The sequence below is a fragment of the Onychostoma macrolepis genome, chromosome 05 (assembly GCF_012432095.1).
Source record: "Onychostoma macrolepis isolate SWU-2019 chromosome 05, ASM1243209v1, whole genome shotgun sequence".
Lineage (NCBI taxonomy): Eukaryota > Metazoa > Chordata > Actinopteri > Cypriniformes > Cyprinidae > Onychostoma > Onychostoma macrolepis.
Genome location: NC_081159.1, coordinates 21559725 through 21802454, shown reverse-complemented (window position 1 = coordinate 21802454; position 242730 = coordinate 21559725). Strand labels below are relative to the sequence as shown.

General features: G+C 37.0%; 10 protein-coding genes across 21 annotated transcripts; 3 read left to right on the top strand and 7 right to left on the bottom strand.

The window, feature by feature from the left end:
- Nucleotides 1-28718: 28718 nt before the first annotated feature.
- Nucleotides 28719-29730, bottom strand: tcima (transcriptional and immune response regulator a). The gene has a single exon (XM_058776515.1). The coding sequence runs from the start codon at nt 29561-29563 to the stop codon at nt 29261-29263; it is 303 nt and encodes a 100-aa protein (XP_058632498.1). The 5' UTR covers nt 29564-29730; the 3' UTR covers nt 28719-29260.
- Nucleotides 29731-46178: 16448 nt separating this feature from the next.
- adam28 (ADAM metallopeptidase domain 28) lies at nt 46179-58480 on the top strand. Its single transcript, XM_058775287.1, has 23 exons — nt 46179-46243; nt 47187-47265; nt 48713-48801; nt 48885-48958; nt 49146-49224; nt 49313-49389; nt 49767-49962; nt 50266-50328; nt 50671-50742; nt 51384-51553; nt 51771-51852; nt 52858-52988; nt 53123-53300; nt 53927-54016; nt 54621-54816; nt 54911-55013; nt 55106-55262; nt 55419-55499; nt 55720-55810; nt 55902-56010; nt 56093-56174; nt 56261-56353; nt 57146-58480. Exons 1-23 carry the CDS (start codon nt 46223-46225, stop codon nt 57173-57175), a joined length of 2343 nt encoding a protein of 780 aa, XP_058631270.1. The 5' UTR covers nt 46179-46222; the 3' UTR covers nt 57176-58480.
- On the bottom strand, nt 57804-99551 carry ppp3cca (protein phosphatase 3, catalytic subunit, gamma isozyme, a). 2 transcript variants are annotated; one of them, XM_058775288.1, is made up of 14 exons: nt 98740-99550; nt 92117-92314; nt 88712-88836; nt 78493-78604; nt 72165-72310; nt 71914-72053; nt 70789-70866; nt 70421-70515; nt 69797-69922; nt 69320-69397; nt 66216-66303; nt 65638-65735; nt 62190-62216; nt 57804-60218 (listed from the first exon to the last, which is right to left on the bottom strand). In XM_058775288.1, the coding sequence occupies exons 1-14, from the start codon at nt 98792-98794 to the stop codon at nt 60055-60057; spliced, it is 1530 nt and encodes a 509-aa protein (XP_058631271.1). In that variant the 5' UTR covers nt 98795-99550; the 3' UTR covers nt 57804-60054. The 2 variants fall into 2 exon arrangements, with proteins under 2 accessions (XP_058631271.1, XP_058631272.1); XM_058775289.1 differs by lacking the exon at nt 62190-62216 and having other exon boundaries at nt 98740-99551.
- A 1293-nt stretch (nt 99552-100844) lies between these two features.
- vps37ba (VPS37B subunit of ESCRT-I a) lies at nt 100845-114557 on the bottom strand. The gene is made up of 4 exons (XM_058777267.1): nt 114336-114557; nt 110709-110880; nt 103584-103666; nt 100845-103453 (listed from the first exon to the last, which is right to left on the bottom strand). The coding sequence occupies exons 1-4, from the start codon at nt 114438-114440 to the stop codon at nt 102944-102946; spliced, it is 870 nt and encodes a 289-aa protein (XP_058633250.1). The 5' UTR covers nt 114441-114557; the 3' UTR covers nt 100845-102943.
- Nucleotides 114558-114968: 411 nt separating this feature from the next.
- On the bottom strand, nt 114969-120815 carry abcb9 (ATP-binding cassette, sub-family B (MDR/TAP), member 9). Its single transcript, XM_058774931.1, has 11 exons — nt 119768-120815; nt 118768-118882; nt 118517-118647; nt 118161-118366; nt 117792-117989; nt 117472-117600; nt 117193-117381; nt 116511-116684; nt 116177-116336; nt 115655-115791; nt 114969-115570 (listed from the first exon to the last, which is right to left on the bottom strand). The coding sequence occupies exons 1-11, from the start codon at nt 120396-120398 to the stop codon at nt 115262-115264; spliced, it is 2379 nt and encodes a 792-aa protein (XP_058630914.1). The 5' UTR covers nt 120399-120815; the 3' UTR covers nt 114969-115261.
- Nucleotides 120816-125209: 4394 nt separating this feature from the next.
- Nucleotides 125210-129401, bottom strand: zgc:113436 (uncharacterized protein LOC503528 homolog). 2 transcript variants are annotated; one of them, XM_058774933.1, is made up of 8 exons: nt 129060-129401; nt 128483-128676; nt 128262-128373; nt 128022-128163; nt 127897-127951; nt 127672-127809; nt 126622-126732; nt 125210-126420 (listed from the first exon to the last, which is right to left on the bottom strand). In XM_058774933.1, the coding sequence occupies exons 1-8, from the start codon at nt 129226-129228 to the stop codon at nt 126166-126168; spliced, it is 1176 nt and encodes a 391-aa protein (XP_058630916.1). In that variant the 5' UTR covers nt 129229-129401; the 3' UTR covers nt 125210-126165. The 2 variants fall into 2 exon arrangements, with proteins under 2 accessions (XP_058630916.1, XP_058630915.1); XM_058774932.1 differs by having other exon boundaries at nt 125212-126420; nt 127552-127809; nt 129060-129399.
- Nucleotides 129402-129532: 131 nt separating this feature from the next.
- On the top strand, nt 129533-137005 carry ogfod2 (2-oxoglutarate and iron-dependent oxygenase domain containing 2). 7 transcript variants are annotated; one of them, XR_009271241.1, is made up of 9 exons: nt 129533-129914; nt 130001-130057; nt 130154-130264; nt 130345-130444; nt 130546-130670; nt 130798-131055; nt 132906-133077; nt 133832-133974; nt 134464-134589. XR_009271241.1 is itself a non-coding variant. In XM_058774936.1 (8 exons), exons 1-8 carry the CDS (start codon nt 129801-129803, stop codon nt 136857-136859), a joined length of 972 nt encoding a protein of 323 aa, XP_058630919.1. In that variant the 5' UTR covers nt 129533-129800; the 3' UTR covers nt 136860-137005. The 7 variants fall into 7 exon arrangements, 6 of the variants coding, with proteins under 6 accessions (XP_058630919.1, XP_058630921.1, XP_058630922.1 ...); XM_058774936.1 differs by lacking the exons at nt 133832-133974; nt 134464-134589 and adding an exon at nt 136825-137005; XM_058774938.1 differs by lacking the exon at nt 133832-133974 and having other exon boundaries at nt 134464-134576.
- On the bottom strand, nt 134273-160015 carry slc4a5a (solute carrier family 4 member 5a). 4 transcript variants are annotated; one of them, XM_058774928.1, is made up of 25 exons: nt 159961-160015; nt 158150-158377; nt 155416-155548; nt 154084-154244; nt 153732-153884; nt 152988-153080; nt 152007-152062; nt 149434-149591; nt 149244-149331; nt 148977-149131; nt 148766-148894; nt 145402-145576; nt 145082-145215; nt 144591-144862; nt 142809-142870; nt 142239-142430; nt 140874-140987; nt 140587-140748; nt 140322-140500; nt 139737-139809; nt 138599-138667; nt 137214-137387; nt 136736-136906; nt 136434-136489; nt 134273-134591 (listed from the first exon to the last, which is right to left on the bottom strand). In XM_058774928.1, exons 1-25 carry the CDS (start codon nt 160013-160015, stop codon nt 134411-134413), a joined length of 3423 nt encoding a protein of 1140 aa, XP_058630911.1. In that variant the 3' UTR covers nt 134273-134410. The 4 variants fall into 4 exon arrangements, 3 of the variants coding, with proteins under 3 accessions (XP_058630911.1, XP_058630912.1, XP_058630913.1); XM_058774929.1 differs by having other exon boundaries at nt 142809-142843; XR_009271240.1 differs by lacking the exons at nt 134273-134591; nt 140322-140500 and having other exon boundaries at nt 136436-136489.
- An 8801-nt stretch (nt 160016-168816) lies between these two features.
- zgc:110329 (uncharacterized protein LOC550500 homolog) lies at nt 168817-177091 on the bottom strand. The gene is made up of 8 exons (XM_058777659.1): nt 176737-177091; nt 174636-174821; nt 174454-174528; nt 174277-174372; nt 173578-173694; nt 172161-172211; nt 171628-171744; nt 168817-170125 (listed from the first exon to the last, which is right to left on the bottom strand). The coding sequence occupies exons 1-8, from the start codon at nt 176821-176823 to the stop codon at nt 169799-169801; spliced, it is 1056 nt and encodes a 351-aa protein (XP_058633642.1). The 5' UTR covers nt 176824-177091; the 3' UTR covers nt 168817-169798.
- Nucleotides 177092-180266: 3175 nt separating this feature from the next.
- tacr1a (tachykinin receptor 1a) lies at nt 180267-214500 on the top strand. Its single transcript, XM_058777427.1, has 5 exons — nt 180267-180919; nt 190550-190744; nt 203775-203925; nt 207119-207315; nt 207631-214500. Exons 1-5 carry the CDS (start codon nt 180513-180515, stop codon nt 207959-207961), a joined length of 1281 nt encoding a protein of 426 aa, XP_058633410.1. The 5' UTR covers nt 180267-180512; the 3' UTR covers nt 207962-214500.
- The last annotated feature ends 28230 nt before the right edge of the window (nt 214501-242730 follow it).

Sequence of the window (242730 nt, the reverse complement as noted above, 5' to 3'; positions counted from 1 at the left end):
TTTAATGAAATTGTAAAAATGTCAAATTTAAATAAATAATTTAAAAAATAAAATAAAAAATCCGAATAACACAATTATTAAAATGATTAAATATTACTAAACATATATTTTTTTAAAAATTCATCATGTCATGCACTGTAAAAAGTGCTAAATTGACTTAACTTAAAAAAATTGAGGAAACCCGTTGCCTCAAAATTATTAAGTAAAAAATAATTAAAAAAAAAAGTTAAGTGAATTATTTTTTTTAAGTTAAGTCAACTTAGCACTTTTTATAGTGTGTGATCATTAACCAATTGCAGAAAAAAAATGAACATGAAACAGTTTGGAGTGTGGGAATACCTGCTCTAGAGCATTTCACTGTACAGGAAGAAAACTCACAAGCACAGTTTCTCAAAAACAGATAATCTCCATACAGAATAAGAAACTTCATCGGTTCAATCATATAAACTGCCTTAAGACTCTGACAAGACACCTGAAACTTACTCACACCCACATCTCATCCAGAGAAATTGGTTTTGATTGTTCCTACACGGAAGCAGCAACAAATCATGATTAACAACTAACCATAATGCTCATACGTAACCACAGAGCGTAAATGGAATGAGTCATATAGAGTAGGTTTATAAAAGAGGAGAGAGCGGAATAGATTAGCTGCTGTCTGTTCCGGTTAGTTCCAGCATGTCTGAAGCCCAGGCTTTAGCCAGTGGGAGACGTCCAGGTTGTCAAGGTACATCCATCCGGACAGTCTCCCACATTGCCCGTGCGTGTCTATCCATCGCGGCAGTATAGTGGTTATTTGCTTTTAGAGTGTGTGTTTGTAAACAGCTCCATCTCTCTCTCTCTCTCTCTCTCTCTCTAGTCTCTGACGTTACTATGCTGTGGGCAGGGGGGTGGAATGTCTGTCAGTGTATGTTAGTTCACCACCAGCCAGGGCCGGCAGTCAGAGGCTAAACCGGAGCAATCTTTCTGCCGCTGTTGTGCCAGTCAGCATCTCACAGCTCCTGAGAGCCAGAGCCGCACATATCCTTAGCTCGGAGCCGCCTTCCTGGAAAGGAGACTTAATTTAACCCCTGTTCTCCCAAGGTTTTCCATGACCGTCCGTGACTCCAAAAACCATCAATAAAGCACTGTTATTTCCCAATGTGAGGAAGCACAGGGAGTTAAATTTGTCCTGAGAAACACAGATATTATATTCTGTGGCTTTCTAACATGCATTAATAATCTTTTTAATGCTTCACCAGACCAAAGTTTATTCAGGATTAAATGCTCTGCATGACAACATTATGAAGCTGAATTAAACAGAATTATTAAATTATGTAAATAAAGAACCAATCATGTGTTCACTTTTAGCTACTTGTGATGGAGAACAAGAAAGCATTTCTGAAAATATGAAGATGTAACTGTATGGAACAAGGTTATATTTGCATTTCAAATTTGTTTGTGTTAAATTTGTAAAATGACTTCACATATTATAAATAAATTTGTTTCGGTCCTAACAAAACCGATTCGTTCAAATGCACTGATTCAGGAATGAAACTTGTGGCTGTGTCCAAAATCAAATGCTTTGCAAATTTATGTTACATACTAGTATGAATGTGTATGTGGTACAAATGACATCCAGATGTAATCCATCAAGTTGTCATTATTACATGACCTACGGTGTTCATTGCCATTCACAACTCCTCTCCTGTGGCCTCATTGGACAGTAAAGTGTTCACTGGATGCACATGTTGGAATCTGGCTGATAGTTGGTCATCCAGGTAGATTTTGCCTAATGCGTTGTACAAATACAAAACCTTTTTTTTTTTTTTTTTACCTACTATGTAGTAGGGATGCACGCATATTCAGATGCAACCAGTCTTTATGAGTGAATCGTGTACTCAATGGATTTACACAAAACACTAATTCTGGAACAAACCACTGTGTTGCTAACTAAAATAGTTTATTCTACTAATTATTCTTTTATTTCAGGCATTCTTTCTTTGAATTACAGTACTGCAGTTTATGAAAATGTTTTTTACTTAGTCAACATGATTTTATCATTTTAATTTTAGCGTACAGAAATAGTAACTCTGCAAACCAGACTACACTGGCAGTCCACAGAAGTTCAGCACTACCAAATAAATCATGAGAGCAAAACCCTAAAATGATCCAGAGTTCCTTCCTCTGTACTGATTTCATAAATCACATTATTCACTTGTAATCACTAAGTGAAAAACATTCAGCTTAGTCTATGAAACTTTTCTTCAAGCTTCAGAGAATAAATATCCATTCATCCATTATTCATTAGTTCAAAGGCCAGCAGCTACTCCAGAGTGCAACCGCTCTTCCTTCTCCTCATTCCCCTTTCCATCATCCCTGCTGGATCGGTTTTACACAAACTCAAGCTTCTGTATAATATATCCCAGTTCATTTCAGGTCTAATTGAAGAAGAGCACAAGACATCTCACAAGCTGTTATTGCAGGAGTATAATAGTGAAAGATCAGAAAAGAGGACTAGAGTCCTCAAATCAAGGTCAAGCTATTTGTCTGCTTAAGTATTCCATTCTTAGCATTCAAGAACAGATTCACCTAAAGGTAAAATAGAATCGCAACCTTTAATTTTTCAGTTTATCAAGGCCATAATTCTGCACTGCATCATTTATGTGCAAGTTTCAGCTGTCAGCTCGAGCTGCTTGTACCATGCAGGTGTTCAGAACATTACATATCTAAAAGCATATCCTATATTTTTCATTCCACTTCACTTTAACTGTATTTGTTTCAATATTTTAATGCATCTACCGTATGTGTTTAGATTAACATCGATCATAGGGTAACAGAACAAAGGTTTTATGTATGATCTCCAGACTTTAATTCACTCATATGCCTTATTTAAGTCATGCATCTTTGAGACACAATAAATCATTCTTTCACAAGCAAAATGAAGGTCTACTTACATCAGACAAATCCTAGTATATTGTATGTTGCAAAAACTGTAATCTCTCATGCACATATCTAGTGCATCTTATCTATCACACCAACATCTAGTTCTACTGTCATAAATCATTAAAGGAATAGTTAACTCAAAAATGAAAATTTTCTGAAAATTGATTCACCCTCAGGCCATCCAAGATGTAGATGAGTTTGCTTCTTGCTTCTTCTTCTTACATCACTTGCTCACCAATGGATCCTCTGCAGTGAATGGGTGCTGTCAAAATGAGAGTCTGATAAAAACATCACAATAATTCACAAGCAATCCACATGACTCCAGTCCATCAATTGACATCTTGTGAAATGAAAAGCTGTGTGTTTGTAAGAAACAAATCAATCATTAGGACGTTGCTTCTGGCTAAAATACGTGTCCTCTAATATTGCTTTCTTCAATGTAAATTTGTCTCGTCTGAATCAGGAGAGAAATATGCACAGATCAAACACCGTTTACAAGCAAAAACAGTCCAAAACAGTTATAAAACAAATATGTCAGGGATTTTGAATGTGAGAGGACTACAAAGGATGGACTTTTTCACCGTAGGAAGCATTAGTATAGACTAATTTTGAGTATTTTGACCGAAAATGATGGTATAATGTTGGTTTAATGACAGTTTAACTACAGCTCCTCTGGAAAGGTTGGTTGCAACCTTTAAATAATAGAACTAGTTCAACATCTGCTACACCTGACCTGCTGTAATTTCACTCCCAGGATATAATATTCTATGAATAAACCTGCGCCTCATCATATCAGGGCAAGCTTTACATACGTCTCCTGAGAAAGAGGAAATTATTTTCATTAATATGAAATCTACCATTAATTTATAACCCTGCAGCGACAGATGCTCCATCTCTCCGAGACTCATACCGTGGTTCTCGGTCCTTCATTTATATCTGGATTCTCTCCAGTACTCTACAGATACTGTAAATGTAGATGGTGACACAAAAAAGAAGTTAACAGTGTGTCATGTTGGCAGGGTGATTATGAATACCACAAACTGAATTTCACTGAAATTATGATGTCATATGCTCATGCTTCAGTTATTAAAAGCCATTTAACTGATACATAACAAATAATGGCCCCATTAACATGTTTCATATTAAACATAAATAAATCTCCTCTAATTGCATTATGATTGCATAAAGAGGGCGGTAGCATTTGGCTGGGATTGCTCTCAAATGGTTGTTACTTTTCCACTCAACAGTGAGATAGTACACTGTCTCTGTTCATTGTGAACTAAATGGGTTTTTTCAGTGGATCCAGCATCAGCAATAAGGGGGAGGACATGGGCCATTAAGGAGCCACATTATGAGATACATGAAATACAGTTATGAGATACAGATTTATATTACAGCGTGTTATTGTAATGGATTTAGGTCACATCCATTCACATTCATGTCTCACTTCACTTTCTTTTCCAGACTACAGCTTTACATCAGCCCTCTTTTTCCCCCACCACAATATTGAACCATTTTGGGAAAGAAGCTTATATCTGTTCAAATGAAGGAGGCTATTTTAATGGCTTGTTTCACTTAGAGTTGTGATTGATTCAGTCTGTGACTGAAAGATTTTATTATTCTGTTTCTGCTTAGTAAACATTGAACCAAAAAAATCAAAGGCAAGCTTAATGAATTCGAGGCTAAACGCTGATGAAGAGCATTTAAGCTTGAAACGTCACCTGTGGCGAGAACATAAATAAATATTTTTCTATTTCTGGAGCTATGGTATGCCCACTTTGATTTTTTGCTTCATATTTTTGTGTGGTGGAGCACCCACAATGAGCTTTTTGCCTATTGGATGTGCGCTCTTGGACTGTTTTTTTGCTTTGTAAACATTAAAATGAATTTATCACAGTCCAGGGCAATACTGTCAAATGTAATCAGACTGCTTATCAGTATAGTGAGTTTTCTCCTTAGCTTAATTTTCACGAAGAAGAAAAGCTGTTCACAAAGCCGTTTTAAATGTTAACTCTGTTTAATTCTGTCAGGAGGCAAAAACAAAAGAAGCTACAACAAATTCACCTCTAAATCTAAAATAGTTCATAGCCACAAGAGACTCAAAAGGATCCATGCCAGACAGGGTTAGGTATCTAAAACTGAAACTAAAACCATTAAAGAAAATACTTTTAGCTAGTTTCTAAAGCAACATTTCTCATTTTCATTTAGTTGATGTACTAAATGTAAAAGTAAAATGTACCAAAATTGATCAATTTAAAACAGTTTTTGTCACGAAAGTAGTTTAAAGAGTTTTTTTTTTTTTTTTTAGGTGAGAATGTAGTTGTTTAGACTTCAAATATGTGGTTTGTTAATAAAGATTACATACATATATTTGAAAATTTGCTTCAACGCTTTCGGAGATGTGAGCTCCAGGAACTATAAAGGCCGTTCAGTGCTTATGAACCCACCGAGAGCAGCCTTATCTCGGCCAGTTCTTCTGGAATTTGCCACTGGCTCCAAGTGTTTCTTGAATGGTCCGCTGAGAAAAGCGATATCTTTGTCATACTATCCTTTCATATTTTAAGGGTAATTTCTGATCACAGCACTGCTCAGTGCATTTGTAGGCTGTGTCTTACAAGGTGTTGTTGAAAGTAAAAATAACTTCCTTGTTTACAACCCTGTTTCAGTCTCTTTCAATGTCACTCAACTCTTGTCACCATCTAATGGCAGAATATGTAACTAAAATCACCATCATGAATCACCATATTGAAAACTAAATACTGTTATTAAATACAAGCCTACTGTTATTTATATACAATATTAATTTTTGAATAATAATACAAATAATAGATTAATGACCAAGCTTGTCTTTGGCATTTTGAAAGTTTTTGCATCATTTAGCCTACAACTGTTTCTTTTCTGCTTGTTTCAGAAGTATTTTATAGTTACTTGTGCTTTCAAAGAGAGGGAGGTCATAACCTGTGGATAATACAGGACAATGGCTCCAGAGCCCAGTTATTCCTCTCACCGTCGGTGCCGTGTTACTGTCCCCAGCAGTGATCTGGAAGGAACATGTTGACATGCTTCTAGTCGACCGGCTGGCATGCTGGATAGCTGATATGAGCTATTGGACCCTTTGTACAGGCCCTGTCAAGTATCAGGTGGTCTTTAGATGTGAGAGGAGACAAGATGAGCACTGACCCTTATTGACTTTGCTACATTACATGGCTGAGGCCCAGGTTCATATAGAACCTGTTGCTGGATCTAATTGCGGTTTAAACAAAATATCAGATTCAGCTAAATGGTCAGACAGTGTCAAGTTACAATGTATCGTTAATATACGATTATACCTGCTGTTTTCAAAAAACATATATTAAGAACAGATAACATACAATTAAGACAGGGGTTTTCAAATGATCTGATGCCAAGAATCCTTAAATAAGAAGGCATGTAAGAAGGCAGATTATAACAGAGAAAATACCACTGCACAAATACTAGTTTTCTCTATACCAGTGGTTTATGTTTGCTGGTTTCAAACACCAATCAATCAATTATTTACTATTTAATTTCCTAAATAAAGAAAACTGAGAAATCTGTCTTCAAAAATAATCTAGAAGATTTCTCATTTATCTTTCCTTCTGTCTTTTCATCTCACTCTCTTTTCCAAACATTAAAAGTGCTTTTGGCCCTAGGATGCTGTTATGCAATGGTAGCTGGCCAGGGCCACTCAGCCACTCCTAGCTCTATTTGACATGAAGGTTGTTTCAGTAATTGTTCTGAATGACATTTATGTCAGCCTTTCTTTGCACAGCCCGTCAGGCAGCTTTGTGTCAGAAAAGGACTGTGTTATAATGAGTTATAATGCCAGGAAGCTAGTATAGTATGTGCCATTGTGGTGGTGATCTGACATTGGTGGGGGTTTTCACCTGACTGACAGATTAAAAGATGTGAAACTTTTCTATGTGTGATGAGACAGAGGTCAAGAAAGAGTCAAATAATATTGATTTATTTAGAAAGAGAAAGAATCAAATAAGTTATCAGTGCTACATCATCAGAGTGCACTCATGTACTAAACTTTATTGCCAGTGATTAAGATAATGTTGTTTTTATGGATGCCACTCTGATGATTTTCACCACATTTTGCTTAGTAATGGTGTAGCTGAAACCAATGAATTTTCCAATAAATGTCTACTTATTTAAAATGACTCATCTGGCCAATGTAAACACAAACTGATTTATGACAGAGTTCACAGGCACTGTTCTCAACTTCTGGCAGCTTAGAAGAAGCAGTGCAGAATGATAATAAATGAGATGAAGCTAGAGAGACACTTTATTTGGAAGCAGACAATTCCATTAATCATATCTGAGATCAATCAGTACTGAACACAGACCCATCAGCTGACAGCAGCTGAGTGATTCAGCAATTACTACAGTATAAATCACCCTTTAAAACACATTATGAAACAAATTGGATGTTTTTATCTTGTCTGAGCACTAGATTTCACTGACTGGCAGCATGTGGCAATAGGAGACCATGCAGAAAAAGCAAATATGATGTAAATAATCAAGCCTCTTTCTTTCTTTCTTAGCTTTGCTTTTCCTACTCTCAGTAACAGTGCACTTCTGGTGTGAATTAAAACTTGTTGGAAAGGTGACAGGTTCTCTCAGGAGGCCTCATAGGGGAGCTTTTGCTTCTCTGTCCAGGCTCTTCTCACAGTGGAATCACTTGACATTTGGGATTTGACCATTCCCTGCACCCCAGTTCCTTCCTGCTGGCAGATAATTGCATCAAACATTCATGATGACCTATACAAGCAGGCTACATGGAGGGCATGGCTCAGCTGATCCACACACTTAAACTCCACTTTGAGAGGTAACTGTGATGGATTAGAATAGAGCATGCAGATCGCTCATGATGGAACCAGCACGCCTGGAGAGACTGGCCCACTGATGTTTTTGTTATCAGTATATATATCCTAGGAGTCTGGGCCACAATGGATTACTTCAAAAACAAATTATTTATATCTTATATCTTGAGAAATAATAAAAAAAAATAATAAAAAAATAACAATAATCTTCAACAAGGATGCCAAAATAGCTTTAAAGATTTAAAAAAGATTTAAATGTACAGGACACTATCAAATAAATACTGGATTTTTATGAAAAAAAAAAATAAACTGGCAGCTGTGGTTGCCAGAAAAATTCTGTTAAAATTCAGCAAAAATGTAAATATTTACAAAAGTTATAAATATTACAGTAAAATAATAATAATAATAATAATAATTAAAATTAAACCAACAGTCATTTTCTGCTTAGGAAGGCCACACTGCTACAAGTGACAACCACCATAATAACACAGTTAGTAAAGATAAAGCCACACGGTGAAGCAAAGTTCATCATAAGAAGGTTCACCGTGTCAAACACACAAATACAAAACACCATCACGGTAACACATGACACTAAAATAATGCCATAAACATGAACTGTAATATAAAATCCTCACATACATAACTGATAACAAAAACTATTAAGAAACACAATTAGCTGTCACAGAGGAGTTTCTGGGAATGTGAGATTACCTTTTTTTATATGGTACATTATAAGACAACTTGTTCTTTTTCACTTCCACAAACTGTATATTTAACAGCATTTTACTGTAATTACAGTTTTTCACCATATATAGTTAGGGAACTGCAGGATTACACTCTTTCACAGTTACAACTAGAATCATTCTTATTTATTAGACCACAACACATGTCAAAGGTCCTGGAGGGCCACTGTCCTGCAGAGTGTAGCGCCAACCAGCTCCAAAACACCTGCCTGGATGTTTCTAGTAATCCTAAAGACTTTGATTAGCTGGTTCAGGTGTGTTTTAACTTGGAGCCAAACTCTACAGGAAAGTGGCTCTCCAGGAACTGAACTTGACACCCCTGTATTAGTCTCCCTACATTCAATTATGCACCATGAAGAAATTAGAAATAATTTATGAATTATATACTTTTCCTTTCACAACAAAACCCCCTTTTTCTACAAATTCAATCAGCAAACTATAAAGGAAAAAGAAGATTTTTGTCAAAATCATCAGGTGTTAGTGATACAATCTTCATCATCATGCAACAAAAGTAGATCTGGGGTTAAATCTCTCCCCGTGTGACCTCAGTGCCAAATATTGTGCTAATAAATCAGCATTTGGTTAAGTGGAGACCGCAGAGAAAACCCTCCTAAACTCCTAAATTAGTGTGCAGAAATTATATTGATTCACGTAAATGTTTCTTTGTTGTGACAAAGAACTATCCTCCTGCTTGTGTGAGTGTAATTTTGTCTGTGAACTGTGGGCAATGTTATCTTTTGGAAAACATGAATTGGTGAGGTGGAGCAGGGGTTTGGTTATTGCGATTGGTTCAAGAGCAGGGTTTTCTCAAATACATCTTTTACAGATAAGCATATGCTCTCAGAATTGTGTATAGAAATATAAATGCCCATCTTTGTCTCTGAGCACGGAAAATCTTCTGGGGCTTTACAATGCGCTTGCACTGACCTTTAAAATGTCACGCCTGAAGAGGTCCCGTTAAAGTTCCATTACCTACAACCCCTCACTTCCTCATCCAGTTTCAGTATTAAACCTTAAATATTTTATTTTAAACAATGTCGCTTTACAACAGTGTTTTATATAGACCAGGAAGGTGACACTATAAACTAAACAGACACTATCAGGATTGCAAATACAATAGTTATTTAAAAAATATGTAAATGGGTAGCACTTTACAATAATTTTCATGAATTACATGAAAACATTAGTATATGTATGTAAAATTAACATCAAGATTAATAAATGCTGTAAAAGTATTGTTCATTTTCAGTTCATGAGACCTAATGCATTAATGTTTACGAATATAACCAATTTTTAAAGTAGTACCATATGATGCAACTGTTTTACAATTTTGCATTGCCTTTTTCTTTTTTAAAAAAAGAACATGAAAGTTGAAGAGTGAAATGCAAGAGACACACAAACAATGAGTGTGTCCAAACTGAAATTAAAAATAGCCTAAATCTAATTTAAATGAAGTGCATTTAATACAAAGGGCAAAATAAAATGCAAGCAAACACTATCCCCAGTAAGGCAAAGCAGAAACAATCCATTTTTCTGTGAGAGATTGAATGTAAAGTCATATTCTGCTGTGTATGTTGAGTCTCAAAAATCCCTGCAGTAGTGCTCCATTATTCTAGGCCGATGTTTCTCTCATTTCTCTCTTCCAGGAAGGGGTGGAGTTATTAAATTCTAACGGGACTGCGCTGATACCCACATATCTGAGCTCTCACTTCAAAGGCTGCAACTTAAAACACCTTTCCATTGATCTCAGGGTCTAAGTAATTGAAATACAATTATACATGCTGAGGGGGAAATTAATAAAGGAAACAGCATTTAAATTCAATCCCCGAGAGCAAGAAGGCAAAGGAGACCGATGACCCTCAGAAAAAAAGACTGTTACTGGATGCTGGTGTGCTGATGTCTCCACAAGCTGTTTAATCAGCTTAACTAGCAAGACTTCCTTGGTCAACCAGCTATGAATAGACCAACACAGCACCAGTATTAACTAGCACAAGCCAGCCTTGTCTAAGCTAGTCTTTTTTGAGAAACTTGCTGTTTAAATGTTGAATATTAGCTGCAAGATGAATAGGAAGTTGAAGTAAGTGCAGTTCTGTGTTAGATGAAACCACATGCACCAACAGAAAAAACAAACAAACAGGGAAATATGCATCAGCTGATGACATTAAGTCAATCTTCAACATCCATGCAAGCGAATTACAAACAGACATTAAAGAGAATGTTTAGTCAGTCAGACCCCAGTTTGATGCCAGTAGACCCCCTGATTATATATGAGGACTGCATATTCAATGAGAAACAGTCCAGTTTCCTTTCTAGCCTATGTGTTTGATCACTAACTAGTCACATGCATTACTGAGTAGAGGAGAGATACTCCATTTTATTTGCTTGTTTGAGCATTTCAATTTTGCAAAAATAGTACTTTACAAGCGTAATGACTGGGTGGGTACTAGGGTGTTTTATCTACTCGGACTGTGAAATTAATAGTTGCAGCGAGAGAGAAGAAGAAAGGCAGAGCAACTGCAGTGCAGATCAAGATGAGAAATGTTGTGTCACATGCATCCTAATCAAGTTTTGAAGATTCGGCATAATCTAGCAGCGAAGAGGAAATGCGTGCTAAATGAGATGGCAGAGCAAAAACACAAGTGTTGGTCCACACTGTTTTTTTTTCTTTTTCTTTTCTCTCACTTTTGCTTGACTCATAGTTCTGGGAATAGCGATTTCTGCCTTTGATTGCATGGTAAACACATTCTCTCTTCAGATGGTTTTGTTTTACACAGTGCACCACAGATTTAAATGACCGTCGAGTGATTAAGTGCAGTTTACTGGGCTATAAAATCTATGATACAGGATCATTGGTTTTATAATAATTCATTAACAATGGTCCATGCACAGTATTAGAGATGTACAGGTGTGCATACACACAGTATCATACATGAATCCATTTACCTTCCAAGTAAGGTGAGATTTCTTTTGGGGGAGGTTTGAAGCTAATTAAAATTTCCATATTTGTATCAGGTATGTATTGTAAAATATTATGTCAGGTAACCTAAACAGTTTTTCACCTTTCATGTACATCAAAATATGACCAGATTATTCAAATCACTGAGCAGGAGGGGGATCTGCGCCCAGGTCAGTTCAAAATGTTCTGTTCACAAACGCGCACACACACACACACACACACACACAGTCATTAGTCAGATAAAATATGAAAATATCCATGGCCTTTAATTAACTCAATGAAATGTATTACAAAATACAATGGCACCACAGCGTCAGGAAAAGAGATGGCAACAGAAAGAGCGAGGAAGAGAGAGAGAGGGAAATAAGAGAAATACGAAGAAGCTAAACCAATGGAATGAGAGTAGAATGAAGGGAGCTATTGGTGATATTGTGTTTGGCATGCATAAAGTATGGTGAATATAGGCTTTTTTAGGCTTAATACATATGTCCCAGATTACAAAGTGACCTGTCCCAGATTATCAAATTCCGTCAGAATTTTTTTTTGGCACAAAAACACTTAATAGGTGTGGCATGTCTCCTCTGGCCATAATATCTACATTATTTGTTCTGGTGTGGTTAGAAAACATATTAGGGATTTCAGTAAAGATTTCAGTAAATCGCAGAAGTCAAAATTGCAAAAAACGTACCAGATTACCCGAATTCACCCTATTAGGTTACTTTGACCATCGGCCACTATCAACTAACATAATCTATAAAGGTGTGAATCAAGATATTTCATGATATAGTTAATGCGTTCGGGAATGTTTTGAATAAAAGGAAAAAATAAATAAAACATAAGTGCTGTTGTGGCTTCTGTGTGTCACATGATGACCCACCCCCAACTCGTGCCCCCTCAAAAATAATGAGTGCACGATGCCCCTGATGTTATGCATCCTGTAAATAAATCTTCTCAAAATGTTAGACATCCAAAAGGAATAAAAAGCTTGTGTGGTGTGTTAGCATATTCCCTCCCCCTACATAGAGACAATTGATTTGTGGCTTTTCAAAATTTAAATAATGGATGGATCTGGCAGTCAATAGTGCATGGCCATTAATCTTGATTTATGTGCTGTAGGGGCCCATCTGGCTGCTCTGCACATTATTCACAGTGGAACCCATTGAACAGAGAATTTTACACTAACTCCAAAAGTGCCAGCAGGCCAAAACATCACGCCTCTTAAAACTGACTTTTGAGCCAAGAGGATTTTAAAAGCAACTTCCAAAAATATTTCAAAGTTAAGTTAAATGATTATTGTGATATTATTATACTAAAGTTATTATTTAATATCAGTAAAAAAATTTGATCAGTCAATAACATTTTTTGTACTAAAAATTCTGTCATCGCACCCACCTTCATGTCACCCACAATTCATATGATTTCTTTTTAAAAAGCAATGTGAAAAGAATGCATTATGATCACTGTCTGTCAGGTTTAGTTGCAATTTTGCTTGGATTATTGAATAAAATAAAATAGAACAGAATGGAAAAAAATAAAATAATACAGAATAGAATAAAGTAAAATGGAATGGAATAAATGGGAAGGAAGGAAGGAAGGAGGGATATATAATGAAATAATAATAATAATAATTATTATTATTATTATTATCATCATTTTTATCGTATTATTATCGTATTTTCATAATAATTATTTATAATCCATTGCTAATGGATGTATTAGTAGCCTATGGAACATATTTTCTGCCTCATTCTGACGACGTGACGTAACATTACATGTGGCCAAGTAAGGTGACGCATACTCGGAATTTGTGCTCTGCATTTATCCCATCCAAAGTGCACACACACAGCAGTGAACACACACACACACACACACACTGTGAACACACACCCGGAGCAGTGGGCAGCCATTTATGCTGCGGCGCCCGGGGAGCAATTGAGGGTTTGGTGCCTTGCTCAAGGGCACCTCAGTCGTGGAGAGAGCGCTGTACATTCACTCCCCCCACCAACAATCCCTGCCGGACCTGAGACTCGAACTCGCAACCTTTGGATTACCAAAGGCCACGACTTCAAATTAGGCCACGACTTCTCCTAATAGTTACATTAGGGAAAGTGACAAGAAGCTACATCAGACCACAAAAGGAACCATTTAACTGGTGTTGTGGACTAAAAAGGTTATAATGTTCTCTTTTGTTGGACAACAGGTTTAAAAACGTGAATACAAGAGAATTTTAGCTTTAGGAATTTTAATTTAAGAATGTTAAGCTTAGCTAGTTAATGGAGGGCTACCTGCTGCCGTCAGAGCAAGTGTAATTTCTGCATTCACGCGCTCCTCGGATCTCTCATTTTCCGAGTTGTGCTTTTAAAGTCTGAATGTGAAAACGGCACACTTGTGTTACTACACAGATTTGTTGGACTTGTATTATTAAAGTTTTTTCCGACATGAGTTCACATGCATTTTCTCAGTTGGGAAATTTCCAACATGCGGTGCCGGTGATGATGCTTCTTACGTTCGTTTCGGAGAAACAAAGGACAAATATTTCAATCGATCGCTCAGGCATGGCACCGAAATCTGCGTTCTGATTCGTTTCTAGTACATACCGGTTACATAGTCAGTACCCAACCCTAATAATAATATAAAATATCGTCTTTTGTGTTCAGCAGAAGAAAGAAACTCATAATGGTTTTCGGGTGACCTACCCCGATCAGTACAGTACAGACTGTTTCTGCAGTAAGCTAATTTATTCAGATCTATTTTGACTTCAAATCTATTTGAATTACTTTCTTTGCTGTGCCACAGTTTATGATCCTTTTTGGGAAGCTCACGTTTATTTCTAACAACATTTTGAATTGACCATATAATGTGCACTTCATTCTCTTGAATACAAATGTGGGTGACTGACTCAAATACTGCGTCACAGAATGTATTTTCTGCAGTGACAAGGATAAATACAATGACAAAGTATTGATCTGCTGAAAAGTCAGTCAAGAGGTCAAAAAACTATGATGGAAGACCTTTGACACAGCCATACTGGCATGCTAAGGCTATTCATCAATGCAGCCTATTTTACCACAGAAAATCAAATGTTGCATGTCAAAAGCTGAAAGACAGGCACAGAGTTGTTTAACACCACAGGATCTTCAGAGAATGCCATACTAAACTTAACTTTCATTATGATCCAAAAAAGGAGCAAGCATATGCTTGTTAATATGCCATGCCACAGTATATTAAAAGATGTTTAGACTGTGTAAATTTAGGCTAATGTAAGGCACCCAGCCATCACATATAATATTACTATCAAAAAGTCATCTTTATTAAACTGAGATATCTGTGCTAAATTAACCTGTGTTGTTTCAGAAATTCAAAAGATATAACAGTAGCAACTGCACATAATATTTAACAACAGTCTGCAATGCTTCTGAAATAAGCATGAATATTTGCTGTGCTAAATGTCTCACTGTCACAAACTGAATAAGAGTAATAAATGATATCATAGGGTACTGATTTGTTTGTAGCACTACATGAATGTCACACAAAACAAGGCATCTCTCAGACAGACAGATCATGAATAATATATTGCACAAGGCTGTCACACAGTTTGTAAAAGTAGTGTACAAGCAAAAGGTGATGATTTTAGACATTTAGAGTCAACTACTTTCTCTTCCTCTGAGATTGCTGTCTTGACTATTTGTTTGTTGTTGCCTCTGGGCTGGCTGAAATTTTACCACCAACTGATACACAGCAGAGGAACAAGCAAACAGTGTTTCTGTAATGATTTTGTGTCAACACTTTGTTTGCTATTCAAGGGATGATGACTTAGAGGTAATGCAGCTACTGTCACAGACATTTGGGAAATATATCGTGAGACGGTGTGAAACTGAGCCAGGAAGGGAATGAAAAGACAACTACAATCTTACATACTGCTATAGTAACTATGTACTGACCTGACATTTCTTCAGCTCTCAGAAATCCAATAGCCAATTCCTGTACTGTTTCTGAGGTCACAAGTAGATACTATCTGAATTTGGACTTGTCAAACATTCTCGTTCAATTATTGCTGGTAAACAGAAGTTTCAAGCGTGATTACCACAAGCTTAAGTCTAACCTGAGGCAATCATATTCTCAGTTTTTTTAAAAAAAAAAAAGAAGCTATTCCTGGCATTAACACTGCAGAGAAAGAACTTGAGACTTCCTTTCGACCTTATCCTGGTATTCTGCATCTGAAACTAAATCCTCTTATTTTTATAATTAATCAACAGGAGACTAGATTATTATCTGAAATGTTATCCCCCAGCACTATGCAAACTGAACAAAGTCTTCATCTGCCTGCCTGTGCAATGGTATTTTAATAGGCAGAATTGAAGATCAAGAGGGAAAATCAGAAAAGTTAAACTAATGTACAGATGAATTACTGTTATAATTAATCAGCAGGAGACTAGATTATTATCTGAAACATTACCCTTCAACACTATGTGCAGACCCACCTAGCCACTTTTTACCAGCAGAAGTGACGATCAAGAAGGAAGTTACACTAATGAAGAGGTGAATGGATAAATTTGCAGATGTTTTAAATGCAGCCCATTTTACATTCACCTCACGTCCCTGTGCAATGTTTGATTGAGTTTCATGTTTTAAAGCAAGCTTCCCCCACAAAAGAAAGAAATCGTACTAATATGCTTATTTCTTTCTATAATCAATGTTGACAGCAGTACTGCTTTAATATTTTTGGGGAAACTGTGATACATTTTTTTAGGATTCTTTGATGCTTATAAAGTTCAAAAGAACCATGTTTATTTAAAATAGCTATTTTTTCTTTACTGCTGCTTTTGACCAATTTAATGCATACTTTAAAAATAAATGCATTAATTTCTTTCAAAAAAAAAAGAAAAAAAACTTACTGACCCCCAAATTTATAGAGCATATAGAGGTCTAGAGCACTAATGCAATGTATATGTACATAGGCATATCAACCGTCATCAAATTTATCACTTTGTAGAAACTAGTGTGACCTCACCTTGATCCTTAAAAAACATGAATAAAAATAAGCAAGGTAAAAAGAAAATATAACAAACCAGATTATTAAATACAGGTTTACTTGCAACAAGGATAAATATAGTTTGTAAAATATAAACTGTCGAGAACCATTGGTTTTGATTGTCTGAGCTAGAGGCACTAAAAAGACAACCCTTCAAAGACACAGCATAATTCTTCCATTGCTGTTCAGTCATTGATTGTTGTAATTTGGCCACTTACGCCGTCATGTCATCTCACTTGTTTTGTGCAGAGAGAGAATGAGATGTGAAGATGTGGGAGGTTTTAGAGTGCTGCCCTGATTAGGTGACCTGAACCAGGGGGAGGATGTACAATTATGTCTCGTTTGCTGAGGGCAAAATAAAGCTGAGGTTAATGGTAGGAGACAGATGGACTGGGGGTTGAAGAGCTGCATTACTGCAGTGCTGGAAGTGAGCTAAGGTCAAACTGAAAGATGGATAAAACTTCTGTTCATGTTACTATGATGTGTGGACTGGATTTTTGACATTAAATGTTAAGTGACTACTGACCTTCATCTCCTTCTTGTTTTCTGCCCTAAAAATGTCTGAGGGCGTCACAGCATGTAAAGCAGAGTCAGAGATGCTAACTGGGTAGGATGATCCCAAATCCCATGCCATACTCAAGCTTTGATTAGCAAGTGGGTGCATACACAGTCTCCAGACACTAGGTGCCGCTATAATAAGCAAAATTGTTTCTTTTCACTTTTTTGACTTTTTCAATCTTTTTCATGGGCTAACAAGGAAATGCTAAAAAGCCAAACCTTGACATTCCTGTCAATCAGCCTTCATTTTATTTTAGCAACCAGTGATTTCAGTTCTATGATTAAGGGATCATCATTAAATTTAGGATAGAATATGTCCATGGTGCCTTCAAATGTTTTCTCATGTTTTGCAACGAAATGGCAATTTAAAAATCGACTTTTCTGTTTCTTAGGACAAATATTTGTCATAATCTAAACGTAAAGGTTAAGGTTACCAGCTAAACCCTGACCCCTTGATCTGACACAACTTCACCACAAGATGGTAGTAGCCTATCACAAACATGTTTATCATATCAACACCTGTTTATCACATAAAGTGCATTGATATCAATTCTAGTCAGAAATCTTGTGAAAAGGAACTTTACACCTAATTCAAATTTTTTAAATTATTATTTTATAACCACAAAAAAATGGAGTTTCTCTTGTTTATACAATAAAAGAGCTTAAAAAATACTAATGGAGAATACTGCCTCAGTACTGCAGCATTTTCTTTATCAGTTATCATTTTTGAAAGTGTACGCCAAATAGGTAAACATTGTTTTCATATAATATGCTGTACATATTGATGCAAAATTGTTCTGATCCTCCACTAGATGGCTCACCTGACCATTTCCCAAAAGGAGTCAAGAAGCAACAAGTGTTCTTTCATTTGTTTGCAGTCAGAGAATGTACGTCTGCACAGAATAGCAGAACAAAAGAACAGAACGCTGCAATGGTCAACACTGACTGACAATGACACAAAAACACTAATGAGCATTCAGGACTAAGGATTCATGCCAATTAGGTGAAAGATCAGCCTTATTTGAGACAGCCTGCAAAATGAATGACTTCCCTTCTTTCTCTTCTGTTTGTGTACACTCTTTTACATGTCAACAAAAACACATTTAGGAAGCACATGCCTAACCTGAGCTAAGTATGCTTATTCTTTCTTTCTCCTCTTCACACACACACACACATGTATTCTCGATGTTCTTAGCAGACGCCACGTGCCTGGCTGGCCCTCTACAAAGTCTACATAAACAAACAGCACTTGTGATTTTGGCACATTCCGTTGGATAGGCTATACAAAACAGATGAACAGTTTGATAAATAATCTGAAGACACTATTTTTGGCCCCTACTGGATCAGAGCCATGCACTTTTGTTAAACAAACTTTCTTTACTTGCTCTTTGAAGGGCTTGGTGTGATTTAGTACACTTAGCTCAAGTTTGTGTGGAGTCCAGTTTATCACATTAACATTTTTAATGTTGTTTTTGTAATGGATAAGAAAGATCTTAAAGTTCTGTGGACCAACATATTCTGAAATCTATGATACAAACGCATGTAAGAACTAATGTGGGGCAAGACAGGATTAAGATTGTCCCTCCGATCCAACTTAATTAATTTTAATTAAACTAATATGTTTATTTATCAACTATTAATCTCAATTTATTAGTAAATTGTATTAAATGTTGCCCTTGCTGTACTTCTTTACATAACTATTTCCACTCAGTCCGATGTTTTCTTTCATGTGCAATACACCTGCCAAATTTACCATTTGCCCTTTTGATCCAAGACTTGCGTACGCTAACCGAATTCTAGTCGAACTCACAGTAAAACGAATATCTTAAAATCTCAGCATAAAGTCAAGTCACCTATTTTGTATATTGTTTTATACATTAGAGATTGTTGTATCTTTACAATATTAAACAGGAAAGTAACATGATCAATGATGCCAACTTTAAATGAGACAAATCCGAATTCTGCCATAAAGCAGCTCAATAAAGACAATTGTGTTAGTATTCAGCTCTAGTCAGGTTATCATGGATTCAGTTTAGTTCCAAAACAAGTTCAATTCAGCTTTAAGCAGTTCTATTGAAGACAGTAGTGTCAATATTAAACTCGAGTCAGTTCAGTGTTGATTCAGTTCAGTTCAATAACAGTGTCAAAATTGCAAAATTCACTAAATTAAAATGTCAATTCAACTATGAAGCAGCTCTATAGAAGACATTAGTGTCATTATGCATCTCGATTTAGTTTGAGTTTTGTTCTCATCCGATAATTAATAATAATACTATTTATTACTAAAGTGTCTTTTAAAGTCAGAGAGGTTATTCCAAACCAGCTAATCAGATTCCAGTAGGAATAGGAGAAAGCCTGAGGTAAGGATGAGTGTTTAGATGACCTAAAGCTTAAAGGGGTCATATGATGCGATTTCAAGTTTTCCTTTCTCTTTGGAGTGTTACAAGCTGTTTGTGCATAGCTAAGATCCCTGAAGTCGCAAAGACTAAAGTCTCAAAATCAAAGAGATATTCTTTATAAAAGTTAAGACTCGACCACGCCCTCCTAAAACGGCTCATTCAAACACGCCCCCACATGTCTACTTCACGATGTGGGGAGATTTGCAAAACACCGCCCAAAACGTACACGCAATGAAAGAGGGCTGGACTATTATTCTCACTGTAGTGTTGTTACTGCTGCCGGCATGTTGTGGAGATGCTGTGTTTCGTTGTGAAAGCGAAACTACTTTGTTTGGGCTTCCAAAAGAGGACACAATTAGAAACAACCTGTTCGGAGGTTAATTAAGTCCGTGAACATTACACGGAATTCTGTGAGATCATGTTGATTAGAAATCAGTGGTTAAGTTGTATTTACAACACTGTTCCAGAACAGTTCAACCCAAATATTTGAGTGTGCGCAGCACATTTTACGGAGGACTATTTCCTGAACCTGGGAGCAGCCTGCCAGTTATGCACAAAGGCTGTTTCTATAAAGTGGGGCAATTTCAACTTTGCAAGGACAGTCCGGCACTTCTGACTCACAGCCTGTAAGTATGTTTTCATATTATTTGCAACTGACTATTCAAACGTGAGTTTTGAGCTGTGTAGAGTAACGTTAGTGCTTGTTTGTCGTTTCTCCGATCACAAATGCAGACATGGTAATGTTTACAAATAGACAGTATAAGTCATTATAATCAGTAATTATGTCCCCACTGGATGCAACAAATGCCTCGTTTGTAATAGGTTTTATTGTTTTTGTGTCGTCGCGCCGGGACACAACATCACAGTAAGGTAAGGGGCGTAACATCTCCGTCTCACGCTTGAGGTATTCGGCCAATCACAACGCACTGGATAGCTGGCCAAACAGAGCACGCCTCGTTTCTCAGAACGATGAGCTTTGTAAAAATCAGCACGTTTCAGAAAGGCAGGGCTTAGAGGAGCAACAATAATGTACAATATGTGGAAAATGTGTTTTTTGAACCTTAAACCACATAAACACATTGCATTACACCAAACACACAAAATAATGTTATTTTTAGCAACGTCATATTTTAAGACCCAAGCAGATTTCCCTAGTATAGAGGGGATTGAAGGAAATCTACAAGCTGGACTGTCACACAATTTACATTTAGATATAACAGATTTCATTATTTTCCTCATTCAGGTGTGTTACATCAAACCGGCTTGTCAAAAGTATGAAAAGCAGCTGGTTTGTGCTTTTTGTGCTGCTGTATTTAATATGCACAGCATGGTTGGGTGTGAAGTGGAGTTGACAGTGCACGGCTCGGACAGCTGAGCTGCTTAATGGATTTAGATACCAGGCGGCAGCAGCATTAAGCCCGTGTCCTCTCCCTTCTACTCTTGCCGGACTGACCTGGCTATCGTTAAGCTGAACAGGTTTGAGACTGGTTCTTTTGCAGGCCCAGAGCGCATGCACTCACTTATACTTTGACTGCTGCTTAGAAAAACACAGCCAGATGTCTTGGATCTCAGATGGCTTCAAGAAGCGTTACTGAGTGGTTAGGGCTGCGTCTGTTATTTTCATCATTTCAGTGTGGTCTTTTCTGTTGATGTTATGTATTATAATAGAAGTCAACACAAGGTTTTGTTATGCTGGAACCCCTCCCAAGCACTAAACGGAAAGTATACTGAAACTTATGTAATGAAGACTTCTGTAATCAGTGCTGTTATTATGAATGACAAGAGAGTGGCGTGTAATTTAAGACGTGTGAAATATTCACCTATATATATATAGGATATATATATATATATATATATATATCCATCCATTTCCCATTTCCTTTAACTCTAAAACACAATGCAATACATAAATAAAAATATAGTCAAAACAGGTCACAGCACAGATTTTTGTGCAGATGCTTTCAATCAAAGGGACATAACATTTTCAGTTCATGCTTTCCCCAGGAATCGAACCCACGATCTACTGTTTTAGCAACAGTAACAAAATTCACATGTATTTGACAGATGCATGTAAATTGGTGCAACTCAGACTGCATTCAATACATTTTATCAGTTCTTGCATTCCATGGGAAATGAACCCATGACTTCGGCATTGTTCAGTGCACTGTCCTTCTTTCTGAGCTACAGGAAGACAAATTCGAGGAATAAAATGTATATGACCGTTTTAATCTCTCCTATTTTTTCCCAGACGTTAACCTTCACAGTAATGTCAAACAGTGGGTCTGTATTGTTTGAAACTGTAATCTAATTTGACCTGTCTATTATGGCTTCAAGATGTTCTATTCCAGTAATAAATGCAAGAATTTTGTCAGCTGGTGCCAATTTAGGTCACATTGTTTTATGGGTGCCCCTGATGTGACCTGGTTCACTTCCCATTGGTTACCCAGTCTAATCCTCCCCACTGCAGTGGTCATACTCCCATCACGTGGCCTCCTTGTCCTGCCAGATGCCTCACCATCACCACCCAAACTACTACAGCATCCATCTCATCTTTTGCATTCATTCTCCTGCTCTTACTAATTTCTCTCTTCCCTCCTCCCACTCTTTCTTTTAGACCCAAGTACAGGAGCAGTGATAATGGAATGAGCAAAAGAGTCAAAGAAAGAAAATACAAAGACCCCCATAATATTTCTTAAAATATATCACAAGTTATATAAATGGTAAAAACAGCTTTCAAACACAGACAAAAGATTCTGGAAATTGAAGGGAGTGAGAGTTTATAGAGAAGAGTTACTCAGAATCAGTATCAACACTGATTAGATCTTTCCGAAGACGCACTGAGGAAACGGCCGAGTACTTCACAAAGGCAGGCTCACAATAGCTGACATAATTTATGAAAGCTTTTCTTTTTGATGTTATCATAATGGCTTCACCTGAGTATATAACAATGAGTCCTCCCCACGACTGCGCGATAACATCATGTATAGGAAGTTAAGAGCATTTGCAGGGTCTCAGAGTGGCGCAAGACTCAACTGGAATAAGGTGACAACGCCAGACTCCGTTCACTTCCTGTCCAGTCGTTGGTAGGTTCAAATACTGTACATAAGGATCTTGTCAGCATCTGCTTCCCTTATCGTTGTCCTGTATTAAACTTTACAGAGAGCAGCTATGTTCTGCAGAAGTCCCACCTTAATGAAAGAGCTTTGTATTAGCCAAGATCTTGATTCTGAAGTACATAAAGGGAAATCATTGATATATTTCACATTTACATATTTCAGGTTAAGAATTTGAATGTTACACCCAGATATTACTGAAGGCATTACATGGAAACACACCTGTACTGAAATTATGTGTTATTAAGACTGGAGGACAATATGTTTCTCAATTATACGAGTCATTTTGTATGAGTACGAGGTGGTTTTTTCTTTCTTTTTTTTCTGAGGAGCCCCTTTATAAAAATATCAGAGAAAGTATTTTCTATTTTATTAAAAAGGACCAATCAATGCATTAACTAACAATAAGCAATGCATAGTAATCTTTGTTAACATTAGTTAGTAGAAAAACAACTGTTCATTTTTAGTTAGCTCGGGTCTACAGATACAACATTTGATTTCAATTCAAGTTAACAAATGGAAACTTATTGTAAAGTGTTACCAGAATCATTTTACAAAAATTCTATTTTTCTGAAAATCTTCAGAAAAACCGCCTCATGTTCGTACAAAATTACTATTAATTGCAGGTACATTTGTCTTGGTTTCCACTTGCATGAGATGTTATACAATGTAGACATGCCATATGATATGGTCACAATAAGTCACCTGAGTAAGTGGCATTTCTGAAGCTGCATCCTCGGACGTTTAGATGTCTGCAGACAGGATGTACTAAGAAATCATTTACTGTAGATAAATAAGTGGCACAGTATTTACCAGGTTCCTCAGACAACGCTCCTTGAGTCCTTGAACACCTCCACGCAACAAGGGCCAAAGGACAGCCTCGCTAATTTGCATAACGCTGATGTGAAGTAAAAGTGATGACATCTGTGATTTAACCAGGATTCTATATTGCAAGTTACTGAGATCTCAAAGAGGCTCTGAAATTCCCACAAATGTCTGTCCAAAACCTAAACCATCCATTACATTTAACACCTTCTCTGTAACTAAGCCGAGAGACACTGTCTATCTGTCAACAGGCTTAGTGAAGAATCCAATAGTTCACACATCTTCATATCTGTGTGCTTGACACAGTGCACCTTGCAAACAAACACAAGATTAAAGCTTAAAAGTCTTTAAAAGATTAACACAACAGCAGTCTGACAACATTTAGCCTGTCGTCAGTTTTGAAACAGTCTGTTACCTCATTCGCCCTGATGAAACACTGAAACACGCTGTGACGTATCTAACTACACTCCCTCATTCCGTGTAATAAGTGTAAAGCCCATATAGATGAATAATATTATAAAGAACTGTTACATCACAGGTGATTTCTTCAGTTCTCCATGAAGAGTAACTAATATGAGGGAGAGACATTGAAAAGAAATAAAGAGCTATATAAATAAGAAATAAAGTGTTAATAAAGGGTTATAAAAAGAAAATATTGGCTGTATACAAAAAGTTGTGTCTCTCTATATTAAACTAAACTATAAAAAGTAGTTTTAGCCCATTATTAGTAAATCACAATCAACAGCACTCCAAAAATACCCAGGAGAATAAATAAATAAGCGAAGAAATGGATATATAAATAGGAGGGTTGCTCTACCATTGTGTGGTATCGAGGTGGCTTCCTTCTCAACACCTGCAGAGAAAAAGGAGGGCGCTGGGAGTGGAGAGAGAGGTGGAGAGGGGAGCAGGACAAAGGAGAGGAGGGTTTGAACAATGGCAAGGCCGGACAGTGGAACTGCAGCGAGACAGAGAGTCTGCCGGCCGCGACAGCCGCCCTGCCCCGGGGACAGCCAAAAGAGCCACACAGGAAGAGGCTTCACTCCTCTGTCCAGAACACACACGACAGGCAAAGAACAATAGAGAGGAGATCCCCTCCAGAGAGAACGCATTTGATGACTGAGTCTATCCGAGGTCCTACAGAAACACAAGGTCAAAATGCAAAGTGCAATATAGTACAATATATGTACATGTAATTGCATGCGGCAAATAACGCCCTTCTTTCAGATTGGCCTGGAACATACAAATAAAATCATGTTAGATCAGTTTTAGATTTAGGATTTTAAGCTTAGATTTAGAATTTTGGGTGTTGGGCGTAAGCAAAATCGGAAGGAAATTAACTGCAAGTTTTATCCATTATTTTGGGTCACAGTCGTCATTCTTTTATATATTTTATATTGTTTATAGTCAAATTGCATAATAGAAAAAAAGCAACATCTTTGCAGGATAAAAATGAATTTCAATGTTACATGCAGATTTTCTTTTCTCAACCTGAAGATATAACATTGAACTTATACTAAAATTATAGGAACTAATAGAAGACTGGAAAACAATGTTTCAGATCATATTTTCTGAGGGATTTTGTATGGATGTATGAATTCATAGAACATAACAGACAGTGCAAAAAATACAAGTAAACAAATATTACAACACATAAGGTCAAATAGTGTGTAAAGCATATATTTTCTAAAATAACAATATACTGTAAGTATTTTCCATTATCTATGCCTCATGCAATAAAATTCATTGTAGACACTATTCTTTTTGAATTATAGTGTCTACAATTAATTTTATTGCATGAGGCATAGATATTTATTGCATTTATTGCATTTTAAAAACACAGTAAAAACTTTAATGATATGAATTATTATTACAATTTAGAATAACAGTTTTCTAATTTTCTAGATTTAAAAAATTCATTTCTTCCTGAGATGGCAAAGCTGAATTTTCAGCATCATTACTCCAGTCTTCACTGTCACATGATGCTTCAGAAATCATTGTGATATGCTGATTTTGTGCTTAAGAATTTTCTCTTATTATTAACGTGATAATGTTGGAAACATTTTGGTGGAAACAGTTTTCTTTGGATTCTTTAACAGCTAGAAGGTTCAGAATTTATTTTGAAACAGAAAATGTTAAGAATGAAAAAGTCTTTACTTAGTTTTTAACAGTATAGTGTAGATGCATAGACAAGACTTCATACTGATTAATAATGAGAATTTACTTAAACTGTCTTTCTTAAAAACATTGTCTTGTACGCATTTTTTTTTTTTATCCACAGCAAAAATCATCAAGTAGTGATGGAGATATGTATACAGGAAATATCAGAAATATGGCTGAAATGTCCCAAATATTTTGTTTGGGATGTGGACTTTGCGTCAATGAGTCAGCATAGCTGGTCTCGAGTGACGCCGGGGCTGTAGGGGTCAGATGCAATGTACCATACTGACGTACCACGTATACGCACAAATGTAGACATACACATACAAACAAACAAACACAAAGAATTGATTCATCCATTGGTAACAATGGGCTTTTCATCACTGTGAGCCATCTCTCACCCAGCGCCTTCTTTACAAATAAAGTATGTGATTTAGGAAACAGAGAGTTATGTCCGCATGCGTAGCGGAAAGCAGTCTGAACACACCACTTAACGCCTGCCCCACTTGTAATCCCTTCTTTCCTGTAAAACAGCCATTTCTCATCCTGACTGACGTCTATTGGATGGCCGCAGTGTGGTGGATGTTTCCCTATCACTGTCATTATAGGTTATTTGATGCAAATAGAGGAACTTGGTCACAATGGGCATAAATGGGCATTCGTGTGTAGAAAAGTTAGTCTGTCAGCAGCTGAGTTGGGCTGGTGACATGACCGGTATAAACTAGACTTCTAACTAGTCAGCTGAGGAAAACTTGTTTACGGAAGCATTTGAGTGATGACGTTGAAAAACCGTCTGGTTCTGCTTTTGTGACAGCCACAGACATTAAGTGTAATCATTTTTATATTGAAAGTTAATAAATAAAACAAAGATTACTGAAGTTTGTTTTAGAAAAATTTCATGTTTAATTCAGTGTGTTATGCCATTTCTTTGTAATTGTGAAATGTACTAAAATTAGTGAATATTTTTACACTTCATTTTTTGATTGTAAAACAAAAAAATAACCAATAGCATGCCAAGTTAAGAATGAATTTTAATGTTACAGCCAGTTATTAATTTCTCAGCCTAAAGGCACAATTTGAAAAAACACTTGCACCAACATGATGTGTGCAGAATTACATTAAACCCTGAAGGACAATAAACGCCTATTTTCACACAGTACACAAAATGCATTATGTGTATTAAACTAGTGGAAATTGTGCAGACTAATTAAAATTCACCATTTTAAATCATGTCCAAATCAAATTTAATTTTAAATTAATTGATGATCAGATGCATTTTTTAAAGAACCACCATTTTTGAAAATTAGGTTATTTTAAAAGAATATGTAGAAAAATTACCAAGCAACAGTGGATTTTAACAGTAAAATTAATAGCTATAAATTAAAGATACAGAAAATATTATTGTATTATTATAGTTTTTTTTTTTTAATGGTTTATACATATAAACTTGAAAATTTGATGTGATTTGGTTTAAATGAATATAGTATGTTAATATAAACATAAGTATGATCCACATGCCTTCAACATGGAAACTATATTGGACTAAAAAAAAAAAAAAAAAAAAAAAAACACTTGCTCCATTTCAGAAGTCCATCACATGCCACAAGAATTTCTTTTCTTGTTCGCCTAAATGAACTTTTCCTCCTCGCTAACTCTGATGCAACACCACAAGCAGTTTTCGTTCCTTAATCAGTTGTCAGTCTCTGAACCGGTTTGTACCGGAGAGGCCTGAGTCATGTGTAAACTGATAAAAGCAGCTTTGCTGTCAGTTCTACCTTGCTCCTTCTGTCACTATAGAAACACACACACACACATATTGCTTCCACACAGTCTGTTCACTTCAAAGTTCCCTTCCCTGAACACAGTGAAAGATAGGAAAAGGGTGGGAGAGAGTGGACAATCCTGAGTCAAGCATATCATACAGCACATAAGACAGACAGGACAATTGGCTTAAATATTTAGCCATAGTAGTCCTAAACAAGCATGTTACCGTAAAAGGAAAAGTACGGAAATGAATAAAACGAATAAAAAAATTTTTTTTTTTTTTAAATAAATTGTGATTTGCTTGAACGGAAAATTGGATGCAAGCTGACAGCGATTAACTCAAACATTAAGCATATTGCAGCGTCTGTCTTAACAATATCATGTTGCATTTCATTGTGTTACTGAACTCCCACAGCTGCTCTAGTTCAAAGGTTTTAACAATAGGTCACACTTCACACGACCTGCAGAAATCACTTTCAAGTGTGTGTGAGTGTGTGTGTGTGTGTATGTCTCTCCACCATAGTCACCTTTGGCAGGTGAATGTTTACGTAGGAAATTCCCTCTTGGCAGCGATGAAGAAGAGGTAAGGTGTTGGGCTCTGTTGTCTAGACCTTACATGACCGCCAGGTAGTCAGATGTCAGATGACGCATTCCCAGCTCATCAGAACTGGTTTGAGCCAGTACAGTGACCGATCAGAGCATTAAGATTAACAGGCATCCACTGATCTTCCCTCTGCCAGCCCTAATCCTAAATCATGCCAAAAGTCTGACAAAACACCTGAAATGTACAAAATTACTTATCGCTATATATCAAAAAACTGACACAGAGGAGGATCTAAAGAGACTGGTAAAGCTTCTTATCTACACACCACAGTAATGTAATACACCTTTAACAAACACGGCTGAATCAACCAGAAACTGGTTCACGCCGGTCTGGTAATCTGCAAAACAAAGAGACATGCCTGAATGAAAGCTACCCAGACCTAGTGGTGAGTGACAGGTGTGACTATCCTGCAAACAGCCCAAAAAGTGAAAGTTAAAAACAAATACCCCTGAGAGCTAATATAAGTTTTATTGTTGACGATACTATCTTTTACAACTTTCAGGATGACTGCTGGGTTTGTGGGTTTCACTTTACTGTAACTAGCTAGTTTTTAGATTAAACACAACAGCAATGTCAAACTTTGTTGAAATACTACCTTAACATTTCTACTGTAAGCAAGCTCACCTTTGTACCTTATTTAGCCCTAGGGTAGGCTACATATTGGCACCTTGCCATTTTTTATTGAGAATGTGAAATATGGGATCAAGGGACCCATGGGTCCAGCAGAACCCACAATTTCTACATTTTTTTTTTTTTTTTAAATATGAAGTCAAGGAAGAGAAGAGAGTCCAAATGTTTAGTTAATAATTTATTATACAAACAATGAAAAATAATATTGTGAAGAATGCATAACTGATGTTATAACATTGTGACAAATAAATAAGTGGCCGTTGAGTGTTAACACATATCACAATATTAAACTGGCATAGAGACAAGGCATAATGTTTATAGGCAGTTTTCAGGCAACATAACTTCTGTCTCCAGTCATAGTTCTTGTGCACCAACAATTACACCTATAAGGTGCAGAAGTTCGTGATAAAGTCCATTTTTAAAATGCATAGAGTTCACGAGACATTTTCGCGCGTCTTCACGTTATGATGCACGAGGGGCTCGGCGTGCTCGCGCCGCGGGATTCCTTCACACTGAGCGCCTCCACAGCTCCAGATCCCGTGCGTCCCGTCCTTCTCGAAGGGCTCGTGTCATTTACGAGGCTTTCCTTCATCTCGGTGTGGTTCCTTCTCGACCACTCTGGACGTGTCCGTTATCGCCAGGTTGTTAATGTTACCGGCAGTCTGAAATGAACGACCATGCAACCGCGGGTCAACGCGTGAAGACGCTCAACGCAGCTTCAGAAAGTGTCGCACCATCCCCGCGATCCGCAGGAACTTGTCCTTCTTCCTCTGCTTGAGGGCCATCAGAGCTTTGGCCGTCTCTTCGGGGTCGTGCGCGAAGGAGAAGATGCTTCTCACTCTCTCCTCGGCTTTCATGTCTCCAGTTTTCTGGAAGAGTCTCATGAGCGCGTCCTGGTTGACGTTCTCGAAGATGTTGGCGACCGCTCGCTTGCGGCTCGCCGTGTCAAACTTGTTGCCATGGATCGAAGGGCAGACCCGGCGAGATTCTGAGTACATGTCGGTCGACATCTTGCGGCTTTGGTGTTGTTTAGCAGCGTTGGAGTCGCCAACTTGACCGATCTGAGCCGCTTTGGTGGCTGTGAGTCGAGTGAGGAGTTTACAGAGAGGGCAAGCTCTTTATAGAGCGACAGCGCAGGTCCCGCTTACGGAGATGACTTCATCCGCACTGCCTCTCCAGAGGAACGCCTTCCCGTTTGCAGCCAACTGCTCGCCAACATGCCTCAAGCTTTGGAAATGTCAGTAATTATGGATGAGAGCGTTGACGACATGAGTGCGCAAGGTTTATCATATAGGGAAGGGGTGCATTTGCAACCTATGGAGTTTTTTTCTGCCTGATCTTACCTTTAAGAAATATTATAATAGCTGTTAATTTAGATTTTACCACATTTTGTTAGAAATGCGGGATTTTGGAGATGTGGGAACCCTAAAATCTGGTGAAAATTCTGGTGCCCTATGCAAGATGACATGACCTCACTCTGTGAGAAAAACACATACACACAAACATGTTTGTTTTTGTGAAAAGTGGGGACATCCCATAGGCGTAATGGTGTTTATACTGTACAAAATGTATGTGCTATTGCCCTACACCAACCCTACACCTAACCCTACCGCTTATAGGAAACTTTGTGCTATTTCAGATTTTCAATACACTCCATTCTGTGTGATTTATAAGCGTTTTGAAAAGTGGGGACATGGGGCAATGTCCTGAAAAGTCACCTTCTCCTTGTAATACCTATGTCATACCCTTGTCATTATACAAATTTATGTCCTCATTTGTCACAAAAACACGCGCACACACACACACTACCATTCAAACGTTTGGGGGTCAGTAAGTTTTTTGTTGTTGTTGTTGTTGTTGTTGTTGTCTTGTATTTGTTTATTTAGCAAGGACACCTTCATAAATGTTATGTCATAAATCTAACAGACCCCATCATTTGATTGGTCATTTGATACATAACGTTCTCTGCAAACAATACAAATTACTGTACTGTAGTGTCATGACAAAAACTCACTCGACTCTCCTCATAAAATTCTGAATAATTATGGTGTCATCACAATAGTGTTCTAATTAGGTGTTATTAAATGTATTAACCTGTATAACCAATTCTTTACTAACTATGCCATGGATGACGTAATAGGCCTACTTATATGTATTTTTTAAAAACTGATGCAAGTCTTTGAAACAAACGTCTATATAATTACATTGTCTATGCTGTAGTTATACAGCCTCCTGTAAATGGACAGAAGAACCCAACATTGTGTCTTTTCAACTAGGGTAGCGCTCTTCAAAACTGCTATACTTGATTGCAAGATAAGTTTAAATTGACTGGGAACGTTAAATGCAACCCGATCTCATGAAAATACGTATAAATATTATGCCAAAAACCCCCGAAAACTCGTGGTATTGATACGCAAAAATGGACTTTGGCGTGTCTATGCTACGTGCATTTTTGGCGTGCATATAATACGCAGTTTTCGCGTGCATATGATCCGAAATTTGTTGGCGTGCATTTGATACGCATCTACACCACAACCCTAATCCTACCCATCACGTAGCATAGACACGCCAAAGTCCATTTTTGCGTATCAATACCACGAGTTTTCGTTTTTATTTGGCGTAGGCCTACTATTAGGCATTCCAGTGAAAATTATAAATAGCCACTTTTCCACTTTATCTGATAATTGCTAAATCGCTGGGGGCTTTTTAGATAACACAGAAAGGAACCATTTTTGCATGCTGTAAGAAACTCCATATAAACAAAACTCAACACACATCCTTGTGCACTGTTTCTTCTCCGTCTGGTTTGCATTAGAGCAATTCCCTTTGAACCGTCATGATGGAAAACAAGCAAGTCAGACGAAGGAATTTCCCAAAAAATACCAGGTTCTGCAGTGGCATTTTATTTGGCTCCTCAAAAATGTGCCATTGTTGCAATAATCTTGTGGAATGCCCGTTACTTGGCATCCATTGTGAGTGTGCTACGAAACAGGATGCCAGTCTTTCTCAGGCTGGCATAACAGTTATGACTGGAGTCAAGGAGGATTGGAAATGTGTGGAAAGAGACGCCAGGAACATGTCATAAATATAAGCAGAGAGTTCTCCGGAGTCTTGCACACAGAGCACAATATGACCTTTTGACAGGGTAAAGGAAGCATTGGATTGAGAGCCTAGTCCTGCCCTCTCTAACACAAGCTGAGTGTACTTTATCAATCCTAACAATGGGGAAACTAAATTTAACTCAGGTCAAAGGTTGCGTCAGCTGGTCTGCCTGAAGGAGTAGTAGTTCCCTCCCCTGCACACGCCTGGAGCCAGTTGCTGATTAAAAGAGTAAACCCAGTTTCCCCTACCACTGACACAGACATTACTGTGCTCCTTTGAATTTGACACAAATTTGTGCACACACTGTAAAAAAAAAAAAAAGTTGAGCGAACTTAAAAAAACATTTTTTACCAGCTTCAGCAGATTTTTGAGTTTGCTCAACTTGTTTTTGTGGGAGATTCTCAAATTTTTGTTGTATAAACTTAAAACAACAAGTTGAGAAAACTCAAAAATCTGCTGAAGTTTGTTGCCTTAAAATTTTAAGTTGGCTCAACTTTTTTTTTTTTTTACAGTGCATCATACAGTAAATAGGGTGGTTTTACTAAATAAATCAATTGATATATAAACAATTATAAAGAAATAGAACATGTAAATAAATTAACTTATAAAATATAAACCATAGAGATCAAACTTCTAAAACTCAATTCATAGTAGAGATGAACATTCATCAGTTTCTGATTACATTGCCAGTCTGTTATTGGCTGTCCATATTGAACCCCATAAAACTTCAAAGCAGATGCGACGCAAACACTTTGAGCAATAAAGAAGATGAAAATGAAGTAGTTTTACACATGAAGGCATTTTATTTACTCTGCTGTTTCCACTGACGTTTTATGCGATTCGCAGACAAGCACAATAAATGTTCAAATTGGAGATCAGGATTGCCATGTTAACAGATAATAACATTCGTTGTGGCTGAATTGCACAGATTTATTGTGTCTGGAATCATGACTTCATGATTTACTATTTTATAAATGTCACTTGCTGCTTTCATTTCTGTAGAGAATGACGTCATGCAACAAAACAAACAGTGGCACAGTGTTCACTGTATGTAACTGCTGCTGAATAGTACAAAAATGAAGGAAGCAGCTGTGAAGATGTTTTAAAAAAAATGGCATTCACCTCAGTGTGCTGTATGAAGTAAAGAATGTTGTTCTTTGTTTTCATCCCTTCCTGCACACTTTGCTTAACTAAGCACCGTGGGGCCAGAGTCTTCAGCTTGTCGGATATGACAGCATTTGTCCCTGGAGCAGATGACTTGATATGCTAAAGTAGAACTACATAGCACATTACCAAACTTCATTTAATTTTTATACTCTGACAATGAATTATTGATCAAATGTTGTAATGTATTCATCATCATTTTATTTTTGCCTCTGAAAAAAAAAGTATGAAACAAGAAGACAAACAAAGTGGCCTATTCTTTTTTATTTTGTAGTGCATAATAAATGTTCAAGACTTATTTCTGTTCATTTAATTCACTACAAGAACTCAGACATGAAATGTCAACCATTTTTTGCAGTTTGGAGATTTTATTTAATTTTTTTTTTTTTTTTTTGTTTTTTTTTTGCTTTGGCCAAATAAATGGAAGAAATGAGCAATAATAGTGAACCTGAATATGCATGCATGTTAATTTGATAAGTCTGTTTAATGTTAAAATCCATGTTTTATCATTAATTTGCAACACTGTGTTGCCATATTGTGTAAATTGTAACTGAATAAACTATAATGTAAAACATAAACATGCATACTCAGCAGCACACACATTGTGAAGAATCCTTCAGCACAATTCTCAGAAGCATTAGCATTGTTGCTATAATAACAGTTGTATAATGACATCAGGGCATTGCAGTCAAATCTGCCCACAGGGGAATGTCTGTAGCAGGAGATTCCAGTTTAATTACACGACTTGTTTTTATAGTATCATTTGCATCAGTGTGTAGAGAGTCAGTATTATTGGATCACACTGTCAAAGTCAGAGTATTGATTTTTTTCCAAAAACTTGCATCTAAAATGACAGTGAAAAAGTCTGAACTTTAAGAGATATTATTTAAAATAAGACAGATATCAGGTCATACTACACAAAAATTAGAACTGAACTCAACACCATACAAATCACAGGCCTCCACGGGTCATCCAAACCCACAAATATGCAGCTTGATCTAATAGCTCAACATTTGTTAGTCCACAGACTCACAAATAGCACCTTTTAATCATGCCTGCTGGAGGCCGTTTACAGGAAGATGTGAGGTTAACAGTAATCATCTTTTATGACAGCCTGATTCCGGGACTCAAGTGCTGTGTTTTGCAATCACAGTTTTTGGCACTGAGCTTCATGCATTCACAAGAAAAGACAACGAGTCTAACAGTTTTTTAAACAGCCATATACTTCTAGTCATGTCTTGACCTGACCCATCATAAACAGTAAAACCAGAGTTTGATCAGCACGGGAGGGCAGCTTCTTAAGAAAAAGCAATTAAACAGGCATCTAACACCAAAGGCACTATGGCTGGTAGCCCGCCAGTACTGCTAAATCTTTGCCCAAATACCATTCCATTCTCTGTTGTTTTTGCCTGGCTGAGATTCAGGCCAAAATGACTACGGAAACGGAAGTATCCTGGCCATATTAGGAGAGAAAAGCCACTGGAGGTAATATTACTCAAACATGAACAATATCTTAATAAACTGGTTCACACACTTGTTTAATCCCATTCAAAATCCCTAAACCTCATTAAAGGATGTGTATTAACGAAAGCCTATCTGATTTGCCGAATATAAACTATTTGTGACCCTGGACCACAAAACCAGTCATAAGGGTACATTTTTGGAAATTGAGATTTATACATCACCTGAAAGCTGAATAAATACGCTTTCCATTGATGTATGGTTTTTGGCCGAGATACAATTTAAAAATCTGAAATCTGAGGGTGAAAAAAATAAATAAATATTGAGAAAATCGCCTTTAAAGTTGTCCAAATGAAGTCCATAGCAATGTATATTACTAATCTAAAATTAAGTTCTGATATATTTGTGGTAGTACATTTACAAAATATCTTCATGGAACAGGATCTTTACTGAATAACCTAATTTTGGCATAAAAGAAAAAACAATAATTTTGACCCATACAATGTATTGTTGGCTATTGCTATACCCATGTGACTTATGACTGGTTTCAGAAAAAAATAAGGTAACACTTTATTTCGATAGTCCACTTTAGACATTACACTAACAGTAAATAACTTTGCAACTACATGTCAACTAGCAGTCATTAGAGTATTAGTAGACTGTCTGCTTAATATCTTCTAACACTTTATTTTGATGGGTCCACGACATACAACATACTTACTGACTATGAGAAACTTTGCAAGTATATGTCAACTTATTCTACTCACCCTAAACCTACCCTACTGAGAGTTAGTAGACATGTAGTGAAAATTAGTTGACGTGTAGCTGGCATGTACAGGTGCTGGTCATATAATTAGAATATCATCAAAAAGTTGATTTATTTCACTAATTCCATTCAAAAAGTGAAACTTGTATATTATATTCATTCATTACACACAGACTGATATATTTCAAATGTTTATTTCTTTTAATTTTGATGATTAGAGCTTACAGCTCATGAAAGTAAAAAATCAGTATCTCAAAATATTAGAATATAACTTAAGACCAATACAAAGAAAGGATTTTTAGAAATCTTGGCCAACTGAAAAGTATGAAAATGAAAAGTATGAGCATGTACAGCACTCAATACTTAGTTGGGGCTCCTTTTGCCTGAATTACTGCAGCAATGCGGCGTGGCATGGAGTCGATCAGTCTGTGGCACTGTTCAGGTGTTATGAGAGCCCAGGTTGCTCTGATAGTGGCCTTCAGCTCGTCTGCATTGTTGGGTCTGGTGTCTCTCATCTTCCTCTTGACAATACCCCATAGATTCTCTATGGGGTTCAGGTCAGGCGAGTTTGCTGGCCAATCAAGCACAGTAACACTATGGTCATTGAACCAGCTTTTGGTACCTTTGGCAGTGTGGGTAGGTGCCAAGTCCTGCTGGAAAATGAAATCAGCATCTCCATAAAGCTTGTCAACAGAAGGAAGCATGAAGTGCTCTAAAATTTCCTGGTAGATGGCTGTGTTGACTGTGGACTTCAGAAAACACAGTGGACCAACACCAGCAGATGACATGGCAGCCCAAATCATCACTGACTGTGGAAACTTCACACTGGACTTCAAGCAACATGGATTCTGTGCCTCTCCACTCTTCCTCCAGACTCTGGGACCTTGATTTCCAAATGAAATGTAAAATTTACTTTCATCTGAAAAGAGGACTTTGGACCACTGAGCAACAGTCCAGTTCTTTTTCTCCACAGCCCAGTTAAGATGCTTCTGGCGTTGTCGGTTCAGAAGTGGCTTGATAGCCCTTTTCCTGAAGATGTCTGAGCATGGTGACTCTTGATGCACTGACTCCAGCTTCAGTTCTCTGAATCGGCTTTGCTTGACTGTATTCTCAAGCTTGCAGTCATCCCTGTTGCTTGTGCACCTTTTCCTACCCAAATTCTTCCTTCCAGTCAACTTTGCATTTAATATGCTTTGATACAGCACTCTGTAAACAGCCACACCTTTCAGTAATGACCTTCTGTGACTTACCCTCTTTGTGGAGGGTGTCAGTGTTCGTCTTCTGGATCATTGCCAAGTCAGCAGTCTTCCCCATTATTGTAATTTCAAAGAACAAGATATACCCAGAATTTATACTGTAGGGATGGTCATTTATTCAAACTCAAATGTAAATATTCTAATATTTTGAGATACTGATTTTTGACTTTCATGAGCTGTAAGCTCTAATCATCAAAATTAAAAGAAATAAATATTTGAAATATATCAGTCTGTGTGTAATGAATGAATATAATATACAAGTTTCACTTTTTGAATGAAATAAATTTATTAGTGAAATAAATCAACTTTTTGATGATATTCTAATTATATGACCAGCACCTGTAGTTACAAAGTTACTTATAGCTAGTAGAATGTCTAAAGTGGTCTATCGAAATAAAGTGTAACCAAAAATAAAGTCAATTCCAGACAAAAAAAAAAATGTAAATTTCTGAAATGAAATTCTAAGACAAATGTATGGAAACCTATTTTCACCACAATAAAAAAAAAATAATAATATCTTGCTTTTGTAAATCATTATTGTTACTTTAAAAGTCAAAATTATTAGATACATATTAATTATGACAAAAAAATAATATCATGAAAAATAAAGTCAAAATTTGAAATTGAAATTGTTATGGTGTGTCTGTTGGTTCCCCCCTCCCTGTTGTTTGTTTGTGTGGATGTTGTTTTGTTGATTTAAAAAAATAAAAATAAAAAGTTGATCACAAAAAAAAAAATTAAGTCAAAATTATTACAAAAATTCCAATTTCTGTCATAGTTTAACTTTTTATCCCATAGCTTTTACCTTTTACATTATAATTAGGACTAATTTTGAATTTTGTGTCATAATTTCAATTTCTCTTGGCAATGTATTTAATCATTACATTTATTTGTTAAAACAATATAAGAGAAAGTTATTATATTTTGACTACACATTACACAAAACAAAAAAACCTTGTGACACTAGTGAATTAAAATGAATGACAATTAAACAAGAGACATGTTATGAATGCAAACAGGGTCAATTTTGATTTCATGGTGATTTATGAAAGAACCCAGTTAATATCAGAGTGACAGCCATATTATGTTGGAAAAAGCTTCAAATGTTTTTGGAATAATCCATAATGATTTTTATACCAAAAAAAAAAAAAAAATGCAATTATAATAATAACAACAACAACTGATGAATCCTCTTTTCTCAGAGTTTGCATAACCTAGACATAACTAGAGAGGGTGTATAACTGGTCAACAAGGGCACAGAGCACACTAGAGTGGCCACTGGCACACTACCAAGACCGACAGCTTGTGTTTCCCCACACTTCCACATGCAGGCTCAGCATCCAGGGACAAGCCCGAGCATGAGGATTACATGAGTCATCAGCACTGCTCCCACACAGGCACCCAGGCAGCATTACGCACTAAACTAGCCAGAACCGGATAAAGCACCATCCCTTCCCTATCTTACAGCGCCTTTCCCTCAGTTTTTGTTTCCCTATCTCTCTCATTCTTTCAACTACTCTTTTTACCGAGCGTGATATCTCGAAGTCAGATGACAGCCGGACCCCATGTGTCCACACCGGCCGATCTGAGTTAGCACCGTGACCCATAGCTTTAGGTCACAGTGTCAGGCACAGACAACTCTCTCTTTCTCCCTGGGTGGTTTCAGTGTCCTGTTCCACTAAGCCCCTCACTTGCTTGAATATCTCACACCATGAGCCGCTTGCTCTGTACTAACCGTTCCGATCGCCTTTCTGATTACTCTGGATCATGTAGTGGTTATAGGTGGATATGTGCCTTAGGACAACAATGTTGACATAGTACAGTATGCTTATTACATCACCCTGTCCTGGAGCAAATTGTTCATACTCACAAATGACAATAAACTCACAGGAATATTCTGGGTTAAGCACAATTTACAGCATCTGTGACATCACTGTCAATTACCACAGAAAATTATTTCAACAGTCAGTGTGTTACAATGTATGTGTAGGACAGTCATTAAAAAGAATGAACTAGGTATACACAAAGCTGATGATTATCTCCATGTTATGGCCAAAAACCTATAAAGCCATACCATGCAGTTAGGAAAACAAATTAAAGAATAACAATTCAAAAAGAAACACTATTTCTTTAAATTAATACTATATTATTTAAATCTTAAAATAAGTAGCTAAATTTAAAAAAATCAGATATTAGGTATCATATAACTGATATCGTACCAATATATTGTGCATTACTAGGATAAAGTTTAAAAACATTATTATAAAGCAAAAATGATGACATTTATATATCATTTAACGATCAGTTGCAGTTGGTTTTAGAGTTTTTAATTTTTTTGAAAGAAGTCTTCTATGTTTAACAAGGCTGCATTGAATTGACCAAAAATATAGTAAAAATACTAATATTGTAAAATATTATAACTTTAAATGTTTCTATTTGTATACATATTTTTATTAGTGCTGTCAAACACACATGCATGTATATATTTCAGAAAAATATGTTGTTTGTTTGTATATTAAATATATTTATATATAATATAAATTATATGAATATAAATATATGCATGTAAATACATGTAAATATTTTCAAAATATATACTGTATATGTCTATTTATATGTACCTAATAAATATACACAGCACACACACATATATTATGTAAACAAAAACCTTTATTTTGAATGCGATTAATCATTTGACAGCACAAATTTTTATTATTATCCATGTTAAAAACAGTCATGCTGTTTAATATATTTGTAGACAGCTTTGATTGATTTTTTAGGATTCTTTGACAAGAACGTTCTCAGCATAGAAAGTTCAAAAGAACAGCATTTATTTGAAATAGAAATCTTTATACATTGTACATGTCATTTTTGATTAAGTTAAAGTGCCCTTGCTGAACAAAAATATTAATTTCTTTAAAAATAAATAAATGAATAAATTCTGACCACCATATCCATTGAATGGAACTGTATATCATTTTGTTGAAAACTGTTTTTAATGCAATTTATTGTTTTTTTTTTATTATTATTATTATTATTATTTATAAATGGTGGGATGGGTAGAGTTATTTCATTATAATTACTTATAATCACAACTGCTACTGTTTCTTATCACTGCTTTGGAGACTCATTGTGTTGTAAACAAGACCAGGAGTGTTTACACTGTATATGGTTACCAAAGAGTGTCGCCATAGTATCTGGTCTCCGTGAGCCACTGTCCCCATGACAGCGTAAAAGTGGGACAGCGGAAGCATTGCCTAAATACAACTGAGCTAAAGCATGTGTTGACTTTGAAAACAGTTTGGCGTACTCTTAAAAATCAGTCAGAATCTGTGCTCTTAAATTACAAACTGGAAACTCACAGAAACATAACAGCTTGTCACAGTCACAAACATAAGCAGAGCATGCGTTGAAAGCAAACTGCGTCATAGCGCAGCCACATTGACAAACATTCTCCAAATGATCCTCATTAGCGATGAGTAAACCATGACTCCTGTAGCCACGTTAGCTAAAGTGAGATTAGCACTAGCCTATCGCTGAGGGCCTAGTAGTTTGTGTCCACATACTGTTGTCCAAACAGGAAATCATTTGCATGGCCAAAGAATTTCTTTTTTACAGGACCTATTTTTGTCTGCTTGCGAAAACCAACAAGTGGCAGACGCATTGAGCTAATACGGTGTTTCCCAAGATTGTGATTTCTGTGTGTACACAAGTGTGGGATCTTATTTTAGATGGAAACTGTTGCTCTGTAACTATAATTACTAAAACTGAAACTAAAATGGATTAAAGCTAGTAAAAGAAATAAAATGATAGGCTAATTTAAAGAGTTTTAACTAAAATAAAAATGAAAGGTAAAGCATTAAAAAAAAAAAACTGAAAAAGAAAAAAATATAATAGACTAGCATTAGCATTCTTCAGTGGCTCAAGGCTGATTTCCCAAAGCCTGTCAGTCTGTGTCGCTCTCTGCCTGTCTCTCTCCTGTGACCTGACCATGACGGGCGAGATCTCTTTGGAGGACAGCCAAAAAAGAAAGAGAAAGAAGAGTCTGGAGCCCGCATGCCGGCATGTTATTGTTCATCCTAGCCGGGGAACAAGGTCGAGGAAGGCTGCAATTCCCTGCCTGCCAAAATGCTTTGACCAACAACCCACACCCCGTCAGCCATTTCCTATGTTACTTAATAATAACAGGCCCATGCCAAGACACTAGTTTGGACAAACAGACAATAGGGCCTGTCAAATTGTTGTGCATCACCTTTGTTTTAATGCTCATTACAGACCTGTACCAGCTCAAAAGCGGTTAAATATTGGTATAATGTAAGTAACCAGTTAAATATTTGTCTCTATAGAAAGGAATTATATTAGATTCGTTCGACTTGATTTTATACACGTGTAACCAAGTGTCATGAATTGGCTTTGTTTTTACTTTGTACTGTTCCCTGAGGTCCATGCTATCAAGATTTTTACATCAAAAAAACATCATAATTTAGAAGTAATAGGCTATTTTCTGTCCTGTTTTTGATCCCCCTCATCAGAAAGCTCTGTTTGAATAGGCATGGCTCATTGTAGACTCGGAAGTAAACGCCCACTGCTATGATTGGCTAAAAGTTGTGTATGATTGACAGCCTATGTCCTTCATAGATGGCCGCTGCTATGATTTAGGTTAAAACCTGCATAAATCTGTAATAACAGACAAAGCAATAGTAATAAAAACAATTACTCACTTGTGTGGCACGACATTACTGTTGGATCCAATATAATCAGAACAGCATTGGCTTTTAGTTTCAGTCTTTCTGAAAATCCTGTGTGGAATTGTGAAATGAAGTGAACAAAGGTTTAAGTTCTTACTGATGTTGTTTGGAACTTCATTAAAAATAAATTCATCAAATTAAGTTTATCATATGGTTTCTGCATAGACCTGCATTTACCTCTCTCATTATTTACACTACATCCGTGGATAGGTGGGCGGGGCTAAACAGACAGTGATGTAGAAGCAGGCGTTGATTTTCTGTGGAGGTGGGATTTAGCTACACTATTACATCATAAAGTGGCACATTCCACAATTGTATTAATATTTTATTTTTATTAGTTTATATATTTATTAATTTGAAATGACTACAAAGTAAAATGGATTAGCTCATATTCATCTATCTATTTTACTCTACACACTTTCAAATAAATAAATAACTACTTTATTATAACTGATGCAACAACCTGGCAATGTATCAATTCCATTGTTATAAAGCATTTTTTAAAAGAACTGCAAAAGGCTAATTTCTCACTGGTAATTGTTCATGTTCATATTTCACTTGCAGATTTACAGGATATGCACAGAAATCTGAACAATTTTTTCCATATTTCTAGACATAATTTAGGTAGAGAGAAAACAGCATTGGAGTCGTACAGGATACAGAAACTGGAACTTCAATATCGTCTATTTCAGCAGAAGCTCGTAAAGAGGAAGCGCAGACACATGCAAAAATGTGCATTAAGTATGTCTGAGAGACAGATATGAGTTTAGTGGCCCTTAAGTTTCACTCAACCCAAAAAAAAAGAGGATAGAAAAATTAACTGTAATTAACCCTTATTCTCTCCAATGCACAACTGTAACATCCAATCTTTCTTTTCTGCTCAGTGCCCTGCTCAAATTAGCTTCAGAAATCATGGTTTAATTGGGTTTAATATGGGCGCCTGGAGCGGGCTCTGTGCAGTGAGGGGAAAACAAGGCCTGGTGAGCATGTCAGCAGCTTTAAAACAGTCACCAAGAAAGGAATCAGTCTTGCGGATGATTTAACTCACCAGAAAAGCCTTGGATATTCATCAGAAGCACAGACAATGGGGAAGAAGGTCACTGAGGTAATATCAGCAGTACAATGTAAGAAATACACACAACAAAGTAGAGGCTGAAAAATTAATTAAACCGAAATCAATAAAGAAAGCACAAGCTACTGCACACAAACAACAGGTATAAAAGAGTCACATCTGTCAGTCATGCCATTTGCTGTGGCATGATCTGATCATTTATCCCTAATACAAAGGGCACTATTTTGCTTTGCTGTTGTTCTGTTTCATATATGCAAACAATCTTGCCTGTGTACAGTGTGCCACATTTGAATGCCAACTCATTTTCCTTACAGACAGGAACAGAATAATACACAGAACATAGACTGCATTATATATCAAAATATGACCATCGTTCCAAAAAGAGAAATACATGGTCAGCCATATAATATTACGCAGATTAAACAAACAATGAAAACACTTTCCCCACATATACACATAAACAGTGAATGAGACATTTGGATTACATTATGAATAAAAAAAGCCGCAGACATCATATTAATAAGTTTAAAAGCAATTACATCATCCAAAAGCTGACAACTGCGAGATGAGATCTCCGTCACTTAATCTCTATAAAACTTAAAAGGCAGAAGACTAAACAAATCGCATAACAAGTCTGCCAGTCTCTTTTTCTCTTTATATAAGTTCTTTCATCAGTGACTATGGAGGGTGATGAAGGAGGACAAAAACAGACCAAGAAATTAAACACAAATGTTTCCACTGGAGAATTGAGAAGTGAATTTCATAGGTTTCCCATGATATAAGAGAATTATTTTATACATTGAAAAGGCATCTACAGTTTTGCATAAACCTTTGCATCCACTAGGTGATCATAGAAAGCCCCCTTGTGGCCGCAACGGTTTCTGTCTTTAGGATTTAGCAACAGAGCGCATTATTCCCAAGCACCTTTAAAAAATTAGTTATGTAAACACTAATGAAAAAAAATGCATAATCATAGAAAGGGAGGTAACATCTTTGTGAGGAGAAATTTGATTTAAAATAAATCTCAAAGACTATTATGCATGTACTGTACAACCTGAATTCCGGAAATGTTGGGACATTTTTTAAATTTGAATAAAATGAAAACTAAGACTTTCAAATCACATGAGCCAATATTTTATTCACAATAGAACATAGAGAGCATAACAAATGTTTAAACGGAGAAATTTTACACTTTTATCCACTGAATGAGCTCATTTCAAATTTGATGCCTGCTACAGGTCTCAAAAAAGTTGAGACGGGGGCAACAAAGGGCTGAAAAAGCAAGACATTTTGAAAATATTCAGCTGGGAGAACATCTAGCAACTAATTAATTTAATTGACATCAGGTCTGTAACATGATTAGCTATAAAAGGGATTATCTTAGAGAGGCAGAGTCTCTCAGAAGTAAAGATGGGCAGAGGCTCTCCAATCTGTAAAAGAGTGCGTAAAAAGATTGTGGAATACTTTAAAAACAATGTTCCTCAATGTCAAATTGCAAAGGCTTTGCAAATCTCATAATCTACAGTGCATAACATCATCAAAAGATTCTGAGAAACTGGAGAAATCACTGTGCGTAAGGGACAACGTCGAAGACCTTTGTTGGATGCCCGTGGTCTTCGGGCCCTCAGACGACACTGGATCACTCATTGGCATGATTCTGTCATTGACATTACTAAATGAGCCCAGGAATACTTCCAGAAACCACTGTAAACATAATCCACCGTGCCATCTGCAGATGCCAACTAAAACTCTATCATGCAAAAAGGAAGCCATATGTGAACATGATCCAGAAGCACCGTCGTGTCCTGTGGGCCAAGGCTCATTTATGGTCAGAAGAGTCCAAATTTGACATTCTTGTTGGAAATCACAGACGCCGTGTCCTCCGGGCTAAAGAGGAGTGAGACCTTCCAGCGTGTTATCAGTGTTCAGTTCAAAAGCCAGCATCTCTGATGGTATGGGGGTGCATAAGTGCATACAGTATGGGCAACTTGCATGTTTTGGAAGGCACTATGAATGCTGAAAGGTATATAAAGGTTTTAGAGCAACATATGCTCCCCTCCAGACGACGTCTATTTCAGGGACGGCCTTGTGTATTTCAGCAGGACAATGCAAAACCACATACTGCAGCTATTACAACAGCATGGCTTCATAGCAGAAGAGTCCGGGTGCTGAATTGGCCTGCCTGCAGTCCAGATCTTTCACCTATAGAGAACATTTGGCGCATCATTAAACGAAAAATACGTCAAAGACGACCACGAACTCTTCAGCAGCTGGAAACCTATATCAGGCAAGAATGGGACCAAATTCCAACACCAAAACTCCAGAAACTCATAACCTCGATTCCCAGATGTCTTCAAACTGTTTTGAAAAGAAGAGGAGATGCTACACCATGGTAAACATGCCCCAATCCCAACTATTTTGAGAACTGTAGCAGGCATCACATTTGAAATGAGCTCATTTTGTGCATAAAATTGTAACATTTCTCAGTTTAAACATTTGTTATGTTATCTATGTTCTATTGTGAATAAAATATTGGCTCATGTGATCTGAAATTCTTTTAGTTTTCATTTTATTCAAATTTAAAAAACGTCCCAACATTTCTAGAATTCGGGTTGTAACTTGGCATTGAGTAGTTTGGGGACACTGCCACCAAGTGGACAAAAATTATAATTACACAAGATCTCTCTAAAAATATTTACACAAAACCGAAAATCTTCATCCCAAAACCTATCAAACTGAACAGGGATGTAACAGCCTTGAAGAGTAAAGTCTATCAGTTAAGCTTATACACTGATATTCTGTAAATATTCTCTTGTCATACAAAGAACAGCAGAATAAGATATTATTATTAAGTTATTCTTTGTTTATGCTTCCACTAAACAATAAAATCTTAAGACAGAGGTACAGATGGTCCATGGCATGAAACAGCATATGAATCTGTGAATGCATTTAGCAGCTAAAATACATGTTGTAACTGCTACTCAGAGGAAGAATGTGGACACATGGTCTTTATTGGTCTCTGCGGGTTCATGCACGCCTCTTGAAACTAACAATTCTTTGGATTCTTCTGAATTTTCTATTATCACTGTTTTCTCACAAATATTGCACAACATGTGTTAAATACGGATGATGATAATAATAATAATAATAATAATAATAATAAATGTTTCTTGAGCACCAAATCAACATATTAGAATGATTTCTGAGGGATCACGTGACTCTGAAGACTGGAGTAATGGCTGTTGAAAATTCAGCTTTACCATCACATGGTTAAAAAATACATTTTAAATTGCAATAATATTTCACAATATTACTGTTTCTTTTTTTATTTTAAATTTCATTTTCACATAAATGCAGCCTTAGTGATCATAACAGACTTTGAAAACCTCAAAAATCTTACTAACTCAAACCTTTGAACAGTAGTGTGTTCATACACGTTTGTCATGACACTTTTATGCTCAGGATCTGAATGTTGATGATGTCAATAGTGTTTCTTTACATAAGCCTTTCAGGTTCACTGGGGAATATTACATGTCTTCTTTTTTACCAGAAGCAACATATTGGTTTTTGATGATGCTTAGCTTCATCTATCCAGATCTCAATGAGTAATTCTCACACACACAAGTGCAGATCCATGACAGAACAGACAATTGAGCAATAGGTCACAGAAGGACAGAGAGCAGGAGGAGACAAGGGAATAGGGAAGAGAGAAAAGGGCCAGTTTGCAACACATGCGGCCGTAATGGACACTGCCTGCTTTCTCCACTCCAACAAGCGAACAATGGCTTTGTTGGAGGCGTCAGGAGAAGGCACAATAACTGCATTATTGTCCTTGACTTGACCTTGTGTATTAGAAGAAGAGCAAGAATGCATTTCAGTGGGAGAGGAAATCACAGATGACAGGGCAGGAGTTTCCTATTTTTGGCTCACATTACACATTTTCATGCACTGACATTTTTAAGAAACCCTAAGGCTGAAGAAAAAGGGAAGAAAAAATGCAGTTTTGAAATTCACAAGACAATCAGACAGTGTCTATAAACAGACACAGTATTAGCAAGTATGAATCTGTAAGTCCTGAATAAAACTTAAAGCCAAACAGCATGAGGAGCAGCAGAGTGAAGGTAAGGCAACGTATTTTGCTCATCCTATGGAGGCTCTCTACACTTTTATGTATCTACAAATGCAGCAATTTGCTTTCTATATTCATCTGGTAATGTTTTGAGAATTAATCACTACGTTGCAAGCAATGTACAGTATATCTATTCAACTCATTCTTTGTCAGTTTAAGGTGTACTTGAATAAATTATGTAAAAAAATAAAGGATAAAACATTTCTAATTTTATGTAGGCTACATGAAAGAAAGTGGTTAGATACTCTGGTTATTAGGATGGCAAACATTTTTGCAACACTTGCAGTTTCAAGTATAGGAGTACTTATGAGCTAAGCCTAGTTGCCTGTTTGTAGACCGAAGCTCTTTTAGTTTTAATTTTATTGTTACGAAAAGAGATAGTGGCCTTCGCGTCTGTCACTGTACGTTAGATAAAGTTGAATTTCAATGCTCCTAATGTGCACCACACTATTCGCAAAAAAACAGTGGAAAAAGGAAAGGTAGAATCAGATTGTGCTTGAATCATAGTGGTGTAAAATAACAGACCTGCTTGACCACCTTACCTTGTTGTTTGTCTGGATGATTCATTTGATGGTTTTTTGTTTGTTTTTGACTAGCAAATGTTAAAAGACAGGATTTTCTAGAACACACAAGTAAAGATATGTCCCCAGAGTGATCAGTTTATATAGGTCACTTTTTTGGAGCAGTTAAATAAGGCCATTGAACACTCATGCATGATGCTTCTATATAGTGTTTGTCAACACTAAGAGCGAGTATCACCATGTCAAGGTCTGTCTGTATATTTCCTGCATTCTTTTAACACTCTCAGGGGCGTGTCCAAGCATGTCACTAATCTTTTATACCTCTGTGTCATTTCCTGAAAGTGCATGTGTACAGCCTAAACCACACTTGAACTGAACTATAAAACTTTGCTTAACCAAACGATTCTGTTTCAGTGGTTCTGTACACTCACAATGGGCAGAAGACATCTGATGTTGTGGATCTTTACTCTGTGTGTTTCACTCGATCCCACAGGTAAGATACTGGATACACCAGTGCCTCCGCTCCACAATGACTGATTAACTAATCTCTGCACTGCAGACTGTGGACTCTTCAGCTGTAATACTGCACTGCGCTTACTAAGTCAAAGAGTTCATGAATTGAAAGAGTGTTCGATTTTAGAATTATAGAACTTGTAAAAATATGTGATATTTTTATTTGTACAGATCCTTGATCTTTATCTTGATCCTTTACTAAGTCAGGTAAATCATGCACATGATATACAATGCAGTATTTGCTCTGCATGATATATCTTTATGTATAACAAATGTATTGTTTATATTATTTTAAAACAGTATTGTTTTAAATCATTTCAAATCATTATTGCATATTTTAGGTAATGTTCCCAAGGAAACATGAAGCAATTAATTCATATGAAATCACTGGTAACATGTTAGATTGTAGTGTCTACGTACATGTAAATATAACAAAATACAACTGAACCACTACCAAAACAGTATAATAAATAGTATTAATACTAAAAAGGATCATTCACAAGCATGTTATGTATTAATATTGATTCAGTACTTAACTATAATATAAACTGTTATCAATTCTTTTTGTTTTATTTAATCTCGCCGTCATGTTTTGGTGCATATTAGACTATTTGATTACATGAAAGGGCTGCACAAAAAAAAAAAAAAAAAGTTCAAGCTGTCACTGGGGCATTATCTTTTTATTATTATCTTTTAAATTACAGCTTTGTACCCCTAAAGAGTGCTTTTAAGTATGAGACTAATATATACCTTTAAATGTACATATTAGTATGGTACATATGTGTACCTTTTGAAAAGGTGGTGCTGCCCCAGTGACAGCTTTCATACCTTTTGTACCTTTTTTCCTGAGTGCGCAGTTAAATGCCTCAGGCTCAATAACAACAGCACACCCTCTGATTAATGCATTTGCGTTGTATCAGATTTGAGACAGATTGTGTTATTGCGGATGTTGAAGCTACACCCTAAAAAAATACCATGCTTATCTATTCTTTGCAGAGTCTAATTTGCTAAATTGATGAAACATTTGCTATTATTGAAACAAGAACATGAGCTACCATTGTTTCATCCTAATGAACATTAACAACTAATTTTTATTAGGGCAGATTTTATTACAGCAAATCAAACATGCTTTAAGGGGGAAAAAAAGATGATCAAATTTGGACAGAGATTATTGTCTATCAATTTTGCTCATAACATTAAAATAACAGATCCCTGTAAGTCTGTTGGCAGTTATCACTTAAACCAGCAGGTTCAAGTTTACACTTGTGCTTTCACTAAAATATTTGGATCAGTTGGAATAGTTCTGACATCTAAAAGTTTACATCTACAGGCTATAAAAAAAAAATAATAATTACTGTATGTTTTTACTTTATGACTAATCTGTGATTCAGTGTCTATAATTCCCTCTGTTTGTCAATCTGCTATAGTCGGTCACATTCCTGAACTAGATGGAAAAAAGGTGTATGAGATTGTTCGACCAATCAGATTACATGCTCTACAAAAAAGAGACTTAAAGGTGAGTTCTCATCTACCCACATCAAAATTTAATGTTTAAATATTTTAATCAAACTAAATTTGATTTATTTTCATTCCCTGCAGTCAAGACCTGACACGGTGAAATATGCTATGACACTGGGTGGTAGAGACATTGAAATGCACCTCCAGAAAAATGAGTAAGTCTGTCTCCTCAGTTACTCATTTGTCATCATTTTTGTATATCCACTAGTTGTCATTTAGAAAAGTTCCTCATTATCAAAGTCGAACATTTGCATGTCATTTTAAAACGGCAGTTCCCACATTACATATTGCAATTTGTCCAGTAATTTATTACTGATCTGAGAAATGTGTGTTGGTCAACAGTGGCCTATTGACGAAAGACTATAGAGAAACTTATTACACTGAAGATGGGATGCTTGTCACAACCACACCTGAGGATCTGGTATACTACAACCAGTATTACTATGACATATATATAACATATAATCCATAGAGTGAGAGATTTATTTAATACTCTTTTTCTTCCACAGGACTTATGCTATTATCATGGGAAAATAGTCAATGACAGTAAATCATCGGTTAGCATGAGCACCTGCGATGGATTACGGTAGGAAACCATTATTTTAAAAGGCGTTTCTTTTGAACTTTTACAATCACATATTAACTTGCTTTAACGAAAGTACACATATACATCTTTAAAAAGCTTCTTTCTACAATCTCTACTGCTATTACTATTACTGTATTCAGTCAGTTTGTTGCCTCAAGCACGTTCTTCACTTTTCCGCAAATGAACAGAAGTTACAGTGTGACTTGTGTTTTCTACTTGGATAAATGAGACACACAAATTACACATGGTTTCCCAAGTCACCTCTTGTGCCAATTGCTTTGATTTCACCAGGCTTACTACTCTCTGTAACCAGGCCAAAAGCCCCTACAAAAGACATACAAAAGACATTGTGCCCATTATGTGAATTGTGTTCACAGAGGCTATTTCCAAACAGAGGAGCAGAGGTTTCTGATCGAGCCGTTGTCTGAGGATGGTGATGGTGACCATGCTGTCTTTAAGTACGAAGATGTAAATGAAGAGACGCCTAGAGTGTGTGGAGTCACCAACACTACTTGGGACGAGAGTGACGAAGGCGCTCCTCCACGCATTCTCAAAAGTCGTTCTCGTTCCTCAGTAAGATGGTCTATTCATTTACTTTAGCATTGTAAAAAGCAGCAAAGCAAAGCAAAGTTAAAGTTTCACAAGGATTAACCACATTTAGACGTGTCATGTGATACAGTCTTACTCGTTGTTCTGCAATGTTAAGGTGATGATTGCAATAAATTGCAGAAGTCTGAAGTGCAAAAAATGTCCCAGATTAACCTAACATTGTACAGTACATGCACTAAAGTAGGGTAGTTCATATTGTTTTGCCACTGAATTAATTATTCTGTTGTCTGTTCTCTATTTTCCATCTATTTACTTCCACTTGATCAGGGGCCAACTTTTTTCCAGCAACAGAAATACATTGAGCTCTTCCTTGTGGCAGACAACAGAGAAGTAAGAGTGGGAATCAATGCACCTTGATGAATAATGCAGCATAACTAATCTAAAAATGATTCACAGATAAAGTTTTTTATTTATTTATTTATTTTTGGTGTCTCAGTGACCATCAAGATGATATCTGACGTTCTATTACAAAAAAAAAATAAAAATCCCTCACTAGGTTAAAGCAACGTACGTGGTATTTCGTGCTTGTTCAGCATTATGGTTTTTATAGTTTCTAAATTCGTCACAGTACATTTAAAACACTGATGTTAACAGATTTCAGAAAGCGTGTCAGAAGTATGACTGAGTGACGAAATGCTTGGATTCATCATTCAATTTTTTGTTCCCCTTCAGTACAAGAAAATGGACAGCGATCTTCAGAAGCTGAGAAAGAGGATATTTGAAATCATCAATTACATCAATAATGTGAGTCACTGATGATGACGCATATGTTATCAAAAAATTCCAGTATGCCGACCTTTATGGATCATACAGGATATTGCAGCTACGACCTGTGATAACAAGGATTCTTGAGTCTGATAAATGACTAGTTACAGATCTTTGCCATCGGATGAGTACTGGCTTAGTACTTTAGTTAAAACCATTTATAGTGTCGCACTAGTACAAAACATGCATAGAGTGGAGTCTAAAAATCTAAAAACCTGAGATTTAAGCTGCATTTAAAAACTTGTTTCAAAAGTGATTTAAAAAAGGAACACAATGGCATGAAATGAGTAAGAAATATTTAAGATTCTGCTTTTCTAGGTTGTAGATTTATCAAATTTTTAACAAGGTCTACGGTGTCCTTGCTTCCACTGAAGCACACAAGATGCAAATCATGCAGGATAACATGGTTCAAAGTTTTCCACAAGCTTGCGATTCAGTGTCAGTTTTTTGCATACAGAATACTAATTGTAACACCCTGTGACGAATAGCTTATTGTACTATGTTGATTTTTTAATAATACAATTTGTCATTTAAAAAGGTATCAGAAAAAAAGACTTTTGGACCCCATTGTTCACAAAATAACATACAATTCTCTCTTTCACTCTTTTCTTGGTGTGCAGGCATATAAAGAAATCAACACATTTGTTGCTCTGACTGGATTTGAAGTCTGGACAGATAGCGATAAGATAACAGTTTCTCCTGTTGCGGGAGCTACCTTGGAAAACTTTACCAAGTGGAGGAACAGTGATCTTGTCAAAAGAAAACAGCACGACAACGCCCACCTCCTTAGGTCAGTTTACACGGGGAAAATAAATACAATATAGTTAATCAGATAAGCTCAGAACTTCTCCAATACTTTGTCTGCTCCAAGCTGCGCTATGTGTTCTACTTTGAAATGGTTTTGGAACTGAAACCAGAAGAAGACAGACTTTAACCACTAACTAAATGCAAACCAGCAAGATCAGCTGAATGTGGATTAAACAATTGATTTTTTGTCCTCCTCTCAGTGCAATCAACTTTGATGGAGCAACTGTGGGTCTAGCTTACATTGGAACTCTGTGTGGAGGTCTTTCAACAGGGATTGTGCAGGTACTAATATTCGCTCATAACAAGTCACAAACATATTTGCCAAAAATATGTAATGAAACTTGCATGAATGAAAATAAATAAATAATCTGATAGGATCACAATAAAGGAAAGGGATATAGGCAGAACTGTAGTATGGAGATAGTTTGGGGGCGTTTTATTCATTCATGAAGTAACATTTTTGCATGAAGAGAATAGCTTCACATTAATGGAGGAAGAGGAAATCTTTTCTGCCACTGCATACTGATGAATCACCATGGTGTATTGCTTATTGTTGCAATGCCTTATTCTTTACTTCATGCCAAATTAACCTTAATACATCATAATATGTGACCCTCTCAGTGAAATCCAGACTAAAGTCTCAAAATCTACGGTAACACTTTACAATAAGGTACGTGTCATTTGTTAACATTAGTTAATGTATTAACTAACATGAACAAACAATGAACAATGCATGTATTACATTATTTATTAATCTTTGTTAATGAAAATACAGTTGTTCATTGATTATTCATGTTAGTTCACAGTGCATTAACTAATGTTAACAAACACAACTTATGATTTTAATAATGCATTAGTAAATGCTGAAATTAACATTAACTAAGATTAATAAATGCTGTAGAAGTATTGTTCATTCTTAGTTCATGTTTACTAATGTTGTTAACTAATGTTAACTAACGAACCTTATTGTAAAGTGTTACCAAATCTACTTATGAGATAACAAGCATCAAATTTTGATTTGAACCATTAATTTCACTATGATTTCAATCTTTGATATGGCCTTAATCAGTCAATATTAAAGATATAAAAGTTACATTTTCACAGAATGTTCTTTACCTTATGAAGGATGATTTTATGTAGAAAACAGTAAAAATCACAAAACCCTTTAGCTGGGTTTTCACAGAGAGGGTCACATATAGACTAAATTTGAATAAAAGAATGTCTGTTTTCATCAATGTTAAGCCTGGATCTATAGTTGAAGTACTAACTGTTTATTCCTCTTCAAAGGATCACAACTCTCAGGCTATAGCAGTGGGGGCTACTATGGCCCATGAGATGGGGCACAATCTGGGCATGAGTCACGACAGCAGCAGCTGCGATTGTTCTGATGGCACTTGCATTATGACAGCTGCTCTCAGGTACTTACTGTGTACCAGTTGAACTTCATTAGCTTAATATTTTTTTTAACAAATCTGCAATTTATACTGTAATGTTTTAATTTGAAATTTATGGAGAGCCTAAAACAAAAGTTCACTGCTCCATATCTCTGCAGCTATTTCATCCCTCAACACTTCAGCAGCTGCAGTACTAATAACTATGCAGATTACCTGAACAGCAAAAACCCAGAATGTCTTATGAATATGCCCAAACCAAAAGAATTGATTCAGCCACCTGTATGTGGAAATGGATTTGTGGAGATAGGAGAACAATGTGACTGTGGAACACTGCAGGTAAGCGGACTAGGGTGTCTTAAATGTCTGAAAAATGTTATTTCAACTAATTTATATCAAGTAAATTACTCAAAATACCAAAGTAAAGTACCAAACAAACGTATTTGTTGAAGGGTTCTGAAAAATGTAAATTTAGAATCACATGGGAAGTAAGTCACATCTATATACAATCAGAAGCAAGATAATGTCAAGACATGCACAGATAATTCTCAACAGGAATGTTTTCCAGTAGGCTATATACTCTACATTTGACAACGAATCACTAAAGTAATGTTGTGTTTGGTGTGCCTATGGGAGGAGATGGGATTGTCCATCTCTCATTCATCTTTCTCAGCAGTGTGCAAAATAGATGACGGATTGAAAGTAATAATTACTGCAAATCTGTTTATACATGCACTGCATTAGTCATCTCTTCTTTTTTGGCCAGAAATTGTGTAGGATGAACCGCATACTTTTACTGGATGTTCATTCATTCAATGTTTGACATGCAAATTACTTTCCAAGAGCTTTTCTAGATTCTCAGAACTAGTACTTAAAATACAATTTATTATGTGCCTGGAGCGAACATACCGTACCTTAATCTTAAGACATACACCTACTCATTGCCTTTATTTCACAACATATAGGAGTGCACAAACCCATGCTGCAATGCCACCACCTGCAAACTGACAGAGGGCTCACAATGTGCAACAGGGGAATGTTGTGAGAATTGTAAGGTAAGATTCAGAGTTGGGGCATTTTGCGGTAATATTCATCAAATCAATGGAGTATCAGAGTAACACAGCTGCTTTATTACGCTCTATACGTTTTAACAATTCATAAATAAACTGCTAAAGAAAGCCCATATATTTGGCAAAATCTTTATCACTAATAATAAATTGCTTTCATCATCAGCCCAAATGCTTTTCTTTGTGTAAATGGAATATGTGTGACTAAAGGTCTCTGGCTCTTGGAGCACAACAAAAGATTAAAAACAGACTAGATTTACCGCACTGCACTGAAACTGTCTCAAAGTTGCCTCATAGCGGTTTTGAATTCCGCTCTCCTGCATCAGGCAGTGATTGGAGGAAAATGAATCGAGGGGCGTTCCCTCTTATGAATAATGAATAGAATCAATTTCAAACTTTTTAAACCGGATGAAACGAAATAGTTCATAATATAATCTTAAATATATGTATGTATGTATATATATATAATACATTAAAAATAATGTGTCATTGTTTTCAATCATTTGAAAAATGTTTTATCATATGGTTTCATTCATTTATAGGCCTACTGGTAACTACCAATAACCTGCATGTTTTTCTTCCTCTCCATCAGATCATGTCAGCCGCACATGTGTGTCGTCCAAATAATTACGAGTGTGATTTGCCCGAGTCATGCACTGGAAAATCAGCCGAGTGTCCTGAAGATGTCTTTACAGTCAATGGACTCCCTTGCAAGAATGGGAAAGGCTATTGCTACAATGGCCAGTGCCCACAGAGAGAGGAGCAATGCATTAAAATGTGGGGTCCAAGTGAGTCCAGTAATATTTTGATGCAAGTGAAAAATAATTAGTGTTGAGCCACATATGATTGTGCAAATTTTTCTTTTTATTCAAATAAATAAAGCTGCTGTAGTGGCTCAGGACTATTGCTACAACCAGAACACAAGAGCGGAATACTACGCCTACTGCAAACGCAATGGCGATAAATATATTGGATGCCAAAAACAGTAGGATTTTACATTCATCAGTCCATCCATTAATCCCTTCACATATCCCTTCACTGTCTGATCAAACGCCAATCTTTTTTGTCTATCTGCAGAGATGTGATGTGTGGAAAACTGTTCTGTGAATCTAGCAATGAAAGTCCCAATTATGGACGCCTAGTAAAATTCAAAAATTGTAAAGCCACATTCTACAGTGATCCTGAAAAAGATTATGGTCAAGTCGACACTGGCACCAAATGTGGGGAAGGACTGGTAAGACCGGTCTCTAGATACATGCCAGTTATTCCCAAACTTCCTTGTAGTTCAATAACAATGAACTCCTTCAATCACCTCTAATAAAAGAAAATGTGTAGGTTTGGTATCAGGAAGCATTATAATTTGCCACTCACGACGTGTTTGTTTTCTCAGGTTTGTAACCAGAATGAGTGTGTTGACCTAGAGACGGCTTACAAAGCAACAAACTGCTCCGCCAAGTGCAGAGGCCATGCGGTATGAGCCAAAATATGCCTTTCTCAAACACTAACTTCTTGTTTCCTCATAAAATGAAACAAATGGATTAGATTAGATAAACTTTTATTCGTCCCACATTAGGGAAATTCCCATATTATGTTTTTCTATTAACCTAATATTCTTTCATAAGTTATACACACTGTACATCAGAAGTTGTAACTTGTTTTTAGAAGAATTAACATAAGTGTATATGCTACAGGTTTGTGACCACAGAAAGGAGTGCAGATGTGAAACTGGATGGCTGCCTCCAGATTGTGAAACACCAGCAGAAAGTGAAGGTTCTTCTAAAGGTAGTACCACAGAGACTGCATTCAAAATAGCCTCATATTCATTTAGTTTTGAGGATCACAAATACGATTTTTTGCCTCTTTCCATTTCTAGGTGTGACAATAGCCATTGCTGTGGTTGTCTGTGTCCTGATTGGGATACTTCTAATTGGACTGGCCGTCTTCTTTTACAAGCGCAGCAAGCGCACGCCACATTCATTCGGGTAAGAGTATAAGAAACCAACATTTAAACACTGGGGGAAGTCAATAAATCAAGTGTACTTAATGCTGCTGTTTTCTTAATAGCCGTCCAAGGCAGCAGAAAGTTCATGTAGTCAACATCCCTGACTACAGCCATCAGTCGACACCAAATCAGAAGCCATCTCCGGTAACTTGCAGTCGCATCTGATGAAATTTCATCATCTCATTTGACAAACTCTAATCAGGACTTTGTGATCTCTTGTTTATTCTTAGGTAACAAGGCCTTCAGCACCACCTCCACATCCACCTCCACTCTCTTCAGTTCAATCCAGAGCTCTACATAATGACTACCTAAATGCACGACAGGTAGCAAAGCTAACTCTACATAATGTGCAATGACTGATGTTTACATCAGTATTTAAAGAATAGAAATAACTTTATTGTCATTATAATAATACAATGAAATTTGTTTGGTAACTCTCAGAGACGAGCAGCATTATAGTGCATAACAATACAGTGCAGAGAGACAAACGTTAAACAGTAAAGTGTTCAGTGCACTGGAAGCAAGTAGACCGCTTAAGTTTTGTTGCAGTCTTCAGTGTCTGTGCATGTAAGGAAAGAGGTGTAATACAGGCTACAGCTCTGGGAAAAAAATTGTTCCTCAGTCCTTTTTTTTTTTAACATACAACAGAAGTAGATTGAGATCAGGAACTGTCAAGTGCCAAAATGATGAAAAAGCATTGCGAAAGTACCAGTAGTCAGTGTGACTTGTGTAATATTCAATGTCCACTGAAGAAATGCAATTTTCACTCATAAATTGCTAGTGATATACACATAATTACACTTTACAGCGTAACAGACTGTAATTTATAGACTGAAAATGTAGCCTTCAAATTTTGCTAAACAGCCTTGGTCACCATTCAGTGTATTAAATTTTGCTATAAAAACAAGATTGAATTTTGGGTGGACTATACCTTTATGCTTCCAGTCTGACGCTAAGAAAATGTATGAAATGATAGAGAGACTATATTTAACAAATTTACATTTATTCATTTAGCATCCACGTTTATTAAAAAAGAGAATACATTATAATTTCTTTAGAAACGTAAGAGATATTTTTCTGAACATTTAGAGCCTTGTTAATTCTCTCCCTCACAGGCTCTTAGACCACCTCCTCCAAGGGTGTGATGTCTAGCACCTGTCAAACCAGCACTTTGGATGGTCAGAGACTCCAGACCCTGCAGATTGGATATAAGTGTGTTACAAGCCTGAGGCTTAGTAAACCAACACAACTAAATGAATTTTACAGTGTGTAAAAGATTGTCCTTGAGTGACATGATGAATTTTAAGTCGTTTTGTTTTTAATTGAAAATTTGATTTTTAAATTTCACTTTAATTTATTTATTTGTACAGTCTGTTCCTGTATAATTGAGCCTGCCTTCTGTATAGTAATGGTTTTTATGATTTTCAGTCAGCAAAAATAGCCCTCACGTCCACAGATAGCTCACATTATAAAGCTGATTTTCTAAAGTTTATAAAATTTCACACCCCCTCTGTAAAGTCACTACCTCTTCTAGATGTGATTCTATTCTAGTTTTTCATTGCAATATCAGCAACTTCTTTTTTATGCTTAAAAAAAGGCTTTTAAATGCTTTAAATAATTAAAATTTTTGTGGTTTTATATTTATGAAAACTTATTGTTTTGTAAAATGCAATGTGAATTTATGACTGAAATATATTTGCATGTTGAATCACATTCAGATTATTGTTTTTTAACCAACTGATTAAAAATTAAGAAAATATGACCAAACATGAGGACCATAGTATTTCAGTTTTTATTTGTCGTCTTAACTGATACATCTACATAATATCAAGAAATTTATGGTGGCCTCGCGTTACAAGTACTTGATAAAATGGTAGTTCAATTAAATCTCCATATTGTATTTTTAATGATGCTATAATTGTGCATAAACAACATTTTTACACATTCCCACAGATGTGTTTCAGGGACTTCATTGAGTCTCTGAGCCTATGAAGGCCTAATACTCAACATTTCAACTCTTGAACGCAAACAGAAACTTAATAAATTCAAACTTCCACATCCTTCCATTAGAAGTTCACATTGCCAATACACCAAGACCAGCTCACACCCTGTTAAACCATTCAAGAAAAACAGTAGAACTGATCCCAGATCAGCTGCTTAATCCATTGGTATACATGCAAATAAATGTAGCAAATGTTCCCTTTAGAGTTCACAGACATACTGCACTGATTAGATCCAGCAAAACACACATACACACTTCAGAAAATGCTGTATGTTGGAAGGTTGCACTGGAATCACATTTATTTGTCATAAAAGCTGAATTCATACACCTAAAGATGAGCACAACATATCGGTCATATCATTAGATTTTAGAAAGAAAAAAAAAATTCAGTCTCATGTGAAGAACAGATCCTGTATTTAAATAAAAAATAAGTGAAAAAAAAAAAAAACATTTTACAAAACAAACTTGTCTAAAATGTACATTTCAAATGCTTCCAGAAAACGGGGTGGGTTGCTCATGTGCATAGCATCAGACATTCAACACCATCGCAAACTCATGATTAAACTTGCTTTAAAACCAGATGAACTTGCTGCTCCTGTTAAAATGAATAAAAACATGCATTAAAAGGCTTAATGCCCTTCCTCTATAGTCTCTTGAAGTTCTGTATCTCAACAGTAGGTGGAGACATACCACAACATTCCCTAAACCTGTTAAAACAAGCAGCCATGTAATAAAAAAACCTTACCACAATACCTCACATAGTGTTACAGCTCAAACCACCAAGTCAGTTTGTGACACGTTTAATCAAGCTCAGCATGCTTTGCTAATGTCTCAAGCACGAACTGGATGAAATCAATAGTCTGTACGAGCAAAAGCTGAATACTTTGTATTAAGTGATGGCCTGGAGGACATTCTTTAAAGAGAGAATATTCAATATTACGTGTAGGTGTTCTCTATTTACAATGACTTGCGTTTAGTGCAATATTCCTCATTACCTCCCCATCATACCCTAAATTAGGGTTGGTTAGAGCTCTGGCAGTGAACTCATCACAGCACAAAAAAAAAAAGAAAAGAAAAAGACTTTGGCGTTTGAGTCGATCAAAGCAACTTCACACGTCCCACATTGGCTGTTACAAGTGTACATGAGCTTATAGGCATACTAACGGATTTCACTGTATATATTAACAAATAAAACTGGTTGGTTGCATGCCAAATCTCATCTATCATCTTTTTTAAAGAAACAAGGGAAAGACTGAAAGACTGTCAAAAGATATTTCTAAAGAGACTGAAATAGCTTCAAGTACAGATGCAGAAGTAAGATTACATGATGCTTTCATAAGACATGTTTTGTTTTAGAATCAAACAACTTCTTTTTAAATCAATGTTATGGCTGCTTTCATGTGGTGTGTCATCTGACTGTATTTGGACGAAAAATGCTAGTTTTTCCAAGTAGAAATAGACACATGGAACCCAAAGCAGCTAATATTTTCATCTTGCTTGAAACTGAATAATATTAAGATATAAAATATTTTTCAATGAACCTACAGTTTAATTTATTTCCCTTAGGTTTTTTTTTTTTGTCTTAAATCCTTTTACAGACATACTTATTGATAACATACATCAGTATATTCAGTCAAACCATCCCTTGCGACATATAATATTATAAAACCGGGATTAACTAGATCTTCTGATCTGTGCAGCATCTTAAACCCACATCTCTGCTCTTGAGTTACAAAACTGTAGTTTAAAGGTTGACACATTGTGACTGTATACCTGTTTTTTGCACACTTTCAAACGTTCACTCATCTTTAAAATGTTGCTATCAAGTACATCTAATACAATTCATTTAATAAATAAAATCTCATGTTTGTAAGTGATTTCTCTCTCTGTCTGTGGAATGATTCCTCTCCACATCCCAGGCCCTCCTCTGCAGGATCCAGCAGTTGAGGGGTCTGTCTTGTGGAGAACGTGGCAGAGAAAGAGACAATGCTATGGAGGAGAGGAAAAGTGCAAAATCTCCCCTTACACATTCCCGTCAGTGCCGTTTTTCTCGTTGGCAGCGTTAACTGTGGTACCGTCAGGTTGCTGGCCGTCCTTGCGAGGAGGCATCCGTTCGTTTATTCGGTCCAGGCCACGAGCTTCTTCGAAGTTGCGGATTTTCCGTGTAGGAGAGAAGCCTTGGATGGCTACCGGGGAAAAAGGGAAAAAAAGGAAAATGAGGTCGAGAAAATAAATAAATAAATAAAAGAATTTTGAGACAATTAACAAACGGTGAGCCATTTACTGAAATAAGTTTACCTTTGGGCACTTGCAGTGATCAAAAATCCTATTTATTGAATGATTTAACCATGAAGGAAATGCAACTGTGGTGCTTTTTAAAATGGACTAAATTAATAAAATCAAACATTCATGCCACATGATACACAACACCAATTTTTTGCCTCATGTCATGCTGTGTACACTACAGTTCAAAGGTTTGGGACTGGTAAGAGTTTTTAATGTTTTTAAGTATCTTATGCTCACCAAGACTGCATTTATTTGATCAAAAACATAGCAAAACACTAATATTGTGAAATATTATTAATATATAACTTAAAATAACTCTATAATTTTATTATGTTCAAATGTAATTCATTGATGTGATGGCAAAGCTGAATTTGGTGCTCAAATTTCTTATCAATGTTTTGTGGAAACTTTTTTTTTTTAATGAATAGAAAGTTCAAAAGTACAGCATTTATTGGAAAAAGAAATCTTTATTAATGTCTTTACTGAAACAAATGTCTGATACTGATCAATTTAATGCATCTTTGCTGAGTTAAAGTAAAAAAAAACACAAATCTTACTAATCCCAAACTTTTCAACAGTAGTGTACAGTATGTCCAGTAAATTAGTGTAAATATAAGAATATAATAATAAAAAATAAAACAAACAAACAGTGGTCTACAGAAACAGGAAATATAAAATGGTGGTAACAAGTAACTACTGTAACTTGCAATTTTACAATTATAAGATAGAGTAAAATATATCAAAACGTACAGAAATATAAGAATATATAAATATTTAAAAAAATGTATCTTTTATTTATATAACTTGTCATTTTATTTATATTGTATATCTCAGGTCATATGTAAACATTTTAGACATTTTATTTATATTGTGCAAAAAGAGAGAAAAAAGTGCATTATTTACAACACTGAAAAAAAATGGAATGGAGTGTCAATTCACTTCAATATTCTGAAGCTATATGATGTTTTAGATCACTCATACTTTAAACCACAAAAAGTGCAGAACACGCATTTAACCAAACAACATGCTCAAACAGGAAAGCTGATTCTTGCACAACTAACAGGCTTATGTTCTATGGCATTTCTGAAAACACCAGGCAACTGCCAAGGTGAATCATGACCGTTTCCAGTTGACAGAACAAACACAAGACGCCCATTCACCACCAGTAAAAATGGAGATGCAGCTGAACTTAGAAATCAGGTCAGCAACTCGAGTGTCTTGCTCTGGCACACTTAACATTTCACGCCAGAGCGTTTGTTTGTGTTCGTCTGCACAATGGCTTAGAGCCTCGGTACATTACAGCAGCGGGCAAGAGGCCTCGGGCAAGAGTGTTACGCGTGAACGGGAACAGACAGTCTTAGGAGCGCAGAGTCGTAACGAGATTACAATCTGAAAATGCTTGGTCGGAGGAAGGTCTTGGCCTCTCCACCAATCGCATGGCAGCATGGGAATTAGCACGCTCTAGCCAGGGCCCGGGACTAACCAGCAAACCCCTCCGGTCCACAGGCAACAGCTAATTAATGAGGTGAAGCAGAGCCTCATTCCCTCACTGCATGGATGCTTTCAAGTGTCCACATCCATCATTTATCATAAAAAATAAATTATATATAAAAATATATTTTTTTTCAGGCTTTTTTGTAAAATCTGAATCTCTTAAAGGGAAAGAAATGCCTTTATGAAACATGAACCACTGCGTTCAATTCAATTGGTTGGTGCAAGAATACAGATTTTCCATGATTCGTTTGAGACGCGCACACACACACACACACACACACACACACAGACGCTGAGGTGAACGGCAAGGCACGAAAAGACAAAGGGAAAGAAAGCACAGCATATAGGGGCAGGATATGACAGTACTGCCAGCATACCTCGACCCTCCTTTGCTTCTATGGCGGCTGTATTAGCAAGCGCAGCAGGAAGTAGCCCAAAATGAATGGAGAGAGAGGTTATATCAGTGTGATTACATTACACCCCAAGCATATTAACCCCACACACTACAGCAATGCAATCATATTAGTAGTTAAAGAATCCAACAGTAATATAAACAGTGCACAGAGCAGTTAGTGAGGGGGGAAAAAAACAATTAGTTCTTTACATCCAGAGTGACTGTTTGGCCATTAAAAAAAAAAAAAAAAGTTTATGTATCACTGAAATACACTTTCAGATGCATCTACATACATTTAGGTGTAATCTCTGACTTGCCCATCAATCAATATTGGTCAACACTAGCACATACACAATGTGTCAAATATTAATAAAAATAAATAAATACCGACACATACGAGTGAATGAATTATATTAGTATTCTATATTAACTATATTTGTACGCATATTTAAGAAAAAAAAAGAAAAAAAAACAAAAAAACAGTATTATAATATTACAGAACTAAAACTATAAATTATATATGCATACTAATATGATATATACATACTAATATGAGATATATATATATATTTTTTTACACTACATAGAGATCTTGAATGAAAAGTATTATTTATATTAAATATCTATTTTAGATTTTAGTGCTGTCAAACGATTAATCGCAATTAGTCGCATCCAAAATAAGTTTTTTTTTTACATTATACATGTGTATACTGTGTATATTTATTATGTATATATAAATACAGCACATACAGTATATATTTTGAAAATATTTCCATGTCTATATTTATATGAATATAATTGATATATAAATATTTTAAAACGTATAAACATAACATTATTCTTAAATATATACATGCATGTGTGTGTATTTATATATTCATAAATATACACAGTACACACACATATATTATGTAAACAAATTTTTTTATTTTGGATGCAATTGATCGCTATTAATCGTTCGACAGCACATTTGACATCTATTTTGAATTGATCTCTGATCTGGAGATTTCTACAGGCAAGAAATTTTGCCAGACACAACTAATCTATGGTGTATCGGCTGGTAGTCAGAAAACAAGCCATCTCCTAAAATAATATTATTTTCAGACTATATGGTTATAGCTGGTAATGTCCTTCTCGTAAGATGAGGCCAACAGCTTCTTAGTTTCTTTAATATTCCTCTCTGTTCTGCTGGTCTGGCTGGCTTGATGTCCGACCCACACGGACAATGAAGCCAGCCTCTTAAAGGTCACTGAATTTTCTATATGTACTTCAAACAGTGACATCCACCCACTGTCTCCCTCCGATTTCCCTCTCTCACTCCATCACTACTCACTTGCACAAAGTTCCCTACACTACTGGCTTTAAATGACCTTTAGTCCTGGACACCTTGCCAACAGATTCGTCTACTCAGAGCAGACAGGTCAATCCAGAGAGTCATGATGTGCCTCTCATGACAATCAGCCTCTGATTGGTTCTCCGAGTTCTCAGAGTCTCTGTAGTGCAGGTGGCTAAATCACATGGCTTAATGTGAGCCTACAGGGAAGGGCTTTACACAGCACATAGGCAAATAATCAGTGTAAACATTGTATTAGTTCATATGTGGACAACAGGATGTAACAGGTGTTCATAGTGCAGATAAAAAGGCTTGACTGTGTGTTTGTATAATTGTGAGAATAATACAATATTATATTGTAATTAAAGAAATTTAAGCCTATTTTTAAGACCATTAAGGTTTTTTTAATTGAGACATTTTCCTGACAATAAACATTTACACCATAAATTCTCATGACTTTCTATCTATCTATCTATCTATTAGGGGTGGGAATCGCAGGGTACCTCACGATACGATATAATCACGATACATGGCTCACGATAACGATAATATCCCGAAACAGCGATTCTGCGATAATCGCTATATTTCTAGAAAATCCTATAAATGATATTCATGAACTGAATATGCGCTCTGCAATAACGTGATCGCTGCCTATGGTCCATTCTGATAGCTGTTCCGGGGCAGTTTTTTAGTTTTCATCTCCATAAAACATATATAGCAGTAAAGCTAATACAGTGGCTGGAAATCTGTTTATCCTTCGGTTCCTCGTGCTTCCCCATCTTCATAGAGAACGCGGTTCATGGAACTTGCTCAGAGTCAGAGCGCTTTTGGAAAGCTGGAAATGGCGCGGCCGCGATTTCCACGCATTTTTAGACGCTGTGAACAGGGAAATCTATTTAGAGCACCTTATTGTATTAATTAAAATATCGATATTTGGCGCCAGATATCGATTCTCGTATCGCATGGAGAAGGATCGCGATATATCGCCATATCGATTTATTGTCCCACCCCTACTATCTATCATCAAATTTTTAGGATCAGTAAGATTTTTTTTAAATGAATACTTTTATTCACCAAGAATGCATTAAATTTCAAGACTTTTACATTGTTGCAAAAAAAAGAACATTTATTTTAAATGCTGTTCTTACTATTCATCAATATTTCTTAAAAAAAAAAAAAAAAAAACATACACACATACATATATAAATAAAAAGTATTTTATTTTATTTATTATTATTATATAAAATTAAATAAAAATGCACCAAATCAGCATATTAAAATGATTTCTGAAGGATCATGTGACACTAAAGACTGGAGTAATGGCTGCTGAAAATTCAGATTTTCCATGAAAGAAATGAATTACATTAAAATATTTTTTAAATTGTAATTATTTTAAAATAGTTGTTTTTTTTATATATTTGATCAAACAAATGCAGTCTTCACTATAAGAGACTTTAAAAAAACATCAAGAAAAGTTTTGTACCGATCCTTTTGAATTTGAAAGTTTAAAAGCCTTATACACCCATCAAAGAAACAAAAACAATGACGCAGAATTGTAATTTTTGCATAAAATTTAACTTGTTAAAATGTCTCAATGCAAAAAAGTTCTAATTTAATGGTCCTAAAAATCGTTCCTTTTTCATTATATAAAACATTGATTTTTGACTCTGACGGTTTCATGAGATTTACCCATTTAAAAGACCAGCAATAAGGATCTGAGCGGCTTGGGGTGTGGGTGGTAATTTTGTAGCTAGCACTGGAAAGTTGCTAAGAAGTGAATTAAGCAGTCGGACACAGCCCAGAAAAGCTCACGCAATGGAGATGGAGAGCACAGCCCTCATCAGTATCTGTTGCTATGAGCTCTGATGCAGTTCAGCATGAGGGGTAGAGACACATCATATTCATTAGTGTCTCGCATGCCAAAGCTCATTCTAGCTGCTGCATGCTGGTACTTTCTGCTTTTGTAGGAGGGTGATGAGAGCAGTGCTGGATCACACGTGGCGATGATGATCCACTACAATTTCCAGGTTGGATGCGAGAGGCCTGCAAATCCACTTTACTAATCTACCATTACAAAACCACAAACATGCTCACTTACCATTCTGTAAGGTCTGCTTGCCTCCAGACAACACTCCTAGAGGTAGCGTTCCGGTTGGGGTGAGCCCTTTGAGGGTCAGTACACTCTCGCTCTCTTCCCTGAGGCATAACACACACACACACACACACACACACACACAGTATTAGGGTTGTGTTCAAAGAACTAAACAGCACACAGTCAATTGGGGTGGGGTAGGAAAAAAAAAAAAAAAAAAAAAAAAAGAGGAAACTTATGGTAATTTGAAACTTTGCTGCAGCGCCAACCTAATCCGAATATTGCTCAGAAAACCTAAGACAAAAGACTTCAAGATGTCCTCTGTTCCTCCATTATCTATGGCATTGTTCATCTGGAATAATGTCTAATATAATTAGACCGCTATTCCGCATGATGACTCACTGACGCCAGCTCATTAATCCTAATGGAGGAAAAGTGTGTGTGTGCGTGTGGCATTAAAACAAAACCTTACTGCACACGGAAATTTTTCCTGCCCTTTATACAAACACTTTTTCTCTTTTTGATAACTGTAATTAACTCCCAAGCACACACACACACATACATATAATTGCATACAGACTGACCTGAGAACGGAAAAGACTCTGGCCATTTTCCCAATGGCACGGATCTTATTTCTGATCACCTCCTTACGGACAGCTGGAACTCCACCTTCTTCAAAACACAACAAAAAAAAAGCAGCATCAAACACTGTCACCCCATAGGACCTCTGACCCCCAAACCAGCTAAGGAGGGGGAACCAAAAATGTGGAGATGCTGAGAATCAGACATCCTGAAGAATAATGGTTTATTTTGTTTCAAATGCAGTTCAAAATTCAGTTGTCATAATTTTCAGTTACTCTTTATCAACTTAATACAGCTAAAATGATAATAATAATAATAAGCAATTAAATAACTAAAAAAAAAAACAACATTTACTAAATTAAAAAAAATACTGGATTATTATTAAAAATTGATTATTAGAATTTTACAATACAAGTAATATATTTCTATTGCAATGTCTTCAGTTTTCTGTCAAAATTGCTTGGTTTTAATCAGACCATTGTGACATATGCATGACATATACACCACTACTACTACTCCTGAGGACAACAATAATACAGTATCTCACAGAAGTGAGTACACCCCTCACATTTTTGTAAATATTTTATTATATCTTTTCATGTGACAACACTGAAGAAATGACAATTTGCTACAATGTAAAGTAGTGAGTGTACAGCTTGTATAACAGTGTAAATTTGCTGTCCCCTCAAAATAACTCAACACACAGCCATTAATGTCTAAACCGCTGGCCACAAAAGTGAGTACACCCCTAAGTGAAAATGTCCAAATTGGTCCCAAAGTGTCAATATTTTGTCTGGCCACCATTATTTTGCAGCACTGTCTTAACCCTCTTGGGCATGGAGTTCACCAGAGCTTCACAGGTTGCCACTGGAGTCCTCTTCCACTCCTCCATGACGACATCACGGAGCTGGTGGATGTTAGAGACCTTGCACTCCTCCACCTTCCTTTTGAGGATGCCCCACAGATGCTCAATAGGGTTTAGGTCTGGAGACATGCTTGGCCAGTCCATCACCTTTACCCTCAGCTTCGTTATCATGTTGGAATAGAAGGGAGGGGATCATGCTCTGCTTCAGTATGTCACAGTACATGTTGGCATTCATGGTTCCCTCAATGAACTGTAGCTCCCCAGTGCCGGCAGCACACATGCAGCCCCAGACCATGACACTCCCGCCACTTGCTTGACTGTAGGCAAGACACACTTGTCTTTGTACTCATCACCTGGTTGCCGCCACACACGCTTGACACCATCTGAACCAAATAAGTTTATCTTGGTCTCATCAGACCACAGGACATGGTTCCAGTAATCCATGTCCATAGTCTGTTTGTCTTCAGCAAACTGTTTGCGGGCTTTCTTGTGCATCATCTTTAGAAGAGACTTCCTTCTGGGACGACAGCCATGCAGACCAATTTGATTCAGTGTGCGGCGTATGGTCTGAGCACTGACAGGCTAACCCCCCACCCCTTCAACCTCTGCAGCAATGCTGGCAGCATTCATACGTCTATTTCCCAAACACAACCTCTGGATATGACGCTGAGCACATGCACTCAACTTCTTTGGTCGACCATGGCGAGGCCTGTTCTGAGTGGAACCTATCCTGTTAAACCGCTGTATGGTCTTGGCCACCGTGCTGCAGCTCAGTTTCAGGGTCGTGGCAATCTTCTTATAGCCTACGCCATCTTTATGTAGAGCAACAATTCTTTTTTTCAGATCCTCAGAGAGTTCTTTGTCATGAGGTGCCATGTTGAACTTCCAGTGACCAGTACGAGAGAGTGAGAGGGATAACACCAAATTTAACACACCTGCTCCCCATTCACACCCGAGACCTTGTAACACTAACGAGTCACATGACACCGGGGAGAGAAAATGGCTAATTGGGCTCAATTTGGATATTTTCACTTAGAGGTGTACTCACTTTTGTGGCCAGCAGTTTAGACATTAATGTCTATGTGTTGAGTTATTTTGAGGGGACAACAAATTTACACTGTTATACCAGCTGTACACTCACTACTTTACATTGTAGCAAAGTGTTATTTCTTCAGTGTTGTCACATGAAAAGACATAATAAAATATTTACAAAAATGTGAGGGGTGTACTCACTTCTGTGAGATACTGTAAGTAAGTTGCTTTGGATAAAAGTTTCTGCTAAATGCATAAATGTAATAATAATAATAATAATAATAATAAATTATTATTATTATTTTTATGTAATTTTCAATTGCTTAATATTTCTTAATTATACTATTATATTATTATTATTAATTATATTATTATAATTTTTAATATAATAAAAAAATGTTTATGGTAATACCACTATAATTATTATTCAATTGCTTAATATTTATTATTTTAGCTTTTATCCGTCAGAAAACTGAATGAAGACATCAGTGCTTCACTGTGTAGTTAATAATTGAATATATTTCTCATTCTAAATATAGGGGAAATGCTGTCATCCTCACCATTTTTAAAAGCTAAAAGTTGCATTATTACATTTTGTATAATAACTTGCATTGGTCTAAACTGTTTGGAATTACTCAAATGAGACAATAAGGTGAGCCTGAAGAGCTTCAAAGAGCATTCTGTAAGCCTTGTGTGGGCTTGAGAGTATTTGCAGAGGAGTGTCACGCCTTTGCTCTAATTATTTAAGCAGATCTGTTTCCTGTTCAATAATTACACAAGGTGAAACCACAATCCAACATAGTCCATCCATTGCATTTAAAATATATTAAAATAGAAAACAGTTAGTTTAAACTGCAATAATATTTTGCAATACTACTGTTTTTATGAGTGCACCATCATGTGAATTCTATTCTCCACAACAGACTAAGCAGGAAGTATCATGGGACGACATAAGCAGACATCAGACCTCCAGGGAAAGCATCTTAGACAGCTAGAATGACAGTTGGACACTTCTGAGGACCTGCTGTCTATGCTGATGATGACCAGACTCACTCACTCACTCACTCACTCACTCACATTAAATTTGTTCAGTGAATTAAATTCACTGAACAAATTCATGTCACTAAACATGAAGCAAGAGGAAATCAGCATACCTAACTTTAATTAATCTCAATTGTATAATACATGAGTGTTCAAGAAAACCCTTACCTTCACACAAGTCGTCTCCCTCTGACATGAGTTCATCATCAGAGCAGATGTTTAGGACATTCACCAACATCTCAGTCACTGTAAAAAGTGAAACTTCAATGTTAGATCTGCAATATAAGCTGCTATTTTCCATGATATCTATGTAGTTCTTTATTCAGGGGTCCAATGCTCCTAGAATTCCTAGTTTAACCAAAATATAAATGGCTTACAGCCATGTAAAGATTTGAAAGACTCAGCAAGTCTCAGATGATTTTGTAAAAGGTGCCCTTGACACTGGCACAAATAGAATGACGTTAATATGACGTTTCAGGTTTGAGTTTTTCTGTATTCTTCCCACTGAGAGGACACAGTCAGCCACCAAAGACACGTCATCAGCAAGGTCATTCTTGCCTCTCCTCCACATGTCCTGTCAAATACTACCAACCATCTCAGTCTCACAGCCCCTAAAAATCACAACCCTCACGTTTGGACACTTACCTTTCTCGCCCACAAAGGGCAGCGACCATGTAAACACATCCATGAAGTTGGGTAACCAGTACGGGTGAGGAGAGCAGTTGAACTGTCTAATGTTCATGACATTGTTTTCATATTTCAATACAGCCGCTGAGGAGGAAAAACAAGGGAAGATGTCATGCAAACCATTCATGAAAACCAACAGAAAACAAAACAGAAAAGCAACCTGATAGGCTGCCACACAGGTTCACAAACAGTCATCCAATAATTTGCCATTATAGATTTCTAGACAATTTAGAGTCAGTATATGGTAATAATTACAGCAGATTTGCAGGGTATATTTTTTATTTGCACAGCTGGTGATTGTTACATTATCCTTCAACGGTCCAAATTAGACACTCCAACAATAAATATATGAAATCAGAAGTCTACTGTAAATGATTTAAGTAAAGAAAGAAAAACTCATTCTTGTTAGCTGAGAATGTGGGACTGCTAAATTGGTTGTGAATTAAGTTACGTCACTCGTAATTGCTTTATCAAAGGAGCTGCAAATTAAGTTTCCAAAGTAATAATGACGTTAGGTTTCTTTTTCAGGGTCTGAGAACAGTTTGAGAACAGACCAACGTACTAGAACATAAACTAACATACCTTTGTTGTTATAGACATCTAGGTAATTTGGTGCTGAGAAAATGGTAATTAATGAGGGGAAGCCCGTTGTCTGACTTTTTCTGTACATCCTGTACCTGAAATAGAGAAACACACAAAATTTGTAGATTAGCTCAGCGTGCCAACAAGGCATCTGGCATAGATCAATAAACAAAGCGCTCTCTGTCATTGTTAGATAATGTACTCTTGTCAAATTCAGTGAGTAATGATCCAATGATCCACAGTTGCAGATGGTATATATTTTTTAACAGACACAGGAGGACTACATTGACATCACAAGATTAAACTTGCAAAAGTGCAATTTGGCTTTTTCAATCTCACTATCATGAAACATCATAACCAATACTTACCCTGCGTCTTGCGCTTCATGTGCTCTGATTACTGACAACAGGTTGTTGTTTGTCAGAAAGTCACAAACTGCTGCATAACTGTCAAACAAGAGAAAGACAAACTTCTGAGGGTCTCATAATGAAAGACCGCAAGCATTTTATCAGCCCTTTAAACATCTCAGCCCCTCTAGCTCATACTGAACCAAGCACGAGCCAATGTTCTGAATAAAGCTCTGGGGTTCTCTTTAAGTCCATTCAGTCTCGATACAGTAAACTCTCAAGCTATTAGACCACCACCTGCACTTTGTTAACATTCAGTTGGCGTGGTACAAACAAATGCCAGCTGGACAAGCAAACAGTGAACAAGCACACTTCTATATACACCCAGAACGAAACCAGCTGGGTGACACAGATCAGGTTATTTCCAGGAGTCACTGCAAATCAGACAGGATTTTCGCACCGGCTCACAGATGCCCACATTACTCAGTTAGACGTTTATGAGTAAGTACAAAAAAAGCAAAAGAAAGAGAGAAAGAAAAAGGTTTTACAACAACGGTCCAATCAGCTGTATTCCTCAATATGCAACCAAAGCATATTGCATAAACCTCAATACGCCAAGCATTTATAGTCCTAATTAATAAACCTGATAAAAGTAACTGATTACTCATGCAAACATTACATAACTACATGCATATAGGCTACATATTATATATAATTATATACAATCTACATTCAACCCATGATTTGTGTTTGCGCAAATTACAACAATATGAACTAAAAAAAAATATCAAGATTTATAAAGCAAAAAAAAAACAAATGTTATATGAAAATGAACTGACTTGTAACCTTTTTTTAATGACTTATTTTTGCTACTTTTCAATAGTCTTATGTATAGACATAAACAAGAACAGAATACACAAATGATGCATAAAACAGTTATTATTACAAGTATAATTATAATAGAATTATAAACATAATTTGGATAATAAAAACTTAAAATACTACACTGATTTGTTATGTGTGAATAAAAAGAAGGTAAATACACCTTTAATATAATTTTTTATAATATTATTATAATGTAGAATAAATGTCCTTTTCTCAAAAATCTGCGAGATCTACCCAGTGAATAAAGCTTTGCTTCAGTACCTGAAGAAATAGGAGCAGCCTCTGACTGAGTTGTGGTTAAAGTGCTCTGCCGTCTTCTCACTGCCGTAGTCCTCTCCCGGGTCGGCCCAGATCAAATCACACATAGGCCCAAATGCCGGGGGCTCCTTAAACCTGTCTAACTGCAAAATACAGCGTACAGACAAAGAAAGAAAAAGGCATGAACACATTTTTATTTTGTTTTATAATAAAAAAAGCTGTAAGGAAAGGACAGGACATAAACAGATGCTTACTTTCCTAATGTCATCTAAGCAGTTGATTTCCGGTGAGAGGCCACCGTGTACGCAGAGGAACTGCTGGTTTAGAAGAGCTGCAAGAGGCAAGCAGTCGAAGGCCTCCATACATGCATCATAAACCCTCTCCGAATACTTTATTTTACCTGTGAGGAAACAAAGACAGACAAGTACGACTATGTTAGAGTTAAGAACACTGAAGTCAAGAAAACCCCAGACAAACTAATTTCTCCTTCCCTCAGCGTATGATTCATTGAGCTGCACTGTTGCATTTATTTCATGAAATAAATAATAATAATGATACACAGCTTGAACTTGAAGCAATCAAGAACTCAAACCTTTCAACAACAAATTACAATTCAACAAGTCATTTATATGGCAGTATATCACTCATTCAGTAACATGTTTATCTAAGGTTGACCTTGACATAAGAACAAACAATTGATTAAAGAAATACAGGTAGAGATCATAGGCTATTTATGATAGCTGGGAAATCACATATATCGATAAGGATGTGTCTAAATATCTAATTAAACTGATTTTTGATTCAGTTCAAAAGCAAAACAATTCAATTAGATTTTTTTTTTAAAGTCTGTTATGCTCACAAAAATATAGTAAAACATGAATACTATCTTTTTTATATTATATATATAAATTTATTCATTTATATGTTTTTTAACTTATTGCGGTGATTGCTCAATAAACATTTCTTATTTTTAATCAATTTTGTAAACAGTTGTGCTGCTTAATATTTTTTGTGGAATCCATTCATTTTTTTCTAGAACTGATCATTATAAAGTTCAAAAGAACAGTATTTATTTGAAATAGTCATGTTTTGTAACATACTTTTTTTTTAATCAACTTAAATCATCCTTGCTCAAAATAATTTGTTTACAAAAAAACAAAAAAAAACACATTTTACTGCCCCCACAAGGAGGAATTTGCAGCGGTACTTTAAAACATATTCCAGTACATTGCTTGCTAAAAATATATATGTTATTAATGAATTTATCAAATGAGGACTTAACTACAAAAACAAGCAAGTCCACGTGCTGCTGAAGTACAGACCTGATCTTCAAATCAGTGCATACACTATTTATTTAGTAAAACCGTAAAAGTCATCATAATCAAGACCATGCAAAATTATTTGTTCATAATATTCCATGATGTCACACCCAGCATGTCTGTATGCAGGCAGACAGTAATAACTATACCTAAAGCGACAAAACCTGCCACCAACCAGACACAAAAGCAGCAGGGACTATTCAATTAAATTCAAATGAGCCTAATTAGTGCAATGTGAATCCTTAATTCAGCTGCTGATTAAGCTTATTAATACTTTAGTATCTGGACTGAAGTAGTCTCATTAGTCTTGTCTTCTGGTTTCCACTAAATACAGCTGGGTTATTCACCAAACCGTATTACGCATTCGCTCCTCGAGTGAGGTCTCATGGAGAGCACTTGGGCTTCCACTGAACATTCAGCCATGAAACCACTTCCATCTTTGTTATGCAGAGCACAATAGCAATGCTATTGTATGAGCTTAATAGCAAACAGTGCTCATTTCAAGCACAATAGACTAGTGCCACTGACCCATACAAAACCAAAATCAGAGATTTAATCAGACCTTCAAAAGAACCTTCATTTAAATCTAATTTGGATTTTACCAAGAAGCAAAAGCATAATATACTACAGCATAATGTAATGTGCTATAGTATACAGTGCAATTACATAAGCAAAGACGATACATATGGCCAGGATAACCTTATGAAAAAAGTATTGAACATGCTTCTTGTAGTGTACTTTTAAAGATACATTTATAAAAATAAATAAAAAAAAAAAAAACTGTACTTGCAGATAACAATATTAATGAAATAAAATATAATGTTTTAATAAAATATAACATTTTAATCCTATATCTATAGTGTGCCATTCAATTCATAGCCTTCAGTCACGTGACCGGCTCGAAGACTTGGAGGGCAAAACATCCATAGAACTGCAGCACAAGCGTGTCAATTTTTCATCTGTTTCCCAGGCGCAAATATTTAGATCACCTCTCAAAAGAATAAAACAAAAGGTATTTCTGAACAAAATGCAAGTTTTGTCCATTTGCAATCCATATTAAGCACCCGCGGCAATATTTCAATCATAAACAGTGTGACAAAACGTTGTAAAAACACAAAGTGCCATAATACATTTAAAACGGTAATATTAAAAGATCAATTTCAGTATTCACCATATTAATGATGCATAGTTTACACAGGCAAGCAGATGAGGCCGGAATATGAACGCAATCTGCTAAACGGTTCAATGTTTTCCTTATAATGGTTTTCTATGGGAAGCCATTTAATGTGAAACTTTGCACATTGCGTTTATATTCTGGCTTCATCTTCTTGCCTGTACAAAATATACATAATCAATAAGGTGTTTACTGAATTTCACGTTTTAATATCAGCGTTTTACTACATTATTACTTGATGCAATCTGCATAAAAAATAACTGGCAGTCAGTGACTATCAATACCACATTTAAAATGTAAAAATGAAAGTTAACCCATATTAAATGTACCTAAATATGACATACACGTTTCAAACTGACATTAAAGAATACTTTAGTTTACCACAAATGTTCTCAGTACATTCAGTATACTTTAACAACATTAAAAAAAAAAAAGAAAAGAAAAAAGTAGTAATTATGAAATTACATATGAACTTAAGTCTTAGGTGGGTCAAAATAAGCACTCTAAAGGCCATCTAACTGCATTTAATATAAATTTAAACTAGATTAAATTAATTTCACGGCTTGTGAAAGCATCACACTCAGATCGCACTTCAGTACATTCTTTTAAAATGATTATTTCCAAAATAAGCATGCTGAAACATGCTTTTTCAAAAGGGTAGTCATAGTATTAGCTGAAAACCTGAATTAAAAAAAAAAAAGCAGCAGCTTTTTTTTTTTTCTTCTTCACACACTCATGTTAATACATACAGGGTTTACATTTTGTAGCTATACATAAGAAACTCTGTATTTTACTAATTACAAACCTATAAATGAAATGAAAGTTAATGCTAGCACACTAGCTGATAAATTCCATATGACAAGTGTTTTAAAATTAAATAAAAAAAGTCGCTGCTGCTATGACAAAAGGCAGAAGGGTATGGATATTTCAGGTGTCAACAGCTGAAAATAAGTCCAGGTTGGTCATGTGATCTCCTAGCAGTGGCTTTAGAAATCCTGTAATAACCTCCGGGCAGATGGGTTCCGGGCTCAGTAGATGCAAACCCGGTTCGACCACATCAGACGAGAGAGAAGAAATCCCTGTGTAGAAATATTCTTTGGGACAACAAATATGTCTCTGTATTTGTAAGCAAAAGGAGCATGAATAAACCCAAGCCAGAAAAGCAGCTAAACAGCTTCTTGCGTCTCTATCCCGGCCGGTCATGCTGCATTGAATTAAGGTTTTAAATAAATTATTGTAAAAGAATGCTAATGAGAGGCTTCACAATGAAAAGACATTACTCTCTCATAAATCAGAAGAGGTAATGCTGCGTATAGTGTACAATGGCTCATCAAGTTTGTCTCTTTGTGAGCCAGATGAGCCCTATCCACTTCACTATGCAGCATACTAATAACTCACACCTGGGCACTTTCTGGCTGCTCTACAAACCTTACTCAAATAGAGCTGTCTGTTAGCCTGTTTTCTCAGAGGGACAAAGTGCTGTTTGCAGAAAACAGAGCATGTAAAGCATGCAAAACAAAGACAGCGCCTCTTTATGAACTCTCTCTCAAAAAAGAGTCTTAAAAAGACTTAAAAAGACTTTTTTTTTTTTTTTTTTTTAAGTGTGACCAGTCAATACCGATTTTTACTGATTCCGATTTTTAGAATTGACACGATATTCAAACAAAAATCTATATATGATGTAAAAAAAAAAAATATTTACATAATTCAAAAGTTATTAAACATTACAATTCCCCCAATCTGGATAAAGTTACAGATGTTCTCTCAATTAAACAACTCTCAAAATAAAGTGCTCTGCGATTAGAAGAGAGATAGAAGTAACAACTAACTGAAAAGGAGTTGCTGTATATAACAGAACAGATGTCATTTCCCACTATGTTTCTTAAATTGTCATTTTTTCACTATACTTATTAAATGTTTTCACGTCAAATTCTTACATTGTTTCAATGAATTCAGTTAGAATTAGGGATGCACCGATACCACTTTTTCCAGTACTCGCCCGATACCGATACTTTTATTTTTGGTACTTGTCAGTACAGAGTACCGATACCGATATTTTCATTGCATTTCTACATTTTTTAAATATTGGGTACAGAAACCAAAAGAGTATGTATAATGTTAGTTGGTTAACTTAATTTAACAAATAGATAGTAAAAATCAAAATTTATTCAGACACCTTCAATATTTCTCACATTATCACAGTTTATTCGCTATAGTTTATGATAGTAAAATAGGACAAGAACTCAGAGTTAAACTGTGTCAGAACAAATTCAGCTCGATAATATCAGATAACTTTGATAGAAAGGTATGTGATGGATTACAATCAACCAAAATTATTCAGACAGCTGTTAGTATGACAATATTTACACAACTATCAATACTTTGTCAGGCAACCCTTAGCCTTAATGACAGCCTGTAGTCTCCTGGGCATGCTGTCAACCAGGAGCATGCAAACCTGAACTTCAGTTTTTTTCCCAGACTCGGTCGGAATAATTTTTGGTTCCAAATTTGTATCAATTTTATTGGTAGTCCACTGTATGAAGAATTTTTGGATATAATATATCACAGTTTACTTTATTTTGCTATCCTCACTTACATAAATGAACTATAGAGTCCTGCACCCACTAGTAAAAAATATCAAGAATTATATTTGGTATCTGAATAATTTTTGGTTTAACTGTATATCCTTCGGTTATTTTCACACTTAATTATGCACATTAAAATGTATTTTACAAGTTTTTGTTACTTTCACTGTTCATTTTTTATTTATTTTTTGCTCTATGGTACATCATCTTAAATTCAACTGCATTAGAGCTGCTAAAATCACGCGTTTTGCTGTAATAATGCAGGGAACCACTCGTTATAAATCTCCTAACTGTGATATTTTCAGAAATAGAAGTCGCGTTTTTCTTTGCTTTTCTTTCTAATGCAGAAACATTCATGAAGCAAGCAAAACATGCACAACGCGCGCACGTATTTGTACTGGTGCAGAATGAGAGGGACAGTACAGCCTAGCGCATTTCACACAGGCTGCTAGTTTCACTTTCACCAGAAAGTCGTGTATGCTTAAGGTTGAAAATAAATTATTCATTTTATAGTGAATGCCCCTATAAATTGTCTTATATTTACGATTCAGTTTTAATGATGCATGCTATGTGAGCGAACATCAATAAAGATCACAGAAGTGTGCGCGCGCTCTCTCTCTCTCTCCCTCCCTACCGTTAAGTAACTTGTGCATTGTTTTGCTTACTTGTTTTTGACGTATCCGACCGAACTACAAACGTTCCAGTGATGTCTGTGAGAAAAGTATATTCACTCGACAAGCTAAAAAAATTATATAAATCAAAAAAAATTATGCAGCACTAAAAACAAGCACAGCAGCAAACCTGGCTGGAACTATTTTTAAAACTACATTTTAAATTTCTATTTATTTATTTATTTTTTTAAATCACAAACACTTAACTATGAGGAAGATTGCTAAATTTGATCCAAAACCGTCAGTAATGGCACCAACAGGCAGTGACCATATTGTGAGATTCTGGCATGCTGAGAGATTGAAACAGTAAATATGTTCCAGCCAAACTTGATGTAATAATACATTTCACAGCGTGAGCAGCTGCCTTATGTAGTTTTAACCCACATTAAGTTATTCAATTCATTTAAACAAGTATTACTATTTTGCTAAAGTGGTTCTCTCAGGCAGAAAGATACACTGACCCTTCAACTCCAACAAAACTGCACTGATATGACATTAGCCATAGGCAAAGTAGTAAAAAAGTTATAGTCACCACTAGCAGTTGGCTCAGTATAAAAATCTGCACCAGTTATATCAAGTAAAAACGAAACGCTACCAAATAAAGTCCGCTCTAATAAGGCAAATCAGTTTTTGAACCCTTAACTACAGGAGAAATGTTATACTGTTTGCACGGTAAATGAAAGTGCTAGCTGGTGACAGCTGGCTGAAAATGCAGCTTTTCAGACATCAAAGGGAGAACATCAGTGAAAGCTGAGGAATAGAATGGCGGACGGTTTGAGTCAACATCACTTAGCTCTCAGCACTAATAGATGCTTCATTCCCACAACACTCACATTCCTGTTTGAAGGTGAAGTATTCTGTGAGGTGCCGACACTCATGGTTGCCTCTGAGGAGGAAGAGGGTGTTGGGGTGGTTGATCTTCAATGTCCACAGGAACAGCACACACTAAAAAAAGTGAGAGAGAGAAAGAGACTTACAATTCTGAAGATACTTGACTATTAAATGTCAATCGGCACACCTATGAGAGGAAAGGAAGACCGGTCTCAGATTTTACATCAATAAACAGGGGAAAACATCCCATTTTAATCATTTTTTGATGTCTTGAATAAAAAGTGAGGTCTCTTTATTCAAATAACTATGCAAAGGAAAATTTGTAATTATTATTGCATTTGAAGTTTTAATTTCATTTTTAATTTTATGCCTCATAAGTTTCAAAGGCTATATACACAGAAAGCTCAAAAGTAACAAGATTTAAAGGAATGGTTCACCCAAAAATGAAAACGTACCTAACCTCAGGCCATAAAAGATTTAGATGCGTTTGTTTCTTCATTCTTCAAAATTTGATAGAGATATTTGATATTCTTACAAATATGCACCTTTTCACTTCACAAAATGTTAACTGATGGACTGGAGTCATGTGGATTATTTGTGATGTTTTTATCAGCTGTTTGAACTCTGACGGCACCCATTCACTGCAGAGGATCCATTGGTGAGCAAGTGATGCATTGCTAAATTTCTACAAATCTGTTCCTATGATGAAACAAACTCATCTACATCTTGGATGGCCTGACGGTGAGTAAATATTGAGCAAATTGTCATTTTTGGGTGAGCTAATCTTTTGAAATAGTCTTAATAAACATAATAATTCAATGAACGGTATACAATAATTTCACTATTAACTTTACAAACAAACAAAATAAAACATAATAAATACAAATATAAACTTCCAATTTCATAATTTGATAATTTGATAATTCATAATTTGATTTAAAAAAATCCAATAATTTCCCCATGAGAAACCATTTAAAAAATGTTGATAAGGGTAATTTCTGAGGTCAAGAAAAATGTTTCCTACTATCATTTAAAGCAGGACACTAATGAAACATTTTACAGTAAAGGAAGATTTACCAAAAGAAAATATTATATTATTTTCCATTTAAAGGAAAATATTAATTTCCGTTATATTCCATTTAAAGACAATTTGACTGTTTTCAATGCTCAATGGCAAGATTATGGCACAATCAGTGTCCTTTCACTGTTTGGTGCACAACAGATGGCCAACTGGGTGCATGAAGGACTGCAAAAGTGGGAGTGAGTGGTCACATGGTAATTATTTCCAATGACATTATTCTAAACAACAGGTTTGGTTCATTTACACATCTAAAATTCACACTAAAGTACAGAGCGTGTTTGGCAGCAAATAACACAAAGTCTTGGCAATACACTGATCGTTTGATTGAGATGCCTGATCTTCTGAACAGTACAGAGTACATGCACACTCTTTTCAGCCTCATTAAAATCCATTTTTCTTAATCCCGCCATCTAATTTGCATGCAAAATCCCAGACACCACTCAATGTGGGGAGAACAGGACACCAAGGTAACCAAGGACGACAGGTGTGCATTTAAATGACATGTGAAATAATAGACACGTGGGAGGGTGCGAGCGGGGGGTGGGATGCATCAGCGCCGAGAGCTGCGACCTGGGCCTACGCAAAAGGAATAATGAGCTGAAAATTGCAGGTAATAGTGGCCATGAGAAGAAGACCTGAGCATAGGCTATTACTGCTGAATGGCAGATGACACAGAAAGACACAGAGGAACCTGTTTTTTTTTTTTTCTTAAAGTTTACATGGTGCTTCAGGTTACTGCCTGGTTTCATCCATTGGTCACCTGGTCATCCATTAAAGGGTTAGTTCACCCCGAAATGAATATTCTGTCATTAATTACTCACCCTCATGTCGTTCCAGACCCGTAAGACCTTCGTTCATCTTCGGAACACAAATTAAGATATTTTTGATGAAATCGGAGAGCTATCTGAACCTCCATAGTGCAGAAACGTAGTAAATACATCGGTAAAACAGTCCATGTGACATCAGTGGCTCAACTTCAGTTTTGCGACGCTACGAGAATACTTTTTTTTTGCGCAAACAAAACAAAAATAACAATTTACTCAACCATTCTTCTCCCCAGAGTTGCGTCTTCCGCCATTTTAGAAAGTATCACAATGCATTCACATGCTTTCCCCCCAAGCGTAAACAACGCTTATTACGCAGATTGCGTTCATGTGCACGCATTGGTTGAATGTAGTAAACTAAGACATTTTTTTCAGATTTCAGACTGACTAAAATAGAAAAATGTTTCTATTCAATATATTTTAAAATTGCAATAATATTTCTGGTGTATTTTTATCTAATAAATTCAGCCTCAATGAGCATAAGAGACTTCTTAAAAACTAGGAGTGTCAACGTTAACGCATGCGATTAATCTAAAAAAATTTTTTTAATGCAAATTAATCGCTTGATAAGGTTTGACCCCAACTTCTTCCCGTCATCGCAGCGCGGAAGGTTATCTATCATTGTGTGATGAGGGTACAGTGAACCAGTGTTGGCACAAGTGGGCTATTTTGAAAATACAGTTGCGGGAAAAATGACAGAACCGTGGGTTGTGGTTTTTTGGGCTACTTTTATAACGTACTGCGGCCGCCCAAAGTGTATATAGTAGTGCTGTCAATCGATTAAAAAATTGAAATCGCGTTAAATCACAGTCATGGACTGTGATTAATCATGATTAATCGCAAATTTAAAATACTAGGATTTACCTGTAAATGTGTTGAAAAAGAAATGCATGACAAACTAGTTTAAGGAAACCGAATCTTTCACACTTCTGCCAGGTATGAGACATAATCCTTATTATTCTTTTATCAATATTCTTTTGTTTTTATTCAGCCATTATCAGTCTTTATACTGGCAATGAAACGTTTACCAAGCCACATTGCTTCAATCCCAGTATACATTTACCCAACTATTACCAAAAGTATTTCTAAGTAAATACAACAAAACATTTTCTTGCGACCTTACGAGAAGTATTATGACAAAATGCATTATGAAGAAGAATCGGACCTGTTCTGCAGGTGCATTAGAGCTAATATTAGCATCATGCTTCATAAGACAATTTATGAGACTAATAGTGCACTTTTACTCAGAACTCACTCCAAACCACCATTGAGTGTTTGTAATAACTTCCTTTTGCAATCACATGTGGAATTTGGTCGTTTACTGTTGTTAAAACATGCTATTTATAGCCTTTTATATCGCTGCACAAATTAGCATTTCAGATATACACATATTCCTCTCAAGAAAATCACATACAGACCATATCTATCGTAATCGTGTGTTTATTGTCTTATATAATCTACAGTGGCTGTTGTCATGTTTATTTCTGCTGTGTAAAAGCCTTCACATGTGCTCTGCTGAAACTCATGTTGCTTGTGATGTTAACCACCTCTCCGTTCTTAAGTTGCCAGGGATACATTTCAAGTATAATACACATTTGTAAAAGGATTTTAAATTTTTATTTGTCTATATACACTTTGGGCGGCAGTGGTACATTATAAAAGTAGCCCAAAAAACCGCAGCTCACGGCTCTGTAATTTTCCCGCGACTGTATTTTCAAATAGCCCACTTGTGCCGTTACCCTGGCAACACTGGTTCGCTGTAACCTCATCACACAATGATAGATAACCTTCCGCGCTGCGATGACGGGAAGAAGTTGGGGTCAAACCTTATCAAGCGATTAATCTGCGTTAAAAAAATATTAACGCGTTAATTTTTTTTGATTAATTGCATGCGTTAACGCGTTAACGTTGAAACCCCTAGTATATAGACAAATAAAAATTTAAATAGATCCTTTTACTAATGTGTATTATACTTGGAATGTATCCCTGGCAACTTAAGAACAGAGAGGCGGTTGTAAACAACGTGAGTATCAGCCAGAACAGCAGAAATAAACATGACAACAGCCACTATAGATTATATAAGATAATAAACACACGATTACGATAGATATGGTCTGTATGTGATTTTCTGGAGTTGAATGTGTACATCTGAAATGCTAATTTGTGCAGCGATATAAAAGGCTATAAATAGCATATTTTAATGACCAAATTCCACATGGAACCGCAGAAGGAAGTTATTACAAACACTCGATGGTGGTTTGGAGTGAGTTCTGAGTAAAAGTGTACTATTAATCTCATAAATTGTCTTATGAAGCATTATGCTAATATTAGCTCTAATGCACCTGCAGAACAGGTCCAATTCTTCTTCATAATGCATTGTGTCATAATACTTCACGTAAGGTCGCAAGAAAACGTTTTGTTGTATTTATTTAGAAATACTTTTGATAATAGTTGGGTAAATGTATACTGGGATTGAAGCGATGTGGCTTGGTAAATGTTTTATTGCCAGTATAAAGGCTGATAATGGCTGAATAAAAACAAGAATTATGATAAAAGAATAATAAGGATTATGTCTCATACCTGGCGGAAGTGTGAAAGGTTCTGTTTCCTTAAACTAGTTTGTCATGCATTTCTTTATTTCAACACATTTACAGGTAAATCCTAGTATTTTAAATTTGTGATTAATCATGATTAATCACAGTCCATGACTGTGATTAACGCGATTCAATTTTTTAATCGATTGACAGCACTATTGAAAACATTTCAAAAATGGTACAGACCCCAAATTTTTTAACAGTAGTGTAACTACATACATGTATACATACACATAATAGGGATAGACGATTAATCAAAAAGTAATCATAACCAAAATTCAGAAACTCTAACCGTCGGTTATTTCGGGATTCTAATCCTGTTAATACATTCCCCAGGGTTGCCAGGTCCAAAAAACAAAACAAGCACGATTACTATTCAAAACTAGACCAATCGCGTTTTTGCACTGGAGTTTTCACCTCTGTCAGGTGTCCCCTTAATCAAAATCGCATTAAGAGCGATTGCTTTAGTTAAAAAAAATAAAAAAATAAAAATAAAAAATTGACTAAAACACAACCCACAGCAGCAGCCCGAACTGGCAACCCTGACTTTCCCCTTAAAAACATGCTACTGCATGTGTAATCACGTGACTCCGTCCAGTCAGCAGCATGGAAGCAACACTGAACGCCGAGTCATCTGAGCAACTGGAGTAGTGTAAAAATATGCTTTTTACATTTTTTTAATGTGAAAATATCATTTTTATATTCAAACTGAAAGGTGACTTTTTTTATAAGATGCTTTCATTTCAAGAAATGTGTGCTTTAATTTCAATTGATCAAAATATTCAATAAATAACCATAAATAGTTTGTTTCCTTCGATTATTTTAAAATCACAAAGATAGGAAATGCACTCTTTCATTAGATAAAATATCCCACCTTATTTGAGCAAAATTACAGTACAAACCTTGTCAGTGAACTATGAGGGCAAATAAATGAAATAATCTTTCATTAATTGTAAAATGTTCAATTAATTGGGATTTTGATTCTAGGTCATTTGGTAATACATAAATAAGAATATTTTATTATTTTGTTGAGCAGAGCTCTACTTTATTCAAATGAGTCAGGACTGAATAAAGTTCAGCTCTGTTCATGTCACTGGAAATGACCAACTCACTGAAAATGAACAACTGTATGCAAGTCACTTCGTGAAAGACACTCAAGAATGTCTAACTAATGAACTCCTCACACAGGATCAAAGTGTGAGCGGTCAGTGACAGTCAATCAGTGGAGACCCGCGACAAGCAGAGCGGTCCATGCTTTAATGCTCTATGACTCATCTCTTATGAAAGGGTACAGCGTCTGACAGGTTATCAAATAGCTCCACTCAGACAACTCCTCCAGTGACACATCCAAATGAGACGACTGAGAAAGAGAGGTCATTTAACCGTACAGCTTAACAAGGTCTCTGATACTTTAGTTCTTTATTCTAAAGCATCCACAGCTCCTGCACAGTAACGTTTTCTCTTTTAAGAGTGACATTTAGTGAACTCACACAGCCTACACTTACCAAAACCAATCAATCACACAAAAAGTAGAGGCTCGAGTAAACTACATATAGGTAATTATTACCTTTTATTCACTTAAGTTAAAAAAAGTTTGTTGCCACCATTTCATTCTGTGATCCTGCACGCCGAATAGCATACGACGGACAAATATTGATTAGCCAATGTCTTGAACAAGTTCCTAATATTAAAGTTTTGTACATAAAACATACAATACAAGCACATGGATTTTTTCTAGGTGTCTAAAGTATATAAAAAGAATACACTTACACTCTTACAAACTCTTTGATCTAGAACAGCATGTCAATGTCCCCACTCACCAGATGGGACATGCACTTGATCTTGTGCTGACATATGGCTTTTCTCTGTACGATCTTGAAGTACTTGACAACGGGTTTTCTGACCATAAATCTGTTTTGTTTTCTGTTCCCTGGGTTTCTAATACTCCTAAAGCCACTCAACTTACCCGTCACTCTCGATTAATTACATCTACTACTAGCGAAGCCTTCTCATTAGCTTTTTGTGAGGCTATTAAATCAGTAGGTGTCAGTCAATGTGACTTGAGTGCAGAGGAGTTCCTGTTCAGGCTAAATTCCACATGTGTGGACGTCTTAGATTCAGTTGCTCCTGTAAAGGCCTCAAAACTCAAACCTAGATCTGAGCCCTGGATTGATGACAACATACGCTCTCTGAGGCAGAACACTAGGAGAGCGGAGCGTAAGTGGAAAAAGGATCGGCTACACATTTCCTTTGACATTTTAAGAGATTCATTATTTAAATTTCAGAAGGCAGTCAGAGCAGCAAAATCCAAGTACTTCACAGCAATTATTGAAAAGAATTACCACAGACCTAAAACTTTTTACTATTTTTAATGCTGTTGTTAATCCAACTGTTTGTGAGCACCCAGATGTGTCAAATACTTTGTGTGATGACTTTCTTAGAAGGATCCAAAACAGGTGGAGATATCCCCAACCTGATATCACTAATCTTATTAATAAAAAATCTATTTCTTCAATCTGTGTTGTTGAGTTCAGCCAGTTTGAACCTATTTCTTTTTTACATCTCCAAGACATAGTGTGTCAGTTAAAGCCATCTGGCTCCCCCATTGATGCTATTCCTCCTTATTTCCTGAAACAAGTTTTTGGTGCAGTGGGTCCCTATCTTGTGACCACGATAAACCGATGTTTTGAGACTAGTACTGTACCGGATGTTTTAAAACATGCTACAGTTTATCCTTTGCTTAAGAGGTCGAACCTAGATCCTTCTGTTTTAGCCAATTATAGACCCATTTCCAATCTGTCTTTTATTACAAAGATATTAGAAAAAGTAGTTCTGCAACAGCTTCAAATTTTTCTTGATGAAAATAAGATCTTTGAAGTCTTTCAATCAGGCTTTAGAAAACACAGCTCGACTGAGACTGCACTTCTGAATGTTTTAAATGATATTCTACTAACTGGTGACGCTGGGGATCATGCTGTGCTTGTGCTCCTAGACTTGAGCGCTGCTTTCGACACTGTGGACCACTCTGTTTTGCTTGCTCGCTTGGAGCACTGTGTAGGCATAAAAGGAAGTGATCTTGAATGGTTTAAATCATATTTCTCTAATCGTAGTTTTGGAGTTAATATTGGTGATCTCTCATCTAAAGTAGCTTCTTTGTCATGTGGTGTTCCCCAGGGATCCATATTGGCTCCTGTTCTTTTTTCATTGTATATGCTCCCATTGGGTTCTATATTTAGGAAGCATGGTCTGTCTTTCCATTGCTATGCAGACGACACTCAAATCTACTTGCCCTTTAAACAGAGTTCAAAAGGTCTGGAAGCACTTATGTCATGCCTGTCTGATGTGAAAGCCTGGTTGTCTTTAAGAAAATTTAATTTCAATGAGAGTAAAACTGAAATAATTGTGTTTGTTCCGTCGGACTCTCGTAGTACAACGATAGTAAATCTTGGCGATTTAACTTCTTCTGTGAAGCCTTGGGTAAGAAATCTGGGTGTCATTTTTGATGATGGTTTAAAATTTGACAGACAGGTAAATACAGTGGTTAAGTCCTGCTTTTTTCAGCTTCGACTTCTAGCAAAAGTAAAACCTATCCTGTCTAGTAAAAATTTTGAAAAATTCATTCTTTTATTACTTCTAGATTAGACTACTGCAACTCTCTGTATTTGGGGATTGGTCAGTCAGCCCTATCCCGTCTGCAGTTAGTTCAAAATGCAGATGCTAGGCTTTTAACAAGTACCAAAAAAACGGGATCATGTTACACCAGTTTTACATTCTCTGCACTGGTTGCCTGTGCGCTATAATGTCAATTTTAAAATTCTTCTTTTAGTGTTTAAATCATTAAACGGTTTGGCCCCTGCCTATCTATCAGAATTATTGATTGAACATCGGCCCCTCTTGTCTCTCCGGTCGTCCAACCAGAGATTATTATGCGTCCCAAAGTCGAAGTTGAAATGCAGGGGTAACCACGCGTTCTCAGTTGCTGCACCTAGATTGTGGAATCCTCTGCCCCTCTGTATTAGATCTGCACCTTCACTATCTGTTTTTAAATCCATGTTGAAAACCTACCTTTTTGAATTGGCATTTTATCAATTAGTACTTTGAATTGTTTTTTTTTAGAAATTTCTTTGCATTGTCTTATTTGAATTGTTTTTATTGTGCAGCACATTGGCCAACCCATGGTTGTTTTTAATAGTGCTATATAAATAAAATTGACATTGACAAACTCCATGACTTGATTTGGCCTATAAAACAACAACAAAAAAAACACTGAGGAATCAATTCCAGAGTTGATTCGAATGATTTTGGAATTGAACAGCCCTACAACTCTGCCCTTTTTTAGTTGATTTTATCAGGGTTATATAGGCATGCTTATCTGTTGTAAGTCAACATTAAGGCAAAGCAAACCATATTATATTGTCCTATCAGAGCAGCTGCAGTAACTATGTAAAAGATGACATGGTAAACTATAAGACTCAACACGATTGTTGACCAACAAATCTTTACTGGAGATGTTATAGCATAATCTGCTTTGCCTCTCTTTTGTGCTTATGTGTGGTAGTTGAAGCACTGTTGCTAATGTGGCAGTGTAGCCATTGGTAATGCCTTAACAGATGGTTCAGAGAAGACGTCAGATTCTCAGCCAAGTAAGAATAAGCCAAGACATGCACGCAATTCCCACTGGTACATGTAGAGGATCCCTGAATCCTAGGGCCCTATGAAATCAGTTTTCTTTATTCCCCAATTCCGTTTTAATTTTTTTCTCCAAATTGTGTTTAAATTTTTCTGGATTCTTTTTTTTTTTTCCTTCTTCAGTTTAAAATTTTCTATACTCTGCTTTAATGATAAAATACAATTTTAGTAAAATTTTATTTCTTTTTTACATCTCCAAGACATAGTGTGTCAGTTAAAGCCATCTGGCTCCCCCATTGATGCTATTCCTCCTTATTTATTTTGACATTATATTGAACATATATTGAGGCGGCAGATGCCGAAAGCACCGCGACCGTCACACTGCTTCCGTTTGTGTGTAGTAAACAAAACCACGCATCTGCATTATTCATTCACACAGAACATGCAGGATTCATATTTAAAATAGTATTTTTGCAGCTTAATATTCAAAGACATTAGTCCATATCACATTTTGATTTAAGTGTAATTACCTACTTTTGATTTATCCATCTAAAATGTAGCAAATTTTGTGTCATTCCGCGTTACACAGTAAATTCGGTTTTTATGACTGGATTCCACGATTCTGTCCATGTTTTCCACATCACGGTACTCTCCACCTGAGTTGACATCATTTGCCACAATCGCTTTTTCAATGATGTACATCTCTAATTGACAGGTGAATATCCGATCAGTCCACTTACATGGCAGATGCAAATGCACGTATCCGATTCATATTAAGATTTATTTTCACACATGAATGAGGCCTGAAACTGATCTGAGAATATCAGAACTCGAGCGTTTTACTCCTGTTTACATGTTCACGGGTCGTATCTGATTTTTTTGGAATTGGGTCGCTTGAGCCATGTAATTGAAAGGCAGCCTCATTGGTTGCTATATAAATAAATTAGCCAACATTTTGGGGGAAAATAAAACACACACACAGAAATCTGTGAATAACAGGTGTTACAGTGTCCAGTGAACCAGATTCCTACAGGTGCAGATTCTGTGTGGGCCTCTTGTTCTAGATTACTTCAGTTGAAGAACACGCACTCACCTCAATACTGAAGTATCCTCTGTCTACATAATCACCAAGGAAGAGATAGCGCGTGTTGTCGGGGGAACCACCAACTTCAAAGAGCTTCATGAGGTCGAAGAACTGTCCGTGAACATCACCACATACTGGGGGTGAAAGGGAAAGAAAATAAAAGTTTAAGATTGCACATCACATTAATGGTACTTAACACCCGCCTCATATTGAAACCAACAGCAACTGTAAGCAAAGCGGTAAAAGGTTTTCTGTATCACATCACATTATAAAACAAATGCCATAGCGAAGTGCTGGACTGTACAGAGACCAAACACTTCACATAAATCCATCCTACCTGCATCATCCAGCCAGCAACGGCCACATGTACAAGACTGCTCTGTCACTTAGCAACAACGACACTACATATGAAAATACAGAGGCTGGATCCATTTATAAAACAAAATGTATCTAGAGCCAGAGAGGTTTGTGACATCTATTAATGCATGCTCAAAGGCAGCGATATCTGTAGAGGACATATGAGCTCTAATTCATCTGCATCATAAAATACCGTGCCATGACGCACACAAGAATTAAACCTTGAAGCACAGCATCTTCATAGAGTAATTGAACAAGCTTAACAAGCTCTGTTTGTCACTGATAAGGACCAGCTGAATTTAAGATTAATCAGATGCCACACAAATTCTCCTGTATAATCTGTAAATGCCATTATATGATTTTTCTGTCACTTTCTTTTTTCCATCTCTCAAATAAAAGCAGCAAAACCCATAACTAATTGACAATTATGCATTTTCTCACAAACTAGACTGACTAGGGATGGATCAAAATAGTTGACTAGTCGTCCAACATCTAATTAGCCAATTACTGAGGTAAACCAGTTTGTAATCTAGGATTATTTTTATTAGAGGTCGACCGATAGTGGATTTTACCGATAGCTAGGTTGGATCCAACTGACCGATACCGATTAATCAACCGATAGTTTTCTAAATGGATACTGAAAGAAAGCTAGTGCTTTCCATTTAAAAAAAAAAAAAAAAAAAAAAAAAGCAGTAACAGTACTAAACCATACTTTGTAAATGAATAAAAATATTAATATTATTTACTATATTGATCATTAAAGTTATTTCATAGTTTGCTAATGTTAAAAGAAGAAACTTTAAAATTTAAAAATGTAGCCTATTAGTAGTTAATAGTTGAATGTTGAAATGAATACACTAACAAGGAACAATACTTGTACAGTTTTCATTAATGCTACGAATGAACTCTTATTGTTAAGTGTTACCATTTAATTTCAACAGTCATGCTTAAAGATGGCCATCTTTAAATATCTACACAAGGCCATAGCATTAAAATTACATACATATGGATATTGTATTTGTACTCACACACTTTATTTGCTTCTATTTTTAACACTTGATAATTGCCTAATCAAAAAAAGAAAAAAGAAAAAAAAAAAGTTAGTCACACACCGGGCAAAAGCGCAGTGCTGCGTCTCGGAGAACTTAGAGGCATCACACACACACACCAGACGCTTTGCGTTCAAATCAAGTGGCGGTCTAAAACTATTTATTTAAATCACCAAACGGACATAAGTTTGCTCCAAGAATGAACAATGTGGCGAACTTCACGAGTTTGATGTTCGGTGTTTAAAAAACACAGAGCAAGCGGAAAGAGAACGCGCGATCTATTACAGCTCTCTATATGGCGCATACAGACTTTATTAGAGCCACAGAAAGACAAACGTTTTGCTGATAAATGCACAATGCATAATTTATAGCCTAGGGTGAAGCCATTATGTACATTCACAACGATTTGGGACAAATATAATGTAATTTAATAGAAAACTATGTGAATGGCGCTCTGTTCCGCGGCAGGCTTTTCTGTCGGCTGTATTTAAATGCGAATCTGGAGTTTCCCGCTCTGTGCAGCGCGCAGTGTCACTTGTCAAAATAAACAACACGTGCTGTCAGTGATTTCCGCCTCTAGAGGCCGCTCTTGTACTGTATAATGACAGCAGACCATTCTCAGCCACTCCAGCAACGGTTGCAAACCGGAAAACTATCGGCATGGATTTTTGCCGATGAATGATAGTTGCGGCAATCAACTATCGGTGCCGATTAATCGGCAAAACCGATGAATCGGTCGACCTCTAATTTTTATTTTTATTTCAGTGGCATTATTTTATTTAATGTTGGTTTTTTTATTTATGTTCGCACCATTATGCACATTGGGCTCGGAGAAACGCAATTTCGTTCTGCCGGACACAATAAAGTATTTGAACGAATTATTTTGTGTGCTTGTATAATCAGCCTCTCAACATTTTTTACATTTGTCATGAATTTAAAATTATTACTACTAAATTTATGGGAGATAATGAAAATTATTTGCATGTTATGGCTAATTGACTGATATAGCCTATTACAATTTATATAAACATAAACCTAAAAAAATAAAACTAAAATCAATCATTTTAAATGCTACAAGTGAATTTAGGCCTTAGAAATTTACAAAATTATTCACAGTATGAAAAAAAGATATTCATTTTGAGATTTGCTAAAGATTATATTTATTGTTCTTAAATTATTCATTTTTAAAGATTAACAACATGACGACAACAAAGGTAACATTCAAAAATATGGGAAATGTGCAAGCGCAATATCCACTATTGGCTGTCTGATACAAAAATCAATCAATCAATTAAAAAAAAATACAAATAAATATCACGCATCCCTAATTTATTTAATAAAGTTAAATGTAGACAGGAAAGTAGCACCGTTCAAATCACGGTCAGTTGCATTTGCTCCTTTAGAGCAAATAGTCAACTTGTCATTCAGACAACCCTCCATTTAGTTGATTAGTTTCTGCACATCCCTCCTAGTGTTCACTGACCACATTCCACGGCAGAATCTGTGACTGCTTCCAGTGTTGCGCGCCACTGATCTGCAGACAGTCTCTGTCATTACGAACCAACGGCGCTGACACGGAACTCCATATGAGTCAGTTTGCCGAGGCTGATTCTCCACCGTGACAGTTAGTAACACAAATCAGGTAATCTCTGCAAAGAACTCAACAGCAATGCCAATTTTGTGCACCTGATGAAAACTGCTTTCACAGATGGAATATGGGCCTCCTTGAATAGTTACTTATCAACCAAACCAATCGTTTTACAATTTATTATTTTATTGTTGGCTAAAGGTACACACGCTGATGCCAATGAAGTGTAATAATGAATATTTGAAACGTTGCATGAAGTTTCCATAAGGAAAATCACCTTTTTTGGGGGGAACATTTTTTCTTAGCAGCTAGGTTCAGCCTCAGCAGAACAAAATTGCAAATCAGAACAAAGTTCATTGTAATCTAGACAGATGATTATTTCCCTCAAGCCCTACTAAAGATGTGCTCTTGCTTTCTTACCAGTGATTGGTGCCTCCACCTCTAGCATGCACTTCTCCTGCCTTAGGATGTTGGCACCCTCGTTTATGATGCGCAGCGCAGTGTCCTCCTCCACACGTCCCTCTTTGACCAAATGGTTCTTTAGTATCTCGGTATTTGGCTTACCATCCACAAACAGGTCCTTCGCTGTCAGCCGCTGGTGAGGAGGCAGTGGCACTGCTGTAGGTGTAACAAGAGCAAAATATCAGCTGACAATTCGCACAACTCTACAAGGCAGCATGGAAACAAGCTTCAGTCAGTGTAAAAGAGAAGATACTGAGGCCCCGTTTACACTAGTGTGTTTTCGTTTTAAAACACATAACTTTTGCTACGGTTACGCTTATCGTTTACACTACTCCGGTGTTTTCAAGGTCGAAAACGGAGGCTTTTGGAAACGATGGTGTGGCTGCCCACATTCCCTCTGCGTATCCTTGACGACCGTGTAAATAATAACATCATTCTCATTGTTGTACCCATAGATATGTATAGGTAGATGCCTCATTCAACCACTCCAAGCACGTAGTTACGTCCGCCATCTAAATAATAGGTAATCTACCTATACATATCTATGGTTGTACCTGCATGAATGGTCATGTGACATGCGTTTTCAGGTTGTGTAGTGTAGACTGAGATCGTTTCTGAAACGCAGTGAAAAATTAAAACGCACTAGTGTAAACGGGGCCTAAGTGGTTCATGCCCACTTAGAGCGATAAAGTGCCATTTGAAAATAGTTAAGGAATAAAACATCATTTAATTATTCAAACAATGTAAATAATTCACTTTTTAAATGGACGAATTAACAGACATACACTACATTTCAAAAGTTTGAGGTCAGAACGATTTTCTAATGTTTCTGAAAGTGTCTTTATGCTCACAAAGGTTACATATATTGGATAAAAACACAGTAAAACAGCAATTAAATCATTACGAATTAAATAACCATTTTCTATTTGAATATATTTTCAAAAGTAATTTATTTCTGTGACGTCAAAGTAAAATTTTCAGCATCCAGTCTTCAGTGTTACATGATACTTCTAATATAAAAACATTGTTATCAATGTTGAAAACTGTTGCGCTGCTTGATATTTTTGTTAAAACCCTGATATATATTTTCAGCAAAGTCTGCTTAATAGAAACAGCATTTATTTGAAATAAAAAAAAGATACTTTTGATCAACTTTCCGTTCTTTTTTTCTTTTTTTGTTAATTCATCCCACTTGAATGTACGCTACATTATGGAAAAGATCTGTCGCCACCTCAGTTTCATCGCAATTAACCGCATTTTAAAACCAAGATTAAAATGTTTTTTAATCTATTAAAAATATTTAGTTACATTACAAGTAGTAACTTCACAAGTTAGACAAAAGTTAATTGTTTTATTAGCCATTTATAAGTTATCAGTCATAACAACAAAGTAATAACTTATCGGTTCATCTATAAAAAAAACATTGCACATTTTCACATCGCTCAGTGACTCACTCCCGAGGATGCATCTTTAAAAAAAATAAAAATAAGGTCGCAGACGTATTTTCAGATCAGCTCTTTATTAGTTTGTGCTGCTCTCTGGAGCATCATGACATTTGCTGCTGCTGGGGCTAATAAGAAAAGTTATGGTATCATGAGGATTCTATTGATTCAGCTCTCAGGTTTAACCTTCACAGACGTGAAAGGATACCAAGATGTCGCGCAATAATCCCTCACCTGCGCTGAACCGCCGGGTAATCTAACTCCACCAAATCCCTCGGCGAAAGTGCAGAAGTTGCCATAGAGAAGGCTGCAGCTCAAGACATGATAGGAATGAGATGATGAGAAGCATAAGAGCTTCTAGATGATGTAAACAGATGTTTTTAAAGATAATAAGCATAGATTTATCAAGAGTATAGCATGCTAATATCTGTTCTGTCTCTGTATCCTCAAGAGTTCATTATTGAATGAAGTGAGAAGCGTGTCTGAAGTTCTCACCATGAAGAAAGCAGGAAGCCGTGTGAACAGCAAAGGCCCCTGGCACAGTCTTTTCCCCCAAGTCTATCACAAAAGCTAGGGTTGACGATGCTGCTTCCACCGCGACCTCATTTGCATGCATCCGCTATAGTGTGTTTTGGCTGCTCAGCCTCCGGCTCTGAACGTCTGCTTGATCAATAGCCAGAGAGAGCCCATATGTTTCAAAAGGAAGTCAGGGTTGATCTTAATTTTATGGAAAGTGGCTTTTAAAACTATGGCGTGATTGCTGATGCTGAGGGACATGTAACTCAAGACATCTGCAACACGTTCGGAGGGAACAAGCAGCTGTCTGGCAGCACCGCAAGGTGCACCGAGTCAGGCTTTGACAATGCTCCCGTTAATCTGGCAGTTCTATTAAACGTGCCCAGAATGCCAGAGCAAATGATGTCTGAGCCCTCAGCCATTAGGGATTCAAATCAAGCCACTGGATCCCACAGCCAATCAGCTGCGTATCTGTACGAGGAGACTGAAACAGTAAGGCAATGTCTCATTAAAACAGATGTCATGGTTTCAAACTATGTTTGTTTTTTTTTCAAAATATTTCTTTGGCCACACCCTAGGCGTGTGTCAATTTAAGACATCACCGTTGACAGATCAATCAAATAGAAGACATTTTGATTAGGGTTTTTTTTTTTTTTGCCTTTTGTTAAATTCAATTCTTACTGAGCAGCTGCTTTTTTTGTTGTTTTTTTTTTGTTTTTTTACATTAACTAACCATGGAAACAATGCAAGCTGCACAACAGATTTTGCCTGTTTTATGACACCTGTGGCCTGTTGCATGAAGCTAGCTGAACAAACTCCGAGTTTAAGAGTAGATTTAGACTTGACAAAACCAATCAAATCCAACCTGGTTTAGATCAGGTTCAGCGGGTTCACAAACCTCGATATAAATGTTCCCTGTCAACTTAAGAGTTTGATCCACAGTTTGTGATTAACTCCTGAAAGTGTGACATGTGGCAAACATCCAATCAGAGGGAACAGTTCGATTCACTTCTCTGCTGAAGATTAAGAGATGTCATTATTAAAAATATAGTGCATTTAAATGCATTTACAAGGCAGGAATAAACACTGCTGTTGCAGCAAAAGTTTGACAGGGCAGCAGAAAGAAAATATCTGACTATGCAAATGAGTCAACTGAATTTGATCAGACAAAGAGCTTCAAAGAAAACGGTTTAGTTATTTTAAAATCTAATTGTATTATATTTTAAAACTTATTTATATAACTTAAATGCATAGTGTAATATTAACTGGCAGTTAACATAATATTTGAATATATTATGACTTCTAAATAATTTTAATTCATATATTATGAATATAATAAATAATTAGCAGCAAAAGATGGGCAATTCTGTCTCTAAAATTGTTTTGCTGTAAACTCTTAATATGAAGTGAGAAATACAAGGGGAGTGGCTTTATTGCATCAGATGTGTCACTTTAATCACAGCTGATTGGCCCAGTTTGAGTTTGGGATCTTTAACCCAGAATAAAACCTACTCCAGAGGTTTTATAAAATCAACAGAAATGGACATATCTTTCTAAACAATGTTGATGTTAGATATATAAATACTGTTCAAAAGTGTATACAGTAAAAATACAGCAAAAACGGTATTATTGGGAACTATTATCACAATGTAAAAATTATGACTGTTTTAATATACTATAAAACGTAATTTATTCCTGTAATGGCAAAACTCAGTTTTACTCAGCCATTACTCTAGCCTTCAGTGTCACACGATCCTTCAGAAACCATTCTAATATTCGGATCTTGTGCTCAAAAAACATTTATTATTATCAATGTTGAAAACAACTGCTGCCTAATGTTTGGGGAAACATAATAGAAAAGCAGTAATTTCTTTAAAAAAATAAATCTGACCCAAAACATTTGAATAGTAGTGTGTATGTGTGTGTGTGTGCGTGTGTATATACGCAAAAAACTAGGGCTGTAAACACAACTAAAATAAAAATAGTTTTTAAAGCATTAAGCTTTATGGTAAATTCGATTTCCAAAGTTTAAAACCCCTGTATGAAAATATAATACCACAGAAGTGAAATCTCAATAAATGTCATTTGAGAAGAAATGATGACTGAAGACTATAGTAAAAGTCAATCTAACACTCTTGCTTTTGGCATGAAGACAGAACCCAAACATTTCAATCATTATGATATCCTCAGGAGTGAGCTCTGACAGTTAAAAAAAGATGTGCTATCATGACGCATGACTGAACAGGGTTCATCTTAGCAGAACCCAGTAGACTTAGTCAATAACCATTTTCAGCTCATGCACAATAGTTCAGTTGGCCATACTTATCCACACTAAAAAAAAATATATATGTAGTTGGAGTTGGTGAGAGCGGCCGACTCCACCTTACCTGAGTTAAGGATTTGTACAATATCAGCTCACTGTCATAAGGACATAAACGAACATTATCTAGACTCTGACTGCTGAGGAGTATAAATAAACAGTAAGCAGCCCTGGGTCCACAACACAGGCTGGGAATAGTGACTGTAAGCTGAGTACGAGCACTAAGAACAGATTAGACAAAGCCTTTATTAGCCAGGGATTCCAGGTTCAGAGTCTGTTTATTTAGGGACTCCTCCCATTGCAAACAAGATCCTGACCCTAAAGTTCAAAAGAGAGGATGGAGGGTTAAGGCCTATGTGGAGAAACGTCAAGACATTAATGCTTCAAAATTCTGTGGGATGCTTTAAACCTTCATTAAAATGCAAACACACTCTGATACGAGTCTAAAACACAGACAAAGACGCATGTGTGGCGAGAAGGGTTAGACACACAGATCTTCAATCTAAGTTTAAACATTTGCATACGGCACAGTTCTGAACCAAACGCTTTGCATTTCAGCGTTACCAAGGACAGGCTCTGCCTTCAGGATGACATTTCGTGCCGCGCAGATTCTGGGCTTTTCCAGCCCTGCATACAACTAGACGCAAGGCAGGCTACAAGTGTTCACTCTAAACCTGGATATTTGAAAGGCAAATTGGTTTCTGTGCTGACCTACTAATGTGCTATTAGCGTCTACATTTTTTCTTGCTTCTCAACCCAACAAAATAATCTTTTCAAACTCAAAGCAATAACATGGAGAATAGAAATTCAGCTTCTGTGACACTATTCTTGTGTAAAATCTGGCAATCAATGACTCAAATGTCAGCAAATGGCCACAAAAATTCTGATTTTACATTTCTGATGAAATGTAATTTGGCTAGGTTTACCTGGTTTGACCTTATTGGGTAAACTAGTTACCTGGTCATAATGAAGCATGAACACAGTTTGTTTTCTATTACGATATTTTCCAGAAAGCCAGAAATTTATGTAATCACATGAATCTAACCAAAAACACGGTCTGAAATCTGTTTCGAATTAAAAAGTGTTCAACAGAGTTTCTGTCTAACTAACATGTCATAAGTTAGAAGGATTTAATTTTTCACAAAAATGAAAACCAGATTGTAAGTGACAGGTGTAAAATCTGTTCAACAGGCTGTAAAGTAACTTCAATGTTGATCATTCAGCTGACGCAAAACTGAAAATATGTCTTTCCAAAAAAAAAAAAAAAACTGATGACAAACTTCTGGAAAAATGTGTTGTGAAAATTACACAGTATTGCACAGACTCTATGTATAATGTTAATATTATAATGAAAACACTAAGTATATTACATATTAAATAACCCCGACTAAGGTCTATTGCCTGTAAAGCATTAGCTGATGCTAAGACATATAGGAGGCTTGTGTCTTGAACCCCATTTTAAAACCACTACTGCATGCTAATTCTCATGGCTTTCTCTAGGAAAGTTCTCAAAACTGATCCAAGCAGGTAATGTGAAGCATGTGTGTTTCAATTTACTCCATATTATTTATACCACAAATAATGATAAGCTCCTACAAAGACTGGCTGACAGGAGCACATTGCTGGATTTTGAAATCAGGTTTGCTTTATACCCGAGACAAAAAAAAAAAAAAAAAACACTGATAAAAAAAAAAAAAAATGTAATGATGCTGATCTCATACACCGGGTGTGTAGAAAGATAGAGTCACATTTTACATATATGTGCCAGAATCGAGGGTCAATCCCACCTTCACAGTTACAGGCATGGCTGATCTCCAAAACAACCACAGCTTTACCCAGACACAGTTTAAGCTGCTGTAAATACTAAATGATGTAATGAAAAATTTGACTTATTAATAGTTGAAAAGCAATCACATGTATTGCAAAAGTCTATATTTATATTGTTAATATAAATGGGTATGCCCTACTTTTAGTTGCGATGGGTGCAACAGGATAATTTATCATCAATTAAAAAGGACTCGTGCCAAGATTATAAAACAACTTTAATTCGATTTAGTGGCACAGTTAAAAATAAAGCTGTTTGAAAAATTGGGATTGGCAATCCACACATCGCTATCACGAATTACAGTGCAGGAAATCAATCAACAAAACCTGGAAAATCCGTCAGGCTGTCAAGAAATGATTCAGATGAATCAAATGATTGGCGAGTCAAATGATTCACCAAAATACCAGAGAGGGGATCCAATAGAATCAACTGTAATTACCCGTCTAGACACTTCATACTCAAACTGAAATGAACTTACTTTTAATGATTCGTTCGGTGGTCGACAGCTTTTCTTTCGGCTCTTTAGTCGACATCTTCTCACAGTTCGGTCAGGGTTTATTAGCCAGCAAATGAGCAAAGATATCCTCCGTGTTTGCTGGTGCCAGTCCGAGGAAGGAGAGATCGCCAATCGGCCAGTGACTCCAAAGGGTCCGAGAACTGTTGAAATTCAGACCAGCGGGCAGGTTTAACGCTCTAACACAGCTAATTTAGACAACACTGAGCAATAGTTGGGTACACGGGTCACAGGGCAGCATAATAACATCGCCAGCAGACACACGGACTCGAACGCTTGCCCTCGCTGACAGAAACACAACCACCGATCGTCGCTGATAAACTAACGTTAGTAGAATCGAGTCCGGTCTCGGTGTCTTCCTGCCGACATCGACCTATCTATCTAGCTAGCTATCAGCTTTTCTCTATCAGATATCTTGGGCTCGTAGCAACGGGAGCCAGCGACACGAGATGATTAGGGTTGGGTGCGCAATCTTGAACGTTAATCCGATTTTCCACTTTTCAGAGTCACAACGTCAACTCGCCAGTTTAGCTAGACTCTCATAAGAGAGTTCGGCATAATAATAACGTGCCGAACCGCGCCGATTTGTCTTAATAAACATATGTCCTGTCGTGTGGGAACAGCGATTGCGCGATCTACCCGCCCACTCGAGCTAACCATATGGCTAGCAGTAACTTCCAATCACACTCTCGTTCCCAGCTCCTCAGATTAAACACTAATCTCTAAACCTCAGACGGATTTCCTGCAATATGGCGGAGCTGTGGCTCTCGACGCGCTGGCGTAGGCGTGACGTAGCACGTAAAATTTGACACGTGCGCTGCAGATGGTTAAATGGGTCGTGCTGGAGGTCCCTCGGTCCCTCAGCGTGGATGTGGATGGACTGCTCTGCAGAAGAATGCAGAAAAACTACAAGGCGAAAGCAGTCCATTCAAATTATCTTTTAAACCCACACTGTAGGCCTGTTTCCACAAAGGAATTTTGACTTTTTGTCAAAGATGTTCTTACTGGAGACTGTATCATTGTTCATTTTTTACTTTGTGTCATTTCATGTGCTGCACACTTCAGGCCATGGATGGGTAACAAATCATCAATGAGCATTTGCATGAGTTTGAATTTTTCTTGGGGTCAAAAGGTCATTTAAAGTAATTGACCACTGTTTTTCAAACTGGGGTTGGAAGACACCCATGAGGAAGCAAGGGGTGCTGAAATTACCATTTAAACATTAAATAAATATTTTTTTTGTTATAAAATGTTTTTTTTTTTTAGGCCGTCAAAGTTAAAGTGCACTTAAGAAATTGAGTACGTTTATGTTTTTTTTTTTTGTTTTTTTACAATAAATTCAGTTAAAAGTAAAACTAAAACTGTACAAAATTAATTGCATTAGTTCTAATATTTTTTTCCACACACTTTTTGTCATGCTTCTAAGAAACATAGTGTGGGAAATTGTTAATCTCAGATATGCTGTCAACAACTAAAGATTTTCCACATCATTTTTTTGAGGATTTATTTTCAGTGTCAAAGCTGTGAATTATAAAATCAGCAACCTGAAATGCTTTTCACCTTTTTTTTGGCACTCAATTTTACCCATATATAATGTGGCTACCACTAGTTTACCAACTGCATATACATAGTGGTTACTAAATATAGTGCATAAACCACCACATTTACTGTATAAACCCTTGCTAGTTGTATATTTATATTGTATAGTTATAATTGATTGTAAACTCTCAATGTGTGCAAAAATCAGCATGAATATCACATCACTGCTATTTTTCCTGTATCCTAATACCATTAAAATATTCATAAAATGGAAAGATTTACTTTAACTGCAAAATGAGGTGCAAATAGTTGCTTAACTAGGGGCCTTTGTCATAATTACAGCAGAAATTCAAAATGTTGCAAGGGTATATGACATTACTTTGTGTACTCACTTGCATCCACCAGGGGGAGGCAAATTCTTTGTTAGGGCCTATTAGATTTATACAAAGAGCAATCTTTTATCTTCAATAATTAAAACGAACATAACCCTCATTCCTGAATACAAGACATGGAAAGGTTGAACTCACAGAAAAGTGATGGGATATCATTTATTATCTTTCAAATTAAGGATGTCAGTTCCATTTACCATGTCTACCACTTTGAACAGACATTACCTAGCACTTATAGCACTTAGTCTGCATATTTTACATTAGGAAATTACAAAACACTATTTTATTGCCAGCAAAAGCATACAGCCAAGTTACCTTTTACAAACCTAGCAATCATTATTATTTTTAAGACAAAGAAAGACCATGTTTATACACACAAACAAACAGTTTTCAAGGGTGGAAGCTGGTTTTTCCAGATGATTGACAATCCTGTCATAGTACATAATGGTTTCACAGGTATTTAGCGAATGTCTAGACGTAATGCAGCCTGATTCATGAGGAACCCAGATAATTCCACCTCTCAATCTGGTGCTCATCAGCATCAACATAAAGAAGATACCCAACCCAAGTCTGACAAACACGGAGTGATTTAATTCAAACAGAGCCTGCATACTAACATCATCTTGGTTCAGCTCGTTAAATGAATGTAGTAGCACCAGTGATTAAAGAGAGGACTTAATCCAAACAACATTTCTATCATCTCAACTTCCTGAATCTGAGGCAATGTAATTATGGCTCTAACTGGTAAAATATAAACAATAGATATTTAGGTAAAGAGCACTTGTAAAGATGTACCTGTGTAAACAGCATGTGTTGAAAAATACATTTCTAATTGTTATAGAAATCTGTTTTAGAACGGGAAGGCAAGGAGGAATATGAAGCACGCGCGCACGCGTATACACACACACACACACACACACACTCCTCACCACAGTGAACAAGCCTTCATCTTAATACCCAGCAAAGGCACAAAGTGGCTATTTCAGCGGCAAACACATAAAGAGGCCAGAACATACATATTGAAAACAGATGCAGGGTGAAAACAAAAGGGATGAATGAAGGTTATACTACATATTGAGGACAGAAAACAAGATATGATATATAACAGACCTGATGCGTGTAGGCAAGTCCAATTTTACCACTAAATTTCTGGGTTAAATGGTATGGCTATATTAGTTTGGGGCTTAGGGAAAGGAAGCACATTTCCGATGAACATCTTCACACCAGATGGCAAAAATAAACACAAGGAGGATTATGGTGTTAGTTACAAACGATAAGATGGTAAATTATGCATCAGTGCCAGTTTAAGCATGCATGGTAATGACAGTACAAGCACGTATGCTTCACAAATGTTCACGCTTAAGCCAAAAAAAAACCTCATTTGCACATTTTTTCCCCACACATACTACAGTTCACTCACACTCCTTTCAAATTCTAGCCAATAAGCTCCTTCCAGCGCGAATTTGCTCGTATCTGAGACATAAGGCCCTCTCCATTGTAGTGGTAGCTCTGGTCTCCCAATCTCATCCACCACATCAGTACCAAATGACTTCACCCACATTTAACTCAGTTTCGTATTAAATCGTCCCGTTTTTCTGCTACCAGCACAAAACTGGATCCAATGGAAAAACAAATAGCATCTTTGGCTGCAGGTCTGAGAAAACCTGAAGAGCAAAAATGGTTTTGTTTCTTCCCCCCTAAAAAACTCAGCACAATACGGTCTCAGTCTGTTTGCATAGGCTTTACTTTTTTGTAAAAGCAGCTTTTTCAGGTAAGAAATGTCAGAAGTTATTAAAGTGGTTGAACTAACATATTAGCATGAATTTGACAACTCAAATGAAAACATCAAATCATAGCTTTTCATATCTGTCTAGATGGCCTAACAGAACGCCTGTTCTTGAACTTTCATATCTTTATGTATGGAGGCCCCTGAGGCTCATGTGAACCTTTTTTACTTGATCTAACACTACTGAGAAGGGAAGAACGGAAGAACAGGGAACAGCATGACTCCATAACCAGCCATGACTGATCAAATACAAAAGTAGTCTAAAGTGCAAATTGAAGTTCCTGTTGCAGATGCCCCTTTGATTGCAGAAAAGTCTTGTTAATTTTACACTTGACAAGACTCCATCTTGGCGCACAATATTTTATAACATGCGGCTTGAAGGACCTTCAAAAGGCTTGAATGAATGTCCAGTGTGCATTTTGTTTTTTTCTCCATAGACTGTAATGTTCCTCGCTCACTGCATGATGAAGCCTGGCTGGGGTGCCATGCGTGGAGGGGGTCTCTGGGGCACAGGTGGGGCATATTGCTGCATGTACATGCTGGGGTATCCCTGGTTAAGAATAGGTGGCGTGTTTGCTACCCTAGGGGGAATAGGGGGGTATGGAGAAGTGGGAGGGAATGGAGAGGCCGCAGCGAACGGAGAGGTAGGAGAGTAGGAGACAGCTGCGGTGGGCTGAGCAGGAGGAGTTCGGGTGACTTTAAGTGGGGGAAGAGGAGGAGCCCGCCGGGGCATTGGCATGGGGGAACCATTGACCTCTCTATGGAGAGCGGCTGGCCTGGAGGGAAGGTCCTGAGAACGAGAGGGCTGAGGTGCAGCTGGGGCCATGTGGTGTCCCTTCAGCACCATTTCCTGGAGCTTCTCTATCTTGACTCTCCGCATGTGCGCCAGTTTCCTTTTACTCTGATACTCGTCGATGAATGCGTCCAGGGGGGTCGCGCCATCGAGGAGCGAATCGGCCATGTTCTGATTTGAAAAAGAGAGAAATAATAGCATGATCAATGAACAATAATGAGTCCATCAGATGATGAAAAATCCCCAGTAGAAATCTAGTGCAACTTTAAAGAGTGTTTAAGCTTCGTGGTAATGGAGGTACCTCAGTTTCTTCCTCGATTTTGGCTCCTTCTGCTTGTAGGAGTGCGAGGAGTGTGTCCAAGGGAGTGTTTCCACATCTGTCGTCTGTGCGGGGACAGAAAGAAAAGCGGAATGTGTTATAATTAAGATGTTTGAAAAATTGTGACAATAAAACACTGCCTTCCTAGCTCAAGCAGTAAAGCATGGTGCTGGCAAAGCCAAGGTCATGGGTTCAATTCCCAAACAGTTCAACGCAAGTCGCTTTGGATAAATGCGTCTGCCAAATGCATTACTGAACATGTAAACAATATATAATCCTATACTGAAATGATAATGTAGGAATTTAGGAAACTTGCATTAATCTGAAAAGGAAAACGGCACCTTTTGGCTTTAGCCATTGTGCAACATCAAAGGCAGCAATATAAATCTGCCAACTTGGAGTGCATGCCTTAAGTAAATTTGCTAAGGCATCAACAGGGTGTGTTTCACCTTTCAGTTAAGGAGCCATGGCTTCAGATTTCACAGTACAACTGGACACGCCTGTCAGAAATTCTCAGAGGTCAACAGACATTTGCGTCAGAAATGAATTAATATGCTTAAATTACACAACTGCTTACATAACAGCAATTCATTATCAAGAGAAAAATGTGTAATGTTCTACACTTAACAGACAGCTCAAAACAACGAGGAAAATGAATTTGAGACCAAAGAGAGATCCGAGATCACAAACCAATATTGTATACATATAATGGAATACATTAAAAACATACAAGTAAGCAAACTTTGATTAAATAATAGATTAAAGCTATCAGACATCTCAAACTGCATTTTGACAGCTTGTAATTCATTACCCAAGGGCCACTTTCCCTCATATGCCATTACATATCAGTCTAGCTCTCTTGGCTGATTTACATCTATTTACATTTATTTTCATGGCAGAGTCAACTTACAAAAGTGTCATTATGCTTTGTTGTTGTATTAGACCATCCATAATTCTAAATGTCGTCCAACCACTTAACAGGCTGCTTCTGCCATGTTTACCACGTTACTTCCAAACTACAACACTCGACCCTGTTGAGTAATGCTGAGTTTCTGTACTGGTCAAATAAAAGTAAATACTGTAAGCTGTCATTTACTGTTTATCATTGCAATTGTTTTCCTGGTAGGAAACGCTTTTTAATTTGAATTAATTACATTAGCCAGTGTACATTGCAAACAAGTGATTTAACAAAACCTGAATATTCCCGTTAGAATCAGTAAGACCAATGCCTTTTTTCTGTCCTCTTTTGAATGACAGGCTATGATTGACTCATTGCTTGTTCTTAAACAGTCAGCTGATATCCTGCCAGAGCTGGGTAAATTACTTACAAATTGTAATCCGTTACTGATTCCAGATTACATGACTACAAAAATTGTAGTCAGTAATGTAACGATATACTTGCTGTTGTACACGCACAGAGTCAATGCGCTCAAAGATTCGCAGAACGTTCCAAAAATGGCAGATGGCTTCCGTATCGCGGCCCATAGAGACAGTCAATAATGAGGCATCTAGGTATATATATATCTATGGAGCATACTACAAAACTTCAGCCGCAAAACTGGCTAACTAGCACATTATTAGGAAAGGCGATTCGCAAAGATTCATAAAAACCCTTATACTCACTTCTTCTGTAGATAAAGCTGGATCACGAATGATTCGCGTGAACAGACGCATTTAGGCAGATCAGGATGGGTGCATTCCCTTCTAAACGAAAGTAACGTTAAACCTCTGCATCTTCAGCGGCTCAGATGTCGGGAGTAAATGACGACTGCTATATTTATTATTACATCCAAAAACGAAACACTTCAATCACTTAATCTGAGACATCTTGTCTTTCCCTGCACCGGAGTCGACACAATGGCAGACAGCTGTCAGCTCACTCAGGGCGGGTCTAAGGTAAAACGGCTGTGTCAATCAACTCTTCTGGGAGTGGCCTGTACAGAACTACGTCATTCTGACAGGGCTCTCAGAACAGCCTGATTTGAGAAAGGGGATTTTAAAATCGGGATTTAAAAAAAAAAAAAAAAAAAAAACACTGGTGGATTTTTATCATCATTATAGGATGGATGTGTACACACACTTCCAACACACATTTTTGTTCAAACAACTTGTAAAGTGAATTTTTGCATCCGATGACCCCTTTAAACCTGAAATGATTTTTGTAAATCCAGTGGTCAAATGCTGTCGCCACCTGACTAATGACTGATCTTTGTGTGAATGTCCACAAAACTGGACTATATATACACATATATAAATTTTATAAAGGAAAATGTAAAAGATGAAAAAGAGAATTTAGGGAGAATCAATGAATTAAGAATAATTTGTAATCATGTAATCCATAAAAAAGTAACTGTAGTCTGATTACGAGTGTTTTAAAATGTAACTTACTCTATTTTATTTATTTATTTATTTAATTTAACCTTTATTTAACCAGAAAAGACTCTCTGAGATTAAAAATCTCTTTCGCAAGAGTGTCCTGGCCAAAATGGGCAGCAATACATCAGTTTCATCACAAAATATTACAACACAAACAGACTAGAGACACTTAAAAACAGTTACATATCATTGAGTCAATTTCCATTTGCCGAGTAACTGTTTTAAAATTATCCAAAGACAGCAAATTTTGTAATTTCAATTTCTTTACGATAAATACAAGTACTTCATTTTTGGAATCTGATTTCGTAATTAATTACATGTAATCAGTTACTACCCAGCTCTGTATCCTGCTAATTAAAACCAGCAATATCTTAGCCCCGCCTCTTTTCAGCACTGCACTGCTTCAAACATTACAATATTCATGATAACTTTTGTTAACTCTACAGTAAGTAAAGCCACTTCACCAGCTGATAAGTCTTCGCCAGCTGTGCACTTGTTTCTCTTGCACACAACAGAATCAGTCACAGACTTATCAACTGTATGAATCAGCATACTTGACTAGAGATCTACATGCTGCTACAACAACCAACTGAGATTGACAGTAAACACGACCTAAAAACTGTTTCTCTTATGAGACCGATGAAAATGGAGCAGGAAAGAAAGGAAGGGCAGGGCCTTTTAATCGAAGGGTTGCGTTTAATACACTAATGCAATCACTAATGTGCTATTAATGCGCGATAAAGTAACATCACATTAAACTCCGGATGAAACTGGTTGTGACGTTTTGGCTGATTTAGAGACAGGAAGGTGTGGCCACCTGTATGCCATCTGTTTTTCCAAGTTAACAAGTGCCCACTTCATTACTTTTCAACTACCTTATTTACAATTTTTAATGTGAATTGCAGAGCAAATAAAACTTCAGCCCAGAATAAAACCGGTTTTATGCAGAATGACTCATCAATTTTGCCCGTTCTCGACTTCCATTTCCCAATCAGACTTTGGTGAAATGCACATGCACATCCTACAATCGACTACTTACTAACAATAAGGGCACAATATGCAAATTATCCGGTACATTCGAAATACCCAAATGACCCATTTTATTTGCCTAAATAAACATTATACAAAGCATACTGCTTGAAATACTGTATCCCATAATGCATTACTTGTATTTCATTGCAAACATCCCGCAGATCATGAGACTGCTATCGGACTACAGCCAGCCCAGCTTACTTTGTGCTCTATGCAAGTGTGTGACAGAGCAGACAAAGAGAGAAAATACTGAATGTGTGTGTGTGTGTGTGTGTCTGTGTTTGTGTGGGCATACTCCTTCCCCCAAGCCCTGTTCCTGACATTGCACAGGGCACAAAGCCACACTGTTACTGCAGAGATCAGCTCCACAGCAGCATCAGAATGGGCCGTCACGCTGAAACACCCCCACGGAGCTGCTCCGTTGTTAAGGCTCAGCTTTGGGAATGGGGGTGGCAGCGGGTTAATGTACACACAGGATCCTCACCACACAATTTAGCCTGAAGACTAGGGCTTTTGTTTATCTGGGTCAAGTGAACGGCTGACTGGCCAGCCTGCCGGCAACCCTGTCCAGATGCACTGGCACTGCTGCTGCTGCTGCTGCTACTATCCAGTAAATCCTTATCTGGGACAGATAACCAACCCAGCCAGGGAAAGTGGGTAACCTACATTTCACCAAAACCACTTTTCATCTGTACACAGATGACAGCTCATCATGTTTATTTCCTCTATGCAAAAATAAACAGGAACTAGACCTGGGGGTGCTCTGATGTGAAGGGCTGGAAGTGAAAAGTGAAACATACATATAAACAAAAGCCAGTGTCACAGGAAAACTCATCTTAACTCATCTCAATCTGAAATGTAATACTGCAATACTGATCCACATATTTTAAATAAGTTACTAATTATACAAAAATATTTTTCTATTTTTTTTAAATAAATCTTTTTTTTTAGCCTTTTAACAATATCAACTTTCATATTCAACTTCGTATTTATTTACACAAAAATACTGAATGTGAGCGATTTCCCCCCATTCAGAGGAACACTATTTCAATTTAGATTAATATTTATTTGTTTACTATCTAAATATAAATACACTTTTTAGCCTTTTTACAATATTTGATATACATCTTGATATTTATCATATTTTATATCATAATAAAATATTGAATGTGGGTGATTTTTAACTAAATACGTGAATTATAATTTAAAGGGTTAGTTCACCAAAAAATTAAAATTCTGTCATTAATTACTCACCCTCATGTTGTTCCAAACCCATAAGACACAAATTAAGATATTTTTGATGAAATCTGAGAGCTTTCTGACCCTCCATAGACAGCAAGGGTCCTAAAGCCCTGTTCACATCAAGAACGATAACTATAAAGATAACGATATTAGCGTCCACACCAGTGAACGATACTGTCTGCGCACGTGCACGCGCATCTGCCTGCTATATGCTATAAATTCACGAGCTCCTTATAGCAGGATGGATTCTGATTGGATGTCAATGTTTGTATCATATCGTATCAGCTGGAAAAAAATCGTTCTGGAAGTGATTCCAACGATATCGTTTCTCTGTGCCTTTATCGTTATAGCTGTGGTGTGGACTCTATTCTTTGATATCGAGAACGATTTTTAGAACTATATCTTTATCATTATCTTTATCTTTATAGTTATCATGGTTGGTGTGAACGGGCCTTTACACGATCAAGGTCCAGAAACGTAGCAAGGAGATCGGTAAAATAATCCATGTGACATCAGGTCAACTGTAATTTTACAAAGCTACAAGAATACTCACCCTAGCGCCATTTTGGAGAATATCCACTGAACGCAAACAGCGTATGCTCTTCTGTGTCAGCTGCACCACACGGATACATTTTCTACGTTGTATGTACACTTTGATCCGGGTGGTGCAGCCGACACAGAAGAGCATACGCTGTTTGCGTTCAGTGGATACTCTCCAAAATGGCGCTAGGGTGACGCGGAGGAGACGAATTTGAATAAAGTGTTGTTGTTTTTTTTCTTTTGCGCACAAAAAGTATTCTCGTAGCTTCATAAAATTACAGTTGAACCCCTGATGTCACATGGATTATTTTACCGATCTCCTTGCTACGTTTCTGGATCTTTATCTTGTAAGGACCCTTGTTGTCTATGGAGGGTCTGAGAGCTCTCAGATTCCATCAAAAATATCTTAATTTGTGTCTTATGGGTTTGGAACAACATGAGGGTGAGTAATTGATGACAGAATTTTCATTTTTGGGTGAACTATCCCTTTAAGAAAGAATGTTTTTGAATCATTTCCATGTATATTCCAATATAACTCAAGCCGAGCAGCTGAATCCTTAACCATCTTCAAGAATCGACTAAAAACACATCTCTTCCATCTTTATTTGACCCTCTAACTCTAGCACTCTCTCTCTCTCTCTCTTCTTTTCGGCACGCTCCCTTTATCAGGGGTCGCCAAAGCGGAGTGATCCGCACAACCGATTTGGCACGTTTTACGCCGGATGCCCTTCCTGCCGCAACCCAGCCATGAGAGTGCACTCCTCTAACTCTAGCACTCTCTATTCTAATTCTATTCTTTAAAAAAAAAAAAAAAAAAACTTGCCCCTTTTAGACTTGCACTCTATTCATTTACTGCTTGTTTTCTTTAAAAAAAATTTAACTAACACTAGCTAGCTCTATTCTTTTTCTATTCTATGTTTCCTTTTTATTTATTATATCATTTAAAAAAAAAAACCTTGCTACATGTACTACATTAAGCTAACTGAGACTTGTTATAGCACTTGCGTATCATTGTTCTTTTGATGATTTTGATTGCTTCCATTGTCCTCATTTGTAAGTCGCTTTTGATAAAAGCGTCTGCTAAATGACTAAATGTAAATGTAATTAACAATAAATATAAACAAACAGCAATATTTACTTTATTAGCAAAAATAAATAAATCACATTTTAAATAATATACAATGACTACTGAATTTATAACCCAGTTCTGTTCTACACCACAGATCCAATACTAGATCCAGTTCAGAGAGAGTGGGAGACGGCAAGGTTTCCAAGTTGTACTTTAGTTTTAATATACACCATAAGTCAAAACCTAAGCCACATGACATTGAGTGTACAGATGGTAAAATGAAACGTGTGCTAGTCCGCTGTTTGGAATCAGCTTCCAAGCAACCGCCGTGTCACAAAGAGTAATCAGTGACAGCGTTTTATTCATGATATGAGCACACACACAGCGCAGAGGGGAATGGAGGGACGCTGAATACCATTCCCTGTTCTCTTTAAAGTCACAGATCCTTCTCAGCTGTGACAGTCATCTGCTACCATTTAGTTCTGCCCTCTGTTTCCATGAGGAAAAGACATATAGGGGGAAGTGGTGCATAAAGTGGTACACAAAGCCTAAGAATTTGTGAAAATTACAAGTAAAACCTGAAAAACAGGCCCTTCAGGGGGTTATCTTATAGCTGGAAAAGATGACTAAGTTCATATGTTCACATGCCACAGCAACATAAACACCTAGAGGGACGCTTCACACATTTACGTTGTTTTCACTGCAGCTTTTCAAAATTACATATTGTAGAAACAGTCCTAAGTCCACAAACGACATAACCACCATATACAAAACAAGTTTGTAATTGTAAGAGACATATGCTACACAGAAAGGCAGAGAGATGTTACATGTTAATCTCAGTATTTTACCTAGAGTGGACTTGCGCAGCTGATAGGCCTCAAACAGCTCCTGTAGGCTCCGGTACCGACTGGTCAGTTCATTCTTTTGGTGGTCAAGTCTGGGTTGCAGTTTAAGGTTCTGCTCAGCCAGAAGACGGTTACTAGCCAGGGTCATCTCCTTGTTCTGCTGTAGTCCTTTAATCTGAGGAAAACACAAGGAACATGCTAACTCAATAAACAGTGAGTATACATACATACATACATTTCAACATAGATTACCATTTAAAAGATTTGGGTCAGTAAGATTTTTTTTAATTTAATACCTTTGTTCAGCAAGAACATATTACAGTGATAAAAAGTTACAGTAAAGACTTTTGCATGGTTACAAAAAATATATTTCAAATACATGCTGTTCTTTTGAACGTTCTATTCATCAAAGAATCCTGAAAAAAATTATCACTGCTTCCACAAAAATATTAATAATAGTTTACAATAAGTTCTTACAAAAGATTTCTATTTCAAATAAATGCTGTTGTTTTGCACTTTGTATTCATCAAAGAATCTTAAATTAATACTATCTTAGGTTTCCAAAACAATTGTTAAGCAAAGTTCCAACACTAATATAATAATAATAAAGTTTCTTGAGCGCCAAATCAGTATATTAGAATAATGTCTGGATGATCATGTGACACTTTAACATCACAGGAACGAATTACTCTTAAAAAAATCAAATAGATAGCAGTTATTTTACATAGTAATACTATTTCAAAATATTTCTGATTTCACTGTATTTTTGATCAAATAAATGCAGTTACGATGAACGTGAAAGAAAAAGAAAAGTTGCAAAGTCACCATAATATCTGTAACAAGAGTAAATGTTTTCACATGACAATTTTTTGCATTTCTCACAGCATCATGTTGCAGTTTCAGGTGACAGAGTGAACTGTCAGGTACATTTCTATAAGCGTAAACAACATGGTATGTGGGCAGTGGAAAGTGAAGGTTAAGTCTATAACCCATGTACATTACTTTCATAATTACTAAAGGGCAGCATATATATTTGTGGGCCCCAGATCTAAACTTTTCAAATGTCAAAGTAACAAGGTTTTGCAAATGATCATCAGCAATTTCTGGGTTTGTAACTCATATAATTACAAAAGTTAAAAACATTGCAATCCAAAAACACCACAAAACCAAAAAGAGGCAGAAACGTAAACACCACACTCATATGTAATCGTTTAAATTTAAAACTACAAGCATTAATAGGGAGTTGGCCCTCCTTTTGCTGCTGTAAAAACTCCCACTCGCTGGTAAATCCCACTCGCTCTGTTTTAACAGTATTTGTTAAAACAAAGTTGGAGGGATTTTCTCCCACTCAGACACAAGAGAGAATTGAAGTCAAGCGCTGATGGTGGGCGATGGGATGATCTGTTTCACAGTTCAATTCATCCCAAAGGTATTAAGGAAGAGGCATGGCAATCTTTTAGGTAGGTTCAGTCATAGACGCCTATAGTGGGGATTCTTCAATTAAAAAAAAAAAAATTGGAGAACCAGAGTTCTAGACAAATTGTGGATTGTTTATATGCATATAAAAGAGATTCATCATTGAGAATCAGTTAAGAGGCTTAAAATTAGTTCTGCACAAATTGATTTGAATCAGCTAGCCTTTGATAAATAGGTCACCCCACCTTAAGACTCTCCTTGTACTGGATGATCACAATGTACGTTCTGCTGCAACAAAGGCACAATATTACAGGCCCCAAAGAGGAATTATTAATAAACAATGGCAAAGGGTTCCAGCTGTACACAACACAGAGAAACACATCACAAAAATCGTCTTCAGAAAGCACATCCCATTTCCAAGAAACTCAAAATAACAATACATTGCGACATGCCACCTCTAGTGACTCACAACCCTATGACTGCCATGATGAGGAACATTTAATCGTATTTAACTGTTCTGACTCCTCCCTTTTAACAGGTGCACTTCTGCAGTTTCAGTTTAGAGATCATATGTCAGGAAGAGGTGAGAGATTTCACATGTTTCTCAAACACCTGTCTAGATCAGCTGGCACGTCAGAAAGCATTTGCTCTTTACATAGTCTGTGCCGGGATGTCCTATACTGGGTCAAAAATAAAATAAATACCCAAACAAGCACTCAAAATATACAAGTCAATGTCTAACACAAAGAGAGCTGAAATCACAAGTCATATAACATCAACTAGACGTTGACAGACAATACTGAAACCAATTCTCCTGGTAATGCACCAACCCTTGCTTGAGAAATGCAAATCACTGCTCATCACTGATTATATAAGGCTAGTTCTCTCCAAATCTGACTAAGGATTGGTCTACTCATCATACACATGCACATCGCCTTCTAAAAGACATGTAGACCTGTGTATGAGTCCGCAACTATTGTTTTCATGTGGCAGATAATTACAGTCTACATGTTACTATATAAGGCTTCTGGAGAACCATGCCAGCAAACACCCATTTCTTTCAGTCACCAATTTCAGTGAAAGCCAAGTTTTAAGAATGCATATATTTGAGAAATTTGATTTAAACAGCAACAGATAAGCAGTTATAAAAATATATATATTCCTTATAAATAACCTATTTGCCCTGGTAAATAAACATCACCTTTTATGAGTGCTGCCATCAAGGTTGACATCTTTCCATGAATTTGGAGGTCAAATCAACTTAGAACTGTGAACATGCCCAGAATACTATCTATTTGACAATATGCAAACACAACTAAGTAAACTGAGCGGTACTGATATTGTGTGCATTGGCAAAGCTCAGTATGTTGTCTCATGAGACGTGAATACATTTACGGTTATGCATCAGCAATTATAATTCATATGAATCTTTGATTAAAAATCAAATGACCTAAAATCACCTGTCAAAATGCTATTTTAATAAAAAATTAAAACAATACACTAAGATACTGAAATACTATTGTGTTATTGTAAATAAAAACAACAAAAAATACAACAAGTTTATTTTAAATTAAAAATGTATAATGCAAACAATCAATAAATGTTTCCTGTAAGCATTACTAGGACAATTACTATTAAACAAAAGGCTCATGCTCTGATTCCCAAGGTTTCCTCCAACACATGACAGAAGATACGTTTTCATAAAAGTAACGAAAAGTGAAGCTCTACAAAAACATTCATTATTAATAAAAATAGAAAATACACAAGTCCAACGTCAGTAATAATTTCTACAAAAGAGGATCACGATAAAATGACTTGCATCCCTGATGGGTGAAATACAAACTTCTATATTCTCTCTAGACTCTACAGAGGAAACGCGCATTGTTTTATACTGTTGGTTGACCTGTTTCTGCTTCCGTGATAAGGGCATGTTGTCTTAAATGAAAATATGTTGTTTAACGAATTACATCATTACACTTAGTCATCTTCCGCGACGTCAAAAACAAACCAAATTGAAGTCGCGCGCAGAAACGTTTAAATGTAACGTAAACAGTTCCCAATAAAATGCAATGACCTCGTATAAGTGTAAAACAAGCCATTTTAAAGAATAAAAAATAAACACGGCCTACCTCTGTATAAAATGGTGCTGTTTCAAATACACATCAACTCGCCACGGTAACTTCGCGACGCTCTTCGCGAGAAACAGAAACTTACCTCTTCCGAGTCGTCGATACATTTGTTGAGTTTTTCATCATCTTCGAGCAGCTCGTTTAACTGAGTTAAGGTGTAAGAACTCAACTTATTCTCAAAGCCAGCCATGTCTGGCACAGCGGTGTCTTTCACACTTCAAACTCTGTCTGTGGATCGCGGTCGGTCGGACTGGGCAAAGCTGTTATTTTCAGCCGGAAGACGACAGGAGGAGATGCGTGACGTCACACCGTAACATCGTTGAAAGGGCTTTTTCGCTCACGAACTTTCTTATGTCTTTCAAAATATGTAAATCATACACTTGTGCATCGCACTGCATAAAACCGATAACACACTTATTTTTTATAAAATCTTTTAATTTGCAAAAATTGCAAGCTTCAGTGTTGTTGTTTTAAACTATTAAAAGTAGTTTTAATTCAAATGAATCTGAAATAAAATAATAGTGATGAAATTAAAATTAAAATTAGAAAACTAAAAATAAAATGTTTAAGTACTAAAAATACAAAAAATAAAAATGAATTTAAATAAAAAATTCAATCTAAAATAGAATAACAAACATAACAAAACTCTAAATATTAATTAATACTATAATCTACACACTATTAGCTGTATTAGTAGTATATGGGACATTTAAAGAATGAAACAATTATTTGTCCATTAATTCGTTTTATTTCCATAATTAAGTTTAATGATATGTTTGTACTATTTAAGATATTTATATTTGAAACAATAGTACAGTACATCAAGTCTATCAAATATTTATTGCTTAAACCTTTATTCAGTGCATTACTCCTGACCTGTCTAGTAGTAACACACTGTTTGACATGCAAAATATGTGATGTATCCCCAGATTAGAATAAATAAATTAAAATAAATATCTATCTAGGATTAAGGCCTTCATACAATCAAGTGAAGCACATTTCAACTTTGTCTTAGTAGCGTGCTTCACACTCAGTGTCGCTACAGTCCTCTGCACTCTCCTTATCTCCTTCCTTCAGCTTCCATGGTGGGGCTGGCGATGGGTTGTGAACAACTGTGTCCATGTCAGTCCCCAGGATCTGCCTCTGCACCAGCTTGCAGTAGAGGCCTCCTCTGGCCATGAGTTCAGCATGCTGGCCCTGCTCTGCCACACAGCCTTTGTCGATCACTAGGATGTTATCTGCTCTCTCCACTGTGCTCAGTCTGTGGGCAATCACTAAAACCGTATGTTCTCGCATTAAGTTGTTCAGAGCCTGCTGAACCTAAAACAAAGTAACGACACAAATGAAGTCTGAAATGAATGTTCACTTAAGCCACATCCTTTCAAAGCAATAGTCATTGCTTACTATGTATTCGCTTTCTGAATCCAGTGCACTTGTGGCTTCATCCAAAATGAGAATGCGAGGGTTTCTGATAAGAGCCCGAGCAATGGCAACTCTCTGTTTTTGCCCACCAGACAGCTGAGCTCCCTTCTCTCCAACCCCTATAACAGAGGACAGAGCAGCAGGATGAATTATCAGCCGAACTCTGGTTCAAAACAGATGTGTCAAATAAGTCAAAAACATCAACTCAAGCAATTATGTATTTGAATATCTATTGTCATTATTGCAATGCACAAAGCAATCACATCAAAAAAGTACGTTTCTGAGCATGACCAAATTTAAGTGCATTTTAATATAAATATTCATAATATTATTAATATAATATTATTAGTAATATGATATTAATAAATATACAAATCTAAAATATATATATATATATATATATATATATAGTATAATTTAAAACAATAAACATAAAATTATAATATAATATCATATCATATCATATACAACAAACTCTGATACAAAACAATAATAATAACTAACCAGTTTCATAGCCTTTGGAGAGGCCTGTTATGAAGTCATGTGCATTGGCATTAATGGCAGCTCTAATGACTGCCTCCATGGGGGCTTCGGGTACACCATAGGATATATTCATCTGAACAGTGCGGGCAAATAGAACAGGCTCCTGACTCACCAGTGCTACCTGTAAATAAATAAATAAATAAAAACAAACATCTTTAATTTGCATTTGTTTGGCCACTTCATTTGCATTATCAGTAACTACTGCCCTCTTAAGACTGTAGAACGTACTACAAGCTGCACTAACAAACTACATAAGTATTCTATGTATCCAGATCAGCCTCGGCATATATCCCACCTTAGAGTGATAGTATTTGTGCTGGTAGCTGTTCACAGGTCGGCCGTCCACTAGCACTTCGCCTTGCTGAGGGGCATAGAAATTCTCCAGCAAACACACACATGAGCTTTTTCCACCACCAGAGGGCCCTACCAGTGCAGTTACTTGCCCTGGGCGAAGACTGAAGGAAACATTCTGAGAAGAAAATGTGGGTTTAGTTTTCTTCCTGTGTCTAGGAATTCTGTTACTGATTCACAAGCATATCCGTTTAAAAGAAAACAAATAAATGTAGCATTCAGAGTTACTTGCAATACACTAATTGCAAGGACAACCATCAATTCTCCCTACTAACATCAACCATAGCAACCTAGTTTAAGCTTTACACACAGGGGCACAACTGTAATAAAGTATCTAAATAATTCTGTAGTTAACCCTTGTGTTTTTAGCCTAAATTATTAACATTAATCAGTTCTTACACACAAATATGTGGGATTTGTCTGTTCACACTGAATGTGACAATGTGGTGCAATGTGACATAATCACAGCCAATGAATCAGAACATATGTTATATGGTCAGAAACCAACAAAAAATGGACTTGGAACAAAAATCTGTAGCATTTCTTATGTCTGGTTAGGTTATGGTGTTGTACTTTGCTGTTAGTTTGTAACCTTCTATCTAAAGTCTACTTTCAGTGAAGAATACCTTTAATATATCCATCTCTGGCCGTGTTGGGTATGCAAACGCCACATTTTTGAATTCCACCTGCCCTTCAAATGTCTCTGGATCTTCTTGACCATCAAGGATATGTTTAGGTTTTCTGTCAATATATTCGAACACTTTCTCTGCAGCGCCAACGCCTTGCATCAGACCTGTGTACACTGATGATATACTCTGTAAAAAGAACAGAAAGTAAGACTTTGTGTTTCAGATTCATCGTATGAGTATCACACACACACACTTATTAAAAGAAAAACGCCATACCTCCAAAGCCTCTCCGAGCTCCAGCTCATAAATGATAAAGGAAATAAGGGTCCCTCCACTCATCTGATTTGTCACCACTAGGTGGCCTCCATAATACAGGATTGCTACTTGCAAGGCTAGCTCAGAGATCTAAAGATTACAAAAATTAGTATCGTTGTTCAGACGGACACTGCTGATTTAATTTTTTGGACCTACAATGTACCTCAAATGCCCCAAAAGAGAAATTTAATTATAATATAGGAAAGAAAAATTGAATTTTATAAATGAGAATCTTGTTAGAACAAATATTGAAGGCTTCAATATGTTTGCAAAATACCTACATAGCTGGACCACATGAAGCAGGCATAGGCAACTGCTTGTTTCTTATTAAGAGCGAACATCTCCTGCAGTCTGCTGTAGTACGAGTCTCCCTCCTGATCCTCACTTGCAAAACTTCGCACTGTTCTCATGGCTGATATTGTTTCCTCTGCCACTTTATTGGCCTGAGCCAGTGCGGTCTGAACTTCTTTGGTTAATTTCTGTTAAACATCAAAAATGTGCATTAAAAATGCTATTATAATGTGTATTTGTGAAATATACAACAATATAGGGTATATGGTGCTATAAAATACAATGCACCATTTGCCATTGTTTTTTTGTTTGTTTGTTTGTTTGTTTTCAAGCAGTGTATTTGCAGATGAATAACTTGCCTTGTAATACTCTCCATACAGCTTGGAGACCACAGCTATATATGGGAAACCCATGATGGTGACTACCGACAGTTTCCATGACATCCCAAACATGAATATGAAGATGCCCACAGCTTTCACAAAGCTGCGCAGGAACAGGTTAACATTTTGTGAGATGAGGTCGCTCACCTGAGTAGTGTCTGAGGTAAGTCTAGAGGTAATGTCACCTGGAAGGCAAACCATTGAGAGCGGAATCATTTATGTCTTCTCTACTTCCACCAGTCCAGTCCATGTGTGTGTGTGTGTGTGTGTGCGCATACACAAATATGAGGATAAATATAACAAAATATAAGCTATAATTGGAGCCATAACATTACCTGTATGGTTTGCATCGAAGAACCCAATCTCCTGATGCATTAGTGATCTAAAGAGAAGGTTCCGAAGTCGAATGTTCAACCTGGCAAACGTAACAGAAAAGACACCTCCACGAAACCCAGTGGCTATGGAGCTAAAAAAAAATAAAGAAATAAAGAAAGACAAATGGCATTATATGATATGGGAAAAAAATTAAAAATAAATCTCTACTGTCTATAAAAATTGAAGAAAAGTGAAATCCAGAACTGCTCACCTGACCAAAGCCAAAACACTGAGAGTAATCAGTGGTTTGGCAAAATGATCCATGCTTTTCTGAATAACTATGCCATCTATTGCTTGCCCCGTGTAATAAGGTATGAAAGCTTCACCTATGGGGAGGAAAATCAAATATTAACACTATGAGCTGATAAACCATCCAAGTGTGACAAACCAAGGCATTCACAATGTAATGACTAGAGTAAAGATTAGAGGTATAGGTAAGGTATATAATAAGGTATATAAAAACTTTTATATACTCTATTGTTCAAAAGTTTGCGGTCAGTAAGATTTTTTATATTGATTGATTGATTGAAAGAATTAACTTTTTTAAGCAAAGATACACTGAATTGATCAAAAGACCTTTCTGAACGATAATGTGACACTGGAGTAATGGCTTCTGAAAATTCAACTTTGCCATCACAGGAATAAATTTCATTTTAAATTATTTTAAAATAGAAACTGTTATTTTAAACTGTAATAATATTTAACTATATTACTGTTTTGCCTTATTTTTGATCAAAGAATTGCAGCCTTGATGAGCATACGTTATTAAATATGTTATTTAAAAAGAGAGCAGGAGCGTGTTTTAATTACTTAACAATAAATCCTCTAAAACATTTCAATTTTCCATTCTAGTCCAAACTCAAAAAAGCAAGATTTACATTATACTTAAAATACATTTCCTATCACTTTACAATAAGGTCTTATGCTGTAACAATCTTTACTGCAGTGCATCGTGTATCATATCAAAGTTAGTGTTCATTCTTAGTCCATTAAAAGCATTGTTGGTTATTGTGTTAACTAATTCTAACATATACAACCTTATTGTACATTTACTCATGAGATTGTTTATTAATGAATGCTGGCAATATTAACCAAACGTACTGCTCAAAACAAACGACAGAAAAAATATTAACTCATGAAATATCACTTGAATTATGATATGTTTAGTTGATTCACTACATTTCTTAGAATAACTGTGAGAGTAAACTTACACACAGCAGAGAGGAGAAGAAAGAAGAATGCAATGGCCAGCAAACCAGAGTCCTTCTTACAGTACGACAAGAGACGGCCGATTGTGGCCCCTGAATGGGGATCCTCTTTCCTTGATTTTCTGCTCTTCTTACTGGACTCATCTTCGGTCTCGATACCATCCACCAGCCTCTCCGTCTCCTCGCTATCCTCTCTTTCAGATACAGAATTGGGAGTCTGTGACAGCAGCTTCCACGAGATCATGATGCCTATTGCTGATGCACAAGTCCAGGAGAACAAACTTAGGAACCAGGGGTCATACATCAGAGCTCCCTCCTCCGAAAGCATTAACAACTTGGCAAGAGCATAAGTCATGGTGGTAAGGCATATAAGAGAAACCAGCGTCCCCAGGTTTGAAACCCTCTTTGGACCATCAGTCCTGTTACAGAACACCCCGATGGAAGCCCCGAAAAGAAGACTGGCCCGTATAAGAACAGTTCCCCACAAGTCCACAGTTGAGCGGTGTATGTCAAAGTCCTCCAATTCATCTGAAAATATATCAAGACTTGATCCATGAACATACAAGACTGTGGTAACCACAATATCCACCAGAGTGAAAACCAGGTTGCCACTAATAATCACAACAACCCTCATTTTCCTACACCTGCCGAAGAGCCTTGAAGCTGCTGAAATACAAATGCTCTCGATAAACGTGAGCAGCAACAATTCTACATGGAAGTGATTCTATAGGGCGAGTAAACATTAATGACACAGCAACTTGAAACCAGACTGACAGGTCTGGAGTAGTAATAAAAAACTGCGCGCCTGAAACAAAGTCTAGTATGTGAATGTACTGTGTCAAGTTGGTTCGCTGGCCTGCGCAGCTGACACCCGGCACCATCACAGACTCATTCATTGGGGCAGTACAGAATACATTTACACATCCGTCTAAGAATCAGCTCCTTATTTCCTTCGCAAATCAATATTCCCGGTACGACAACAAAATCTATCTTAGTCTCATAATTTCCAGGCAACATCCATCTCCTCTTCTTACTGGCGCGGTGCAATGACAGGAAGGGGCAAAACAATACAGTACCGAAGCCCCGCCTCCGTGACAGCGGCCCAATCAGAAAGGGCTCCGGTCACATTGTGAAATACACAAGTATTTACATATTTTGAAGGAGAGGACGTGATGACATTTTATTTCAATAGTTTTGGCAAATTTTAAAATGGATATAATGGTTTGTATTTGCTCTACAGATTTATAAGGTAAAAACCTAAAGCCTAACATATAAAATATAAGGCCACTTAAATATTTAAGTGGCCTTTTATTTTATATGTTAGGTTTTAGATATATATATATATATATATATATATAGCCTACGTAAAAGGCGTATATACGCCTTTTTTTAAAAAGTGCATTTTATGTCATGCTTTAAGAAGTACACTTATTTTGATTCGTTGACTGACATACACATGCAAAGTTTTGTAAGCACGTGTATTTTAGTTTACTATAGAGCAGGGCTATTCAATTAACTTCATTTGAGGGCCGGATTATCGAATTGAACATTTGAAGGGGGCCAAGGATGTGGGGGGTTGTCCCAAACTTTTTTTGGGGGGGGGCTATAAAATTGGATATTAAATTTAAATGCATATTCAGCTGTAAAATTAACTAATATTACCAACAGTAACATAAAAGGTTAACATTAGTGCTGTCTGCCATTCAATAAAAAAAAAATTAAAAATTCACATTTATTCTGTAATTAATTCAAGTAATGTGACTAAATGCATATTAATATATTTGTGTTGTCATATTTTCACACTGAACTTCCAAATTAATATAGAAACAACATAAAGATGGTATATTTTAAATATGTTTAATGCCATCTTTTTACTAGCCTATTGTTAATGAAGAAGTATCATTGATACAAACTGTTGTCTCTATTAAATCCATTTTTTCCCTTTAATTTTAGCCATTAATTATAGCCATTTAACATTACAGTATAATTTAAATGTTATATTATTTTTAATGAAAAATATAACTTTTTATAAGTGAACTTAAAACAATTTTCACATAAACTATAAATTGTATGGATAAACTATATTGATTTATTCTTTATTCAAGCTACAAAAGTTAATCAGCGAGCAGAGCAGTAAGTGATTTCTCTTTTTCTTTAGTTCTTTGATTTCCATCAATCGCAGACTGCAGCAGGCTTCACTGCGGAACTCAGATGAAAATTAAACCGAAACTCGTATGGTAAACATCTAAAATAAAATGTGGCTTTATAATTCAATCAATCAAACTTTTATTACAGACTCAAGGTCCAGATTTAAAAAAGACAGTAGACAACATATACAGCCCATAGCATCTATCACAGACATAAAGGGTTACAGAATACAACAATACCAGTGTCTCCACAACTTTGACTGATACCGTGTAGTACTAAGTACTAATTCATCTCTGTAGATTTAATATATTGTAGATACAGTGATTTGCATTAAACTGTAAGCCCTCACACCACAAATAGAAGGAAATCATGTATGGAAATGTTATTTGCGGCAGCTCGTTAATACCCGGCCACTTTTTGTACGGATTAAGTTTCCTTCATTTATTTGATCGCTCGCATCGTTGTTCGGCATCCTAGTAGGAGTCTTCAACTTGGTTCGGTCAAGTCAATGTATTTATTTGCATAGCATCTACAATACACATCGTTTCAAAGCAGCTTCAAGTTCTGTTACCTCTATAATGACCTAACTCTTAACACCGAGCAGTTTTACCGGGCAATATGACGATATAACAATGATCCACTGTTTGAGATCTAGCTGTAGTGTATTCTCCCCTTACAAAATTAGCCATAGTTTTGCACTGCGGTCAAGCCAGCCGCGCCTTGAAAATACACGATCAAGCCAGCCGCACTTTTTTTGTTGCGCATGTAATCGCGCACTTACGGTACGGGTGCTGAGAGCAGTCAAAATGCATGTAAAGAAGCTATTATGCCGGCGTTTCCTTTATACCTTTCCTTATTTTAAAATTTTCATTTTTTGTTGTAATGTTTGTAAATACATTAAATTTGTACATAAACGTTTGTAGTGTACATTAATTATTATGAAACATTTATTAATGTTAATAAATGTTAACATTAATGTTTTTATTCATTCTTATTTTATTATTTTAATGTGTGTGTGTGTGTGTGTGTGTGTGTGTGTGTGTGCAGACATTCTTGCACTTGGATTATTTGTATATAAACAAACACTCATAAAAAGTGTTCCTTTATAGGTTAGCTCATTCTTTCAAATGATATATATTCAGAGTGACCCTGACTATTACTGTATTAATTTTCTAGGCATTTTACTGTATAGTTTTTTAGAAAACTAAAAGCAAACTAACCACACAACAAAATGCATCCTAGCACTTGCACTTTTTTTCCTATTTTCCAACACGCATAAAAAGTGTTCCTTTATAGTTAGCTCATTCTTTCAATTGATATATATTCAGAGTGACCCTGACTATCACTGTGGTCATTTTCAAGTCATTTTACTGTATAGTTTTGGAGAAAACTAAAAGCAAACTCACCCCACACAACAAAATGCGTCCTAGCACTTGCACTGAGACACAGTGTTGTTGCTTTTAGCTGTTAATTTTCTCTGAAACTGTATTTGATTTGTATTTGAACAGTGTTTGAATATGGGACATAGTTCAAGTGCCAGGATGCATTTTGATGTTTTGGGTGAATTTGCTTTTAGTTTTCTCCAAAACTATACAGTAAAATGACTTGACAATGACCACAGTGATAGTCAGGGTCACTCTGAATATATATCAATTGAACCAATGAGCTAACCTATTAAGGAACACTTTTTATGAGTGTTTGAATACACGGAAATAATCCAAGTGCAAGAATGTTTGGGGTGATGTTGCCTTTAATTTTCTCTGAAACTGTACAGTAAATTGACTTGAAAATTAATACATTGATAGTCAGGATCAAATATTAATTGAAAGAATGAGCTAACCTATTAAGAAAAGCTTTTTATGAGTGTTTGAAAATGAGATATATATATATACATAATACATAGGCTATATACTGTACATACACACACAAACATTAAAATAAAAAAATAACAATGAATAAACAACATCAATATTAACATTTATTAACATCAATATGATAATTAATGTACAATACAAACGTTTATGTACAAAAATAATGTATTTGCAAACATTAAAATAAAAAATAAACGTAAAAAGGAAACGCCGGTATGACCGCTCTCAGCACCCGTACCGTAAGTGCACGATTAGAAAAAAAAGTGCGGCTGGTTTGACCGTCCATTTCAAAGCACGGCTGGCTTGACTTGATTTAATAAGATTGTGGTTATAGGAATGGTAATGCATACACCAAAAACACGGTCGCTACACGTTTACTATAGTAAAACCATTGTCAATTGTCGTAAGTGTTTTAGCAGTTAGCATATATCAGTACCACTGTAGTGAAGGATTAGTAATGAATATTTGCAGCCTCTCAGACAAACAACAGAGCGATTTTTTTTTTTTTTTTTAAGAGATTTACATATTAGTCCGTTTTATTCTAAGTGTATGTAAGATGTTTTTCAAAAAATATGAATTTAAAATGGTCTGCTTTTTCTGTGGTGATTTGCATTTGTTTAACGTTACGCTGTGTGCTCCTGAGCCTGACCTAAAACATGGCGGAATCCGACGCGGCGTGACGTAGGTTCCCAAGCTCTATAGGCTAAATGATGAACATACTGTTAATTTTTTCCTTTTATATGGTAAATTTTTCATTCACAAACAAAAATTTGCAAATAGTTATCCATCCTATCCCCTTTTTAAAATTGAATTAAATTCACTTCTAAAATCTCTTCATCTTATAAAAAAAAAAAAAAACCTAAGATTTCTGAAATATTATACAGAGGTATATAAAGAAAATCCTTGTATTTAGATGCTTTCCTTATGCACATTTGTTTGTATATCTTTGCAATGTAATTGTAATGTCATTCACATCTGATGGTTTTATTTCTTTCTTTTTTTTTGGTAACAATTTTTATTTTATTATTAATGTGTATGTGTGTGTGTTTGTCATTTATGTTTAATTTATAACTATTGGTAATTATTTTTTGGATTTGTATGTGATCCCTTGACTATGTTCTTCTTGTACTGTCTGTTCAAGCATTAATAATAAAAAATTTAAAAAAAGGATTATCAGTACAGCTGGCACTAGTACACTTATTAGTTATACTTAGTAGATGTACTCCAGTCATACTTAAGTGGATCAGAAAACCATTCAAGTTTAACTAATCGCATATGACTTTGCACTAAATTTTTCATTTAATTTGTAAATAACATGCATTTTAGTGTCTGATAACTTTTAATTTATAGGGAATGGTGTATTCGTAGGATTCCTACGTTTGTTTATTTTTTAATTACAAAAATTAAATAAAAAAGTATGTCCTTATGTTATTAATAATCACAGTTGAGGCTTTGAATAGACTTTAATCACCACTTGGATTTCTATTGTACCAGTGCAGTTTAAAGTTAAAAACATTTTTTACAGCTCAAATAGGTTGGTTTTATATAAAATTAAATACATTTATAAAATCAGAAATTTATAACAGAAACGTTTTCTGAATTATTAAAAACGCGATTTTAAACAAGAACACAACATTTCGACACTAAACAGTTTATTTCAGACATGTTGCCACTTGGCATGCTGTCCAAATCATGATATATGTAACAAGGTGAGGTCAGCCTCATTGTGAAATATGCTGCAATCTGTGGTCACGTTCTTGCACCTTTGTCCAACCCTCGTTATTTCAAAGGCAAACAGGAAGTTGCATGAGATGTCACATTGGCCACAGAGTAACTGAATTTAACTGATTATCAAATATGTTTATTGCAAATTAAAACAGTTAAATGTTGGATAGCATTTATCATAATTTAAAACATAATGGAGCAAAAAGTAGGCTATTTATGAGATAAATAACTAACTGTCTCAACTATTTTCTGTCATAATGAACACTGAGTATTACAATCTTCATAATTTAAGTTTACACAACATTCTTTCAGATAATACTGAAATCTCTGTAGGTCAGATGACTCATCTAAATCAAATACAGATAAAAATGTCTTTTGGGACATGAGTCAACCAAGCAAAACAACTAAATCTTTGGGTGTTTAGTTCAATAACTAAACAAAAAACTAAGACCATCATCTGTGTCAATGAACGCCTTGAGGTGAAATACCATATTTTAATCTGCTACATTATGTACTGAAACAGAAAGTGAACATGAGTTCATCTGCTTGACCTGCTCTCTGTGGACCACTTACTGCAGATATCAAGTCTTCAAGCTGTAGCCTATGCAAATACACTTTGCTATAGTGCTTTATGAATAGTCAAATCAAAAGAGATTTTCAATGCACATCAGAGTCTGTTAGAGGATATTCCAAGCCATTTTTCTTGGCTTCAGGTACATTCTGGACTGTGGTTAGGACTGTCTCTACTGGAAAAGACAGGTAGAGGCTTTCCTTGAGCTTTTTTGCTGAGGGCGTTTCCTCCGTGCTGAACAATGGGTCTGTCACAGTGAGAGTGATGGAAGGCATATTTCTAGCCTTGCGTTTTGCATTTTTCTTTTCTTGTCTGTATGCAACATTCATATTTGTAACTACCTGTATACACAAAAAGAACATTATCAGAAAATGGTGAGAAATTACAAGCTTGTCTGCATAATAAAACAGTGTTTTCAGATATACTTTTTGAATAAATGCTAATCGATAAGAATTGTACCATGATGTAATAAGTTAACTGATCATTTAGTAAATTACTTTTTAACTAAAAGATTTTAACTAAAACAAATGCTCAGACTTTACCATCTGTTTGATGTTATTCTGTTGCTCCTGCAAGGAGGAAAGAAAAGCGTTTGTGTCCTCTTCATTAAGGGTCTCATCCTCTTGGTCCTGATAGCAACTAAGAGGATCAAACTGTGTTTTTAAAAAAAAATAAGAAAGAAAAGAAAAGAAATTGATTTTTAATAGCAATTCAGTCAGTTTAACTTCTTATTACTTTCTGTGTGCCGTGGGTGGGTTCGACTGATGGTGGTCTGCATGATGGATGTGATATGCAACATCTCTCACATAAAAATGAATTAAAACCAGATGTTCTATCTAACCTTTTTCTTATATATTGTCAAAATGAATGTGCAAAATAAACTTAGTGGGAGAAAAAATGAACTGGCAGTTCTCAAACACAAAGAGCTGACATTGACAGAGACAGAAACATTTACTATGTTACTATATACAACACACTAAATTACAGCACAGCTAAATATGACATTTATTATAATGGACTTATGCGAAGATTGTGAAGCTGGCTTTAAAAATCCATTTCACAGGGACAGCAGTATCAGTATTGGTATTGATGATACTTGCCTTCATTCAAATATACCATCTTCATTTAACGTAGTGCTCACTTTAGAGCCAAATGAAATAATGGGTGGAGTTATGTTTAGCAAAAGGGTAGTAGAATTAGGGTGGGGTTCGAGTGTCTACCTCCACCCATTATGTCCAGCGAGGGGGAGCTGGACATCAAACTCCACTTTCTACATTAATTTGGAGATTCAGTGTGAAAATATATTTATGATTACAAATTCTAACATTAGGTGCGATTAATCATGATTAACTACAGAAAAATGTGTGATTCATTTTTTTGGACCACTTTTTACAATAAATCACACTACTTATTACATAAAATCATTAATTCATGTCACAAAACTATCATATCTAATTAGTTAATTATCTTACCTCACTAGATAGGCTGGCTTTTCTGTTAAATATTAAAAAGTGTGGTGTAAATTTTGTCGTAGGGTTGACTGATGTCCTAAAGGTGGCCAAAACTGGATCGAGAAAATCATCCCACTCCACCTGTTTCTCCACCACCATCTGTTTTATGGCATCTCTCAGCAGATTACTGCTGCGATCATACAGTGCGTTCCGCTGTGGCTGGTCTACCGACAACACTCTTTGCGCTATATTCCACCGGTCACACAGGTGCTTTGTAACCTAAAATAATCAATAATAATGCTGTTAAAATACAATTAATCACCAGTTTTGCATAAAAGGTTGGTATTTTGACAAAAAAAGTTTTACCTCCTCACAGAAGTCAGCACTTTGTGAGCAAAATATTGTCTTTGCAGGACCAAATCTGGGGGGAGGGGTCACATTTTAGAAAATAAGCATATTTATTCTGTATCAGTGGGACAATATTATCTCACCTGCAAGTAGATGAGGAAATGCATCGCGCAACACAGAGACCATCTTTCTTTTGTACAGGAAAGGCCTCTACCCATTTACTGTAGTAATCTGTAATAATAACAATGTGTGTATTCCCTCTATGTGAAGTGCCTGGGAATGGACCTGTTTTCGAATAACAAAAGTGAAGACATTTGGTTACACCTTAGAAATGTGTCCTGCTAACAAATTAGACTCCTTAAATGCCCCTTACAAACTTTTACCAATTATTTCAACGGCCAAAATGTCCCATGGACCATCCACCTTGATGGGTCGTACCGTTCTAGCCAGGTTTTTATTCCGCTCTGCGTGTTGACACGTTTCACACACTTTAATCTGAAACAGATGATACAGTGATTTTTTAGATGAAGGTATGAATAAAAACATGACAGTAGCAAACACATCCATTCCTAAAAGGGTCAGATTAATGACATCCACTGCATACCCAATCCACAACATCCTTGACAATGCCAAGCCAGTAGTATTTACTCTGAATTCTGTGAACAGTCTTCTTCTGTCCCAGGTGATGTCCAATGTCATTGAAGTGACATTCCAGGAATATCTGTCTCTTCCGCTCTGCCTCAATCACTACTTCTCGCTTTTCTTCTTTCTTTGGTCCCACATAATACAATCGACCATCTGTAGATAGAGAAAGATTAGAGATAACAAAACAAATAAAGAAAAAATTACTCAGTAAGATTAGCTAAACCAATAAATGTGTGTAAAAACGGTGCTTATGTTGCCTTTAAAAGCTGTTTTACATACTAAAATTGACTGGATTAGAGAAAAAAGCACCTCAAACATTAGGAGGAGATATAGTTTTTAAAAAAAAACTTGTGTCCAGTGATAATTATAAAGCACCAAACTGATATAGAGAGAGAGATATATATAGGTTTTTGGCCTGTCAAAGTTAACATGTTAAATTGAGAAATAATAATAAAAGCTTTTCTGTCTTTGTTTTACAGGACGTACCGCAAAACATTGAGAGAATCCAAGATAACATATGCAAGATTTGTTCTCACCGTCAATCGTAAATTTCTGAGCATATCTTTTGAGATTTTTCTTGCGAATCGGATTCATGGCTTGAGGATAACAGCCCTCGGCAACAAACGTGTAAATGTCCCCCAGTCTGTTTGAGCTGGAATCCACCACCTCCTCTTCCGCAACGGGCAACGAGTCCACACTCAACATTCTGCTGCGAATATACGGTCCCAGGCTTTAAATACATAACAGATGGCACAGCTATCAAATCATACAATTTTAAATTCAAAACTACAGGCGCACCGACACAGGAGACAATTAAAACGCGTTTCTGATCAACTCGACTCTTGCCTTTAACTTGCACGCTCACACAATAATGGTCGGACGGAAGGAATTAAGTGGCGTACCACCAGGATGTAAACATTACTTTTATCACTCTCGGTATTTATCGCTCTTTTTGGATAGAGACTAATGCAAGATATATCTCGAATATTTATACTCATATACATATAAAAATGTAGCATTATTACATCTGAATATTTAAATGAGGTATTCACTTTATCGAAGCCGTTTGTTCCTTTACGGACATATTTCTGGTTGTTCCAAAACAAAACATTCATTGAGTGGGCGGAGCTCTGAACAGATGGACGGCTCAAACTAGTCTAACCGTGTCGAAATTTGTTCTCGTTCGCTTAAAAAGTTGTATAAATAGCTGTTACACCTGTGTAAATATATAAAACTATGTAGTTATTATTATAAAATCAATCGGTATTAGTTAAACTATGGAGAAATTTCACACATGCAGCTGTTTTTTCAGAGATAATATTTTTCTTGAAGAATATAAACTTCACGTTCGTTTCGTCTCAGAGAACCAGTTCAGGAAGGAGTATCAAAATGTAAGTAATCTACAGCAACACTGGCTAATCTCTTAATGTTAAATGCTTCGCCATTTCTTTCTGAACACCTGTGACATTTGCTTAAGATCCTCAGGTCCCTGGGTTGCGTGTCTGAATCTCAGTTCAGAGACGTGCTTGGAAAGGTGAGTGAGCTCTGGAGCAGAAATCACTCCTGTGATAACGATTGATATCAAGGCCGTAAGAGGATGGTTATTTATTATTCAGTTGTGTATTTATAGATTCATGCAGAAATCGAAAGACGCCAGACTCAGAAATTGAGATCAGCAGAGAGAGCAGCTACCATTAGGGAAATTTATACACCTCTACATCAGCATGTTTATCATCTGCAGGTACTTATATTCAGTAGTCCAGGTAGTCTATGATTGAACTCGTTCACTGATATACTACAGTATCATCTATCTTTTGCAAGGAGTCATTCCTGGCCCCAGAGTTTTTACAGTTGGTAAAATACTGTATTGCAAGTGATGCAACCATGGAAGGACTAATGAAACTCATCCAGACAGAGGCAGGTGAGCTGCTTCTTTACTCAGTTTTCAGTTGAAATCTGTTGACTGTCAAAATATGGATTAAAAATCATGCCAACAAATTCTGTTTATTGTGTATTTTGCAGCACCAAGGGTCTTCCGATTCCCAGTGTTCCGAAAAGAATTCTGCAAGGACTTTATAGAAGAGCTGGAGCATTTTGAACAGTCTGATGCTCCGAAGGGCCGGCCAAACACCATGAACAATTATGGAGTACACATTTTTATCATACACACTTAATCCAGTTTGTGTGATTGATATTGCCATCAAAAGGCATACTAATTGTGTTCTTGTTGTTCTCTGTTTAATAATAATTTGACATCTCTCTCAATGAATACAGATTCTCCTCAATGAACTGGGCTTTGATGAGAGTTTCATCACCCCACTGAGGGAGGTCTATCTGCATGCACTCACGGCTCTGCTCTACAGTGACTGTGGAGGAAGCTGTCTGGACAGTCACAAGGCTTTCGTGGTCAAGTATGCTATGCGTGAAGACTTGGACCTTAGCTATCATTACGACAACGCTGAAGTCACTCTCAATGTATCACTGGGAAAAGACTTTACGGAGGGGAACCTGTTCTTTGGAGACATGAGACAGGTGCTGTGAGTTATAGTTTATAATAGAGCTTGAAAATTGTGTGATGATTATGAAGACAACTTTTGTGAATTCCCAGACAGTTTTTGGCCTATTTACAGTTGTGCTCAAAATTATTCATAAACATGGAAAATATGATCAAAGGCGGCTGTGAAAATAAATCTGTATCATTAATCCTTTTGATCTTTTATTTAAAAAATTTACAAAAATCTAACCTTTCATTGGAGAATAATAAATTAAAATGAGTGAGAAATCTCATTATGAAATGTTTTTCTCTAATACCCATTGGCCACAATTAATCATACCCTTTTATTCAATACTTTTTGCAACCTCCTTTTGCCAAGATAACAGCTCTGTATCTTCACCTATAATGCCTGATGAGGTTAGAGAACATCTGACAAGAGATCAGAGACCATTCCTTCATCCAGAATCACTCCAGACCCTTTAGATTCCCAGCTCCATGTTGGTGTTTCTTCTCTTCAGTTCACTCCACTCATTTTCTATTGGGTTCAGGTCAGAGGACTGGAATGGCCAGCAGAAGCTTGGTTTTGATTTCTAGCATGGACAGTCAGTTTAAAATTTTTGATATGTTGGTATTTAATTGAATCCATGATGCCATGTATCTAAACAAGATGTCCAGGACCTCCTGCAGAAAATAGGCCCACGACATTAAAGATACAGCAGTATATTTCATTGAACACATGGGGTACTTTTTTATCCCTGTGTTCACCAAACCAATCTTGAGTGTTTGCTGCCAAAAAGCTATTTTTTTTAGTTTCATCTGACCATAGAAGCCAGTGCTATTTGAAGTTCCAGTCGTGTCTGATAACTGAATATGCTGGAGTTTGTTTTTGGATGAGCTAGGATAATCACCCTGGCGTGATAAAAAATACAAATATGAATGGGAATATACTTCATATTAGATATTTTAATCATAAGAATTTCTAGAGGTACCAATAATTGTGGCCTTTGTGTATTAGAGAAAAATATTTATTTCCTAATGTGATTTTCCCCCACTTTTTTTTTTACTTCAATCAAAGGTTAGACTTTTTAAAAATGTTTAAATGAAAGATCAAATGGATAAACAATGCAGACTTATTTTCACAGCCTTCTTTGATCAGTATTTACCAAGGGTATGAATAATTTTGAGCACAACTGTATACACACACACACCCCTAGCCTGTCAAAATGAACTAAAGTTAACTTGAGATACAAATGTTTCATATCTCAATATTCAGGTTTCTACATCTATCTATACTCTAATATTGGGTAAAAAAAATGCCTAATACAAACTGAATCATTTCTTTCTGAGTATTTTCTAGATTTAATACTTAATGTTTTTATAATACATTTTAAATAGATTTTATAATCAATATAGAAATCATTTGCTATGGCATTATGTGAAGTGACAATGTAAATATTGGTTATTTACTTTTGGAAACCACATGCATAATATCATGCCTAATAATTTTCACATGCAAATCAGTACACATCAGTTTATGTAAATGTTTTTTTTAATTATTATTATTTTAGAAGAGGGGAGTCTTACTAAGATGCCTTTGCTTCAGAAAGTTTGGAAAACCTGATTTAATGTATAATCTTCTGCTTAATGCATGCAATCAGTCGAATAAAATAAAATGAAATAATTTCACATTCACCATTCATCTCCCCTTAAATCACAAGCAAACACTTTCTTCAAGAAGAGATTTTATTTCATAATCATACAACACTTTAGTTTACTTTACAAAGACATTGACAGTTTTGGATGAAACAGTGGGCAGCACAAGCATGCAGCCTAGTAATGCATGTTAAGAGTGTATTTACAGTGTCCTGATCATATACGTTTGTTTTAGGTGCCTCTGAGTGAGACGGAGTGTGTGGAAGTGGAGCATCACGTAACTGAAGGTCTGCTACACAGAGGCCAGCACATGCACGGAGCTCTGCCCATCTCCTCAGGCACACGCTGGAACCTGATCATATGGATGCGAGCTTCACGTGAGAGGAACAAACTCTGCCCTATGTGTGGTAAGAGACCCACACTAGTGGAGAGTGACGGATTCAGTGATGGCTTCACCATGGACCCTGACGACACTAGTAGTAATGTGTCATGTTCTTTAACATGATGTTGTTCAGTCCATATGGGAGCTAATTTATGAGAGTCTAATTCATGGTGCTTTGCTCAGTGAGTCAGCAATCAGGATTTTAAAAAATCAGGATTTTGGTGCCTTCTTCAAAATCAGTACTGAAGGTATAAGTGTTGATTTATGTTCTTGAGTAATTTTGACTGTAAATGACCTGATTAAATATTCAATTGATTGTAAATGTAGTGGGGTTTAATCCTGCTATTGACGTTAGTCAATGTCTCATCTTAGGAAAAAACTGTTAATATATACAAGGAATTTGAGATGTACAATAAAATAAACATACAAATAAGAATAAGAATTCTAAGGTATATGGCTTAAATATACAAAAACATAAATTTCAGTAAATATTTTTAATCTGCCACCTCATTCCCTTTACCAAAATTCAAGTTGCCAGGAAACAGAATTATTGCATCTTAAAAAGTTCTCTTTTTTTCCTCCAGAGGTTGAATCTCAAGGCGGCCAATATCCATAATTTGCAACCATTCCATTTACATTCCATTCTTCAAAAAACATCTCACGTACACTGAACACAAGTCACACAAGCCTTCTGAAACTTTCAAGGAAACAAAATGCAAGGCCAAAACCTCTTTCATTTGCTATTTCAAAGCTTGTTTTTGGTTGTTTCTTTTCCCCAGCTTTGATTTTTTTAGTGATATAGGAAGGAAAAGAAAGGGAAAGGAAGGAAAAGCATGACTGTTTGGAGAAAGGCAACACTACTAGACCCAGAGTTAGCAGTTACAGAGGAAGACAAAATCAGAATTGTTTATCCCTGTCAAAGGTACTGGAATCTTGAATATAAAGTTGGTCTAGGTTTCTAAAAGGATTGCACTGCATAAATATAAACAGATTTTGTCTAAAATATAGTCTCGTTTTTGTAGTAAGAAAATAATCGTTCTGCCTTCCCATTATCTCAGTGTTATATATTATTTTCATTGAATAAAATTGACTGCATTTTCAGCTGTTTTGGCTTTTAAAATAAGAAACAAAAATGATTCTTAATGCATCCATTGCATAAATCATACATGTCGGCTCAATGTTTGCCGTTTAAAATAATTCAACCTCTGACTTCTTATGCCACGTCACAGTTATGTGTACCCATAAAGTGCTGTCTGATCCATAAGTCAACATAAACTTGTGTATTAGCCACACAGGATCTTCAAACAAGCTGAGACGGAGCATGCAATGTTCCACACTGCACAACTGGAGAACCGACATTATAGCGTTGTTTCGCTGCTCATGTCCCTGTGATCTCTGTGTCTGCCTCTAGGGTTAATATCAGTGTCGTCATAGTCCGACTCCATCTCAATCTTCACCTGGGGCACGGGGCAGGACATCCCTCTGGTCATTGGCATCGCCGGGGATGACGGACAGGAGATCTTCAGGTGCAGAGTGATGCTGTGGAATGGCAACTTCCAGTTACAAGAGTGAGGAGGAGTAAGAGGAGAGGGCTATGACAGGAAGGAGGAACAGCAGTCTGTATTAAGATGTTAGTTGCAGGTGACTGCACAAGTGTTCCAGGGGAAAGATTTGGGATCAGGACACCCAAAGCAGGAAGAAGGCTCAGTATGCTTAATCCTAGGTTAAGGAGATAACTTAAGTGTTTAAATGCGATAAAGACTAGAGCAACTATGGTAAACCTTAACAACAAGGTTCAACGTTAACATTAGTGAATGCATTAGGAATCATGAAATAATTCTGGTTCTTGGTTAATGTTCATTTCTAGATCAGACATCTTAACAGACTGTTTAACAGGAATTTATTATATTTATTTTTAATGCTCATTAAGGCTGCATTTATTTGATCAAAATACAGTAAAGACTAATATTGTGAAATACTTTTACAACTTAAAATTACTAGTTTCTAATTCAAATATAATATATTCCTGTGATAGAAAAGTTGTATTTTCAGCAGCCTTGATCCTTCAGAAATCATATTAGCTTACTTATTTAAATATTAAACAGTTTTTGGAAGCGTGAAACATTTTTCATGATTCTTTGATAAATAGAAAGTTCAAAAGAACAGCATTTTAGAAATATTTTTATTTTAAATTTATTTTTGTATTTTGTAACAACGCGAAAGTCTTTACTATACATTTAATACTTTTAAATCTTAAGTATGAAATCTTACTAACTCCATATATATTTCCTATTTATATTAAATATAATATATAGTAATAGTATTATTATAAAGTATTTTGATCGTTAACAATTAACAATAGTATATGTGAAAATGTAAAAATGCTATAATATCTAATATGATAATAATCCAAATGATGCCTAATGCAGTAACTAATATTAACAAATTGAACCTTTGTTAAAGTGAACACTTCATCCAAACCATGCCCCCTGAACAGCAATGCAGACAGGAAACCCAGCAGCTTTTACATCAGAATGATACAGAGACACACATTTGGATATGTATGGGTTGTGAATATAGTGTGAGAGGAACCAGGCTGGGGGGGGGGACCTAGAAAATCTAGTACAAGCACAGAGTTATTCTGTATTAGCACTCTTATTGGAACCACAATTATAAGGGAAAGAAACAACCAAAATTCCTTAAAATAACTAATATACGCTGTTACATTACACTCTTTATAGCTACTAAAAATGTATTTTAGAACGCTTGCAAAAAAGTAATTCAAATATAAACTTTTCTCACTGGCATCTTCCCCAGTATTTATATAAACAGAAATTGTACCCACATCTAATTATGGAAGTTCAATAATGATTATTTATGTGTGCTGTTTCTTTGGTGTGAAAATGTAAGCAAAAGAAAAAATACATATGCATAACACAATAATTACACATTTTCTATATTAGCATGCAGAGTAAAATACTGGTGGTTGCATGAAAACAATTCTATCTGCATTGCTTCAAAGCGCATGGCAAGGGCAATGAGAATATAGCAAAAACTATATACAAGGTCTTGCATGATTAATAGGTCTTAGCAGTTACATATTTAATATTCTGAGCTGCCTCTCAACTATCATCTATTTGTCATCTATCTGCCATCTATTTCTACTGTATGTACGTATGAATGCAATCTTTAGCATTATTAAATGTAGAGGAGGTGCGTATTTAAGAGGAAATGTGCTCACATAAAAAAAGGGGAAAAAACTAATAAAGTTGGTATCAGTGGTAATAACTGCCTGGTTGGCATCGTGCCGCCCACTCTGAGTTAGAGTCTGGCGCCTGTAAGAGGTCACGGTAGGGGACGTGTAGTTTGAGCACACAGTACCTGCGATCCAATTCCGACTCACTGGGGGAGCAGTTTGTATAGGGGTTATACTTGTCCTGTGGGCCAAAGAACGGATGAAGATTAGTATATGCTCATGTAGAATGTGTCATGTTTGTCTTCGAGGCTTTATTGGTATAAGCATGAGGCTCTTACCACCAGAAGGTGGCACCAGTTAAACACAATACAACAGCATGGATGTCAAAAATGATTTAAATAGATAATTTTGATATGAATTAAGTCAAGTCAAATAAAACTTCTCTCATTTCAATCCCAGCAGCCTGCATCTTTTTTGAAACACTTACATCTTCACTGTCATCCACTCCTTTGCCTTTCTTTTTGTCCTTCTTGGTGTTCTTCTTTTCATCCTCCTTTTTCTTCTTTTCTTTCTCAGGCAGGATATCATCCAGCCATGCCAGATCATGTTGAGAGAAGACCATGTCCAACATCTTTCGTACCACCATGAGACCAAGAATCTGAGAAATTGAGGGCAAAAAAAAAAAAAAAAAACTTTTTTGTATGCTTAACGCATTCTTAATGTTTATTATTCTTAAGAACCTTGTGAAGTGAATTACATACTAAATTACAGACCGCAGGAAATTAATTTGAATTCAACAGGACGCCTGTTCACAGCATGATTTCACTACAAATTACAATCATACAAAGTACTGAAGTACATTGATCCCTTACTGGATAGGTTATATTCAGAAAGCTTTATGGAAACTAATGTAGTTTTGACTCATGATATACATTGATGTATGGCAATATAAAAGGTTATCATACCATGATTGGGAAGATGATAGCGAGGAATGTGGATTTGAGGATCCAGAGAACAGCTAAGCACACAATCTGCACCAGTGTGAACAGGTGGACTCTTCTCAGCGGTACGTGACGCAGGTATGAAAAATCTGGCTGGTGTTTTGCTGGCATCATAATCAGTTTGATCCTGTCCCAGAACTATAAAAGACAGAATGTTTGATTAGATACGTAGTGGACAAAAATGACAAATCTGTCATTATTTACTCACTCTCACATAATTTCAAACTCAAATGGCTCTTTCCATGTAATAAAAGTGAATGAGGACAAGGCCTGTCCAGCACCAAAAGGAAATATCAAACCATTTGATGAATAAGCTGATTCATTTTACAAAATAATTCAGTTGTAATGATTTGAATAAATGTCAATTAGTTGAATAAGCCAATTCAATTTACAAAATGGTTTAATCTTAATGATTTGAATGAGCTGATTCACTTTACAAAATGATTCGATCTGAATGATTTGTTCACAAATCGGATTGATCTGGTTCTTGACTGACTGACTTGGTGATCTGACCTGGTTGCAGTTCTTTTGAAGGGAAGATTATCAGTGAATAACAATGTACATTTTGATGTTTTCCTCGCACAAAACTTTCAGATGGCTTTAGAAGACTTGAAATGTAACACAAGAGTCATATGGACAACATTACTGATGGTTTTATGATGCTCTCATGTACTTTTTGAAGCTTGAAAGCAAGAAAGTCATACAGGTTTGATATAGGACTTCCCTCACTTACATAAGACAATCACAAATCCACATGCCAAAGCTTCACAAATAGAAAAGAGCACATTGCTATTTAGAGTCAATCCCAGCTTTTAAGCATTTAGCCTCAAAGCAGCATGAACCTAAATACATTTGTATTCATTCAGTGTATTGTAAAGGTCTCCGCTTGAGGTCCATCATTTCGCCTTTTGTCCTCCTCTTGTTCTCTAACTGACATCAAACTAGACTACTAGAGCACAGAAAAACAGCACCTGGCCACTGCCAAGCTGCACAAGAGGGTGGATTCTCACTGCAGTCTGACAGCCTCATCAAAATGCAGCTCAAAATTGCCTCAGTAAACCCAGTCAGCCTGCAAATATCCATTCCCACAACACCACACTCTTCCATCCCTGCAGTGTCACAGTGTGGAGAAATCACTCATTTCTAATCACTAAATGCAGTTGTAGCGTGCATGCAAATGAGTTTTACATTCTCACACAAACTGCAGGTTGTGATGTTTCCCTGTATAGCTTGAAAGTTTGGTATGATATTAAAACCTAGGAATGTCAAAAACAATAAATGTACATTGGCTGTCAGAGCTGTTCCAATCAGTTTGTTTGGGAAAAGGTTAGATCCCTAAAGGCACTTACTTGGATGCCACCAAGAGAAGCAACACCCATGTAGAGGAAGACTCCGTACAAGACAGGCATAGGAATGAACTATAAACAGAAAAAAAAAAACACACACTTCAGCTGCCAAGGCAACACCAGTTACACTTGAAGTCAACATGAATGCAAAACTAAATCTATTTAATCTACTTATAAACATGAACTCTCAGTCTCCATTCTGGTAAATAACACTTTTCACCATACAGTCGATTTACCGATGGCTAAAACCTAACCTTTTTTTCCAGATTCATCAGATTATGGAAGTGAAATCATTTTCAGAAAAACATAACTGGAAGTGCTGATGTATCTTCCTTTTGCCCTTAATTTTTACAAAGTGTGCTTCCTACAGGGTCACTTACCTTTAAAGAAAAAATAATAATTTTCTAAGAATGTTTGACCTTTAAAAACACATGTAAATTACATTTAAAAACCTGTGAATACAAATAATAAAAAAAGGCTTAATGTCGTGGCTGTAAGTATGATTGCATTATTGCATCTGATCAAGTGAAGATGACTTTCAGGCTACTATATTCCTGTTTTAGAAATTCAATTTAGTGAATACATAATATCTAAATACACACAAGTTTTGAGTCAGGGTTTTTTTTTTTTATATACTTTTATTCAGAATAAGGATGCATTAAACTGACAAGTGACGGACATTTATTATGTTACAAAGGATTTAAAATAAATGCTTTTTTTTTTCTATTAGAAGAATTTGATCATTTTTAAAATATTTTCAATTATATATCCAGTTATTTTAATTTACTGGGAATCGAACTTGCAGCCTTCAGGTTACAAGTCTGGCCCTCTAACCATTAGGTCATGACTGTCATAATATTTCACAGTATGACTGTTTTTACTGTATTTTCAAATAAAGACAGCTTTGGTGAGCATAAGAGTCTTCTTGCAAAAACATTAGAAAATCACACTGACCCCAAATTTCAAACGGCAGTGTACATAACATTTGTTTGCTCTTTACCCATTTGAAATAGTACAGCTACTGTGGAGTAGATCACACAGACATCATCACAGAACATTTTTTATGATAATTATTGCTAATCTACCCTAAATAATAGGTCAGAGTGAGTATTAATTATCTCTGTCATTTCAACAAGCTCACCTGCAGGATGGGGGCCAAGAAGATAGACACTCCTGTCAGCACAAAGACCAGGATTCCTGTAAGTCTTTGTTCTCTGTAATTGGAAGAGAAGCAAGAGTGAGAGAAAAGAGACAATAGAAAAATACTGTGAGTGGAGAACTCATATGTACTGCACAGCCATAGTTTTATTGCATTTATTTGTGTTTATCTGTACTGAACAATAACAAAGTGGCAACTTATGATCATATGTATTACTTTTACTTGAAAAAAAAACATAATACTGATAGCAAGTGCCTGATTTACACCAAACACAGTACATAAATGTATTTATTTCAGCATTTTTAACTGTAGCCAGATGATTTATAGCTACATTTTGAGGTTTGGCATGGGTTCCATGTAGATTAATTACGATTTGGATATGTGGTCCGCCTCCTCATGTAAACTAGATTTTATGACAATGTCTGTGATATGTCTTGATAGCCCAGTCTCAATAACCATTTTATAATATATGGCTGTTATTAAAGGAAAGACTTGTGACTCTGTACAGAGCCAGTCAGAAATGATGTCAGCGAGAGACCACAAACAAGTTGTCTATGTCTGTCTCACCTCACACCTAGAAACTGCGGCTGTTCCCCTGGAGCACTAGACTCACTCTCCATCTTCAGTGAGTCGATGTGAGCAATGGAAATGACAGTGGCTGCCACATACCACGGCAGGCCCATAAAAGAGCAGGCTGCCATCAGAACGCCCACCCACAATAGATCCAGGTGATACCCACAACCTTTCTGTAGCAAACAGTGCGAGAATGTGAGGAAGTCAATGGAAATGAAAAGAACCGGGGTGATGAAGGACCTGCTCACTGCATGGATACCTTTAACTTATTTTCCTTGCGGTTGACGATGACAGCACTGATCTGCTGATCCATGAAGATGAGGATGGTGACAAGGAGCGCGGGGACGGAGCTTGCCAGGTAAACCCACCATGGATTCTTTCCGAATGGCATCACAAGCCAACCCCTGTCAGGACGTGTGGGCTACGTGATTTGAAAAGGAAAAAAAACAATACAACGCTGAGATAAACTAAAGAAGCTTCTTTATTAAAAATTCACAAAAAATCAAGATCAGTTTTATTTTCCAGTTCAACTTCATTTACGCTCACCTTGAAATCTGTAGGCACAATGAGTTTGGGTGTTTGCAAACCTATTAGCATGTCCAGCCCCACAAACGTCATGATGGACATGAAGATGGAGAAGTCACTAATCAACTTCCTTAGCTAGATAGAAAATATATAGATAGAAAAAGAATGAATAAAACACGTAGCTGCAGCTGCAGAAATAGAGCACAATGTCATTGAAGAGCTACTTATAATATACTGGGCTGCAAACTTGCCACCTTTTGTCAAATTTTGACAGTTTTGAATGCAGAAATGAATATCAAAACAAGATCACTGGAAAGTTTTTATTTACATATTTATTTATTTATTCTTTGCAGGCACATACTCAGGGACTGAGCATCTGACACAAGTGATGCAATTTCTGGGAGACTACAGAGAATAACCTCACAAAATTCACTTTTAAACACATTTGTATACAGTATTTAAGACACCATATACATGCAATACAGTATCTATTAGGAACATATATATAATTTCAACTGTAATAACTACTACAAAGTTGTGAGAGAGCCAGACAAATATGTCAAGCATCATGTTAGAGAACATAAAATGAAATCGTCATCTTGTACTCAAGGATGAATTTTTTTATATGATTGAAAATACAGTAAAAAAAAAATAGCTCTTTATAAAATACAGATTGTTTAAAATGTAAAAAAAAAAAAGCCTTACATGACTACAAAGATACAGAGATAAATTCTGCCAAAAAAAAAAAAACCTCTTGCAAAAAACAGATTTTCACACTTGCACTTTGACCTTGTTATTATCTTGGACATGTCCTTTCCTCTTCAAGGTTGTTGTTTTTTTTTTAAATAGCATTGCAATTTAAGATAAGATAGTTTTCTATTTTAATATATTTTAAAATATAATTTATTCCTGTGATTGCAAAGTTGCCATTACTCCAGTCTTCAGTGTCAAATGATTCAACAATTTCAACAATTTTCTTTAAAAAGGTGTCATATATCAAAATGTGTACAGCATAAAAATATGCTTTAAATAAATATTAATATAAAGTGTGTCACATGCATTATTACACTCATGTGACCTTGTTTACCTGTCATGAGTGTCCAGGTATAAAGCTCTTTTGATTACTCTATCAAAGATCCTACTGATCTTACTGAATCTCATCAGCTACTAGGATCATGCAGAATAAAGAATAGAGATAACTTTTATCCTAAACTAGCTATAGTCCAGTCTCAATGGTTTTGGCATAACAGAGAAAAAGAGGAAAGGACATGTCCAAGATACTAACTAACAAGGTCGAAGTGAAAGACAGAAAAGTGCAAGTGTGAAAAAGTGTTTCTGCAAGAGTTTGGTAAGAAAGAGTAAAAAAAATAACTTCACTGGTCTTACCTTTGTGGGAAAGTAGCGACTGAATTTGAACTTCTTCAGAGTGACAGTCATAGTGTAGGTCCCAAAGAACAAAATGAAGGACATGAGAGCAAGATCTGGAACATACTTGCAGGATTTTCCCACCAGTGAGCCTCCGTACTTCACACACTCCTTCTTGCTCAGCTGAGTCCAGTCCAGAGCTGTTACATTCAACTGAGAAGATGGGACAAACACAGAGAAAAGGGTAGAAGTCAGGGATAGGAGGGAGGAATGTGTGGTGGATAAATGGCAAAAAAGAGAGAGAAAAAGAGAGAATAAAACAGGACAGGGCCAAAACAATATACAGTAATACAGCAGGCCAAGATCAGTAAGAAAGGATCCATGTAAAATAAATGAATTGGATTTACATCAGATTGATATTTCCTTCATAGTGATATAAAACAAAAACACAAAGTATCATTGTGGGTTATTAAATCAGTGATAGTTAGTGCAAATACAGTGGATTCAAAAAAAAGCTGTAATCTAATCTGAGCTCATGCTAACACAGATGTTAACACAGATGTGAGTGAGGTGAAGACATGAGGCACTTACACCAAAGAGAGCAGAGGAATTATCTGGCACTGGGACTACAACATCGAAGATCATTGGTGCCACTGAACAAACAGAGAGAGGGAGAATCAGAGAGGAAAATGAGCAGACCAAATGGAAATCTGAATAATACTTTGTTAGAAGGATTTATCCAGGATCAAAGCCAGCTTTGGCAATTGAAAATGACTGCAGGTGTAGTAGCTCCACTGAAATGTTCATTTGGTTTTTGAAATGATCCAGCATGCCTAAAATACTTTCAGAGGACCTCATTGCTAGTTTACATTCACAGCTGCAAGCCATATAACTTTGTATAAGTACAAACTAATAAAAAAAGCATGCCATTTGTCTGATTTAAACTCATGCTTATTGAAAAGTACTCACATCAGTCGGAGGCCACGTTTGGGGTTTGCAGCAAAAACAAACATGACACAAATAAGTTACAGTAATCACATGCACTCAGCTAATTCTTTTCAAAGACCCAAAGGAACTTGGTTTAATCAAGAAATTACTGTTGGATATGTTAATTTATGCATACTGATAGTGCAGTGACTCCAACGTGAAATGTATTCTGTAACACTGTACAATAAGCTCTGATTCATTAACATAAGTTAATAGATAAAAAATAATGATGAAATAATAATGACTCATTCATCTACAGCATATTAATCTAGATAAATGTTTATTTTACAGTAATTTATTTTACAGTAATTTTTTTAAAAGTCGTTTCTTATGCTCACTAAGGCTTGCATTTATTTGCTCCAAAATACAGTAAAACTGTAAAATTGTGAAATATTACAATTTAAAATAATGAACAATTTTAAATTAGAAAACTAAAACTAAACAACCTAAACAAAAGCTTGCTGTATTCCTCATCTGTAAGTCACTTTGGATAATAGCGTCTGACAAATGAATAAATGTAAATGTAAACTTGAAAATAAAAAGTACAAATTGGATTAACATTAGTTAATCGTAAGTATTAATAACATACAGACAGATATGAGTTTGAAAAATAGCATATCTATAAATCAACAGAGATTAATACTAGATTAATAAATTATATCAACTGTTGTTGGTCATTGCTAGTTCATGATACCTAATGCATTAACTAACATAAACTAATTGCACCTTATTGTAAAGTGTTACCATTTATTCTTAGTATGTAAATCCTGACACACTAAATTAATGCAAATTTGCTCTACATTTAATTGACCCTTCGCAAAGACCCGCCCACCTTAGTTACTGTTGCTACATCTGAAAAGCCATGGTGTTCTCACACCACACATGTTCTCACGCAGTAAAAAAATACATTGTGGAGCAAAGAGGAAACTGACAACGTGCCGACAGACAAGACAGAGCAGGTAACTTTTGGTATGAAACAAAGTCTCAGCTTCCAAAATTTTGTCATTTAAAAAAAAATGTAAACAATAAATGCTGTTTTGGCTCTTTAATGTGTCGTGACAGATTGCTGTAGCGCCTCAGTTCAAGCGGCACATGAACCGATCATCTCTTCTTCTTTACTAGTTATAGCACGAAATAAACATGAGTGAACATCAGAAGGTATCTTTTTTCAAATGCGGAAAGATGTCAATACACAGTATTTTTTAAGTTCAAGTCCACCGTTGTTAATCTACTCTCCAGTCTGGTTAGTTTGTCGAACAAAAATTGCAGATTCGGCATTATGATTGGTCAGATCGCCTGTCAATCATACTCCCTGCGAAGGGTCAATTACTTCTCCACCATTTCAGACTGATTTGCTGACATGCTCTACGCCAAGAATGGACTTACTCGGGTCTGGCGCCAAACACTCGCACTTGTAGGCCGTAACGTAGTCTGGTTTGAAGTCGGTGTTGATGGGATAGTATTTGAAGGCTCCCACCATCTTCTTGATGGCATCAGAGATGAAGATGAAGGAGATGAGGCTAGAGAAACCTTCCTCTGTGAAGCGAGTCATGTACTTTATGATGTAGCTGGCATCTGTTGCGACCAGGAAAAAGCACTGTACGCAGGAGTGCATTCCTATCCACAGTCGAAGCTCCATGTAATCAATCCCATTATTTCTGAGGAAAAGAAAGTTTAAAGAAACAATAAAGAGAGATAAATTCAAGAGCAGTGCACACTAGAGAGCAAGAGAGAAGTCACTTATTTGCATCAGTTGAAGAGAGATGATTTACGAGGGTCTTTTAAATGTTGATGAAAGTGAGCAATCAAGGCTGTACTGAATTGTCCTCAATAATAGACAGTGACTTATGCTGAATTGGTGCAGATGGATCTCTCACTTGCTGAATTCATAAAGCAGTTTCTCAAAGATGAGGATGGGGCCCGTTGAGCTGAGAATAATGAGGGGTTGACCGCTAAACAAGCAGAATACCGTTCCTGCTAGAGCAGTGCCCAAAAAACTCTCCATCACACCCTGACAGAGAGTTAAACAGGGAGAGAGACAAGGAAACAAGGTGAGAAAGAGAGGGACAAAAAAGAAGACAGCTATAGATGAAGCTAGGTCACAAGCGTGCTTGTAAAATGCTCCAGAAAAGAAAATGACATGCAACTTTAAACAAACTGTCATGTTCTGTGTCAAGTAGAAAAGTGTGAGCTGTACCTGGTAATTGTCTGTGGCATCCCCTAGAAGGCCCCCAAAGGTGATTGCATTGGTTATGCAGCCCAGGTAGATGAAGAGCACTGCAGAGATGGACTGAATGTGGAAGCCTTCATAAAAGTCGCTCGGGTACCAGGGGAGCTTCCTCTTGATGTCAAGTATAAGGCCGCCACAGAACCTGTCCCGTAAACATAGATGTTTAATCCATTATTCAACAGGGACCTGTCTTCTTTAGCTTGTATTAAACAGGCAGACAGAGGTGAGCTTTATCATGATTATTAGCACAGAGTACTGGCACCCATTTTCTATCTCTGAGTCCTCACAACCCCTCGAGCGCAAGTGCCAAAAAGTGCATTACATTTTCCTTTTTTTGACATATTGATCAAGATATGAACTCTCCTGAACCTTGGAGCTCTGAGGTATCTTTCAATTATTTGAAAAGGCAGATAAGGCAAGAACACTTTGAGCTCAAGCTATACCTAAAAGTTAGTTGTTGTTTTTTTTCTTCAAATTTACAACTGAATTGTTTTAGAGATTCTGCAAGGTCAAAGTACAAGAACACCAGGTCCTAAAGATCAGCAGTGTTGGGGAGTAACTAGTTACATGTAATGGAATTAGGTAATTTAATTACAAAATAAGGTAACACTTTATTTTAAGGTGTCCTTGTTACACGTTACATGTACTTACTATTATAAATTACTATCATAATTTAACTTACTATTAAATTATGCATAATTACATGCAAGTAAACCTAAGCCAAACCATAATCCTAACCTAAACTATATAGTAAGTACATGTAGTTAATTAATATTACTCAGTACTTAAATGTATAATTACACTGTAACAAGGACACCTTGTAATAAAGTATAACCCAAAATAAATGTAACTGTAATCACACACATACAGATTTAATTGATATCTTTCATAAATTGCATTGACCGCTCTAACGTATGAGACACCAATGTTTCAGGAGTTTAGGACACAGAATAGGACACGTGATTATTTGATAACTGTTTTATTTCCAAGCTGGGTTTATGTACAGTGGGGGAAAAAATTATTTGATCCCCTGCTGATTTTGTACGTTTGCCCACTGACAAAGAAATGATCAGTCTATAATTTTAATGGTAGGTTTATTTGAACAGTGAGAGACAGAATAACAACAAAAAAAATCCAGAAAATGCATTTTTAAAAATGTATAAATTGATTTGCATTTTTATGAGTCAAATAAGTATTTGACCCCTTCGCAAAACATGACTTAGTACTTGGTGGCAATCACAGAGGTCAGACGTTTCTTGTAGTTGGCAACCAGGTTTGCACACATCTCAGGAGGGATTTTGTCCCACTCCTCTTTGCAGATCCTCTCCAAGTCATTAAGGTTTCGAGGCTGACGTTTGGCAATTCGAACCTTCAGCTCCCTCCACAGATTTTGGGATTCTATGAGATTAAGGTCTGGAGACTGGCTAGGCCACTCCAGGACTTTAATGTGCTTCTTCTTGAGCCACTCCTTTGTTGCCTTGGCCGTGTGTTTTGGGTCATTGTCATGCTGGAATACCCATTCACGACGCATTTTCAATGCCTTGGCCCTGACAGTACATGGCCCCGTCCATCGTCCCTTTGATGCGGTGCAGTTGTCCTGTCCGCTTAGCAGAAAAACACCCCCAAACCATAATGTTTCCACCTCCATGTTTGACGGTGGAGATGGTGTTCTTGGGGTCATAGGCAGCATTCCTCCTCCTCCTCCAAACACGGCGAGTTGAGTTGATGCCAAAGAGCTCGAACACTTTCACCCAGTTCTCCTCTGAATCATTGGCAAACTTCAGACGGGCCTGTACATGTGCTTTCTTGAGCAGGGGGACCTTGCGGGCGCTACAGGATTTCAGTCCTTCACGGCGTGGTGTGTTACCAATTGTTTTCTTGGTGACTATGGTCCCAGCTGCCTTGAGATCATTGACAAGATCCTCCTGTGTAGTTCTGGGCTGATTCCTCACCGTTCTTATGATCGTTGAAACTCCACGAGGTGAGATCTTGCATGGAGCCCCAGTCCCAGGGAGATTTACAGTTATTTTGTGTTTCTTCCATTTGCGAATAATCGCACCAACTGATGTCACCTTCTCACCAAGCTGTTTGGCGATGGTCTTGTAGCCCATTCCAGCCTTGTGTAGATCTACAATCTTGTCCCTGGCATCCTTGGACAGCTCTTTGGTCTTGGCCATGGTGGAGAGTTTGGAATCTGATTGATTGCTTGTGTGGACAGGTTGTCTTTTATACAGGTAACAAGCTGAGATTAGGAGCACTCCTGGGAAAAGACACCTGGGAGCCAGAAATCTTGCTGATTGATAGGGGATCAAATACTTATTTGACTCATTAAAATGCAAATTAATTTATAACTTTTTTGAAATGTGTTTTTCTGGATTTTTTTGTTGTTATTCTGTCTCTCACTGTTCAAATAAACCTACCATTAAAATTATAGACTGATCATTTCTTTGTCAGTGGGCAAATGTACAAAATCAGCAGGGGATCAAATATTTTTTTTCCCCCACTGTATATGCTTTATTTTCTAAGATTAACTTTTTTTTTTTTTCAAGGAATTGTTAGATGACAGTGTTTCCTGTCATAGTTATGCAAAGATTTGATTTAAAAAACTGTATCATAGCTATTAAACTATACTTGTTATGATTGTAAATCTGTATTTAACCTCAGAATGATCTCAAAGTAAAAAGAGGTGCTTAAGTCTAATTTTGTGGTGGCTGTGCTTTAAAATTAAATTATCATAATCTTAATTCAAGTGATGAAGGCTTTTGAAAGTCTGCCAGTAGTCAGTGTCGAGTACTGTAAGGTTAACCCTGCTTTAAATGTTTGAAAATGATTATCAGTTGAAAACATTAGAAATTAAAAAAAAAAAAAAAAATCAAATGTAATCAGTAACGTTACTTTAATGAAGTAATTTCAATAGTTACACTACTTAATAGGGTAACTAATCTGCAACCTATTACATTTCCAAAATAACCTTCCCAACACTGAAGATCAGCAGGAATGCTTCTTCTTGTTCAGAACTTAATTGTGGATATCATTTCAATAAATTTTTTATTTCAATAAAACTCCTGAATTTAAATAGAATTTTGAATTGAGGTGGCAAATGCAGAATGGATGCAGAATTGCAATTCAAATTTGAATGTAAATAAGTAGATTTAAAATGAATTAAAATGAAAATCATTAACTTTCATCTAGAATAGTAAAGGTTGCTAAGAAAACGTCTTGTTTGAAATTTTTTAAAAATGCTAAAAAATCATTGAAGCTTAAAAGTTTGTAGGTCTTATTTAACGTTAGGTATGTATGTATGGATGTATGCATGGATTGATGGACCCACCTCCCCGTATACGCCAACTCTTCGCCAAGCTCGTGTGGAGCAGGCATAACCTCATCCTCAGTAACAGGCCCTCCGCCACCTGCTGTTCCATTCATCTGACCCAGCTCATTGAGGGAAAACACAGACTTCCTTCTCAGAAAAATAAAGACAAATGTTAAGATGGAAGCATATGGGCAGAACAAAGAATGAGCACAAGAAGAAGAAGTTTTACCTTTTGTCTGCTGAGGGAGTTTTTTTGGGGGGTTCTATGCGAATTTTGGGGTCCCATTCTCCAGGTGGAAGCACAATCACCTCATCCAGAAACTCATCAATGCCAGCAATCAGATCCTCTCGGTCCCTGGCTTTATATGCTACATCACTGAAGAGCTGTGGATAAAATCAATCAATCTTTGGTTGATTTAAAGGGCAATGTTTATCTTCTTGATAAACATTACATGAAAAATATTAATCACATGACAAACAAAACTATCAAACTTACATCATCCACCATGAGAGTGGCAATGGCCCGTCCAATCTCATTGTAAGATTTGGCTTTGCCAGGAGGCCCAAGTAACACAAACAGGAATCTGTCCATTAAGAGAAAACACATTCAAAACTTTCTTTTAGTACATGAAAATATTTCATTATCTTTCTGCAGACATATTGTGTTTAATGTGCAAAACTGTTACCTGGTGGGCACTGGGACTTCTGTCAGACCTCCAAGAGTGGTGGCCTGAGACAGCCGAACGAAGGCAACAAAGGGTTTTTCCAAGAAGTCCACTTCTCCCACCAGAACATTTGATGCCTCTGCATCTCTGGGGATTTTTTTCATGAACTTGTTCTTCAGCTAAAATCAAAGTGAACAAAGAAAAAAAGAATACAAAACGATTTAGAAGGTACTCTTGTCCTTTAACCCCTCTCTTCCATAAAAGGACCCTCGTTTTGTCATTTAACCCTTCTGTTCCATGATAGAACCCTTATGTTGTCATTTAACCTTTTTGTTCTATCACAGGACCGTTTGGTTACAATTGAATCTTTCTGTTCTATCTCAGGACCTTTATGTTGCCTTTAACACCTCTGTTCCATCACAGAACCCTCATGTTGAAATTTAACCCTTTTGTTCTAATCACAGGACTCTTGTGTTGTAATTTAATCACTCTGTTCCATCACAGGACATTTATGATGTCATTTAACCCTTCTGTTCCATCACAGAACCATTATGTTGCCATGTAACCCTTCTGTTCTATCATAGCACACTTATGTTGTCATTTAACCCTTTTGTTCCATCATGTTGTCATTTAACCCTTAACTGCGTGCTGCTTTTTATTAATGAAAGCTTCTAATAAAAAATGTAATATTATATAGATTCTGTTCTGTAATTGTGCTCTTTATATGTGCAAATAACTTGAAACTTCTCACACACGTTTACTTGTACTATTTTAAGCTCTATTACAAAATGCCTATAGCTTTTATCACTTCGAAGACAGAACAATTCCATTTGAAGCCCTTGAACAAGTTGCAGTCTGGATTTAGATTAATCTCTATGCTTTCCTCCTGTCTCTCTCTGACAAATCGTGAACCAAGCATAAGTCCCCCAGTGTTACAATGTTCATATATAAGGATTTTATCTCAACTTCACGCTGTATGTCAGGCACGCGTAAGAATGGAGTTTCTGAAAGGCTACGCTGGTTTATCTGGCAGACGAAGCTCAATGTGTTCCTATTTTGGACTATTCCAAAAACTTTTGGATAACAGTTTGGAGTTCCTCCAAACAATGCTTTACATTTTCCTATCTCTATAAACAACTTGAAATGATTTTAGCAGTCCTACAAAAATTATACTGAAAGCCTTTTGAGGCTGTGAAATTAGGTTTTCCTATTTCTATAAGGCTTGGTTTTAAATGGATTAAAATTTTAAAAGGTCTTATAAATGTTCAATTATTGTTTAAATGATTTACACTATTATTCAAAAGTTGTTGTTATTGTTGTTTTTTAAGGAAGACTCTTATGCTTACCAAGGCTGCATTCATTTGATAAAAAATACAGTAAAACAGTAATAATATCAAATACAATTACAAATTAAAAAACTGAAAAAGTACTGTTTAATAATTGTAAACTAACTATAAAAACTGTTATATAGGATTCTGATAAATAGAAAATACCAATAGCAAATAGCATTAACTTTTGACCACTTTAATGCATCCTTGCCAAATTAAAATATTAATTTATTTACTATTGAGCGGTAGTCTACATGTTAAAATCAAGCATTTTTGTGTTGTGTTTAAATATGCTCATATAAAGATGTTTATCATACTCGAATTCTCATTCGGTTTTTATCTATTTAGTTCAGTTTCGGTTCGCCAGAAAGACTGTTTTCTGATTCTATTGATATATATAGTCTTAGGGACAAAATCATGTTGTTTTAGTCCAGCTAATGGACTAAAATGGTTTTTGCTCATGAAAACTTGCTGTTATAACATATCTTCGTGAACAAAAGCAGGACAGTAATAAACGAGTGTCGTGACGGGTGGCTATAGCCTTGTACATTGTGCACCCATCGACCAAACTGAGACAGTGACACCATTTTCCAGAGGGATCAGGCCGCTGCTCCCGGACATCCCTCGGCATGTGAGAGCTTAGCACGAGGACCACACAGTCAGATGGCACGTTTCCCCAATGGCAGATCAATACCGACCCAGACACCAGGCCACGGCATAGCATTCCACATCAGATCAGCAGAGCCCCACATAATCACAGTGACCTCTTCATAAGAACATACTACCATATATGCTGTAGTTTTCTTTTTAGTACAAGCACAGTTTCAACTAAATCAACATTACGTCAAATACATCAATACATCTGACTCAAATTGTAAAATGTCTATTCTTATAAAGGAATGGCGGGAATTTCTAATTTTGGTGATTTCCAGTTTTGTGACCTCAAAAACAGTGTTTCAGTAGCTCTAGCGTTATTAATTTTTATTAAGAAAAAAATATGAATTTCATGTATTTAAATGAATACATCACATTCCAATATAATGATGCTAAAGAGAGCGAAAGAGACCTTGATTTCTAGAATTGCATGGAATTTTTGTGAAATCAGTCTAGAAAACTGGTCACGGCAGCTAAAAATAGCTTCAAAGCAAATACAACAGATCCTTGGAGCTGCTGTTGTGAACTATACAAATGCTTTTCTGCCTCGACAAATTGTGGCTTCTTTCTGCTTGTACAGATGCAGACACACCGTGAAACCATGTGACTCACCTGGTCTGTGCTTGGTGTGTCTGCAATGTCATTCATACTCCTGCTTTGAGCGTGGCCTGCAGACACACATGCACAAATTATACACTTGAAATGTCATTACAAATATTTCATCACAATTAGTCATTAAAGGGATAGTTCACCCAAAAATGAAAATTCTGTCATTAATTACTCACCTTCATGTCGTTCCAAACCCGTAAGACCTTCGTTCATCTTTGGAGCACCAATTAAAATATTTTTGATAAAATCCGAGAGCTCAGTCCCTCCCATAGACAGCAAGGATCCTACCACGATCAAGGCTCAGAAACGTAGCAAGGAGATCGTTAAAATAATCCATGTGATTCAGTGGTTCAACCGTAATTTTACAAAGCTACGAGAATACTTTTTGTGTGCAAAGAAAACAAAAATAACGACTTTATTCAACAATTCATCTCCTTCGCGTCACCCTCTAGCACCATTTTGGAGAGTATCACATAAGTAAACAACGTATGCAACATATGTACGCGGATACAACTTAAACAGTGTAAACTTGCTACGTTTCTGAGCCTTGATCGTGTAAGGATCCTTGCTGTCTATGGGAGGGTCTGAGAGCTCTCGGAATGCATCGAAAACATCTTAATTTGTGTTCCAAAGATGAACGAAGGTCTTAAAGGTTTGGAACGACATGAGGGTGAGTAACTAATGACAGAATTTTCATTTTTGGGTCAACTATCCCTTTAAGTCTTACTTCACCAGCTAGCTATTTGACAACTAATCTGACATCACTCACTAATTATAAACTCTTGCTGGGCAGCATTAATGAAAAAGCTTTATATAAAATACAATTTAAAACAGGAAATGTTGATCAATCACATTATCTTAAGCAGAATGAACTCTTCAACTGGTTTCAAACCAAACTAACAGATCACTGACACTTTCTAAATGAGTAGAATAATTAAAAGTGGAGACAAGGATCACAGGATGAAAAGGAGCATGTAGACTCACGTAGTCGGCCATAGCTGGCTTGTTTGCTTCGCAGATCTTCTGTTGAGCGGTTAAAATTTGCTCCAGCAGCAGGGGATCGGGCTGGACTCCGAGCTAAGAGATACAAGCAACATTGCAACTTTTTTAATTAACTATTAAGCAGACAATGTTTTTCTAATAAGTTGATGCTAATGAACTGGAAAAAGGAGAGCAATAACCCACTGAAAGAAGTGAAATGGGATTGGCAGTGTTCACCAAAAAAGTCTGTTATCTACTCACCCTTATGTCAGCTAAAGCCCATATCATTTTATTCAGCAATGCTCAGGTCGAATTTAACAAAGGTCGTGTCAGTCTTTTATAAACAACAAAAGTGGATGGTGACCAATGGCTGTCAAGCTAAAAATCCAAAGTCTTTATTCACTGAAAATCTTAAATTTCAGTAAATTCCTCTTTGTCCTTTCCTGAGCTTGATACCCACTTTGTGTGGAAAAGAGCAACCTGAATGTTCCATTGATTCTGCAGAACATTACGTGTGAGCAGATCATGATCATTTTCGGATGAAATGTCGTTTTAGGAAAAACAAGCAATTAGGCTGCATTATACCTAAAGATGCACAAATTGCACAACAGAATACTGCAATTCCTCTGCAGTGCTACAGTTTAGTTATTGTTCATGTATTCCTTCATGAATACATGAACCTGTTGTGCACAATATGAGTAGGGATGGATGGAGAGACAGGAACCATTTTAAAGACTGAACACTCACTGCCTCCAGAGCCAGACTTGCCCAGATCTGCAAAGGAGCGATGGATGGGCTTCTTTGTCTGGTGTCTATGCTTTCTCAACAGGACAAAGCTGATTTTGTCTCTCAACTCAGGACCGATCATCCCTTCCTCTATCTGACGATCGATGATATCATCTACAGGAGACAAAAGTTAAAGTGGTTTGCTTTGAAAAGTACACTGGTTTGAGAGCAAAACATTATAAAGCATCAAAAAAAAAAAAACACTTCAGTATGCAAGACGATATGTGCTGTACAAAGGTTGAAATGGTTCAGAAAACATCAGTGGCCCCTTGTTAGACGACAAGCACCCAGAATAAAGGGGCTGGTTGCTCACCGACTATCTGTGGGAGTGAATAGCCCTCCAGGTCCAGCAGCACGGTGCCTGTCTGTAGGCATGTCCGCAGTTCAAACAGGCTGTGCAGGGAGAGCGTGGAAACGTGGGGTTTGCTCCATCTCTCCCCACCCTCCTCGACCTTTTCCTCAAACTTCACCCACCTGCAGATATGCAGTCACACACACAAAGTTGAAGTCAAGCAGAGAAAAAATAAGTTTCTGATGTTGATGTTGTTCAGGCCCAAATGCTGCTATTTTAAGGTGAAATGTGACATTTCTGTCTCACTACAGCAGAAGTGACTATAGATCTTAGTATGAAGGGACATAAATCAAATTTGATCGGAGTCTGATTTTTGGCAATGGGTTGAAAATAATGGCAACCATTTTACATAAAATATGACATGTTTTTAGATTGAATTAGGCAAATGTATACATTTTGTAACGTTTAAGATAAATTAGAAATGAAAATTTGCTTTGTTCCGCCCTCTTGTGACATGATATGACGGACCAAATTACAGGATATCACAGGTCAACTTTGGCCTGCAGTCTTGGTTTGAGGATCTATAGAGGCAACAAATGGTAGTACAAAAATAATGATGATTTCTAAACAAATGTCATTGTTTGTGAAAACGATAACATCAAAACATATAACATCCACCTTTTTATGGCTTTTTATGAGCCAAGGGGTTATTGTGTTGCTGGTTAGCATGTCCCTGTTGTTATACACCATTTTGGAGGCAAAAAGCACTGTATAAAAATGTTAAAAATGACAAATATCTGTGCAGTCTGATGAAAAAAACATAAATATCACATTCCTCCCTTTTTGATTCATTTGGTACAGCTCAGTACATTCGCTATAACTAATTAGTAGTAGTGTTATTTTAGTATTATTAATATTTTAAACTAGGCTTTTATTTTTACTTTTTATTGCATGTTTAGTTTCAGTTTTGTTTGTCTGATTTTTTTTTTTTTTTTTAAATAATTTTAGCTCTTCAACTTCATTTTTATTTCTTAAACTTATTTCAGTTAGTTGCCTATAGGAGGAGATTTTGTTAAAAAAAAAAAAAATTGGTTTAATATTTATATTTCAGCCTTATTTCAACAGAAATGTTTAAATTTTAATTTTGGTCAACAATAATGTCCCTGCTTGGTAGCTTTATGGCTACAGAGCTCAGCAATGTTTTGAAAGTGCCACAGGGCCACAGGAACATCATACTAATGGGTCACTAACAATCTCTGATGCATATTAAACTGAGGCAGGAGTATTTTAATATTATAAAATACAAATTTTTAATTTCCAATAGGTGATGCGTTTGTGTGTATGTTTTTCTACCTAGCTGATTCTCTCCACTCCAGCTCGTCGCCCTCGTGTTGCAGCGTGTCCATCTCGGTGAAAAGAGTGGGTGTGGGCATGGTTTCCTCATCATCCCCCAAAATGTAGCGCAGTCGCTCTGCTGCTGGGGACACTGTGAGATGAACAGAAGTGATTGAAAACTTGCCTGTTTGGATTTCGCTCAGTCAGATAGCAGAATGAGATGACCTTCATAAATAAAAAGTGCAGTGCAGCAACGCGCAGTGAAAGTATGTGCCCAAAAGTTAAGAAGAAACAACAAGGACACCCACTGGGTTTATTTGATCCGGTGTTGTGATGGCTGACTGTGCCTGGAGGAACACCAGTGCAGCATAAGCCATTGTTCATTAATTTTCTGTGTGAGGACTAAAGCTGTGAGCTGTGACTGAAGCTGCATGAGAATCCACACTGTGCTTGTTTTTCTGAGCTCGTTGGAAGTGATGCCAGCGAGTTTGTGGCAACGTCTGGGTCGTTCTGTTCTTTATTTGTTTTCATTTCTATGCTCAGCATTTCTCAGCTCTAACACCTGTTAGGTACATCTTTATTCCCAACTATGGTTTGATCATTTCTGCCTGTTTTATCCTCCATCCAAATAGGCCACACACAGGCTTACAGAGGACTAAAGCTATGCCTCAAGAAGACACGTGGAATGAGGTGCCTGCATAATAAAGACCTGAGAAACATGCATGAAAGTCAAACTTTACATGTGAGAGATTATATGTGAAGAGAAGCATGTTCAATTAAACACTGAAAACACAGCTGACAAAGGAACTGACAGCTTTATTAAAAGGGCAAGAGGCAAAAATGCATATTGTGCTGCTGTCATGGAAACTCCAACTATCATAGTTCAGCCATATGAAATGTTAACACGTGATTAGTTAAGAAGCTGTTGACTAAATTAAGACCTACTGTAATGCATGGATCAAATATAATGTTACACATCAGATTTCCCCCCAACCATTAACTAAACGTTCATGTAAGACATAACAGATTATGATTGTGTGAATCTCGCCAATACATGTTTCGCAATAATGTTCTTTATAAGGGAGATCGCGCGCTCGCGAAAGGCGCGTCTTATGCACGCGCTTTGCAAACGTCAGTCAGCGCGATCGTTTTGTTTTCATCAGCATGGGTTTGTATTCTGTTTGGAATATGTTTCTAGCCTCTGTATCACATCTTGTTGTTCAAAGGGATAGTTCACCCAAAAATGAAAATTGAAAAAAACAACAACAAAATAAATAAATAAATAAATAAATAAATAAATAAATAAATAATTTACTAACCCTCATGTCATCCCAGATATTTATGTCTTTCTTTCTTCAGATGAAAACAAGCACAGATTTTTACATCGTATAATGCAAGGGGACAGGACCACTTCAGAAACCACACAAAGTAATAATGACAGTCAATTTTAAAATATTAGTATTTTTATTTTTATATATCTTATATCTTATTTATATATCTATATCTTACATATGCCTATCACTAAAGAAGACATTGATTCATTAACAGTTGTTGAGTTACTGTCATATTCACTTTGTGTAGTTTTTGAAGTGTCATTTTTGGAGGTCCCATACACTTGTATTATATGAAGAGAGATTTTTTTGTGTGTTCATTTGATAAATGAAAGTCATACTGTATATATATATATATATATAAGGGTGGAAAGGATGGTGTTTCCTTTTAATCCCTTTCCTTTTATTTATTTATTTTTGTGTGTGTGTGTTCCGCATTTTAATTGTTGTTATTGCACTAGACGTGTGTTTGACCTGTGCCATTGCATTTTGTTTAGTTTTCTCCCTTTAACCAAACTTCTGTATGTCTGTCAGAAAAAAAAAAAAAAAGTACTTGTACTTTTTAAATACTTGAGTACAATTTTAAGTTGCACTTTTTTACTTTTACTCAAGTATGTTTTTGGCCAGATACTTGTACTTTTAATTGAGTAAAATTTTTGAGTACTTTTTACACCTCTGGTTTTAGGATTACTGATCAGCTCTATTCTGATTGTAACGTATAATTCAGAACTCATAAATAATACAATGTAGGATGGTATGTTGTTTTGACCTAAAATATGGCTCATTTTATAGATGACAAGTTTATTATTATAGGCTATTATAGCATAAAAGTGACAAATGAAAGTGGATTTTCTTTGAATGTGTGCTTAGTTCTCTGTTCTGTGCTGACTGCAAACTTTGATGCACCGCAAGTTGTTTATTCTCATGCGTTTAGAGATGCATCACCATAATTGTTTTTCATGGTCTTCTATTCTGCAGTGACGGCTCTACACTGCCCTCGGCTCAGCACGAGATTGAGAGTGAGGGTGCGGGGTATATCCGATAAACTCAGCACAACTCCATTTCACACACACACACACACAAAGAAATATATGGCGGTATTGCTCCCTGTAGTCCCTTTGAATTTGCATTCTAACTTTCAGATACATTTCCTTGAGTATTTGAATTTAACCGTTTCCCATCTCCTATATGCACCTATATGCATAGAATCCATTGTGATTCTACCTGTTTTTTTTTGGATCACAAGTCTGTTGGATCACCATATTGGCAATAAAGAAGTATGTGGAAAGTTCTGTGTTGGTAAAGGTTTAAGTTTACATCCTGCTCAATCATATGTATCATATGATGTAATACAGGAAACAATTACAAATCACTCATTTGAATGACTTAAGCTCTGTTTTCGGAGCTGATTAAGGACTCACTGGTTCTGTTGATGTCTGATGGCAGATTGTGCTCTGGTTGATCCAGGCCTCCCGCCTCAAGATCGTAGCGGTCTCTGTCATCACAGTCGTAGTGTTCGTGTCTGTGATGGTCGTGTCTAAGTCTTCGTTCTGCATCTGCATCACGACTCAACACCGACGAACGTCTCCTCCGGCGTTTGCGCCGGTAACCGCGGGGCACTGGCACACCAATGTAAATAGACTGATGGTCTGTGGAAGGCAGAACACCTTTTGATAAGAAGATTAATAACATATTGTTCAATGTCTTGGATGTCATTGATTTTGGAAAGTAATTTCATGCTCCACAGAAAATGTTCTGCTCACTCAAGCAAACGTGATCAAGTGACCAAAGTGGCATGATCTGGTTCAACTATTGATACAGTATCCCTCAATACTGACATTGTAGGATCGATAATGGCCTATATTCATTTGCAATAAAATCTTCAAGCTTCCAGTTCTATCAAAGTACAAACACTTAATATAAGAGAATATCTAGCCCTAAGCAAAACATACTCTTTAGGTTTACTCTCAATTGATAATTCATCGAATTATTATAGGAAATCGTTGGAAAGACAAATTACACACAACTATAACTGTTTCCAACCTTTATAATATGAAGAAATCAACATATTAGAATGATTTCTGAACGATCACGTGATACTGAAGAATGGAGTATTGGATGCAGAAAATGCAGCTTTGCCTTTGCAGGAATACATTACTTTAATAAATAAATGCTTAAACATATAACAATAGAAAACATGTATTTAAAATTAGAATAACATTTTGTGATATGGAGAATATGTAATATGGATGTAGAACACCCCCAAGATTCACCATCAAAAACACATTTCATACATTATTTTCTCCCTCAGGGAATAGTCACTTTTGTCATTTTAACTATAATTATCCCTCATCTTACTGTACTGTATGTTTTATGAGATGTGAAGTGGAGGGGGGGAAAACTGTCTGGTTAATTGTGAAGTGAGAGGAAATGTGAAAAATATTTTTAGCTGCTGGTACAGTAATAACTTCATTAATTTGGACATAATTTGCTTTGTGCAATGTTTAATTTTCTATCTCTTTGAGGTGGCAAAATGTCCGTTTGCTATTGCTGCAATTTCAAATAGAGTGATGGTCACTTTAAAGCAAATGTATGTAAGTTTCTTTTTTTACTTTAAAATATCATTCTTCAAAATCATTCTGATGGTACACTGACTTCTAATATTGTGTATGGCTTCTGTTTCTTTCCCACTCTGCCCTTACACATCTGTTTAGTATGTAAGTTGTGAGTTTAGTATGTAGGAAATTCCTTAAAATGAGTGGATTGCTTTACAGCTGCAACAAATGCACATGTACAGCTATCCACAGTGATATATTTACAACAGTAAATATACTTTTGCGAAACTGGAGACAACTAAAGTTAAGTAAGTGGAATGCACTTACTTGACTTTAGTTGTGTCCAATTTCGTTAAAGTACACATAACTACAATACAGTTACTTTAATGTTCAATGACCCCATTTCATTTGTTACTTTATCAAATGTGGCAAAATGTACTCATTAGATGATCTGATAGCAATAATTCTTTTGAAATAATAACTTTATTTTTTCTTTAGTTATGTTTTTAATATTTCACGTTACATTTGTCTTCAGTTTTCTACAATGTAACTATGAGCTAGGCTAAAATGTGCTCAACTAGATCAATATACACATGTGACTACTGTCATGCCAATCGCCTGATTAACCATTCAGCTCTCATATTTGTGCGTGTGGTTTCATGCCTAAGGCTACTCACCCTCCTCCTCCTCATAACGGTAACGACTGTTGCCCATGCCTCGATCATGGTCCATCCTGAGATAATACAAAGAATATGATTTAATACTGATAAGAAAGAATGAAAACCAAAGGTGTATTTCTGTAACATCTTGAAAATATTTCAGATCATCACTCTTTCTTGTTATGAGTTTTGATCATGCATAACAGAAGGTCAGGGGCATGATTGGCGGCAGTGGCACACACTGGGCATTGAGCTGTTTGCTGAATCGCTGCCAATAACAGATCAATAGTGAAATAATTAACAGAGCAAATGACCGATGGAAAGATACATAATTACACGAGCAGGAGGAAAACTCATGCTGTCCAACTGCTAGGCCACTTTAAAGCAACTGGAATAATTTCACAGTTTATGATTTTCATACACACTTATATTATTGAGCACAAATGAAAAGTACATTTAGGTGCTCAATTACTCTGATTTTTATCACAAATGTGAAACAGAATTACTGCCTCAGGCTTTTACAAATATTGCAAATACAATTCAATAAATGTGCAATAAATGTTCACACGGTTTTTGTGAACACTACACTGAGTAAATAGCTTATTCTTCTAACTCCTGTGCAATTTGAAATAAAACAGATTACCCATCCAAAACCTCTGAAAGTAACAAGGATCCATTAAACTGATCAAAAGTGACAGTAAATTCATTTGTAACATTGCATAATATTTATTTAAAATAAATGCTGTTCTTTTGAACTTTATATTCATAAAAATTCATTCAATTCATAAAAAAACTCATGAAAACCCCAAAATATTAAGCAGCACAACTGATTTCAACACTGATAATACTAAATAATGTTATGTGTAAATCAGCATATTACAATGATTTCTGGAGGATCATGTGAAATCAGAATCAGAATTAGCTTTATTCGCCAAGTGTGCACAGACACATACGGAATTTGTTGTGGTTTTTAAGGTGCTCTTGGCACATACATGCATGCATACATACATACATATCTGACATGAGAACAGAAAACATTTAAATAGTAAGACTTAACAATAAATAAAAATAATGTATATGAATCTGGAACAGATGACCGAAGACATATGTCTTAATGGCTAGTAATGGCTGCTGAAAATTCAGCTTTGCATCACAGGAAATTTTTTTTTTTTTTTTAATAATATATTTTTAAAAAATTAAAAAAAATTATTTACAAAAATTATTTTGTAAATTGTAATAATATTTCACTGTATTTTTGATCAAATAAATGCAGTGAGTGTAAGTGACTTTCAAAAAAAACAAAAAAACAACAAACAAACAAAAAACATAACCAACCCCAGTCTTTTGAATGGTACACATAAATGTGTGCTCCATTAAAAGCAACATGATCATTTGTATTCACTTAGGTCAACTAAAGTTATAATGCAGCTAATATATTATGCATCATAATGATATTTTTCTTCTGTAACATTTATTCATAGGATTGCTCTATAGTTCCAGCTCAGATCTGTTATAAACTTGCTCAAGTGAGGAAGCTTAAACTTGTAGATCATAATACGGAGGTATGGTGCTGCATTTGATTAGCTCTGCTGGGTTCCAAACGGGATAATTAGTTGTCACATTGGTGTCCTTCACACCCGATGGCCAGCAGAGCAAGAGAGAGAGAACAATGGTGAAAGGGGGAAAAAGAAAAATGCTGTTGGCCATTCTCACGCACAGGCTCAATCAATGGGTCCCCATTTGTACTCAACCCACTTACAGCACTGGCCCAGTGTCCTCTCTCTCTTCCTGCATTTTTGCTAACCTCCCTACTCTCTCTCTCTCACACACACATGTCAGGCACTTGCACTCTGTCTAAACAGACCCACACCGACAAAAGTTAATTGGAAATTTTCCTTCACACTCTCTCAATTGCTCATTAGTTTAGGAGCAACACTCAGATTTATTGTATTGTCAGCGTTAATTCACCATGAACATTTTACTTTTCACTGGATGAAGCTATTAAAATAAACATCTAACTAAACCTTGCAGTGATTAAAATGCATGAAATAGGTCCTGCTCACAGGACCCCTTAAATATGATGTAAAGCAAAAGCCATCAGCAAAGAAACATGAATATATTCATCATGTTAAATGAAATCCGATTCAGTGATAATAAGTGTTTTGTCTTCTCAAATCTGCAGATTATCTCATGCATTAAAATGCGTACAGATAAATGTCATTGCTCATTTTTAATTGTTTGGCTTCTACTTCTAACTTTTATTCTACACACACTCCAGGACCAGGTCAAACGTTTGTGCTTGGTAAGAATTTTTAATAGTTTTAAAAGAAGTCTTCATGGCTGCATTTATTTGATCAAAAATACAGTCATTTAAATAAACTATTTAAAATAAGTAAAAAAAAGCAATTTATTTCCTGCAAAGCTGAATTTTCAGCAAGCGTTACTCCGCTAGTCTTCAGTGTCACATATCATGCTGATTTGGTGCTCAAGAAACAGCTCTTATTATCAAGGTTTAAAACAGTTAAACCTTTAACAGTTAAATTAGTGCTGCTTAATATATTTGTGGGAAGTGTGAAACATTTTTTGAAATAGAATACAAATCTTTTGTAACATTGTAAAACGATTACAAAAAACAACTGCATTCAAAGCTTCCTTGAGCCACAGTAATCTATATCTGTAAAATGCCATTTTACCTCAAAAACACAAAGTTCTAAAGACTCAAAGTGCAAACAATGATTTACACAGGCAGCGGAGACACCCAAACAACCCAAATGCAGATAAAAACATGCATAAGTTACAGCAATGTCACATAACCCTAACAACATGCTTCATGCTGCTCAATGGAGCATCCCATTTTCCTTTTTTTAAAAAAGAGCTACTACACAGAGCAAGTTTTGATTTTAAAAATAAAAATACATGATTGGTAAAAGTCCTACCTGATCTCAGTAGCAGTGCACGGATGGAGAGGAGAAAAGCAAATCAAAAGGACTCATCAATACAGGAAATCACTGAGGAGCACAGCTCTATGGGACACGGGACAAAAACTGAACATGTTAGAGAATTAATCTGTAACCCTCTCTCAGTTAATCAGCCCTCACACACACAGACACACCCACTCATGCTAACACATCCACAAAGTGTGAGTCAATGCTATGGACTGGTGACAAGGTCGATAAGTAGATAACTGGGACTCAGGCAAATGGACCATTGAGAGCTGAGTTGAGGGACATTACTGACTCACTGTGCACTCTCATGTCCACATCTGTTCATTTAACCAGACTATTCACTCCACAAGCATAAATCCTAACATTTTAAACTGGTTGTCTCGGAATGCACAAGTCTTACACAAGTCTTTAGTTTGAACTGGCCATAACCCCTTATTACATTTTGAGAATACATTTAAAACATGGATATTTTATGAATATATTCAACATCACATTCTTATAGTCAAATAATGGCTACAAAAATCTCATAACTGGCAATACTTACCCAATTGTTTTTCTTTTTATTGCTCCGTGACTTCACTCCTACAGCTGGGATACACAATTTTGTGGCCTCAAGCTGTTTTTTCTTTTTTTTTTCATGAACACAAATGACAGCATAATGTCAGGATATGTGCTTTGACATATATTGACTACTGAGAAAAATCCAATTTATAGCAGATGCTGAACTGAGTGCACAAGCTCAATGCTCTGTGTCCATCAAAACACACACACACACACACACACACACACACACACACACACACACACACAATCAATAACAAATAGAGACTCAAGATAACCTGTGTTACTCACAATTCATTGGTTGATGACCTCATCCTTCGGGATTCAGGCTTTGCAATTCCTGTTGAATCTTGTTAATAAATAATTACCTATAAAGAAGACCTGTTCGGGTTATTAAGTCCTCGGGCTGTAAAAAACTTGTCGATAAACACCTGTTTGGAACCTTTAACTCATTGAATTAAACATAATTTGGAACAGACTGCTGGAACCAAAAAAAAAAAAAAAAGCCACGCCACACCTAAGCTGTTCTTCTACACATACGGTTAGATTACAACTATAAACGGTACCCAACAATTATTTGGGCACTGTAATCAGACAAATGTGTTTAAAAACGCATTAAAAACCAAATATCAATGCAAGTGACATCTGCAAACAAACAGTATTTCTCAGATCTAACACCACTTTTATGTGCATTTTTTCCAATTATTTTTAATCAAATTATTTTAATAATGGACATGAATCAAGTTGCCCTCCAGTGCACACAGATGTCCTAGCAGAGGAACAACAGATGTAGCACAACACATTAATTCTGGATATTACATATTCCACAAAGAAAATCAGAAAGTGTGCAAATATCATTTTTATCTTAAGAAATTTCGGTATTCAACATTTTATTGTAAAATGTCTTACAACATAACAACATAAAGTATTGCTTGGTGACATGAAAGACTTGGTGCTTTCCCTAAAGAAAAATAAATATACTTAAATGTATTTAGAATACATTTGTTTCATGCTATTGCTAAGTATACTACAAATACATTTACATATTTATGTACTTAATAGAAATACCCTGCAATTGTACTTTTTGTATACTAAACTGGTATATAGGCTACAACTAATTTTGTGCTTAATGCACTTTAATTGTGCGGAAGTAGTGCTGAAGTCCAACTAAAGACATACCGAAGTTTGAGTGCGCAAAAGTGGAACTATTGCAAGTATACTTCAGGTACACTTTAAATATCTTGCATTTAAATACTGATATTATTCAAAAACCATACGATCCTCCTCAGTAGCGACATTCAAACACATTTTAGGCTTAATATTAAAGGTTTATAGACAAAGGAGACCCGCGCTCATCCAAACAGTCCAAAAAGGCTTATATCATTTATTACTCAGAGGTCACTAAATAGTGCAAAAAAGTGCAAAGGTGCAAGAGTGCAAAACGCTTTCGGGTATTAACCCTTCCTCAGTGCCATGTGCCACCACACACACCTGCACTCATTAAACCATGTATTACCGTAAAACACTTAATATCACGAGGACACAAAATATATATATTTATACATTCCTTCTGCAAGAGTCTACGTTCCAAATTCCCTCCCCTACGAGTCTGTGTCAACTTTTCATTAACGACAAAGTGTAGATCTAAAACCGAATGAGGCATCTCAAAAAAATGCAGAGCCACGGGAGATTTTAAATCTTTAATAGCGGTCATATGATAAATGATCCGAGTCCTAATTTGTCTACTTGTCTTACCTACATATTGTTTTATAGACGGACAAGACAACAGATAAATCACATTAGTGGATGTGGATAGCACATGTGACCAGACTCGTAGAGGAAGGAATTTGGAACGTAGACTCTTGCAGAAGGAATGTAGGTGGATTTTTGATCTTAAAAGTCTACATCCTCTTGGTATGAATGAAGACTTGTCTTTGAATTGTTTTTTTGTTTTTTTTTAATAAGAATTTAAGGATATATGGTGGGACTCCAAAGAGTATGATGTTTACTTATGGTATATAAAATTGATGCTAAGAATTGTATATATATATATATATATATATATATATATATATATATATATATATATATATATATATATATATATATAGGTGTGTGTATTTGTATACTTTTTGATATAGTTATATATGGATCATTTTTATTTATTGGGATATGCGTGTTGGGAGATATATATATATATATATATATATATGTATTTTTGTATCCTCGTGATATTAAGTGTATTATGGTAATGCATGGTTTAATGAGCGCAGGTGTGTGCCTGGTGACACATGGCACTGAGGAAGAGTTAATACCCGAAAGCGATTTGCACTCTTGCACCTTTGCACTATTTAGTGACCTCTGAGTAATAAATGATATAAGCCTTTTTGGACTGTTTGGATGATTGCGGATCTCCTTTGTCTATAAACCTTTGTTATTTTTTTGGATCTACGCACCATATATTATTGGTCTACTGGACTTTCGGACGAGTGTTTGGTGCTACGACCTTTTCTATTTGTAGGCTTAATATTAAGAAATGTGCATTGTGCACAAGTAGTACTCCAAATAAATTTTAATTATAATTTTTATATCAGTAAGCCTTAAGCGACATATCAGTAAATATGTAAATAGATTTTAACTATTTATTTTATATAATCAATGTATTTTAAATATATATATATATATATATATATATATATATATATATATATATTTTTTTTAACTGTTGTATAAATGCAATAAATGTTCAATACTCTTGATTTTGCAGATATACAGCAGCCTGTGAGATATTGCATTAATATAACTCTCAATGTCACTCTTTCATCATCCACACGTGATCCTTACTGACAGTCCATCAGGGACACATTCCATAACTGCCAGCAGAACCCCACTCATCATTCAACAGACAGCTCTCAAGCATCTGGGCAAACAGAATATTTCCAGAATAAACGGCACATCGTTGATGCATATGAAAAGCCATTTTCTTTGTGTGGACAAAATCCACTCCATTCTTGCATTGCATTTGTGTGTGTAATCAGGGACACTCAATGATATTCATTGGCGAGATTGGATTCATTCTGCTGTCCGGAGCATGGCAGTCCCAGTCTGATTCGTTCGGTGATAACACCATATGGGTTTTTTGTCAGAAGATGATGAGATGAGGTGACTAGGTGCGCATTACCTCAGGGATAATAGCAAGGCAAGGCGCAGTGCATTGCTGTTACACTTCTATTAAACTTCAGAAGAATGAATGCCAGCAAACCAAAGTCTGAAATATAAAATGAAAACATTAACAAACTGGATGTCGTTTGCACCAACTTATTATAAATTCTGCATTGATTGATTTAAATATTTTGACCTTAAAGATGCAGGTTTCTATAACACCTTACAAAACAAGAAAATTGGCTATACAGATAATTGGAGGGCACAGGTGCTAGAAAACCAGCACTGTAATTTTGAACCTATTTGAATCTATCATTTGCGGTTCAAATTGTACCCTTATTATCTTATTAGGTTCATTTAAGTCTGATATTTACCCTCTTTTTTTGCACATTGCTTTTTGCTCTTTGCACATATTAAATGTTCTGGGTACAGAATGATAGATGATAAAAAAAATGGGCTTATTTATTTATTCATTGTTTTTAGCAACAAAACAAGCAACTCAATTTTAATGTTTAATGTGTTCTCTTGTGTTTATTTCAAAGACGCCAGTCTCAGGTCAACACTAATATGTTTTCATCCAGATTTAACAAAACCTCCAAATCCCTGTTGTAGAGAAAACACTTTTCTCCTCACAGTCCACACAGAGATAAATGCTCTGGGTTCATTACTCATTACTCTCATAAAGAGACACAGCATTTTAAACTGCAGCCACAATAAGCCATATTCCCCCTCTATTAGACATAAACAAACAACTCTGGCCTTTTAAATATTGTATTACTCTTTCAGAGAAGCAGCATAATAATTACTATGTGAAAATGCCGATACTTGAGTCACCAACTGTCCACCAATAAGCATAATTGCATGAAATTAAATGTCAATTTGAACAACATCAAAACCTTGGGGAGGGGATAAAGCAATATATTTCTCTATATTGCGAACAAACCTGATCTTTCCGCCCTTGCTGGCTCACTGCATTGCCTCACTGTTAAAGCAATAGTTCACCCAAAAATGAAAAATTGCTGAAAATATCCTAACCCTCAGGTCATCCAAGATGTAGATCATTTTGTTGTTTTTTTTGTTGTTGTTTTTTTAGCATTACAGGATCCTCTGCGGTGAATGGGTGCCATCAGAATAATTATAGCCAGAGTCAAGTGATGTAAAAATTTATCTTGAGTGCAAATAAATTTGTATTTTTGGGTGAACTATTCCTTCAAGAGTAAATAACAAGGTTCTCTGAGCTTCTTCTCAAGAATTTCAATGCTGGGATTTACTCTCTTCTCATTCCAGATTTTTCGAGTCCCAGACAGGAAAAAAAAAAATCTATCCGAGCATTGTCAATTCATTTGCAGTGCATCACTTGATCTCCTAGCCTCATCCTCTTTGGATGCACTTATCCATCTGACAAAACCAAGAACCCATCCTTGTGCCTCCCTCAAGCCAGCAATTGTTAATTACTGTTATTAATGCTGTTATTATTACCATAATTACACCAGTGTGGATGCATTTTGTTCCCTGCTTTCAGCACACGAAGTGTTATTTTCAGTGCTGCAGTTAATTTCCTCCCATTGAGACACCGGCTATAATTATTCCACATGCAACCTCTTGATGGCCATCACCATGAGGAGGAAAGTGGTGTGAGCAGTGAGAAAATAATGGGAGAGGTTGAAGATAGATTGCTCTGCACAGGAATTAATGTGAGTGATGTATTATGATGATGCTCGGAAAGCAGCATCAATAAGACTCGCTTTAATATGCCAAGTTGCTATCAGAGTCCTTAAATGCAATTTGAGTTCTTTGGGAAGATACATTAGTCTTATAGTATCATCTATACAATTGCCAGAACCACTGGGACGTCATTATACAACATTGACTCTCCAGAACAACTTAAAAAGTGTGATTATGGACTTGAAAACGGCTCATGCATTCAAGAGTTCAGGTGGCCAGTTTCCCAGAATCCACAAGCCCAGCTCCTTAGAAGCTTTCACAGCTCCACTTATCACTCCACTAAAAGGCTTGAGAGACTTCTGGGCCTTATTCATCAATGCAGAATAAACCTGAGAGACATCCTTAAAAGGTTAATTCAAGCAAAATTTATTGAAAGTCACATTAATGTTACTACAAAACCAGAGCTACATTAGCTGGAGCACAGCAGTCCATCTTTAGCAACATCCTGAAAATGTCTATTAGCAAAGAGGTGTGATTGTGAGGTATTTCAAAATGACTACTGACAACTAAAAGGCAGGTTTTATACATTAATGGCAGACAGTTGTAATTATGACAACATTCAAGCTAAAGGTTTTTTTTTTTTTCAATCTTCCCAAACAGTAATAAAGATGAAACTTGAACTACACATTTAAAAGTTAATTATGAACATTACTTAAAGACAAATGAAACTTCAAGTAGTGGTCAAGGCCAGGACTCCCTTCATTTAAAAAAATCCTACCTACAAATTACCTGCAAATTAATGTGGCTATTGTAAAATAGCCTGAGGTACTCAGGGAAAAAGCTTCTGTTGTACTTAAGGCAACACTTTAATAAATAATTTCACTACCGATTAAGAAAGAATGTCAGCATTACACAAACCTCATGCTTTTTAAAAGAGAAAGCAGATCCATAATAATCCCAAATGTTCCTTTTTTCTTGGAAAGTTGGGCTCATGACAATAGTGTAATGTAAAAACAATTAAAATGTGCATATAAAAGTTTGTAGAAACAATGCATCTACTAGAGATGAACGCCCAGCTTCATCTGCCAGTCACAACATTGATAATCTTTGACGAAATCCAAAGCTACCAATTTCCCTGAAGTCATCGTAATATAAGCCTAAATTAAAAAAAAAATTAAAAAACATTGATTGCCAACAATTAATTCATAGAGTCCTTGCAGAGTGGTCTTTCATGCACCTTACAAACTAATCCCATAAGACACAGAACGAACTAAAATGGTGAAAAACAATGGAGTATGTAAACAGCATTTGAAGTGATATGTTCTTAAAAGGTCTCCGACCTTGATTCCATCTATTATCAAACGTTTTATACAAACCTCTCCTTTTTTCATGCCTAAAAAAAACATTTTTACCAACATGTAGTGCAACTAACTCACTTTATCTTAACACACAGTGTGAACTTTTTATATAAAAATCACAATTAAATAAAAATGAAAGACGCAGCCTCTTTTTCTTTGTGGTTCTTAAGCTCGATTGTCCACTTCATCCATTCCCATACCTGACTCTGCTATTTGGCTCTTCAGGTATGAATGTGGAAAGGATTTTTTGGGCTGTTCTCGTTCCAGGTCAAAAGGGATGGGGTCTGGAGCCCAGGTGTCAGGCTCTGCTACAGGAACAGGAAGGTAGCCTCCGTCACGAGGTAGACACATACACCATCCAGCACCCGAGAGGTCCAGTTCGCTGTACTTGAAACCAGCACGTTTCAGGAACTTAAAGTCCACCATGTCTTCAGACTCACTCATCTCCACCAAAAGATTCCAGAAGGCACAGCTCAGGAGAATACCAAGAAGCTAAAAGAAACATTAAAATTGTGAAGTGTCAAGAGATGTTTTCTGGAGATGGATCATAAAGAACTCTTTACACTTGAATGCTGGTTACACCTACTGTTACTACTGTATGCTGATAAAGTGCAAAAAAGTCACCAAATAAATAAATACTCTGCCATTCAAAAGTTTGAGATAAGTATTTTTTTTAACAAAATTAATACTTTTATTCAGCAAGGACACATTAAATTTGATCATTAAAGTACACGTTACACAAGATTTCTATTTCAAATGAATGCTGTTCTTTTGAACTTCCTATTCATCAAAGAATCCTGACACAAAAGTTGTGATTTTCACAAAATATTAAGCAGAGCTACTGTAATAAACTTTGATAATAATAAGACATTTTGAGCACCAACTCAGCATATTACAAAGATTTCTGAATGATCATGTGACACTGAAGACTGGAGTAATGACACTGAAAACTCAGCTCTGCAATCACGGGAATAAACTACATTACATATATTCAAATAGAAACAGTTATGTTCAATTGTAAAAAAAAATTGTCTAACACTGTTGTATTTTGATCAAATAAATAGAGACTTTTTAAGATATTTTCTTAAAAAACACAAAATTCAAACACTGAACCCAAAAAAGTGTAAAGAAAAGAAAAAAAAGCCTGTACAGTACTTCTACCAAAAATACATTATTTATTTATTTATTCCATCAAAGCACAGAAGTCACAGTGTGCATGTACAGTATATGTGCTCACCAGTGTTTTTATTTTTACTTTTTGGATCAGAAGGGTAATATCTGTTATTTTAATTTCCGCTTTATTCTAATATTCTTAAATATTCATAAATATTCACATAATTCTAATCTAAACTATTTTAGCCACAGATCCAAATCTATATTTTTCACTTGTCATTTATAAAAACAAACCCTTGATTTACGTCAAGCATATGACAAAATATACAGTAATACCATGCATAAACAGAAGCAGATCATTAATCCAACCATACTCTGATTTACTAGACTGGATCTTTGTCACACACTCCATCATATTTGTGCAAGAGGACAGTTCCTCTGCTCTAATTAGAGGATTAATGCACTAATGAAGGAATGTGCCGGCATGGCCATGTGGCTGTATTTAATGTGACCTCTTCCCTCAACTCAGCAGACAGAAAAAGAGAGACAGATGAGCAGGCTAGTTATTTTGGAAAGACGTTTCAAAGCTTGTGCTTTAGCAAGACTGGGCAGCAGCTTCTCCGAGAGTCATTCACCTCATTGGGCATTTGCATCTGGTCAGAGCAGATGCCCATTTTCTATAATTTATTGTTTGCCAGAGGATTCTCTAATGAGGGAAGAGTCAAACAGAATAGGTAGTAGGCTATCAAAATGGAAATGTGGAATGCCAGGGGAGATATAATGAGCAGAAGGAAAAGTACACGATGAAGAGATACATATATTTCAAGATAGGATGACATAAATAAACAGCAAGCACAAGAAGGAAAAGATGATCATAAAACCTGGGGTAGTCCAACCGCACAGCAAATTCCAATAGTAGCTCCAATGTTGTCCCCCATCCACAGGTTCACAGCATGGATACAGCCACGCGCATGAATTATGCCATCTAAAGTTTCACGCTGTAATACAGAAGAGAGAAAGATATCAAATTCGGTCCAGGTGGCAGGTAATGCTCTGGTTTTATGACGGAAACGAGGTTAAAATATCACAACTAGAGTCCATCGTAATGGCATAATAGATGTGTTGCTTGTAATGGCTCTGATGTTATTTGCTTGGTTTTTATCTACGGAACAAACAACTGAATGACACAGATGATTGCACTTGAAATGGCTATCGGAGGTTTTTGTTTTCCTGTCACAGCTTCTCCTTTAAAGATAATATCAAGTGTCAAGGTCCGGCAAATGATTCTCTCCAAATGCATCGCTGGATATGAGAGCGAGTATTATGTAAAATGACACAAGTCATTTAATATCAGTCAGTGATGGCTGGTTGCAGGCAATTGTGAGAAGGTGGACTTCAGAGAGCTCCATTTTACCTGCTTGGTGAGAGTTTTGTAGCCGCAGAGTGTGTTCACAACTTCTCCAACCTGATAGAAATAAACACACAGGACTCATTAGTAAAACTAGTTTTTGAAAAACTTTTCAAGTGACATTTGGTCAATGTGATGCTGATGGTGCAGAAGAGTGTTGGCTAACTGTAAATGTGGTGTTCTGATGACCTTTGACCCTTAAAATGAATTTCATGTTTCAGAATTCCATATGGAATTCCAGCACACACTTATAAGCATGTTGATGTAACCTTTAAAGCAGAGTGCCATTGCAGTGATAGAATCTGTAATAGTACTGATGAGCAGGGAGCCCATCTAATCAGATTACAAATAGACTGTAAACCTGCCTGCTCCCAAAAGCCCGGTCCAATTCCTCTTATACATTTCATACCATGTGACATTCTACCTCAGCTTTCTAAAAAAAAATTTTTAAAAATGGATACCATGTTATAAGATGATGTGAATTGAAATAGATGGAGAATGTATTCAGTAGAAAGAATAAAGTGAATAAAGGACATTGTTAAAATAGTCTACATATAGTCCATTCGACCGTAATTTTATGAAGCTCTCGGATTTCATCAAAAATATCTTAATTTGTGTTCCGAAGACAAACAAAGGTCTTACAGGTTTGGAACAACATAAGGGTGAGCAATTCATGACAGAATTTTCATTTTTGGGTGAATGATCCTTATGCTTTCAGCAACCAATAAGAGCATAGTACACCCTTTTAACACATTTTACTGAGTTTGTAGATTTTCTATCAATACCTGGGCAGAAAAACGCTACAAATTCATCAGATTACTGAATGTCTGGACCTATCTTGTGCCATTTTTGGCATTTTGTGCTATCAGGATTGCAGCTGATAAAGAAACATCTGAAATCAAATATCTGAAAACGATTAATGATCTGAAGCCTTGATCATGTTGGCAGTCTTTGATTCTTAGCCAGAAAAGGTCTGTGCTCTCTCACTGCAGTGAGCTGTCATACCAAAAGGAGAACTGTGCATTAGTGCCCAATCAACATTTATTAACTCAGAGAGAGAAAGAAAGGGGCACTCATAAACAGTAGAGCAGACTCTATGCAGTGCAGGGCAGGCAAATTAAATTCTCTCAGTCATGATGCACTCTCCACTGACTCATGGGGAACAGCATTTACTAGAAAGCTCTCTAAACCCACCAGAAAAAAGATCAGAAATCAGCTCCCTGTACTCACAGACCTGTGGGTCAGACTGCTTCCATTGCAAAAAGAAAAAAAAAGCACATTCTTTTCAGCAAGAAAAGATTACCGGCGAATTCATGAAAAACAGCCTGTGATGCAGGCTTTTCTCATCAGACTACCATGTACAGGGGCGACGTATGCGCTGATTAATGTATCATGACGGGGAGAAGTGCACGGAATGACTAACACTTTGACGGATGCAGCAGGTGTAGGGAACACCGCAGGCCAAAGGACTCGTGCCATTGCAGAAGTGGTACTGGTTTACTTCCCAATCCTTGTACTCATCTCCTCCACAACAAGAAAACTGAAAAGACAAAAGCGAGATCGTGATAAAAAAAAGCAGCCTAAAATGGGAATTTTAATTATAATTTGAGTGATACATTCTTCTTAGCATGAATAATAATGATAACAATAACAAATATGATTATGCAGTATTTTTTTTCTATTATAAAAATTATTAAAAAATATAAATATATAATACGCTATCATTCCAAAGTTTGGTCAGTAAGAATTTATGTTTTTGACACAAGTGTCTTATGCTCACCAAGGCTGCATTTATTTTAAAAATACAGTAAAAACAGTAATATTGTGAAATATTATTACAATTTAAACTTCGTTTAATGCATTCTTATTGAGTAAAAACATTTTTATTTTTGCCATATTAAAATGTGTAGAAAGCTGGGATACAGAACCATTCAAAACCTTTGAGCGTTTATGTGCCTGTGTTATGAAAAAACTGTCATTTTTGTGCATGAATGAGACTGTAATTGACAAACTATATTTTTCTGCCTGAAAGATGGATATTTTTTATGGCTGACTTGACGTAGACCATATTAGCGTGGGTGTATAATTCAGTTAGATTCCAGTAATAAAATTGGCAAACAACCTTCTCTTGCACGTAGTCCAATATGTTTTTGAAGTCCAGGTCATCATAGTAGTGCTTGATTCCTTCTCGTATACTGTTCTGAAACAATTTGATTGTCTAAAGACAAAGAAAAATTAAACTCATTAACAATAGACCAGTGAACAGTGCCTCTGCTCTCCATGTTTCTTTACTTCTTACCGTCTTTTCAAAGATCAGGGCAATGATGAGGGCAAGAGCCTGGAGAGCCAGCAGAACACACAGCACACACAGGAACTGTACAAAAAGTTTACTTTAAGTCATAGCACAAAAAAATCCAAAAGTAACATGGTAGAAGGTCTTTCCTAAATAAACACACGTATGACCAGACAAGAAACACTCACCATGTGCAGCAGAGTCTTGTTGTCCCTGAGAGATCCCACCATACCCATCACAGACACAGTGAACATGACGAGACCCAGCAGTATGAGGACCACAGCAGGAGCCAAAAACACCCCCTCCAGGGTGCGATTCTTCTGCCTCTCCACTTCTGCATACACTCCGATACAGAGCACACACAGACCGAGCAACTAAAAGGACAGGGGCAGGTCTGGTAAAACATCTCTACAAGTCACATCAGCTTACATAATTTCATAACATTATGTTTACATGATTAAATCAGAAATGCAGCAAAGATATAAAGTTGAAATCAATGTTTCAATGCACAACCAAGTCATGCAGATCAGTCATCTGGTGTAAAATCAAACAATGAATCATTTGTGTTCCTCACATTAATCCCTATAAGACGACAGACGTAATTCTTAGAGTGCTGAGCTAAAACGCATAACTAATGTAAATTAAATGATGCAAATAATAAAGAAGATTGATGTAGCCGTCTTAATATCAATTTGTATCCTAACAAAAGACTATACTAGCACACAGCAACCACTTCACACTGAAACCACTTCACACTGAAACCACTTCATTTGCAATTTTCTTCGCTGACTGTTCTTCCTGGAAGGTTAATTTAATAAATCTTGTTGTATGACTAACTTTGTCATCTGTCAATTTAAGATTCCAGACATCTTCAATTATTTTCTTTTCAATGATAAATGGCGGTGTTTTAGGGATGCCTGTTAAAGAAAGTGTAAAGCCTATGAGTCAAGCTTAAAGGGATAGTCCACCCAAAAATGAAAATTCCATAACAAAAGAAGATATTTTGAAGAATGTTAGTGACCAAACCGTTTCGGGTCCCATTGACTTCCATGGTATTTTTTTTCATTCTTCAAAATGTTTTCTTCATATAGTCATATAGGTTTGGAAAGACACGAGTGTGAGTAAGTGATGAGAGAATTTTTATTTTTGTGTAGACTGTTCCTTTAAGAGTAGAGAAGGGGAAGAGAAAAGATGATTTGAAGAGGCTTTTCTGCTTGTATCATCATGTTCCAAAACCCCCAAAACTCTAATAGTCAAGATAATCCCATAAGACACTGACTTATTGCATTTCCTGTGAGAAAACAGAAGACTAGTGAGTCTAGCAGAACACTGCGTTTGTTATTAAAATAAAATAAACAAATGGTAACAGTTATTAATTAATATTAATTCATTAATTATTAATCAGCAGATCACTGTATAAATACAGTAAAAAAATTTTTTATAATTTTATTTTTTACATCCCCCAAAAACAGGAGTGGGGGGTCCTCTCTCTTGTCCCTTTAAGAGTATATCTGAATGTGTACTGTGCACATGTAATGATGCACAAAATGTACATTTTTTAATGAAGTACAGCAACCTTTAATAATATTACTTTAAAACGTGCATTACATTTTTTATACATTTTTGCCATACTCTATCATTATCCCTTTACATTAAGATATGATTATTATTTTTTTATCATTATAATTGGCGGAACAGATTGAATATTTAGTGTCCAATATTTTCTTGATATATACATTTTTTTAAAAGTCCCAATAACAAATGTAGTTCGCATCCCTAATGAACAGTTCTATTACAATCTATGGATATACGTTCTATACAAATAAAGAGGATGAGGAAGGAAAGAAAGAAAGAAAATAAACAGACCATGCGCAAGTCTATATCATGTCAATATTATTATAGTCTCCAACAATTTTCAGGAACCATAAAAACAAATCAATGTAAATACAGAATCCCTCCACTGCCAACAGTACAATGTGACACATTTACAGAAACAGTAACAACGTCCTGCGCCTTTAAATCTGTCAGCGACGCGTCTATTGCTTTTACTGAGACACAAAGCTCGTCTGTGAAATTTTAAAGTGAAACTAGCACATATCTCTAAATGACCCGGTAAATACAGTCAAAGTTACCATCATATTTATTAATAATACTTACACGTTCAACACAAACACATGAGCGTACTCATTCAGGAGGAGTGTGTGTGTGTGTGTGTGTGTGTGTGTTTACAGTATGTGAGGGAGAAACAAAGCAATGCTAGAACAGCTTTCATTTTAAACGTACACTTACCGAGAACAGCATTGAATAGACATTTAGAGAGAACTTAACGAAATAATAGAAGTTAATGGTTTTTCTCCATTCTTCGTAAGACGGCATGGTGACAGCATTAATTGGTTTCGGTTAGCCTGAGATTTCCATGTATTCATTTGTTAGCCGATGCCGCTAATAAGACTCAATGAGCCTTTGTTCTTAGAGAGACGGCAGCCTGTTTTTAAAAAGCCTAAGACCCGTCTGAATGCATAATAAACATTTTCATCAAATGTTCAGCTTAGCTGCCGACTCCTATGAATTGTTTTAAAGAGCACATCTGCAGCTGCAAGGTGTAACTCTTATCCCAATACCAACTTCCGTCCCACCGAACAACGTGCTGGACAAACCTTTTAAAGGGCCAGCACAGATAAAATGATAGATAGATAGATAGATAGATAGATAGATAGATAGATAGATAGATAGATAGATAGATAGATAGATTTGTTTTTAAACAAAAGATATTATTACTAATACTAATAATGTTCATCAAGCTTATCTACATTTAGCATAGATAGATTAATCAAATGAAATACTTCCTTTGACACTCTCTTATCTCTAACAAGCAACAAAGAGACTAAAAAAGACATCCAAATATGCTTGAGTGCAATTCTGATTACATAATTTCCATCTAAAGACTGACATAAATGAAACTCCCATCAAATACACGATGATAAAAACAAGCTTTTCACTGCAGGGCAAACTCTCAGAGGATCTTTTTAAAATACATTTAGAGTATTATTCTCTGCCATATCATTGACATGTTTATTGTTTTATTGTTTATCTGTTATAGTAAAGTAACGTGCAAAATGGCATAGGTTTGCACCGTGAAGGATACAATCAATCTTTTAATGGATAAAAAAATGGCACATGTTGAGATATTGTATCTCTTCTGCTTTAATTATAGACAATGAAATGAAATTTATAAGTTGTTAGTAAGTTCAGCAATGTCTGTCACGAACCATTGAAAAGTAGAAAAGCTTTGAACCATTACACTTTAGTCAGGTTAGACACTGTATTGAATTTAACATTTTTGTCAGTTTTTTTTTCTGAATGACTTTTTGTCAACTGAACAATTAATATGTTGTTAAACAACAGTACAAGCCAATGAATGCATGTATTTCTATCCCTCAAAGCCTCATTTTCATTCCTGTCTTAAATTAAGGTGCTACTCTAATCAAGGTCTATCGACAAAACAATATTTATTAATTTCATAGTTTGAGAAAATAAGGAAAAAATTAACACTCAAAAACTTTGAAAAATAGCTGTTTTTCTCTCCCTTATGAAACTAAAAATCTATTATTTTTACATCCAATTACTGTGGAACAAAGCTGCCATTCCACATTCTATTAAATTCAGTTCACTGTTGCAACACTGGATGGACAATAATAAACAAACCACTTCTTAATTTTTATTGTAAGCATTGAATTCACATGTGTCCAGATGTATCGAGAGACACTGCTGAGCTTATAAGAACTGGGATATTTTTAAGATGAATGAAGGTCCTTCAGCATTGGGTAGATTGTAGCCCTTCTCTTTTACTCTTTTTCTCTCAAGGTACATTAAATGTGACCCATGTGGATGATAGTTGGTGTGTGAAATTAAATTTCTGATTTCTTTCTTGTCGACAAGTGGTCAGCCAAATCTTGATTTGTTCAGCAGAGATCCTTGCCAGAGGATATTATGTTGCTATGATCAAAAGGTAGAGTACATACAAGATGAGAGCATTAAAAGGATTGCCCAGATATGTTTTCAGCATTGCATTCAATCCTTTGAGTGAACCAATTTCCTCAAGGTAATCTTGACCGGTTTAAGAAAATATCTTATACAATCAACAAAACAATAATAATAATAAAAAATATGCCCATATGTGCAGGTAAAATTAGATGTCTGCAACCCAGATGCTGTCATGTTAATTAACATCGATGAGTTGCCACATGCACATCACAATTGCATGCTTCTCTAAGCCCTACAGAGGTTCTTGGAGGAATCTGCAATTCATGTAATGCATGTGATGCGATTTCCAACCCTCCTAAACCCACTGAATTGATTATCATAAAAGAGGTCCACAACAACATAATTTGCATACCTGCAGAGTCCTTTTGTTGAGTTTTTTTTTACAAGAAGAAAACAAACTAACTAGTGAAAAGAAGATACTACCATAAATCTTTTCTCCAGTGCGTGATTATCTAAAAAAAGGGTTTATTTTAAATCATTTTAGAGCTACAGCAACCAGTGACTTCGAATGCAAAAAGAAAAAAGTTAATTAACAACACCTTACAGCAACCCCCAAAAGGCCCATAACAATGTAATGTTGTTTGAAGGAGTGATTCACTAAAATGCTGAAAATTTGCTCTCTAAAGGGCAGTTCCCTGGGATTACTCTGAATCACAGCATCAAAACATCCCTTGTTACATGGACATATCCACTTGAATAATGCGTGTATTCTGTATGCAGAATGATGACAGGAAAATTATGCCCAAAAGAATGAGAACACCCTGTACAAAGCAAGCAATGTCCATCATTTGAAAGGCCTCCACAAAGCCTTTCCCCAGAACCCCAGGAAAAACCTTTAGGAGGAAATGTAACCGCATGTCAGGCTGCATGACACAACGTCAGGGTCTGGCCTCACTGATGGTCCTGCATCTTGTTGAACATATAAAACATTAATCCCTTCCTTTGCAGCCATAACAGCTTACACTCTTCTGGGAAGGCTTGCCACTAAATGTTGGAACGTGGATGTAGGGATTTATGCCCATTCAGAGCCTCTGACGTTGGGCAAATGTTGGCTTGCTGTTAGTATTCCAACTGATTCTGAGGCTGGCCAAATAGCCTACAACTTATCATAAAAATAAAAATAAAAATATATTTAGCATTGTCCATCATGCATTGTCTTAACCGACATACAGATTGAGTTCAAATTTAACGCGAACTGAGATGGAACCACCAGGTGGGGACCGTGAGCTTTTACTGAATTACTTGCGTCAGATTGAAATGAGTTGGGATAGGTAAATAAGGGGTTTAATGTGAAAAGGAACTTGAAAAAGGCATCATACCAAATCACTGACATCGTTATCAAACGTGAAGTCTCATATTAGAATATTCTTTCCAACCTGAAAGGACCACACATCTTCCAACTTATATACAAGATGCGCTGTGAATTAATCATATCTCATATTCAAAAGAAAAAAAAAAAAAGGATTTCCAGTGAACACGTTTATTCTTTTTGTTTCATTACCTCGTCAGCGCGCCACCAAAAATGATCTTCCAACATGCGTGGCACACCTGGCGCGTTCTGAATCACATATGCAGATTACTCATATTTCGTATAAAAAAAACCAAACAAACAAAAAAAAAAAACAGAACTGCATTTGAAAGAAAGAGTCCCATTCGTTTTCTCTCAGAAGCGCGTGTTCACAGCATCTGCTCGTTTGTGCGCGCGTCTTCTCTTTTGGCACGTTCTGCGCACTTGGCAGTGACGCTCAGAGGAGCGAGGTGCGTGTAACCGAGAGCTAAAATTGGTTTCGTGATGAGGAAAAGTGAAGGAGCACGGCGTTGCGATCTGTTGTCTTGTCTTCTTTGGAAAAATCACAGGGCTCATTCTGCCTTCTCATTGCATACAACTGAGGGACACGAATCTGAACTCATTTTGCTTCATGAAATTAAATAATTTGACTTTTTTCTCAAAAGGAGACATGGTCGATTGAAGATTAGGCCAAAAACAGATTTAACCCAATATTTTTTTTCCCCTAATAGTAATGGATTCTATCATCACTTCCACTGACTTCCAAAGTAACTGGACAACCAACTCCACTGCACAGAATGAAACCGAGATATACTGGAACCAGTTTGTGCAACCGGTTTGGAGAATAGTGCTCTGGGCAGTGGCTTACAGCACAATTGTCATCGTCTCCGTGGTGGGCAATATCACGGTGATATGGATCATTTTGGCGCACAAACGCATGAGAACCGTGACGAACTATTTCCTCGTGAACTTAGCATTCGCTGAAGCGTCAATGTCCGCATTCAACACCGTTATAAACTTTGTCTACTCTGTGCACAATGAATGGTATTTCGGACTCTATTACTGCCGATTCCACAACTTCTTTCCCATAGCCGCCGTCTTCGCTTCTATATATTCAATGAGCGCGATTGCACTCGACAGGTAAGTTCAATCGTTTCCATTCACACTGTGCACGCGCCATACGCGGATCTCAGCAGTGCGCGTGTGGAAACGTTGGGTTTCTTTGCATGTTTTGTTGTTAAAAAATGTACACAATATATAAAAGTATGTAAAGTATAAAAGCGCACAACATTTAAATGATTAGTTCGTTTTGTTCTTTAAGAAGCCCCTTACAAAAATGGCAATGGTAGTTTCCTTCCGACTGTATAAAATAACTGGTATTTGGTATTGGCCACCATTATGGTCAAAAACAGAAAAGAAATCTGCTTTCCTGATGCTTCTATTACTGCTTAGTAGTTTCCATATTAATTTATTATGGTTTTACAGCAGTAACTGTATATGGTAAAATGGGGGAAGATGATCCTCTTAACAGTGTGCATTTACTTTTAAATTGTTATGTTTAGATATAAGTTTACCACGATGATGCATCAGCCAATGTGCTATTAAAAGAAATGAAAAAGAACGACAACAACAACAAAAAAAGAAGCTAATCAGTTGCCATAGCAGAACATATAAAATTATTCAAAGAAGCCATTGTACCCAAAAAGGACTAATTTTATAATTTCACATCAAAATAAAAACGATATTTTTTATTCCACAAATCTAAAAACATGAATGGGTCCAAAATCCCTCATTAACAAACAACCACACACACACACACACAGACACATGTTTGTTTCTGTGAATAGTGGGGACTTTTCATAGACTTCTATTAGTTTTAAACTGACCAAATGATATTTCTATCCCTAACCCTGAACCTACCCCTTACAGAAAACCTGATTGCATTGCTACACTTTCAGATGAACATCATTTACTATTTACTATACATTTACACACACACACACACACACACATACACCACTTTGGTATTCAACATTATACAATGTCACAGATTACTATTTTCTATAGACACAAAATTGATCAATTAACCTCAAAACTATTTGACTAGCTGAGTATTACACATGTTGACATTCACATGAAATGTCAAAATAAATTAAATGTGATTTTGTTTGAGATTTTTTAATTAAGGTAGGGGCATCTTATATTGACTGAAACTATGGTTACTATGGATGTGCAGTATTAGTAATGCTAGTTATTGTTAATAATTGTTTAATGATTAGTAGGCTACTGCTTTTACAATCCAAACACAAGTATAATGTTGTAGCTCTTTTCAAGTCCGTATTAGGAATTATCAGAGCATATATGTCAGAGATCATTTGTCTGTGATGTCATATGATAGATGATAATCCCACTCATAACCTTCCATAGTCATCGTTTAGGAATGTTAATTTCTTTTGTGTGTGTGTGGCTGAGTAGTGATGAGATAATTGTAAGAGTGCTGTGTCTGCCTTGTTTCTTCATTCAATTACCATGTGTAGCATAAGGGATTATTCACAAGAGGGGCTGGATTTCAGGCAAAGTCTGACCTTTCATCACCCTGTTCTAATTCTAAGATGTCATTTTTCCAACCTTTTGACACAGCACAGCTAATACTCAAAAACAGCGCCTGCTTTCATCTATCTACATGCAGACACATGAACTTCTATACAATTCTATTAGACCCATGGAGGAGATGGAGGGCAGGCGTCAAGGGAAGACTACACTGTTTGTGTTCAGGTCCTTATAGAGGAAATGCTTGGGGGTTATTTATCTTAGGAAGATTCTTTAAAAAAGTAAGCCAAGATTACATTCTAAACATGAAGCACACAGCAAATTAATCATGGGTTTACAAACAAATAACTCACAGCAAATGCCTTGATTTTCTTGTAAAGAAGACATTTACAGAGCCAGAGCTTTTCATTAAGCACTCTGAGTAGTTCTGGGAGTATGCTTCAGTAGAATTTTAGCATGTTTTATTTTCTGCCAGTTTTAAGTGATTTCTGTCAGGCAGCATTTGATTACTATCAACTAATGGGCAATAGGAGGATTGAAAATTGAATTATGTCTAAAGATGTAATGTAGAAATAACATTTAATTAGCATTTTCAGAATGCATGGTTTCTGAAAAACCTTAAATTGTTTTAGATGAAACAGATAAAGTCAGTATAAAATGAAAATGCACCCTATATCTATTTTCTAAGGGCATGCTATTTATAATATTGTGAACAAATCATCCATGCATTTAATTTGTCACTTTATTTATATATTTTTAAATCAAACTATCATAGCCAGATCTTCCTAATATCTAAATACTTCTCCAATCATTTAGTCTACTTTCTTGCAATTGACTCACAGTCAGATTAGCCTTCATCCAATCAACAACTGGATAGAACCAAAACTCCTCCCTACATTTTTTTCTTTTCACTAATCCGTTTAACTACAATATGAAAAAAAGATCAGTCCCTACTTCCCTTACACTTTAAGAAGGTCCAGGCATTAGTGAAATGCAAGCATAATAACAAAGGCGTTCAAAAAATGAAAAACATATTTTTATTTATTATATTTTTATGTTATTTATTTATATTTCAATCATATTGTATAATATTAATTATATTTATATTTAGATATTTGACGTGTAAAAATCATCCAGTAAAACCCAGTTGTAAATAATTATTCCAATACAAACTCTCCTAGGCACTTTGGCTGATGTGTTTTTCCTGCCCATATTTCAGCTCTGTTGCTCTGGTTGAGTCAGAGTTGTTTTGTTAACAAATGCAGACGGGTGTACATTCACAAACAGTAGCAAGGCTGTCACCTCTGTGCAACTTAGGTTGAGCTGCAGTGTGTGACATAATTGTGTTACATGCTTTATTAGCAATAAACGATTAATAAGCCTCTCTGTCCAAATATAACATCTCACACTCTCACTCATCTCAGCTGTTTTTACTTCCTTATTTTATTTCTTGCATTTAAAAAGATGTAAAGGTGCTAACAAGCACAGACTCCTCAAAGTCGAGCTGTGAAGGCATGCTAAAGAGCATTTGCGTGCTGGTGAAACGTCGCATGGCTCAGAGGTTCAAACTGTCATGTGTGGCAGGAATAAGATTCCTAATAAAATTACCAGACAGAAGCTAAATTTGAAAGAAAAGCACTGCAAGCATCACATTGTGTAACCGCACTGTCCGTCTCTGCTCCCTCTAGCATGTTGTCGTTATTGATTTAGCCCTGCCGCTGTTCAGACCGATGATCTGTTGCTCTGAGCTTTATGTCAAACAGATGTGCTCAAATGTATGTCTGTGCTACGTCTGACCTCTTCACCTGCTGGAGACTCTGCCATGAGTCTATTGTCAGTTCCTCATTACTCACTCATCTTTTCTGGCACTGTATGTAATCATGTTGTACTTCAGGACATCACTTTAACTGAGCATGACCGGAGAGGATGAAAACAAATTCATGGGGAAAAAATCTGATTGCCCATCACTTATAAGCTTGTGTGTGTGCATGTGCCTGCTGGTGGTTTAGCTGTAAGGTTTTCCCATTATCAGTGGAGTGGAAGTTCTCTCATTTTACTGAATTGCCAATGTCAAATTGACGTTTTGTTCTCTTTGATGTTTTGCTTTTATACTTTGAGGCACTGAATTTCAAGGAAATTCAAAGCAATAATTTCCTCTAAAATGAACATTTTATGATAATGTACTCAACCTTATTTTTATAAACCCGTATGAACAGAAATAATGAAAAATGGGGATTGATCTGTCAAACTATAAAACACCCATAAAAGATGATCTAGCAATGTTCCACTTTCACTTTTATTATATGGAAAAGAGCAGGCAATATTCTGCACATGCTTTTCCATAAAATCAAAGTGAAAGGGGAAAGATTTGTATTCATATTGACTTTTTGTGTTCCAAAGAAGAAAGTCAGTCATATGGGGTTTGAACAAAATAAGGGTGAGTAAATGGTGACAGAATTTTTATTTCAATGTCACATAGTTTACCAATATTCTTATAAATATTCTGTATGCATAAATATTCATTCCATGCATGGGCTCTAAATTTACACAGAGGAAAAACAAGTGTCTTAACAAGGACACAACTGCCTAACAATTGGCCTGAACCTTATGATTTATTAAAATAAATGGATCATTATTCAGGTTGTGAAACTAAAGGACAGTTGTGAATATCAGACTAGAGCATTCCAGGAAGTTAGAGACTAATTAAAAATCAGGAGAAGGAAATAAAAGTACAAAACAATAGCCAAACAAGTTAGAAAGGTTTGTTCCTCAAAACTCTCTGCACAAACCATAAGGAGACTTTTTAATGAAGTGAGAGAGGCCGGTAGTCACTTAGAAGGAGATACAGAGTCCATGTTCTAATGAAGAAATAGAAGTGAACCAGTCAGCCTTATCAAGAGCTCTGCTTAACATTGGCTTGTATGGAGGGTGTCACAAAAGACACCATTACTGCCATTAATGCCTGGAGTTAATAGTAAACCAGATTATGTAGATACCATAGGATGGGAATCAGAAGCTAATTTAAAATTCTGCAGCTGTTTACTCTTAACAATTATCACATACATTGTTTGTGTTTTGGGGGGTATGGCAGTTCTTGATCCCTGTCTATCTGCACATTTGACTTCAGTAGCAGCCAACCATGTGACTGACTTTTTCTTCTAGATAAATATATACATTTTTTATTATTTTAATAATTTAAAGTACACAATTTAATTTAATACACAATAAAAAAATTTTTTAAAAACCTTTATTAAAATGAGCTGAAGCAACAGAATTCTTGACCCCAGTCACAACTTAATTTTATTGTGTTCATTTCACTTAAATTGGTAAAAATGTAAAATTTGTTGGGACTTTTTTCCATGGTTAAACAAACACAAGGGTCCACCCATTTACATGAGACAAAATTGTTTCTTTGTGGGAAAGAAGAATCCATGACAATAATCGCTTGAACACATGAACTTAAGAATTACTTGCATGTGTAAAAATGTAAAGAATAAGTAAAAGAAGGACCTCAGAGGACATCAGATGATGCCAACCCTGAAACAACATACAAAATGACCAAATTTTGCTATAGTTTGATCGCAACATATAATCATTGCTGTTAACCATCTGTTCACCATCTGTTTGATTATATGCCATTAACTAACTGCATGATTCGACTGTACATTTCTGCCATATGGACATCAACTTGAGATAGTCACCATTGGTAAGCTACTACTAAATATAATGTAGAAACTTTAATTTTCTGTAAAGCTGCTTTGCAATGATTTGCATTGTGAAAAGCTCTATATAAACTTGAATTGAATTGAAGTAATACGATCCTGGATGAGCACTCATCTTCCAGTTGTGTGCTAGGCCTATTCTATGATGAATGTTCAATGCAAGAGCTGTCAATCTGACTGCTTAGCCCAAACCAGTAAAACAGTCCCTGCTTGGTCTTTACTCATTGTCCCTTCCCAGTATACCCACCCACCATACCTAACACTTGCAGATGAAGGGAGTAACTTGTAACTTCGGTTAAACTGTAAACAATCAACCAAAGGTTTGTTCTATGAATGCAACAATAAGCATTTTCAAAAACTAGGTTTTTAAGTTTAAAAGAATTAATGATCAACAGACCATGAATAACCCGAAAGCTTGTTTCTTTCAATATCACAGGTGTTTTAGATATCACTGTAGTAATATATGTCTGTATTATGTAACATACAGTTGCCTTAATCAAAGATGTTCATCAACTGGAACATTTAGTGATATTTCAAAGTGATTTTTATCATTTTGACAGATAGAAAATATTGTATTTACCTGCTTTAGAATCAATACAGTGAACACTGCGTGTAGGGATCAGAGACAATAACATTATATATATATATATATGGTCTTTTTGTGCTTTTAGATGACAGGACAGTGGAGATTGACAGAAAAGTGTTGGGAGGAGAGGGGGAAGGAATCGAACACTGGTCAGCCGGAGGCACAGTTGTGCTATATGTCAGTGCAGAAGGTTATAGGCACCAGCAATTCCATTTTAAAGCATCCACGTGAAAATCAACCTGGACTTTTGGAGGAATTTGGGAGATTCTTAGAACATTCCAGTGAATTATTCATTGAATATTCAATTGGGAGAGCAGACCACAAATGTGCAGTGTATGTTATCTTTTTTCATACTGTTATAGTGGAATACAAGGAAACAAGAAAATAATCAGGAGGAAAATAATCTTGCTGTCACGAATCCGGTCTATGAACTTCCGTTCACTCACCACCAGAGGTCACTCGCTCACCACATTGACTCTCACAGCACACATCACACTGGACTCAATTTCCCATCATCCATTGCACTGATTGCACACACAGCTGATTGCACTGATCACACACCCTACTTAAGCCATGGACTTTCTCTCCCTCACTGCCGAGTATTGTATGCATTTATCACTGTTCTAGTTGTTAGCTACTCTACAGAGCCCTGTTAGTTGCCTTGCCTTGCCTTGCCTTGCCTTGCCTTGCCTTGCCTTGCCTTGCCTTGCCTTGCCTTGCCTTGCCTTGCCTTGCCTGTTTCGGATTGTGCTTTCCCCTGCCTGGACTATTGCTTACGTTTTGGATTACCTCTCTTGTTAGCCCCTTTGGAGACTGTTCACCGATCGTCGACCCATGCTTGTCCTAGGATTACTCTTTGTCTTGTCCCTGCCATACCTGTTTGCCATTGTTTCGACCCTGCCTGTATTTATGACCATGCCTTTAAATAAAAGCTTGCACATGGATCCGCATGTCTCACGTCTTGCCAGCCCCGTTACACTTGCCATAGATATTCTTGATTTACCACGTCACCAAAAAATATCAAATGTTACAGTATTCTCTTGACATCTGAAAATAATATGAAGGAAAATTTACAGCTCATTCAATCAAACTGACGGAAAAGGGTTATTTGTAATGCAACCTCAGTATTTGAAATTATTTATTTAACTCTTTTGAGTGAGACTTTCCAGATCAGAAGTGCCTCCCATAATCTAAAATGCAATAGACTCCTTGGGAAAAAGGTGTATTGGTTGAACTTTTCAACATTTTCAAATGGTGTTGAAAAAAGTATCATCATCATCGAGACACGTTCAGATCCCGGATGTCCTTTGGCTTTAGCAAAACAGCATGTAATGCCACTACAATGATTATCTTAAGATATGCAGTGTGGTATGTTGAGTTTGGGCTTGTTTGAAATGAGAACACCTGAAGCTACCAAAACGTGGCCCAAAAGCTGTACTTGATATTGTTTGGTCTACATGAAACAATTATGCTTTTCAATAATATATGACACCAGACTATCTGTTGTGTAGGAAGCTTAATTGATCACATTTTCAAGTAAAGTCACATTTTTATTTTCAATTTAGGCATACAGTCTATTGATTCGCACTTTTGAACATTTTCTCTTTCAGCCAAAATTAAAACTATTTTTATCTTATGTAAAATAATTTACTTTAGTTTGAGAGTAGGCACTCAAACAAATTTCACCAAGGTCCAATCACTTTAAAATTTGAATTGCGGTTTAGTAAATCAGTGAGATTAACTGAGAAACTGTTCCAAATGATTTATAATTATTAGTGATTCACCGAAACGAAACAGCTCATAAAAGTCATTCGCTCAAAAATCAAGACTTCACTGGCCGCACTGTATGTTTCACGCTGAGAACCTTTAACAGAGCCAAACATCGTGAAAATCTTGGTTCTCAACTCTAGAGACCACACATTGCACACAGCTTCTAAGAGGAACAAAGCAATGTTTTACTGTTTTAAAATGCTGACATAGCCTGGCTTTAAATACTATCTGAAAGTTGTACATTAAGTTCTGCAAGGTTTTTCCCAGCTCCAAATGAATTAAATAAATCCTGCCACAAGTGTATATTCACTGTCCATATAACCGATAACTGGAACAGATCTTTATTACTGCAGAGCTCATATTATCACAATGATACACTAGCCTGTTGTTACTAAAGCACAAATCCAAATCTAAAAACCGTACAAATCCACTATTATAGACGCTCAATAGGTTTGTAAACTGTGCGTGTGGGATTTACTCTTTGTGCATTTTCATTCCGTTTTATAATGATACAGCTCCATATTGGAGCAAATTATTTAAGAGGATTTATCTTAGATAACACTGAGATCGTTGTGCTGGACAGAGATGTGTGTGTGTGTGTGTGTGTGTGTGTGATGAAATCACTGATGTGTTGACAGATTAACTTGTTGAGAGTGCAGAGCAGGACAATATCTCATGCTTTCAAGCACAACCCGAGCTGCAACGTATCAATGAAGATCACAGCGGGAAAATAAGTGGTTTAAATAGAATGTGCTGAGAGTGAAATCCGAAAGCAGACAGCTTGTCTTCATTTACACCACCAAGGTTTTCTGAAAGTGAATACACTCTTTTCTCTTTGAAGAGTTTCTCCTGGCTGGAGTTTTTTTCTTATGTAAAAATGCTATTTAATGAGATTTATAATTAAGACTTAAAATAACTCAATTAACATCAAATTACTGAATGCATTTCAGACTTTAATTTATTTGATTATATAAAATACATTTTCCTTAACCAGAACGAAAACATTTAGTTCACACAATATTTACTGAACCACAAACGTGCATTAAAAGAATAGTTCACCCAAACATCAAAATTTCCAGCAAATTTTCTCACCCTCAGGCAATCCAATATGTAGATGACTTTGTATCTTCATCTGAACAGATTTGGAGAATTTTAGCATTACATCACTTGCTCACCAAAGGATCCTCTGCAGTGAATGGGTGCCGTCAAAATGAGAGTCCAAACATCTGATAAAAACATCACAGTAATCCGCAAGTAATTCACACCACTCCAGTCCATCAATGAACATCTTGAAAAGTAAAAAGTTGTGTGTTTGCGAGTCCATAATATGTAATAACGCTTCATCCAGTGAAAAAGTCTGTTTTTGCTTGTAAAAGAAACTGTGCATATTTCTCTTCCAATTCAGCAAGATGACTTCTTCAATGGAGAAAGAAATATTATGGACCAAGGACTTGTATTTGAGCTAGAAACAATAGTTTAAAGTTAAGTGTCTTAATGAAGGATGTTTCTTACAAACACGCAGCATTTCACTTCACAAGACATCAATTGATAGACTGGAGTTTGTGTGGATTGCTTTTGGATTATTATAGGGCTGCATGATAAATCGCATGTGATTGTCATGTGCATCCCGTCAGTAAAGCCAGTTCTGTGATTAGTAGTAAATCTCCATCATATGCTTTCAGATGGAGCAGCATTAAATACACAGAGCCGTAGATCACTGACAAGCTACGCAATATCGCGTTCATAATCGCAGGCTTTACAGACGAGATGCGCATGATCATCGCATGCGATTTATCGTGCAGCCTTATCAGCTGTTTGGACTCTCATTCTGACGGCACCCATTCAGAGGATGCGGAGGATCAATTGGTGAGCAAGTGATGTGATTTTAAATTTCTCCAAATCTGCTATTATGAATAAACAAACTCATCTGTATCTTTGTTGGCCTGAGGGTGAGTAAATTTTCAGCTAATTTGCATGATACTCTTCCTTTAAATGTTTTAATATTAAATGTATTTGTTCAATTTTTAATAATTAGATTTCATTTTTATTGTTTTTGCTCATCAAGAAAAAAATGTAAGCAGTAAGCACCTCAGTATACAACAGATGTGGAGCTTTCAGCACATCTGTCTGTTTCTTCCACAGATATATGGCCATCATTCATCCCCTGCAGCAGAGGATGTCTGCAACTCAGACAAAGGTGGTCATCGGGGTCATCTGGGTGCTGGCTCTTCTGCTGGCCTTCCCCCAATACTACTACTCCGACACGGACCAGCTGCCCGGCAGGGTGGTCTGCTACATCGACTGGCCTGAGTACACTGTCCTCGACTTCAAAACGATGTAAACATCTCACTTTTAACTAATCTGCACGCTTATCCCATGCCACCATTAGCTGATATTGGAAAATGTTTAGGTTGAATATTTGCTTCAGAAATGTATTTAAATGTAGATTTATGGCTGTAGGTGCATGAGAATTCCTTTTCACCAACATTTCCAGATATTGCTGGAAATATTACCTTTATTACTCTCTAATTTTGTAGTAATCAAAAATCAGCGCTGCTTTTCCCTACATGTTGCTTATATAACAACAGAGAGGAGCTTCATTAGAAACAAAACAGTAAACACAGGAAAGTCATGGTCCTAAGAAAGAGAAAAGACAAGAGTGCGAGACTATTAAAGCAAACATAATTGAAAATCTTGCCCAAGGGTGAATACAATGACTTTACAAGTACAGACGCTAATGATTATTACTCCTCCATACTGTGGTTATATACTCTCAAAAAGTTGGCTTGTATGCAGATTGACTTTAATCTGAAGTGCTGAGGTCTAATGTCAAGTGCTGTGATAATGGGGCACAAAGACACCGAACATCGAGCCCAATAGAAACCGAGATCATTCTGCGAAGAGTTTTCATGGGCGGTACTTTGTTTTGAAACACGGTGAGGACAGCTGTGGAGGAGGGGTGCACAGATGTGCCAGATGTGATGTCACAAAACCGCTTAACTCATGAAATCCGATTTTGCACAAATAACTTGGCTAAACAGTGAACTGTTCCTATTAATACTGTATGTGATGCACTCATCTGGATATCAGGTATCTATTGTGGAGCATTTGCTCATTTGCAAGTTGAAACACAAATGTAAATCTTTAAAATTAGAAATTTCCAAAAACTATTCTGACTTAATATCGAAATAGGAACATGTGTCTGAGAACTGTGTGCTGGAGACAACATTGCTGCCGTCGCTTATTAATAAACAACTACAGTGAGCACTTACAAAAAACAATAACAAATTCCAGTGCTGTAATATTACTTATTACATATTAACACACTTGAACACACTAAACCTAAATCAAAACAAGATTCTTCATCTTTATTACATATATCAATGCTGTTATCTTTGAAAGACACCATTGAAAAGTAGTGTTATTATGATTTATCACCCCCTGCCTTAAAAACCTAATTTTCTTTCTCTCCCTCCCTTCTTTCTGTTTTATTTTCTTCCTCTGTATATTTCAATCACCTGTTTCTGCCTCTCCCTCACATTCTGTTTCGAACAGCTTTTTGGTGTACTTGTTATATTCCTCTTTCTGTCCGTCTTTACTGCTGTGAGTGAGAAGTATGAGTCCTTCTCTGTCAGTTAGTAAAGGAGTCAGCCTTCTAAGGCCCCTGAGATGTTCCCTTAAGCACCCCACCGTCTCTCTCTTACTCACTAAACCTCATTTCACATTTTCCCCAAACTCCCCTCTTCCATTACCGTGTCTTTCACACCACAGTTGAGCTGTGATATAAAACCTTTTTGCTGGTGTTCCTACCAGGGGGTATGGAAGCTAACACATCCATTTTCTACTGAACAATATATTTGTTTATAATTCACACTTTTCTGAAAGAAACATTAATTAATTAATCTTAATATCTATCGTTGTCTCATTTTACACTAAAAAATATAATTAAAACCATATAAATTTTCTTGAGAAGCAATAAGATAAGACCACATTTACACCTGGCATTTGTATAAACACTTATTGGTCCCTATTCGCAACCACTCGCCCATCACACAAGCGATTCAGACTTCGCTATGTGTGTAAACGCATTGATTATGGTCTATCTGGGCATTTGAGATTTTAGTATTGAGATAACAGTTAGGATCATGAATTTCAGTTGTACTACAGTGCACCGTGAGTGTATATTGGCACTATTTGTTGCTTTCTTTTGAGATCCGATAGAGCCTTTGGATGCAGAAACAGTGGAGTGTGAATCAGACTAAACAACTGGTATTTGTGCACTGCTCTCTGTGCTCTGCTAAAGTGATGTATTGTAGAGTGTGACGGAATAAGAGGAGAGTGTCTCGACAAAATCCAAACACAAGTAGTCATATTTAATACCAGGTTGAAGCGTTAATGTGTCTCGACTGACCACTCGTGATCAGATCACTGAAAACCCATCTCAAAACCAGATGTAAACATAATCTAAGATCTGTTTTCAGTGAATATATGTAGTAGTAAGTTTATTTTTCTTACCTCATCTGTTAAACCTCACAAACGTTTGTTAGATTTATGCATTAACAAGAAAAAACCTTTTGCCATTTAATAGCTTATATTCATTTCAGTTTGCAGAAAAACAGAAAAGAAAAGAAAGAGAATAGTGTTTTACAAGCTCCATTGAGCAAGATGAGGGCAACACTGGTCAGGAAGACTCCTCTGAGATGTTAAAGTAAATGTGGAAAAATAACTTTTCTGGGTGGAAATAAAACTCATCTAGCCTACCTCCTCGGGCTGACAAACTGGCATCTTTAAATTATTATTGATCTTGTATGATCATTTAATATATCATTTGATATTTTATATCATTTTGATATAATTAGAGCAAATAAGCATACAATCATTAGTAGTAAGATCTAATTGGTCTTCCTAAATAGGATTAGAAATGAAGAAAATGGGGGAGTAAAGTTCCATAGAAATGTACTTTTCAAGTACTTTGTTGTTTTAAGAATGTACAGATATTTTTAACTGAAAACCAAGTCCAAAAATACTGAGTAAGAAGGATTTGCTGTGCACTGTACTCCAGTAACGTCTAACAGCATCTCAATTCTGTCAAGCATGGAGGAAGTAAAAACTTAGCTCAAGCATCTTCAGATCCACATGAGATTGGATGCGCTCAGCAGGAAGCCAAACTGTCTTCAACGCTGTAAGCGGTGAGCTGTTCATCAACACCAGCTTAAAGATTAGACTCATAATATGGCAGTCATATTGTTTGTCTTAATGCATGAGATATTTTTGTTTAGCTCAACTCTAAATCTTCTTCAGAGCTTCACACTAATTTCACACACAGAAATAAAACCAGTCTGCGCATAGCCTGTGTGATACTCTTAGCACAGATTGTAAATAGCAGATTCACTCAAGGAAATTAAAAATCCCCTCAAATGCTCTTTTGTAAATCCACTTTTGAGTGTCATTGTCGTCTAGTCAGCAACGGACAGCATGCTTAACAATCACACCGTCCACGTCTGAATGGATGTAGCACTTAGTATTTTTATAATGAAGCTGTAATGACTTGTACAGATGGGTTAAGTGCGCCAAACTGAGATGAGACCTGACTCGCATTAACATAATAGATGGGTCTGATTAGCAATGACACCAGGTCTGTTTTATAGCACATGAACTGGGTTTGAAGTGTTGCACGGCACACTGTCTAGCTCTTATTCATGGCTTTGCCGTGCTGGGTGTTATAATAGACTCGAGACACATGCCAGAGTATAAATAGTCTGGTGTGTTATGAAAGCTCACATGCAAAATACCTGACATGAGCTCATGCTTATGTTCAAGTGCTGACAAATTATCTGTATGTTACTCAAATAACATTCAAATAACGTATAGAATTCTGTTCTCACATACACACGCAGACCACCCAGATGACTTTTTTCACTCAGAGAAAGACTTTATTGTTATGTTTCATTTAAAGGGACAGTTCACCTAAAAATGAAAAATCTGTATACATTTAATCAGCCTCATGTCGGTCCAGGTCCAAACCTGCATAATTTTCTTTCTGCAGAATACAAAAGAAGATAAGGCTGCATGATTAGTTGAAGTATCGCAATGGTAACACTTTCGAAGAGGGAACACTTATTCACTATTAACTATGACTTTTCCCTCAATAAATTCCTAATTTGCTGCTTATTAATAGTTAGTAAGGTAATTGTTAAGTTTAGGTATTGGGTAGGATTAGGGATGTAGAATAAGGTCATGTAGAATAAGGCATTAATATGTGCTTAAAGGGATAGTTCACCCAAAAAATTTAAATTCTGTCATCATTTACTCACCCTCAAGTAGTTCCAAACCTGTATGTATTTCTTTGTTCTGCCGATCACAGAGGAAGATATTTTGAAGAAAGTTTGCAACCAGGCTGTTTTGGGACACCGTTGACTTCCATAGTAGGAAAAAAAAATACTATGGAAGTCTATGGTGCCCCAGAACTGCTCTGTTTCCCACATTCTTCAGAATATCTTCCTTTGTGTTCAGCAGAACAAAGACATTCATACAGGTTTGGAACTACTTGAGGGTGAGTAAATGATGACAGAATTTTCATTTTTGGGTGAACTATCCCTTTAATTAGTACTAATAAATGGCTAATATTCTAGTAATATGCATGCTAATAAGCAACTAGTTAAAAGACCCTAAAATAAAGAGTTGCCATATTAGGATTTCTTTTTTGATACTTTATAGAATATTAAATTATTTAAAATTTTGTGTAGTAGTAGTAATTATCCTAAAATAGCAATAATAATAAAGATCATTATTATCATTATTAATAGTCATTTTTGGCCTACAAATAATCACAATAAACCTGGAGCTTTTTTCTTTTTTTCTTTTTCATTAGTCAGTTGAAATCAGTAAAATTGCAAACCATACAGTCCTACCCCGCTGACTTTAATTTGTGCGAAAAACAGACATTTTTTTTAAGTAAATGTTAAGTTTTTAATGAGGGCAGAGTTTCAGACAGAATAGCAGAACTATCACTTAAAGTAAAAGTCTCATCTTGATCTCATTGCTGTCCAGGAGAAATAACTGGGATTTTAAAGAGATCGAATCAAATACTTTAACAGGAGCCAGCAGTATGATCTGTCATCTTACCCCCATTTCCCTTTTCATCCTTTAAATAAACAGCCAAACTTGATACAGCAAAAGTGCACTTGTATAGAAGCATTTGTAAACACGCTGACTTATGAATATACTTATATGGTACATCAGGCAGTCCAGCTAAAATAGCTACCACATTATCTTTCCTCAAAAAAAAACTTTCTAAGAATTGAATTCAGAGTCACTACAAAAAGTGCAGAGATATATGATGTTATCTCAGCACCCCACCACTGTTCTGACCCTTTCATCGTGTTCTTTGGCTCTGTTCGATGGTGGTTCACAGATAGCACATTCTCTACCCAAAAACTGACAGCTCACTAACAGCATGTGGTCAGTCTGTTTCAGTGTGCCTAGCCTGAAACTTATATGTCTTTTTGGGCGACCCACAGGCTTGCTGCAGGCTTCATCTCTCGCTCTCTCTCTCGCTCCATCTCTCCTTTCTTCTCAGCTCTTGCGAGAAAAGGGGGAAATTGAGCTCTCCTCAATCTGGATTCTGACAGGGTGCGCTCTGTGCAGCACTGATTTCTGCAAATTGCCATGAGACTCAACCAGAAGAACTCGCAGTGCAGCTAGCAATTTTTTTTTTTTTTACCAGAGATTACAAAATGACAAAATGCTCCACAAATATGAGCTAATATGAATTATTAGTTCTAATGAGGTGTCTGAAGACAGTACAACACATCCAGACATCAAAAGACACATCCGGTAGCTGTTATAGAAATTTAAAAAGAGGGGCCAGTGTGCAAAAAGGGGTCAAATAAATAACATTTCAATAACATGTCAATAACAATTGTATGCTTTTGAAATGAAAAATACCCATGTTTATGAGATAGAAAACATCATAAATATTATATATGTAACATTACAAACGTCTTTTTCGCTTTTGATCAATTAAATGTGCCATGCTACATTTTTCCAGGATTCTTTGATGAATAGAAAGTTCAAAAGAACAGCATTCATGTGAAATAGAAATCTTTTGTAACATTATAAATGTCTTTACTGTCACTTTTGATCAATTTGATGTGTCTGTGCTATTATAAGTATTAATTTCTTTAAAAAAAAGAAAATCTTAACCTTTTGATTGATAATATATATGAAAATAGTGTAGATTTAACATTTTTCACCCTACAAACACTGAATAAAATTCATAAAACAATTTTGCCTAGAACACAAGTTACAAAAAAATAAATACATTTTTAAATAGCATTTTATTACTCTCAAATTACTTTTATTAACTCATTTGCATTATTCTTATTTATTGTTGAAAAAAATCTAACTAAAAGTAACATAAAAATAGCTGTTAAAAGAAAACAAATAAATAATTTTAAATTGCACTGTTCAACAAACTCCATACAAAGAAAATAAAGTTGAGTATTTCCTTACACTTGTACTTACTTATACTTAAATTTCTCAACCCTTAGCTATACCTCTGGCCACAATATTTTTGCAATTTGGGCATTTCCATAATTGGTCAAACATTTGGTGGTAGCGATATGATGTGAAGTATTGCTAAATAAGGAATAATCACCCGGTCCGACACATGTAAACCATATCAGATGTTCCAGTCTCTCTCCCTTCCTGTTATTCTGATACTTGACTGACGTGTCCAAATCCTGAAAGAACAAATTCAAAGATTGTTTTTGCAAATGTTCGCCTCAGACTCAGAGATCCAGGGAAGTTTTAGTAGAGAAGCTAGAGGACATACAGAGGTGAGAATGAGGGAAAAAACAACCTCTATTTGTTTTATAATTAGGCTTCCATCTGGTTTCATTGCATACTTTTACCAATTCTTGGTCTTGATTCAAATTAAATAATTGTCAATTTCTCCTCTATTGCAAATGTCCTCACTAATAGCTGATTGTTTTTTTTTTGGATGACAAAAGCCATAATGATTGTATTTGCACCCAAAATGTTCTACCTTGGGTATTAATTCATTAGTCCTATCTGCCAGGCGTTCAAAAAGCAAACATTCTATTAACATGTTTCATTAAGTACTCTCATTTTTCTTTTTTTGCAAGAAGGAAGTTGATAACAGACGTATCGTGATGCTCTTTATGCTCCATTTACCTAAATGTGCTGCTGAAACAAAACAGTAACATGTATTTTAGATATCATTAGTGAGTTACTGCTGCATGACAGTTCCTCACACTCTTTGCTCATGGTAAACACAGACACTCCAAATCTGAAAGGTGTAAACAAATTGGAAGTGTGATACTGAGCCATCGCTTCTAACTGGCTGCCTTTTTTTTCAGCACAGTTCTGTCAGGTAATTTGTCATATAGTGCAAGTAGAAAGTCTTGTCTTTGACGCTGAAAGCAATCAGTCTAGCTGGCATACCGCTGCATCTCTTCATTACCTGTGATTGTGAATTGACCGGTTGTTCTGACATATGGCATTCTAATATACTCAATGAATTAAGACTGCATTTCGCCACTTAACTACTATAATATTTCATACAGGAACTTCTCAGTAATGTTGATGAAATTTCCACATCCACAGATGAAAAATCACTTTCTCTCTGGAATTTTACTTTGCTTGTCTAAATGTACTGGAATGCATGAAAGTGTGTACGTGGCGTCAGAATGAGTTTAAGAGTGGGGCCGGGACTAGATGGTTAGGTTGTGGTATCACTGTTTGACACAGCCTTTATAATATTAATTAGCTCCCTTTTTATGTTGTCAGCCAAACCTTTGCACTATTCATAAATTGATGTTCTGTGCAAAAGTGCTGCACTGTAAAAAATGACCGTTATTTTAACAGTAACAAACTGTGAAAATGCTACAGTAAAAACCTGTTAAATGGTTAACGGTAAGTTCCCCTAATATATACGATGAAAAACTGTAATAGACATTTCAGACAATTTTACGGTGAAATTGCGTTTTTGGAAGTGAAAACGAATGTAAAATTTACAGGGAAAAACCTTAAATTGACGTTCCCAGAATTCCCTGCGTTGCATTTCAGATTGGATGTTTTTTCTTTTAAATAACTATGTTGAAATAATGTTTCTTCTTAGTTTTTTTCTTATCAGTTATGTTTATTAGGGTTGTATGTTACATCTAATGTTGTTAAAACAATGTTTATTGCATATTTCAGTTTAATGAGTCTCACCATGATAGTGTTTAGTGTTTGTGTGAATGACACTGTGCACCTTCTATATATGTTATTATTTAAAAGCTGCTTGTGATGGGCTTTGGTTCATCACGTGACTTTCTCATCACCACCTGCATTTGGTGGTTATCAGTGTATTTCAAAGGTACAAAACAGATTTCAGTAATTCAATAGGTTGGTATATTAACATTATATCAGTTAATGAAATTATGGTATTTAACTGTAATTTTAAGTTAAAACCATGAAACCTAAAATGTTGCTACCGTATTTTTTTACTGTTCATTTTACGGATTTTTTTTTTTTACAGTGTGCAGTTGTATGGCCCTGTATGTAGATGTTCTATGCAGAGATGCAGTATTAGTTTTTAATATTAAGAAATAAATGGATTAAGTCTGTATAGTTAAAGGAATTCGAAGTACATAAAAAAAGGAAAATTCTGTCTTTTACCTGACTCTCTCAAAAAGATTATACAGCATTTTGATGAATATTTGATGAACAGTTTTTGTCAATGAAAGTCAATGGTGTCCAAAATAACATTAGACCCCACTGTCATTGTTTAGATAAAAAACACAGAGACATTTTTGAAAATATCTACTTTTGTGCTCCACAGAAGAAAGTCATATACAGGTGCATCTCAATAAATTAGAATGTCGTGGAAAAGTTCATTTATTTCAGTAATTCAACTCAAATTGTGAAACTCGTGCATTAAATAAATTCAGTGCACACAGACTGAAGTAGTTTACGTCTTTGGTTCTTTTAATTGTGATGATTTTGGCTCACATTTAACAAAAACCCACCAATTCACTATCTCAACAAATTAGAATATGGTGACATGCCAATCAGCTAATCAACTCAAAACACCTGCAAAGGTTTCCTGAGCCTTCAAAATGGTCTCTCAGTTTGGTTCACTAGGCTACACAATCATGGGGAAGACTGCTGATCTGACAGTTGTCCAGAAGACAATCATTGACACCCTTCACAAGGAGGGTAAGCCACAAACATTCATTGCCAAAGAAGCTGGCTGTTCACAGAGTGCTGTATCCAAGCATGTTAACAGAAAGTTGAGTGGAAGGAAAAGTGTGGAAGAAAAGATGCACAACCAACCGAGAGAACCGAAGCCTTATGAGGATTGTCAAGCAAAATCGATTCAAGAATTTGGGTGAACTTCACAAGGAATGGACTGAGGCTGGGGTCAAGGCATCAAGAGCCACCACACACAGACGTGTCAAGGAATTTGGCTACAGTTGTCGTATTCCTCTTGTTAAGCCACTCCTGAACCACAGACAACGTCAGAGGCGTCTTACCTGGGCTAAGGAGAAGAAGAACTGGACTGTTGCCCAGTGGTCCAAAGTCCTCTTTTCAGATGAGAGCAAGTTTTGTATTTCATTTGGAAACCAAGGTCCTAGAGTCTGGAGGAAGGGTGGAGAAGCTCATAGCCCAAGTTGCTTGAAGTCTAGTGTTAAGTTTCCACAGTCTGTGATGATTTGGGGTGCAATGTCATCTGCTGGTGTTGGTCCATTGTGTTTTTTGAAAACCAAAGTCATTTACCAAGAAATTTTGGAGCACTTCATGCTTCCTTCTGCTGACCAGCTTTTTGAAGATGCTGATTTAATTTTCCAGCAGGTTTTGGCACCTGCCCACACTGCCAAAAGCACCAAAAGTTGGTTAAATGACCATGGTGTTGGTGTGCTTGACTGGCCAGCAACTCACCAGACCTAAACCCCATAGAGAATCTATGGGGTATTGTCAAGAGTAAATGAGAAACAAGAGACCAAAAAATGCAGATGAGCTGAAGGCCACTGTCAAAGAAACCTGGGCTTCCATACCACCTCAGCAGTGCCACAAACTGATCACCTCCATGCCACGCCGAATTGAGGCAGTAATTAAAGCAAAAGGAGCCCCTACCAAGTATTGAGTACATATATAGTAAATGAACATACTTTCCAGAAGGCCAACAATTCACTAAAAAAAATGTTTTTATTGGTCTTATGAAGTATTCTAATTTGTTGAGATGTGAATTGGTGGGTTTTTGTTAAATGTGAGCCAAAATCATCACAATTAAAAAACCAAAGACTTAAACTACTTCAGTCTGTGTGCATTGAATTTATTTAATACACAAGTTTCACAATTTGAGTTGAATTACTTAAATAAATGAACTTTTCCACAACATTCTAATTTATTGAGATGCACCTGTATGTTTGGAACAAGATGAGAATAACAGTAACTGATGACATGTTTGAATGAACTATCCCTTTAAATTCTTAAAACTAAATTGTAAACTATTTACCATCAAGATACAATAAGAAAAAACTGTCAATAGTGCACTGATTGCCTTATTTTTCGATATAAATGTAAATTTGGTGTCCTGAAATAAGTGATTTGATTTGCAGCCTTTTTGAATCAATTACAATTGAGATTCAAACAGAGATTCAGCACTTCACGTTTTCTAATTTTCTCACCTATTTAAAAGTGCACTCATTCATTTCTTCCTCATTAAAAACACTTTACCAGTCATGAAATTAATGACAGTCTATCACGGTTTCCACGAAAGTATTTCCACAACTGTTTTCTACTTTGATTTTAATAAGAAATGTTTCTTGAGCACCCAATCAGCATATGAGAATAATTTCTGAAGGAACGCGTGACACTGAAAACTGGAGTAATGGCTGCTGAAGATTCAGCTTTGCCATCACAGGAATAAAATTATATTTAAAAATATATTCAAATAGAAAAGTTATTTTGTAATAATATTTCATCATGTTACGGTTTTTGATCAAATAAATGCAGCATTGGTAAGCATTAGAGACTTCTTTCAACAACATTTGAAACGATCTTAAAGGGATAGTTCACCCAGAAATGGAAATTCTGTCATCATTTACTCACCCTCAAGTAGTTCCAAACCTGTATGAATGTCTTTGTTCTACTGAACACAAAGGAAGATATTCTGAAGAATGTGGGTTCTGGAACAGAGCAGTTCTGGGGCACACATTGACTTCCATAATATTTTTTTTCCTACTATGGAAGTCGATGGTGCCCCAAAACAGCCTGGTTACAAACTTTCTTCAAAATATCTTCGTTTGTGTTCGACAGAACAATGAAATTCATACAGGTTTGGAACTACTTGAGGGTGAATAAATGATGACAGAATTATCATTTTTGTGTGAACTATCCCTTTAATTATTCCAAACTTTTGACCAGTAGTATATTCTTAGTTCAGGGGCAAAAACACACCATTACCTCTTTTAAGCAACATCAGAACCTGAAACTAGAAAAAGAAATGTTAAGCTTTCATTCTCAGTCTCTCGCCTTCTCTTTTCCTTCTCTCAACGCCTGTTTTCCTGATTGCACTTAATTGTTAGTGAAATGGTGGGTGAGGTATAAGCTGTGGTCAGCGAGAGGTGACTACTGCCTCATCAGAGTTCTTTCATGCTGTAGCTGGTTCAATCATCTTTCCTGGACACATTCTTTAACATCAGCCATGGAGAAGCGGTTAGCGTAGGAAGGGGGCGGATGAATGGGGCCAAGTCCAAGTCTCCCGATGACAGCAGTCCACCTGTGTCACTAAGGAATATGAAAGAATGGAAGTATAATTAATCATGGCCTCGTTTTTCAAATCGCTCATGGAGGGAATCACAGGAAGCAACAATATTACAGAGAACTCGTCTCTTGTGTTGTCTTCAGATTGGCAGGTGGCATTCCTGATACGAGTATCTCTCAGTCTGGCCCTCAGGGCATTTCCTGCAGTGTGTACTGTCTGCTCTTAGGAGAACATCGCCAGTTTGTTCAATTTGGAGAAAAAAATGATGTTTATAGGAGCTCAGTCACATAACCCAATCTGAAATTGGTTTGTCTCATGAATATCAATTACAACATGAATGGATGGTTTAAGATTACTTCAAAACTGAGCTGTTTAATATTCATGAGGGCTGTAACATTTATGATAATATTATTCACATATTATTCACAAATGTTCATTCATATTTGTGATTTTTCATGTGTGGATGTGGAAACTTCAACATTATTGAGCAGTTCCTTTAATTAAGTAAACACTGTATTTGGCACAGGTAAACATTGTCACATTCTTTACTTGCATAATAAAATAAATAAATAAATAAATAAAAAAGAAAGTAGACACTGTATTGTCACCTGGCTGTGGATTTGCAAGTTAACGTTGTGATTCAAACGCGTGTGGTGCATTTTAATAGATTTAGACCGTAAACAAAAGGAAACTGTGATGCAGTTTGGTTGCTGTGTTTCCCTGTTACAGGTTTATTTAATAATTCATGCATTAAGCACTTTGTAATTGCTTTTGTGGGATTAATATGAAGTAATATATTCATTTCTGATAGAGGACTTCTTGTCTGTGGCACTGTGTTTGATTTATAATCTTAGTTCTTTGTTAGACCCAGTGCATTAGGGGTAAGAAATGAGCTGTGCCTAGATTTCTTGGACAGGCAACATGACTCAAATCTGACAGAGATTTGGCAAAGCAAAACCGTTTTGAGAATAGAAAAGAATCGGTGGAATTGTACATTACAGTCTGAACAGTGAGAGGAGATTTCACCAAGAATGAATTGCGCCCAGCTGATAACGTCATTTATTTGGATGTGCTGTTTGCATTATGCACCCAATTCTCTAAAGGAATGATTACAATTACATGAATGCATTTCTCAGATGATTTTAGTAATTTAAATAAACAATTTTATTTAGATAGACACATTAACTTGTGGCCATATTGTGCTAATTCATTCCCTCATTTTAATTTAGTAAAATCATGTAACAAATGTCTAATTCATAGCCACAATATTTTTTTTTCTTTCGCTGTATATTATTTCATAAGCCTTGTTTTGCATTCTTATAATATGAAATAAACAAAGGATCAAGAATGAGAGTTCAATTAAATCGATAAATAAAATCAATAGGATGGATGAAATACTACATATTTGCATAATAAAATTACTAAAAATTTCTTTAAATAGATAAAATGAGTGTGAACTTTCCTGTTGGTTTTTCCCATCCCATGAAAACCAGAAAAAAAAGAATGCTAAAATTGCATGCAAATTTAATTATTACAACATCTAGAATTACAATAATGTTAATATAAAAAATTCTTTCTTTCTTTTTGAAGGTATTTTGTGTGTGTAGCAGTGCTGATTTACTTCTTACCTCTCCTGGTGATGGGCTGTGCTTACCTGGTGGTGGGTTTGACTCTGTGGGCCAGTGAGATCCCAGGAGATTCATCTGACCGTTATCAAGAGCAGCTGAACGCCAAACGCAAGGTCTTCATCACATCATCCTCTTGTTCCTCCTTTTTTCATCATCTTTTAAGCCCGTGACATTTGCCTACTCACACAGTGCAGGTCAGACTCTGAACTCTGAGTTAACAAAGCAGACAGAGTTCACATGCAAGGGGAGGAGGGTCAGACAAGGCCGCATGAAATAGTCACTATAAAACTCACCCGCAGTGAGAAGGTCCGTCTGCTTCTTTCATCTGTATTCTCTGTGTGCATGTGTGTCTGCCTCATTCACCACACTTGAAGGATATGAAGTCAAGATATGCTCCTCTCCAATATCTACTTTACATATCATTGCTATAGCATTATGCCTCACCATCTTCCTCTTCTTCCTCACACAAAATATCTTAATCTAGTTTTTAAGCAACCATCGTTAGTACTTATGATGACACAATGTGACATACTACCTCTGAGCGCCCGTATGTCCCCATCTTCTGTTTGAGCTTCATAAACATCAAAGAGCCTCTGACAGTCTGCTGGTGACTGAGTGATTTGCTACTACATACTCTGGCTTCTGGCAGAGTGTGTCACTGTGGTTTTCATGCTGATTTCAGGCCCATTTCAGGATCAGGAATCTCTAGCGTTGTAGAACAAGAGTAGTTTAAGGCAACTGACCTACCTTTCATAGACCTAGAGTAGTCGGGACAGGTGCAGATTATTGACAGCAGTCCAAAGGCAGCTTTTTCTATGGTAGAATGATAAAACAAGAAAGTCAAAGTAGTGAAAAATAAGATAAGCTGCATTAGCTGAAAAATAAGATGTTATTTGAAGGTGCACTCAGTATATATAAGTATATATATAGTATTATATATAAGTACTATTTTGGACATGCTGAAGAAACATGAATGCAATATCACACAAACAATTTCAGTTACTAATGCTATTGTAGAAATGCATGATTCCAGCGACATTATCCACCTTATTTGTAACTTAAGTGCAGGTGCGGCTATTGTTAACTTGAATGTGCAAGGCTTCAGGGTCACACTTTATATTTGGTGGCCTTAACTACTATGTACTTACATCAAAAAATAAGTACAATGCACTTATTGTGTTCATATTGTATTGCAAAACACTTTTGCTGCTATTGAGGTGGGATACGGGTAAGGTTAGGGAAAGGTTTGGTGGTATGGGTGGGTTAAAGGGTGGGTTTAGGTGTAAGGGATGGGGTCAACAGTGTAATTATAAATGTAATTACAGAAATTAATTATAGATGTAATTACATAAAGGTATTATTAACAATATACAACCTGGTCTCATAAAAATACGTACCTCTGTGCACTTTTTGTGCGACACAGTTTTACCTTGCTGCACGTTTCGCCGCAGTTTGAAATAGAAATGTCCACTGAGTGGCGCTAAAACACAGGTTCAATATGTAAACCCTGGCACGTTTTTATTACGTAGATATTGGTACGTATTGCTGTTTTTTTATTACGTTGCTTCACGTATTGCTGCGGTTCAGAATTCAAATATCCGGGGACTGTCGCTAAAAGTTAATGCTCTAACGTGTTGGAAATATGCCCTACACCAAATCCAGCCCTAAACCTACCCGATAGTGTTAACAAATGCAAAACTGATATAAAAACGTATTAGCTGATGCAACTGTGCCATTTGAACTTCCTTTTACACAGATTTTAACTGCTTCGTCGAACCGTAGTTACATGGGATTCGAATCGGTGCTTCTCGTCTCCTAAATCCGTCTCCGTGAGCTACCAACAAACTTGTTGTGTATGAAAACCCATAGATATGAAGCTGGATGTGTGCGATGCTAATGTTCAAAAGCATCAGTTTTCAAATCTCCCAGCATATTAATATTGTTTTGAAGTCATAGCATGATATTCTTCAAGTAATTGTGCGAAAATTACGCTTTATTAATCGCAACTCTGTAAATTTGTGTGAAAGTGTTCATTTATTTTGGAAACTGCAGTGATATGTACTTATTGGTATGTATTTCATGTCACGCTAAAAAGTGCACCCAGGTACGTAAATGCCATGAGACCAGGTAGACAATATAAGTACAATGTAAGAACATGTATGTACACGATAAGTGCATTGTACCAAATTATTAATTTAAATGTAAGTACATTTAAATGTAAGTTACAGTTAAGGCCACCATGTAAAGTGGGACCGGCATCAGTTGTCATCTGCCACCAGTTTTTTTTTTTTTTTTTTTTACATGTACAGTACAAAACAATGTTGTTATGTTGCTTGATATTGCATACTGGTGTCTCTTATAATATTATTTTAATTTATTTTCGTAATCACGAACACATTGTAGTGCAAATAACTTTTACCAGTAGCAGCTAATGAATCAAGTCTGGCATGTTCACAGAAAATAGCTTACTTCTGCTTAGAAAAATATGGATAATAAGGTGATGAGACATTAAGTTGAATAAAAATGAGTGCTGTCATGGGAGAGTCCTGTCTTACAGTTAAAAGAGCCAGATGCCTGTTAGTTCACTTATGAATGTGCATGGACAATAGCCAGGCCAGTGTGTGTAGTTGGAGTTAAAGAAGCCCAATTCATGCTTTAAATACCATTTTTGTCAGATTTTATTCCAGATTTAAAAAGGTGTTATTTAAATGTACCATTGGCACACAGTTTTGTAAATGCTGACCTTCATGAGGCAACTTGCTCTACGTGAAATATGACTGTGTGCCTTTAAAGCTATAGTGTATGATTTTAGTGCCACTAATTGCAGAAAATTGAAATGCAAATAGTATTTGGTTTCCCAAATACTCTGTCATTCATTTATCAGACCAACAAGTAGTCCCACCTAAACTCAAGGCATTGGTTAAACCAATGTGTTTTATCATAGAAACAATAAGCCTTAAATATCATTTATGTAATTGAAGCTATTTTTGAAACATATTTGGCTCTTTGATAAGTGGCTCAGCACAATGCATATTTTTAGCTTTACCAGTATATTTATTAAGTGTAAATGTGATTTTTAATGACATGTTTGCATGCTGTTTGCTGGTGGTATATTAAAGCCACTGAACCACCTAAAAGCTGTCCAGAAAAATGATTAGGGGACATTTCGTCTGTCAGCATTCTGCCAGTTTTTGTGCAATGTGGGCAGCATGCAAAGCCCAGGAAGTCAGTTTGAAGGACAGAACATGTATTTATAGACATACAATATAACCAATATTGAAATTTTCTCTTCTTGCCGACCCTCAGGTGGTGAAGATGATGATTGTGGTGGTCTGTACGTTCGCTGTTTGCTGGCTCCCCTATCACGTCTATTTCCTGATTCACCAGTTCTACCCGCATCTGTTTGAGCATCCCTTCATTCAGCAGGTCTATCTGACTATCATGTGGCTGGCAATGAGCTCCACTATGTACAACCCCATTATCTACTGCTGCCTCAATGACAGGTAATTTCACCTGGAGTGAAAACACAGTAATTGACGTGCACACACATACACACAGGCACGTCTAGCTCTTTCCAGAGTCCCTGTAATATTCGCTATAATATCATTATTGTTCAAAACGATCCATCTTTTTGTGCCATAAAATGCAGTCCAATGCTGTGATGTATTATTCTCTAATGTATCCTGGTTTTACCGCCTCACTGAGAAATCCATCACAAAAGCCTTTGAAAAACAACAAAGCCTTAATATCTTCTGGTCAGTTTTCAACTTTAAACCCATCATCATCATCATCTCCTACATTTCTAAATGCTTCCTCAGGTTCCGTGCCGGATTTAAGCAAGCATTCCACTGCTGTCCGTGCGTCCCTGAGGGATCCTATGAGGGTCTAGAGCTCAAGTCCACCCGGTACCTTCAAACCCAGACCAGTTTGTACAGGGCCAGTCGAATGGAGACCACCGTGTCCTGCGTGATGCAGCCGTGTGAAGATGGCCAGAAGGTCACGTTTGGGAGCATCAGAGGGGCCGCTGGGAGGCCGGCAGTTCACAGCCCCTCCAGGGAGCTCACCTCCAATGGCTCATCCTCCCGTAGCATCTCCAAGACCGTGTCGGAGACCTCCAGCTTTTACTCCAGTAACAACCTTCAAGAATGAGAGCGCAAAAGCACAAGAGTCAAGGAGACCGAATGCCACTATTTTTGCAGAGATGTAATCGTTTGACGAATCCTCTTCTGTCGTCCCCCCAGTGTAAATCATGAGGATTACCTTGAGTCTGTGCAGATGTGTGTGTTTTAGCTGGTTGAGTACACACACGCTAAGCGTTTTTAATTTCAAACGATCCTTCATCTTTCACTTTTGTCACATTCTACTCATGAGGTTCATAATTATTATTAGAGGAACATTTACATTGATTTTTTTTTGGAAATGCTTTCTTACCAAATTGATGTTAATGACATGTTGCTTTGTGCTGGCTTAAATGAGAGCCTGATTGATTGATCCTGCAATCACTGAAGACATTTTAAAGGTTTACAATAATGGACATGTGATGTAGTGGAACAATGAGTCATTATACTGTAAATATTGAATATGACCACTTATATTGGTCTATCGACTATACCTGAGTATAAGAGGAATAGGAATAGGTTCAAAAATATCAACGAAGGTACCCCTCTTAATCCCCCGAGTCTCTAAAAATGGCCCACCTGGTACAAATGATACCTGAGCACATGTCGTTTCTTCAGTGCTTTATCTGCAAATGGGAGATTACTGCAGACTTCACAGCATGTTTTCCCTGTAAGCACATTCTGCCTTCAAAATCTCTAAACTGGCTGAGACTGAACAAAAACACAGAGGGCAGAGATTATACCACTGAAAATGCCTTGGTGGCTTCACGGTCAGTTAGAGCAATGATCCAGCCTGTGAAATGAAAATGAACAATGTCAGTTGCCAATATCAACACAGGCAAATACAAAAGAACCTTGTTAAATGACTTTTCAAGGTGTGCCTGGAAACACAATTGCGTGGTGGTGAAAGCTCTGAATGCCTGTCCTGATTTTGTGTGCTCTGAAGAATAGATCTGGAGGAAAAAAATGTAATGTGCAGAGAATTTTTGTACTAGGTATTTTTCCTTCGGTCGATTATTCTTTTTTTCTCTCCTTGTCTGCTTATTTATTTATTTTCATAATTGACCCTTTGCTACGCTCCGCCCCTTGGTTACTGTTGCCAACCTGGTTACCCTGGCTTACTCCTTGGAATGAACTGGAGATGAACAGCATGATTATTAGTGAAAAGTGCTCATAAAGTGGTAAGAACTGATTAGATCTTATTTTTATATAGGCTGAAATGAATCATGACATCTTTTTATCTGCTTTTTTAAATAATGCACATAGTAATGCGATTAAAAAGCTACAGAGACTGCAAGTGAAAATCAAGGCAATCACTTCTCAGTCAGCTGAAAAGAAATAGCGAATAAATGAAAACATCAGTGTATAACAGAACTGTTCCTAATATTTACAATAACTGTGGTACTTTTGAACACTTCAATGACATGAATTTACAATGACATTGATTGTCAAGAAAAAAAAAGGGAGATGGAGTATAATAATTACCATTACAATTCAATTTATAACAATTATAATATTCTTTCATATAAAATCTCTATTAGCGCTGCTATGGTGTTGCGGTTCGAGAACGAGTGAAGAACTCTTGGCTATGTTTTCCAAATGCATCATAAACAGTGAGTAGATCGTAAACCACCAGCACCAACAGACTCTATGATCTACTTACGCTTATGAAGCTTTTACAAAATGCAGTCCTGAATGATTCAAACACTCACTTATAATACTCAGAAAGACGCAACAGTCGCCGCCTTTGTAAAGATTCAAGTGATTAGGATGAACCAAATCATACCCACTACTGTACTCTGAGTCAATTCCACTCCAAACTTTGGAGTCAACCTTCAATTCACAACGAATCAAAGAGTCAATTCTTTTTGGGATTTGACTCCCATTTCGATCTCTAGATACCTTTTTGTGTCACCTGACCACTGGCAACAAAAGAATAATGTGTCAAACCAGGAGGATGGGGAATGGAGTATGGGATAGCCGACTGATGCCTATAGGTATACCAGTTGTGATTTTGGCGGCCCATTTCTATGCTGCATACTCAAATTTTTGCATCTCTGGATGGACACAACAGTTGCTGACTGCTGAGGTATGATTAGTCATAAGGCGGAGCTTAGCCAAGTGCCAATTCTGTAGTTCTTCTGTTGTACAAGCATTCACGAGCACACGTTCCTCTCACACTGGACAAGGCCAGAGTAAAATTAGCCCTTCAGGCACCTCCCTTGATACAGTGACAGCAATATGATACTGAGGTACACAGGATTATGGGACAAAAGGGGAAGATGTGAGATGGGGGGTTGAAGTGACCACCTGCTGCTGTTCTTGACTGGGATTGTGACAGTGGTGTCCGTTTTCTAAAACGGAGATCCATGCTGTTCTTATGTATGATTTGTAACAGACTGGCTCTTCACATGTTTGTGGGCCTGAGCGTTCATTGTTCACACAGTGGCAGCAGGCTTGTTATGCTGCAATATGTTCAGAATATTTTGGACGGTAAATGACTGTGATAGGAATGTGCCTAACTGTTTGGCAGGTGCTGACAGCTCATTCCAGGAATAAATGAACCATACTCTGTTCCTGATCTTTTTTAGAAATTCAGAACTGTCTGTGATGCTTGTGCTGCATTTACCTTCACACTCTCTCTATCTCTCTCTCTCATATATATATATATATATAGTGTGAAGGCATATACAGTACATACTACCAGTCAAACATCTGGAATATTAGGTTTTTTAATGTTTTTGAAAAAAGTCTCATATGCTCACCAAAGCTGCACCAAATCAGCATTTTGGATTTCTGAAGGATCAGTTGACACTGAAGACTAGAGTAACGGCTGCTAAAAAATTCAGCTTTGCCATAACAGGAATAAATTAATGTTAAATACATAAAATTTAAATTGTAATGATATTTCACAATATTACTGTTTTTACTGTATAAAACATGTGCTGCCTTGGTAAGCAGAGACTTCTTTAAAAAACATTAAAATATCTTATTCCAATGTCTTTTCTTAATTATGACCAGTAGTATATATCTGCACCCAAAAGGGAAAATTAGGTAATTGTTTATCGTCATGTCATTCCAAACCCTTATGGTTTCTTCTGTAGAATGCAAAATAAGATATTTTGAAGATTTTTCTTTTTGTCTGTACAACACCAGAACTCCATTTTTCTAAATATTTTAGTTTGTCATACAGGTTTGGAACAACATGAGGGCAAGTAAACAATTACAGAATCTTCATTTTTGGGTAAACAATCCCTTTAAGATGAACGTACGGAATGTCTGATGAGAATATAGGTAATAGGCATATAGTTAATCGCATACATAAAAAGACTAATTTAAGTTTTGTTCATCTGCCAGTTGGGGTTTTGTGGCACCTCTGTGGAACACATTTATCTATATGAGTGTGAGCACAGGAGGATTTGCTCTCATCAGCTCTATCTCTCTATAATCAGAGTAATTACCCAAGAGAAGAGAACACAGAGGGGAGGACAACAGCTGTGTATGAAAGCATTCACACACAGACTCATCCACCCTCCAGCATTCCTCACATCTCTCCCAAGGCCATTCTGCATGGCTGCTTAATTTCACTCAAAGTTATTATTCGTGTTCGTATGTAAACATAGTGAGCGTGAGTGAGAGTGTGCATGTTTAAACATACCTCTACATGAGTCCAGCTGGTATAGTTCATCAGTTATTCTGAAAGAAAGATACGCTTTGATTTCTATCCAGCACAGGAGGCCTGGACTGCTGGTTTCACTGACTTGAAATGTCCTGTAAGACTCTGATCACAAGAATTCTTTGCTTGAAGATGCTATCATTAGTAACATTAAAGGGGTCATGACATCATTTTAAAGGTCATTTTATGTCAGTTTTTAGTTTTTATGACCATTTTCCGCCTTCTCTCTAACATGTTGAATTTATCAAGCCATTTTGCTGCACTTTAGGTTTTCTGCGTATGCGTCCTCTCTTTTTTTTTTTTTTGCAAAAAGAGTACCAGTGCTTACTTGTGTGTTGGGGAATTGTTGTCTAATAGAGTTGGCGCTGCTCCATCTTTCAGTAACACTCTCTTTGCAAAGCCTGCATTACAATGTGACAGGCTCACAAAACAACATCTGCGCACTTATAGGTAAGGTTAGACTGAAATGATTGGGACCTTGGTAAAATGTAACTTCATTTCCTTTAGAAGGCCACGCAGAGTCTCAGATGCCACCCCACATCTTTTATCATACGTTTTGTGCCTTTTATCATTCATTTTTTTACGCCTTTAGTTACTTTCTACATCAAACTTTTTAATTAGATAGATCAAGGAAAAAATTGACCCCTTAACCAGATATTACGAAATAGTGTATAGATCATTATTTTATATCTATGTAAACCATTAGAAATGTAACTAAACTTTGATTCACATATTTTCATATGTATATTCATATTTAGAAGTACATCAACAACTTATCAGTTAAGAATATAATTGTTACTGACTTATTATTGAAAGTTTAAGCTTACTCTTAATGAGTTTACCAAGCTAAACAGTATGTAAATATTTCTTATATGCTTTTGGCAGTGGTATTCCAAATATGTGTTTGTATTATATTATAAAAGAGTTAGTTTATTATGTTGTATGACTGAACATACATCAACAAAATGAACCAGACATGACTAAACTGAACCAGTGGGACAAGTTAAAATAATGGCCATTCACTTTTGCTTTCAATGTTGTGCTGGCTTGCTCTCATTTATGTATGCTTTTGTAAAGGATTTTGTATGCATATGCTTCTGTATGCTTTGTCTAAAATATCTGTATTCAGGCCTGTGTGTGCTCTGAAGGGAAGAGTTTGAACATCTCCATTTGGCATTAGAAGTCGTGAAGCAAATCAAGCAGGTTCAGCTAGTTAAGACAGATCACGTTAATCATTTGTGACACACGAAATGAGCCATTGAAGTTAATAAGCAGAGAGAAAGACAAAAGTCTGTGTCTCACAGTAAAGGGTAGAGCTATTGATGATTGAGAGCTTGTTGAAATTCCACTCAGTTTGTCTGGTCAGATGTTGAGTTGTGCCCCGTCTGTGAAGCAGGGTTGATCTTTGTTGCTCCTACGAAAGCTGTCAAAAGGAGTTACTCTAAGTCAATCTGTCTTGCCACCCTCTTTTCTTAAGAAGGTTTTGGAGACTTGTGGCGAATCTCTACAGAATTCATTGTTATATATTCAGTGCTGTAGTTGACTTCGTGTTCTGCATTTAGAGCTAAAAGTATTCATTTCAAATATACATTTTAAAGTTTTAATATATTTTTATTTTAAAATTAATAGCTTCTACATATTTACTGAATTATTCCGTTCTTAGGGATGCACACAGTGTATCTTCATCATTTAAAAACACTAATAATTTAAATAAACATCAAATGTAATCTTTAGAAAACCTCAAAATAAATATAGATTTTTCATTTATATTATAATGTTGTGAAAAATTCACTTATAGCATTTGAAACTATTGATTTTTTTTTTATTTAACTAAGATAAAACAAACCATTTACTTCTATCATCTGCCATTTATCAGTTTTAGCTTCATAGCAAAAAATAATCATTAGCTTATCTTTATTACAATTTTAATATCAGTGCATCCATGCTAATTTTATGCATTAAGCTAAGAACTTATTGTAAATGAAAGAAGTTTATGAAACTGAGAAAACCAAAATAAACAGCTCAAACTTGACAGACAGGAAAAAAATTGACTAAATAAAACAATCAATGGACCAAATCATTGAGTGAATGAGGGAGAAAGATGGAAGCCGAAGAGTTATTTCTCCTTTTGCTCTTTGATTCAGTAGCAACATTTCTCCAAGGAACAAAGTATACAGGGTATGATTGACAGCTAGACTACAAGATGATGCATGGAATGATCCTGCTAATACTAATGAACTCAAAGAGTTCTGAGGATCTTGAAATAAGTCAGGGGCTTTATATGAGGATTTTGTTCCTACAGTTCAGTGAGGTTGCCACTTCAAGGATGGTTCTGAATTATAACAATGTTTACATTCTTTTACCTGATCCTTTTGTGGAATAGCAAGATTGGAAGACGGTGGTCTTCCACTAGAATTTTGGTAGTCAGTGCCTCTATCCAACTCTCAAAGCCTTGTATATGCTAACCAGATAAAATATGGATTTTAAATCTAAGCAGAACAGGTCTACGCATGTCAACACCTTTCAAAATAAGACCAAAAAAAAAAAAGCCTCATTTTGAGTCATTTTTATTGTCTTTTGAAGATTAAATGTGTACAATGATTCTAAAAACATTTGAACTGCAAACTTTCAAATCAGTGCCTGAATACAAATTGTCTTTCTAAAGCCTGTCTTCATAGTTATTAAATGGTGAAATGTGTAGATGTTCAATTTAAAAGATGTTACAGTTCATCACTGAACAATAATGTTATTATTTCCCTCAATGTGCCATTTTATAATGGTTGTATTGGAAAACCAGTCGCTTATGCCCCTTTAAGTTGTTTAGTCAAGTCAGAAATGCTATTGTAAGTCAAAGTATAAATATGTTACCTGCATTTAAAGAATAAACAATAAATCCTGTGAATTATTTTGTTTCGTTTTGTTTTTAAATCAAAGGTAGCAGTCTCAACTGCATTTGAGAGTGTGCTGAGAAGTGAGATCCATCATATAACTATCCTCTTTTTGTTTGTTATGCCTAGAAATGTCATATGAATGACTGTGTGCTGTGTTTTATGTTTGTATAATGACATTTTTCTCTTCTGTCTCTTTTTCTTACAAATTGAGGCAGGCTGAATCAGTGCTGATGCTAGAGGCTCCAGCGACCATGTCAGGAGTGAACATTCATCAGGCTTAAAAACCCACATAAGACTGCATGTCCAAATATTGAGCAATTGCAGTTTAAATGTATATGTAATGTATATTCAACCACTAACTCATAATAGCCCTCACTGATCCAAAATATTTAATCTTTGAGTTATTATAGCTATCTCATATGCTACTTTGGTGAAGATACTATTATCTAAATAAATCCAAGCAACCTTCTTAGTTGCGGTTCAAACCCTCCAGACACTGGGTTTGTCAGAACTGAAATAATAGGAGGGAGAAAGCGGAAAAAGACTCAAGCTGCCCCTCTGGTTTCTCCTTCCTGACATCCTTTTTCTTTCAGTTTCCCATCAAGCTCTCCACATGTGATTAAATAATAACAACAATGATGTGTTTGGCCTGCAGCAAACACATTGGATATGACAAATTGTATTGCCTCTTGTTGACAGGGCATGTGGAATACGGAGGAGTGTGCTGGTGATTTTTCTGTTGTAGGCATGTAAGAGCAGCTCTTTCTCTGTTTTATATTGTGGATTTGTTTCTCTATCCTCTCTATCCTTCTTTTGCATTTGTAGTAGATTTCATGTCCCACATTGCACTGCCCTTGGCATTGCACCGTTAATCTCTCACTCATCTGGATTCAAACAGCATTTCTGTCCTTAATCTAATGCTAATATTCTGTTGCAGGGAAACTTAAAGGTCAAGCTGAAATTCTCCAACAAACAGCAGCTTGGTAATCAATCTCATCATTAGAAAAGAAATGAAACAATTATTTTTCATCCTCAGTGCATTTTATGAATAGATATAATACATCATCAAAACCTTGTTTTTACCAATAGTAAAATGGAACCAGATTCAGCCTGATTTTAGAGTTATGGCTTAGAAGGTTTGTCGCCATTTTAAGGGTACTTCATTAAAATTATGTGATGCTCCCAAAGCATGGAGCTGCTGAAGATCAAAGATATTTTCACACATACTTATGTTCCAGAACTGCTAATGAGCAGCATTTATAGGCATCATATGCACTGCCATGACAAAAATAATGCTCCAAATATATCCTCAGACACCCTGTTTTGGCCAAAATCTAAGGCAGCAGAAAAATATTCTTTGGAAAACAAGGCAATCCCAAAATGCAATGCATTAATCTTTGTGAAAAGTAGGAAATAATGTTAATTATAAATGGATTTATGAAATATATTTAATAAAGTATTGTGTGTGTGTGTGTGTGTGTAAGATATAGACAGACAGACAGATAGATAGATTACTAAAAGACGATCACTAAAAGATTACTAAAATACACTTATTAAAAGATGTGGTCAAAACAGGCTAGGGTCAGACAATGGCACACAGGTACAGTGGGTACGGAAAGTAATTTCCCTTAAATTTTTCACTCTTTGTTATATTGCAGCCATTTGCTAAAATCATTTAAGTTCATTTTTTTTCCTCATTAATGTACACACAGCACCCCATATCGACAGAAAAACAGAATTGTTGACATTTTTGCAGATTTATTAAAAAAGAAAAACTGAAATATCACATGGTCCTAAGTATTCAGACCCTTTGCTGTGACACTCATATATTTAACTCAGGTGCTGTCCATTTCTTCTGATCATCCTTGAGATGGTTCTACACCTTCATTTGAGTCCAGCTGTGTTTGATTATACTGATTGGACTTGATTAGGAAAGCCACACACCTGTCTATATAAGACCTTACAGCTCACAGTGCATGTCAGAGCAAATGAGAATCATGAGGTCAAAGGAACTGCCTGAAGAGCTCAGAGACAGAATTGTGGCAAAGCGCAGATCTGGCCAAGGTTACAAAAAAAATTCTGCTGCACTTAAGGTTCCTAAGAGCACAGTAGCCTCCATAATCCTTAAATGGAAGACGTTTGGGACGACCAGAACCCTTCCTAGAGCTGGCCATCTGGCCAAACTGAGCTATCGGGGGAGAAGATCCTTGGTGAGAGATGTAAAGAAGAACCCAAAGATCACTGTGGCTGAGCTCCAGAGATGCAGTCGGGAGATGGGAGAAAGTTGTAGAAAGTCAACCATCACTGCAGCCCTCCACCAGTCGGGGCTTCATGGCAGAGTGGCCCGACGGAAGCCTCTCCTCAGTGCAAGACACATGAAAGCATGGAGTTTGCTAAAAAACACCTGAAGGACTCCAAGATGGTGAGAAATAAGATTCTCTGGTGTGATGAGACCAAGATAGAACTTTTTGGCCTTAATTCTAAGCGGTATGTATGGAGAAAACCAGGCACTGCTCATCACCTGTCCAATACAGTCCCAACAGTGAAGCATGGTGGTGGTAGCATCATGCTGTGGGGGTGTTTTTCAGCTGCAGGGACAGAACGACTGGTTGCAATCGAGGGAAAGATGAATGCGGCCAAATACAGGGATATCCTGGACGAAAACCTTCTCCAGAGTGCTCAGGACCTCAGACTGGGCCGAAGGTTTACCTTCCAACAAGACAATGACCCTAAGCACACAGCTAAAATAACGAAGGAGTGGCTTCACAACAACTCCGTGACTGTTCTTGAATGGCCCAGCCAGAGCCCTGACTTAAACCCAATTGAGCATCTCTGGAGAGACCTAAAAATGGCTGTCCACCAACGTTTACCATCCAACCTGACAGAACTGGAGAGGATCTGCAAGGAGGAATGGCAGAGGATCCCAAAATCCAGGTATGAAAAACTTGTTGCATCTTTCCCAAAAAGACTCATGGCTATATTAGATCAAAAGGGTGCTTCTACTAAATACTGAGCAAAGGGTCTGAATACTTAGAACCATGTGATATTTCAGTTTTTCTTTTTGAATAAATCTGCAAAAATGTCAACAATTCTGTGTTTTTCTGTCAATATGGGGTGCTGTGTGTACATTAATGAGGAAAAAAATGAACTTAAATGATTTTAGCAAATGGCTGCAATATAACAAAGAGTGAAAAAGTTAAGGGGGTCTGAATACTTTCCGTACCCACTGTATATATTAATGCTTTGGCAACATTGTGCTGTTACGTGTCTGCCTGTCGGAAGTCCCCGTTGTCCTTATTTGGTTTAGTTCCTGTCCTCATTAGTTAATTATGTCATTATCCCCACCTGAGTTTAATTACGTTGTTTGCTCTTTTGTTCTCTCTCCTTTAAAAGTCCTCAGTTCTCCCTTTGTGTTTGTCCGTTCTTGAGTTAATAAAGTGGGAAAAGTGCGTTGAAGCCGTTTCATTCTCCCGTCTTTTATTTATGTTAATTTTGCTCGCGCCACAACCACACGCCCGTAACAGAAGAACGGACCCAAAAACAAGATGGAATTCGTGGAAAGCGTGGCGGCCCTAACCCTCCGGAATCTTCCGTTCTACACCTACACCTGGGAGTTCTGTGAGCTCGCCGTGGCTACGACATTGCATGACGCCACCGTCATAGAGATGTCCCAGCTCGGGGCCACTTTCCACCGTCCCGTGGACCTCCCAGACACCACGGGATTGTGTTGGAGAGAGGCTATTCTTCGGTGTCTGGGAAGCATCCGGGCCCGAGCCGGAACCAACTCGTCAGCCGCGGCTCTCCCTCGTCAGTCATCATCCCCGACTTCTCCTCACCAGCCGCCATCCGCGACCCACGAATTCCTGCCGCCGCCCGCGGCTCCCCCTAGCCCACCGTCAGTGGGGAAAAGCACGCCGCCGTTAATATGTGCTACACAGTCATGCTAATAAAGCTGAATTGAATTTAATTTAATTGAGAGAGAGTTCCGTTGAGCAGCAGCAGCAACAAAATGAGCTCCTGATTATTTTACTTTTTATGTTGTTTTAAAATAATAAAATTCAGTTCTGACAAATTAAAAAAAAAAGACTTCCTACAACTTATATTACCCACAAGAGGAGTTTAAATCAACCAAGAAAAATAGCAGAAGACAACTCACTGAGAGCAACCCAAAGGGCCACACAACTGTCACAGAGAGAAGACCTCTCAAACTGAGACCCTTCCAGACCAAGGCCTGTATGAAGTTATCCACAGACTAAAACCTCACAGAAACTAAGGAGGATATCAAACAGCAATGAATAAGGAAGAGGAAGAATAAGGAATAAGGAAGAGCCCCAGAAAGTAAGGAAGGAACTTTTGAAACAATATTTAAGCTACTTCAGGAGGAGTATTTTTTTTTGAAAAGCAATATTCACTTCAGGAGGAATATTTTTGATGTTTTTTATACGACAGTCTCAATGAGGATGGTCATTTTGGTCTTGTTTTACTGTTTATGCATAGATTTTGACCAATATTTTAATATTGTGGACATTTTGATCAATATTTGTATATAGTTCACAGAAGAACTCTCAAAAACAAACAAAGTTTTTTTTCAGTTATTCGTTTACATTCTAAAACCAGCGATGGCCACTGCAGCATGCAAGCCCCGCCCCTTTGTGTACCCTCAGAGGAGCTCTGAACATTCTAAACAGCTCCACAGGCAGAAACAGATCAAGGACCATCCTGAAACACTGTTTGCTGACTATGACCGCAGTTCAATGACCAACCTGCTCTTCTACACTGAAAACAGCTCCTTATGGCATACTGCTTTCTGCCAACACTTTACCTTCACCACAAAAAGAGGCATCTGCAAAGGCAGACAGATCCTGATATTTGAAGATGCTAAAGGAAATGAGGAATCAAGAATTATATCTTTGAACTTATACCACAACGGCACTGTCATGATCCAAGGCTCGGAGCCTGCCCTCCAAGCATTTACAGCTGACTTTATACAAATTAAACAGCAGGTACGTCTTAATACAAGTCTCATACAAGATCATACAGATATAAATACAACCTCTTCTCCTGTAAAAGACATCCAAAAGAAGAAAACAACTGCAACATCCTTAATTCAATCTCCCATATCAAAAATGAAAGATACATTTTCACTCCTGGAAATAGATGTGGTGGAACTAAAAGAATTAATAATATCCCAGCTAAAAGACAACAACGACTTGGAGCAGAGTCCAAGAGTCCCCCTACTACAGCGAAGACATGTTCTCCACTTTAGAGGAGACAAGCCACTTCCAGGCCCAGGGAAACGTGCTCATCTGCGGGGACTTGAACGCAAGAACAGGACTACAGCCCGACTTCACCGACGCACAAGGGAGCAAATATATCAACAACAAACTGACTGCAATTAATAACACATTCTCCCATATCCACAGAAATAACCATGATCATATAGTATATAAGAATGGAAAAGTCCTCCTGCAGCTCTGTCGAAGCCTGGGTCTGAATATCATCAATGGTAGGTTACGAGGAGACACTTTAGGGAGATTCACATTTTGCTCACATCTTGGGAATAGCACAGTTGATTATATGATAACAGACATAGATCCTTCATCTCTCAGATCATTCACTGTTAGAGAACTAACCCCTCTGTCTGATCACAGTCAAATCACTGTGTATCTCAAAAAGACAGAAAATATAATTAACACAAAGCCCAGTAAGCTGTACAACATCAGAAAACCATACAGATGGGCTGAAAACAGCGCTGAAGAATATCAGAAAGCACTTAGCAGCCAAAAAATACAAGCGCTGATAGATAACTTTCTAAATAACACCTATACTCACACTAATGAAGGGGTCAATCTTGCAGTCAGAGATATAAATTACATATTTTAAAAATCAGCAAAACAATCCAAATTGAAAACAAAAAATGGAAAAAATCAAATACCCAAAAATGACAAAAATTGGTTTGATCAGGACTACCAAACTATTCGCAAAAAACTGAGAACATTGTCAAATCAGAAACACAAAGATCCAAATGATGTAGAAATCCGCCTTCTCTACAGTGAAACACTAAAACAATACAAGCATACACTCAGAACCAAAAAAGCACAATACACCCAAAAACAACTGACAATAATCGAGAAGTCAGTGAACACAAACCAATTCTGGGAAAATTGGAACAATCTAAAAAAAACTGATCATGAAGAATTGGCAATCCAAAATGGAGAAATATGGGAAAGTCATTTCCAAACATTGTTTAATAAAGTACAAACAGACACAAACTGTAAGCAAATTCAAACAATCAACCAATTGGAAAAACTAGAATTAACAATCAAAGATAACCAAAACCCATTAGATTTCCCAATAACTGATAAAGAACTTAAAAAAAAAATTAAAAACCTCCAACACAAAAAAGCATCTGGACCTGATGGAATATTAAATGAAATGATAAAACACACAAGCAGTAAATTCCAATTGGCCATTCTAAAACTATTCAATGTGGTTCTGAGTGTAGGTTACTTCCCTGACGTCTGGAGTCAAGGCTTGATAACACCAATCTTTAAAAACGGAGATAAATTTGATCCTAACAACTACAGAGGCATCTGTGTGAGCAGCAACCTGGGAAAGTTATTCTGTAGCATAATAAACGCTCGACTATTAGACTTCATCATCACACACAATGTACTGAGCAGAAGTCAAATCGGATTTTTACCAAATTACCGTACATCTGATCACATCTATACATTACATACTCTAATTGAAAAACATGTTAACCAAGATAAAGGTAAAATATATGCATGCTTTATCGACTTCAAAAAAGCTTTTGACTCAATTTGGCACCAAGGACTATTTTATAAAACTATTGAAAGTGGCATAGGAGGTAAAACCTATGACCTTATTAAATCAATGTACACTGAAAGTAAATGTGGCGTAAAAATCAGCACCAAACGTACGGGGTATCTTTCCCAGGAGAGTGGAGTGAGACAGGGCTGCTGCTTAAGCCCAACATTATTTAACATTTACATCAATGAACTGGCGCTCAGTCTGGAGCGATCTGCAACCCCTGGCCTCGCTCTACACGACTCACAGATCAGATGCCTGCTGTATGCAGATGATCTGGTTCTGCTGTCTCCCACTCAACACGGTTTACAGCAGAACCTGGACCTGCTAGAGCAATATTGCCAGACCTGGGCCCTGACAGTCAACCTGAATAAAACCAAAATTATGATATTTCAGAAAAGATCCAGATCCCAGGGAACACAACACACATTTACATTAGGCACTAACCAGATAACACACACATCACACTACAACTACCTGGGTTTGAAAATCACATCCACTGGAAACTTTAACCATGCTGTGACAGAACTGAGAGATAAAGCACGCAGGGCCTTCTACGCCATAAAACGGCAATGTCCTATAGAAATCCCTATTAGAATTTGGCTGAAAATATTAGAATCAGTAATTGAGCCCATTGCCCTCTATGGCAGTGAGGTGTGGGGTCCACTGACCAATCCAAATCAAGATCTCACCAAATGGGAAAAACATCCAATTGAGACCCTGCATGCAGAACTCTGTAAAACTATATTACACGTGCACCGGCACACAACAAATAACGCATGCAGGGCAGAATTAGGCAAATATCCTCTAATCATAAAGACACAAAAAAGGGCAATTAAATTCTGGAAACATCTGAAACTCAGTGACCCCCAATCATATCATTATAAAGCCCTGCAATACCAAGAGACGAGCAAAAAAAAGCAACCCCTTCCCTCAGCTGATCCAGAGCTTCAGTCCTGATGCTTCACTAACATCTACTGATGCTCTGAATCACATCATCAAAATCAATCAGATTACTGCACAAATCAAACAGAGTTACATCACTCATTGGCAAACACAAACACAACAACAGAGTAAGATGCAATGCTATTCGGCCCTAAAGAGAGAGTACAGTATGGCAGAGTATCTGTACACAGTGTCAGATCAGAAACTCAGAGGCACGTTGACCAGATACAGACTCAGCGGACACAAGCTGATGATAGAGACGGGCAGACACAGAAAAACATGGCTGCCCCCGGAGCAGAGATTGTGTTCACACTGTGATCTAAATCAGATGGAAACAGAGCTGCACTTCCTAACAGAATGCTCCAAATACACGGACATACGGACAGTGTTCTATGATAAAATACAGCAGATCCATCCGACATTTAAAACTTCAGACCAGGAGAAACTGCCGTATCTGTTAGGAGAACACAAGAACTGCTGTGTGTTTGCTGCTCAATATGTGTCTGCCTGTCACCACAGAAGAGAAAACCCTCAATCTGCCCTGATCTGATGTTTCCAGTACATCTAGATTATATTAAACCACATTACTCTGCTATATTACTTAGATGTACATTTTGCTTCTGTAAATTTGTCTAATCCCTGATCTTATTTATTTATTTATTTTTTCTAGTTTATATACTTGCATACATTAGAAATTAATTTTGCATTACATGCTTAATACATTTTATATATTATTACTATTATTCTTTTTTTTCTTTGTTAATACATATATGCACTATTTGTAAGCAGCCCAGCTGCAATTGCTTTGGCAATACAAATGTATAGTTTTTGTCATGCCAATAAAGCACCCCTTGAATTGAATTGAGTGACTGAGTGAGTGAGTGACTGACTGAGTGGCTGAGTGGCTGAGTGAGTGAGTGAGTGAGTGACTGACTGAGTGAGTGAGTGAGTGACTGACTGACTGAGTGAGTGACTGACTGACTGACTGACTGACTGAGTGAGTGAGTGAGTGACTGACTGAGTGGCTGAGTGGTGGTGAGTGAGTGAGTGACTGACTGACTGACTGACTGAGTGAGTGAGTGAGTGAGTGACTGACTGACTGAGTGAGTGACTGACTGAGTGAGTGAGTGAGTGGTGAGTGAGTGACTGACTGACTGACTGACTGAGTGGCTGAGTGAGTGAGTGAGTGAGTGAGTGAGTGACTGACTGACTGAGTGAGTGAGTGTCTGACTGACTGAGTGAGTGAGTGAGTGAGTGAGTGAGTGACTGAGTGGCTGAATGAGTGAGCGAGTGAGTGACTGACTGACTGACTGACTGACTGACTGACTGAGTGAGTGAGTGAGTGACTGACTGACTGAGTGAGTGAGTGAGTGAGTGAGTGAGTGACTGACTGACTGAGTGAGTGAGTGAGTGACTGACTGACTGACTGACTGACTGAGTGAGTGAGTGAGTGAGTGAGTGACTGACTGACTGAGTGAGTGAGTGAGTGAGTGAGTGAGTGAGTGAGTGAGTGAGTGAGTGAGTGAGTGACTGAGTGACTGACTGACTGACTGGTGGTGGTGGTGGTGACTGACTGACTGACTGAGTGACTGAGTGAGTGAGTGAGTGAGTGAGTGAGTGAGTGAGTGACTGAGTGACTGACTGACTGACTGACTGACTGACTGACTGAGTGAGTGGTGACTGAGTGAGTGAGTGAGTGAGTGAGTGAGTGAGTGACTGACTGAGTGAGTGAGTGACTGAGTGAGTGAGTGACTGAGTGAGTCACTCAGTCCTACGAGTGACTCAATACACGTCCTTAAGAGACGCACTGTACAGTCAAATACAGCAGATTATTCCTGAGTTCCAGTCACTCCATGAAAATGACAAACTAGGAATATTACTTGGTGAAGGACCTGCTTCCTCTTTGGTAGCACAACATATTTATAAATGCCATAAACTAAGAAGTAAAGAGTGAACACATCTGCATTAGTAGTACCATTAATGTTTATATAAATATATATGGATGTATTTTGTTTTGTTTATTTATGGATGTATATTTGTTTTTATTCTGTTATGTACAATGCTTTGGCAATATGTATCCAAGTATGTCATGCCAATAAAGCAATATTAATTTAATTTAATTTAATTGAGTGACTGACTGACTGACTGACTGATTGACTGAGTGAGTGAGTGATAGATTTTTTTAAAGATTTTTTCTCTGCAGTTCTCCAGCTGTGATGCTTGGAGAGTCTTTGGCCACTCAAACTCTCCTCCTCACCGTGCATTAGGACGATATAGACACACATCCTCTTCCAGGCAGATTTGTAACATCCTTAATTGATTGGAACCTCTTAATTATTGCCCTGATGGTGGAAATGGGGATTTTCTATGCTTTAGCTCTTTTCTTACTGCCCCTTTCTATTTTGTGAAGCTCAACAATCTTGTTCTGCACATCAGAACTATATTTTACTCCTTGTGATGGATGATTAAGGGAATTTGGCCTTTGTGTTCCTCATATTTATATTCCTGTGGAACAGGAAGTCATGGCTGGACAAGTTCATGCTCCTAGTCACCCTGGTGTGCTAAAAAATGTAAATATGAATGGGAATATACTTCAGAGATATTTCTAGGGGTGCCAATAATTGTGGCCAACATGGATTGGAGAAAAACATTTATTAAAAACATTTATTTCATCATGAGATTTTATCCCCACTTTCAATTGTTTTACTTCAATGATAGGTTAGAATTTTGTTAATTTTTTGAATGACAGATCAGAAGGATACACAATGCAGATTTATTTTCACAGCTGCCTTTGCTCTGCTCATATTTACCAAGGGTGCCAATTTAGTGGAGGGCACTTTATATACAATACATTCAAAATGTTGTGTATTATATACATACAGCCGAAATGATTTGTTACAAATACACGCTGTTTGTTTGGATTTTCTATTCATCAAATAATACTGGAAAAAAAACTGTAATAAGAAGAATTTTATTTGAGCAAATTTATTTGATACTGAAAACTTGCTACTGAGCTGATGGCTACTGAAAATCATCTAAATAAATGACATTTTAAAATGTGTTAAATTAGTAAACCCTAAATATCACAGTACTGCTATTCTACTGTATTTTTGATTAAATTAATGCAGCCTGGGTGAGCAAAAGAAACATAAGAGCATTAAGAAATCAGTAACACTTTATGTATAATGCTTTATAGTTTTAATACATTAATTATGCCTTGTAATGCACCTTATAATGCATTGTACATTCTCATGAATGATTGTAACCACAGTTAATACATTATAACACTAATGAGTTCAATGTTATAATTATTTACGACATGATATAATGTATTACAATGCACATTATGACTAATTATAATGCATTATACCCTTTAATAACCCTTTATAATGCATTATGCATGAAGACTTTAAGTGTTTAAAGTTTTACCAAAAATACCGACTCAGACTTTTAAAGGGGAGTATATATATAGACTGTTTTAACCAAAATTTTGTGCTAATCTGTGCACTTATTTGTGTTCAATCTCACTTGAGACTTGAGTGAATGTGGCGGCCTCGGCCAGTGTAGACAGATTTCACCTGCTCATGACAAAGACTAAAGGTCCCTCCTACCTCTCTATTCAATCTAATGGAAAGCAGTAAGGGGCTGACATTCTCTCCTCTCATTCATCCTCTTTCTGTCCCCTTCTATCTATCTCTCACTTGCTCTGCAGGAGGAGATGTTGACATTCCAGCCCGGAGGAGGGTGGGATAACCCCCACTGAGACCATGACCCTTAGTAGAGGGGCACAGGATGAGAAACGCCTGCATTAGCCTCATCCTGCTTCCCCTACCAATTATAATTCCTCAACCCGCAAAAACCACCATGCCAAAATCTCCCAGCGAGGCCGTATACAGTAGGGTGGATACACACTGTGTTTTCTAGAAGCTCCAAAACTTATGCATTATACACCAGCCTCTGTTTCAATACATTACTTGAAACACGTTGAGAGCCTGTAATGGTGTTAACTACCACACTGATGGGTGCAGGTGCATTATGTCCTGTTCCACAGCTGTAGATATAAACACCATATTGACTGCATCAAGTACCTTTTACGCATTGAAATGTTCTGTTATAATGGAAACTAAAAGCTGCAAATACTGCATAAACCCTATCATTAGCGCTGCCATTTTACTACGCGCCTGATGAATTACTAGTGTAGTACATTTGCATCTCCGCCAATATTACAATATATATCAAGAATGTAATTCAGTAAGTGTTGTAATATAAGATGTGATCTAACAGCAAATTTAAAGGCGAGGACTAACTGTTATCTTGAGTGAGTGGGTTCCAATGTCTAAATCAATGCTCTTGAAGACAGTTGGAGTCCTATTGAGTATGTAGGGAGCCAATGGTTGTTAATATGACAGATATGACACATTGATGGAGGGCCTCTTTCTCTGTGTGCATTTTACCCTTCCTTCACTAATGGAATTAAAAGACTATTGCTAGATCCCAGCCAGCTGGACGCGGCATAAAGAAAACAACTTTGACATTCACGAAGATATACGCATGCACATGCATGCATAAACAAATATGCGTGGAAACATTAAGGCCTTTTTGCTCTAGGCAGGAGTGTACTCACCGTTTTCCATTATTGTGATCATTTTGCAGGTTTGCGCCTATCTATTTGCTCAGCTCTCTGTGAGAAATGACCTGTCATACAGATGCATAAAAGTTAACAATGCTGATCAAACTTTTATTTTGTTTGTATTTTGTCCTTTACAAAAGGGCAAACGAAAATGTCCTTGTTGTTTATCACTTGACATTACACTGAAAAACATTTCAATGTGAATATATTATAATGCATTCGTATACTTTTCATTGTTTTATTTTACATTATGGAAGACCCTAAAACTTTAAAATTTCTGAGTGATTTCTGCTTATGTATTTTATTCCCACTAACCTTCAAAAGTTTAAAAGAAACTTCTTACCCAGTCAGCAAACAAATTTGGCCCAGATTTGGCATGCATCTGGCACAGCTGGCATTCATCTGGCACTGGCATACAGCATGTGGGCCAAACATGGCCCGCGTTTGGCAGAGATGGTACCGCATTTAAGACGGCACACAAGACATGGGCCAGATGTCAAACGTAGTATTTGGCCCAGATGTCAAATATAGATATGTGGGCCACATAAGTATGGCCGATATTGACCCATATTTAAAATCCATTTCAAATATTTTTGAGTAAAATCCCAATGTTTTCCCAAACAGAAAGGTAATATATTCACATATATGTGAACCACTGTTAAATATATTGAAATGTATTTTGAAAATATATTTTTAAAATGCATAACATACTCGGTTACTTACGTAACCTCGGTTCCCTGAGATATGGGAACGAGTACTGCGTCACTAGACGCTAATGGGGAAAGGGTCTAATGTACAGCCTCAGCCTGACTGGGCAGAGAAGGTTAAACTCCTGGTCCTCCTCAGAAGGAGGGAGTGCAGAGAGAGTAATAACCTGAGCTCTAAACGGGGTGTAGAGCACCTTAGGGACATACCCTTGTCTTGGCTTTAGGACGACCTTGGAGTCGTTAGGCCCAAACTCAAGACATGCAGGGTTTATCGAAAGAGCCTGCAAGTCGCCCACTCGCTTAACCGATGCTAGTGCTAGTAGCAGCGCGGTCTTCAGCGAAAGTGCTTTTAAGGTTGCAGACTGAAGTGGCTCAAAGGGGGAGCCCTTGAGGGCTCTCAGGACTGTGGACAGATCCCATGTAGGGACCATGAGAGGTCGGGGCGGATGTAGCCTCCTGGATCCTCTCAGGAAACAAACAATTAGGTTGTTTCGGCCCACCGACTGTCCGGCTATAGGAGCGTGAGAAGCTGCTATAGCTGCCACATACACCTTGAGCGTGGAGGGGGAATGGCCCTTATCCAACAGCTCCTGCAAGTAGGACAGTATCGCCGATATGTCGCATGATACGGGGTCCTCGCCACGGGTGGTACACCAGGCGGAAAAGACCAACCACTTAAGGGCGTAGAGGCGTCTCGTGGACAAAGCTCTAGCCTGTGATATCGTATTTAGGACATTCTCGGGGAGATCTACCAATTCCCGTCGAGAGCCCACACATGTAGAGCCCACAATTTGGGCTGAGGGTGCCAAATCATTTTGTTCGCCTGAGAGAGGAGATCCCGCCTCAGGGGAACGGGCCATGGGGCTGCTATAAGCAGCTGAGACAGCTCTGAGATCCAGTGATGGTTTCTCCAGAGCGGGGCCACTAATAGTACTCTGTGTCTGTGTTTCCTGGCTCATCTGATTTCCTGGGGGATCAGAGCGATCGGGGGGAAAGCATATAAGAGGAGGTTGGGCCATTCGTGGGCCAACGCATCCTTGCTCTTCGAAAAATAAGTTCGGCAGTGAGAGTTGTCTTTTGAGGCAAAGAGGTCAACCTCTGCCTTGCCAAAGATCTCCCAGATTTTCTGAACCGTTTGCAGGTGGAGCATCCACTCGTCTGAGGGGACGTTGCTCCGAGATAGCATGTCTGCTCCCAGGTTCAGCATGCCAGGCACGTGCTGCCCTTAATGAACGTAGGTTGAGATTTGTCCACTCCAAGAGGCGCCTTACAATCTCGAAAAGGCGTTTCAAGTTGAGCCCGCCTTGGCAATTTATATAGGCCACCACCCTCATGCTCTCTGAGCAGACTAGCACGTGGTGTCCCTTCAGGTCCGGCAGGAAGGTTTGAAGTGCTCGACATACTGCAATCATTTCGAGGCAGTTGATGTGTAGCCGACCTTCTGCTATCGACCAGGAGCCAAAGGTCGGATTGCCCTCGCACAGAGCTCCCCAACCTGTGTTGGAAGCATCTGTCGAGACAACCTTCCTTCTGTAGACCATACCCATCATCACGCCTTGTCTGAACCATTGTGGGTTCTTCCAGTTGCAGCCCTGGCCCACCCTGACGCCATGCTTTGGGCAGAATCAAAGGTTTCAACCAGTAAAGCACTGTCATGATAATAGCGTTCCATCCAGAGCCAAACTGTTTCTAGTTTTGGTTTTGTTCAAACCCACCATGGAAAACACACTGCATCTGAATATGAATTTGGGGAAGCCTCAGTGCTTTATATGGGAGCCCCCTACCCATGTCATCAAGGCATCAAGATGTGCAACAACACAACAGAAAAAAGAAAATTCAAAAGCTGAAATGTGTTTTCTCTCTTTCTCTCTCTCTCTTTCTCACACACACACAGAGCTTGACATACATGTTCAGGACAAGTTCTATAATCCTACTGTGTGTGTACAGTATGTACATTGAGTACTGCTGTTCAGTTGGCATGTTTGGGGCCAAATGGCACACTACAAATAACGAATGCAATGGAAGACATGAAATATTATTTCCAAGCATACTGTCCCCGCGAGTATGACACATGGTATGATTTCTGCTAATAATCCCACATATATTTGTAATGTATTAAAAAAGGGTTAAATAAGAGAGCTATAGCGCCCCCCAAAGGAATTTCAATTAAGTGTGTGAGCTGATGTTAAGATGAACAGTTGTTCCTGTTCAGTCTGTTAATAAATATAATATTCTTGATATTAAACTGTTTCCGCAAGTCCTTAAAATTGACATCCCAGTATGCGGCCGCTCGGACGCAACAATATTCAAATCAATTCCGGTGGCCTGGCAACTTCTCCCGGTGCTCTCAATGCGGGCCATTTGCATCGAAACATTTCGACTTTATTCTCGAAACATTTCGACTTCATTCTCGTAATCTTAGAATTTTTTATTTTTTTATTTATTTTTTTAAACATGGCACTAAAACTCCGTTGTGTAAATGGAAGTAACTATAAGCTAATTAATTGAACCTAAAAGTCTGCACTGTGGGGTCAATCGGTGACGTCACTTACATGAACTAATGGGCTGAAACTATTTCAAACTCGTTTTGAACTTTCAATGCAAACAAATATTGATAAATTGTACTGTGATTTCAGGAGCGTCAGGAAAAAAAAAAAGTGAAGTTACAAGAAAATTTGTAATGGGAGCTGCTGACAGATGCAGGAAACAGGTGATCTGAGAAATCTTTAAATAACTTTATGCATTTTTCACAATATATTTCAACTATATCATCATGCATCTGTAAAACCTAAAAATGTGAATTCTGGTATCTTAAGATTTTTTTGTATGTTTTTTTTGGTAACACTTTAGAATAGGGAACATTTATTCACTATTAACTATGACTTTTCCCTCAATAAAGTACTAATTTGCGGCTTATTACTAGTTAGTAAGGTAGTTGTTAAGTTTAGGTATTGGGTAGGATTAGGGATTTAGAATAAGGTCATGTAGAATAAGGCATTAATTTGCATTTAATTAGTACTAATAAATGGCTAATATTCTAGTAATATGCATGCTAATAAGAAACTAGTTAAGAGACCCTAAAATAAAGTGTTACCGTTTTTTTTTTTTTGTTGTTGTTTTTTGTATATTATTATTATTATTATTTCTCTTTTCTGCATTTCACCTTTGCTGTAGTTTGTTTATTTCTAATAAACCTGACATTGTATACTGCATATTGTTGGCTATGTGAAATATTGTTCCTATATTCTTCTATGCTGATGGTCATGCTGCAGAGCTGGAGCAGATCTCCTGTCGAAGAACATCTCCAAGGCGCTATGAACCATCTGACTAGTAAGTAAAACCTCAAGCATTCAAAAGTTTATCAAATATTCAAAAAAAATCTCAAATAAATATCAAATATTTCCTGTATATCCTACAAGGCCATCTTGTTTAACTCTGCACTGAGGACACTTCATACACAACAACCTACAGAGGGGTCCATCATAATTCGAAAAAAGACACAGATGATAATAAAAAAAAAAATCTTTGAAATTAAAATAAATAACGGTAAGACAGAACCAGAGTACCGTGAATGTACCTCAGTTCAAACTGTAACGGTCTGTATGTATATTGTTTTCTAAACTTTAAATGTAGTGAAGTGTTTGTTCAAGTAGACTTTGTTTTCTTGTGGAAACCTCACGCGAGCCTGAAAGGTACTTAAAACTTAAAATCTTATTTGCACTCTTGGGGCCCTATCATACACCCGGCACAAGTGTTTTTGCTAGTTTCAGCCTGACGCAGTTCTCATTTTCCTGTCCTGCGCCACGTTGTTTAAATAGTAAATGCATTTGCGGCCATTTGTGTGTTCAGGTGCATCGCTGGCGCGTTGCTATTTTGAGGAACTGAAAATAGACTGCGCCATAGACAGGGTTCGTACGGGTGCTTGAAATCTTTGAAAATGCTTGAATTTTAACATAGTGTTTTCAAGGTTTGAAAAGTGCTTGGATTTTGGATAAAGTGTTTAAATTATATATTTTTTTTTACATAAAATAAGCTACAGCTCCGCTCGAGTCCGTGTGGCTGTAGTGTGATCTGACTGTATTGACGCGCGCCCTCTGATGGAACCTAGCGGGAGATAAAAACACGTTGGGAGGTTGCCACTTCAGTGAGCGTTGGCTTGAAAACGACAAATACAAATTAGTAAAGTCTCCTGTAAATTCTGCTTTTTTTCATGGGAGAGTCTGCACTTTCAAGTCGTGTAAAAGGTAAGCAAAAATGCCCATGCTCAGTTAAATTAAATATGTTAAGACTGTCACGATTAAAGTGAAATAATAAAATAAAATTTCAAAGTCAAAATGCAGGGCGGGTGTTTTTAATATTAATTTATCTCTGAAGTGAACCGACTGCCTTGGCATTTTCGTTTCATCTCATCGATGTACAGTATAATGTCTGAAAGTATCATTTATGAGGCAGCACTGCTTTGTGTTCAGCCGTTACCGTGGAAACCGCTGTATCAGTACAGTTCCAAAAGTGCCACCTAGTGACAGACAGAACCTCATGTTTTAGCCTTTAAACTATTTTTAAGAAATAAAGGAAAGGGATGAGTCAAAAGTGTAAAGAATTATTTTAATTTAAAGCACACAAGACATCTTACTGTTTAAATGTTTTAGATTTTGGAAGGCTGATTTTTTTTATTTTTGAAAGCTTTTTGTTCTGAGCAAAAACAGCAGGCGGGCTTATTGAAAGCGCAAATTAATCCTCTGCCATCAAAGCCGCTGAAAAACAAAATTATTCTTTATACTTCTGACTCATCCTTTTTAGTTATTTCTTTAAAATATTTTAAAGGCTGAAATGTTAAGTTTGTCACTTTATAAAACTCTGTTTGTGAAAACCTGTATTTGAACTGCAAATCATGTTTTTTGCAGTCATTTTATGGTTTAATATGTTACCATAGACATTGCCCTTCCCCGCTCATATAGTATATATTTGATTTGTGCAAGTCTTAAAAAGCCTTACATTTTATTTTAAAAATCCTGGTGGTACCCTGTAAATTATTTCTTTCTTTATTTTTTTTATTTTATAATTTATATACTTTATGTTGGCTATTTATATTATGCAATATATGCGATCCAGACTGGTGGTTTTTAATAGCACAATAACATCTGATATAAAGTGAAAAACTCAAGTGTGTGTGTGTGTGTGTGTGTGTGTGTGTGTGTGTGTGTAAACATGTAATTTACCACAGTTTAAAGTGCTGGAAAATCTTGAAAATGCACCTTGAAAGTGCTTGAAAAGTGCTTAAATTTGAATTTGGGAAAGGTGTAAGAACCCTGCCCAACTCAAACCTGGTCTAAAGTCAATGGCGCAATATTTTTTTTGTTATTTAAAGAGTGCGTGAAAAGTGCGCGCCTCTGGGCGGGTCCACAACGCGCGTTCACTTTGTTTATTACACACAGGGACACGCAACAGCACACAAACCTGCCAAATATTAAAAATTAAAGGATTACAGTGTAAAAGAATATTATTGTGTAGGCATAAATATAAAAATGTCATACATGTCATAATGGATAATCATTGCGTGTATCAGAATTAGCCTACCTATTTGCTAGCTCATGAGCAGATCCGTTTGCTCTCTGGAGACACGTTCAGTCTGTGCGCCTGGCAAGCTGGAAGGCTGGCCAGAGGCCCTAAGCACCAAAGTAAAACACTAAGTTAACTGACAGATTCTGATTTCTTTATGGACTTTATGGTTCTGGAAATATTGTTAGGAAACATGGTACAATGTAAACACCCGGAGACCAGGGGGCAAGTCTGAGTCACACTTGGATCTTTTAGCAGAACACTAATCCAAATGATTCAAAAAAGGGGTTTTATTTAAATAAGGTGAGAGTGCAATGCACACAGTACCGCTCCCTGTATGCAGAGTATGCAGTTTGCGTAGGGCACCAACTCCCTGGGGACACCATCCCAAGTAGCTCAAAAAAATAAAACACTTTCGTTCTATGTTAGTTTTAAAATTAACATATACATAAATACAAATCTAAACATTAACATATTTATAATTATTTTAAAAAAAAATGTGTTTTACGGTGAACGCAGACGGAGTAGGCAGTAGGCTAATCACACATGACCCAGGATTCCCGCATCCGCGACTGCTCGCACCTCATGTTTGCGGCTGAAAGCAAATGATCATAATTGATGGACAGCTATGCCCATGAAAAAACATCAGCAATCCGGCGCCAAGAAAAGAAAAAAAAAAAAAAAGTTTTAAGCCCGTGCATCACTTTTAGGTAGCCTACATTCATAATCATGTGAAACTTTTTTGGCTGTTGACGTTAATAACGTGTTTTAATGTCGGTAATAATTTAACCACCAACAACACATATAATATTCTCTCTTACTTTCCATTTTCCCTACTACAAATAAAACCAAAAATCATGGTTCTTGTACCTATGGATGGTAACCACAAATTAACCATGGTTTTGTTACTTCAAATAATAGTTTACGAAGTATTAAGATAATACTTTTTGTGGTTATAAAAACAGACCTAAGCCATCAACAGCCTTTAAAATGACTTAAAATGCATTATATAAAAACGAGGCAATAATGATTGGTTAGCCTAATTAATAATTATATGGTTTCATTGAAAAACACTGTTAAAATACATAATACAAAATAAACAATTTAAATATTTACATTATATATTGTTACAAATGCCTGTAAAGGAAGCCAAAGGCCTGGTAATACATTACAGAACGATCAAGTCCTTTAATATTGACCAAACATTTAGGCTAATTCAAATATCCACTTAATCTTTAATTTTTGGCCACCTTTTTGCGATAGAAATTAACCAATTTTCTTTTGTGTAATTTCTGAATGCTTGAGACTATAAAATCAATCAGACAACTGTATTAATAAACTAATAGCCATAGGTAACTGACTAGAGCTAAAATTGTAATTTGTAAACAATACAATTTATTTAAAATTTATTTATTTATTTTCTTTTATATTTTATTAAAGTTCTATTTTGACCCCTATAGTGGGTGTCTTTTTGTTTGTTTGTATGTTTGTTTGTTTGTTTTGTTTAGTTTTTTTACATCCATAATATATGGGAGAGGGGGCACAACAATACAATTCTGCTTAGGGCACCCATTTGGCCAGCAGCGGCCCTGAATGCACAGTAGCCTAAAAAGCTGCTATTTGCATTAGAGATTTTTTTTACATCAGTGAAATGTACGTTAATTTTCTTAGTTGTGTGATCATTGAAAAAAAAAAATTCATATCATTTGCAATAATTAAGATTTTATAACTCACAGACACATTATAATGAATGATACTTTAATATTTATTTTATTGGTAAGGGTGATTATTAGTGATATTCATCACTCCATCTTGCTCTTTCTTCTCTACATATTCATGAGCGAAGTGTTAAATGTTAAATGTTTGCTGTTCAAAGCTTCTCTTTTTTGTTTGCTTAATGGAGCATGTTCATTAAAGTATATCCATACATCATTGGGATGTCTTTGACTTTGTCAAAATAGAGTTTAATGTAGTGGAATAAAATCAACACCTTCCACCCACTGCAACTAAGTGAGAGCTTGTTTAAAACTTTAGACCAAAGGCATGATCTCTCAGTGACGCACACTAACAAACACACACACACAAACGTGTGAGGAACCGCTGGTGTTCGTCAGATTTTTTTCACGTTCACACATATTTTTGCACTTGAACATGTGCTCACGGTTTCTCTCTCCCTGTGCATTTAAATAAGTTCAAAACACTGCATCACATTATTTTGCAGCAGTATTTATCTCAAAGCTTTTTTTTTAACAGAAAATTAATTCTTGACCTCTAGTCAACAGTTACAGTGGCTAAAAAACTGTTCAAAGTAAGGAAGCAACCTTATAAGGAGTTTAAATGATAGTAGACTACAAAGGATGAAGCTGTGGCTTTACTCCCAACAATAATCCAACTCACTCTTCTAAACTGTTCGTTTGGATGGTTTATTAAACATAACCTATTTTAGTACTTTAGATTTTATTTAAAGTGAAAATGCTGCCATTCGAGACAATTTTCTGACTGAAAGTCTGTTCTTTTTGTAGGTGTATTTTAAGTAATTCTGTTCAATTATCTCTTCAAGCAAGTAATTATCTTGTCAAGTTTAAGTCTGTCATTAAAAATTAATTTAAAAACACTTCACTGTTGTTAGATGAACTATTATGAGCAGCTTGTATCTTGGAAGGTTACCGTTTCAAAGTAGCTTCTTCAGCACAGTGTGATGTGGTGACAATTGAGGTCAGCCAGAGTCTGTCATGGGGAGTCTGCGTACTATGATGAGGACAGGCTTGGTGGGAAACACACAGATGAGCAGTGAGAGCAGGCTACGGAGCAGGTGGTCCGGAGTCAGGTAGGCTGGATACGGCAGACCTTCCATAGCTAATGAGGATCTTGGGGCCAAGGAAGAAAGGGGGATATACATTAGTAATGAGAAAGCAAAGCTGTTAGTTAATTGAGTCTTCTGAAAACTGAAAACACTTGAAATGATATAAGTATTTTAAAATGAAAATAGGAAAGGCATATTATTCAATGAATGATACATTACTTAGTCAATCCTCTGCAGTGAATGGGTGCTGTCAGAATCAAACAGCTGATAAAAACATCACAAGTAATCCACATTACTCCAGTCCATCAGTGAACATCTTGTGAAGTTAAAAGCTGTGTGTTTGTGAAACAAATGCATCATTAAGCTGTTCCTCCAGTGAAAAAGTCCATATTTGGCCAAAATTCATATTTGTTTAGAACTGTTTTAGACAGTTTCCTCATAAACAGTGCTTGTTCTGTGCATCCAGACTGGACAACTTCACCGGAGAAAGCAACATTTTGGATAGAAGACACTTTTTAAGTTAAAAATATTTTTATGATGGATTTCTTTATTACAAACATGCAGCCTATTGCCTCACAAAACATCATGCTAATTACATGTAAATTACTGTGATGCTTTTATTGGCTGTTTTATGTCTCATTCTAATAGCACAGCAGAGGATCCGGTGATGTAATGCAAAATTTCTTCAAATCTGTTCCGATGAAGAAACAAATTCATCTGCATCTTAGATGGCATGAGAATGAGTACATTTTCAGCAAATTAAAATTTTTTGGGTAAACTATTTCTTTAAGTGCATCCAACCAGAGCGAGAGTTTCACTGCAAGGAAGGAGGAAATATATTGTACACTCTGATTCTTTCTTGACCCAAGAAATTATAAAAAATGTGTTCTCATCTCATGCAACCATAATGTGACACAGTCGTAGAAACTTCAAGCATGAGAGGAGAATATGAGTCTGTACAATTTTCTCACTGACATCTTGGAATACTCTGGGTTTTTAATGCCTTATTTAACACACTCACATAAACAATTCTCTGCATGGAATACATGGATTCTTATACATTTTCTTTGACATAATCACTAGTTAACCAGATTTTTAATGAAGTGTTGTAAATGTTGTTTACCAAGTTATTGCAATAGACTTAGATTTAGTTATCAGTGTATTGATGTGAAGTAAATGTACTCAGTCTCTCCTTTTATTTCTTTGTCATCAGGATTCAAGTCTGTATCATTCCTTAACACCCTTAACAGTTTGCATTAACCAGCCTTCTCTGTTTTGCAAATAGAATTATCTGATGTGACACGTGTCCCGAGACCACATCAGCGTCGCCCTGGCAACGAAGGAGAAACACCTGCACGCCATCCGCACGGGCTGGCCGGCCACACCTGAAACCAATCATCAGCCACCTACAAAAGCTGCCAACCCGCACAGACTGGTGAGAGACTTCTCGTCTGATGAGATCGCTAACCCTCCTCTCATTTCCCCACAGAAAGCAGCGCATGACCGGCCAGCCCCGAGGCACTATCCCCACACTGGCACACAACGCGCACTCACGGAGGAAGAGGATTACACGCGGATCCTGGAGCACGAGACACTCTCACCGGAGCACTTTGGCACGACCTTCACTCTCAATAAACGCACCCTTCAGGGCATTCATTGACTCACTCTGTCGTGTGATTCTTCCTCCCGCCACACTGGTGGAGAATGCGGGCATAACCACGGAAGAATCACCGACAAACACCAATTTTTTTCGTTGAGATTTTCCACGGAGAGGTCCCGTCCCCCGGACGCTCACTAACCCACGTCATTTTTTTCCCTTTTTTTTCTTTCAGGTGGCGCCTCTTCCCCAGCCATGGAGGAACTGCTCAAGCACCTCACCGAAGTCAGTATACGGCAGCAACAGATCGTGGAGCAAATGGCCACGCGGCAAGGAGAGGTAGAACGGGAGGTTGCCGCCCTCCGGACCGCCTCCGCCCAGCGGGTTCCGCTGCCTGATCCCCGCGCCCGAGCCACCGCCTTGCTGCCAAAGATGACGGCCCATGACGACATGGAAAGCTACTTGATGATGTTCGAGTCGACGGCGAGTCAAGAAGTCTGGCCACGAGACGAGTGGGCGCGCGTGCTGGCACCGCTACTAAAGGGGGAACCCCAGCGGGCGTACTTCTCCATGCCATCAGAGTCCTACGAGGAATTAAAAAAAGAAATCCTGTCCAGAGTAGGCCTGTCACCCATCGCGGCCGCCCAGCTGTTCCACGGATGGGAATATTGTAGCCGTTTGCCAGCCCGCGCCCAAGCCGCCGATCTCTCCCGCCTCGCACGCCATTGGCTCCTCGCAGGAGATCCCAGCGCCGGCCAAGTGGCCGAAAGAGTCGTCGTGGATCGTCTTCTATGCACGCTTCCTCGGCCGATTCGGCAGGCAGCCGGCATGCGGAAGCCGCTCACCGTAGGAGATCTGGTAGAGGCCATCGAGCTGGCGGAGGCGGCTCAACGCCGCGAGGCTGGGGAGCGAGCGCCACCATTTCCCCGAAGGGTGCCCCAGGAGCGACGCTCGCCGGCAGGCACCATCCGACCAGTGAGCAGGCCGGCGGCTCCCGACCCTCAGGATGAACCCATGCCAACGGATCCCCCCCGCTTCACCACGCCGGGCCTGGCTGGCAGGTTGTATAGTACACCGCGAGCCCCCATCAGCCGCACCGAAGGTGGCAGTGGAGGTCAACGGGCGCCCGTACCAGACATTACTCGACTCGGGTAGCGCGGTCAGCCTGGTCCAGTCAACGGTGGTCAAGTACCCTCTCGTCGGGTCACGATCGCGGCCGCACCGGGCGCTTGGGCCGTCGAAGTTGGAGTCATGAAAGACCTCCCCGTCCCGGTACTCCTTGGGAGGAACTGGCCAGGCTTCGACTGCCTGCTCGCCCTCGCCACCCAACCTGCCAGCCCGGTCGGGAGACGCCGAACCCGAGGACCCAACCGACGGCGCACCGCCCTGCTGGCCTCGGACAGCCCCAGAGACGGTGAGTCCCCCTCCCCCTCCTCTAATCTCTTCTATGATGTCTTTCAGCAGGTCAAGGGAGGTGGGGCTTTCGCCAAGGAGCAGCTCAGGGACGATTGGTTGAAGCACTGCTGGTCGCAAGTGAGGGTGATCGACGGGAAAGAAGAGCGGCCTCCTCCACCCCGATCCCCCACTTCATCGTGCAAAATGGCCTGCTCTACTGTGTTGCGTCACGGAGGGGGGAGGAAAAACAACTTTTGGTGGTGCCACGGTCGAAGACGGAAACGGTAATGGAGCTGGCCCATTCCCATCCGATGGCGGGCCACCTGGGGGCCCACAATACCATTCAGAGGATCAGGGACCGTTTCCACTGGCCCGGCCTGGACGCCGACGTGAAACGGTTTTGCCAAGCCTGTCCCACCTGCCAGCAAACTGCGCCGCACACCCCTCCCCCCAGCCCGTTAATTCCATTACCCATCATCGAGGTGCCCTTCGAGCGGATAGGAATGGATCTGGTTGGGCCGCTGCCGAAGTCCGCCCGGGGCCATGAACACATCTTGGTAATAGTGGATTACGCCACTCGCTACCCTGAAGCCATCCCCTTGCGAAAAGCCACGTCCAAGGCCATCGCCCAGGAGATCTTCCTCTTGTGTAGTCGAGTTGGCATTCCATCGGAGATATTGACCGACCAAGGCACCCCGTTCATGTCCCGGACCATGGCAGACCTCTGTCGCCTCCTACAAGTGAAGCAGATCCGCACCTCCGTGTACCATCCTCAGACCGATGGGCTGGTAGAGCGCTTTGACCAGACCCTAAAGCAGATGCTCCGTCGGGGTGGCCGCGGAGGATAAGAGGGATTGGGACCGGATGTTGCCGTATGTCCTCTTTGGCATCAGGGAAGTACCGCAGGCCTCCACCGGATTCACGCCATTCGAGCTCCTGTTTGGACGCCAGCCCCGCGGTCTACTCGACGTCGCCAAGGAGGCGTGGGAACAACAGCCGGCCGCCCATTGGTCCACCATCGAGCATGTCCGTGAGATGAGGGAGCGGATCGACAGGGTCATGCCCATGGTTCGGGAGCACCTCCGGAAAGCCCAGCAGGCCCAACAACGCCACTACGACCGGGCAGCCCAACCACGGGAATTCCAACCAGGAGACCTCGTCTTGGTCCTTGGTCAACCCCCATCTGTCGGCTGCCCAGAAGAATGAGCTACAACATCTGGTCGGTCAATTCTCCGATGTGTTCTCCCCACTCCCCGGGCGGACCCACGTCCTCCAACACGACGTCCGCACACCACCCGGAACCATCGTCCGGCAGCAGGAGATGCTGAGGTTAGGGGTAGTAGAGCCCTCGCGCAGCCCCTGGTCCAGCCCCATCGTCATGGTCCCGAAACCCGACGGCACCCTCCGCTTTTGTAACGACTTCCGCCGCCTAAACGAGGTCTCCGAGTTCGACAGCTACCCCATGCCGCGGGTAGATGAACTGCTGGATCGGCTGGGGAGAGCCCGTTACATTTCGACGCTGGACCTCACAAAAGGCTACTGGCAAGTGCCGCTGACAGAGGAAGCCAAGCCCAAGACTGCGTTCTCCACCCCCAGTGGCCACTGGCAATATCGGGTTCTCCCCTTCGGCCTGCATGGGGCTCCCGCCACCTTCCAGCGGATGATGGACATCCTGCTGAGGCCCCACCAGTCCTACGCCGCGGCCTACCTGGACGATGTCGTCGTCCACTCGGAGACCTGGGAGGACCACCTGGAGCTGCTGCGGAGGGTGCTCGTGGAGCTGCGCAGGGCGGGGCTGACCGCCAATCCCCGGAAATGTCACCTGGCCCTCGACGAAGCGAAGTACCTGGGCTTCCAGGTGGGCCGAGGTCTCATTAGGCCCCAAGAGAAGAAGGTGGCAGCGATCCTCTCGGCCCCACGGCCCACCTCCAAAACCCAGGTGTGTGCCTTTTTGGGATTGGCGGGGTACTATCGATGTTTTATCCCTAACTTCTCCTCCTTAGCAGCACCCCTGACAGACCTGACCAGGAAGGGGCAGCCGGAGAAGATTGTGTGGGGACCCACCGAAGCCGAGGCGTTCAGGAAGGTGAAGGAGGCCCTCACCTGCGGGCCCCGGACTTTAGCTGCCCCTTCCTGCTACAAACGGACGCATCCAACACCGGGTTGGGAGCCGTCCTTTCCCAGGTACAGGACGGTGAGGAACACCCGGTGATTTATATCAGTCGGAAGCTGACCACAACGGAGCAACGGTACGCCGCCGTCGAGAGGGAGGCGTTGGCCGTCAAGTGGGCAGTCCTGGAGCTCAGGTACTATCTTCTTGGCAGGAAATTCACCCTCTACACCGACCATGCCCCATTGCAGTGGATGGCCCGGGCCAAAGACACCAACGCTAGGGTCACCCGCTGGTTTTTGGCGCTCCAGGAATTCCACTTCGTCGTACGACACCGGGCGGGGACGGCCAACGCCAACGCCGATGGACTCTTGAGGATCTGGTCAGCTTTCGCAGGTCTGTCAGGTTTCTCTTCCCTCCCACCCCCAATCTCCCCTTTGGCTCGCAGGACCAGGACGACGCTTAGGGGAGTGTGACCTCATCAGTGTCGCCCTGGCAACGAAGGAGAAACACCTGCACGCCATCCGCACGGGCTGGCCGGCCACACCTGAAACTAATCATCAGCCACCTACAAAAGCTGCCAACCCGCACAGACTGGTGAGAGACTTCTCGTCTGATGAGATCGCTAACCCTCCTCTCATTTCCCCACAGAAAGCAGCGCATGACCGGCCAGCCCCGAGGCACTATCCCCACACCGGCACACAATGCGCACTCACGGAGGAAGAGGATTACACGCGGATCCTGGAGCACGAGACACTCTCACCGGAGCACTTTGGCACGACCTTCACTCTCAATAAACGCACCCTTCGGGGCACTCATTGACTCACTCTGTCGTGTGATTCTTCCTCCCGCCACACTGCATAGAGGTTAATCAGCTGCCTCTAGGGCTTTTCAGTCTATATCGTCATGTCCAGATTTCCATGGTCACCATGCTATTACTCGGATTACTGAGTGTGTCATGTGGTGGAGTATGCACACACTCTCAGATTTACACACAATCTCTCTGACATTCACTCCTACAAAAAAAAAAAAAAGAAATAAAATTACGAGGAGGAAAAACATCAGTACATGTTCAGGGGGAACCGGCAAAAGAATAGAAGGAAAAATTGGAGTGAGTGAACAAAAAGACAGCATCATGGTTGGAAGCCTAGATGTATGATTGCAGCAGGTGTTCCCTCTAAGTGCTACACAGACAAAAATGTTACTGTAACTCCACAAAAGTCCCCATTCATCTCTCTCTCTCTCCCTCTCTCTCTCTCTCTGTTTCTCTTTTACTTTCTTTGCTCCCTTTGTTTATTTGACCGCAAAAGCCAAATCCATACTTTCTTATTTTTCATTTCCCTCCAGCTGATTGTAACCGCTTAATCAGATACCAATTTAACCCTCTGGTGCTGTTCGGTCATTTTAGACCGAAATGTTTCTACTTCATCGAAACAAAAAAATTGTGGACTTGATTCGAAAAAGCTAAATGGCCGTAAAAAAATAGTCACACTTGTGTTGTCTGCGGTCAAAAATGACCACCATTGGAAATGAATGGGAAATATGCAAAAATACAGAGAATTTTTTTGTGTACAATCTACAAATCATTCACGATGCAGAAAAAGAGTGCACAGCAATAAAGGGGTGGCACTCTAAAATATTAAGAGTGCAAAATAG

What these genes read in the sequence shown, in the direction of transcription:
- tacr1a (XM_058777427.1), top strand. Translation starts at nt 180,513, where the DNA reads ATGGATTCTATCATCACTTCCACTGACTTCCAAAGTAACTGGACAACC. An exon ending in AGCGCGATTGCACTCGACAG is followed by an intron (nt 180,920 to 190,549) that starts GTAAGTTCAATC and finishes TTTCTTCCACAG; the next exon opens with ATATATGGCCATCATTCATC. An exon ending in AGCTGAACGCCAAACGCAAG is followed by an intron (nt 203,926 to 207,118) that starts GTCTTCATCACA and finishes GCCGACCCTCAG; the next exon opens with GTGGTGAAGATGATGATTGT.
- adam28 (XM_058775287.1), top strand. Translation starts at nt 46,223, where the DNA reads ATGAGGAGCAGCAGAGTGAAG. An exon ending in CCAAGTGCAGAGGCCATGCG is followed by an intron (nt 55,500 to 55,719) that starts GTATGAGCCAAA and finishes TATATGCTACAG; the next exon opens with GTTTGTGACCACAGAAAGGA. An exon ending in CGCACGCCACATTCATTCGG is followed by an intron (nt 56,011 to 56,092) that starts GTAAGAGTATAA and finishes TTTTCTTAATAG; the next exon opens with CCGTCCAAGGCAGCAGAAAG.
- vps37ba (XM_058777267.1), bottom strand. Translation starts at nt 114,440, where the DNA reads ATGGCTGGCTTTGAGAATAAGTTGAGTTCTTACACCTTAACTCAGTTA. An exon ending in GTATCGACGACTCGGAAGAG is followed by an intron (nt 110,881 to 114,335) that starts GTAAGTTTCTGT and finishes TGTTTTCCTCAG; the next exon opens with ATTAAAGGACTACAGCAGAA. An exon ending in GCTGCGCAAGTCCACTCTAG is followed by an intron (nt 103,667 to 110,708) that starts GTAAAATACTGA and finishes GTCCCCGCACAG; the next exon opens with ACGACAGATGTGGAAACACT.
- abcb9 (XM_058774931.1), bottom strand. Translation starts at nt 120,398, where the DNA reads ATGAGGGTTGTTGTGATTATTAGTGGCAACCTGGTTTTCACTCTGGTG. An exon ending in TGTATGGAGAGTATTACAAG is followed by an intron (nt 117,990 to 118,160) that starts GCAAGTTATTCA and finishes GATGTTTAACAG; the next exon opens with AAATTAACCAAAGAAGTTCA. An exon ending in CAGAGATGGATATATTAAAG is followed by an intron (nt 116,685 to 117,192) that starts GTATTCTTCACT and finishes TTTTCTTCTCAG; the next exon opens with AATGTTTCCTTCAGTCTTCG.
- zgc:113436 (XM_058774932.1), bottom strand. Translation starts at nt 129,228, where the DNA reads ATGTTGAGTGTGGACTCGTTGCCCGTTGCGGAAGAGGAGGTGGTGGAT. An exon ending in GTGCTGACTTCTGTGAGGAG is followed by an intron (nt 127,810 to 127,896) that starts GTAAAACTTTTT and finishes TGATTATTTTAG; the next exon opens with GTTACAAAGCACCTGTGTGA. An exon ending in AGAATAACATCAAACAGATG is followed by an intron (nt 126,421 to 126,621) that starts GTAAAGTCTGAG and finishes TTGTGTATACAG; the next exon opens with GTAGTTACAAATATGAATGT.
- slc4a5a (XM_058774928.1), bottom strand. Translation starts at nt 160,015, where the DNA reads ATGGACCATGATCGAGGCATGGGCAACAGTCGTTACCGTTATGAGGAG. An exon ending in TTCACTCCCACAGATAGTCG is followed by an intron (nt 153,885 to 154,083) that starts GTGAGCAACCAG and finishes TGTCTCCTGTAG; the next exon opens with ATGATATCATCGATCGTCAG. An exon ending in GAGTTGGCGTATACGGGGAG is followed by an intron (nt 145,577 to 148,765) that starts GTGGGTCCATCA and finishes TTTACGGGACAG; the next exon opens with GTTCTGTGGCGGCCTTATAC.
- tcima (XM_058776515.1), bottom strand. Translation starts at nt 29,563, where the DNA reads ATGTCGACCGACATGTACTCAGAATCTCGCCGGGTCTGCCCTTCGATC.
- zgc:110329 (XM_058777659.1), bottom strand. Translation starts at nt 176,823, where the DNA reads ATGCCGTCTTACGAAGAATGGAGAAAAACCATTAACTTCTATTATTTC. An exon ending in CCCTGATCTTTGAAAAGACG is followed by an intron (nt 174,373 to 174,453) that starts GTAAGAAGTAAA and finishes CTTTGTCTTTAG; the next exon opens with ACAATCAAATTGTTTCAGAA. An exon ending in ACAAAACTCTCACCAAGCAG is followed by an intron (nt 171,745 to 172,160) that starts GTAAAATGGAGC and finishes TCTGTATTACAG; the next exon opens with CGTGAAACTTTAGATGGCAT.
- ppp3cca (XM_058775288.1), bottom strand. Translation starts at nt 98,794, where the DNA reads ATGTCGACTAAAGAGCCGAAAGAAAAGCTGTCGACCACCGAACGAATC. An exon ending in GGTGGAGGCACCAATCACTG is followed by an intron (nt 88,837 to 92,116) that starts GTAAGAAAGCAA and finishes TTTCACCCCCAG; the next exon opens with TATGTGGTGATGTTCACGGA. An exon ending in GGGAGACGACTTGTGTGAAG is followed by an intron (nt 66,304 to 69,319) that starts GTAAGGGTTTTC and finishes TGTGTTTTGAAG; the next exon opens with AAGGTGGAGTTCCAGCTGTC.
- ogfod2 (XM_058774934.1), top strand. Translation starts at nt 129,801, where the DNA reads ATGGAGAAATTTCACACATGCAGCTGTTTTTTCAGAGATAATATTTTT. An exon ending in TCAGAGACGTGCTTGGAAAG is followed by an intron (nt 130,058 to 130,153) that starts GTGAGTGAGCTC and finishes GTGTATTTATAG; the next exon opens with ATTCATGCAGAAATCGAAAG. An exon ending in TCTTTGGAGACATGAGACAG is followed by an intron (nt 131,056 to 132,905) that starts GTGCTGTGAGTT and finishes CGTTTGTTTTAG; the next exon opens with GTGCCTCTGAGTGAGACGGA.